We start from the raw sequence: 243,793 nt of genomic DNA on the forward strand, positions 1-243,793 counted from the left end.
CACAAGTATCTTAGACTTTATTGGGCCTTGCCTAGTACTAGGGGTTTCCATAAGTTCAATACTGTAGTTCCATTTAATATCAGAGAACGTATACAATATACAACCTGAAATTCTCGTTCTTCGCAGACGTCCATGAAAACAGAAGAGGACCCCAAAGAATGATTGCCAATAAAAATGTTAGAATCCCAAAGCCCTCCCTACTCCCTCTCCCATACCATACAGCGGCAAAGCAATGACCCTACCCCATCACCACTTACTTCAGCAAAAAAAGCATCAGCACCCTCCACCCACCAAGCAAGTAACAGCAAAGCCCCTGAGAGACGATGATCCGCTTTCATAGCGAGAGAGGAGACCAACAGAGACGAGCAACTCACTGATTATAGTGTTAAAGTCTGCGGTGTCGCTTTTTCTCCCCGAGTTCTCCAACTCAAGAATCAGCAACAAATTCTCCCCTATCAATGAGAGAAAGAGAGAGAGAGAGAGAGTGAGAGCATGATCTGAGTACAGAACCCCCGACAGCTGTTCCTGATGTTCTGTTTTCTCCTGAAATGCTTCAGTTGGTGACACCGGCAAAGAATCGGCTCGTCCACAGGGCCGCAAAGACTAAGGCACGCTCGTTTTCTAGGCTTCATCCTTGGGATATCGAAAAATGGCAGTCTTGAGCCCCAGGAAGCAGCTCCCATTGCCGCAAAGAACTGAAGTTTGAGAGTAGCTCTAGGTCAGGGTCTTTGACAAAACCCCATCCACCTTGAAAAGGAAGAAGAGAGACATTAAAGATAGAAATTAGGCTGTTTCCACAGATGAGCTCGAAGGAGTTGCTGTTGAGCACCATCCAGATGTTAGTACCTTTCATGAATATTGTTGATAGATTTTCCAGTTGGTATTAAACCCTAGACACTTTTACACCTATGGATTCATATTCATTGAATAACCGAAGACAAAAAAAACTTTTACTGTTACAATCTTATCTTAAACACAAGACATTCTGAAGATGTTGGAAATCTAGGGTAACGCACACAAAACACTGGTGAACTCAGCAGGTCAGGCAGCACCTATGAAGAGAAATAAATAGACGACGTTTTGGGCCCAAGTCCTTCATTTTATGTGTGTTACAATCTTATCTCGTGCAGTTTGAATATTGATTGCTATTTAAAATCATATACTCATTTCTTCTTAATCCTTGATTTCAATGCAAGTCGTGCTGACCTGGAAATGTTTCCTCAGAGTAGAAAGCTCGTATGTGTAACATAATGAACTGTCAGTGGAACTTATGCACCGGTCTGCTCTGTGCCATGATGGGCTGATGTATAGAGATGCTTAGCCATACTCAATGATATGCAGTGCACACCACTCCCACAACGTTTACTCAAACATTTGTGGCAGCCCTTTAGTATCAAGGATGACTTGCTTCCATTCCAGTTTTGTGGATCTTCAGGTGACTGATGGGACCAATGAGGGAACCACAAGAGCCTGCTTAGAATGGAGCAGGTATTGGCCAAAGTTAGCTCCTGAGGCAGTTTAATCCTGCCACCGCTTATATAAGCCCTCTGTGTACTCCCAATGCATCCACCCAAGGCCAACCAATACCAACCTAAATGCATCTGTCTTCCAGTCATGGACCAAAGTTCCCATAAGTCAATGTGAATATTGCATTCCTTTGAGCACTCCTTTTTCCCTTCTGTCCATCTGGTAATCCCTTCCCACTTTGGGATAAAGTGTTTCGGGAGTCTGTTGCCAGGTATGAACTTCGTGGCCCACCCAGTGGAGCTGACTGAGTGTACTAGGGCTTCATACTGAAGAAGGGACGGTGTCATTGCTTCACTTATTCTTCCAGTGAACGTGAAGAGATTGTGGAGACAAAGTTGTTCCAGGACCTTGACATGTCTTCTGCAGGTGGTCCAAATCTCAGACACACATATGAGAACAGGGATCACTTTTGTCCAGTAGAGGCCATGAGTCTTGTGCCTGCTATGATGTTTTGATCTCCAAATGACCAAAGGAAGTGCTGGTGCAATGAAGGCATCTGCAATGGTGTCTATCTTCACCGATGGTGGGGGCTCCAGGGAAATGGGAGGGGGGGGGGGCACATTTTTCTGAATGTTGATGGTTGACATGATACAGAACCACTCCCTCAATGCATATCTGAAGCTGCTTCAGCAAAACATAAACGGGACTTTTTTGAACAGTTTTAGTCTGTTTACATGGTCACCAGGAACTGACCGCCAGTGGATGCCTATGACTCAATCCTAAACCCAGCAATTTCCCTTCACTTGCTCCTCTATTCCAACATAAGAGAAGAGACGTGTGTACAAGTCCTGCTAAAGTTATGGAGCACAGCTGACTAACGTGTCTGGGCAGCAGTGAGTGCACTCTGCTCACAGCTTCGGAAACCTGGTTTGGATGGTAACCTCAGGTACTGTCTGTGTGGAGTCTCCACGCTCTCCACGTGATCACAGGGCTTTCGCACCATGCTCCAGTTCCCTCCCAAAGGTGAGCGGGTGGATGAATTGACCACTCTTCATTCCCTTCTAGCATGGGTGAGTGGCAAAAGAATAACGAGGAGGAATTGATGGGTATGAGTGAGAGATGATAGTTACAGGAGTACAAGGAAATAAAGAGTGGGATAGAGATTGATGGGTTTGTTCTGGCATGAAGATGGTGGACTGAATAGCCTTCTATGTTGTAATTTGTAAGTAAGATGTATCTAAGTGAGTGCACTGGGCTTCTGGCATAGTCAAATTTGTTAATGACAAACCCCAGCATGAGACATATTAGTCCACACAACAGATGATTAACCTGCTTTGACTACACTACCTTAATCTGGCTAACCAGAATCAAAATCAGATTTAATATCACTGGCATATGTTGTGATATTTGTTGACATTGGGACAGCAGTACAGTGCAATACATAATAATAGATGGAAAAGACTGTGCATTACAGTATATACATATTAAATAGTTAAATCAAATGAGTAGTGCAAAAATAGAAATAAAAACATAGTGGGGTAGTCCTCATGGGTTCAATGACCGTTCAGTAATCCGATGGCAACTTTTCAAGCTGGCCTGGTTAAAACCCCCAGAATGAGGGAAAGGCATCAGGATGTGTTGTTTCATGCCTGATGATGACATCACTCAATTCATCTAGAGCCTGTCTGACATTGGCCTGAGGTGGGACATATACCTCAGCCAAGAAGATGGCTGAAATCTCCTGCGGCAGATAAAATGGACGACAGTTGATCACGAGATGTTTCAGGTTGGGTGAACGAGACTGGGACAGAGCCACCACATTTGCACACAAGGAAGAGTTGATCATGAAACATACTTTTCATGATCACCTCCTCTGCCTTCAAGAGACTCAGCAGTCCTATGCTGGCAGTGTGTTGTGAACCCATGAATCTGAGTCGTTGCGTCCAGAACGGAAGGGGTTGACCAAGATTCCATAATATATAAAACACAACCAGTCCTGATGTCCCTCTGGTGCAGCACTCCAGCTCTGAGATCTTTGATTTTATTTAGCAGAGACTGGACGTTTGCCAGCAAGATGGTCGGTATTGAGAGTTGAAATCCATGCTTTCTTAGACAAACTTTTAAGCCAGCTCGGCATGCCCTCTTCTGCTGTCCTAAAGGGGGATCACGACTAGTCCTTAAAGTAAGTAGCGAAATAGTGAAAGGGTTCCTACCAATCATTGTGTTCCATAAGCCTTGCTCTGATTTACTTAACAGAGCAAAATCTCTTTGAAATCTTATTTGAGAAAAGACTCAACTGTGAAGAAAACCTTTGCAGCAACACACAGTAAAAAGGGAGAACAGATCACAGAGCTCAGCTCCATGTACAACCATATCTTAATGTAAGTCAGCATTATGTAATAATCACTGGGGATCAGCTAACCTAAACGGTGATCGTGAGCAAAATAAAACATCTTGACTTTTGTGGGGACATTCGCAATGAACTTGTGGTTGTTCCACACGCATCAGAGACATCGTTTTATTGGCTTATAATCACCCACAGGAACTCTGCTGATTTTTTTCTATTGTCAATTGTTAGAACGCCAAGTCTAATTGTACCACCCTTGCTGCAAATCGGCTTCAGTTCAGCACAGTTGAGACTTCAAACCTGAGAACAGGCCAGTCAATGAGCCTAGTGTTTAACGTGTTGATCGACTGCCTTCAGGGGATCTTGCTCCCTTCTCACAAATTTTCAGTGACTGTGAGTGAATACATTAAAAATACCAATATTTACACTCACAAAGATGACACTTTCAAATATACATTTCACTGCAAATCTGAAAGCTTATTGAATTTGCTAAATTAACCATGAGTGAATCATACATCACTACCATTATTCATTTAAATTATTATTGCAGAGAAAAATAATATAATTTTCTGAGAATATCTGAGGAAATGTACGTAAATGTCCTGAAAACCATAGACAAGAAGCTGGATTGCATAGCATACGTTATGGGTCAGTTTCAACTCTACACAGTCTAGATCACACTGGAGAGCATTTTCAGATGAAATTGCTCCAGATGCAAAATTTGACTGGGCACTCCTGTTCACCACTGATTTTGCAATGATCTTTCTCTGGCGTCAGGCACACACCAAATGATGTCAATTTTCACTTGACACCCATACTGACATGAAGCTCTAGGCTTTGACTATCGCAAGAAATTTTTGCTCCAATCAGGAACACATTTTTTTCTCCCACCCACCGCATTTCATAGGTCACTCTGTTGGTATTGTAAGACCTGAATGGATACCTGCAGAATAGATTGCAGACTGCTCTGCTACCTATCAAAATTCAGAATAGAATCGTAGAAACAGGCCCTTCAGCCCAAATGGTTTGTGCTGGCCAAAATGTCTGCCTGAGCTAGATCTATTTGCTTGCATGTGTCTGCAATCCTCCAAGCCTTTTCTGCCCATATACCTGTCCAAATGTCTTTTAAACATTGTAATTGTACCTACCTTTACAACTTCCTCTGGTAGCTCATCCATATACCCACCAAATTCTCTGTGAAAAACGTACTTTTCAAATCCCTATTAAATCTTACCCCACTCACCTTAAATCCAGGTCATCTAGTTTTAGACTCCCCTACTCTTGGGGGAAAAAACTATGACCATCCACCTTTTCTAAATCCTTCATGATTTTATTTACCTCTTTAAGGTTACCCCTCAGCTTCCTACACTCCAGAAAAGTTCCAGCCTGTTCAGCCTTTCCTTAGAAGTTCACTAAGTTGATTCCAGGGATGAAGGGCTTGATAGATACAGAAAAGTTAAGTAAGTTAGGCCAATGGTCATTGGAGTATAAGAGGGGATCTTACTGAAACATATAATGATAAAAGGATGTTTTTCCTTGTGGGAGTAACTAGAGCAAGGGAGTAGAACTTCAGATTAAAGAGTCTTATTTTGGATGTCAATAGGGTGGAGTTTCTTCTCCCAGAAGGTCATGACTCTTTGGAATTCTCTTTCCAAGATAGCTTAGGAGGTGAAAATGGAGATGGTATCTACAAGTATATTCATGACGGAGATTGACAGACATTTAGTACACAAGGGAGTCATGGAGTATGGGGAAGTGGTGTTAAGATTATGATATTATTGAATGGTGTTGAGGACGGGAGAGACCAATCAACCCACTCCTATTCCTGTTCCATGTTTTGAATTGAATTGACTTTATTTCTTACATCCTTCACATACATGAGCAGTAAAATTCTGTATGTCTCTGTCTAAATGTGCAATGTGCAATCATAGTAATTTATAATAATTTATACCCATTGCTAAGATACTCATTCCATGGTGACCTGAGCAACAACAGTGGAGACATTTTTATGACCATGGCTGATCATTCATGGCAGAATGAGAACCTCAGGGCACAAAGCTAAACATGACCATCAGAAAAAAAAAACTCTCTGCCTCAGGATTTTCAGGAAAACTACTTTGCATGTGATGAAAAATTGATTCCCTGCCTCCATTTTTCCCAAGGTTGTCATCACTGACGGTATGTGACATCCTGCAGTAAGACCTTGCCCATATGAAGGCCAAGGCCACGCTGTCTGCCAGTTTCTACATCTCAGGATCTTTCCAAGCAGTTACAGCAATGTTGTGTAAAGGTTTCCAATTTGTGGCTCAAGGCTGTTTCAGAGAGGTGACCCAGACACTGTAACTGTGAAAGAATTTACTTTAATTTCTTTCAAGAACAAGTAGCAACTTGGGCACAGAGATATGTTACCATTGCTGGTTTGCATCGGTTCCACTCCTGAGCCAATAGGCTCTTCCCTTGATAACATGGACCCTCTAATATCATGAAAATTTTCCACTTCCTCAGTGTCCAGGTGATGGTTTTTCTCATGGTGAGATAAAAACAGAATGCGTCCAGCAGGTCAAGCAGCATCTGTGGAGGGAGAAACAGGGTTCACACTTCAGGTTGATGATCTTACACCAGAAACGAAAAAGATGTTACAAATAGAGCAAACATCATTTCTGTGTTTCCACCTCATCCCTTCTTCTCTGCAACTTAAAATATTTATTTATAACTTTCCTTCATAGTGATAAAGGGTCATCCACCTGAAATGTTAACTCCTGCTCTTTCTTCACGGATGCTGCCTGACCTGCATTTCAGGTTTCCAGCAACTGCGTTGCTTTCTTTTTCTCCAGGTCAATATCAGGTTTCTGAACTGCACATGTGACTCACTGGTCCTTCAGGAATTTCACTGTGGGACAATTTTAATGGCCAGCATTGTCTGGAGAGAAGGGCACTGGGGTGTGAGAGTAATGCACTCCCTACATCCCGGATTGCTCACACACACTCCAGACTCAGCAGCTGAACATTGATACAATGAGAATTGCCACTGGTCTCCTCAACGTGAGATGTTCCCCATGTCAGCGTTTGAGTGCACTGCAGAAATGTCCAACACAGTGAGTGGTGACATAATTGGGGTGCCGTTAAACCAGCTGGCCAGAGAAAGATCAACAAGGAGGCAGATCCCTAGGACCATGAGGCAGAGCTTGAAGAGAAGCAGGAGTGAAAGGAGTAAGAAGAATTAGAATCAGGTTTATTATCTCTGAAATATGTTGTGAAATGTGTTCTGCAAGACAAAAATTATTATAAGTTACAACAATAAATAGTGCAAAAGATGATTAACAAGTTACTGTTCATGGATTCTGATGGTGGAGGGGAAGAAATTGTTCATAAAATACTGAGTGTGGCTCTATAGTCTGCTACCCCATCTCCCTGACAGTAATAACAAGAGGTCATGTCCTGAATGGTGTGGGTCCTTAGTAATCGATACCACCTACTTGAGGCACTACCATAAGACATAGCAGCAAACTTAGGCCATTCGGCCCATTGAGGCACCTCTGCCATTCCATCATGGTTGATTTATTAACCCTCCCAACCCTATTCTCCTGCCTTCTCCCCATGGCCTTTGATGACCTTACTAATCAAGAACCTATCAACCTCCATTTTAACTCTATCCAATGATTGGCCTCCACAGCCACCTCTGGCAATGAATTCCACAGATTCATCAACCTCTGGCTAAAGAAATACCTCCTCATCTTTGTTCTAAAGTGATGCCCTTCTATTCAGAGTCTGTGCCCTCTGGTTCTAGACTCCTCCACTATAAGAAACATCCCCACCTCCCACCACCACATCCACTCTATTTAGGCTTTTCAATATTCGATAGGTTTTAATGAAATCTCACCCCATTCTTCTAACCTACAGCGAGGACAGCCCCAGAGCCACCAAGCAGTCCTCACACATTAACCCTTTCTTGGCGATGCCCTACGTGACGGAGAAGGTTGTATCCATAATGGAACTGGCTGAACAACAGGAGCAGGTAGACTGCTGGCGATAGTCTATTCAGAATCCACAACCTCACCTCCCAGTCAAGCAGAGGAGGAAAGCATTTACTGCTCGAGTTATACAAAACTCAGGTTGCAGAGAACTCATTTTCTTTAAGAGCATAATGCAAACACGTGGCCCATTCCTCAGAACACCAACACAGTACATTTTCTGTTGAGGGTTTTAGCACAAAATGCAGGCATATCTCCTCACAACAAAGACAGGTACAATACATGTTGTGGTCGTATTCTGCTGCTAGGTCTGTGTAATTCTGATCAGCCATTTGATTGCACCTTCCTCTCTCTTGTAACTCATTCATGCAACCTCAATTGCATATTCATTTGTAAAGTAGTTTGAAGTTTAGTTAAAATAGATACAGAGACTCCTGACATCAGCTTAGCAACTGGGATCTGTTGTAAAACCAGGGAAATTAGACTAACACAGCGTCAACACTTTTGTTCAAAGATCTCTAGAGACCGTTGTTGCCCTGATGATACATTCATGCTATCAGACAGGTAAATACTTGGCTTCCATTCCCAAACAGGCCTGAGGCATATTATCTGAGTAGCAATCTGATTGAATTCTTCCAAATATCCTCACTTTGAAATTCTGAAAAGAGGGTTAATTATAAGAACGATGGCAAAAGAACAGAAGATCATTGAGGAACAGGAAATGATTCATCAAACAGACCAATCCTTTTTTTATTGATCTCATCCCCACCCTTCTTCCTGATACCATACTTTTCCGTTCTTTTTTCTCCCTGCAGAAACATTCTAGATTGTTTATTGAATCTTTTACCTCTGTAGTTTTCTCTGTCAGACTTGCAGAAAAAAGTTATCAATAAATGAAAATCATGAACTGACGCCAGTTGCTGGTTTGATAACCTGTTCTTTGGGTTGTAGTTTTTCTCACTCTCTTGGCTGTTGGAAGGCTTAACTGGCACAGCCAAATGAAATTGACTCTTTCTTAGCTGCTAATATCACACTCTGTACTGCAAAGGGCATAGAAGCATGGGTCCAAAATATGTTTTCTTCTCATTCCCACTAATGGAAAATGCCTGATCAATGCAGGAACCAGAATGCTTCCTTAACAATGACTGTAAAACGAGGAGATGCAGCCCATTTGATTCTGTGTTACTATCTACTACTCAAAGAGCAATTAAACTCTGTTTCTTTTTGCAAACCCCAAAAAACCATTGAACGTGTTTAAAAGGGTCAAACGTTCATTTATTATCAAAGTATACAACTCCGGAATTCTTCTTCTCCAGATAGCCATGAAGCCAAGAAAGAAAAGAACAGCAGCACGATCATCAACCCTAAAATCCCTCTCCCCACACAAAAATGGAACAGAAACATCAACCTCCAAATCCCCCTCCCCTGCACACAAAAGATTCAATATTCATTATGGTTTATATGTATAAATGCATGAATTGCATATGTCATCATGGTACCACCTAATACATGTGTGCCTCACTTAAAATAAACTTGAAGTTAGACCTGCATTCCCAAATTCCCATGTCTTCCTTTGAATTAGTTTAATATTTTGAAGTTTTGTAACCTTAATGACAAGATATTTTTAAAATCAAACCTGAGATGGCTATCGGCTTGAAGCACAGCAGGATGTTCAAGCTAAAAAAAAGAAACACAGCGAGAGACAGTCAAGTTAAAAAAAAAGTAGCACAGCATGTGTTCTTTGGAAGGGGAGACATAATTGAGCTTTTCACAAAACAACAGAAAATGGAAGAATTCATGGGTTCGTAAAGAGTAAATACTGGGTGATAATAATAATAAACAAAAGCACAAATGACCATCTGCATCAGAAAGATTGATGAGTTTGATTACACTGTGGGTAACTGGCTCATGTATACTGAGCTAATTGAACAATATTTTGAAGCAAATAAAATAGCCAATGAGAAGCAAGTACTAATTTTACTGAGTGCATTAGGCTTTATGGCATATAGTTCGCTTTGATGTCTGGCTGCTCCAACCAAACCAGCAGAAGTGAGCTTTGCTCATATTGTCATAGTAATGCAACAACATTTAGACCAGAAGCCATTGTTCATTACAGAATGCTTTAGGTTTCATAAGCAGAATCAGAAAGATTTAGAGTCCATTTCAGCATATGTGGCTGAACTGAAGAGATTGTCTGACAATTGTCAGTTTGGTAATGGTCCTAATAATGCACTGAGAGATTGTTTAGTTTGTGGAATCTTACAAGAAAGCATTCAAAAACATCTAACTGAAGCACGATTTATATTTAAAAGAGCAGTTTAAATCACTGTTTCAATTGAAACTGCTGACAGAGACACAAATGAGTTGTGACAGGAATGAAAGTGAATGTAAACAAAATTGTAGTGTCTAAATAGCAATTGGCCAGGCTAAATGGATTGGTTTACCATTGTGGTGGGGACTCACATACACCAAACAAATGCAAGTTTAAAAGTGGAACATGTAGACAATGTAATACAGTAGGACACATACAAAGAGCATGTTGGGCAGACAAAAATAAATGGACTGCACAGGGAAGAGAAAATGCTAAAAGTCAAGTTGCAGTTTTAAGAAAAGCATTAATCTGCATGCTATTGATGAAAACTCTAATAATGATGAGAGTGGCACAGGACTATGTAACCTTGAGATTTACTGTGTGTAAATTAGCAATAGACAAGCAATATGGTTTATGCCAGAAGTGAACAGCAAGTAAAATGGAATTGGACACTGGCTGAGCTGTTTCAGTCATTCCACAAAATTAACTTGAGAGGCATTTCAAAGATACTAAACTGAAACCTGCAGATATCCAACTAAGAACCTTCACTGGAGTAATGATAACTCCTGTGGGAATGACATTTGTAACAGTGAAATACAACAACCAATAAGCCACATTGAGCTTGTATGTGACAAAAACAAGAGGGCCAGCATTCTGGGGATGTGATTGGCTGAGACAGCTACAAGTAGATTGGAGATCCATCCACCATTTGCATGTCACAACCCCTGCAATGAAACCACTAGAAAGCAAATTAAGAAAGGTACCGGATGATGCCAAAACTGTCTCCATGCCAAACACCATGAACCATTGCCCAACAGAGGATAAGCAGGTGTTGGTGCCAACCTCTGTGCCTCTGCTTGGAAAGCATATTGGACCAAAGAATGACCATGCTACTCAGAGGAAGTGTGAAAGTGACGAAAGCAGTGACCTGACAACAATGGTTTTTGAAGGCAACGTACTGTATCTGAGAATGCTTCTGATGTGTTAAGCAGGCTGTTACTTGCAAAATGTGGCTTTGTTTTAAATGGAAGGGAGTTCAAGGAGCTTCAGGAAAGTTGCAAGCATTCCAATTTTTGTGAGTATAAAGAACCAGAATCTGCTCTGTGTGCATTAAGGTTATTGCATGAATTTCAAGTTGAAGACAAAATATTCCTTGTAAAACCAAAGCCCAGCTGGATGAATTGAAGGCCAAAAAGAAAGAAGTCCATGGAGACACGAAAACAAAAGATTCGTCAGATGATGTTGTGGATAAGGAAACCAGATTGTAAAGGGAGCAATAGGATTAATAAGAGAATATTCCAGTGAACTAAATACACCTTCCCAAGATCAAGATGCACAAACTAGAAGACGGAAAAGGAAGGGGAGGAAAGTGGCCATCAGAACCACTTCCTGTAGTCTCAGAACCTCTGCAGTATCTGAGAATATTTCACAGCAACAAGCCTCAGCTGCCAAGCAGAGTGACTCCCCTCGTCAGGAAAGACGTTCTCCCACAAGAGTAAGAAATCCTGCAGAGCGATTAAATGTTTAGGGCTGAACGGGGCAATTTGAAATTTACTATGCTGTGGATGTGTGTATATAGTAATTGTGCTAAATAATATACTGTGTATATAGCTAATGCTTTCTATATTGATTTGGAGTTTATAGCTAAGCAAGGAGGAGGGTTGTGTACTTAATATTTCAGTAATGTTCGAGTAATCTTGTCAATATATTTGTTTAAGCATTCTTGTTTGTGTTGATAATTCATTATGGGTTATACTGTATGTATAAAGATGTGAATTGCAAACGTCATCACACTACAATGTGATACATGTCTACCTCGCTTGAGGTAATTAATTTAGACCCGCATTCCCAGACTCCTGGGGCTTTCTTTGAATTAGTTTAATACTTTGAAGTTACAAAACGTAACAATCTTCAGCACATAAGAAATCTAAGGAAAGTATAGAGGACAATGCCAGGCACTTGACTTACATCATGTAACAGATAATTGAATATGTGATCACAGGCACAAACGATTCCATCGATGCTGTAAACCTTGAGCAACAAACGCAAAGTGCTAGAGGGGCTCTGTAGGTCAGGCAACATGAGTACTCTCCAGCCTGCACCGATGACCCCTTCTTCCAGCTTCAGCCTTCCTCCTCTTCCTGGACACCCTGCTCTGGTCTTCTGCCTGCTCTATATCTTTTCATTGCTAACTGCCAACGAGAGTTACCACTCCTCTCTCTTCACTCCTTCTGAACGGACTCCTCTCCACTCTCTCTGCACTAATTCTAACCTCACCGTCAAACCCGCGGAGAAGTGGGGTGCTGTAGTAGTCTGGCGTCAGACCTCTACCTCTCAGACTCTTACCCCTCGAACAGCACTCCACTAAGGAGCACCAGGCCATTGTCACCTGCACCATCACTGACCTTATTAACTCTGGGGATATCCCATCCACTGCCATCAACCACATATTCCCTTACCCTGCACCTCCCGTTTCTACCTCCTACCCAAGATCCAGCCAGGTAGACTCATTGTTTCTGCTTGTTCCTGCCCTACAGAATTCACATCTGCCTACCTCGGGTCTGTTTTATTCCAACCCAGCCTCCCGGTTCAGTCCCTTCCTACCTACATCCATGACACTTCACATGCTCTGGATCTTTTCAATGATTTCAAGTTCCCTGGCCCCGCTCGTCTCATTTTCTTCATGGATGTCCAGTCCCTATACACCCCCATCACCCGTCAGGAGGGCCTTAAAGCTCTCCACTGCTTTCCAGATAACCGACCCACCTATTCCCCTCCACCCCCACTCTCCTCTGTCTGGCAGAACTGGTCCTTACTCTCAATAATTTCTCCTTTGGCTCCTCCCACTTCCTCCAAACCATGGGCACTCACATTGGTCCCAGCTATGCCTGCCATTTTGTCAGCTACGTGGAACAGACTATGTTCCAAGCCTACACCAGTATCACTCCCCAACTTTTCCTATGCTACATAGAAACATAGAACATACAAACTTACAACACATTACAGGCCCTTCGGCCCACAATGTTGTGCCGACCATGTAACCATCTAGAGACTGCCTAGAATTTCCCTAGCGCATAGCTCTCTATTTTTCTAAGCTCCATGTACCTATCTAAGAGGCCCTTAAAATACCCTGTTGTATCTGCCTCTGCCAACTTTGCTGGCAGTACATTCCACACACCCATCACTCTCTGTGTGAACAAACTTACCCCTGACATCTCCCTTGTACCTACTTCTAAGCACCTTAAAACTCTGCCCCTTTGTGTTAGCCATTACAGCCCTGGGAAAAAGTTTCTGGTATCCACATGATCAATGTCCCACATCATCATATACACCCGTATCAGGTCACCTCTCACCTTCCAACACTCCAAGGAGAAAAGGCCAAGTACACTCAACCTATTCTCATAAGGTACGCCCTCCAATCTGGGCAACATCCTTGTAAATCTCCTCAGCACTCTCTCTATAGTATCCACATCCTTCCTGTAGTGAGGTGACCAGAACTGAACACAGTCCTCCAGGTGGGGTCTTATATAGCCGTAACATTACCTCACGGCTCTTGAAGTCAATCCCACAGTTGATGAATGCCAATACACCATATGCATTCTTAACAACACTGTCAACCTGCACAGCAGCTTTGAGCGTCATATTGACATGGGCCCCAAGATCTCTCACATCCTCCACACTGTCAACAGTCTTACCATTGTTTGAAGGCGGAGCTTAGGATGATGGTGCCTAACAGTGACTCCTTTGCATGCATCTTCAGAAACAGCTCTATTTCTATCTTTAATATCTCTTTTTTACCTTTTCAGGGTTCTTTCAAAGACCCTGACCTGGAGTTACATGCTGACTTTGGTCCTTTGCGGGAATGGGACCCGCTCTCAGGGCCAGTCGTTTATTGATATGCCAAGGACGCGGCCTAGAAGACTCATGTGGCTTTGGGGAGCTGGATTTTCGCGGCTCTGGAGGCGGGTGGATTTGAAGACTGTGCTGCCGCAGAAAACTGGTGCGTCGTGGCAGACGGAAGTTAGTAAGCAGCGAGCCGGCTGCTGGCTGTGTGCCCAGAGGCCCGAGATCTTTGGGCACAGCGCTCGGGAAAAGCGATGCAACAGACTTTTAACACCATAAATCAGCAAGTTGCTTTGTTGTGTCTCCCCTTTGCTGTGAAAGGGGGACACCTCTTTTTCCCTTATTAGGGAGAGAGAGAGCCTGTGGTCTGTCAAACTACCGGATGAATGAGTAGTCTTTGGGGTACTGCAAGTCTGCGTCTTTATTGATGTTTTGCTGTACGCTTGAGTGCTCGGTGGGGGGGGTGACGATGCTTTTTTGCTGGTGGGGGAGGGGTTTGTCTCTTTGCTGCTGCTTATGCATGAGAAGGGGAGCTCGGGGGTCTTTGGGGTTCTAACATTTAACTGTCTTTCATTCTTTGGGGCACTCCTCTGTTTTCGTGGACGTTTGCGAAGGAAAAGCATTTCAGGATGTACATTGCATACATTTCTCTGACATTAAATTGAACCTATTGAACTATTTGTATTATACTCTGTCTTCAAATTGGACCTACCAAAATGAAACACTTCACACTTATTCGGGTTGTAGTCCATCTGCCCATTTCTGCATCCTATTGATGGCGCTGCTTCCTGCACCTATGCTGAGCTCATCGACTTCATCAACTTTGCCTCCAACTTCTACCCTGCCCTCATATTTACCTGGTCCATTTCCAACACTTCAGTCCCCTTTCTCAATCTTTCTGTCTCTATCTCTGGAGACAGTTTATCTACTGCTATCTTTTATAAGCCCGTTGATTCTCACAGCTACCTGGACTATTCCTCTTCCCACCCTGTTACTTGCAAAAATGGCACCCCCTTCTCTCAGTTCCTCTTTCTCCGCCGCATCTGCTCTCAGGACGAGGCTTTTCATTTCAGAATGAAGGAGGTGTCCTTCTTCTTCAAAGAAAGTGGTTTTCCTTCCTCCACCATCAACGCTGCCCTCACCCGTATCTCCTCCGTTTCACACATATCTGCTCTCACCCCATCCTCCCTCCACCCCTCCAGGGATAGGGTTCCTCCTGTCCTCACCTAACACCCCACCAGCTTCTGCATCCAGCACATAGTTCTCTGAAACTTTGCCATTTCCACTGGGATCCCACTTCCAAACTCATCTTTACCTCCCCTCCCCACCCCACAGGAATCTCCCCCCATGCAAATCCCTTGTCCATTCATCCCTCCCCACTGATCTCCCTCCTGGTACTTAACCCTGCAAGCGGAACAAATGCTACACCTCCTCCCTCACTACCATTCAGGGCCCTAAACAAGTCCTTCTAAGTGAGGCGACACTTCACCTGTGATTCTGTTGGGGTCGTCTCCTGTGTCCGGTGCTCCCGGCGTGGATTCCTGCGTATCGGTCAGACCAGATGCAGATTAGGAGACGGCTTCACTGAGCGCCTACGCTCCATCTGCCAGAGAAAAGCGGGATCTCCCAGTGGTCACCCATTTTAATTCTACTTGCAATTCCCATTCAGTCCGTGACCTCCTCTACTGCTGCGATGGGGGCCCACTTCAGTGGCTGGAGCAGCACCTTATATTCTGTCTGGGTAATCCCCAACCTGGACCCCCAACATCGATTTCTTGAACATTCCGTTATTCCCCCACCCCACATCTTCACCATTCCCCATTCCCATTTCCCTCTCTCACCTCATCTCTTTACCGGCCCAGCACCTCCGTCTGGTACTCCTACCCCCTTCCCTTTCTATTTTTTCTTCTACCCTCTGCAGTATGATTGCCTCTTCTTGAGCCTTTTATCTCTTTCACCAATCAACTTCCCAGCTCTTTACTTCTCTCCTCCGCCCTCTTCCAGGTTCGCCTATCACCTACCACCTTGTACTTCTTCCTCCCTTCCCTCCATCTTCTTGCTCTGTCTTTTCATCTTTGTTCTCCAATCCTGATGAAGGGTCTTGGCCTGAAATGTCGACTGGTTTCTCTGTTCCATTGATCGTGCCAGTGCTGCCGGGCTCCTCCAGCACTTTGTGCTGCCTGGATTTCCCAGCATCTGCAGTTTTTCCCTCATCTTTCAGCATGAATGAGCTGCTGAATTCCTCCAGTATTTTGTTTATGATTTCAGTTTTCTACTATTCTCTGGTTCTGTGTGCGTCAGTGGGAAATATTTAGGAAAAGGAACAAGGGTGCAAGATTAAATAAAAGCTGCTACAAGCAGAATGGGCCCGGTGATCTCTTTCTGATGTATGCATCTATGATTCAGTATTATTGCTCTATTTACCATGATTATCACTGCAGGTCTAATGTTTGATTTTTTTGTGTAAAGTGATCTCTGACTCATAGCTGCCACTTCAGGTGTTAGTTTAATTGAAAGGAACCAAACCTACATCGAACGGTCAAAGATAGCCCACAAGTTCAAGTGTTCCATATCTAAATCAAAGCCAAGGGAGGAATTGTTTATCCTAAAAGCTTTACAAACAAAGGAAGGTTTGAATATAAAGCTGCCCAAACAAAGAGTGTTTTTGTTGTCACAGATAAACTCAGGCATAACACTTATCACTCCATCAGTTGATGGGCCTCTCTGTTGACTCAAAGCCAGGCAGCAGGTGACAATTGTTAACCCTCTCTCCATCGTTGCCACAGTCAGAGCTCACTAACAAAAGAATACAGCCTTCAGTAATTAAGGGATTAGCTAGAATCAGGAAGGATTGCCACCACATGCCGCAACAAGAAAGCACAGCTTCATCCAAAACCTGCAGCTAACAGTATGCAGTGAGAAACTTCAACAAGTGTACACACATTTACTTACTCTTTTTGGCATCAACTCATCGTAGCAAATAAAGCATTCAGCACATTTTAAATGACATGTAATTGTCCAGACCAGGATCTCAGCACCAGGAAGGATTGGAAGTAACAGGACCGGGTTATCCTGCAGTTAATGGAAACCATTAATAACCCATCCTAGTAAAATTAATCAGGAAACATCAAGTCAATGTTATGTATCTGGATTCTGAATCATAAAAACTGAGGCTGCCAAGCCTAAAATATGAACTTGAAGTAATTGCAATTTTCCCTCGTACGGTGAGAATGCTAACAAAAGAGAATAGAATGCATTAATAGTGCTTGTAAAAATGTTGAAGCTAAAATGCATTGAACCAGTCAAGCTGTTGCTCATTCTAACAATAGTCCTCATGGTTGGGTTGAGGTCTTATTTGATTCTGGTAATTTACTTGCAAACATTTCATCATCATGTGAGGAGACATTGCTGGTGCCTTGTTATGCACATGAAAGGTGCACTAATGATCTCTCCTGGCATAGTGATAAAACAATTGCAAGTAAAATGCCAAGGTTGGAGAACAACTCAATCCAACCATCAACCACCCCAACTACACATCTTCCAAATTATTTCCAGTCGTTCTCATTTTTGTGTGATTTTTTGAGGTTGTTCACAGCTGTTCTTCAACTGCCAATATTTCATTTTATCGGTCAAAAATTAACTGTTCTGTGGTGTCACTCAAATAGAAAAGTGGCACAAAATGCTTCACAGGAACATTGCTAAACAATGGTCAACCCAAAGTACCTCTGAGGGGAAATGAGAGGTAGGATGTAGGGTCTTGTAGAAAGAGGGCTGGAGAGACAGAAGGATTTAGACAAGATATTCCATAATTTGGGCACTGGCAGCTGAAGACTTGTGCTAATGGTAATTCACTAAGATCCAGAATGTGAGTAGCAGAGATAACCTGGGGCATTATAAGGGTACCAAGAGTAGAAAGGTTGCTTGGGATGAATGGATGTCTTATGAGGAGTAATTAAACAGATTGGAGTTTGGAAGAAAGGGAGATAATTGATATGGATCTTTGGTGTCGGCTACCTTTGGGTGCATTGAATATATCATAAATAGAGGTAAGCAGAATTTTAAACCATGAAAAGTTTAAAAGGTTAAGTCAATGGAAGTGGCATTAAGGCCAAGATCATATCAGACATGATTTTATTGAATGCTAGAACATGTTTGAGTGGCCAAATGGCCAACTCCTTTCTATATTCGTGTATTCTTGAAGCCATGGAGGAATTTAAAAATCAACAATATGAATTTTAACTTTGAGGTTTTGCTTAACTAGCAGGCAATGCCTCAGGAATGGTTGGACAGCAGGAACTGGTGAGAGTGAAGTCATGTTCAGTAGAGGTCACACAGGGTGGAAGATGTGGGTACAGGCTGGAGTGCATCTAGAAAGACCACTAAGAAAGATCCGGGTTACAGATGCAGGTGAACTATGTTGCAAAGGAGCTGGGAAGTAATACCAAGTTCGAAGCAGGAAATAAGATGGACATTTGAAGAATGTATGGATAGACTGGTTTTATATGTACCTTGATTTTTTTTTCCTTTTGAAAATAAAATCCCTTCTGTTCACGTCACCTCCTCCACACACTCTTGATGCAGGGTTTTGGCTTGAAACAGTTCCATCTCCCGTTGAATTCTTCAAGTAATTTTTTTGTTGCTCCAGCTTCCAGCATCTGCAGTCTCTTGTGTCTCCACATATTCTCCTTTCTACTTGACTTCTACTCTGTATGGCCCAGGGGCTGTACAATTCCTCTTCCATCCTTATCCATCCAGCCATACCCAGGCAAACATCTGGAATAGCTTCTCTTCCTACACCTGCGCCTGCACCATTTCCTCTAGTATTCCAGCTGTCAGCCCTGATGAGGGGTCTTGGCCCAAAATGTAGACTGCTTGCTCTTTCCCATAGATGCTGCCTGGCTTACTGAGTTCCTCCAGTATTTTATTTGTGATCCCAACTATCTATCTTGCTTTTCTTTGCAAGTATGGCTGCTCAGATCACCTGCTACCAAAATCTGTCTCCACACTCTTATTAACACCAGACTTGGCCATTTCAGTCCACACAAGGTCAGCCTCACTCGTTTAACTCTCTGCAAACAAGGCTATCCAGAACTCTGCTTCCTATGTCCTAACCTGCACCAAGTTGTTTTCACTCCATATCCCTGTGTTTGTAACCTATGATATATCTTGGTTAAAACCCGTTCAGACTTTGAAATACTTATCATTGTTTTCAAATTCTTCTATTGTCTTGATTCCCTCTCCCTCCCCCATCTTTCTCTCTCTCCCTGTTCTGCTCTCATTTTCTTCCCCTCTAATGTCTGGCAACCCACAACTCTGAGGTAGTGATGTAGCTTCATTTGTAGTCTCTTGATCAATCTTAAATGTAAGTGGTTTGTCATCTGTGAAGTACAAGTGTTCAGTTGCTAATGTCCAATGACCTTCTTCCCTTAGTTTCTCTATTCCTCTTTCTTTGTTAAGACCCTTCTTAAAACTGCACTTTCTGATCATATGGTGTGTGTGTGTGTGTGTGTGTGTGTAATCATAATTTGTTGATAGAGGTGATAAAATTTTTTTGCCTCTTTAAAGGTGCTATGTAAAAAAAAGTTATTATTTCGTTCAGCAGAGTAAATCCCTCCAGCTCCCTATTTCCATTGTCCACACTGACTGGTTGCATGATGGCCTAGCACAGCAATTCCAATGTTCAGGAACACAACAAAGCCCTCCTTATAATAGACATTGTCTACAGGAGGCACTGTCTCAGGAAGAGAACACCCATCACCAAGCGTCCCCAGCATCTGGATCATATCCTCTACCTTCTTGGTTCTGACAAGCCATACATAGTACAGAGGTACAGAAGCCTAAGACCCACACTACTAGGCTCAAGAACTGTTACTTTTCTATATACCCCATTTTCTATATGCTTCCACGGTGGCACTGCTGAACCACTATGGGTTACATATAACTTTTCTAAATATACCTCTTGAAATACTCTCACATGTAATTTCCTTTTAAGCAATGTACTTTTGAATTGACTTAATGATCTACAGATTTCATGATCTTCTGAAGGACTCAGTCGACATAACTCTCAAGCAAGCCAGGTATAGGTCCTTTACGTGGATGAAGTTTCATTGCAATGGCCGGAAATGAGGTGGGGGGTGGTCGCCAAGCCAGACTGAAATGCAGAAGGATGAGCTCCCCTCTATACAGCCTCTTGTTAGCAAATGTGCTGTCGCTGGAGATCAAAATTGAGGACCTGAGGGCAAAATTGCTGTATAGATGGGAAATGAGAAATTGTTGTGTTCTGTGTTTTACTGATACGTGGTTTATTCAGAGTACACCAGATTCGGCGAGCAGACCCGAAGGCTTCACAATACACAGAATGGACTGAACTATTGATTCAGAAAAGGCAAAAGGTGGAGGTGTATGCTTCATGGATCGTAACCTTGTCGTGGTGGAGAAGCTTATGCGGTCCTGAGATCCCGAGAGCGATGCCATCTGGAGCTATGCTCCTGGTAGGGTCACCCATGGCGGTAAGATCAAGGGTGAGGTCCCTGACAAAGAACAATCCAACCAAGACCTCAATGGTGGAACAGACAGAGGAAGTTACTTCGAACTCAACGGCTGTGAAGGCGGATGAAGGCTGCAACAAATCCATCAGCTCCAATCATCGTGGTTTCCATGCCATTGGAATCAGTTGGTTGATTTGTAAAGTATTGTGTGCTTCTTGGAGTGCAACATCAAGTACACGTCTTCGCTCTGTGGGCCAGATCAATGGAACAAAGACCATCATCCTCGACCTCGAGGGATAGCCACGACGATGTTTCATGACAAACTCTCTGTGGTGCTCCAATGTGGCAGTTTTGTCAAACTCATGTTGCCCCAACCTTGAACACCTAACGGTCAAATGCTGATGGTTCTATTTACCAAAAGAGTTCTCCTCCGTGACCTGGACGGCAGATTACATGCTATCATTGACCAACTGCAATCAGGCACTGGAGAGAATGCACGATGCTGCCACCAAACAAGAAATAATCCACCTTGATACTTTCCATATCATAGTCAGAGACTTCATCAGGCTTGTTTGAAGAAATCTCTGCCCAATTACCATCAGCATATAACCTGTAGCACCAGAGGTCTCAACACACTAGACCACTGCTATACTAAGGTAAGGAATGCCTACTCTTCCATGAATTTCGAAAAATCTGCTCACCTGGCTGTCCTTCATACAGGCAGATGCTAAAGAGCAAGGATCCAGAGATTAGGACAACAAAGATGTGGTCACAAGAGGCAGAAGAGAGGCCACAGACTGCTTCCAGTCAATGGACTTGGCCGTGTTCAAGGATTCATCTGTGGATCTGAATGAATACACCATGGTTGTCACAGACTTTATTAAAGCAGTTGTAGACCAGTGTGTCCCCACAAAATCATTCGGAACCCTCCCCAGCCAGAAGCCGCGGATTAACCATGAGATCTGCAATCTGCTGAGGGCCAGATCAGAGGCATTCAAGTCTGGTGACCAAGGAAGTTAGAAGAAGTTGAAGCACAGTCTCTGGAAAGCCATCTCACGGGCAAATTGGCAGCTCTGGACTGATCTTGAATGAATGAAGGATGCTCGACAGCTGTGGCAGTGCTTAGGTGCTATCGCCTCTTACAAAGTGAAATCAAGCAACAGAGGTGACAGAAGGGGCGCGCTTCCAGACGAGCTCAAGGCCTTACATGCTCGCTTTGACAATCAAAACATGGAGGAACCATCACAAACTTCCACAGCCCCTGATGATCCTGTGATATTAGTCTCTGAGGCTGAATTCAGGAGGGTAAATCCATGGAAAGTATCCGAGCCTAGACAGGGTACCTGGCCAAGAGACCTGTGCGGATCAGCTAGCTGAAGTATTTGCTGATATCTTTAACCCATCACTTTGGCAATCTGAGGTAGCCCCCTGCTTCAAACAGGCTCCAATTATACTGGTCCCTAAGGAGAACGTGGTAACCTGCCTCAGTGACTATTGTCCAGTACCATTTACATCCAGAGTGATGCAGTGTTTTGAGAGATTGATGATGAAACATATCAATTCCTGCTTGAGAAGTGACCTGGATCTATTCCAATTGGTCTGCCGGCCCAACAGGTCCACAGCAGAGCCACTTCATTGGCTCTTCCTTCAACCCTGGAATATCTGCACATCAAAATGCTCTTCATTGACTACTTCTCGGCATTCAATACGATCATCCCCTCAAAACTAATGAATGAGCTTCAAGACCTTGTCCTCAATCCCTCCTTGTGCAATTGTATCCTAGGTTTCCTCACTTGTAGACCCAGTCCGTTCAGACTGGCAAAAACATCTCCTCCACAATCTCCATCAGCACAGGTGCACCACTGGGCTGTGTGCTTAGCCCTCTGTTCTACCTGCTTTACACTTATGACTGTGTGGCTAAGCACAGCTCTGATGCCATATTTAAGTTTGCTGACGACACCTCTGTTGTTGGCCAAATCAAAGGTGGTGACGGATCAGCATATAGGAGGGAGATTGAAAATCTGGCTGAGTGGTGCCATAACAACAACCTCTTACTCAATGTCAACAAGACCAAGGAGCTGATTATTGACTTCAGCAAGAGGAAACCAGAGGTCCATGATCCAGTCCTTATCAGGGGATCAGAGGTGGAGAGGGTCAGCAACCTTAAATTCCTCGGTGTTATCATTTCAGAGGAGCTGGCCTGGGCCCAGCACATTAGTGCAATTATGAAGAAAGCATGGCAGTGCTTCTGCTTCCTTAGAACTTTGCAGAGATTGGGCATGCCGTCTAAAACCTTGAGAAAGCTCTATAGATGTTTGTTGGAGAGTATATTGGCTGGCTGCATCAGCACCATCTGCCAGTGCTTGACTGGTCTTCCCCTCCCTCCCACTAGGTGCTGTCAGAGGAAAGCACAGCACTCTTGGGTTCCATGTTGCAAGGGTTGATCAGCTTGTAGCTATGGACTCTTTTTAGGGGACTCTGAGCTTCATGTTCTGGATTCTGGTTACTCGGTTCTGCTGCTTTTGAGTGGTTTGATCAGGGTGATTGGTGAGGACAGGGGCACTTTGGCAAAGACCGGCTCTGCAGCCTACAGTGGGCTGGTGGCATGGTGCAGAACTGAAATAAACTGAATACTCCTGGACTCCTGATCTGATATTGATATTCTATGCATTGCTCGCTCACTTTCTGCTGTTTGCACTATTCCTTCTTTCTTTTCACGCGCTGGGCGTTTGATGTTTTCTTTGAATGTATTCCATGGTGTTTTTTCGTTTTGAGGCTGCCTGCAAAGGGTTGAATCTCAGAGTTATATTTTGTATACATATTTTGAGAATAAATGTACTTTGAATCTTTGAATCCTTGCATCATAGCCTCGTATAGAAACACCCATGCTCTTGACCAGAAGATCCTACAAAAAAGTAATGGATACATCCCAGTCCATCACGGGTAAAGCCCTCCCTACCATTGAGCATATCTACATGGAACATTGTTACAAGGAAGTAACATCCATCGTCAGGCTCTTGAACCAGAAGGGATAACTTCATTCAACCTCACTTGCCCCATCAGTGAACTGTTCCCACAACTTATGGGCTCACTTTCAAGGATCCTTCATCTTATGTTCTCAATATTTATTTATTTATTGGTTATTATTTTTTACTTTCTTTTTGCATTTGCTGTATGTTGTCTTTTGCACACTGGTTTTCTCCCTGTTGGTGTCAGCTTTCATTGATTCTATTACGGTTATTGTATTTATTGAGTATGTACACAAGAAAATGAATCTCAGGCTTGTACACGGTGACAAATATGTACGTTGATAATACGTTTACTTTGAACTTTGAACTTAGCCATCAGGTCTTTGATCCAACTTGTATAATTCTAATTGTACTTCAACAACAGAACAGCAATAGGACAACTCCTTTTATTACCACAGATTCGTATGGTTATGTTTTCCTTTTCTCTCTCTCCACTGTCTTATATAATTTCTATTTTGTCTGCTGTCTGTCATTAAATGCTTTTGTTGCTGCTGCAAGCAAGTTTTTCATTGTACCTGAACCTCACCATATGTGTGCACATGACAATAAACTCGACCGCTAGGTTGACAACTGTGAATGAATTCTTCCAATTTATCAATTTATCATGTTCAAATTTCTTGGTGATTTTTTTTGCTGCCATGTTTTTTAAAAATGGTTTGTCTTTTTAGCACTATGGCCTTTAAAGTTCAAATTTCCTTCCTTGATTCATGATCTTCCTGTGCATTCACTCTCACTTTCACTTGTGCATTCACTCTCACCTTCCCTTGTACATTCACTCTCACCTTCCCTTGTACATTCACTCTCACCTTCACTTGTGCATTCACTCTCACCTTCCCTTGTACATTCACTCTCACCTTCACTTGTACATTCACTCTCACCTTCACTTGTGCATTCACTCTCACCTTCGCTTGTGCATCCATTCTCACCACTTGTGCATTCACTCTCACTTTCACTTGTACATTCACTCTCACCTTCTCTAGTACATTCACTCTCACTTTCACTTGTGTATTCACTCTCACCTTCCCTTGTGCATCCATTCTCACCACTTGTACATTCACTCTCACCTTCACTTGTGCATCGATTCTCACCTGTATTACTCTCCCTACCACATTTGTCAAACACAGAGCTACACCTGATCTGGGCTGACATTGCACAATCCTGTTATGTGGAGAATTCAGCCAAAATTGGGACAGATACCTCAGAGAGAAGTCAATCATGACATAGTCATATACACAGTATCATACCTTTCAGTCAATGTTGCAGCCTCCTCCATCACCACCTCTGAGAATATTCTGTGTCAGTGATTCACTCTGTACTGGAAGTGACAACAATCTGATATACTCTCAGGAGGAAGTGGCTACAGTACTCAACAACATTGTCTGACGTCTCTATGAAATAATATGGCACCACGTAAAACAGAGGAAAGGCAATCTCCTTTTGATTACCACCAATCATTACATCTGAAATGATGTATCAAGTCCATATTGAACATAGAGAGGAGCAGGAGGATAGTTTACATGCTAGCTGGGGGGATTTTCAATGATCCAGACTGGTCTGGTATCACAGATATCTCCAAAGCTGCTTGAGTCCTGAAGACGAACGTGCCAAAATAATAATAAATGAGAGGCAGGTAAATTTGTCCTTAGCCTCATCAATGTGCTTACCACAAACACACTTGCCCATTTTAACATTGCTAGTAGTGTCCATGATGCAATCCTCTATGAGACAGAGTCTCACCTTCATACTGATACCACTTGCGATCATCTTCTGCTTTGTTGTGCTGCCTCAGCTTCAGGTAACTTACTGCCAAGGTCCTGTCTCAGGAGGGGTCTGAGGTTTTAACAGGAGAGAAATCTGAGTATGGAAAAACAGCATTTGTGAACAAGAATTAGAGCTCCAGATAGTTGATATAACATACTTCAGCTCTAGAAATAATAATTGCTTGTTCCACTAATCATTAGCCAAATAATTATTAAATGAAATATTATTACATGATTGCAATGCCTCTAAAACATCTGCTATGCTATCAGGAGATCAGCAGAGCTACAATATAGCTCATTACTCATTAATGATTGTATTGTGGTTTGGATCTCAATGATTTATTTAATCTGGCTAATTCAAGCATTCTCCCTTTTGAAAGAAGTCCCCCACCCCCAGCTCTCATTCAACTGAGAGCAACCTTCACAGGAGAAGAAAGTAAAAACCCATAGTTTCATTGACCAAAACACGTACATCAAGATTCCAAGGCTCCCCAAAAGTTCTCAGCAGGCAGTAACTCAGCTGAGGCCTTCATCCCATTATTGCGGCTGATCAATGATTAACTGGAGGACTGTGTAATCATTAAGCACAAACTGCTAATACAAACACATAGAAAATTCTTGGACAAGACATTGAGCCTGTAGTTTAGTTTAGAACTACGCAATTCGGGTATTTTTTCACATACTGAATATGTTAAAGATACAATTAGACTGAGATTCCTTTCTAAGGTGGAAGATTGTGACCAGTCTCCAGAATTTCTACGTGTAAGTCTGTAAGTTAGGATGTCTCATATCCAGACATGTTTCTACTTTAAGGAAAGACGTAAGTGTAAAATCACAGAATATTGAATAGTGGTCCAGACTCTGCTCCACTACACTGATCTCTGTAGCATTTGGACAATAAAATCTCCTACATTCAACCTTTGCTTATTGACTGTAGCTTGGCCTTAAATATCATAATTCCAAGCAGATCCATCTCCAAAGTCCTAGAGTGAGTACTGAACATCTCCCTTTGTAACTGTATCCTTGACTTCTTGACTAACAGACCACAATCAGTAAGGCTTGGCAGTGATACATCTACCATGATTGTTCTGAATGCAGCACCCCACGAGACTGCGTCCTCAGCCTCCAACTCAATTCCCTGTGCGCTCACATCTGTATAGCCAGGATTTTGCTCTATCTACAAGTTAGCAGATACCATTGTAATGGGCCATACCTCAAATAACAGTAAGTCGGAACACAAGGATATCCATTGTGTCATAACAACTTTTCCCTGAATGTCAACAAGCAAAAGAGGTGAATATTAACTTCAGAAAGTGGGAGGTGGGGGTTGGCGGGTGGTTATGCACATGTCCTGTTTACATCAATGTGGCTGAGCTCTAGAGGGTTGAGAACTTAAATTCCTAGGCTGAACATCACCAATAGCATGTCCTGGTCCAATTATGTTCACACCATGGCCAAGAAAACTCACTCTTCAATGCCTCTACCTCTTCAGGAAGCTGAAGAAATTTAGCACGTCCCCGTTAACCCTCACTAATTTTTATTGATGCACAATAGACGGCACCCTATCTCCATGCATCACAGCTCAAAATTGCGACTGCTCTGCCCACGACCACAAGGAAGTGCAGAGTGTAATCACTGCTCAGCACATCAGTCTTCCCTCCATGGGACTCTGCACTTCTCTGGACATTCTTTCTTCTCTCCTCCTCCTGTCAAGCAGAGGAAACAAAAGCCTGAAATCAAGTACCACAAATTTCAAGAACAGCTTCTATCGCATTGTTATAAGACTAATGAACAGCTCCCCCCCGTACGATAAGATGGACTCTTGATCTCACAATCTACATTCTTATGACCTTGTATCTTGTCTACGTGCACTGGACTTTCTCTGTAACAAACTCTTTATCCTGCATGCTGTTGTTGTTCTACCTTGTACTAACACAATGCGCCTTTCTTTTTCATTATGGTGGCGAGCTGCTGTCTTTGTTGAGATCGTGGCTCAGATGTAGTTGTTTTTAAGTTTGTAAGGATGGCTTTGGGGATAGAGAGGGGAGTTAGATGTCAGGTTAGGGTTAAGGACAGTGATGTGGGGAAGTTAGAGGACAGATTAGGGTGTAGGGACAGGGATTGGAGGAGCTTGAGGTCCTGTTTTCGACCAGCCCGAGTTCAGTACCAAAGATCAGAGCTCCAAAGATCAATCAGAAGTCTGGAAGTTGATCTATGCCCTAACAGATGAGGAATGAAGAATAAAGAAGAAGAAATTTACTAGATACTTGCCTCGCCCAAGCCTGATGAGCTAAAGCCAAAGTCTCCCCACTCTAACACTGGCCCACTCACACAATAGCCCCTCCGACAATGGCTGATCTGCTTGCCCCTTCCTTATTTTATTCACTCATTAATGAATCCTGTTCACTGATTGGTCACAGTTCAAACTCTGAAAACTGCTTTTTTAATCTTCAGTCGCAGACCTGTGTGAAGTCGCCTTTTCTTCTCGCACTGCTGTTCACTGATTGGCCAGCGTTCAAACCCCTTTGTTTTCCTTTCTCATCCCCTCACCATATGGTTCCACATATCATGAAACAATCCCTATCCCAGCCAGCCCCCCTCCTCCACCTTACTGTGATATTTAAGTAATCATTCTTCTTCCCTCACAGATCTGTTTCGGATCTCAATTAGAACTGTCAATTAGTGCTGTTTGGTCCACTCAGTTCTTCTAGTGTTCTGTGTTTTTTTTTTGTACAATATTCTAGTACCTACAGTTGCAGTTATCTTGAACTTTCTAAGCATCTTCTCTACAGTTTTTACTGTTTTCTTGGTCGCCCCCTCTTCTCTGAAGACAAGAAGATTCAACTGACATCTACCTTACTTTTCCCTCCACTTAGGGTTCTTCTCTTTGTCACTAGCAAGGCCCAACCTACATCAAATAATATTGTTCTACTTCTATCTTAATAAAATACTACTCAGTCCCTTTCACGTATTCTCATTTTCCTTGTTTCATTCCATTCTTTAGATCTGTCATGCATATTTGCAGATTCTTTATTTAGTCAGGGTCGCTGTTATATTATTGTACCATGTAAGAGAAATGTGTTGGCAAAAAGAGGCCTTAGAATTATCTATAGGAGAATTTTAATTTTGGATACTTTTCATCTTCCCTTTCTGGGAATGACCCAATACTATATCTGAACTTCCTCTTCTGTGTAGTCCTTCAATTATTTAATTTCAAAGTAAATTTATTATCAAATTACGTATATGTCACCACATACCTTTGAGATTCATTTTCTTGCAGACAATCACAGTAGGACAGAGGGAAAGTTGACTCAAGAAAAAACTACACACAAAGACTGTAAAATGACCAACATGCAAAAGAAGACAAGCGGTGCAAACAAATAAATAAATGAATCACTCAATAATACTGAGAACATGAGTTATAGAGTCCTTGACAGTGAGCCCATAGGTTGTGGAATCAGTTCAGAGCTGAGGCGAGTCAAGTTATCCATATTGGTTCAGGACCCTGATGATTGAAAGGAAATAACTATTCCTGAACCTGGTGGTTTGGGTCTTAAGGTTCTTGTATCTCTTTCCTGATGATTTGTGGGAAGGAATACATGGACCTTCAGTCTCACTCCACCAAATTGTACTGTCAAAGGCTCTTTTCAGCTGGTTTTCAATGTAATAGATATACAGATGTTTAAAAATAGAAGAGAGAGATTTAAATATTTTAAAAAATATTTTGAAATAAAATATACTATCTAATTTTAAAACATATTTATTTGAGGCTAAGTGAATAAATAAATAAGCCATGACATAGGAACAGAGTTAAGCCATTCAGTCAATCGAGCCTGCTCCACCATTCCATCATGATTGATTTATTTTCCCTCTCAACCCCATTCTCTGCCTTCTCCCCATAACCTTTCACACCCCTAGTATTCAAGAATCTATCAACCTCCATTTTAAACCTTTCCAGTGACTTGGCCTCCACAGTTGTCTGTGACAATGAATTCCATAGATTCACCACCCTCTGGCTAAAGAAATTCCTCCTCATCTCTGCTCTAAAGGGATATCCTTGAATCTGAGGCAGTGCCCTTTGGTCTGAGACTCTCCCACTGTTGGAAGCATCTTCTCTACATCCATTCTATCCAGTCCTTTCAATATTTAGTAGGCTTCATTGAGATCCTCTCTCATTTTGCTAAACTCCAGCGAGTACAAGCCCAGAACCATCAAATACTCTTCATACATTAACCATTTCATTTCCAGTAGAAGCATAAATATACAATGAAATTTATTAAAACTAAACAGGAATACTTAGTTAAGCTTACCTCTCTAACAAAGGCCGGTGACTTTATACAATTGTACCAGGCAAAACTAAGGGCTGGTTATAAAGAAGGTCCATCCCTCCAACCCAGTACCATGCAGAACTACACTTACACTCAAAGGTATGATGTACTGGCGTCTGACCTCTGGCAATTAATCATCTTCTCAGTGATGTCCTTTATCCTGTCACTCACACAGACAGCAGCCAAAATGCCTGATTACCCCATTAACTTTTGTTCACAATCTCAGGACGGCTCCATGAAATATTCATGAAATGGACTGTAGGAAACACGGTAGTCAATTTGCAACAGGATTTCCAAAACACCAAGATAATTTGCTGTAGTGTCATTTGTTAAGTAATGGATATCGTTCTGGATTCTGGGAAGAACTCCCCCAACATTCTTCAAAATAATGCCAGGGGAACTTTTGGGTCCACTTGAGAAGTGTCATGAGCCTGGGTCCAGCTGGTAGATGACCCCTCTCAAGGACAGTACTCCATTAGGACTAACTCATTGTCAAGCTAGACTCTATGTCTGTCTTGAACTTGGACTACATGTCACAGCCTTCTGATTCTTAGAACACTGAGTCACTGAGCCTCTTCTGCTGGCTACACAAGTTCTTTGTGTCCTAAGATGTTTATGTATCAATTCAGGTGTCTTCTTTATGATAAACTCATTGTGATGCTTGGACATAGTGGTATTGTCTCACTCTTCTTCTCCTGACCTGGAAAATCTGATGGTTCACTGCTGACCGTTCTGCTTACCGAGATAGTTCTCTGCCATGATTCTGATTTTGCAAGTTACATGCCACCAAAGGTCAATGTTATGCTTGCACTCGATGGATTGAGTGCTAGGATTAATAAACAAGAAATGGCCTAGCCTGACACCTTTCACATCCTTGGCAGGGTGTTCAATCAGGCTAGCCTGAAGAAATCTCTGCCCAACTACCTCCAACACATCATCTGTAGCAGTAGAGGATCGAACACACTCAGTCACTGCTACACTACCATCAAAAATAACTACTGTTCCATCCCTCCACTGTATTTTAGGGAATCTGACCTATATCCTTCCTGGAGTTGGACTACATGTATAGCCTTCTGATTCTTGAACAGAGTTTGGCTGTCCTCCTGCTGCATAGAGAGAGAGACTAAAGAGCAAGGCACCGAAGTAAGGACGGCAAAGAGGTAGGACTGGCGATCAAGGAAAGAACAAAAAAGTTCAGGCAGGGCCACTGGAAAGCCATCTCACTTGCAAAGTGGCAACCCTGGACGAGATGTAAACCTCAGGGGGATGCACGGCAACGGTGGCAGGGTTGGAGTGCCATCACTTCCCACAAAGCAAAACCAAGCAACTTAAACGGCACTGAGGTTTCGCTGCCAGATGAGCTCAATGCACAAAAGGCATCTTTAAGAACTCCCACAGTTCCCGATGAGCCTATGATCTCAGTCGCTAAGGCCAACAAGAGAGCATCCTTCAGGAGGGTGAATCCGGCATGGGTGGCGGACCTAGCCAAGCGCTGAACTAATTAACTGGCTGGAGTGTTTATGGACATCTTCAAACTCTTGCTTCATTAGTCTGAGGTATACACCTAATTCAAGCAGGCGTCAATCTTACTGGTGCCCAAGAAGAATACATATGATAACCTGCTTAATTGACTATTGTCCAGTAGCACTTACATCCACAATGCTGAAGTGCTTTGCGAGGTGTGTCACAAAGCATATCAACTCTTGCCTGAAAAGGGATCTGGATCTGCTCCAAATTGCTTATGGTCACAACAAGTCAACAGCAGAGGCCATTTGATTGACTCCTCACCGAGCTCTGGAGCACCTGGTCAATGTAGATGCACACATCAGAGCATTCTTCATTGATCACAGCTCAGCATTCAATCTTTACATTCCCCTTGAATCTTACCACCAAGACCTGGGTCTCAGTACCTCCATATGCAACTAGATCCTTATTTTCTCACTGGCAGACTCCAGTTAGCATGGATTGGCATTTCCTCCGCACTTACTGAGTTGAAGTTCAGATTATTGTCATCTGACCGTACTTATTTCGTACTTGTTTCGTACAACCAAACGAAACAACATTCCTCCAGACCATGGTGCATTCACAGTGTCACACACAGCACACAAAACAAAGTATCACCACAAATGAGTTAATAAAATAAAATTAAAAATGCATGTGAGGTGTGAAGTGTGCAGTTCAGGTCTACAGTAAATAGCACACTAAAGAGTGAACAGCTCTCTGTCGTCGTGACAGACCTTGGCAGTGGCAGGTATTGGTTAGCCTCAGAGCCTAGGGGAAGAAGCTGTTACCCAGTCTGGCATTCCCAGTTCTGATGCTCCTGTACCTTCTTCCTGATGGCAGTGGGTCAAATAGATTCTGCGATGGGTCGTATGGATCCCCAACAATGCTTTATATACAACACTCCCGGTAATGTCACAAATGAAAAAATTGAGAGAAGCAACCAGCCAATTCTTTGAAGGACCAATTCTCTATTGAGAGATTCTTATCCATTCCAAATTTCTTCCTTTCTTGACTGAAGAAGCTGAATTAGATGGTTCACTGGCTTTGTAGGTATTCCTTGATGCTTCTGGCAAATGGTTATGTTTAATAGAAGCTTTAGATGATGAGTGTTGACAGCGTCTGATCCTGTAATAAGCATATTGTCTGTACCCAGTGAATAATCATAAAACTTGGCAAAACTCACTATATTGAAACAGGGACTGGGAACACTAAATGACACATTTTTCCTTCCTTAGCTAAGGCCACATAGTTGGGGTAATGCCTGTTTAGTCATTGTTAATTAATTATGGATGAAAGATAGGTGACAACCAAGCACGTTTCATGAACAAAGGAATCGTACAGCATAGGTATTACATAGATTATGTTGTTGTGTGCCTCAATAAATCAGAGAGAAAATAGCAGCGTTGACCAGAGATTTAACAACATGTGGGGTAATCCAAATTATCACCAGTCTGAGGTCGGTCTTGTTCAGAGGTAGGAAGCGGTCTTGCAAAAATATATGATATTCTCGAAGGGTGATTTGCCAGGTTCTAGGTTGGATAGGAAAAAGCGGGAACACTAGATGACTGAAAAAGCACTTAAGCAATTGCTTTTGTTAGATATGTCTTAAATTTATGTTGGGGGGGAGTGATGTTCTACTTAAGAGTGATGTAACTGCAGGAGGAGGAAGTAAAGCTGAAATGGGACGAGGTGTGATGTGATGAGAACATCTTCTTGATGAGGTATCACCAATACTACTGAAATGTCAATTCTGTGGGCAGCCCAGCTGGAGAGTGAGGGTTGTGAAAGAAAATTGCAGCGGGCTGAGCGTTGACTACAGGCCCAGACAAGCCACGGCACTGAACTGGCATGTGTTTGTCACAGCACCAGCATGCGGCTGTCAATGGCTGTTAGTGAGAGGAACTTTAGCACCTCAATCAGCATTTTAGCATTGACACCCTCCCTGTATATATCTTCCTCATATTGCATAGCTTGGATTTTAAAGCTCCACCACTTTCAGCTGTGTTTTAATTTTTTTTCACCTTTGTTCTGTTGCGTTTTTCACCTTGGAGGCAACAAGTTGCCAGAGAGATTATTGAATGCATATACCGACTAGAGGATTAAGCAGGGTGACAAGGCAGCCGATGTTATTACATGACAGAGTCAATAAGAGGTCGTCAAGAACCCATGTCAAGCTGTATCAGGCCTCATGAAGGAATATCAGGACAGGTGCTCAAAAGTGTGGTTGGAGTTTTTATGGAACGTCGAAAGAAAGAGATTCTTGGAAGAGGCAAGGCTTAGGGAAGGAATTAAATTAAGCTGCCACCTAAATGAGTTGCTCTTTCCAAAGTTAAAACAGACACAAGGCCATAAAACTATAATATATAAGAGCAGAATTGGGCCATTTGGCCCATTGAGTCTGCTCCACCATTTCATCATGGCTGATTAATTTCCTTCTCAGTCCCAATCTCCTGCCTTCTCTCTGTATCTCTTCATATCCTGATTAATCAAGAAGCTATCAACCTCTGCCTTAAATATACAGAAATGCTTGGCCTCCACAGCTGCCTGTGGCAGCAAATTCCACCACAGATTCACCACTCTCTGGCTAAAGAAACTCCCCCTTATCTCTGTTCTAAAAAGAAGTCCCTCTATTCTGAGGCTGTGTCCTCTGGTCTTAATTCCCCCACCATAGGAACCATCCTCTCCACATCCACTTTGTCGAGGCCTTTCAACATTTGATACGTTTCAATGAGATTCCCCACCCCCACCCCCATGATGGGCTCAATTGCCTCCTTCTATGTTTTTGCAAAGTGCAGGAAGCTACAGGTGGTCAAAAAAAAAAACAACTGTAGGTTGTATGTTTTATGTTGCTGCTCCTTTGACTATTTTCTGCTAATTTTGATCATCCGGTTACTTTCCAGAACGCACTTCATTGTGTTTAATGATGTGCTGACAGATATCACACCATTTGGTGGGATAGGGGTAGCAGTCTGCTCAACGAACGATCGTTTGCTACTGATTCTCCAGGAAAGTGTTCCAGAATTGTTTACTGCTGTTCAGCAGCTTGTGTGAACATGACCCAAGGCCCTTTTCAGCATGCACATCTGCCATTCACAATGTTCGAACAGATGTACTATGCTTATGGTAATCAAATCATTAAAAGCCAATTTCTGAGAACATTTTACATGTTCACAATGAAGAATTGGAGATCTTTCAGTGTAAAAAGAAGTGGAGACAATAATGCTATTCCCTTATGAATCTTTTCAATCTCTTTCTTTCAGATGGTCTCGATACAAACACTGCCATGTCGTAATTCCAACCCATTCTCATTTCTTTGTGGCATTGTACAATTTTTCTCTTTCTTTCTAACTAATATCTTGGTTCGTGACGTACACACAACACACAGCAGATGGCTATTGCACGGAAGTCTAAAGGAAATGGAACACATAGAGGAAGGGAGAACGAGAGAGATACAGGGAGAGAAAGAAGGAGAGAGAGAGGGAAAGGGAGAGAGAAAGAGAGAGGGGGAGAAGAGAGGGAGAGAGCAAGGAGGAGGGGGAGAAGGAAAGAGAGAAAGGGAAGGGGAGAGGGGGAGAGAGAGTGAGAAGTGGGGGGAGGGTGGGAGAGAAAGAGGAAAGAGAGAGAGGGGAGATGGAAAGAGAGTGAGAATGGAGGGGGTAAGGGAGGGAGAGAAAGAGATAGGGAGAGTGTGCAAGAGAGGGAGGGAGAGCGAGGGGGTGGGGGAGGGAGGGAGAGAGAGCATTTTATGCTGAAGAATCACCTCTAAGGAGAATAGGCTACATTTAGGAGATGAAAATTACAGTGAGTATCTTGAGCCTCAAATAGGTTTTAGAGTATTAACTAGGACAAAAGTACCAGTTAATGTCATTGTTGTTAGACTATGAATTGAATAAATGAATGAATTGAACGAATTGACTTAATTACTTACATCCTTCATATACATGAGGAGTAAAAATCTTTAAGTTATGTCTCTGTCTAACTGTGCAATGTGCAATCATAGTAATTTATAATAAATAGTATGTGCGTGTTTCTTCATCTTACCCTTTCTGTAACAGAATTCTGATAATGTCATTAATCTTCCGATGATCTCCTTCACAAACATTTACTATCCAATGATCGCAGTTTAAAAGCATACGTTCTGTTCTGTTTTGTCCCATCACTGTTCAGATTTTAAATCATACAGGGGTCAGATACAGCAAATCAGATTTACCTGATGTGGTTCCGGGATTATAAAAATTCCTCTTGGTTTATAAACTGTCCAGATATACATCTAGTGGATAAACTAGACCTTTCAACATATCCAAATTCATTCAGCAGACCTTTATTCTATTCAGCGGTCATGATATCTATTATCCAATTTGCACAGAGAGTTGCTTGTTGTTCAGAGATGAATGGAAATGCGTCAGATGTTAAACTGGTGAAGTATTGAGTTCTCACAAAGGTGCAGATCTCTGTGTTTTTTGAAAGTGATGTCTTATCAAGTGTGAAGCACACTGTAAACCCTGATTCGTTATCAACGATGTCAAAATGGAAGAGCAAAAGTAACAAGATTTTCTACTGATAGTCATCTCAGTGAAACTGCCCGAGAAACCCAAACATCCTCATAAGGACCCTACATTACGACGGTCTTTTTCTGTTCTCCAAAGAAGTCACAATCTGCAAAGCTACCTGTTTTAATATGTATACTTATATTGTGATATATTTCCGATAACCATTCTGGCCACACCTGCCTCAGTCCTGACACACAGCTGACATTTCAAAGTAACACCACAAAATGTACAATTTCATTTTGTCCTTGTAAACTTAAATGCTATTCTAAACCTACATCTACTGTGGGTATAGCACGTAACCATTTCCTCAGTATTCTCTAACTTCGTAGTGGTCAACGAAATACGCCTGTGAATAGAATTGAGTAATGAAGGACTGTCCATTCAGATAAGAGGACAAGATTTACCAAAGTAACATACCACAGACATTAGAATTCTGAAATAAATACAAAGTGCTGGAAATTCTTAAAGCTAAAAATTAGCTTTATCTGTCATATATACATTGGTAATGTTACAGCTGTCTAAGACCTTGGTCCGACCCCTTTTGGAGTACTGCGTTCAGTTCTGGTCACCTCACTATAGGAAGGGTACTATAGAGAGAGTTCAGAGGAGGTTTACAAGGATGTTGCCTGGATTGGAGGGCGTACCTTATGAGAATAGGTTGAGTGCACTTGGCCTTTTCTCCTTGGAGTGACGGAGGATGAGAGGTGACCTGATAGATGATGAGGGGCATTGATCATGCGGATAGCCAGAGGCTTTTTTCCAGGGCTGAAATGGCTAGCACGAGGGGGCATCATTTTAAGGTGCTTGGAAACAGGTACAGAGGGGATGTCAGGGGTAAGTTTTCACACAGAGAGTGGTGGGGCGTGGAATGCACTGCCAGTGGCGGTGGTGGAAGCAGATACAATAGGGTCTTTTAAGAGCCTCTTAGGTGCATGGAGCTGAGGAAAATAGAGGGTTATGTGCTACGGAAATTCTAGGCAGTCTCTAGAGTAGGTTACATGGTCAGCACAACATTGAGGGCCGAAGGGCCTGTAATGTGCTGGAAATTTCTATGTTCTATGTTCAATGAAACCTACAGCAAAATGCATCATTCGCATCAAATCAAGTTGGTGAGGATTGTGCTGGGCAGCCTGCAAGAGGGTCAGGCAGAATTTGCAGCAGGAGAAGCAAAGTTTTCACAGAAACTTTATTTAATTCTGTTGTTTTTCCCCATATGTATCGTAGAGAGTATATTGACTGGCTGCCTCAAAATCTGATATGGAAACATGAATGCCTTTAAATGGAAAATCCTACAAAAGGCGCAGTACATCTTGGGCGAAGCCCTCCCAGCCATTGAGCATGTCTACATGAAATGCTGTCATCGGATTTGAATAGCTCAGACTCAGCAGAAAGCAGCTGATTGGGCAATCGAGGTTAGGTGACCAAGCAGTTTGATTGGTTAATCAAAAGTTGAAAAGCTCAAACAAATAAAAAGAGGGGTAGCTCAAGCAGAGCGGCCAGTGTGTGAGTGAGTGGGCCAGTGAAGGAGTGGAGCTTTGAGGCTTTGGCTCAAGAGGCTTTGGCGAGAAGAGGCGGAGGACAAACTTGCTCCCAGAGAGGTAAGGCCGGGTAAGTTTCTTTAATTAATTTAATTAACTTAGGAGTTGGTAATGGAGGCAATAGATAGGGCAGTCCAGTGCTCTGATTGTAGGATGTGGGAAGTCAGGGACAGCACAATTGGCCCTGATGACTACACCTGCAAAAGGTGCATCCAGCTGCAACTCCTGTCAAACCAAGTTAGGGAACTGGAGCTGGAGCTGGGTGAGCTTTGGATCATTCAGGAGGCAGAGGCAGTAATAGATCAGAGTTTCAGGGAGACAGTCACCCCTAAAAGTCAGGAGACAGGTAGCTGGGTGACTGTCAGGAGAGGGAAATGGATTAGACAGAAAGAGCAGAGCACCCCTGTGGCCGTTCCCACCAATAATAAGTATATCATTTTGGATACTGTTGGTGGGACGACCTACCAGGGACAAGTTGTAGTGGTCATGTCTCTGGCACCGAGACTGGACTCTCAGCTCAGAAGGGAAGGAGGGAAAAGAGGAGAGCAGTAGTGATAGGGGATTCGATAGTTAGGGGGACAGATAAGAGGTTCTGTGGGAGAGATTTAGAATCCCAGATGGCCTGTTGCTTCCCTGGTGCCAAGGTCCACGATATCTTGGATTGAGTTCTCGGTATTCTTAGGAGAGAGGGTGAGCAGCCAGATGTCATTGTCCACGTGGGGACCAATGACATAGATAGGAGTAGAGATGAGGTCCTGAAAAAGGAATATAGGGAGTTAGGAAAGAAGTTAAAAAACAGGACCTCAAGGGTGGCTATCTTGGGATTGCTGCCTGTGCCACGAGACAGAGAGGGTAGGAACAGGAAGTTATGGCAGATGAATGCGTGGCTGAAGAGTTGGTGCAGGGGGCAGGGGTTCAGATTTCTGGATCATTGGGATCTCTTCTGGGGAAGGTCTGACCTGTACAAAAAGGACGGGCTGCATCTGAACTGGAAAGGGACCAATATTCTGGCGGGCAGGTTTGCTAGAGCTGTTGGGGAGGGTTTAAGCTAATTTGGCAGGGGGGTGGGGATCAGAATGTGAGTGCAGAGATTAGGGTAGAAGGACAAGGGCATGATGCTATGTGTTCTGAGTTGGTGAGGAAGGACAGGCAGGGGACAAAACATAAACGTAGCCAGCAGAGGGATTGAACTGTGTCTATTTCAACGCTAGGAGCATTAGGAATAAAGGGGATGAACGTAGAGCATGGATCAGTACAAGGAACTACAATGTTGTGGCCGTTACTGAAACTTGGCTGGAGGAAAGGCAGGATTGGCTGATGCAGGTACCGGGGTTTAGGTGTTTTAAAAGGAATAGGATGGGAGGTAGAAAATTGGGGGGAGTAGCATTATTGGTCAGGGATAGTATCACAGCTATGGAAAGGGAGGATGCTGCAGAGGGAGTGTCCACTGAGTCGGTGTGGGTGGAAGTCAGAAATAGGAAGAGATCAATCACTGTGCTGGGAGTAGTCTTTAGGCCCCCAATTAGCCCTCGGGCCACTGAGGAGCAGATAGGCAGGCAGATTTTAGAATGGTGCAGGAAATACAGGGTTGTAGTTATGGGTGATTTCAACTTCCCTCATATTGACTGGCACCTCCTGAATGCAAGGGTGAATAGATGGGGCTGAATTAGTCAGGTGTGTTCAAGAAGGATTCCTGACACAGTATGTGGATCAGCCGACGAGAGGAGAGTCCATACTGGATCTAGTTCTGGGTAATGAACCTGGTCAGGTGGCCGACCTCTTGGTGGGGGAGCATTTTGGTGAGAGTGACCACAACTCCCTTAGCTTCACCATAGCTATGGAAAAGGATAAAAACAGACAAAATGGGAAAGTGCTTAACTGGGGAAGGACTAACTATGAAGGGATGAGGCAGGAACTAGCGAGAGTAAATTGGAAACAGATGTTCAAGGGTGAAAGCACAGAAGTAATGTGGAGGAAGTTTAGGGACCACTTGTGCTGGGTTCAGGATAGGTTTGTCCCACTGAGACAAGGAAAAAATGGTAGGAAAAGGGAACCGTGGCTGACGAAACATGTGAGGCAACTTATCAAGAGGAAAAAGGAAGCATATGTTAGATATAAGAAGCAGGAAGTAGGAGGGGCTCATGAGAAGTATAGGGTAGCCAGGAAGGAGCTAAAAAAGGGACTTAGGAAAGCTCGAAGGGGGCATGAGAAGGACTTGGCATGTAGGATTAAGGAGAATCCCAAGGTGTTCTACGTGTATATGAAGAACAGAAGGATGACAAGAATGAAGGTGGGGCTGCTAAAGGATAAAGAAGGCAACATGTGCCTGGAGGTGGAGGAGGTTGAGGAAGTTCTAAATGAATACTTTGCTTCAGTATTCACAAGTGAAAAGGAACTTGATCAGGGTGAGGTCGAAATAGAACAGACCTGTGTGCTGGACAATGTGGAGATTAAGGAAGAAGAAGTGTTGGATCTTCTTAAAAACATCAAGATTGATAAGTTCCCAGGGACAGACATGATATACCCCAGGTTGCTGTGGGAGGTGAGACAAGAGATCGCTGGAGCAGTAGCTATGATCTTTGAATCCTCTTTGACTGCAGGGGAGGTGCCAGAGGATTGGAGAATGGCAAATGTAGTTCTCTTGTTTAAAAAAGGTAATAGGGAGAACCCTGGGAACTATAGACTGATGAGTCTTACATCGGTGGTATGCAATCTGCTGGAAAGGATTCTTAAGAATAGGATCTACGAGCATTTGGAGAAGTACAGTCTACTCAAGAATAGTCAACATGGCTTTGTGAAGAAAAGGTCGTGCCTCACGAGCCTAATTACGTTTTTTGAAGAGGTAACAAAAGAAATTGATGAGGGTAGGGCAGTAGATGTGGTCCACATGGATTTTAGCAAGGCATATGACTAGGTCCCCATGAGAGACTCATCCAGAAAGTCATGAGGCATGGGATCAGTAGAACCTTGGCTGTTTGGATAAAAAATTGGCTTACAGGAAGAAATCAGAGGGTAGTAATGGAAGCAAAGTATTCTGCCTGGAGGTCAGTGACTAGTGGAGTGCCACAAAGATCTGTCCTGGGACCCCTGCTCTTTGTGATTTTTATAAATGACCTGGATAAAGAGGCAGAAAGATGGGTGAGTAAGTGTGCTGATGACACGAAGATTGGAGGAGTTGTGGATGGAGCTGCAGGCTGTCGAAGGTTATGAGAGGATATAGACAGGATGCAGAGTTGGGCAGAAAAGTTGCAGATGGAGTTCAATCCGGATAAGTGTGAGGTGATGCATTTTGGAAGGACAAACCAGAAGGCTGAGTACAGGGTTAATGGTCAGTTACTTAAGACTGTGGAAGAAGAGAGGGACCTTGAGGTTCAAATCCATACATCCCTCAAGGTCCCTGCACAGGTTGATAGGGTAGTTAAGAAGGCCTATGGGATGCTAGGCTTCATTAACAGGGGGATTGAGTTCAAGAGTAGAGAGGTCATGTTACAACTCTACAAATATCTGGTGAGACCACACTGAGAATATTGAGTTTAGTTCTGGTCATCTCGTTGTAGGAAAGATGTGGAAACTATGGAGAGGGTGCAGAGGAGATTTACCAGGATGTTGCCTGGATTGGAAAATAAGTCTTATGAGGCAAGGTTAGCAGAGCTGGGATTTTTCTCTTTGGAGCGTAGAAGGATGAGAGGGGACTTGATAGAGGTCTACAAGATTATGAGAGGCATAGATAGGGTGGATAGTCAGTATCTGCTTCCCAGGGCATGAATAGCAAACACCAGAGGGCATATATACAAAGTTGAGGGAAGGAAGTTTAGAGGAGACATCAGGGGTAGGTTTTTTACACAGAGGGTTGTGGGTGCCTAGAATGACTTGCCAGGGGTGGTGGTGGAGGCTAAAACATTGGGGGTCTTTAAGAGCCTCTTGGACAGGCACATGGATGAAGGAAAAATGGAGGGTTATGGGGTAGCGCGGGTTTAGTACTTTTTTTAAAGGAATATATGGGTCAGCACAACATTGAGGACCAAAGGGTCTGTACCGTGCTGTAGTATTCTAGTGTCCAGAAAACAGCATCCATCATCAGAGATCCCCACCACTCAGGTCATGCTCTTAACTCACAGCTGCCAACCTGTAGAATGTACTTCAGGACTCGCATCACCAGGTTCAAAAACAGTTACTACCCCTCAACCATCAGGCTCTTGAACAAAAGGGGATAATATAATCATTTGCCCCATCGTTGCAATGTTCCTACAACTAATGATATCACTTTAAGGACTCTTCGTCTCATTATCTCATGTTCTCATTATTTATTGCTATTTATTTATATTTGCATTTGCACATTTTGTTGTCTTCTGCACTCTGGTTGATCTTTCACTGATCCTGTTATAGTTACTATTCTATAGATTTGTTAAGTATGCCCACAGGAAAATGAATCTCAGGGTTGTACTTTGATAATAAAATTGACTTTGACTTTGACTTGCTGATATCAAATACAGTATGATTATGTCAAGCCTATGGAATAAAAGCTAACAGTTAGAGGAAAAGAAGATCATGTGCCCAGGTGATTTTGATAAGAAGTTATTCGAGTCAACATCCTGAGGTCTGCTGTTGATCAATAATGTAACTGGAGTAACGCAGAATTGCTATGGCTGGACCTTGTACTATGAGAACGTCACCTCCTGACCTCCAAAGCCTTCATACCATGCACAAGGCACGCCAGGAGTGTGATGGAACTCTCTCCACCTACATAGATGAGTGAAGCTCCAACAGTACTCAAGAAGCTTAATGTTCAAGTAGCTTGCTTGATATGAAGCTCCTACACATTTACTCACTCCAAAGTGGCTACAGTGTGTATCATCTAAAAAATCTGCTGCACTTACTCAATAGCACTAATCGTACAGCGCAGTGCTCAGCTGCAGTCTCCACCACTAAGAAAGACAAGAGCAGAAGAGCTCGGGAGCACCACAATCTACAGGTCCCCTCGCTCACACACTGTAAAGGTATTGCTGTCACTTGAAACATTTCAGTTACAAGGAGAGAATAGAAAAGCTGGGCGTGTGTTCTTTAGAACGGGTAAGGCTAATAGGAGAGGACAGAAGGCCATGGAAGAAAGAAAAGAGGGAGGTGCACCAGAGGGAGGCGATGGGCAGGTAAGGAGATAAGATGAGAGAGGGAAAAGGGGATGGGGAATGGTGGGGGGGGGGGGGGCATTACCTGGAGTTCAAGAAATCGATGTTCATGCTATCAGGTTGGAGGCAACCCAGATGGAATATAAGGTGTTGCTCCTCCATCCTGAATGTGACCTCATTACAACAGTAGAGGAGGTCATGGATTGATATATCGGAATGGGAATGGGAAATGGAATTGACACTAAAGGGTGATCTGATTCAAGTGTACAAAATTATGAAAGGCATAGATAGTGTTGATACTGAGATACTTTTCCCCTAGGCAGAGGGCCTATGATCAGAGGGCACTGATTTAAGGCAAAAGGTAGGAGCTTTGGAGGGGATTTGGGGAGCAATTTTTCACCCAAAGGATGGTTGAAATTTGAAATTCAGTTCCCAAGGCACATTCTCCCACAACATTTTAGAAGTATTGAAACACCATCTGAAACCTGGTGGCATAGAAAGTTTCAGACAAAGTGTTGGGAAATGGAGTCAGTATAGATGGGTTCTTGATGTCCAACATGGGCACGTTGGGCCGAAGAATCTGTATTCTATGACCTTTGAATCTTTGACTGGGACTTTATCATTAGTCTTAATTCTGGAACTTCTACCCATAGCATCGTGGAGGTGCCTTTCTCATAAAGACAGAAGTAGCTCAAGAGGCAACCACGAGGAAATCTGCAGATGCTGGAAATTCAAGCTGCACACACAAAATGCTGGTGGAACATAGCAGGCCAGGCAGCATCTATAAGGAGAAGCACTGTCGACGTTTCGGGCCGACACCCTTCGTCAGGACTAACTGAAAGGAAAGATACTAAGAGATTTGAAAGTAGTAGGGGGAGGGGGAAATGTGAAATGATAGGAGAAGACCGGAGGGGGTGGGATGAAGCTAAGAGCTGGAAAGGTGATCGGCGAAAGTGATACAGAGCTGGAGAAGGGAAAGGATCATGGGACAGGAGGCCTCGGGAGAAAGAAAGGGGGGGGGGGGGAAGCACCAGAGGGAGATGGAGAACAAGCAGAGAGAGAGAAAAAAACAAACAACTAAATATGCACATATTTATTTGTTTGCTTTTTTCTCTCTCTCTGCCCATCATTCTGCCTGTTCTCCATCTCCCTCTGGTGCTCCCCCCTCCCCCTTTCTTTCTCCCGAAGCCTCCCGTCCCATGATCCTTTCCCTTCTCCAGCTCTGTATCACTTTCGCCAATCACCTCTCCAGCTCTTAGCTTCATCCCACCCCCCTCCGGTCTTCTATCATTTCACATTTCCCCCTCCCCCCCACTACTTTCAAATCTCTTAATATCTTTCCTTTCAGTTAGTCCTGACGAAGGGTCTCAGCCGGAAACGTCGACAGTCCTTCTCCTTATAGATGCTGCCTGGCCTGCTGTGTTCCACCAGCATTTTGTGTGTGTAGCTCAAGAGGCAATTTGCATCTATCAATCTAAGGGCAATTATCACTTGTGTCTATCTCTCACAATCAAATAATTAAAAGCACATTATCAATCATTAATGTTATCATTAATTTTCAGTTACTAGGTACATGACACAAACTCTCGCTTTCAATCAGTGTGCAAGATCTACTAATAATTAGGGTTGATGAATGATGAATGTATGAATCCTTCTATTCCCATATTGGTTCCTATTCCACAATAATAATGATCAAACTACTTAATCAATCTGTCACATAACAGACAGCAATGTGATTCAAAGTGATTTCCTTAAATTGAGTAAATATTTTTCAAACTTCACTTCAAAGCATGCTTCTTGACGATCAGTAAAGCTTTGCAAAATAAAGCTCAGTAAAACAGTGGATACACATGGTATGTTTGAATGAACATTGTGCACGACTTTCATTCAGCCTTCTAAGCTGATAACATCTTGATTCCATGGAACATACTGCCATTAAACAACAGTTCATCGATTTCTATTCTCCAGTACCCCGGAGAAATAAAAACAACTTTATCACCAAGAATGTATACTGCCGGCACTGACACTGCGAGTGTTCATGAACATTTCTAACGTGACTGCTTAAGATGCAGACTGGTTTAATTCTACAGTGTCTTAATTGTAAAACCACTCGTGCAACAGAATGTGAAATTGATTCAAATTTAATATTAGAGTAGCAATCACACTCAGCCAATAGTATGAGCCAGAGTGGAAGCATTTGGTTTCCTGTGCTCATTCCATAATATCTGTGCCCAGAACTGCACTATTATTTGTTGTCCGTAAACAAATTTTTCCATAGCTGTGGGCTTTATAAGTAGGAACTTCCATGACAGCTTTAAAGTTTTTAATTTGCAGTTTTTCTTGTAACTAAAAAAGGGCAATTTGCTTATCTCTACTCTTGTAAATCTCAGGTGTGTTCAAGAATAAGGGTGTCTCAACTGAACTGGAGATATTTTTAACAGCTTTTGAATTGTACATACAGATTGTTGATATTCCAGGGGAAGTAAAAGTTCTGTTTTGACAAAGCATCCAGAATCCAAAACATTAATGGTTGCTCCTTCTACAGATTTTGCCTCAGGAACTGAGTATTTCCAGCATTTTCTGTTTTTAATTCAATACTGTATTGGACTTTATGAAATGTAGAAATTGCCCCAGTATGAATTTATACAGCAAACACAAGGAAATCTGCAGATGCTGGAAATTCAAACAACAACACACACAAAATGCTGGTAGAACACAGCAGGCTAGGCAGCATCTATAGAGAGAAGCGATGTCGACGTTTCGGGCCGAGACCCTTCATCAGGACTAACCGAAAGGAAAGATAGTAAGAGATTTGAAAGTAGAAGGGGGAGGGGGAAATGCGAAATGATAGGAGAAGACCGGAGGGGGTGGGATGAAGCTAAGAGCTGGAAAGGTGATCGGCGAAAGTGATACAGAGCTGGAGAAGGGAAAGGATCATGGGACGGGAGGCCTCAGGAGAAAGAAAGGGGGGGGGGGGGGGAGCACCAGAGGGAGATGGAGAACAGGCAAACAACTAAATATGTCAGGGATAGGGTAAGAAGGGGAGGAGGGGCATTAATGGAAGTTAGAGAAGTCAATGTTCATGCCATCAGGTTGGAGGCTACCCAGCCGGTATATAAGGTGTTGTTCCTCCAACCTGAGTTTGGATTCATTTTGACAATAGAGGAGGCCATGGATAGACATATCAGAATGGGAATGGGACGTGGAATTAAAATGTGTGACCACTGGGAGATCCTGCTTTTTCTGGCGGACTGAGCGTAGGTGTTCCACGAAACGGTCTCCCAGTCTGCGTTGGGTCTCGCCAATATATAAAAGGCCACACCGGGAGCACTGGACGCAGTGTACCACACCAGCCGACTCACAGGTGAAGTGTCGCCTCACCTGGAGGGACTGTCTGGGGCCCTGAATGGTGGTGAGGATGGAAGTGTCAGGGCAGGTGTAGCACTTGTTCCGTTTACAAGGATAAGTGCCAGGAGGGAGATCGGTGGGAAGGGATGGGGGGGACGAGTGGACAAGGGAGTCGTGTAGGGAGCGATCCCTGCGAAAAGCAGAAAGAGGGGGGGAGGGAAAAATGTGTTTGGTAGTGGGATCCCGTTGGAGGTGGCGGAAGTTACGGAGAATTATATGTTGGACCTGGAGGCTGGTGGGGTGGTAGGTAAGGACAAGGGGAATCCTATCCCGAGTGGGGTGGCGGGTGGATGGGGTGAGGGCAGATGTGTGGGAAATGGGAGAGATGCGTTTGAGAGCAGAGTTGATGGTGGACGAAGGGAAGCCCCTTTGCTTAAAAAAGGAAGACAGCTCCTTTGTCCTGGAAAGAAAAGCCTCATCCTGAGAGCAGATGCGGCAGAGACGGAGGAATTGTGAGAAGGGGATAGCCTTTTTGCAAGAGACAGGGTGGGAAGAGGAATAGTCCAGGTAGCTGTGAGAGTCTGTAGGTTTATTGTAGATATCAGTAGATAGGCTGTCTCCAGAGATGGAGACAGAAAGATCAAGAAAGGAGAGGGAGATGTCAGAAATGGACCAGGTAAATTTGAGGGCAGGGTCAAAGTTGGAGGCAAAGTTAATGAAGTCGACGAGCTCAGCATGCGTGCAAGAGACAGCGCCAATGCAGTCGTCGATGTAGCGAAGGAAAAGAGGGGGATGGATACCGGTATAGCCTTGGAACATGGACTGTTCCACAAAGCCAACAAAAAGGCAGGCATAACTGGGACCCATACGGGTGCCCATGGCTACACCCTTGGTTTGGAGGAAGTGGGAGGAGCCAAAGGAGAAATTATTGAGAGTAAGAACTAATTCCGCTAGTTGGAGGAGAGTGGTGGTAGAGGGGATTTGGTTAGGTCTGGAATCCAAAAAAAACCGAAGAGCTTCGAGACCATCTCGGTGGGGGATGGAGGTATATAGGGACTGGACGTCCATGGTGAAAATAAGACAGAGGGGGCCAGGGAACTTAAAATCATTGAAAAAATTCAAAGCATGAGAAGTGTCACGAACATAGGTGGGAAGAGATTGAACAAGGGGGGATAAGACAGTGTCAAGGTATGCAGAAATGAGTTCAGTGGGGCAGGAGCAAGCTGAGACAATAGGTCTACCTGGACAGGCAGGTTTGTGGATCTTGGGTAGGAGGTAGAAACGGGAAGTGCGGGGTGTGGGAACTATGAGGTTTGTGGCAGTGGATGGGAGATCCCCAGAGCTGATAAGGTTGGTGATGGTATTGGAGACAATGACAATGAATTTATACAGCTACTTTTGTGTTACTATAAGGTGCTGTAAAGAAGTTCTAGTATAGAAAAATCTATCAGTGGTTCACTTTCCATTTAATCGTTTTGAACATCCAGGAAATTGATGGGAGCCAAGTCAATGCTTTTCCAAATAAGTTACTGGCATGCAGCTATGTTATTTTCTATTAAAACCATGTTAACCTCTATCTAGTATTACTCAACTACCTCAGTACTATAAGATCTGTGGGGTCTTTTGTACCATGGCAAGTGATAAAGTTAAAGCTACTGAACAAAGTGGATTCTGGTCAATTGGGACTCATTGGGACCAGTACATTTTGGCCCAATTAGTCGAAGATCTGTGGAAATAGTTAAAAAACTTATAAACTACCATTTAACTGAGTAACAAATTATGTATTTAGATGAAATACAGAAAAAAATAGAACACTATTATAGTACTATAAAACAGTGCATCAGTTCCTAATATTTATCGATGGAGGAATTCATCCAGTGTACACTGTCGTGTTCTTTTGATTTAATGTAAATTAACAAAATCAGCACAGATACCTAGTGCAGGTAATGAGCTGCCTTCATACAATGAATTTGACAATTGCATCCTCCAAATCTTCATTTTCATTATAGCATTCAAGATGATTGTCGCTGTCTTCAAGTTCTTTGTAGCACCTACCTTGCTGATGTAGTGAAATTGTTTCATTTTCATATGTACTTTGATCATAAATTTACTTTGACTTTGACATGCTCCAGCTATTGGATCGGGAACTGCAGGGTTTCAGACCCATGATGATGAAGAAACAGTAATGTGCAAGACAGGATGCTGTGTGACACAGAGAGGGATTGAGAAGTGGCAGTGTTCCCATGCACCACCTAGAATGTACTTTGTCCGTATTTTTTAATCCACTGTATTGAAAGAGTAAAGTCTGTAACTGAGACACCCTGTCAGCTGATCCTGCAGGAGACAATAAATACTAACACCCAGTCTAACCAACCAATGTTAAAAATATATTTCTGAATGAATGTTTATTTATTTATCGCGATACGGCGCAGAATGGACACTTCCAGCTCTTTGAGCTACGCAGCCCAGCAATCCCCCAATTTAATCTGAGCCTAATCATGGGACAATGACTAATTAACCTACAAACCAACCTGTGAGAAGAAACCAGAGCAGCTGGAGGAGAACATACAAACTCCTTACAGGCAGGGGCAGGAATTGAACCTGGGTTACCTGTACTGTAAACCGTTGTGCTAACCACTATGCTACCATGCCACCTGTGTAGTGTTGCTCTGTATGTTCAATGCACCAATTCTATATTTGCATACCATAGCTCGGCAATGGTCATCCGTACCCTTGTGTTAATTCTTGTGCATTTGTTTATTTGGTCCTGTCCCACTGGGAAAAGTGGCTTCGTAGATTAGGAATGATGGCTGAGTCTTTTTACCAGCCACCAACAGTATATTCATTAAATATGTATCTCTTTTCAACCATTCTTGAGGTATATATCCAAAATATATAGTCTTACTCTCTAAGGGTATTTCACATTTAAAGATGTCTTGTAGGGCATTGTGTATCCCCCTCCGATAGTCTTTGATAACAGGGCAGTTACAAAAAATATGATAATGATTTGCATTTTGATTTCCACAATTTCTCCAGCAAACAGGGAGGTTACTATCATAATGGGATTTATGAGAGGGTGTAATAAAATATCTTATCAAGCTTTTCCATCCAAACTCCCTCCATTTCTGTGAACTGGTACACTTCAATTGATACCTCCTTATTGTTGTCCATTCTTCCTCAGATATAATTATCCCTCCTTCCTTATCCCATTTTGTTTTAATGTATGAAGTCAAATGTGTTTTAAGATTTGACAACCCCTTGTACATGCTTGAAATTATTCTACTACCGTTATCTAAATTATCAAATACTCTTACTAGGAAATGGTTATCACAGGAGAGCCCAACTTTAAATACATGGATGGAAATTACAATGGACATTTACAAAATGGAGAAGATAACAGCATCTGTTAATCATAAGCTGGAACAATTTGATTCATACTGGGAAAAATGGTTTAACTAAATAATGCCTCATAGGCCTGATTTTATTCTCACAAATCAATGAATCTGTTGTAAAAAAAAGATCACTCCCTACTTGTACATTGTTTTTTCCTTTTGCTTGTTTTTTTCTTTACACTCTTTTCTATAAGTGTATATCTCAGATAAATTCTTTGTGGAGATTTGTGATATGTATGATTATATGATGTATATGTACAATGTCTGAAATACATCTTATGGAAATGTTCGTTTGATGATAAACTTCAATAAATAAATAAATTACAAAAGAAAAGGAATGACGGCTGAATATGGAACCATGGGTGATGCAAGAACAAAAGTATGAAGGTGAAAAAGTACAGGATCTATTTGACTCGCCAGCTACCAGATGCATAGAGACAAAAGCTCTAGCGACTGTATAATTTAATCCATGCAAAATGTGGTAGACGAGGCACTAGAGTACCACTACTAAGGCAAGAATCAAAACTAAAAATGGATTAATATCGCATTTATCTGAAACAACTTGCTGCAATATGCACCTTTTCTGATCTTGAGGAAGAGTTGAAAACAAAGTCACTGACAATGTATATCAAGATTCAAGATTCAGGACTGCTTAATATCATTTCCTGTACACAAGTGTAAAGGAGAATTAAATAATTGTTACTCCAGAGCCAATGCAGCATGAAAAGAATGCAATAAGATAAAGAACACAATAATAATAAATCACAGTAAATATAAATAACACAATAATCATAAAACAACACAATAAATATAAATACGTAACAATGCATACAAAATGCTGGAGGAACTCAGCAGATCTAGGGAAAAGAGTAGACAGTTGACATTTTGGGCTAAGACCCTATTTCAGGAAGGCTGCTTACTCTCTTCCGCGGATGCTGTCTGGCCTGCTGAGTTCGTCCAGCATTTTATGTATGTTGCTTTCTTTGTGCTTATAAGTACATAAGATAGCTTATATACACAGATCGATTGTTTGTCCATAAAGTGCTGGTAGGCACAGGAGTATCTGTACATCTGGTGACTGACAGGAGATGATAAAGTACTGCCAACTGGGGGTGTGGAGGAGTGGGTTAATGGGTGGAGGTGTTAATCAGCCTTACTGCTTGGGGAAAGTAGCTGTTTTCGGGTCTGGTGGTACTGGCATGGATGTCACGTAACCTCCTCCTTGTTGAGAGTGGAACAAACAGTCCATTAGCTGGGTGGATGGCATCATTCATTTTCTGCTACCTTTTTCTATATTTGTCCTTGATGGCGGGCAGGCTGGTGCTGGCATCGAAGTAACTCTGATGGAGGGTCCACGAAAAAGATATCAAGCTGTTTGAGCTGCTTAAAAGATTGTTTTCACTTTTACTGGATTGGGTATTTGTGTTGGAAAGAGCACAAGGTACTATTGTGACTAAGATCAGAAAAGACGAACAAATATTCTCGCTTGAAATCATCAATAGAAAATGATCACCAGCATCATTCAGAAAGACAACAATGCAGAGCACAGTTCAATGCTTTTATTGGGATGTCAGTTATCCTTTTCAAACAGAATGCCCTGCTTAGTGGAATCTGCATAAATTTGGTTGAAAACTCAGCCTTTTCAGAAGTGTTTATCTTTCAGCAAAGTGTAAGGAATTATCAGTGCGAGTAGCGAGTGTTGAAGACAATGCAGAGGAAAGCAACTTTGATGATCATGAGTATTTCATGGTGTTGTCAGAACGCTCAGCCACAGCTAAAAACATACATTTGAAACTTGAGCAAACTTCCAGCAGGGTTCAATGTGAGGAATTACCAGGATATTTCTTTACAATCGTACTATACCTTTAATAATTCTTATTGCATATAACATTCAAAGCCAAGATTTGGCACAGCATCGGTGTCAGGGCATTAGCTCTTCACGTTGAGGAGATCTCGTACAATGTCTTCAGCTAACGCCACTGCAGAACCCTGAATGGTGGTGAGGGAGGAAGTGAAAGGCCAGTGTAGCACTTGTTCTGCTTACAAGGGTAAGTGCCAGGAGGAAGATCGGTGGGAAGGGGTGGAACAAGCGGAACAAGTGCTACACCTGCCCTTACACTTCCTCCCTCACCACCATTCAGGGCCCCAGACAATCCTTCCAGGTGAGGCAACACTTCACCTGTGAGTTGGCTGGTGTGGTATGCTGCGTCCGGTGCTCTCGGTGTGGCCTTCTATATATTGGTGAGACCCGACATAGACTGGGAGACCATTTCGCTGAACACCTACGCTCTGTCTACCAGAGAAAGCAGGATCTCCCAGTGGCCACACATTTTAATTCCATGTCCCATTCCCATTCTGATATGTCTATCCACCGCCTCCTCTACTGTCAAGATGAAGCCACACTCAGGTTGGAGGAACAACATCTGATATTCTGTCTGGGTAGCCTCCAATCTGATGGCATGAACATTGATTTCTCTATCTTCCGTTAATGCCCCTCCTCCCCTTCTTACCCCATCCTTTATTTATTTATCTATCTATCTATTATTCCCCCTCCCCTTTTTTTTCTCTGCCCCTCTCACAATCACTCCTTACCTGTTCTCCATCTCCCTCTGGTGCTCCCCTCCCCCTTTCTTTCTCCCCAGGCCTCCCATCCCATGATCCTTTCCCTTCTCCAGCTGTGTATCCCTTTTGCCAATCAACTTTCCAGCTCTTAGCTTCATCCCACCCCCTCCTGTCTTCTCATATCATTTCACATTTCCCCCTCCTCCCTACTTTCAAATCTCTTACTATCTTTCCTTTCAGTTAGTCCTGACGAAGGGTCTCGGCCCGAAACGTCGACAGTGCTTCTCCCTATAGATGCTGCCTGGCCTGCTGTGTTCCACCAGCATTTTGTGTGTGTTGCTCATATATCTGTTCATGTGGCTCAGTAGCAAATTCTTGTCAAATCAGTGCCTCCTTTTCCTTCATTATATTAAAGGCGCAAAATATACGCTGCTTAGTTTGCACGTGCGTATGGTTTGATGACTTTAAGTGAATATAAAATCTGTTTTTCTGGATTAAAGCTTCTGTTATCATCTTCCGATTGTTGGCAGACCATTGTTTTCAGATGGTGATGAGAGGACATACAAGAGTGAGAAATACCAACTAGTTGAGTGGTGTCGTAGCAGCCATCTTGAACTCAGTGCTAGCAAGAACAAAGAGATGATGGTGGACTTCAAAAAGGGTAAGACGAGGGAACACATGGAGGGATCAGAAGTGGAGAGAGTGAGCAATTTCAAGTTCCTGGGTGTCAATATTTCTGAGGACCTAACCTGGTCACAACGTAAGATGCAGTTATAAAGATGTATTACGGACAGCATTTCGACTGACTGCATTGCTGTCTGGTGTGGGGAGATCGAAGCAATTTGCAGAAAGTTTTAAAATTGGTCAGCTGCATCATGGGTACTAGCCTCCACAGTATCCAAGAAGTTTTCAAGGAGCAGTGTCTCAGGGAGGTGGCATCCATCATTAAGGACTCCCACCACTCAAGACATGGCCTCTTCTCATTGCTACCATCAGGAAGGAGATACAGAGCCTGAAGGCACACACTCAATTATTCAGAACCAGCTTCTTCCCCTCTGCCATCTGATTTCTAAATGGACATTAAACCCATGAACCCTCTTCTTTTTATTTCTGTTTTTGCACTACTCCTTTAACTTAACTATTTTACACACACACACACACACACACACACACACACACACACACACACACACACACACACACACACACACACACACACACACACACACACACACACACACACACACACACACACACACACACACACACACACACGTTTTATTTCTTTATTTATCATGTATTGCATTGTACTGCTGCCACAAAGTTAACAAATTTCACGACATATGCCAGTGATGATAAGCCTGAATCTGATTCAGATTCAGACAAGCTTCCTTCGATGTCGTCCACAAAACTATGTCCGACTACTAACACCTAAACCTTATGAGTGATGAGGTAAGAGGACAACCTGCATTATAAGGCTCTCCATCCGGCTGAAATATTCTGCAGGGAGATAATGATCACATTATGTTTCGTCATCACAATGGCTGAAAACAGCCTATGCATTGCTGCCTGACATCATAATCCCGCGATGCCACATACAGTGAAGGTTTTGTACCCAGCCTGCCAAGGTCAGATGGTCATGGGTCCTGGATGCTGTAGCCCCACTCCCACTCCCTAAAAGTGCCTGCTGAGATTAAGAGGCACTTTGCACTGCACTTCGCAGCCTCCAATATGAACCTGGCTGTATTATGTAGTTAGTGTGCACATGCCATGAATTCTGAAAGCAGCACTTTAACCATAATAGGAGCTTCTGTGGCCCCACATGCAGCCCACAAGCACTGTATTGGCTGTCCTGAGTTAGAGCCCCATCTGTGCAGTCCAGTAACATTTTGGAGCGTACCAGTTGGAACCTTTGTGGAAATCTGTTTATGCTTATATTTTGTTTGTCCATTTTTGCACGCTTCATAACATACCTGCATATCTATAAGAGTTGACTGCAAAATGTTTTAAGTGCAGCAAGTGCAGTTAGGTGGGATTGGGGGTTACATCACGTTGGAATATTTAGGTAGCGGGTTGACAAGAAAGCAGTTGCTGTCAGTGCCACTTCAGCACTGATTGGGGAGTGACTGGATCGGACCTGGTGATTGCAGAGCCTGCTACTCCTCGCTGTCAAAGCACGAAGGCAAATAAATCTCACCTGGCCAATATGCCACAAGATGAGTGTCATTTATGGAAATATTCCCCAGCAATGAGGAGGTATCTTTGGAACTGAAAGAGAAGTAAACACAGCAGTGAAGTGGGCGCTGCAACTGCTTAGAACAATTCCAGTGTGCAGCAGTTTAATATCTGAAGCTGTGAAGTTCTCAGACCCTAGTGCACAGTCTGTCTGCACTGAGTGCATTGTATGAGGGTTTTTTTTCCTCCCTCTCTATTGAGGACAGCAGTGATTAATTCAATAAATATATTTCCTTCCTTTTACCAGCCTCTGTCGCAGACAGCTTTAATCCACATTCTACCAGCACAAAAGACCATTCAGATGCTAATGAGATGAATCGAGCGAGTAATGTATACACTGATTGAGGTGCAATAATCCGCAACTAATATCTGTGCGCACTGTCTGAGAGAGATCCGACAACTCAAGAACGTTCCTATGCACCTCTACAACAAAGACATCAACCTTTAGTCTGTCCTTCAAATGGGCTCTGCTGTTCTCACTCATTGAGATGTTACAGTCAATAACACCATTGTGTGGGACACAGTCCACTAGGCAGCCAAGCACTGAAGAGCCGGTACTGCTCTTCACAGGTAAGTGCCAGAGACGCAAGGTGAGACATCGCCAAGAGAGCTTAATCAATTGATATTCAGAAGCAAAACATCACCCTATCTTGTTAACAAACTTTCAGCATATTCACCATCTGGATAGTTTTCCAAGTTGGGAAGTTAGTCTATAATTTTCCTAAATTATACATTTAAGAAACATGGTCTTCTGGTACCACTTAGTATTCATCAGAATCTAAAACTAAGCAAAAACTGTTCCAGTTATGTGTATAGTGCTTTAAAGAAAGTACCGTACTAATCAGTCATCATTTGTGGAAAGAGAATGTGGCTTTGCACAAAGATCAGTTTAATTCACAGTCAGCAAATCACCATCTGTATTGTATCATCGCATTGCTCTATACCACGAGTGACTTAAATGGCTTATGGATGCCTTGGAATGATTTTGATGGCAGCATTTATAATTAGCTGGATCTCAGGGCGTGTCATTATACTATTTCCTAGTGAATAGGGCTGACAGGCAAGTGAGCTTCTCCCAGCAGCAGATGGAAGCGCTCTGAGACGATATGTGCCCTGCAAACTCTCTGCTTCCTTCTTGAGGGTGACGCAGTCCAGGATAAAAATGGTTGCATTTGGAAAGAAAATTTAAACAGGATAAACAGCTTCTACTTTAGTGAAACAACAAGCAGTCTGCTGGAGGAACTCAGCTGGTCAACTGTCATCTGTTGGAGATGGTTGGGTTCTGTCGAGTTTCTCCAGCAGACTGCTTGTTGCTTCAGGTTTCGGTATTTCCAGTCTCTCGTGTCTCTATTTCAGTTAGTGAAAAGCTGCAATGCTGGAAATCTGGATGAAAACAGCAAGTCAGGTATCATTGATTTGAGAGAACATGATAAAAGGCCATCGACATGGAACATCAACTCTGTTCTTTTCTCTGCCGCTGCTGAGTGACCTTTCCTTCATCATTTGGAATCTCGACATCATGACAAGATCATCATCCATTCCCCATGTTTAATGGCCCTTGATTAGGTGGTTGTGCGCTGGCTTCTTAAACTGCTTCTGGTGAATATATTCCCATGGTCCTGTTGGGTAATGAATTTTAAAATTCAATGAAGTGAAGGAACAGCAAGATATTTGCAAAGCAAAGAGGTGTTTGACTTGGAGAGGACCTGTAGTTGTTGCTGTACCCATGCACCTGAAGTCATTGTCCTTCTTGGTTGGAGAGCTCCTGTCTTTAGGAGCTGCTACTGGAAATGCACACCGAAGACACATTGGACAGCAGGAAGGAATGAAATGTTCAGTGTTCTGGATGGTGCCCACCTTGATGGATGTTATCAAGTCAAGTCACTTTTATTGTCATTTCGACCATAACTGCTGGTACAGTGCATAGTAAAAATGAGACAAAATTTTTCAGGACCATAGTGTTACATGACACAGTACAAAAACTAGACTGAACTACGTAATAAAAGTAACAACAACACAGAGAAAGCTACACTAGACTACAGACCTACACTGGACTGCATAAAGTGCACAAAAACAGTGCAGGCATTACAATAAATAATAAACAGGACAGTAGGGCAAGGTGTCAGTCCAGGCTCTGGGTATTGAGGAGTCTGATAGCTTGGGGGAAGAAACTGCTACATAGTCTGGTCGTGAGAGCCCGAATGCTTTGGAGCCTTTTCCCAGATGGCAGGAGGGAGAAGAGATTGTATGAGGGGTGCATGGAGTCCTTCATAATGCTGTTTCTTTTGTGGATACAGCGTGTAGTGTAAATGTCCGTGATGGCGGGAAGAGAGATCCCAATGATCTTCACAGCTGACCTCACTATCCGCTGCAGGGTCTTGCGATCCGAGATGGTGCAATTTCCGAACCAGGCAGTGATGCAGTTGCTCAGGATGCTCTCAATACAACCCCTGTAGAATGTGATGAGGATGGGGGGTGGGAGATGGACTTTCCTCAGCCTTTGCAAAAAGTAGAGACGCTGCTGGGCTTTCTTTGCTATGGAGCTGGTGTTGAGGGACCAGGTGAGATTCTCCGTCAGGTGAACACCAAGAAATTTGGTGCTCAGACACATGAAGAGGATTCCATGCGTCCAGATTAAGACACATGGAATGATAAGGACTCAGGCTTTGTAGATGGTGCCCTTGTAGCCGGAGTATTTATGAGGCTGGCCTAATTGAGCTTTGGTCAAAGCTAACTATTTCTAGCATTCTTTGTTTTCATCACCTTACCTCAGCTAAGCAGTTACCAAATCTACAGGTGTGAACTTTTTCACAAGTTTTAATGGCAAATGTTAAATTAGTAACTTTAGTCTATGCAAAATTCAGCATGAGAGTGTTCTCAGATATTATCGATAAGCAAGGGTTTAATATATTTTAGACTGTAAATGAACATAGAACTATACCTTTGATGATCTTCTACCTTTCATCTGTGTGACTAGGCCAATGAAGAACTGCTGGAGAGGTACCTTTCACAACTTCCGAGCGATTGAAAATACAATAACATCAATGAAGTGCTTTTGAAGAGTTGTTTTGTAAAGAGGGAAGCATGACAACAAATTTGCACTCAAAAAGGCCCTCATGTCAATGCAATATTACTGCATACATTTTACACTTTGGATCCAAACTATCAGCAAGGAGCTATATCTGAGAGTAAACAATAAATAAGTAAAAAAATTTGCATACACTTATGCTCTTACGTAGCAAGTTATTCACAGAGATATAGCTGGATGTCACTCTCGACCGTTAATAAAAGCAGCCTTTGCTTCCAAATCACTGTCACCTTCTCTCTGGCACTGCGCCTGGATCACCACTTCGCTTTCCTATTGAGTGCACATCTGTGTAATCGGATTTCAACCGCAACAACTTGCACTTGCTTTAAACCTTCACAGAGTAAAATGTCTCAAGGTGCGCTACACGAACACAAGCACACAAATGTCGACACCAGGCCAAAAAAACAGTGATTATATCTGGGTGAGGTTGGGGGGGGTGGGGGGGTGGGAAGGGAAGCAAATGTCTGGTAAAAGTGGTTTTTATAAATGTCTGTAAAACTTTTGTCCGTGAGTTAAAAGTTATGGAACCAAATCCAACTTTTGAGACTGAATACAAAACCTGGGATGTCAATGCAGTGTCAGTCATGACAGAGTAAAGCATTAACAGAAATACATTACTGTGATGAAGCATTAATATGAGGCACTGTCTGCCTTCAAGTGGATGTAAGTAATCATGTCACTATTTGAAGAACTGGAGTTCTCCTAAACATCCTGGCTAATATTTATTCTTCAACATTACCCTTCATCAAGATTATTTTGCCATTATCCCAATGGTATTTTTAGAATTCTGTTGTCTGCAAATTGGCCACTAGACTTCACACATTACATCACTGATTATTTTTTGAAAGAAAATGCATTAATTGCTTGTGAGGCAGTTGGGTACATTCTGAGGTTGTGAAAGGTGCATTATGAATTCAAGTTCCTTTGTCCTTTGTCCTCATTTCCCGAGCAGAGAGATGGAATTCCAGAGTTTAGTGCCTAAACTAAAGTCAAGACCTCCAATCCACCGGGGTGGGGGGGGGGGGGGGGGGCTCTAGGAGGGTGTAAAGGAATTAGTGGATGTGCAAGAGGCCAGGGCTGAAGGAATGCAGGGTCCTCAGGGGATTGTAGGAAAATAACACCATAGAAGGCTGCTTCTCTTTTCAATGCTAAATGGTGTGGTAAAACCAAAAAGAGAAGACAAGAATTCTGTTGAAATGAGAGGAACAATTGGAAGATATTTTTGTGAATATTTGCAACTGTCTGATGTCCACTTCAGTGCATCTTGAAAATACTTTTCATTGTTTTATGTGGTAGATGTTAATAATAATAGCATTTCTTTAAATTAAACTCCTTAGTTACACATTCCTATAGTTTCAAGCAGGATTACACATTCCATTGTGCTTTCAAACCAGATTAAATCAATCCCATCCTAAGTGAACTCTCCATGTGACCTCCTATGTAATCTTTCCATGTGACCAGTAGCTCATGAAGTAGCTTTAATTTTCGTTCATAGTGTAGCTGATAACAGAACAGGCAATAAGCTTGCTCCCTCTGATATTTTCATTCTGATGATCACATTAGTTATTAAAACAAACAAGACTAAGAAACTCATAAGTGAAAATAAAATTTCTTCTATTAACAATTAATAGAAATTAGTCACTAAGCTAAAGGTAGGTGGAAGGAATTCATCAATAGATTCATATCTTGATCAGATATCTACTTAGAAAGTAAATTGTGTAGAGCTGTATTTTGTGTGCTAAATAAGAAGTGAATGAAAACAGGGTCCTTCATGCAATTTGGTTCAAGATTTTTGTTCCAGATGACCTGTGTTTATGACAGGTCATACGAAAGACCCAGACAAGCAATGGTGCCCCACAACATCCAAAGTATGTCTGGATATTGCTTCTAAGCTTCTCAGTTTGGGTGTTTGAAAGTGATGTTCAATCTTCCAGACACTCTTGAAGAACTGAGCTTCTGCATATTGTAAAAACAATCTCCTAAGCAGATACCACACTAGTGCACTGAACCAGATCGGGGTAATTCCTCCAGCACCAGACCCACACCCCCACATTTGGACCCATCCCTGACAGCAAAAACTTCTAACATTACCAAATATGACTCTTACTGAACCCTCTCATCCATTGATCTCCTGATAAAACCCACTGACTCTGTGAAAGGGGTGATTAGTTTTGATGCTTTGGAGAAGTTTTCTTTGAGACTGATTGTTTGGGCTTTCAAACTTCTGCATAAGACCATTAGACCAGAAGACATAGGAGCAGAACTGGGCCATTGAGCCTATCAAGTCTGCTCTTGCCATTCCACCGTGGCTGATCCCGGATCCCACTCGAACTCATACACCTGCCTTCTCGCCATATCCTTTGATGCCCTGACCAATCAGGAAGCTATCAACTTCTGCTTTAAATATGCCCATGGACCTGGCCTCCACAGTAGTCCATGGCGGAGCATTCCACAGATTTACTACTCCCTGGCTAAAAAAATTCCTCCTTACCTCTGTTCCAAAAGGTTACCCCTCAATTTTGAAGCTGTGCCATCTGGTTCTGGATACCCTCACCATGGGAAACATCCTCTCCATATCCACCTAGACCCTTCAACATTTCATTGAGAACCGCACCCCCCAAACCTGCATTCTTCTAAATTCTGGAGATTACAGGCCCAAAGATGCCAAACTCTACTCATATGTTAACCTCCTCATTCCCAGAATCATACACGTGAACCACTTCTGGACTCTATCCACTGACAATGCATCCTTTCTGAGATATGGGGCCCAAAACTATTGACAATACACCAAATCTTCTCCAAGAAGGTAGAAGAGAGAAAAGAAAATGGCCTGTGTAGCAAGTATCCATAATGATAGTGTTAGCTTTCTTGATGTAACGCACTGTCAAGGTGGTCTGCATGGAAGGAGGTGTTCAGCCTGTGATTGAGTCCCTCCCTACCATCCCATTTCCCCACCAACAGCAAGACCCAGCCCGGACCTACACTGCCACAGCACATACTGAAGTTTATATAAGGTCTGGTGTACTTCTTGTCAACAAGCCCATGAACAAGCATTTCTTGCCTGCTACATATCAACTATTTGCCTTGCCCGTGGAGATACAAATTCATTTCCATGCAAATTAACATTCTGAACAAAAAAAATTTTTTTTGAAATGCAACTCTTAAGACAGGACTAAAATCTTGATCAGAAAGTTAGGTGAGTGAGGTAGAAAGTCCAGAGCTTAGGGCCCATGGATTGTGGCAGTATATCAAAGGAATGTTCAAGAGACCAGTGTTTGAACTGTTTCCGGATGGGGCTCCTCTGGTGATCCTGCCCACGGGTTCATGTGGAGAGGCTGACTTGTGACCTTTGGTGGGGTTGATTAGGGATGAGGTGCTGCACTCAGGACTGCCCACTGACCCATACGGTCTGTTGTTGCAGACTGGCAGCACCTGCTCCATTCTTAACAGTTGTCCTAGATCCCACAGTCTCTCTTATCAACTCCTGTTGGATGTGATGGAAGCTTTTGGTCCCAGCTGGCCCAAATCTGATGACTTGGTTTCAAATTCACTGGTGGGTGCTGGCCATTGAGTTTATTAACATAAGAGTAGTCCCTGGAATGGGGAAAAGCATGGAGCCAGGCTTAAAGGAGGGGACAACAAGGCTTCCATCATTTTTATAACCTTGCCAGTCAGGATACATTTCAGAATACTGCACCTCAATGCTGAGCAGCTACACTGGCCCATCCAACACCATCCGTCATGGGCAGCTTCTCTATAGAGAGTCATGGGATGATTCATTGCTGGCTCTAGTAGTAAATGACATAATACCACTGAAACGGGGCTTGTCAGCCTTTCACATCACCCAGCCAGGTGTTACCATCTACTAAGTAAACCAACACTTCTGTGTCCGACAGTGCAAGAACCCATGACCTCTGCTAGACATGAGATAAAGAAGGTAGCTTAACTGAGACCCTGGAGGGCCAGCAAGCTTGGGAATTATGATAAACGGGACCTGATACAAGTTCGAACATGGAAACAGAATTCTGGATGATTTAAGTTTATCGAAGGTAAAATGAGGGAGATAGCTAAGAGTGCTTTGGAATCATTAACTAACACGGTTGAGGGTTCAGAAGCAAAGGAACTAAAAAAAAGGAAGGAGATAACATTGCAAGAGTGTGAACAGCTAAACTCGATAGTTAGGGATGGAAACATAATTCTGTGTTGACCCTTTCTGCTGGAGACTTTGGATGAGGCTGACGTGGTCAACTGTGGCAAAGCATGAAACCAGACTGAGAGAGATGATGAAAGACAGATTACGTTGGTGAAAATGAAGGAAATGAGATGTCATTAGTGACTTCAATCAGAACCGTTTTGTTCTGGTGGCAAGGCAAAAATTCATATACAGAGAATCATTAAAGGGTTCCCAGTTAAAAGTACAGATCTGGGAGATTTAAAACATTCCAGAGCCACATAGAGAAGGGAATGCTTGGAAATTGGGCTGTAATGGAATATTAGGCATGCTGGGCCAGTGAAAGAAAGGGAAGTGACAAAGCGACTTAATTGAAGTTTGAGGAGCAATGCCTCATCTTTCAACTCAACACATTGTAGCCCTTGGGACTCAATTTTGGATTCAATAATTTAAGATAACCAGTATGTGTCAAAACTGGCCAGTTTTCTGATAGAAAAATCATTCACCTGTAACATTATGAGTTTTCTCTCCACAGATGCTGCCTGACCCACTGGATATTTCCAGTATTTTTTTTGGTTTGAGGACCTCAGCAGCTGCGTCTCAGGTTGCTGCATGTTCTGCTGTTTCTTTAAGTTCAAAGGTTCATTTATTATCAAAGTATACAACTCTGAAATTCTTCAATTCCCTGAGTAGCCATTAAACCAAGAAAGAAAGGAAAGGCAGCACGATCACCAACTCCCAAATCCCACCTTCCTGCAAAAAGAAATGACAAAAACGGAACAGGCACGTCAACCCCCAAATCCCACCACCCGCACAAAAAAAACAACAAAACAGATCAAGCACATTGACCCCTCCCCCCAAATACCATCCCTGCACAAAAAAAATGGAGAAGATCAGGCGAAAAATAAAACAGAATATAAAAACTGTAAGACTGAAAAATGGGGTTTACAGTCCAAGTACACATTCAAAACTCAGGAAGAAACCTGGACAACACTCTCTGGGTGCAACGGCCGGCTCTCCCCTCTCCAACACAGAGCAGCTGATCAGAAGGACAGGTAAATGGCTCTCACCCTCTGCACTCGCTTCGATGCTTCAATCTCCTTTGTCGCTTTAATTGGCGAAATGGAGCCAAACATTGGCTTGCACCCCGTCCTCAGCCTGCCCGTCATGAGGTTCGCTCATGTCACTTCTGCCTCCCGGAGTCCTCTTGGAGGCTGCAGAGCACTGGAAAACCCAAACGATCTCCAAACTTCCGCACTTGCCTTGACGTTTCAGTCACCCTTGTCGCTTTAATTGGTGAACAACAGAAGCTTAATCGACAAGTTGTGGTCAAGCATCGGCCTGTGCCCCGTGCTGCAGCCTGCCTGCCACTTTGCCTCTGTCTCCCAGAATCCTCTTGGAGACTGCAGAGCCATGAAGCCCCCAAATTATCTCCAAACAGAAAAATACAGGCTCCAACAGTTTCAGAATCACATTCAAGATGAGAAACAAATGTAAAAGTCATAAAGGAAGTGAAAAAGGTGGTTTCATGATCTATCTAGAAGATGTCAATCAAAGGAGTGTTGTATGCAGGTGCCATCTTGATATACAGGATATCTCATATCTTTCACCTGCTAGTTGGATAGCACAGAGTAATTATGTAACCTAGACAACCAGCCCCTCATTCACACCTCCTCTCTACACCCTTCATTCCACAACCCTCTGGAATGCAATACATACATGCTTTATTAACTTTCTGGCTCTGGACAAGGGCCGTTGACCTGAAACTTGACTCTGCTTCTCTCACCATAGATTTGCCGAGTATTTTCAGCAGGGTTCAGATTTCCAGCGTCAGTGATTGTTTGAATTCTGATACTGGATGTGATTCACACAAATGTGACAGATGACAGCCCTAAATTTCACCTCACAAAATTCAATGAGATTCAGATTCGTATCTAGATTTACCTAACAAATGTACATCAAAACATACAGTGAACAAGCAACACACCCAAAGGTGAGCTGGGGGCAGCCCGCACTTGTTGCCACACATTCTGGCATCGACAGAGCATACCTCCAATGTTCAAAGGAACAACGCAGACCATACCAAGCGTAATGCCCTGGTTCATATTTTTACTGTTATGCTGTATGTATTTCATTTAGCAGTTCTGTAAGAGCAGCCAGTTCTGTTTTCAGCTTGTTTGGATTATTGTTGGAGATAAGGGATGAGGAGAAATGCCATCCCATTAGGAGGGTGGAGCTGAGGGGAGGCTTCTCTGGTGAGGGACACTAAGGTTGGTCTTGGTTTCTTTCTGGTTCGGCGGGCGATGAAGAGAGAAGACGCTGGGGAGAACCGGTCATAGGAATCTACCCGTTTGTCCGAGATGGATTGCAAGCGAAATTCAGAAGGTGGTGTGTGCTTTCACATTGACTGAAGGCCCAGTGTGTAAGTGACAGAGAAGGTCAAGATGAGCTCCAACTTGTGCATGTTTGACTGTTTAATTAAAATGGGCCCTTTTCTTTTTGTCTTTCTTTACTAAACCTTTAGTTAAGATTCATAAATATAATTCCTTAAATCGTATGCAGTGTTCTGTCTGTTATTTCATGGCACTAATCTGTAACAGGGTAGCATATTACACAGCACCCACACAAACCAGGTTTGGGGTGGGAGAGCTGCCTGAGTCTCAGGAACTTAGCGGCAACAGAGAGCGTTTTCCCCAGGCTTATGCAGCCAGGGAAACCGGGGGGGTGGGGGGGGTGGGGGGGGGTTTCACAAGCAACAAAACAGCAACAGCAAAACAAGTCCCATTCCTCCCTCCCTCCCATTCTCCTACACTCATATGCAGTCCTCTAACCCCAGAACAGTCCATCTTTGGGCTCCAGTCTCTAGCAGACTCACGGAGTCACAGACACGGGGCCCTGACTTCCCAGTGGACGCAAAGAGATTTGCAGACTGGGGCTCCTGTTTCAAGTCCTCACTGGATTTGCCCATATTGAATATAATATGCAGGTGGGAGGTGGTGGATCAGGCATTTCACGTTGACCACTGAGGCTCAGATGCAAACGTTGCCATTTGTGAATCAAATACCAGGAGCCAAATATTTCAGTGGGAGGCTGATGCTATCTGGCTTGAAGAAAGCTGGTGAGAAAGTTAAGTTCAAAGAAACCTCTCATCGTAGACCCTTGAAAAGTACCACATAAGAGCAGGCCATTCAGTCCACAATGCAGCCAGACAAATTAAGCTAATGATATTTAATCCTTTCTGTTTGCAATGGTAATAATAATCTTAATAAGCTGGTAAGGAAGGCGGGCTCTGTCGTGGGCAAAGTACTGGAGAGTTTAACATCGGTAGCTGAGCGAAGGGCGCTGAGTAGGCTACGGTCAATTATGGAAAACTCTGAACATCCTCTACATAGCACCATCCAGAAACAGAGAAGCAGTTTCAGCAACAGGTTACTATCGATGCAATGCTCCTCAGACAGGATGAAGAGGTCAATACTCCCCAATGCCATTAGGCTGTACAATTCAACTGCCAGGACTTAAGAACTTTTTAAAAGCTATTATTAATGCTTTTTGAGATAGTGATTTAGATGCATATCATATTTTTTTTACTGAGTTAAGTATTGTATGTTATTAGTTTTGCTACAACAAGTGTATGGGACATTGGAAAAAAAGTTGAATTTCCCCATGGGGATGAATAAAGTATCTATCTATCTATCTATCTATCTATCTATCTATCTATCTATCTATCTATCTATCTATCTATCTATCTATCTGGTCTATACCCTGCCATTGTTTGCATATGTACTCTACATGCCTATCTAAGGGTTTCTATTGTATTTGCTTCTACTACTACTCCTGCTAGTACATTCCAGGCTCCTACCACTCTCTGTGTAAAAAACTGTCCCACACATCTCTTTCAAATGTTCCCCTTTCACCTTAAATACATGCCCTTAAATACTGGACATTTCAACCCTGGAGAAAAGATACCAGCTGTCTCCTATCTTATAAACCTCTTCAAGTGGAACAGCAAACTGAGAAAGCTGCCTGAATCTCCAAGCAGCCTCCACCCCAGATCCACCAAGAGATTTATTGGTGAGCCCCGTTGTAAATTGGTGGACTGCTTTGTAAAGCACAGAAACACCATTCACCACAAGTTGAACTTCCTGGTGGTCAAACATACCGATTTTGATTCCCGTTCCCATTCCAAAGTGCCAATTGATGGCCTCCTCTTGTGCCAAGGTGAGCAAGACGAGGCCACCTTCAGGGTGGAGGAGCCACACCTTATATCCGTCTGGGTAGCATCCAACCTAAAGGCATGAATATGTATTTCTTCTTCTGGTAAACATATTCCTCCCTCCCCCCTCCAACCTCCACATTCCCCAGTCTAACTTCCATCTCTTCCCATCTGCCTATTACTTCCCCTTGGGTTGCCTCCTTCTCCCCTTTCTCTTATGGTCCACTCTCCTCTCCTATCAGATTCCTTCTTCTCCAGCCCTTTACCTCTCCCACCCACCTGGCTTCACCTATCACCTTCCCGCTAGCCTCATTCCCCTCCCCTCCACCTTTTTATTCTGGCATCTTTCCTCTTCCTTCTCAGTCCTGAAGAAGGGTCTCATCTGAAAAGTTGACTATCTATTCATTTCCATAGACGCTGCCAGAGCCACTGAGTTCCTCCAGCAATTTGTGTGTGTTGCTTTGGATTTCCAGCATCTGCATGTTTAAGAGATGCATGTGGCTCGTTGTTGAAAGTTAAGTGCCATGGACTCACTAATGAAATATGTTTTAAACTCTGTCTGGGTATGAGTACAGTTATCAACACACAAGGTATTTCACGCTGAGAAGAGCAGCGGCTAAACAGTGAGTACTCTTCACACAGTGAAATGAGACATCAAGTACTTTAAGTGACTGTCACCCTTCATACCCAGAGGAGGATGGTAAATATCCTTTAAATTGATCAAGAGCTCCTCAAACTGTAGCACCAAAAACAGTTTAATTGACAATCCCCAATCACCCTCCTATTACTTAGTCTAAAACAGTCTTGTGATTCTTTGCATCTTATTGCTTCAGAAAAGAAGCAACTGAGGTCACTGATATTCTTAATCCTACCTGGTATAAGTCGGGTAGATGGAACTCGTCAGACTAGGAAGGCAGTCCATCTAAGAGAGGGAAAACTCTGATTTCAAACCTCCGCTGCCTTGCGGCCATACCCCTCATGGGAAAGTCTTTGGGAGTAAACCTTGAGGACAAATCCGGAGCTAGAGTGTCTAAGGCAGTCCGACATTGCCTTTAACTTCACTCTGGCAGCTCCTGCGACGTCACTCTACCAAGCTGCATCGGCCCTTGCCCTTCCCTTGGACAACATCAGTGGCGTGGAGAGGAGAGACTTACTGCTTGAGCAACAGCTGGTCTTCCATACAACCCTGCCCAGGCCTGCGCCCTAGAAAAGACTTTCCAGGTGCAGACCCATGGTCTCGCGAGACTAACGAATGCCATACATACATACTCGGTATAAAACATGAAAAATAACTTTAACCAAAATGAGCCGGTATATCGACCAACCAAACAGCAAGTTCGGATAAGTCGTGGGATAATGCATGCTGTGCGTGGATTTTTTTCAGGAAAATGAATACCTCAAGAGCGTTTTCCAAGTCTCAAAAACTGTAGTATGTCCATTGACCCATGGGAATCCGCAGTGCACGTTCCCTCAAACTGATGGAGAAACAGCTGATCACAGGATATGGGGTCAGATACTGAGAAACATATTCTCTGGGTAAATTCTTGGTGTCTATAGTTAATGGGCAGTGGATACACAACTGTTTATCTTATTTTAAGTTCAGAAACACAGAGATTTGAACATTTGGGGGACCAAATGATATGGGAGGCAAAATGGACATTGGATGATTCACAATTTTATCGAATACGAACTGGCCAATGGGGGATCGGGTGGGGGGGAAGTGACCTTACATTCTGCTGTTTAGAGTCATAGAGCTATAGGGGACAGAAACAGATTCTTCAGCCCACTGAGTCCTCACTAAATATCAACCACCCATTTACGATAATACTATTAATGAATTCCATTCTCCCTAGCAACACCAGATTCTATCATCATATACAAACTGGGGCAATGTGCAGTGGCCATTTACTCTACCACTGTGCCTCTGAAGAATGGTAGGTAAAAATAAAAGGAGATGGACAGGATGAATTATTGGATACAGGTTGTTTCTCTTATGTGGAGAGAACAGAAATAGGACACTGACTTGCAGGATAAGGGGACTGATATTTACTAAGAAGAAGGTATTTCTTCATTAAGGGAGAGCCAAATGTTCAACATCAGGGACTCGTGAGCTAAGCTGTGAATCCTGAGCTCCCCGATTATACTTACAACTAAGACTGAATGAATTGTAGTATCTGAGGGACTGAAGAGACAGAAGGTGGTTGGGTGAGAAGGTGAATTTAGAATCAGAATCAGAATCAGGTTTAATATCATCAGCATATGTCGTGAAATTTCTTAACTTAGCGGCAGCAGTACAATGCAATACATGACAATATAGAAAAATAAATAAATTACAGTGACTATGTATATGCATATTAAATAGTTAAATTCAAAAATATTGCAAAAACAGAAATAATAACAGTGAGGTAGTGTTCATGGGTACAATGTCCATTTAGTAATTGGATGGCAGAGGGGAAGAAACTGTTCCTGAATCGCTGAGTGTGTGCATTCAGGCTTCTGTACCTCCTATCTGATGGTAGAGGGGAAGAAACTGTTCCTGAATCGCTGAGTGTGTGCATTCAGGCTTCTGTACCTCCTACCTGATGGTAGAGTGGAAGAAACTGTTCCTGAATCACTGAGTGTGTGCCTTCAGGCTTCTGTACCTCCTATCTGATGGTAGAGGGGAAGAAACTGTTCCTGAATCGCTGAGTGTGTGCATTCAGGCTTCTGTACCTCCTACCTGATGGTAGAGGGGAAGAAACTGTTCCTGAATCGCTGAGTGTGTGCATTCAGGCTTCTGTACCTCCTACCTGATGGTAGAGGGGAAGAAACTGTTCCTGAATCGCTGAGTGTGTGCATTCAGGCTTCTGTACCTCCTACCTGATGGTAGAGGGGAAGAAACTGTTCCTGAATCGCTGAGTGTGTGCCTTCAGGCTTCTGTACCTCCTATCTGATGGTAGAGGGGAAGAAACTGTTCCTGAATCGCTGAGTGTATGCATTCAGGCTTCTGTACCTCCTACCTGATGGTAGAGGGGAAGAAACTGTTCCTGAATCGCTGAGTGTGTGCATTCAGGCTTCTGTACCTCCTACCTGATGGTAGAGGGGAAGAAACTGTTCCTGAATCGCTGAGTGTGTGCATTCAGGCTTTTGTACCTCCTACCTGATGGTAGAGGGGAAGAAACTGTTCCTGAATCGCTGAGTGTGTGCCTTCAGGCTTCTGTACCTCCTATCTGATGGTAGAGGGGAAGAAACTGTTCCTGAATCGCTGAGTGTGTGCATTCAGGCTTCTGTACCTCCTACCTGATGGTAACAATGAGAAGTGGGCATGAACTGCGTGATGAGGGTCTTTAATGATGGACGCTGCCTTTCTGACTTACTGCTCCTTGAAGATGTCTTGGATACTACAGAAGCTAGTATCCAAGATGGCTAATTTTACAACTTTCTGTAATTTCTTTTGACCCTGTGCAGTAGCACCCCCCCACCCCCCCCCCCCATACCAGACATTGATGCAGCCTGTCAGAATGCTCTCCACGGTACATCTGTAGAAATTTCTGAGTATCTTTGGTGACAAACCAAATCTCCTCAAAATCCTAATGAAATATAGCCCGTCTTGTCTTCTTTATAGTTGAATCAATATGTTGGGACTAGGTTAGGTCCTCAGAGATCTTGGACACCCAGGGACATGAAATTGCTCACTCTCTCCATTTCTGATCTCTCTAAGAGAATTGGTTTGTATTCCCTCGTTCTACCTGTACTGAAGTCCACATTCAGTTCTTTGGTCTTACTGACACTGAGTGCAAGGTTGTTGCTATGACATCACTCAACTAGTTGATATATCTCACTCCTGTACACCCTCTCGTCTCCACCTGAGATTCTGCCAACAATGGTTGTATCATCAGCAAATTTATAGGTGGTATTTTAGCTGTGCCTAGCCACACAGTCATGAGTATACAGATGGTAGAGATGGTAGAGCAGTGGGCTAAGCACACAGCCCTGAGGTGCGCCAGTGTTGATTGTCAGTGAGGAGGAGTTACTAATACCAATCCTCACAGGTTGTGGTCTTCCGGTTGGGAAGTAGAGGGTCCAATTGCAGAGGGAGGTACAGAGGCCCAGGTTCTGTAACTTATCAATCAGAACTGTGGGAATGATGGTGTTAAAGGCAGAGCTATAGTCAATGTAGGTGTTTGTATTGTTTGGGTGATTAAGGTCATGTGAAGAGCCATTGAGATTGCATCTGCTGTAAACCTCTTGTGACAATAGGCAAGTTGCAGTGGGTCCAGGTCCTTGCTGAGGCAGGAGTTGATTCTAGCCAAGACCAACCTCTCACAGCATTTCATCACTGTGTATGTGGATGTTACTGGGCGATAGTCACTAAGACAGCTCACACTACTCTTCCTAGGCACTGGTATAATTGTGCCCTTTTGCAGTAGGAGGGAACATCTAGCTGTAGCAATGAGAGGTTCAAAATTCCTTGAAGACAGCTGCCAGTTGGTTGGCATACGTTTTCAGAGCCTTACCAGGTACTCCATCAGGATCTGCTGCCTTATGAGGGTTCACCCTCCTGAAAGACAGCCTGACATCAGCCTCCGAGACAGAGATCACAGGGTCACTGGGTGCAGCAGGGATTTTCACAGCTGCAGTTATATTCTCCTTCTCAAAGCAGGCACAGAAGGCGTTGAGCTCTGGTAGTGAAGCATTGAGCATCGCTGATAATCATGCTATTGAGTTTCACTTTGTAGGAAGTAATGTCCTGCAAACCCTGCCAGAGTTGATGTGCATCTGATGTTGCCTCCAACCTTGCTCAGAATTGTTTCTTCACTATTCAAATAGCCCTACGCAAGTCATACCTGTGTTTTTTGTACGGACTTGGGTCATTACACTTAAATACCACAGATCTAGCTCTCAGCAGATGATGAAACTTCTGGTTCATCCACGGCTTTTGGTTTGAGAATATACAATAACTTTTCACAGAATCACACAGGTTTTAATGAAGTTGTTAACCACTGCAGCATACTCATTCAGATTTGAAGACAAATCCCTGAATACAGTCCTGTCCACCGATTCAAGGCAGTCCTGTAGGCGTTCCTGTGCTTCCTTTGTCCATACCTTCTTGATCTTCACTGCTGGTGCTGCAGTCTTCAGTCTCTGCCTATACTCAGGGAGTAGAAGTACAGCCAGGTGATCAGACTTCCCGAAATGAGGGCGTGGAATAGTATGGTAAGCATTCTTGTTGGTGATGCAACAGTGGTCCAATGTGTTGTTTCCTCTGGTACTACAAGTGATTTGTTGAATATAATTATTTAGTGACTTTTTCAAACTGGCTGGTTAAATTCCCCCAAAATGGTGGTGAAGGTGTTAGGGTGCGCTGTTTCATGCATGTTGATGGCATGACTCAGATCATCTAGAGCGTGTTTGACATTGGCCTGAGGTGGAATGTACACCGCTACCAAGGAGGTCACTAAAATATCCCATGCTGGTAAAATGGTTGGCACTTACTTGCGAAATATTCCAGATCTGGTGAGCAAAATTGGGACATTACCGATGAGCTACACCACGAGGAGTTGATCATTAGACATACACCTCCACCTCTGCTTTTTAGAGACTTGACTGACCTATCTTGAGGATGAATTGTGAACCCGTCTATTCAAATTGCTCCATCTGATAGGGAAGGGGTTAACCAGGATTCTGTGAAGCAGAGGATGCATGAGGTCCTAATGTCTCTCTGATGTAGTACCTCTGGTTCTGATATCGTCAATTTTATATACCAGAGACTGCATGTTTGCCAATAAGATAGTCAGTAATGGTAGTCAAAAACTCACTTGCAGCCACGAGCTACAGCCATGTTTCCAACGAGGAGTCCTCCTAGCGAGGATATTATGGCCGTAATTGGCACTATTTCCATTGGGATTAAGCAGTGATAGATTGTTCAATCATATTAAAACATCTTTATTAACTGTACGGACCTTGGATGCAGATGTGATTCTCAGCTGAAAGGGGAATATTTATTCGTATCCATCGAGCTGTGCCACCACAAGTTCACCCTTTTGAAGGTGTCCCTCCTATTTCTTGTGTTCTTAAAGAAGCAATTGAAATGGAAGTTACTTACTTAAATCTTTTGTTACAAAAAAAAACTAATCAAGCAAACAGCCAGAATTCCCTACATTTATTTAGGAGACTATGCTGTTTAATTCGGGCAGCGACTGCTGCTGAACAGTTTCTAACGAGCGTCAGATGCATGCACTTACTTGGCCGTTTGACACTACGTTGTGCTTAGAGAAAGCGGTTTAGAAATAACGCCAGCTATATGAGCTCGTGTTCAAAAAGCAGTGATTTTGATCACAGCTAGTTGGAGAGGAATAAGCTGTAAAAAATTTCAGAACTGCTTTGCTCACTTCGGTTTCAAGCTATCAGACTTGGAGTTGACAGAAGCATCTGGGAGTGAAAATGAAATGATTTAAGAATCAGAATCAGGTTTATTATCACCTGTGTGTGTGTCGTGAAATTTGTTAACTTAGCAGCAGTAGTTCAATGTGATACATAATATAGAAGAAAAAATAATAATAATAAATAAATAAATAAATTACAGTATACATATATTGAATAGATTAAAAATCATGCAAAAACCAGAAATACTATATATTAAAAAAGTGAGGTTGTGTCCAAGGGTTCAATGTCCATTTAGGAATCAGATGGCAGAGGGGAAGAAGCTGTTCCTGAATCACTGAGTGTGTGCCTTTGGGCTTCTGAACTTCCTATCTGATGATAACAGTGAGAAAAGGGCATGCCCTGGGTGCTGGAAGTCCTTAATAATGGACACTGCCTTTCTGAGACACCGCTTCCTGAAGATGTCCTGGGTACTTTGAAGGCTAGCACCCAAGATGGAGCTGACTAACTTTACAACCTTCTGCAGCTACTTCTGGTCCTGTGCTCCCCCCAACCTCCCATACCAGACAATGATGTAGCCTGTCAGAATTCTCTCCACGGTACATCTGTAGAAGTTTTTGAGTGTATTTGTTGACATACCAAATCTCTTCAAACTCCTAATGAAGTATAGTCGCTGCCTTGCCTTCTTTATAACTGCATCGACATGTTGGGACCAGGTTAGATCTTCAGAGATCATGACACCCAGGAACTTGAAAATGCTCACTCTCACCACTTCTGATCCTTCTATGGGGATTAGTGTATGTTCTTCTGTCTTACCCTTCCTGAAGTCCACAATCAGCTTTTTCGTCTTACTGACGTAGAGTGCTGGGTTGTTGCTGCGACACCATTCCACTAGTTGGGCTATCTCACTCCTGTACGCCCTCTTGTCACCACCTGAAATTCTACCAACAATGGTTGTATCATCAGCAAATTTATAGATAGTATTTGAGCTATGCCTAGCCACACTGTCATGTGTATATAGAGAGTAGAGCAGTGGGCTAAGCTCATGTCCCTGAGGTGCGCCAGTGTTGATCGTCAGCGAGGAGGAAATATTATCACCAATCCACACAGATTTCACTATGTCAAAGGAACTAAGGAGAATTTGAAAGTATTGGCAATAATATTGAATATTACAATGAAAATGAAGATTTGGAGATTCAATTGTTGAATTATCTACAGTCAATTATCTACCCTACGTGTCTGCATTGATTTTGGTCATTTCCAGTTAATCAAAAGAACACAGCAGTGTGATCTGTCCATCGATAACCAAAGCGAACTAATACCCAGTTTTATAGTTCTGTGGTAGTATTGATAGTGTTCTAATTACTTCTACATTTCATTTAAATACATAATTTGTTACTTAGTTAAACTGTAGTTTGTCTTTTCTACACCTTTTTAACTATTTCCATGAAACATAGCTAATTGGGGCAGCTGCTTAATTGGGCCAAAAAGTACTGGTCCCGATGTGTTTCAATTAACCGGAATCCATTGTATTTGGATATATCATGCTAGATATTTTGGAGGGATCTTTAGTTCCTTATATTTGTATAGTCACTGCTTCAGGTCCTGACTGTAGAAAGATCCAGAGAAATGTAAATTGCATTTTAAAGTGAATTTGCTGTTTTTGAGAGAGGAGAGAAACATTTCAAACAACAAGATGAATGTTCATTTTCAAAAAGTGGCAGTGATCCCAGTTAACTCCCTCTCTATCCACACTTTGGATTTCAGAATATAAAAATGGAATTGTTGAATGAGCAATAGAACAGGCAGGGTAACTCAACACACAGATTATAAGATTCTTTTCAAACTCCAAGCATCTTTTTAATTATTGTTTTGTGAGAGAAAAACAGAAGGATTAAACATGACTAACCTCAAACATTATATTTTCCTTAATTTACCAATGTTTTCATTTTGGTTTTCCATTTACTGCACAGTGATACAGGTGCATTCACTATAATTATCTTAAACACAAGGACTGAGAATTTAAACAAAGGGACTCACTTCAGTATTGTTAACTTCCTTTTCTGATAGTCTTTAAAAAAAATTCCATTTGCTCTTTCATCTTATGCATGTTACATTACTGATGTTTAGGGCAACAATGAAGGTCCTCTCTGTCCAGCGACATTCACGACATCCTTCATTATGTCTGTAGCTACTTCCGGGTTTACTGTCATTCATGCAAGTCCTGGGTGGAGACTCAGGAACACTGTCGCATTCAGATGTAGAAGGATTCTTCATTGCTGTTTCCATAACAGTTTTGTTTGACCAGTCAGGATTGCTAGCCCTGTGCTGAACCCTCAAACCTGGAGGACAGGTTTACAGAAACTCTTAGTCTGGCCTTTCATCTGTTTGGCATGGGTGATCCTACCAACAGCCAAAGCATAAAGCCCTGATTCCAGCCAATGTATCTCTCCGGGTTCTTGAGGCACACAAGCCTCCAAAGCTCAACAAGGTTGTGGTCCTCCTGGAGGGAATTCCATTTGCACGTTATGTTTAACTGAGCAAAAACATTTAAAGACATTTCACCGGAGCATTATGAAACAAAAAATTGATGTCTTGAACATCAGATAACAATGGTGATATGCATAAACTTGATCACAGAGAAAAAGAAAAAGCTTTAGAGAGATGGAGAAATTTTGTCCGGGAACTCTTTAGCTTGGGATCTTGGCAGCTTAGCCACAAATGCCACAAATAGTGCAATTAAATTCAAGAATTCTCAAGAACTGTGCATTGGAAAAGTGCAGTTATACTGTAGGGCTGGAGGAAGAAAGAAAGGGCAAAACCTTGGGGGTATTTGGAAACTTAGATGAGAACTCTAAAGCAAAGTAATTGTTTCAGATAGATCCAGCATCAGTCAGCAGGCATAGGGGTGACGCAAATAGGCCAAGGACAGCAAATAGACCTGTGCAAATATGCCAAGGACAGCAAGGTTTTACATAATCCTGTTTACAGAAAGTTAGGACAATATAAATCGGGCATGAGTCCATTGGAATTGTCTAAGCTAGAGATAACAAAGGCATTGATGAAGTTTCAGCAGCTAATGAGCGGGTACAAAGTTGTGCTCAGGTGGCCTCAGTAAGTGGGATATGTGGACTGAAAATAAGCTCGGTGTCTAATATGACACCAAGTTTGTAAAGTGTCTGGTTCAGTTTCAGAAAGTTGCTAGGTAGCAATGAACTGATGATTCAGGAAGGGATTCTGTATCAGATCCTAGGTGCTTGTCAAAAACTACCTTTGTCTGAAATCAACTCCATACCTCCTGCTTTCAGATGCCTCAAACCAAATAGACAGTTGTAAACTCGAGGACACTTTTGATTGGTTTTCCCAAGATTAAATTTGCCAGGTTATTGTTGGTGATAGTCATGTCTCCTGATTGCATAGTGCCCTCAGCAAACAGATCCTTGACCCTCCTCATTGGGAGATTACAGTCAGTATGGATCAGCACCAACAGCTCCTCACTGACAATCAGCACAGGTGCATCTAAAGGATGCATGCTTACCCCACTGTTCTACTCTCTACAGGGACAGCTCAAACACCACCTATTAATTCTCAATGACCACTGTTGTTGGCAGAATATCTGACGGCGACAAGGAGGCATACAGAAATGAGGTAGATCAGCTGATTGAGTGGTGTTGCAGTAACAACTTTGCACTCAACACCAGCAAGATCAAGGAATGAATTGTGGTCTTCAGGAAGAGAAAGTCAGGGGAACAGTGACCAGTCCTGATTGAGGGGTCACCTATGGAAAGGTCATGGACCTCAACATCTCAGAGGATCTATCCATACTGATGCAATTATGAAGAAGACACAACAGCGGTTATAATACTTTGGGAGACTTGGGATGCCACCAAAGATGATAACAAGTTTCTACAGGTGTACCATGGTGAGCTTTCTGACTGGTTCCACCACCACCTGGTATGGAGGCTCCTATACACAGCAGCAAAAGATGTAAACTCAGCCAGTTCCATCACTGGTACCAGCCACCCCACCTCTGAGGCCATGGTGCTCTTTCATAGATATGCCAAGCTAACCAACGAGCAAAAGCTTGGCTTTATTAAAAATGGCAATACAAAAGACTGAGGCATGAAAAGTAGCTTTGTCTTCACTACCTGGGTGGTAAATAGGCTGAGTCTTGCACCTATTAAAGAACCTACTTAATTTTCATCCAGTCTATTTCAGTGAAACAAAACCCAGGTAGGTTACATGCAGTGCCTGTCATTCACTCTGTCAGACTTTGTCTCAGGTGGCAAAGGTGAAAATTTAGCCTTCCGGAATAAGATTGAAAGGATAAGGAGATATCAGTTTGTTATAACTTCATCTAGCTAACTCCACCATTGGGAAGGAAAATATCTGAAATGGCCAAAATTGCAACTCGAATGCTGATAAACTTAAAAATTTCTGAAGTGGAACAGTAACTCTGAAGACAACAGATCAATTTCTGCATGCCCCACCAAAAAACAATGTTAATACTTTAATTGTTGTAATTTCCAGAATTAAATGAAAATCTGCCTTTCAAGCCTAATATAAATTGTGTAAAATACCAGTGGCTCTTTCAGTCTATACAATAGAGATTCCATTGATCAGACTATAAATTAGCAACATCCAGTTGCTTTCATTAGGTTATTTGGCTGGACCAATAAGTTAGTACTATACTGAGTTCATCCAATGTCTGATAGAAAGAATTTGACCACAGATACATCATGTTAAACTGTGAGCAAAAATGTTTTACAGGACAGAGCTTCAGTAAACCGAACTGGACATGTTTGCTACATTGACAAGACAAAGCTTGATTATTATCACGTTTGTCTCTGTGCCAGGCCCCAAGGCAGGCAAATTCAAAGAGCAGATTACCTAGCCAAGATTATGTTGATTTTAGTACATAAAGAAAATAGTTTTCAATTTTAAGTAGCTTCAGAATGTGAGCCAAAAGAGCCCAGATCTAGCAATCACACTTAACTTGTCATTTCCTCTTTTAAATACTATGCATTTCAAATGGTTTTGCTTTGAAGAGTCTTGTGCTTCATTACGTGTTTCATCATTTGACTCAACCAAATCTCCTAAATCGGAATGGAGTCCTCATCAGTAAATTACAATTTGGATTCCTTCCCGTATCTGCAGACAGTTTTCCCTCCTTGAAACAACTCAAGCTGCCTATTTTTTAAAATGTTCTCGCCCTCGAGGCCAAATGGACTCCCCACTCTTGGTTAGTTTAATTTCCTACTCAATTCATGTGCCAAAATTCAATCTCCCTCTTTGTTTCCCTAAATGTCTTCAATAGCAGCTTCCTTCAACGTTACCATGAGGTCTTGTAATCACAGTGATTAGCCATGATCAGCCACTTCCTTGCATCACACCACAATGGGTAAGCAGGCAACGGAAAGGAATGGCCTGCTTCCAACATTTCCCTGACCTTTTTTAAGAGACCGCACTTTTTTCCCAAATGAAACAGCTAGATCATTTGCAACACACAAAAAATGCTGGAGGAACTCAGCAGGTCAGGCGGCATCTATGGAAATGAACAGATAGTTGACATTTTGGGTTGAGACACATCCTCAGGACTGAGAAGGAAGAGGGAAGATGCCAGGTGGGGGGAGGAGAAAGTGCTAGCTGGGAGGTCATAGGCAAAGCCGGGTAGGTGGGAAAGGTCAAGGGCTGGAGAAGAAGGAATCTGATAGGAAAGGAGAGTGGACCGTAGGAGAAAGAGAAGGAGGAGGGGACCCAGGGCGAAGTTATAGGCAAGTGAGAAAAGGTAAAAGTTCTGAGTGGGGAACAGAGGAAGTGGGGGGGGGGGGGAAGGAGAAATTGATATTCATGACATCAGGTTGGAGGGTACACAAACAGAATATAAGGTGTTGCTCCTCAACTCTAAGGGTGACCTCATCTTGACACAAGGGAAGGCCATGGATTGACACATCAGAATGGGAATGGGAATTGGAATTAATATGTTTGGCCACTGGGAAGTTCCACTTGTGGCGAATGGAGGGGAGGCGCTCGACGAAGTGGTCTCCCGGTTTACAGTGGGTCTCACCAATGGAGGGGAGGCTGAATTGAGAGCACTGGACACAATAGAAGACCCCTGCAGATTTGCAGGTGAAGTCTTGCCTCACTTGGAAGGACTGTTTGGAGCCCTGAATGGAGGTTCGGGAGGAGGTGTACGGGCAGGTGTAGCAGTTTGGCCACTTGCAGGGATAAGTGCCTGGAGGGAGATCAGTGGGGAGGGACGAATGGACAAGGGAGTCACAAAGGGAGCGATCCCTGTGGAAAGTGGTGGGGGCGGGGGAAGGTAAAGATATGTTCAGTAGTAGGATCCATTTGGAGATGGTGCAAGTTGAGGAGGATAATGTGGTGGATGTGGAGGCTGATGGGGTGGTATGTAAAGACAAGAGAAATTCTATCACTATGAAGGTGGCAGGAAGATAGGGTGAGTGCAGATGTATAGGAAATGGAGGATATGCAGGTGAGGGCAGCATCAAATGTGGAGGAAGGGAAACCTCTTTCTTTAAAGAAGGAGGACATCTCTGATGTTCTGGGAACAGATGTGGCATAGGTGAAGAAACTGAGAAAAGGGAATAACATTTTTACAGACGATATAGTTGGAAGGATTATAGTCGAGATAATCGTGGGAATCAGTTGTTTTATAAAAGATGTTGTCTTGACAGTTTGTCTCCCAAGATGGTGATAGACAGATTGAGAAAGAGGAGGGAGGTACCAGAGATGGAACAAGTGAATTTAAGGGCAGGGAAGCTAGGCTGATAAAATTGATGATCTCAGCATGAGTGCATGAAGCAGCACTAATACAGTCATCATTATAGCAGAGGAAGAGTTGTGGGGGGGGGGGGGGTATAACTGGGAAGGCTTCGAACATGGACTGTTCTACATAGCCAGTGAAGAGGCAGGCATAACTGGGGCTCATGCGAATGCCCATGGCTGCTCCTTGAGTTTGGAGAAAGTGGGAGAAGCCAAAGCAAAATTTATTCAGGGTGAGGACCAGGTCTGTCAGATGAAGGAGGGTGGTGGTGGAGGGGAGTTCGGTTGTCAAGAAAGAAGTGGAGAGCTTTGAGGACTTTTTGATGGGGGATTGAAGTGTATAGGGAGTGAACATCTATGGTGAAGATGTGGTGGTCAGGACCAAGGAATTGAAAGTTGCTGAGGAGATCGAGGGGATGAGAAGTTTTGTGGATGTAGGTGGGAAGGGACTGAACCAAGGGGGATAGAATATGAGGGCATGAGTTCAGATAAAACACAGAAACAATGGATGCTCTTTTACCAGTTCTAAAATTGACTTGTGAAAAGCAATTTTTAACTTCTAAATATTTCTTTGGGAAATTGCAGTCAATAGTAGGCAACTTATCAGTAGATACAAGCAATCCTATAACATGTATATGCGAGTTTAGTGCTCCTTTAGTCTTGAATACTTAGGTAAATGACAGAAAATGTACTTCATCCGAAAACTTATTGAATGCACTTAACAATGAGCCAAATCAATTGGAAGCAACAGAAAACTGAGAGGCTTGGAGGCCACCCTGCTGAGTCCAGATTAAGCCGCAAAATCAGTTGTACATGGTTTAAGATTAGGGCGGGGTAGATGGGTTGAGGGAGTGGGAGACTGATGTGGGTACAGGGCAGGAGGGGTTATCTTGGAAGCATTCCCCTTGGGGCGTTTTTGGTTGCATTCTAATCTGATCCACCATGTTGATTGTATTTCATGACTCATGGCAGGCAACCCATTGTGGAAACTCAGCTCAATATCCAATACTTCAAAATATAGCCAAAAGAGTTTTTTTTACATGGAGGGATTTCTTTGCTATGACCATCACTGCTTTCATATGTAAATAATGGGAAAGAGGAGGCACAGTGCGTTAGGGAATAATGTTGCTCACAATTGAACAGCATTGGTTGTATACATCAGGGGGCAAATATTCACCTTTGTGTGTCAGAGCAAATGATGGTAGATTGGCAGCCTGTTTCACTCTGTCAATTTTCTTACTATTGAAGGCAATAAAATTGTCTGTCAATTCACTATTGTCCAACTTCCTTTACAATCCAAGCCAAATATATACTCCTAAAATTATGTTCAGCAGTGGGCATCTTGATATGGTAGGAAAATGTGATATGAATAGGTGTCACTGGAATTGAGCCGGTGTTGCAAGTATATTTACCTGTCAAGTGCGGTCGGTGTCTCATTTAACAGATTGAGCTGTTTACCCAGCATCTCCTTGACAGAGCCAGTCGGTGCTGGGTAATAACACATTCCTTTCTGCAGCACACCACAGCTTTGTCCTTTTTATGCCTGGAATGCTCTTGAGATGCTGCCAGTTAAGACCTCACAGGATTCTTGTTTGGAATTAATGAGCATTCCTCTCCAAGAGAGGTGGGGGATTGAGAGAAGCGGAATCGCCTGAACAGTCAGAGGTCCCGGCATTCTCACTTTGATTCGCTGTTTATCCTGCTTGTGAGACAGTGTTCCCCCATTCTCAGTCTGTTCAGCCATGACTGAGCAAACTTGCCATTCAACTGAATCAAGAAAAGATTATGTTGATTAGCTTAAGCAGTGTGCCCTTCACTTCAGAGCAAGTTAGAATGCAGATCTGATCATCACAAAACTATGGTGAACTGAGTTTGTTCTCACACATGAACCCTGCATTGATTGAATAACAATAAAGTGGCTGGGCAACGTAACCCCAGACCTTTTTAAGCTAATACATATTTTGAATATCTCATTTTCTCTTTTTAGAAATACTTTCTCTTTCTTTCTCTCTTTTTCTCTTCCCATTAAGATGTTGGCTCTTTGATGGATAACGAAGATGCAGAGCTGGAATCTTCAAACGATAATATTAGGGGATAGTCGAAAACTAATGGCATTATGCTGATGCAAAATTGGCACAAGATCCGAAGTAATTTCCCAGTATGACTTTATGGAGTGGAGGACGGCATGGTTTCATAGTAGAAGGTGGCATTCCATCACCAGTAGTCAGAATGTGATAATGTAACATTAAAGGATATTATAATGTAATACTATTTAGACTGCCAACCTGCAGAGCCATTTTAAGAATTCAGAGAACTTGTTCAATAGTGCCTATGTCAGTGAAAGTAGCAATTACCCTTGCTGACTGCTGTCAGAATCCAATTAATTATCCCGTGTCCTTTATCGAAGGAACCTTCATCCTTTACCTTGTTTGGTTTTTATCTAACTCCAATCCACTCAAATTGGTTGACTTTTAAATACCCTCCAGAGTGGCCTAGCAAGTTACTTCAAGCTTCCTTCACTGCATAGACTAAGAAAAAACTCACGGGATACCAGGGATGAACAAAAAACTCCAACTTTCTCTGAGAGGCCTCTATTCATAAAATAAACAAATTCAAATCCCAGTGTTCGTTCCAGAATCTGAGGCTGCAGATGCGTCTAAAAATATCATTGGAACTATAGTACCCGAGGAAGGCAGGCACGCACCAAAGTTGTGTCATTCAAACTGCAATTACAATCCCAGTAAGTATAACTCCTAAAGCCTTACACTACTTTTCCATTTCAGACTGTAGCAAAGATAATGAGTTGTTTTTGAACTTGCATGCCAATATTCATCATATAATTGATGTACTGTTGTGATATATAGGATGTTTCCTTTATAGCAATGAAAAATTGTAGTGTTATTGCTGGGAATCAGAGCTTTCCTGACACCAGACACCATCTGCAAATTGCTTAAATTACTTAAACAGAAAGATTTCTACTCACTATGTGCAAAATTTCTTACTGATAATGCTGTTCTGTTGCTTTTCATAAGCTGAGCACCCCAGCATCCTTCCAACTAGCTAGAAATGTGTCAGAACAAGAGTTAATCACAGTCACAAGAACCAATGATACATCAGAGTCAGTCCACTGTATATTGCGACGAAAACTGGGGAAGTCGAGAATACATTCAACTGTCTTCCATCACAGCCAATGTTCAGTACAATCCTAGCCAAGGTGCTTAGATTGAATTTTTAAAGTTCCTTACTTTTCATGGACATTCAAGATGGTCTGTATTTTTTTTCAAAGAGCAATCTTATCAAAGGAACATTTGGAAAGACTATTCCTCTGCTCATGATCAAATTTATAAAAATATTTTCCTTTGTAGAGTCATTCCTTTTTTAAATTTTTATCCACAAACTGTGTAGATTAGGCCCTTCTGGCCCTTTGAGCCACACTGCTCAGCAACACCCAAATTTATTCCTAGCCTAATCACAGGACAATTTGCAATGACCAATTAACCTACTGTTACGTAACCTCGTAACCAGGTAACTTACCAGCAAAGATAACGGGATCAGCTGAGTCGGATGCTACTATTTTCAAACGTTTTATTCAAAAAGGGGCACAAACGTATGGTTAATACAAAACATTCAGATCATATACATCATCAAAACTCAATCTAAAGCACCGGTGTAATAATAATCAATCAGAAATAAGCTCTATAGTTGTCTAGGGGATAATACTGAGTCCAATTGAAATATAAAGAGTCACTCAGAAGTTAGATAGATAGATAGATAGATAGATACTTTATTCATCCCCATGGGGAAATTCAACATTTTTTCCAGTGTCCCATACACTTGTTATAGCAAAAACTCATTACATACAATACTTAACTCAGTAATAATATGATATGCATCTAAATCACTAACTCAAAAAGCATTAATAATAGCTTTAAAAAAAGTTCTTAAGTCCTGGCAGTTGAATTGTAAAGCCTAATGGCATTGGGGAGTATTGACCTCTTCATCCCGTCTGAGGAGCATTGCATCGACAGTAACCTGTCGCTGAAACTGCTTCTCTGTCTCTGGATGGTGCCATGTAGAGGATGTTCAGGGTTTTCCATAATTGACCGTAGCCTACTCAGCGCCCTTCGCTCAGCTACCGATGTTAAACTCTCCAGTACTTTGCCCACGACAGAGCCCGCCTTCCTTATCAGCTTATTAAGACGTGAGGCGTCCTTCTGGACTTAAGAACTTTTTTTTAAAGCTATTATTAATGCTTTTTGAGTTAGTGATTTAGATGCATATCATATTATTACTGAGTTAAGTATTGTATGTAATGAGTTTTTGCTACAACAAGTGTATGGGACATTGGAAAAAATGTTGAATTTCCCCATGGGGATGAATAAAGTATCTATCTATCTATCTATCTATCTATCTATCTATCTATCTATCTAATGCTTCCTCCCCAACACGCCACCACAAAGAAGAGGGCGCTCTCAACAACTGACCTATAGAACATCTTCAGCATCTCACTGCAGACATTGAATGACGCCAACCTTCTAAGGAAGTACAGTCGACTCTGTTTGCAGGCTTTTCCCTTTTGGGAACCGTTGGGGTTTCACGTTGTGGAGAGAGAGAGATGGTTGAGAAAGGATAAACACTTGCCCGTTGTCTTTACAGAGCAAATCCTTGGAATCAGGGGAGCAGGCTTCCCCGTTGTTATTTAAAAGCGGTCTTCCATTGGTTCTAGCCACAGATTCAAAATTTGGAATCTAACGCACGTGGCTTCCTTCAAAATGGCTTCCCGCTCCCACGGGAATCGGTATCGTGCTTCCTTGGTGTCTCCTTGGTGCGCCTGAGGGTTGTCCCCCCCCTCAGACCCTCCTTTATACTTCTTCACGGGATCGCAGGTGTCAATCAGGTTGCAGGTGATGCGATCTCTCTCTCAACCAGCCCACTTTGCCCGAGGGCTTTTCACGTGGTCTCCATGAGACAATAGTCAATGTCGCCTTTATTCTGCTTCTCGGGAGAACGTGGTCTTCCGCACGTCTCTCTCTCTCTCTCTCCTATTTCCTGTGTCTATTCAGCACGTCTCTCCCCCTCTTGGGTCAGTTGACCCCCCCTTGACTAGGGCTCTTGTGATTCTCACAAAGGAGGGGGCCGAGGTCATAACACTACCAACCGTAACGTCTTCGGACTGTGAGAAGAAAAAGGAGCACCCAGGGGAAACCCACGTGGTCACAGGGAGAACGTACAGGTTTCTTACAGGCAGTGGTGGGAATTGAATTGGGTTGCTGCTACTGTAAAATAATGTGCTAACCACTTCTCAGTCTCTGTCTCACTGTTAGCTGCTCGTTCTTCTGACTCCGATGGGATTACAGTGAAGGATGTATTAATGAAGCCTATTGCTAGCCAGTTCCTTTTCTCATTGAAAGAACATCTGGAAGGATATTTTCATTGCACTTTGTTGGAAAGGGGACACACATTGGTGTCAAGACATTGATTTACAGAACGTCAAGATCATTCATTTCCACTTCCTCCAATGAGTTCAGTTAGAGTCAGACAGCAGTTCAGCGTGGATAAAGGTCCAATGGCCAAATGAGCCAACACTGAACACATTGCCCTGGCTAGTCCCAATGTCCTGCTTTCAACCCATATTCCTCCAGGTCCCTCTGTCCACTTACGTATCCAAGAGTTTTGTAAATGAAACTATTGCACCTGCCTCAACCACTTCATCTGGCAGATTGCTCTATATACCCTCACCCTCTCTGTGAAAAAGTTGCCCCTCAGATCTCTTCTAAAACTTTCCCCTCTCACCCGAGTTTTGGACTCCCCTGCCCTGGGGAAAAGACAGTTAACATTCACCTTTTCTATGCCTCTCATAATTTTAATTACTTCTATAAAATCACCCCTCATTTTCCTACGCTCAAAGCAGTGAAGACTTAGCTTGGCCAACCTCTCCCTATAACTCAGGACCTCTAGTCCTGGCAACATGCTCATAAATCACCAACAACTTATACAAATGCAACATGAAGTTATACTCAATGCCCTGGGTGATGAAGGCTAGCGTGCTAATATCTTTTTCACCACCCTGTTTACCTGTGATGCCACTTTTAACAAACTATGCAATTGTCAAGTCAAGTCAAGTTTATTGTAATTTAACTATGTACATGTTTATAATGTATACAGAAACAAGACAACATTTCTCCGAACCAGGGGGTAAAGCACAGTATTACACATAGCGCATGATAATTTATGAAGGTAAGGATAAAATCTACAGATGAATCGCACATAAATAACAAACTAAAATGCATTAATATTAAATATTGCCTAATGATAGAAAGTCAAAGAGATGCTGGACGGATGGGTAGGATCTGTAATAATACTAAGGGCCCTGAGAACGCCTTGCTCCTGATAAATGTTCTCAGTGGGAGACCCTTATGATCCTCTTAGCTGTTCTCACAGATCTTTGTAGTCCAATGCTCGACTGCTCCCGTATCAGATGGATATGCAACTTGTCAGGATGCTCTCAATGGTGCTCCTGTAAAACACAGTTAAGATGGGGGGGGGGGGGGGGAAGCCTTGCTTGCTTCAATCTTCTTAGGAAGTGGAGATGCTGCTGTACTCCCATACTTCTTAGCACCTCACCATTCATTGCATAAGTCCTACTCAGGTCTGACTTTCCAAAATGTACCCCCTCACATTTAATTGCTTTGAAAAACCACTTGCCACTTTCTGGCCCAGTTCCTGAACTGATCAAGATCCCCCTGTAATCCATGATAATCTTCTTCACTATCAACAAAACAGCTCATCTAAACTTCATGTCATCTGCAAACTTGCTGATAAACCCTTGCATATACAAATCCAAATCAGTTATATAAATAACTAGGTTCCCTTGCTGCACACCACTAGTCACTTGTCTCCATTCTGAGAAGAACCCTTCAATTGCCACCCTATGCTTCCTACCTCGAAGCTCATTTTGAATCCACATAACTAACTCATCTTGATTTCACGGGACAAAACCTTCCAGACTAGCTTACCATGCTAAACCAGGCCTAGCCAAACTCCAATTAGACAAGATAATCTGCCCTACCCTCATCTGCCCTTTTGGTTGCCTCATCAAAGAATACTAAAAGAGTGCCATGCACGGTCCCTGTCCATTGGTGAGTTATTTCTGCCGACTTGTCCAATGGATGCATTGCTGTAGGAACAATGCAGACAACCAGTCTCCGTCATTTGTGATGGACCACATTAGGTACCGTCATGCTTTTATTTGCAGAAACTGCTCATCAATCTAGAAAGATAATTCAAATGTCCTTCTGTAGCCAACCATCTTGTTAAACTATTCTCCACTATCTCCCCCAGCCTTACCTCCATCCCTGTCTCAGTTTACCTGCTGTTAAAATTTCCTTCAATGCTTTCGTTACCTCAAGATGCTTCTGGCTAGAGTTTATTGTTCTATTTTCTGTAAAAGTGAGGCCATCAAAGCATTGACTGACCTGTTCCAAGCCTTTTTCACCCATGACCTACATAGATAATCTATATTGTCCCTGGGTAAAGCAATGCCTTAATTTAAAAGTTCAAAATCTGATGCCCAGTTATACCATGGCTTCACCCCTTCCTAATTCTGTCTCATTCAGTAACTCTTCTATTAAAATGTCACTCAAATACTGCTCTCTCTATGTGCGCCTGTGTTCAGTTTTGTTTGCTGATAAAGTTATCGCTACCGTTCACTTTGAAGAGAGTTGCAGTATATTACTATGGGAACACAAGAGACTACTGGAATTGCTGGAATTTGGAGAAGAAAAAGTACAAAATGCTGGAACTCCGTGGCCAAGCAGCATGAGCGGAGGGCAGTTAGCAGTTGACGCTTCAAGTATCTGGATGATAGGTCTTAGCTCAAAATACGGCTGTCCATTTGGGAATTGGTTAACTATAGTCACATGTACTGAGGCACAGTGAGAAATTTGTTTTGCACAATGTTGACAATGATCAATTCACTACACAGCGCATTGGGGTAGCAGTTAGACAGCAGCAAACTGAAGTGTAATAGTTACAGAGAAACTGCAATGCAAGTAGTTATAACAAGGTAGATTGTGAGATCAAGTGCCCATCCTTATCATACTAAGGAACCATTCAAAGGTCTTATAATGGTGGGGTAGACACTGTCCCTGAGCATGGTGGTGTGTGCTTTTAGGCTCTTGTATCTTCTGCCCGATGCGAGAGGGGAGAAGGGAGAATGCCTGGGTGGCTGGGGTCTTTGATTGTGCTGATTGCTTCACTAAGGCAAGAAGGAGTATGGGGCCTATGGAGTGGAGGCTGGTTCCCGTGAAGTGCAGAGCTGCCTCCACAACTCTTACCATGCTGAGCTGTGCATTCAGATAGGATGCTTCCTGTGGTGAACTACATATACCTGTCTGGACTGCTCCTGTGCTCCTCCCACAGACCCCTGTATAAAGGCGATTGAGGCCTGAGCCCGGCCTCATTCCCCAGGATGTAGTGTTGTTCATTCTTCCAGTCAATAAAAGCCGATATCTCGCTTCTTACGTCTCAGAGTGAGTTATTGATGGTGCATCACTTCCTTCGCTGCATTGGTAAAAATTGGTGAGGGTCGATGCGGACATGTCAGATTTCTGTAGCCTCCTGAGGAAATAGAGGGGTCGCTGAGGTTTCTTGGCTGTGGTATTTGCACATTTGGATGAGGAAAGGCAATTGGTGATGCTCACTCCCAGCAACTTGAGGCTGTCGACCCTCTCGACTTCAGCACTGTAGACAGAAGTATGTGTACCGCCCCACCCCCTTGAAGTTAATGACCAGCTCTTCTGTGTTGCTGACATTGAAGGAAAGGTTGTTGTCATGACACTGTGTTACCATGCTATCTCCTTCCCTTACCCTGACTCATTGTTATTTTAAATATACCCCACTATAATGGTATCATCCACAAACGTAGATGGAGTTAGAGTAAAATACGACCATGCAGTCATGCGGGTGTAGGGAGTAGAGAGGATGCAGCCTTGTGGATCAGTGCACCAGTGTTGTTCCCTGTACTTACTGACAGTGGGCTGCTAATCAGGAAGTCAAGGATCCAGATATAGATGGAAGTTTTGATTCCCAGGTCTTGGTGTTTGGTGATGAGTTTGCTTGGAATTACAGTATTGAAGGAAGAGCTATATGTAACCCAGGTTAATTAAACCCAATGTGTTAATGTTAGAAAGTTCTCCCTGTGGAGGGATAAAAACAAGGTTTACCAATTAAAAAAAAGAGAATTTGAACAAAACGCTATGCAAGGGCAAGGTGGGGTGGACACATGATGGACAAGGAGAGAAACGCAGCAACGATTAGAAGCTGAAGACGTGAACTGTTAAGAGTGGAATTAGTAGTATCTTTACCCTACTAACTTGAAAACCTCAGGGAAAACCCCTGGAGGAGGGACAATAACAATAAGAGATTTATTAAATCTATGGCTATAACACGCAGCAGCTATAATGAGACAATATCGGCAGAGATGAGTGTCCAAAATCCCTACTGTGTAGCTGGGAATTAGTTCTGTAAAATCAAACCAAGGGATTTGGTCAAGTTTTTATACAAGTTTGTGAATTGACTTTCTGTGGATGATAAACTATTTCATTCCAACGAACTAAGAAACAAGATGGTGAGCCACCCAAGCTGAAGAACCAGCGCGGGAACGAAATGTGTAATGAGGCAGAGGATTTAATATGGTTAGATGTGTAAGTTTATTTTCATTCGAAGAATCCGAATTTGATTTTCTGCAAGAATTGATTATTTTTGCAAAGACTTTGATAAGTGACTGAATGAGATTTACTTTATTTAAAAGTTGTGATGTTGGCAAATTGTCGTGAAAGGAGTTAAACTGTGTATATATAATTTTTGAATTTGAATTTAAATTTGTTGATATACTGCCTAGAACTGAAACTGAAGTTAGCTATAATACTTGAGAATCAGAATTATATTTGGTTTACTAACTAACTAGGGATAAGTAAAAAGGCAAGTTTAGTCTGTAAACTTTTAAATAAGGAATAACACTAGATCTATTTAGTTAGAGAGATTAGAATAATAAAGTAATCTCTCTGATTCTAATTAAAATGGAATTTGTTTTGGTTTGATATCTAAGATTTGGAACCTAAACAGAATGTCGGAATTTTGGAATTCTTCTTGCTCATGTAAATATTTTGCAAATATTGTTTTTTTTCTTATAAACAAAACATTATCTCCAGAAGTGTGTGGTTTCTATTTACTGCCTCCTTCAGGTACCTGCATCCCTCTGATGCCCTACTAGCACCTAGTGTAATTTGATTTTCTCAAAGAGTGCGGCAACTAGTCATATGTGTTAAGACTGATGCTACACAGGTGTTACATATAGTCAATAAACAATGGTCCAATGTAGGTGCTTTACCTCCTACTAGCTCCAGAAATGGGTATAAGGCCAGGCATGTGACATCCATTATTGACCTGTTTTGGTGGTGGTCAAATGGCAGTGGGTCGAGGTGGTCTGGGATACTGGAACTGACGCATGCAAAGACCAGCCCTTCGAGGCACTTCCTGATGGTGGGTGGCAGTGTCACCAGGCGCTAGTCATTAATGCACGTGACCTTTGCTAGGAACTGGGATGATCGTTATGTATACGCTGAGCAAAAACAACAATGGATTAAACGTCATATGAGTAATGATACAAGCTGAGCAGCTTACAGTGCAGGAGCAATGAGCCAGGCTCACCAAGATAAAACACGCGCACTTGAAAACCCCTGCAAAAGCAGAGAGCCCGCCACGTGCAGGAGGCCCATTTGATTCACTGCATGATCATTCACGCTTGCCACCGTACATCCCTCCCCTCCCCCTCCCTCATAGGTAGGCAGAGCAAAGGAAGGAAGGAAGTGAGGTAAACTGAGAACAATTATGAAAAGCCTGTCCCACTCGGTAGCAGACAACTAGCCGGCGCAACCTCATGGACTTCCGCAGTGGGGGTTGTGGGGCAGCCTCCCCCTCTGTGCCTTCCTGGTTAGCTGAGGCTGAGGGCAGTGGACTGTGGATCTCTTGGTGAAGCATCCATTGGTTCATCTGCTGGGATGCTGGCTTCGTCAGCAGGGGAAACGTCCCTGGGTCCCCCGTCAATTCGCTGGTGTACATGAACCAAATGTTGCCTAACAATTTGTCCGCATGTCAGCTCCAGCTCTGCTACTTGACTGTGACAATGTCAGTCAACAGCCAGTAGCCCGTTTTCCTCATGCGAGATGTACATGGAAACTTTGTCTCTGGCATCAAACTTTCATGGCCTGGTGTGCATATCGTATATGTGTTTGCTCCTAGACAGCTGGCTGTAGGAGATCTGCTCCCTGTAGTTGATCAAGTTCTTCTTGGACCTCTGGGGCCACCGCAAACAGCACTGGGTGGGCCTTGTAACATGTTGGCAGGCAGTTCTCTTTAACACAAAGTGGCAGCTTGGAGAACCCATTGGTGCTTTTGTAATGGAGAATTCAATGCAGGGTATCCCCCAGTACGGTTGATGCTGGACAAAACTGATGGCATCTTTTTAATCCGATCTCTGCCCAGCAAATTAAGCTGTCGGCCTCCGCTAACCAGATGCACAAGTAAGTGAAACAGATCCCCTTGGTGAACAACGAGTTTGGTGGTCGGAATTTTGGAATCTGGCTCAAGTCTCATGGTCTAGTTGCCCATTGTGAGTATGAGCAGGTAAGGAAACTAGTTTCAGTGGCCCATGACATAGGCCTGGAAAATAATGGCCACTTCTTCACCCCAGCCGCCTCTTTGCGTGGAGATAGTGGTTGCATTCTGCCGTTTTCTCATGGTGCATACTTAGCAAAGCATACCTTAATGAGGTGCCCTACCTTCTGACAGAACCAGCAGGCTGTCTTTTGATGCTTGCAATCAGATCAGTGGACTTGACTTTCCCCACAGAGAAAGCATCTTTGTAGAGACGGACGTGGCCTCTGTGGACACTGTAGGCTGTGGGTTGGAATCTGCCCGCAAGTATTGAGGTTTTCAAGAGCAGGCTCTTGCTCCAGTAATGCCTAAACCAGTGGCACTGGGGTGGCTGAATCTGTGCATGGCCTCTCTTTGTCTGGTCTTGGATTCCAATAATCAACCCTTCGATGAGTACGCTTTTTTGAATTTGCTTGGGGGGAATATCTTTGTACTTACATTCCTGCGTTGCTAGCTCAGTCTGGTGATGAAATCACCTACGTTCTCGCTGGAGCTCTGTCACAACTGTGAGAACCTGAAGTGTACCATAAATACATTGCCCTGCATCTCACAAACCTTGTCCAAAGCCTCAGATGTGTCTGTCAGTTCAGATTCGTTCTATAGGTGCAGAGCATTGAAGTACGTCCATCTGAGTTCTCCCAAGTTCATGCGGTGCAGCTTGAGGTTCATTCCTCCCTCCAGCTTTGCCACTGGTGTTACAACTGCTAGGAATCCTACCTAGTCCAGGAAGGTAGTCTTCCATTGCAGCTACGTTCCAGAGCTCGGTTTTGCCATTGCTGCGGCCCAAAATGGATTGGGTGCTTGGAGCAGAGAGGCCATTCTTGCTTTGATCCTTGTCAAAATGTTACATATGTGCAGAGCAAGAAAGTTACTGGAGTACCATGATTAAACGTTTTTATCAGGTCACGTTAGTAAGGGTGCATGCCGGCAACTTACAGTGAAGGAGCTATGAAGCAGGTCCGCCAAGACCAAAACACGTGCACTCAAAGCTCGTGTGAAAAAGAGAGACATCTGCGTGCAGGAGACCCAATCAATTCACTGCCAACTTCTCGCAATCAGTCTGATATGTACAAGAGTGTGGTCTTCGTAGAGCAGGTGAGAATTTCAGGAACCCTCCAGAGATGCTGCCTGACCTGCTGAGTTCCTCCAGCATTTTGTTTTTTTTGCTCCATTATTCTACAAACTATAGGGTGAATTTCATTACCCTCATTTACATAATTTTCAAAACATTATTAATCCCTTGCTCTGTCAAAACTCATAGAGTGATTATTAACATTTATGAACAACAATAGGCTGGACATCACAGCTCGGAGATGGTTGAGATGTGTGGCTGAGGCAGGTTGAGAACCACAAAGTTTATTGTGAACGCTTTGAGGTTCCCCCAGAACCAGGGGTTCACTGGCACCCACTGACATACCCTGTCAAATAATGTATCCTGTCATTTCATGATCAAAATTTGCAAATTGCACACCAGCACAAATCACGTATTTTATCAATCACACTGCACGGAGTATCATTTTTTCTTTCCTCCCTTTCATTCACATGTCAAGTGAAAACATTGTTGCAGTTAATAGAGTTGTAGATCTCCACCCCTCCCCCAAAGCTGTAGAATGGAAGTTTTCCTTACACAGGAGAATACTGGGAAAGATGTACAACTTCATTGTGTCAGCTAGCCTGGGAAAATCAAGCAGGTCATGGAATCTCTTGTCTGTGACTGGTCTATCCAGGCAGCCTCCTTTTTTTAATAAATCTCTTGGTGTCGCTGAATGCCATAGACAGGGCTGACACTAACAATAACCTAATCCAACTGTACACAAGCCTTCTCAAGTGCAAAGTGTTTCCGAAGCTTCAGGCCTACATTCTTTCTCTTTCATTCTGTTTGTCTCTTTGTATTTATTGCCTGATTTTAATATGCTCTGCCAACATCCCCTTGACACTCAGCTAGTATTGAATTAATATCCAGCTTTCACAGTCACTATGAGACATCTGTTTACTGATTAAAGCACTCAAATCCACTTATTATGTAAGTCTGAAATTCTTGTTGTGCGTTGTAAGAGGCATTGTATTACCAACTCTAGATGTGTTACCATTTAATCACAATAGATGTAGTCAATATTCTAAAATGTATTTGTTGTGACATACATGGTTTTGCTTTACATATTTCAGATATTGGGGTTTGATTGGAACCATGCAACTTCTGTACATTTGGTATCAGATTCTTTTGGGAAATTCTGACAGTTCAGAGTGGGGCTCTCTCACTAATCCAGAGCGTGAGCGGGGATCCAGAGCACAAGTGGGCTGTGCAGACTGAGTCAGAACCAGGATTCAGAGTGCTTGTATATCCCGTTCCTTTTATATTTTACCATATCTTTACATGTCTATGTAATGTAAAAAAAGTGAAACGAAGGCACGTTCCGTTAATAAGAGGAGCAACCAATCACCAGGAAATCTGCTAGTTTGGCAGAGCCAGATCCCAGGGGTTGTGGATCAGTGGAGGTTTACTGTATTATCTTGTGCTGGTGCATTTTCTCACTTGTCCAAGATGCACCATGGGCTTGTATTTGCTGTTGGGCTTAAACCAGCTCTGCTGCTGGGATGTGAGGCTATTTATTGTAATAATTGTTATTGGAGTATGGGGTTTATTGGAAGATTTTGAGGTTCACTCACTTGTACCTGTGTCTTGTTTATAGTGAATATTATACTAACAGAATGTTTTTGCCCAGGAATTTTACTGCAATGTGAAGGATGTGGGAGAAGAGGTTGATTCATGGGCCAATGATCACTTTGTTGTCCCACTGCATGTAAAGCCATTTATGAACAAGGGCTTAAGCTGATTTTTGCATTGGATATTTTTGTATATACAAATATATTGCATGGTTTCAACTGGTGGGGCGGTGATGGTCATGAGATTAGAGTAGGGGCTCTCTTATTGAGTGAGTGGAGACTGTGTGTGTGTGTGTGTGTGTGTGTGTGTGTGAGAGAGATGCATGTGTGTGTGAGTGATGCATGTGTGTGATGCATGGGTGTGGTGCATGTGTCTGGTGCGTGTGTGTGTGGGGTGTGTGTGTGATGCGTGTGTGGTGTGTGTGCGTGTGTGTGTGTGTGTGTGATGTGTGTGTGGTGTGTGTGCGTGTGTGTGTGTATGTGTGTGTGTGGTGCATATGTGTGGTGCGTGTGTGTGGTGTGTGTGGGTGTGTGTGTGATGCGTGTGTGTGGTGCGTGTGTGTGATATGCATGGGTGTGGTGCATGTGTCTGGTGCATGTGTGTGGAGTGTGCGTGTGTGTGCGTGTGTGGTGTGTATGTGTGATGCATGTGTGTGGTGCGTGTGTGTGTGTGTGTGTGTGGGGTGTGTGTGTGTGCGTGTGTGGTGTGTGTGTATGTGTGATGCATGTGTGATGCATGTGTGTGGTGCGCGTGTGTGTGTGATGCATGTGTGTGGGGTGTGTGAGTGTGTGGCCGCGTGTGTGTGTGTGTGTGGTGCATGTGTGTGTGCGTGTGCGTGTGCGTGTGCGTGTGTGTGTGTGAGAGAGAGAGAGAGACTGGATAGAATCATAGAATTATAAAGCATAGAGACAGAACCTTCTGCCTAACTGTTCAATGCCGACCTCAGTCTCCTCCCTGCTAATCCCCATTGCCCGTGTTTGACCCGTAATCCTCCAAGCCGTTCACTCCAGGTACCTATCTAAAAGCCTCTTAAATGTTGCAGTTGTGCATGTGTGTTTTATGAATGTGTGTGGAGGGTGATGGGGAAGCTGAGCATCTCACTGCAGGAAGGGGGTACACCAACTCCTCTGGGTGAGACGAGAGCAGCTCCCTTTCTGTGACTGCCATGGGGAAGAGGGGGTGGGTTGGGGACCACAGACACTCAGCCAGAGAGCACGGTGACGTGAGGAGATGCTGCCTCTTTCTGTCGCTGGGGAAAGATATGGGCTCCCTTATTGTGGGGAGGGGAAGGCAGCCAGCACTTTTACTGTGGAGTGGGCGCAAAAGTTTGGTGTAATTTTAAGCAGAGTGTGGGGTTTCTATGTAACTACCTCACTCACTACCGACTACCAAGATTAACATGTAGGAGTAAGCCCGAGTGGTTCGGGTAGTGCCCAACAACAGATCAGCAAAGTTCAGGTTTCCTTGCAAACTTTCCAGTTGGAGCATTAACAGGGAATGATGTAATTCATTGGGTCTGTTCATAAAGGCTGAAGCCTGACTGACAACAGGAAGCAACTAGTCAAATTTTCTGAAAGAATGCTTGGTATCAGGCTTCACTCGTGAAATATCAACTCCTACTTACCTCATGTTGAAAGGAAACGGTGCTCGGCATTCCCTTTCCAACGTGAATAGATTCATTCGGTTGTGTGTTGCACAGGATGCAGGCTTCATTGGGTCACATGTGGGAAAGGTTCAAGGGGTTCACTGAGTTTTATGTGAGCAAGTTGTGGGTTCACTAGCTTTCAAGTAGACAGATTGTAGGGTTAGACAGATGGGCTGTGCATGTTTCAAATTAAGTTGCAACAGCTGCAGAATTGATCCTATTCAACTATGACAGCTGTTATAAAGCCATAAACCATAAAATGAAGGGAATGCTATTGTAAGAATTTTCTGATTCGGTGAGGTTTGACACAGTGCCCTGTATACAACTTGCTTTTCAACAATCTGTTGCTGTTTAACTGTCCAGTCAATTGTAATTAACGAACTCAGAGATCTACGAAGCATTTTACAAGTTGCATATGCAAATCCAGAATCCTTTTCAACAAACATTGCAATGAAAAGTTTTTCAAGCAGATGAGGTTTTATTTGTTATATTTTCAATTTTCTCCAGTTTTTTCTTTGATTCCTTGTATTTTGGATTGCATGAAAGGGGGTTCTACAGTGTTCACCACATTGCCCAGAGCTCTGACCCTTATCACTTCAAACCAGTTGCACTTAAATAGATTGTGATTAATAATTTCCACTAACAGCATTCTAACCTTACAATGTTCCCAATCCCAGTGCAAGCTTCGGTCATGCCACAAACCACAGGAAATACAGGAAAACAATTTTTTGTTCATTTGTGGGGCTTGGCCATTGCAGACAAGGCCACCATTTATTGCTCCCCCCTCTTCCTCTTTTAAACAAGGGTGGTGAGCTGCTCTCTTGAACTTCCACTCCACGCTGGAAGGCCAGCCACGTGGAAGGGTAACGAAGGACATCTGTGGATGTCGGTCTGTCCCAGGTTTCTGGTTCTCAGGACTGGATGTCCATGCGAGTAGGAGGCACACGGACCAGTCTGGAGTTCGAGCTTGGAGCTTGGCGTCTCATCAGTGGCTAGTCTAGGTATCGATATTGAAGTTCAAAGCCCGAAGGCCAATCAGAAGTCTAGAAGTCAAAGCCCAGTAGCTGAAGCCTGGAGACTGGAGACTGGAGGTCTGACCTGGAGTTAAAGAACAGTCCATGTGTGAAGGTGGGTGGGAGGAGGGTGGAGAGAGGAAGCAAAATTATTTTGCTGTTGATATTCTATTATTTCTGTGTTCTGTTTCATTGTGTTCTGTGTTGTTCTACCAGGCATTGTGGACATAGAATGCTGGCGCCAGAATGTGTGACCACACTTGTGGGCTGCCCCCAGTAAATCTTTGTTGACACAAATGACACATTCACTGTATGTTTTGATGTACATATGATAAATAAATCTGAATCGAAATAAGCCATTGGGTGAAGATACACCCACAGTGTAATAGGGCTAGGGGAATTTCTGGATTTAAACCCAGTAAACTTCAATTTAAGGTGCACTTTGGTACTGCTTCTAACAAGTGTTCCTTCATATCTCATTGAACCAACTTCCTGCTCATGGCTACGGTGGTGCAGGAGACATGTTGGATGACGGGGACTATAGGACATAATGGTTTGCACCCAGCACTTCATGAGAATTCTGTATTGAGCAGCTGCATCTGACATGCATCTGCATTAGGTAGATTGGCAGAGGGAGTTCATGTGTATTTTGTTGATTGTATTACTTATTAATTAATTTATTTTTTGCAACTATTGTCAAATAAAAATCCAGAACAGCAGCCATGTCCTTTAGAACTCAATCATTAGCGGTCCTACCAAACCACACCTAGCGATGTTGTATTCTGTGGCTTAACAATCCCCACTGTCACTTCGAAGTAGTATCCAAATAGATAATTCCTGATTTGCTGACAGTAATGACTATTTACTGGGGAACACAGAGGAAGTTCCTGGGTGCCAATATCTCTGAGGACCTGACCTGGTTGCAACATATTGATGCAGCCATAAAAAAGGCAAGACAGCGGCTATATTTCATTAGGAGTTTGTGGAGATTTGGTTTGTCAACTTAAAACACTCGAAAACTTCTACAAGTGTACCGTGGAAAGCATTCTGACTGGGTGCATCATTGTCTGATACAGAAGTTGGGGGGAGGGGGCTACTGTACAAGATCAAGGTAAGTTGCAGAAACTTGTAAAATTAGCTAGTTCCATCATGGGTACTAGCCTCCAAGATATCTTCAAGGAGCAGTGCCTCAGGGAGGTGGCGTCCATTATTAAGGACTCCCAGGACCCAGGACACGACTTCTTCTCACTGTTATCACCGTGAAGGAGGTACAGAAGCCTGAAGGCACATACTCAGCAATTCAGGAACAGCTCCTTCCTCTCTGCCATCTGAATTTTAAATGGACGTTGAACCCATGAACCTGAACTCACTACTTTATTTCTGGTTTTTCTGCACTATTTATTTTAACTTAACTATTTAATAGACATATATATATATACTTAATATAATTCAGTTTGTTGCTCTGTATTTATTTATCTATCACGTATTTCATTGTACTGCCGTTACGTTAACAAATTTCACAACATATACAGGAGATATTGAACCTGATTCTGATTCTGAAACTGTACTTGATAATGTGCAAATACGGCTCTGGCTAATATTTAGGGTGACACTGACAGAAATGACCTGGTGAATGTTTGCGAATATCAATAATGAGGTGCTTTTGAATTCTCAACCCACAGTAAGTTTACTTTGTGATCAGATTAAAGAGCTTGGTGTGTTAACAGCAGGGGATGGTTAGGGAGATTTCAAGTGTGTAATAGCTACGTAGCTATATACTGAAAAAAGTAATTAACAGTGCTTTTGACAGGATCACTGTAATGGTGAAGAGTGAGAACATGGACTCTTGTCAATGCTGTTTTAGCGATGTGTTTTGAATATCTGACAATTTAACTGTGAGATCAGATCCCTACCAGTGATGGTCCCATTGTGAATCAGGTCAGGGCTGTCCCAGTGAAAGCAGATGGTATTTCTTCCTCATGTTTAAACCTGCCAGAAACACACAGTCTACAGCATAGACCATATACCATATGCCTCTCACTAAAAATATAGAACCTGAGGCTACAGTTAATCCCATCCTGTCGGAAGGCATTGGAGTTTATGTTTTTAACACTCAACTGTGAAGGGAAGATAGAATCTGCTTCCTGAGTATAAGACCCTAGGCCTGAACACCATATCATAGTACAACAGTCTCCTTCTTTGTCTGAACAATCTTTCAAAGAGAAAGCATATCTCCTTAGTCAAACATACATTAACCCCAGCCTAAAACAGTGAAATCATTTTAATAGCAGTCTTGCAGTCTCCAGCAGACCTTTACAGATCAACTGACAAGGTCAGGGGTGTTCAAGAAATTGAAAAAGCAAAATAACAACATGAACTGATTTGCAGAAGTTCTAAAAGTGGGCACAAGTTTTGTTAAACCAAGTAACCCATGTCTGGTGCACTGATAAGTTAGCAGGCTCGCATCACCACTAATAATTAAGGTTATATTACAAGGCTAATGTTAACTGTTAAGTGACTGTATGTTTCAGCAGGTGGCCAACATAAGACCATAAGACATGGGAGCTGAATTAAGTTGATTTAGTATCCCTCTCAATCCCATTCTCCTGCCTTCTCCCCATAACCTTTGATGCCCTTACTAATCAAGAGCCTCTCAACCTCTGCTTTAAATATACTGTACCCAATGACTCGGCCTGCACAGCCATCTGTGGCAATGAATTCCACAGTTCCACCACCCTCTAGCCAAAGAAACACCTCATCTCTGTTTTTAAGGGACATTCTCCTATTCTGAGGCTGAGCCTTTCTGATCCTAGACTTCCCTCCGAAAGGAAACATCCTCTCCACATCCACTGTATCAAGGCCTTTCAATACTCCAAAGGTTTCAGTGAGATCTGACCAATGCCTTATGAAGCCTCAGCAATACATCCTTGCTTTTATGTTCTAGTCCTTTTGGAAAGAATGAATACAACATTGCATTTGCCTTCCTTACCACTGACTCAACCTGTAAGTTAGCCTTTAGGTAATCCTTCCCAAGGACTCCCACCTTCCTTTGCACCTCTGACTTCTGAATTTGATCCCTGTTTAGAAAGTAGTCTATGCTCTCTCTAGCAAAGTGAATGACAATACACTTGCCTACACTGTTCCATGTGCCACTTCTTTGTCCATTCTCGTAATCTGTCCAAGTCCTTCTTCAAAGACCCTGCATCCTCAACATTACCTGCCCCTCCACCTATATCTATATTGTCCACAAACTTGGCCACAAAGCCATCAATTCTGTCATCCAAATCATGACATATAACATGAAAAGAAGCAGTCCCAACACCAGTCCCTGTGAAAAACCACAAGGTACCAGCAGGCAACTCTTAAAGGCTCCTTTATTCCCACTCTGCCTTCCGCCAGTCAGCCAATCTTCTATCTACGCTAGAATCTTTCCTGTAATACCAAGGGCTCTTGTCTTGTTTAGCAGTCTCACTGTCTGCCTATTACTTCTTCAAAGAATTCCAATAGATTTGTCGGGCAAGATTTCCCCTTAAGGAAACCATGCTGACTTTGGCTAATTTTATCATGTGCCCCCAAGTACCCGAAATCACATTCTTGATAATGGACTTTAACCCCATTCAATCTTACCCGAGCTAATCTTGGTTGCTATAAAAATAATGATGCTTCAAAAAAAGAATCTAAAGCAACTTAGAGAGTATTCAACCCAAATGTAGTTTCACAGAAAGAAGCACCAAGGTTCCTCTTGCAAAACCATTTACAAAGAAGACGTAGAGGCAGGTGTTTTCTCATCATCTAGAGGGAGTTATCGGAATTTATAACAAACCTCCATAAGCATGTACTCCGTTTGGGCAACTGTTTTGCAGTTTAGCTTGGTTGAGTTGGTGGGTTGTTATTGATGTACAAATTAAAAATGGATGATAACAAGTCAGAGTCTTTGGGATCTTAACGTTCAGCAGTCAAGTCTGCTGAACACAACAAATGTAAATTACCATACAGGTAGTAAGCTTGGTTGATACCTTGACAGTGTTAAACACAGCATACTATTGCTATTTCCATCAGCGGGCCATCTTCCGCACCTAATTATTTGCCACAGGTTGGTCTTAGAACAGCAATTCTATCTTAAGCTCAGTGTGATCCCCACCTTGGAGATGTAAATGTAATTACTGATTTATAGGCATTCCATCCAGGGCTAAGTACATTTTCCTGCTTCAGGATTTACTCCTCGAAAAGTTAAATGTTTTTGGATTCACATTCTTTCCATGAGTTTGTAAGTAATGATATTTGGCTATTTTTCCTGGTTTCAGTGATGGCTAATGCATATTGGCATAACCTTGATGTCAGATCACAGCCATGCCAATTGATAAAGAGCGTGGGTGTATTAAGTCATAAGGACTGGAACCTTTCAAGAGCCAATTCTGTTTAAACTGAGTCCAGTGTCAGACTGTTAGACCAATTTGTAGATATCTCTGAAAGCAACTGAAATGTAATGAAACATGTATTTTCATACTGTTTTATGAGGCATCCTACAAAGGACCTTTTGAAAATGCAAATATAATGCTAACCACTTGGTCACCATTATACCGGCCACCTCTTAAGACAGGACCGGTGCAAACAGAATCTTTTGTAAACTTTAAATAGATGCTTATTTATTGCGTTTAATGCAATATTGTCAATAACATTCCCACCATAGGGATTAATTTTAATGACAAGGTTCAGCTCCCATTGACTGACAAACCATTTATTGAAGAACTAGACCATTTGCCCCTCCTCCTAGTATCCAACATCACCTTAATTCTGAAGAGCCCCTTCAAAATAATCCATTTCAAATTCCCCATATGAAATGTGCTTTTTTCTCAGAAAACTCACGGTAAATTAGAAGTTTGTGTCTTCACTTTTTTAATTTAGCAGCCTCCACACAGCTGCAAAAAGAAGCAAAAGACTTGGGATAAAACTTGCATTTAAACGCTTTTCCCAAGAGACTGGTTTTCTACAGAAACCCACAGAAAATTATATACAGTATCCCTTGTCATTGTTTATATAGTTTCTAAACTTCATTTTCCTCACACACAGACAAAATAATTATGTATAGAAAGCATGTATATTGAGGCCCTGTTTCTTCCCCCAGAGTCCTTGTCTATCTCTATAAAAGTTCTATTACACCAGAGTTTATGTTCTATGAGACTTGTGCACTTCCAGACCACAATATGACCATTGTCTAAAGGTGAGTGCCTGGAAATAATTTCTGCTCCTTCACTATCGCTGGGTTAAAATCCTGGAACTCATTCCCAAACAGCATTGTGTGTGTACCTACACCTCAATGACTGCAACCGTTCAAGCAAAAAAAAACTTGCAACAAACCCTCTCAAGGACGTTAAATACTGCAAAGCCCACATTCCCTGAACGACTTACAATAAAGAGCTGAAATAAAAGGTGAGCTGAGAGTGACTGTCCTTGACATCAATAAAATTATGCATGTGGGACGAAAAAGCCATAGTAATACTAAGATATATTCAATCAGGAGAGAACACCCTATGGCCAGAATCATCTCTGGCTTGAAGGAAGATACTTATAGTTGTTGAGTACTAATTGTCTGAACACTAGAACATCAGAGAAGTTTTAAGGGCTGTGTCCCTGGCTCAGCAAGCTTCAGTTTCTTCAAAACAACCTACCCTCCATCACTAGTTCATTAATGTTTGTATAGCGTTCTATTCCATTCGATGCTCCTCTGATGAGACAATCTGTTCCTACATAGAGGAAGATCTGGATAACATTTGGGGATCAGGTTGAAAAGTGGGCAGTACCACTGATACAAGCAGCTTCTCCAACAAGAAAAAATCCATTCACCTCCCTTAATGCTAAATGGAATTTCTATTATTATATTAACCACCATCAACATTCTTGGATTGACAATGACCACAAACAGGAACGCTAACAACACTTATGAACCATCTGGACAGATACTTGAATTGCACATGGTGAAAAGGAATATGGAATTAATGCAGGAAGATAGGATTAGTATAGGTAGGCTTGATGGTTTGCATAGACAAGGCGGATTGTAGCATCTGTTTCTACAGTTCTATGGAGCTGCCATATTACCAATGTGGCTACAAGAATAAACCAAAATTTGGATGTTCTGCAGTGACTGATTATTCAACCCCATTTTGGCATCAAAAAGGCAGAAGTCTGAAGTTTGATTGAATGTTTTCCACTTAACTAGATGTCATGGCTGCAGCAACCTTCAACACCATTTGGGTTGAAACAGCCTGTTTCTTAGGCACTCCATCGTCCCTTCCCCATTGGTGCACCCTGGTTGCAACACACATTTTGTATAAGATGCCTTGAAGCAAGTTGTCAAGGGTTCTTCAATAATTTCACTCAAACTGATGACTTCTGAAAGTTGAAAGGACAAGGGCAGCAGGTCCATGAGAAAACCACTGCCCAGTAACCCCCAAATCAGCACTATCCAAAGCAACGCTGCAGGAACTCGGCAGCTTACGCTGCATCAATGGGAAAGAATAGATAGTTGATGTTTCGGGCTGAGATCCTCATTCAGACTGAAAAGGAAGGGGGGAGGTGCCAGAAGAAAAAGATGGGGGGTGGTGGTAGGGGAAAAGTCTAGATGGAAGGTGACAGGTGAAGCCATGTAAGTGGAAACAGCTGGAGGAGAAATAATCTGATAGGAGAGGAGGATGCACCGTAGGAGGAGGGGAACCAGGGGGAGGTAACAGCAGACAAGAAGTAAAAGGTCAGTGTGGGGAATAAAGGAAGGGGGGGGGGGGGACGGGGAAACCGATATTCATGCGTTGAGGTTGGAGGCTACCCAGATGGAATATAAGGTGTTGCTCTCCCACTCCGAGGGTGCCCTCCTCTTGAGCTGTAAAAATACCTGCGTCACACAGACGCAGATCTGCACAATTCAAGAGCCATTAGGGCATGAGCAACAAACACTGTCATCTCTAATAATGGCCACATTTCCTCATCAAGTTGCGAAAAAGGACCCTCAAACAGCCAAATAATCAGCATTAACAATGTTGACTGAGGGATAAATATTGGCCAGGGTGCCCTCCTATAATTCTTTGAAATAGTGCTATTAGAGTTCAAAGTTCAAAGAAAATTTTATAATCGAAGAACATTTATATCACCATATACAACTCTAAGATTGGTTTTCCTGTGGGCATACTCAGCAGATCTATAGAATCTATAGCAAGCACGAGGAAATCTGCAGATGCTGGAAATTCAAGCAACACACACAAAATGCTGGTGGAACACAGCAGGCCAGGCAGCATCTATAGGGAGAAGCATAGTCGACGTTTCGGGCCGAGACCCTTCGTCAGGACTAACTGAAAGAAAAGATAGTAAGAGATTTGAAAGTGGGAGGGGGAGGGATAAATCTGAAATGATAGGAGAAGCCAGGAGGGGGAGGGATTAATACAGTAGGGACAGTGCCACAGTCGAACAATTTTACCCGACAATGCTTATTCCCATTTTCTGCTCTGTCAATGGAGTTGCTATTAGTAGACTATGTCTTAATGGCTCTCTGTGCTGATAATTCCTGCCCTGAAAGGTACAAACTTGCAAATAAATGTAGTGTTCAGTTCAGCTTCAAACTATACTGTATCCATGGCTGCTGGTGCTTTGTGTTGGAATGAAATCCTACTCTGAATTAAGACATTGCTTCAGTCATGAATCAGTTAATATGTAGTATTCATAAAACAAGGTGTGTAATATATCTGTCATTTTGCTGACATGAAGTATTACACACTGGCGCCACATAATACCAAAACAAACACACCACAACCTGCCCACTTTTCCAGAACAGGCACCCAACCAAAATAAATACAAAATGCCTACTCTCCATACTGGGCTCCACACCAATATAAGCACAAACTCTATCCTTGTAACTCAACTTTCAGACCCACATAAGCATAGCCATAGCTCCCTTTCAGGTCTGTCTATAAGCCAATATAAACACAACTTACTTCCCCTTCCTGATCCATTTATAGAACAATAGAAATATTAACATCCAGATTCCCTGTCAGACCAGTAGAAGCAGAAGTTATTTATTTTCTTGACCTTCTGAAGTAATAAAAGCTCAATCTATCCTATTCTAGCACAAACGACTGGATTAGAATCAACCCATTTCAAACCAAGTGCGTATTTCACCTAAGAAGAGTAGAGATAAAACATGTTAATTCCCATATTGAATGTTATGTTTACATTGACTATTCAAATTTTAAAAAATCAATCTCCTCCATTAATACTGGAAAAAAATTAATACTCCCCTTATACGGTAAGCTATGTGCCTGGACTTCTTTAACGGGAAAGATTTGAAACTGTGAATGGGAATTGTAAATTTAATAGGAGAACAGGGAACTAGTGGTGCTTGGGAAGACTGGTGTTTCATACTCAAAGTTTAGACCTGCCTTAGAGTGAATTCTATTGGAATATCCGTGGACTGCATACTTTAACAGACAGATCCAGGATGAAGACTTCAATAGATCACTTGGAATGGGGCAATATCCTAGTACTAATAAAGTGTGCTTTGATAATATTTGATATGTAACGTAATTAATAGCTGGCCGGTGGTGTAGTGGCATCTGCACTGGGTTCGAATCTGGCTGGCTCCTTGCACACTTTCCATCCATTCGGGGTTCAGCGTCAAGCGAGCATCTCAGCCTTGCAAAAACCAGACAATCGCTAAAGAAACGGCAAGGTTGCCACCTGATGTGCCACAAGGCCAGGTAAGGAACAACAACATAATAAATATGCATTTTCACCAGACATTATGGATTTTATCAGTAAAAAGAGGCATTATACTTTATCATTTTTATCAGCATTTTATCATTAACATGAAAGAAAAGCATTATAGAAATTAAAATTAACACCATGATTATAAATTGTAACATTGACATTTAGTAGTTTGGATTATAACAATAACATTGAGGATTATGAATTACATATTAAGATGGAGAGTCATACATTGCAACATAACATAGAGTGTTATCGGCTTTTGCATTAAATCAAAGCATTAAGGGTAATATCATTACTATGGGTGTTATGGATCATCACTTTAACATCTGGAATTCTGAAGAGTGAAGCAGAACTCGTTGAAACCTATCAAATGCTAAAAGACCTCAAAAGACTGGATGTGGAGAACATGCTAGGGGAAGTCTAGGACCAGAGGGCACAGCCTCAGAATATAGGGACGTCCATTTAGAATGGAGATGAGGAGGAATTTCTTTAGCCAGAGAGTGGTGAATCTGTGGAATTCACTGCCACAGGTGGCTGTGGAAGCCGTCATTGTGTAACTTAAGGCAGGGGTTGATTAGTCAGGTGATAAAGCATTACGGGGAGAAGACAGGAGATTGGGGCTCAGAGAGGAATGGATCAACTATGATGATGAGAGGGAGTAGTTAAAGATGGCACAAGAGGACGACTTCTTTTGAGTCAATCTGCAAAATAGTTCAAATTCTTCTCTTCTTTCCTTTTTGAGGTGGCTGGGGTCCTGTCAGAGTCTATGATCCATAGCTGAACTCAAACAGCAATTCTTCACGGAGGGGGGTTCCTTCCCTCAGAGATTGCCAAGGAACCTACTATTTTCGATATCTCCAGGAGTGGCCTGGAGATATGTGCCTTTAGGGTGCAGCTCTGCAGCCCTGTGGATGATCGATTCCTCGCTGGTGCCACCGAATGAAGCTGCGCAGGAGATCGGAACACCGAGACCGTGGGCATGGCTGTTGGATTGCACTCTCGATGGCGAGTGAGAGTTTGTTGTTGATTCTCAAGTCGGGAGAACTCTAAAGTGACACTGCAGACTGTAACATCAGAACAGAGAACTGTTGGTCTACCCTCTCGCTGTGGCAGAAGTGATACTTCTCTCTCCCTCGTTAATGAGAGAGAGAGAGAGAGCCGGTGGGGTGTTGAACTGTTGGGGTGGGTAGTGGTTTTTTTGTTGGACTGTAGATCATGGTCTCTGGGAGGCTTTGCTATGCCTGAATGGTGGATGGTGGGGGGGGGGGGGGAAACTGATGCTTTCTGCTGGAATAAGTGGGGGAAGGTTGATGCTTTGCTGATATTTGTGTGTGAGAGAGGGAAGGGGGCTTTGGGGTTCATCATTCATTCCTTGGAGTTTTTATATTTTGTGAATGTCTGTGAAGAGTAAGAATTTCAGGGTGTATACTATATACATTCTCTGCTATTAAATGGAATCACTGAACCATTGAAATGGTGAAAGAGTCAATGGGCCAAGCGGACTAATTCTGCCCCTATGTCGTATGGTCTTATGGTCTTGGAATGTACCATTAACATGAGGGATTACGATTTGTAGCACTCATATGGATGGCTGTAGGTTGCAACATTCACATGAAAGATGGGAATTGTAACAATATCAACAGCATGATAGATCACCAATGAATTTAAGACCTATTTTTATGACAACTAGAATAAGAAAATTTCTCACGGCGTGGAAACTGTGAATTTTAAACAGGTGGTCAATGTCCATTCCTGAGTTCTCATCCTGAAACATTTCTTCAGGAATGGAAAGTTAAGTGATTTATCCACTGGTTTGTAAACAGTAATACCTTCTTATGAAAATACCTTTACGTCAAAATGCGTGGATCTCTGCATTGAGTTAGCACAGGATCAGTGATTACAATCCTCAAGTCACCCTTCAGAGATCTGAGCCCAAAGTCATGACACAGATCTCAAAAGGGACTGATTCCTCAGGTTAAACTGAGGCTGGTTTTACATCATAGGTGCAAAATATTAATAGGCCTACTTTCAAGAATAGCAGAGGAGTTCTCCCTGGTTCCTAAACAAAATATTGATTACTGTACATGGTTACATACATTTTTCATGTATTTTAACAGTGATTGTACTTCAAAAAATATTTTAAAATGTCTGTAAATCTTTGGGGTGTGCTGAAGTCTGTAGAGTGAAACTTGAAGAACTGCTGCTTCACAGCTCCAGAAATCCAGGTTCAGTCCTGACCACCAGCGTTGCCCACGTGGAGTTCATACATATCCCATGGGTTTCCTTCAGGTGCTCTGGGTTTCTCTCACAGTCCAAAGATGTATGGGTTAGTTGGCCACTGTAAATTCCTGCCTGAGTCTAGGTGAGTGGTAGAATCTGGGGATAGTTGATGGAAATGCAGGGATTAGTGTAAGTAGGTATATGAGGGTTGGTGTGATTTCAGTAGGTCATACAGTAGAGTCCATCTCTGTGCTCTATGGCCCCAAGAGAAATCAATCTTCATAAGAAGGTGTTTGGAAATATGACCAAATGTTATATGATTAGTAAAACATTTATTTTTCCCCAGAACCTCCTCCTCTAAATATTAAGTTATCTTTCAGGTAACACATGCCAATAGTAACTAGTGTTGAGGAGCTAAGTCCTGGAGGCAATACTAATACCATTATCTAAGTAGATCTGAGCCATATCAAACACTGCTGTAACAAATTACTTGCCTTATTTATGTGCCACTCACCAATGAGAAGACAGTGACACAACCCATTCCTAAATATCTTCAAAGAGAGCTAATAGCCATTACTTTCTGTCTACTATGGGCAAGCCATGTCTGAATCCAAATGGACAATTCAACATGGAACTATTTTGTCTAGGTGGCATGAAAATTTGTAAGCTTACAGAAAATACTGATGCATTAATATATTAGCAATCTTCAATAGAACCATAGAACCATAATCTAGTCTTTTTTTTGTATTTTGTGTTGTCACTATTTATGAACATGCGTCTCTCGAATCTCAGCTTCAGTTATAATAATCTGAAACCATGTTCATCTTGTCACGTTGGATTTCCAGTACCTGCAGATTTTCTTGTGCTTGTGGTATCAAAAAAATCCATTTGGTTCAATAGCGTCGTCTAGGGCTGGAAATCTGTCTAGCTCTTAATGTGGATGACTCATTTCTTAGATGCTGGTTAATTAGAGACAGGCAACACATTATTGCACTTCTCAGTGACTTCCAAATACTGCAAAGTTGAAGAGTAATATAACATAGAAGTAGCCCCTTTGGCCCAGCAAGATGCCCATCCAAGCTTGTCCCATTTGCCCATGTTTGGCTCACATCCCTTGAAACCTTTCCTATCTATATAGCTGTCTAAATACCTTTAAAACGTTGTTGACTCAAGACAGGCTTAAGATACTGGAAATCTGAAGCATTAACACACAAAAGGTGGCACAGTAGTGTCCTGGTTAGCACAGTGGTCCCCAACCACTGGGCTGCGGACCGGTACTGGGCCGCAAAGCATGTGCTACAGGGCCACGAGGAAACGATACGATTTGGTGATATGAAATGATATGAGTCAGTGGCACCTTTCCTCATTCCCTGTCATGCTCACTGTTGAACTTGAACACACGTGAGGTCATCAGTCGCCTAAATGCAGTGATTCCCTAGCGCCAGGGATCACTGGTTGGCCTCGGGTAACCGGCCGCCTCGCGGGGCTGGTGAGATGTGCTGTTGGTACTGGCCTGGAGTGCAGACAGACGGGCGCCGCCTCTAAACCTGTTTAGCACACCAAATGTTCGTGGGGAACCCAGTGCTAAAATATTCGCAGAGGACCTAATTCGGGCTCAGGGTTTCGTAAGTAGCAGAGCAGCTACCTCGCTGCGATCTACTGAAAGTCATCCCTCAAGCCAAGCTTTTGTCGGCTGATAAATCCTACAGGGGGGGGGGGGGGGGGGGGCGGGCATGTGCCCTGACGCACTCCTCGCTCGGTCGGTCACTCTCTCCGGACTGCAACTGCCGCGGTCCCGGCACGGGGACCTCCAGCCCTTACCTTGTCCACTCACCCCACCCACGACCAGCCGCACCTGGCCAAGGCGTCTGGTGGCGAGCCGGCGGGCTGGAGGCTGGAGTTCGGGCCCGGAGGCTGTCTAATGAGGCAATGAAACCCTCAAAACTGCTTTGGCACCTTGAGTCCAAGCACCCTGAACTTAAAGACAAACCCATTGAGTTTTTTGAGCGGAAAAACCGTGAGCAAGCAGGACAGAAGCAAGTGCTGATAGCCACGATAACTAAATTGCAGATTAGACTGGACATAAGGAACCGCCTTCGAGTATCGCTGTATTCCGGTTGAGATCAACACCACCACCCGCTCCCGTCAGTCGGTCCGCAAGAATATTGTCAATATTAAACCGGTCTGCGATGCAAAAAAGGTTGGTGACCCCTGGGTTAGCACAGTGCTTTACAGTACTATTGACCCGGGTTCAACACCCACTACTGCCTGTAAAAAGTCTATACGTTCTCCCCATGACTGTGTGGGTTTTGTCCAGGTGCTCCAATTTGCTCCCATAGTCCAAAGACATACCAGTTGGTAGGTTAATTGGTCATTGTAAGTTGTCCCGTGATTGATCTAGGATTAAATCGATGGGTTGCTGGGCAGTGTGGCTTGGAGTGTTGGATTTCAATAAATTAAAATAAATGCTGGGGAACTCAGCATCTATGGAGGGAAATGAATGGTCAATGTTTCAGGCTGAGACCCTTACATCAGGACTGAAAAGGAAGGGGGACAGTAACCAGAATAAAAAGGTCAGGGGGTGGGAGAGAGGGGGTAGGGGAGAAGTACAAATCGGCGGGTGGTAGGTGAGACTATCTGAGGGGGAAGGTGGGTGGGTGGGGGAGTGGGGGTGAAGTGAGAAGCTGGATGGTGATAGGTGGAAGAGGTAAAGGGCTGGTGAAGGAATCTAATAGGAGAAGACAGTAGACCATGGATGAAAGGGAAGGATGAGGGGAAGCAGAGGGATGTGAAGGCCAGGTGATGAGGGCAGGGAAATTGAAAAGACAGAGAGGTGGGGGAAAGAGGGAGAAGAAATCACCAGAAGTTGGAGAAATTAATGTTCATGCCATCAGGTTGGCAGCTATGTAGACAGAATACGAGGTGTTGTTGCTCCAACCTGAGCTTGGCCTCATCATGGCAGAAGAAGATGCACGGACAGACATGGCAGTACGGGACTGGGAATTTGAATTGAATTGGGTAGCCACTGGAAGATCCTGCCTTTTGTGGTGGATAGAGTAAAGGTGTTCAGCAGAGCAGTTCCCCAATCTGATTCAGGTCTCATTAGTGTAGAGGGGGCTGCAGCAGGAGCACCGGATACCACAGACTATCCCAATAGACTTGCAGGTGAAATATTTCCCCTCCCCCCTCTCCCCTTTTCCATCTTCCTTGAAAGGGAGTCCATAGGTTGTGGGAACAGTTCAGTGATAGGACAAGAGAAGTTTAATGAAGTTATTCCCTCTGGTTCAAGAGCCTGATGGCTGAGGGGTAATAACTGTTCCTTAACCTTGTGGTGTGGATCCTAAGGCTCCTGTACTTTCTTCCTGATGGCAGCAGCGAGAAGAGGTTATGGCTTGGCTGGTAAGGGCCCATAAGGATGGATGCTGCTTTCCTGTGACAATGCTCCAAGTAGATGTGCTCAATTGTGCGACAGGCTTCACCCATGATGGACTGGTCCGTAACCACAACTTTTATTGGATTTTCCATTTTGAGGGTATTGATGGCCATAATGCAACCAATCAATACTCACTCCACCACACATCTATAAAAGTTTGACAAGGTTTCAGATGTCATGCCAAACCTTCACAAACTTCCAAGGAAGTAGAGGCGCTGCCATCCTTTCTTCGTAATTGCACTTACATGTTGAATCCAGGCCAGGTCCTCTGAAATGCTAACACCGAGGAATTTGGAGTTGCTGACCCTCTCCACCTCTGATCCCCGATGAGGACTGGCTCACGGAGCTCCGGTTTCCTCCTCCTGAAGTCAATAACCGGCTCAATGGTCTCGCTCACATTGAGTGAGAGGTTGTTGTTGTGGCTCAGATTTTCTCCCTTCTGATTCAACACCACCTTTGATTCGGCCAACGACAGCAGTCTTGTCAGCAAGCTTAAATGTACCAGCAGAGCTCCGTGAAGCCTCACTGTCACAATTAGAGTGGTGGCTAAACACACAGCTGTGTGGTACACCTGTGCTGATGGAGATTGTCCAGGAGATGTTGTTATCAATCCAAACTGACTGGGGTCCGCAAGTGAGGAGATCAAGGATCCAATTGCATGAGGAGTTTTTGAGGCCTGGGTCTTGAAGCTTATTGATAGGTTTTGAGAGTATTCCATAAAGAGCATCCTGATGTATGCACCTTTGCTGTGCGTATTCCAGGGTTGAGTGAAGAGCCAATGTAATGGCATCTCCTGAGGACCTGTTGTGAAGGTAGGCAAATTGGAGCAGATCCAAGTCACTTCTTAGGCAGGAGTTGATATGTTTCACCACCAGTCTCTCAAAGGACTTCATCGCCATGGATGTAAGTACTCTGAGTGTTAGTCATTGAGGCTTGTTAGCATGTTCTTCTTGGGCACCAGTATAACTGAAGCCTGTTCCAAGCAGGTGGGTATCTCAGACTGCCGAAGTGAGAGGCTAAAGATATTGATGAATACTCCAGCCAGTAGATCAGTACTTTAGTACTCGGCCAGGTACCTCACCTGGGCCGGATGCTTTCTGTGGGGTCACCCTCCTAAAAGATGCTCTCACATCAGCCTCAGAGACAGAGATCACAGGGTCATCGGAGGCTGTTGGAGTCCGTGATGGCTCCTCCATGTTTTGATGTTTCAAATGAGCATAGAAGGCATAGAGCTCATCTGTGAGCGACGCCTTACGTTACCGATGTCGCTTGGTTTCACTTTGTAAGAGGTAATAGTGTCCAAAACACCATTACTGGTTCTGCTTTAACCACTTTCTCTGGCAGCTTATTCCCAATACGCACCATCCTCTGTATGAATGCCTCAGGTCCCTTTTAGTTCTGTATAGCTGTATAAGGTCACCCTTCAGATAAAGGGATAAAGTCTAGGCTACGCAATCTCTCTCGATAACTCAGGCCTTCACTCAGGCAACATTCTCATAAATCTTTGCTCTCTTTCCAGCTCAGAGATGCCTTTCTACAACCAGGCAATCAAAAGTGTACATAATACTCCAAGTACTGCCTCACCAAGGCCTTGCACAATTGCAACATAATGTCCCTAGCCCTACACTCAATGCCCTGATTGATAAAGATTACCCTGTCTAGTTGTAATGATATTTCCAGGGAATTATGTAATTGTAATCCTAGGACTCTCTTCTACACATGAAAGTATAAAAATTAATATCTGCTAACCTCCAATTCTGCCCACTTGAGTTCAATCACTTTATCACTGTTCGCTGATCTTTCAATTGCCACAACCCTAGCATCCAGAAGTATTTCCTTAAATTATATATTTTTTCCCTTTCCTCCTTCAAGGTGCTCCTTCAAACTTGCCCCTTTGGTCAAGTAGTTGCATGTACTTACTTATTGCCTCCATATGTGGCATGATTAATTTTTCTAAAATTGCATTTCCGGTGCACGTTGGGAAAAACTTGCAGCATTTAAAGTGCAATATAACTCCACTGCCTTGTGGGCAGCCTCGGGAGAGACGAAGGCTATGGGAGTGAACCTAGACAGCAAATCTGGAGTGGAGCCCCTCAGACAGCTGGATGTCATTGACCATCCTTCTGGCAGCTCCTGCAGCAGAGCTGGTGCTAAATGTATTGTTCCATAAGCTTTCCTTTGGACTACACTGCTGAGGCAGAGAGGGGGATCTTGGATCTCAGGATCTCCACACCTTCCGCCCAGGCTTGTGATGATGATAATCGTCACCCATTGTCCTTCAGGACAGACACATACCAATAAAAATAATTATAAATCGCTTTTGATATCTGAGGTCATTTGAGTCAGGGGAGGTAAAGCAAAGCCAAATGAAAATTGAAAACTGCTGATACTATGAATACTAAAGACACATAAATGTTGCTATACATATTTTATTCATATTGTTTATTGAACCAATCTAATGAAAATAATGCATAATTTATCCCATACTTATACAGCTTGTATATACTAAAGCTGGCAGCTGTTTTCCAATCCTTAGGTGATAATCTATACAATGGGAGCTTTAGTACAAATAGTGCCCTTTGTATAAACAGGAAACATATCTTTGGAGAAACATATCTTTGAAAAAGTCAACTTGTGCAGCCTTTAGTAAGTAAACAACTTGGATCAGTAAATTTCCTTGTTTAGAATAACCAGGCTTAATTCATTTGAATTTAGTCCATATATAGACATATAATTTTTTGAACATTAGTTTTTCTTTCCTTTGACTGAAATGGAGGTCCTTATACTGTGATATAACAAGAGTGCTACTATCTAAAACTCACGACAATCAAATGGTTTCCATGTTCCATTACCACTGTTATTGAGTAACACAATTAATTGTGTTGATGGTGACTGTCACAGAAAACCAGCTCTTTTTTATTTAAATCATGGGAGAAAGAATTAAAATGAACCTTTTGCGTTAGGCAAAAAGTGGCATAAAGGATATTTAGGACAACATCAGAACTGAAATAAGAAGCAACTCATCAGTCAGATTTTTCAGATCTAGTTCTATGTTTTCCTTTTATAGTCTTAAATGAGACTTCCAGCTTTTGGAACCAAATAAACCCATTTAAACCAGAATAATTAAAACTTATCCCTATAAGCAGCCAGAGTGCTACAATCAGGGCCTCAAACAGTCATTCCAGGTGAGGCAATGCCTCACCAGAGAAACTGCTGGTGTTGCCTATTGTATCCGGGGCTCCCGATACAACCTCCTCTACATTGGTGACTCCCGTTGTAAGTTTGGGGAGCCAACTTGGTCGAGCACCTCTGTTCCATCCACCAAAGGTGGAACTTACCAATGGCCAAACATTTTAATTCTGATTCTTACTCCCATTTTGACACGTCAGTCCATGGCCTACCCTTGTGCCATGATGAGGCCACCTGCAGGAGCAAAACCTTATATTTGTCTGGATAGCCTCCAACCTGATGGCATGAATATTGATTTCTCCTTCCAGTTAAAAAAATCCCTCCCCCTCTCCTCTTCTTCTATTCCCCACTGTGGCCTCTTACCTCTTCTCACATACCTCTTCTCACCTATCTATCACCTCCTTCTGGGTCCCCTCCCCTTTCTCCTATGGTCCACTCCCCTCTCCTCTCACATTACTTCCTCTCCAGCCCTTTACCGTTCCCACATGCCTGGCTTCACTTTCCAGCTTCTCCTCCTTCCCCTCCTCCCACTTTTTATACTGGCATCCTTTCCCATTCTTTTCCAGTCCTGAAGAAGGGTTTAAGCCCGAAATATCGACCATTTGTTCACTTCCACGGATGCTTCCTAACCTGCTGAGTTCACCCAGCATTTTGTGTGCTTTGCTTTGGATTTCCAGCATCTGCAGAATTGCTTGTGTTAAACCGAATGATGCTATGTTAGAGCTCCCTCGTCTGGCAGAGTTATAACAGCTTAAACATTTTTTTTACCTTAAAAAACTCATTTTAACATCAGGAAAATTCAACTCATAACAACTGATATCTGCTGTGATTTCACATGGTGAGGTCCTGATTTAGTCCAACTACAGGGAGGGTAACCTTTATAGAAACCATGAAAGGATCAACGATGCCATGAACTGCTTTAGCACAAATTAAGTTATATTCAGAATAACAGATCAGTTAGCAGGAGTGAGCACCATTAGGATACCATTGAGTGTGTGTCAAAGGAAAGAATGTGTAGCAATCCAGATAAAAATCAAGCAATTTAGGTAACATAATAATCTGATTGAAATTTTGAGTCTGGAGTTAATCAGCTTGTTTATAAATAATTTCAACATCATACATTTAATAATAATAAATCCTGGAATTACTAGAATTCCCCATTTGGTTCAGAGTGAGCACTGGGAAAATGAAAGAAATGTTAATGGAGTGTGGAGCAACCTATTATGACGGTGAGGTCATAATTAATTTATATAAATATAACTGAGATGAAGAACAGGGAGGACATTGTATACTGTCCTTTCCCAAGAAATTTGCTCGACAAAATGGATGTACTGAATGGGAGTAGAAAGCAATTGATAATTAACAGAATGGCGGGTTTCATCCCAAAAAGAATTCAATATCAAAATCATTCCGTGTTTACAAAAATACAGCTGAGAAATCAATTTCAACTATTCCAAATAAGATATTGGTTTAGAAATTAGACCATAAGACCACAGATATAGGAGCAGAATTTGGTCATTCAGCTCATCGAGTCTGCTCTGCCATTCCATCATCGCTGATTTATTATTAGATTAGATCAGATTCAACTTTATTGTCATTGTGCCGAGTACAGATACAAAGCCAATGAAATGCCATTAGCATCTAACCAGAAGTGCAAAAGAATAGTGTTATTTACAAAATAACTGCGAATAAAAAGTAAGTGCTACAGCATACAAATATGAACGTACTAACACAGTACAATATGGGTGCAATACTGCTTAGTGCTGTGATGTGAGGTTCAGCAGGGTCACAGCCTCAGGGAAGAAGCTCTTCCTGTGCCTGCTGGTGCGGGAGCGGAGGCTCCTGTAGCGCCTACCGGATGGGAGGAGAGCAAGAAGTCCACGGTTAGATGAGATGCATCCTTGATAATGCTTTTCGCCCTGCCCACGCAACGTTTATAGTAGATGTACTCAATGGTGGCAATTGGGTGCTGATAATCCGCTGGGCAGTTTTCATCACACGCTGGAGTGCTTTGCGATCCGATACGGGACAATTACCATACCATACTGAGATGCAGTCGGTGAGTATGCTCTCAATGGTACAGTGGTCAAAGTCAGTCAGTATCCTGGGACAAAGGTGAGCTTCTTTGATACTCCGCAGGAAATAAAGGTGCTGTTGCCCCTTTTTGATCAGAATGGAGGAGATCAGGGACCGGGTAAGGTCATCGGAAATATGGACACCCAGGAATCTGAAGCTTGATACACGCTCTACTACAGCTCCATTGATGTAGATGGGGATGTGCCTGTGTCTCCTAGCATGCCTGAGGTCCACAATGATCTCCTTGGTCTTCTGGGTGTTAAGGGCCAGGTTGCTGTCAGCACACCACACGGCCAGGTGTTGGACCTCGTCCCTGTAGGCCATCTTGTCATCTCCTCTGATAAAGCCAACCACCGTGGTGTTGTCTGCGAACTTGATTATGGTATTAGAACCACGAACAGGAACGTAGTCATCGGTGAAAAGGGAGTACAGAAAAGGGCTCAGCACACAGCCTTGAGACACGCCAGTATTCAGGGTGAGAATGGAGGGGGAGAGGTTGTCTAACTTAACGGATTGGGGTCTGTTAGTCAGAAAGTCCAAGGTCCAATTGCAGAGGGATGAGCTGATACCAAGCTGGCGAAGTTTGGTGATCAGCTTGGAGGGGATCACAGTATTGAATGCCGAACTAAAGTCAATGAACAGCATTCTGATATAAGAGTTGGGGCTGTCCAGGTGAGTCAGGGCAGAGTGAAGTGCCGTGGAGATGTCATCCTCTGTTGACCTGTTGGTGTGTTAGGCAAATTGGTGAGGGTCCAGGGTAGTGGGCAGACAGGATTTCAGATGTGATAGAACCAGTCTCTCAAAGCACTTTGTAATGATGGGGGTGAGTGCAACTGGGCGGAAGTCATTCAGGCCCGTGGCAGTGGAATGCTTTGGCACTGGCACGATGGTGGTGATCTCAAAGCTTGTGGAAACAACTGCCTGGGACAGGGTCAGATTGAAAATGTCCGTGAAGACCCCGGCCAACTGCCCTGCACAGACTCTGAGCACACGGCCAGGTATTCCATCCGGACCAGCTGCCTTCCGTACATTCACCCTGCTCAGGGTGAAAACCCCGGCCAACTGCCCTACACAGACTCTGAGCACACGGCCAGGTATTCCATCCGGACCAGCTGCCTTCCGTACATTCACCCTGCTCAGGGTGAAAACCCCGGCCAACTGCCCTACACAGACTCTGAGCACACGGCCAGGTATTCCATCCGGACCAGCTGCCTTCCGTACATTCACCCTGCTCAGGGTGAAGACCCCGGCCAACTGCCCTGCACAGACTCTGAGCACACGGCCAGGAATTCCGTCCGGACCAGCTGCCTTCCGTACATTCACCCTGCTCAGGGTGAAAACCCCGGCCAACTGCCCTGCACAGACTCTGAGCACACGGCCAGGTATTCCACCCGGACCAGCTGCCTTCCGTACATTCACCCTGCTCAGGATGGCACAAACATCGGAGGTGGAAAGTGAGAGAGGCAGTTCACCAGGTGGGAGATCCGCTTTGAGGATCTCTTGTTCCCCCTTGTTCCCTCGGTCAAAGCGAGCGTAGAGGTAATTGAGCTCATCGGGGAGGGAAGCAGAGCTGGAAGGGGGCGCAGTACTAGGTGGTTTAAAGTCTTTTCAACACCAGTCTGCCTTCTCCCCATAACCTTCAACATCCTGACTAACCTAGAACCTATCAACCTCCACTTTAATTATACTCAATTATTTGGCCTCCACAGCTATCTGGCAATGAATTCCACAGAGTCCCTACTCTCTGGTTAAAGGGAAATCCCCCCTCAGCTCTATTGCAAATGGATGTCCCTCTATTCTGTGGTTTTAAACTCCACCACGATATAATCATAGTGGAACAGGTCAAAAGCTTTAAGTTCCTCGGGGTGAATATCACAAATGACCTGACTTGGTCTAACCAAGCAGAGTCCACTGCCAAGAAGGCCCACCAGCGCCTTTACTTCCTGAGAAAGCTGAAGAAGTTTGGCCTGTCCCCTAAAACCCTCACTAATTTTTATAGGTGCACCGTAGAAAGCATTGCTCTAGGGTGCATCACAACCTGGTATGAAAGTTGTCCTGTCCAAGACCAGAAGAAGCTGCAGAAGATCGTGAACATAGCCCAGCACATCACACAAACCAATCTAACATCCTTGGGCTCACTTTACACCACACGCTGTCGGAGCAGTGCTGCCAGGATAATCAAGGACAAGACCATCCCAGCCAACACACTTTTAGTCCCACTTCTCTCCGGGAGAAGGTTCAGGAGCATGAAGATTTGTACGGCCAGATTTGGGAACAGCTTCTTTCCAACTGTGATAAGACTGCTGAACAGATCCTGACCCGGATCTGGGTCGTACCTTCCAAATATCCGGACCTGACTTGCACTACCTTACTTTCCCTTTTCAATTTTTCTAATTATGATTTATAATTTAAATTTTTATTATATTTACTTCGATTTGTACTTCAGGGAGCGCAAAGCGCAGAAACAAATATCACTGTGATGATTGTACGCTCTAGTATCAATTGTTTGGTGACAATAAAGTATAATGATAATGATAATATAGGAAACATCCTCTCTGTATCCACTCCATTTAGGCCTTTCAACATTCGATAGGTCTCAATGAGATCCTCCTCATTCTTCTACACTCCAGCGAGTGCAAGCCCAGAGCCATCAAACACTCCTCATACAATAACGCTTCCATTCCCAGAATCATTCTCATAAACCACCTCTGGACACTCCCCAGTGCCAGCACTTCTCTTACTAAAGAAGGGGCCCCAAACTGCTCACAATACTCTAAGTGCGGTCTGACCGATCCCTTATATAGCTTACAATTCAATATAGTTTTATATTCTAGTCCTCCCAAAATGAATGCTAACATTGTATTTGCCTTCCTTACCACCACTCAACCTGCAGGTAAGCCTTTATGGAATCCAAGTCTGTCTGCACCTCTAATTTTTAAATTTTTAAATTATTTTCAATGCCTTCATCCAAATCGTTAACGTAAATTGTAAACAGCTGTGGTCCCAATACCGAGCCCTGTGGCATCCCACTAGTCACCACCTGCCATTCCGAGAAACACCCATTCACCGCTACCCTTTGCTTTCTATCTGCCAACCAGTTTTCTATCCATGTCAATGTCTTCCCCCCGATGCCCTGAGCTTTGATTTTACCCACCAATCTCCTATGTGGGACCTTATCAAATGCCTTCTGAAATTGCTCCCAGAAACTCAAGCTATTGTTGCTGTGTCATCATTCTTGTTAGTGTCCCTTTCCAATCAACTTTGGCCAGGTGCTTTCTCATACCTCTGTTATTCCTTTTACTCCACTGTAATACTAATATATCTGAATTTAGCTTTTTCCTCTCAAACTGCAGGGTGAATGATATCATATTATGATCTCTGTCTCCTTAGAGTTCATTTACGTTAAGCTCTCTAATCAAAGTTGGTTCATCACATAATTCCCAATGCAGAATTGTCTTTCCTCTTGTGGGCTCAACCACAATATGATCTAAAAAAAAACATCTCATAGCTATTCTACAAATTCCATCTATTGGGATCCAACACCAATCTGATTTTCCCAGTCTACCCGCATATTAAAATCCCCCAGGACTACCGTAACATTGCCTTTTTTACATGCTTTTCTATCTCCCATTGTAATTTGTACTCCACATCCTGGCTACTCATAAACAGAAGAAAGTCTGCAGGTGCTGGAAATGCAAAGCAACACTCACAAAATGTTGGACAAACTCAACAGGCTAAGCAGCATCTATGGAAACAAACAGTCGACATTTTGGGCTGAGACCCTTCTTCAGGACTGAGAAGGAAGGGGTGTAGATGCCAGAATAAAAAGGTGGGGGTGAGAGGAAGGAGGCTAGCTAGGTGGTGATAGATGAAGCTAGGTGGGTGGGAAGGTCACCAGCTGGAGAAGAAGGAATCTGATAGGAGAAGAGAATGGACCATAGGAGAAAAGGAAGGAGGAGGGGACACAGAAGGAAGTGATGGGCAAGTGAGAAGTAAAAGGTCAGAGTGGGGAATAAAGGGGGGTGGTATTGTGAATTTGTTTACCAGAAGGAGAAATTGATATTCATGCCTTGAGGTTGGAGGCTACCCAGATGGAATATAAGCTGTTGCTACTCAACCCTGAGGGTGGCTTCATCTTGGCATAGAAGGAGGCCATAGACTGGAATGGGAATCAGAATTAAAATGTCAGGCCACCTGGAATTTCCGTTTGTGGTGGATGGAGCAGGGGTGGACCACAAAGCGGTCCCTCAATTTAGAGGAGGCTGCATTGGGAGCACCAGGCATAATAGAAGACCCCAGCAGATTTGCAGATGAAGTACTGCCTCACCTAGGAGGACTGTTTGGGGCCCTGACACCCCATGACTGGAGGGGAGGGAGGAGCTGTATGGGCAGGTGTAGTGCTTAGGCCACTTGCAGGGAGGGAGAAATGAATGGACAAGGGAATCACAGAGGGAGCGATCCCTCTGGAAAGTGGAGAGGGGGGTGGAAGTTTGAAGAGATGTCTAGTGGTGTGATCCCTTTGGAGATGGCCGAAGTTTGGAGGATGATATGTTGCCTATACACCTCCTCCCTTACCTCCATTTCAGACCCCAAACAATCCTTCCAGGTGAAGAAGTATCTCAGCCTGAAATGTCAACTGTTTATTCATTTCCACAGTAGCTGCCTGACCTGCTGAGTTCCTCCAATAATTTGTGTATGTTATCTGGGCTGCTGTTTGGAGGCCTGTACATAACTCCCATCAGGGTCTTTTTACCCTTGTTTTTTCTTAACTCTATCCACAAGGATTCCATATCTTCTGATCTTGTGCCACTTCTTTCTCAGGATTTGATTTCATTTTTTACCAACAGAGCCAACCCAGCCTGTCTAGCTTCCCGTCTGAACTATCGATGCTATGTGTATCCTTGGATGTTAAGCTCCAACTATGATCTTCTTTCAGCTACAGCGCAGTGAAACCCACATCATACCCGCCAATCTCTAACTATGCTACCACATCATTTACCCTATTCTAAATACTGTGCGTACTCAAATAAAACACCTTCAGTCCTGATTTCATCACCCTTTTTTATTTTGTTCCCATGTTACACTTCAACTCGTCCCACTGACTGCATTTTGCCTTATTATCTGTTTGTCATTCCTGACAGTCTCACTACACACTGCATCTACTTTTATACCAACTGCCCTATCCTCAGTCCCATGACTCTGGCTCCCAACCCCCTTCTTCAAGCATCTGAAAACCTATTTTGCTGCAAAGGAGCAAAATTAAGAATGTTTCCATGTTAATTGTGTCACTCTGAAAATTCAAACAGGCTTCTAAAGTCAAGATTCATTGTGAGCATCAGACACAATTTCTATGTTAGTCACAACATGGTTTCATCACTTCAAAGATAATTTGTTGCCTGGTGTTTGTTCTGGGGAGCCATCAAGATCATTAATGAACAATCATTCATTCATTGCACTGCTACTAGTGCAACCGTGTCATTCAAAGGGATTTACTTGTCCAAGTCTCAAAGTGATGCTGGGACTCTGATCCAGATAGGGTTTCGGTTTGTTTTGCAGCATTTCCCAAGCTCATCACCACCACCTCAACCTTTCTTGACGAGTCTTGTGCCTTAATTCCATGACCTTCACCCACTCACGTTCCAACTCCTAGCTATTTTCCAAGGTTCCAAACTCTAGGAATTCTCTCTTCCAAGGTCCAGTTGAGATCTAAAGCTCACCCCTCTTCCTTCCCATGAACCCTGCAGGTGCTCATTTTCCTTTAGCCCTCTTAAACCAAAAAAGCCAGTATGAATTGGCAATTGTTCAATGGATTTTGTAGGGTTGGACCCATACTTTAAAAAATCCAGTGGCTTTAAAAATATTATGTATTCATATTTTGGGATTTTAGTGTTGGAAAGCCAATCCCTACTGCCCATTTCTAATTGCTCTTGAAGTGAATGGCTTTCTTGGCCACTTCAGAGAGAATGTAAATTCATTGATTTTAGCTGTTGTCTTATGTCGCAGATCATCTTATAGGGAGCTTTTAACAGCACAGATTGATTTACAAGCCATTGACTTGAGAGGATCTGATTAATATATCTGCAAGGAAGGGACCAGGTCCTACAGGTGGCAGAGGAATTTGTGTTATGTCAGGTGCATAAGTGTAAATATGTCTAAAGAAATGAGTATAAACTACACACTCACCCACCCCATGAGGGTCCTCTTCTGACACTCTCATTGGATGCCTCATTATTACAAAACCAGAGTGGAATTAGATCATCCTCGATATGAAAGACAGCTTCAGGAGACCTTGCATTCTAAACTTGAATGTTGTCGTACTGCACACTATTGTTTTAACTAAGGGTTACTGGCTTCGGTGAAAGATTCTTCATAAATTGCTTTGCTTTTGTTTATGTTGCGAATGTAAGTAGAAATACAAAATTCTTAGATATTAATGTCTTAATTTTGGATAATGCTGCTTGAAGGAGAAGAAGAGCGATGATCTAGTGCTAAATAAGCAGAGAATGGAGCTCTTCAAGAGGAGCACTGATGATGGCAGGCAGTGAAAACAAGGGAGCCTGAGATGCAAGTAGATTTAACCAAGTGTCTCATATTTTGAAAGAGTGAAAATGTTCCAAGGGCAAACAATATTATTGAGGTCATAGAGAAGAATACAGAAGAAAGAAAAGCATCCATAAACAGGAAGAGGATGAAGACACTTTGGCCAGAGGTATGAGACATTGATGAGACTACCTGCACCATTCACTACAGAAATAATCTCAAATGAGTATATTGTGAAAATCCATAAAGAACATTTTAAACCAATGCTGTTGGAGATTTGCTTTGACAATATGCTCGGCAGAGGATGGTCCTCAGAGAAGCTGTGCTGGAGGGGATGGTCGGAGGCTCGACAGACTCGGAGTCCGCTGCGGTCGGGGCGCTTTCAGTGTGTGCTGTGTCTGCGAGGCTGGGTTCAACGGAGCTTTCACTGTGTGCTGTGTCTGCGAGGTTGAGTCCGGCAGCCCCGTGGAAGTCCATAGCGGGGGTATTCCCTTCTGCCACCTGCGTAGGATGATGAGTCTGTCGGGACCCTGAGGATTTGTGGAAACTGTGTGGTGGTTTCTTTCGAACTTATAGTCTTTTAACATCTTTGGACTATTTTTACTGTGCCCATGGACTTTTTTTAAATCAATTATGCTATTGTTTGCACTGTTGTAATTATATGTTGTAACTATGTGGTTTTGTGCAGGTCTTGTAGCTTTAGTTTTTGGTCTTGTTTTGTCTGGTGGATTTGGAGCTCCTTTCCAGGGAATGCGCTAAAATGGTAGCGTGATATTAATACGCAGCAGCCTCTCCGGACTCTGGATTGGGGATTGCCAAACGTTATGTGGATTTTCTGGTGTAGTCTGTTTTGTCACATGCTTTTGTGATATCATTCTGGAGGAACGTTGTCTCATTTTTTAACTGCATTGCATTTGTGGTTTCTAAATGACAATAAACTGAAACTGAACTGAACTGATATGCAACCATGGACCAGGGAAATAATTGATGAATATGGTCAGACAGAAAACACCAGCAAAGAAAGCATAATTTTAAGTGATTTTGCACTGATTTGTTGGATTATTCAGTGTGCAGTTGGATGTATGAGAGAATTCAGGCAAAAATATCTAACATGCTGGACAATGTTTGAGGGAACATGCAGATAGCTAGTAATCTGGAGACAATACTTAAAAATGTGAGACATGACTCTGAAGTTTTCCTTTGTAGCACTACTGCATGTAGGTTATAACCAGGAGGTCATACGAATGTAAATGACAGAAGGCTTCAAGTCACAAGGCTTTACCTCAGATTTCATGTTAACATGTAATCATAAAATGCTTGTTAAGTGTTTCACTATCAGATTATTGCCTGAGGATGCCCTTGAAGAAGATAAATAAGGTGATGTAACTATCCTGCAAACACAAGGTGCAATCAGGTAATAAGTAAGTGGAAACAAGTGTGGTACAACTATATTCAAAGTTATAACATAGGTTCTGGTCAGGTGGGATCAGAAGATACCAAGAAAGTATTCAGCTAAGAAGATTCTGGCAGACCAAACTTACAGGCTGAGACTCCAATGGTGTTTTAGAAAATAATACTTCAAGGGTTACTATGCAAATACCTTAGACAGAAAGAGAAAGTAGTACCTGGAATGTGCGTGTAGCAAACACAAGCAGTTCCTGCCACAAGGGCAGGTACTTTAACAAGGCCTTTGTGGTGATGCACCACAACCATTACAGATAGAATTTGACCACAGTCCATCTGGTGGAGAATATGAAGTTTGGTCTGAATTGAAAACTAAGCAATTGAATGCTAGACCTTCTTGGAAGGAGGTGCGATTGTGGTTTCACCAAAGCATGCTGATGTTGCATTCTAAGAAAACCAATGTAGAGTCATTCAGCATTTAATAAAAGCTGTGGTGAAGCTGTAGGTAGGGAATGGAAATATGGGTGAACCTGCAATGAGTGAATAATGTTAACCATGAGCACACCACATCAAAGATATCTATCATTTATTAAGGCTATTCTAAAATAATGTATTTGAAGTGCTTACTATCTGGGAGTCAAACTGCATATGTTGGCTTAATGCCTACAACCTTGTTGAAGGGTTTGGAGGCTTGCATGCCTCAATGACCTGGAGAGTTCTGTTGGCTGGAGTCAGGGCCTTGTGCTTTGACTTATGGTAGGGTCACCCAATGCCAAACAAGTCAAAGGGCAGAGGCCAAACTAAGAGTGGTCCACGGTCCTCCAGGTTCAGGAATTCAGCTCAGGGCTAACAACCCTGAGTGGTCAAAAAAAGCTTGTTACAGAAATAGCAATGAAGAACCCTTTATATCTGCATGTGATGGTATTCCTGAGTCTCCACCCAGGATTTGCATGACTGACCCTGAACAACACCTGCTGCACAATAGAGAAGATGGCCAAGGACTGACATAGATGGAGGCCCCTCTTTGCTGTTCTAAGTGCTGGCGGTGTAACAGACAGTAACTAACTACTTTGCCATAGATCGATAAGGGTAGAAAGTAAAAGATCCTGATTGTAGTGAAATGTGAAGACATGAGGCTTCAATTATAGAGATAAGCACAGGATCAGCAAACATAGGATTGCAAAGCAACAGGTGCCGAAGAATCAGACTAGGGCAATGTCTCCCAGAGAGAAAAGACATTCTTAGTTTGGGCGAGTACAATTCGCTGAATAGTGATTAGGCCACTTTAGACCAGACTTATACACAAATCCTGTTCAGAGAAAGAGCCCATAATTTGTTAAATATGAGAAAGCCAGTTCCCACAGGTTCCCGGAGCTGTGTTGCTCTACGAGTCCACAAGACCAATACTACGTAGTCAGAGTGCAACCACAGACTGACCACGGTGAAGTCAAAGTTGCAAGTCTGGTGACGATGTAGAAGGGAAGAGCAGTGGGAATGGAGAAAGATCTGCTATCTCCAAAGAGCCAGTTTTAATCATAATACATAACAATATAACAAGAGACACAAATATGGAGCATGTTAAGAAACACCAAACTAGAGATCATTGCAACTACTGTATGGCAACTGCAATGTATAATTTTAGTTCCTATGGTAAATGAGAAGAGTTGGTACAAAGCTGGTGATGAAAAATATTCATCAAAATATATTCCTTGTTATAAGGACAAATGCATGATTCAGTCTGCATAAGCTGATCCAATGAAATGTTCCACTGGAATTTCTAGTGCCTGCTGTGGCTACATCAGAGATGGCAAGTTTATATCAATATACAGTGGACAGTTCAGTGAACATGACAAAGATGACAAGTGACTTGACAATTGGTTGAATTTACAAGGCATATTGATAAATAACAGATTGTATAATTAGAGTTTGCATATTTTCTCTCCATTTTTAAAGAGTGAAATAGTGTACTGAATATGAATGCAAGAACAAAGAGTAGCATGTGGTATCACTTTGATACACGACTGTTTTTAATTTATTTAAAGATACAGTATGGAACAGGCCCTTCTTGCCCAATGAGCCACGCCACCCAGTAACCAACCTGTTTAACACCAACCTAATCACAGGACAATTTACAATGACCTCCACAGTATGTCTTTGGATTGTGGGAGGAAACACACTCGGTTCACGAGAAGAACGTACAAACTCCTTACAGATAGTGCCGGAATTGAACTCTGAGCTCCAGAACACCCTGAGTTGTAATAGCGTTGTGCTAACAGCTACACAGTCATGGCACTCGTGTATTGGACACGGGTGTGTAGAATTCCTGGTTTCCCTTTGTTTTGTTGGAGTAAACAAAAAGTGATTTTAAAATTTGTATGTGTTCTTTCCTGATTCCTATCAGGGTTTTCACAAATGTGTTTGCACACAAAAGGAGACGCCACTCATGTTCAAGGCCACATGAAAACACTTTATTAGAATGAGCACAAATGCAATACAGAAGTAAAACCATATCTCTATTGCAGTAAGTAGTGGCAATACAGAAATCAAAATAACACTTACCATCCTCTAAATGGGCTGATATGCAGCCCCTCCTCTCTCTCTGTCCAACTCCGAGTTGACATACTCTGACTCTCTGGCCATACTGTTCCCTGTCTCCACATAAGCCAGCAGCCATGATCTAGCCTAGGGCAAAACTCTCTTCCCTGCACCAAGAAGATGCCCCTTTTATACCCTTCAAAAGCCCTTACACTGAGTTTTGGTACTTGCCTCTGCACAATGCCTTCCTGTAAAAAAAAACATGTTTTTCACTGTCTTCCACTATTATGGCTACAGACTTGTGCTCTCTTAACTTTTTCAAGAGAAGCCCTCTCCAAGCTTTGTCTTACAGACTTCCATTTTATTTTACTATATACCAAGGAGGAATCACAGTCAACTCTTTCCTTACAGTACGTAGATTTACCTCAAGCTATAACACAGAAGTGCATACAGATACTACACATAATGCTTCCTGTAGCTATAAAAAAAAAACTGATCTAATTGGGATGATTAAAAGAAAAGATTCAAAATAAGGGTATTTAATCTTAAAGTCTGAAAGGATCATATTATTTCTCATAAGCAAATGTAGGAAGAGCACCTTCAAAAGAGGCATGGTGGGAACTTAGAATGCAATGTGCCAAAAAATTATAACATTGCCACTTAATTAGGTAGAAAGAAAGAGCTTGAAACATATTGAAATATTAGTTGAACGATGCGTTTTTGGTCTTTCTTGGGGGCTTTACTATTGCTTGGTGGGTGGGTGCTGATGCTTTTTGCTGTAGTAAGTGGGGAGAGGAAGGGGAGGGTTGATGCTTGCTGCTGCTTGTGCCAGTGGGGGGAGGGAGAAGGGGGGCTTTAGGGTTCCAGCGTTTTTACTGGCACTCATTCTTTGGGGTACCCTTCCGTTTTCATGGAGGTCTGCAAAGAGCAATAATTTCAGGTTTTATATTGTGTACATACTCAGATATAGAACTATTGAATACACAGAAAGCATGCAGTTAAAGGGGTATTGAAATTTAGGAAACTAATATCAATAATTAGCTGCCAAAACCAACACATTGGTAGGTAGTCAAATGCTGATAATTTCTCTGTTTTTTCTTATTATTGCACTAGGTTGATTTATCCTCTAAAACAGGTATGAAAAACATTCAAGGCCATCAATTCTAACAACTTAGAAAATGAAGAATTAGTAACAAAACATTTGGAAAACAGAATTTACATTACATAGACTCTGTATGGCTCTTGGACCTAATGTTCTATGTTAGATCTTCAATTTTTCTTAAATGAGAATAGATAATTCATATTTTTTTGCCTATAATACACAAAAGATAATGTAATTATTGCTGTAATGGGAGTTCAGTGAATATAGGTGTCATTTTTGTCAGGAAAGCAAGCATCGACATAAGAAGCAATTGCATGTAGCACTTTGAGATATTTCACGAGCAGTGTAATAACTGTCAAAAATTAAAACGCAGTAAGTTCTGCAGTTGCTGGAATTTCAGAGCAACACACACACAAAATGCTGGAGGAAGTCAGCACAGCAGGCAGCATCTATGAAAATGAATAAACAGTTGATGTTTTGGGCCAAGAACTTTCATCAGGACTGGGAAGGAAGAGGGTGGATGCCAGAATAAAAGACTGGACTATGGGAGAAAGGGGAAGAGGAGGGGAGGAACAGAAGCAAAAGAGGACAAACAAACCAGAAGGAGAAATCGATGCTCCATCAGGTTGGAGGTGACCTAGCCGGACTATAAGGACTCTCCTCCACCCGAGAGTGACTTCATCGTGGCAGAACAGGAGCCGTGGACCAAGAGATAGGTATTAAAATGGTTGGCCACCAGGAAATTCTACTTCTGACGGATGGAGCAGAGGTGCCCGACCAAAGCAGTTCTTCAATTTATGCCTAGTCTCATCAACGTAGAGGAGGCCACATCAGGAGCACAGGATAGATGATGCCAATAGATTCTCAGATAAAGTAATGCCTCACGTGGAAGGACTGTCTGCGGCCCTTAATGGAGACGAGGGAGGAGGAGAATGGGCAAGTGTAGCACTTCTCTCACTTGCAGGGATATGTGCTAGGGGAGATATTAGAGGAGAAGGACGAATGGGCAAGAGAATTGTGGAGGAAGCAATCCCTGCAGAAAGCAGAGAGTGGGGGGTTAGTAAATATTAATTTGGTGATAGGATCCCGTTGAAGTTGGTGAAAGTTGTGGAGAATTATGCGTTGGATGTGAAGGCTCATGGGGTGATAGGTGAGGACAAAAGGAACTCTATCCCTGTTAAGGCGGCAAAATTGTCTGAAATAGAAATCAAAAAAATACAGGATACTGAAAAAGGATGTCATCTGGAATGGAATTTAACACTATAGCCTGCAAATTAATAAAATTTGATTCTTCTGTCTCAAGCTTAAATGTCTCACAAGCTGCAAAACAGAAAATACACTGAATTCCTGGTGGCAGCTTCTTTCAAATGCAATGGGAGGAAAAGATACATAATAGATGTGAGGGATACATTTAGGACAGATTTCAGAAAGTGCTTGTTCGCTGAGGAATCAGTAGATGGCACTGCATCTAGTAAGAATGGCTGAAGCTTGTCTGCGAACTCAGTAAAACCATTATTCAATAAATGGGATTAAATAGGCTGAAATGGTTGTTTTTATCCCAGTCTGCCTTGTGATAAAAAGAACTCTGAAAATGGCATTTGCCTTTGTTTTTATAAACAAGTCATCTTTTTTTATTATGCCATACACAACTTCAATAACTAATTTCATTAATTTGCTGGCTATATTTTTAAATTGCATTCCAAATGACATCCTTTTTCAGTAGCCTGTATTCTTCTGATTCCTATTTCCGATCATTTCATTGCCTTAACAGGGATAGAGTTCCCGTTGTCCTCACATACACCCCGTGAGCCTTCACATCCAACACATCATTCTTAGGAAGAATTTAGCTAATTAGTTAATTATTTAGCTAATTGAAAGTTAACAGTCTCACAAGTAAAAAATGCAATAATGGTAATCTGTTTTAGCAACATTGGTTTAATGATAAGTATTGAATAAGACACTGAGAGCTTTGTTGTTCCATGGATGGTTGCTAGCACAGGAGGTACCCATCAATGATGTGTTCACTGGTAGTCACATCTTCTGGCATCTCCAGACTTCTTAGATTAATTCTTCACTTTTTCCCTCTGTCTTTTAGTGCTGAACATCCGTTAATCTCACATTATGATACATTTTTTTTAAAGCTGTGTGTCCCTTTTCTCTAATTGCATTCAAGAAGCACCATGATTTGATCTACTAGATTAAAAGTACTGGAAAAAGTCCAGCAATTGTTTAATCAAATTTACCCAAAAGTGGGAGATTGGTGGCAGGGAAGTAACATGATCCAAACTGCTACTCAGAGGATTTGGAAAAAGCTTTAATGAATCCTTCGGTACAATATTGACAGAGGTATATAATATACTTTATTGATCCCAAGTAGGAAATTCTTTCATTACGGCAGCAACATTTAAAAATACACCTAGCAGTGTGCAGTCTTAACTAATAATAAAGTTCAGAATAATAATATACACAAAAATAATGTATCAGTGTGCAATAATGTACAAAATAATAAAACAGACTATGATGTGCGTTCTCCTGTTGCACGGATGAACTGTTGTTCATCTCTTATTAAATTTGGTAGGAAAAATTTTCTGTAATGATCCTTGTGACAACAGAGTTGAATGAGTCTGCTCGAAAGGGGGCTCCGATGCTTATTCAGTAGGTCATGGAGAGGATGTGCCAGATTGTCCACAACGGATAACCACTAATTCAAGAGAGTCCGGGTTGTAGCCAAGGATGGATCCAGTCTTTTTGATGCGTTTATTTAGTCTTTTTGCACCTCCAGCAACGATGCTGCTTCCCCCAACATAAAGCCACAAAGAAGACTGCACTCACTACAACAGACTGGTATAAGATCTCCAACATCCTGCCGCACACATTGAAGATCTCAGCTTCCTTAGAAAATAGCATCTGCTCATCCCCTTCTTGTAAACAGCCTCAGTATTCTGATAAAGGATCTTGACCCAAAATGTTTACTTGTTTATTTCTTTCCATAGATGCTGCCTGACCTGCTCAGTTCCTCCAGCATCTGCAGAATCTCTTATGTATATGAAATAACATGTTCATATTTTCAACTTATTATATATTAACCTATATTTACCTAACACAGTGAACTTATAGCCAAAATAAAATCCAGTGACAGATAAAGCCAGGGCAAAATTTAACCGTGAAATTAAAACAAAACCACACTAGTAGTAGTTCGTGAGTTGCCTGGGAAGTCCTAAAAAAACCTAGTCATTACAAAAGTGCAGCAAAATTAAAATGTTATCTTATATAGGCAAACTTACATCACCAAACAATTCATGTAACACATTATGATCTTCCTTCTTGTGATGCTGTATAATTAGAATCATGCTCCAAGAAGGTAGCCATGTATCTGCTGAAGCATTAAATTCTAGGCACTTGTGATATAGAGGCACCAAACTCACTAGATATTCTAATACTGTAACATCTAATAGACCCAGACTTACTCCGTGAAGGACACTGACGTCATTTGCAGAAACCTCACCAATATTTCATTAAATTTAATAGCCCGATTTGCTGACCCAACTTTCAACCACAACTCACTTTGAAGTGTAGCCTCAAATGTGCACTGGCAATCCTGGATTCATACAGCACAGAAGCAGGCCCTACCTTTCTTGTGACCTCATGGAAGCTGTTACTGGGAAATATAAAAACCTTTATTCACACAGCAAGCCTCCAAGAGTGTGACAGAGTGTCCTGGAAAATCCGAGAGAATCTCACTCTCCTGACACGGTTTTATACTTCTTCAACACAAAGATAACAATAATGATTAACTGCAGTTTCAATTACTATAATCACCTACTTAACTTTACCATTTGGAATATAGTCAGGTAAATTTACAGAATTGCAAATTTACAATGGTAGCACAACTCAACTACCAGAACCTCTTTGAATACTCAATAATGGTGTCTGTTCCAAAAACCATACACCTACCGGGTGCCACAGTAGTATAGCTTGGGTTGTCAAAGTACAGTGTTCAATTCCAGTGCTGTCTGTAAGGAGTCACTGTATGTCCTTCCTGTAGAATGCATGGATTTTCCCCAGGTACTCAGGTTTCCTCCCACAGTCCAAATAAGTACCGGGTAGGCTAATTGCTCGTTGTAAATTGTCCCATGATTAGGTTAGGTTTAAATTGACAGGGGTTGCTGGGGTGGCATGGCTCAAACATGGCTTAACATGAGCAGAAACATTTATCGAATGTCTTTCCTCATATAGTTTCAATGGGACAGAGAATATCTCACACACAATGATTGGTTTTACTAGGCGCTATCAGTTGGAAGTTAAATTGTGTACAGGTTTATTCCCTGAAGACTGGTTCTCATTTTAGCTAATCCATAATTATGCTCTCCATAATGTCATAACTCCTGAACGATCCCTAGCATACCCTCCTCTTGGCCCCTGGACAATGGTCAAACTTTAAGGACCTACATCACCTTTCATCCCTAACTGGCTATCTCTAAGTCTAGCAGAGACAACAAGAAAACAATCCAGGCATTTGATCATATTTTCCTCTTGGATACATTAGTACTCTTGATTTCAGCCAGTCATAAATGCAGCTTTGTCGTTCATGATACTTTGCATGATACTTCCTTCCCTGTGGGCTCACTGTGGTGGACATCCCATACCATCCTTTAGCATCTGCAGAATCTCTTGTGTTTATGATATGCTGCTCCACTGTGAAGTCTCTGAGGAATGTCTACCCTAATGGGAGTTCAGTAAGACCCTCTCTCACTGCTCCCACTCTGTGATCTCAGTTGCCCACTGACTCTTTGACCATATGCTCACCCAGACTCGCTACAACAGTCACAGATCCTTCCTGAGAACTTGCCTTTGCTGCCATCTTGTTCCACATATGGCACAGGTGTGTTTTCAGGTCACCTAGGATCCCAGGGACTAACATTTGATTGACTGCTTCTCCCACAGTGTCTCCCTCCAAATTTTGTACACAACCCTCTCTGCTATGTGGAGATACCTGCCACAGCTACGGGCCGCTCTCTCCTCCGCCTCTCATGGCCCTCTCCAACATTTCATCCTCCACCAGATCTTTGCATTCAGCTGCCAGCTCTTCACCTTCGTCACATCCAGTAATGATTGTACTATTGCCCGGTGTCCAAACTGTGGGTCCTACCATCTCCAACTCTGGTTCCGACAGTCCTAGATGCCCCCACATTCCAGTCCCTGCTGCCTCGCTTGGATCTCATTTCTCTCGTATGGGACACCTCTGGACCAGTGATACAATTGCTGCCAACCCTCCTCCTCTTCTTGGACACCCCACTCCGGTTCTCTTGTCTACTCTGGATCTTTTCATCTCGAATTGCCAGTGAGACATCAAACGTCTCAGTTTCAGCACTCCTCTCTCCGCCTTGAAACCTTACCCCCTCTGAACACACTGCACCAATCCCAACCAAACCATCAAGCCCTCAAAGGAGATGCTGTTATAGTGTGGCAGACTGACCTCTACCTTGCTGAGGCCAGGCTGCAACTCTCAGACATCTCCTCATACCTAACCTTAAAAAGGACCCCTCTCCAAATCATCGAAAAACTGTCTCTCACAACATCATTGATCTCAGCAACTCTGAGGAACTCCCATCCACTGCCACCAAACTCATAACTCCCTTACCCCACACTGCTCGCGTCTACCTCCTACCCAAGATCCACAAAACCAACTGTCTGGGTAGGCCTGTATGTCTCTGCCTGCTCCTGCCCTTCTGCATATGAGTCCTCATACCTTGACTCCAGTCTATTCCCCTTGGTTCAGTCCTTGCCCATCTACATCCTTGATACTTCTCATGCTCCTCATGCTCCTTCATTTCCCTAGCCCTGACTGCCTCATTTTCACCATAGAAGTCCAGTCCCCCATCCCTCATCAAGAAGGCTTTAAAGCTCTCCATTTCTTAATAAAAGAACAAACCAGCTTCCCTCCACCACCACCCTCCTCCATCTGGCAGAACTGGTCCTCACCCTCAACAATCTTCCCTTCAGCTCCTCCCACTTTCTCCAGACTCGAAGGGTAGCCATGGGCACCCTACATAGTCCCCAGCTATGCTTGCCTCTTCGTTGGTAATGAAGACAGACCATGTTCTAAGCCTTCCCCAACAACGCTCCCCAACTCTTCCTCTGCTACATTGACAACTGCATTGGCGATGCTTCAGACACTAACGCTGAGTTGTCAATTTCATCAGCTTTGCCTCTAACTTCCACCCTACCCTTAAATTCACTCAGTCTGTTTCTGACACCGGCCTCCCCTTTCTCAATCCCTCCTTACTCCTCTCTGGAGACAAAATGTTGAGCAATATCTTTTGTAAACCTACCATTTCCTAGTTATCTTGACGATACCTCTGCCTACCCTGTCCCTTGTAAAACTGCAATTCCCTTTTCTCGTTCATTCGTCTCCACTGCATCTGTTCCCAGGAAGTGGCTTTCCTTTCCAGAACATCAGAGATTCCTCTTTCAAAGGATTGGGTTTTATAGATGCTGCTCTCACCTCCATCTCCTCCGTTTCCCAAACATCTGCATTCACCCCATTTTCCTGCCGCCTTAACAGTGATAGGGTCTCTCTTGTCCTTACATACCGCCCCATGAGCCTCTGCATCCAACACATCATCCTCTGCAATTTCCGTCAGCTCCAAAGGGATCTTACTACCAAACTTAGCTTTACATTTTCCTTCTCTCCATTTTCCACAGAGATTGCTCCCTTCCTTCATTCCCTTGTCCATTCGTCCCTCCCGGGACTTGTCCTTGAAAGCAGCCACAGAGCTACACCTGCACATTCACCTCCATTCAGCAGCCCAAACAGTCCTTCCAGGTGAGGAAACAGTTCATCTGATGATCTGCTGGGGTTGTCTATTGTATCCAGTGCTCCAAATGTAGCCTCTTCTACATTGGTGAGACCCTCCATAAATTGGAGAAACACCGATGAGTGCCTCCACTCCATCTGCTAAAAACCGAACACTTCAGCAGTGAAACATTTTAATTCCGATTCCGGTTCCCATTGTGCCAAGACTTGACCACCCTCAGGGTGGAGAAACAACTTGTATTCCAGTTGGGTAACCTCCAGCCTGATGGCACGAATGTTGATTTTTTTCTTCCAGTACCAAAATCTTTCCCTCTTCCCCTCTTCTGCACTTTGGCCTCTTACCTCTTCTCACCTCCGCCTGGGTCCCCTCTCCTTCCCCTTCTACTGTGGTCTACTCTCCTCTCCTATCAGATTCCTCTTCTCCAGCCCTTTACCTTTCCCACCCACCTGGCTTCACCTTTCACCTTCTAGCCATCTTCCTACCCCTCCCCCATCCTTTTATTCTGGCATCTTCCCCCTACCGTTCCAGTCTTGAGGAAGGGTCTCAGCACAAAAGGTCAACTGCTTATTCATTTCACTTGTTGCTGCCTGACTTGGAGGTCCTCCAGCATTTTGTATGTGTTGCTTTGTATTTCCCGCATCTGCAGACTTTCTCTTGTTTGTACTCATTGAATATCTGATAACTGAACCTAAAACATGAGTGTCAGTAGTTACTCTGTGGGCAGGGGGCACCAACATGGTAGCTTTGTTTCAGGGTCATAGGCAACAGTTCACATTCCATGCCATGACAGAAGATTAAATGATCTTTGATTGATCTACAGGAAGGGTGGTCTCTGAATGGCTGCAAGGACTTCACCCCAATAGATTCCCCTCCTGAGTACTTTTTTTGTTTGCTGGCCCAGCCACTGAAAGAGCCCAACTCATTTGTGTTCACTTCCAGTCTGGAGTGACTCCTTCAAATGCTCTGTGCATTTTTTTCCCTGTCTTGCCTTCTAGTTTGTGGGATTTGATGTCTCTGCCATAACTCAGATCCTTTCCCATCTATTTTCCAAATATTTTTCTATTCTGATCTATAATCATCTACTCTCCAAGAACCAGCCTCTATTACAAAGTACCGTTACTGCTATACCTAACACTTTATACACAACTTGCTGATGTGTTCTCTGTGTCTTCTGCATTCACATTCCTATTCCTTTCTTTTGTAGGTCCGCTTCCACTCATCTCTGACCATATCTCCATAACATTCATCCCAGCATACCAACTGTTGCTGAAAGTGGAGAAACTATTCAGAGGATCATCACTGTATGGCCTAATGAGGCAATCCCTATGCTTCATGAACCTTTTGAATAGACCATATATGTCAAACTCAAGGCCCGCGGGCCGAATTCGGCCCGCGGTGGAATTATCTTTGGCCCGCAAGATAATATCTAATTACTATTAAAGCTGGCCCCAGTAATCGAAGCGCCTATGGCGTATGATATGGCTAATGCTGAGTTTATTCAGGTACCAGGTTTTCAGGGTTTTTAGTGTTTATTCGGCAGTCTTGCTCGGCAGTCTTCTTCATAAAAAACGGAATTTGTAAAGTGAAACACTTTGTAGTTATAGCAGAGACTGAGACACATGAGAGCAGGCTGAAAAAACGGAGGCAACGAAAGTTGCGTTCGCACGCGTCCGACTGATCCGGCCCGCATGAAGCTGCATTTTGCTCAATCCGGCCCGTGACCTAAAATGAGTTTGACACCCCTGGAATAGACTAACAGGCAGAAGTTCAAAGAGGCTGCCACAATCTGAGAAGACACAGACCTTGAGGAATATGTCTTATCAGTCACCAGCTACATCACTAAATGTGTAGATGACGTTGACAGCTCAAGAACAGTCAGAAGCCCTGGCTGAATACAGAGATACACTCCCTACTAAAAGCCCAGCGCATTGCCTTCAAGTCTGGACACAGTACAGCTCTCAAGGCAGCCAAGAGAAACCTCACCTTAGGCATCAAGAGGGCAAAACTATACACAAAACATTCAGGAACACCTGTCCGATAATGATCCCTGGCGTATGTGTCTGGGCTTCAAGGGCATTACTGACTATGCAAAGAAAAACTGCGTCGACTGCACCATTGATGGCTCTCTCCATAACGCACTAAGCAACTTTCATGTATGCTATGAGGCATGCAACACAATGCCAGCCAGAAAAGTTATACCCCTCCCAGGCGAGCAGCTACTGTCTGTAGCAGCAGCAGATGTGAGAAGGACTCTGCAGAGAATCAATCTCCCACAAGGCAGCCAGGCAAGACAACATCACAGGTTTAATACTCAGGGAGTGTCTTCACAAACATCTCCGTTCCACGTGCTTCAAATTAGCCATCATCATTCCTGTACCAAAGAAGTCTGCACCAGAAATAAACGACTACTGATACCAATCATTAAATGCTTTGATTTGCTGGTAATGGCACATATCAAAAACTCTATACCTGCCAAACTGGACACTCACCAATATGCTTACCGCCAGAACCACTCTATGACGGATGCCACAGCATTTATCATGTACTTGGCCCTGCCACACCTAGAAAACAAGGACATTTGCATGTCAGAATGCTGTTTCTAGATTTCAGTTTGGCAGAGAACTATTGTTCCAAAGACCTTGATTAAAAATCTCCTGCTCTTCGGTCTAGATACACCACTGTGCAACACGGTGTTGGACCTCCTAATCAACAGACATCATATAGTTAGAATGCACAACCACTCCTCCCTCACCATCATCTTCAACATGGTACTCCCCAGGGCTGTGTGCTGAGCCCATTGCTGTACACTCTGCTCACTCTTAACTGCCAGATCTGGTGAGCAGAATTGGGACAGCACTGATCTATTTGTGAACCAAGAAGGCATGAGGCATACTCCTCCACCTCCGCTTTTGAGAGACTTTACAGATCTATGCTGATGGTGTATAGTAAACCTGAATCGCTGCATCCGGTATGGAAGGGGTTAACCAGGATTCCAACTGTTTAACCTGAGTCCAGTATTTTCACTGGGCGAAGGGTTAGTTGTGTCTATTCTGGGACAGCTCACTCACCTTTGGGCCCACCGGACACTCAGCTCTCACCTGTGGTCCCAAGCAGCTGTTTGCATGTTACAGTGGGCACACCCCAGTACACCACTTCAACAGGTAGGCTAAACCAGATGAGGATAGCCTACGGGTCTCATACCCTGGTGAGATAGGGACATGACTGTCCTAGCATGTTAAGTCAGCTCCAGCAGACTTTGGGGGGGGGGGGGGGGAGAGGGGGGGGGTTTGAGATCAACAGTGAGATCCAAGGTAATTTTGCAATGCTTTGTAGGAAGCGAAGGGCATGATGAGGCAGACAGAAGTCCGAGGAAACTGAGGTCCTTTAACATCTGCCGGACGATGCTGAGGATGTTCTACGAGGCTGTGGTGGCCAGTGCTATCATGTTTGCTGTTGTGTGCTGGGGCAGCAGGCTGAGGGTAGCAGACACCAACAGAATCAACAAACTCATCCGTAAGGCCAGTGATGTTGTGGGGGTGGAACTGGACTCTCTGACGGTGGTGTCTGAAAAGAGGATGCTGTCCAAGTTGCATGCCATCTTGGACAATGTCTCCCATCTACTCCATAATGTACTGGTTAGGCACAGGAATACGTTCAGCCAGAGACTCATTCCACCGAGATGCAACACTGAGTGTCATAGGAAGTCATTCCTGCCTGTGGCCATCAAACTTTACAACTCCTCCCTCAGAGGGTCAGACACCCTGAGCCAATAGGCTGGTCCTGGACTTATTTCCACTTGGCATAGTTTACCTATTATTATTTAATTATTTATGGTTTTATATTGCTATATTTCTACACTATTCTTGGTTGGTGCAACTGTAACAAAACCCAATTTCCCTCGGGATCAATAAAGTATGTCTGTCTGTCAAGTCATGGCTATTCACTGCAACTAAGGCAGACCCCAGTTTGTGACGACCAATAGACAAGGACTTCTGAGGTTGAAAAAGTGGAACTGCCCCAGTGCAATGCTTTTCCAGTTTAAGACTCTCCCACACAGGTCCCCTGTCATTGTTGGATATGATGAATAACCACCAGTTTCCAACGGCTGCTTCTCCAGGTCTGCACACAGACACAAATGTCATTTGTCAGGAACACAACCTACCCACCTGGGAGTGAACTGTGCCTTTAAAGGAAGCTCCCTTACCGTGACTTGGTCAGCTGGCTGCGGGAGGACTGTCCTCTCTCCCTCTGGCTCTGATTCCTGTTTGCGCAATCCCTCAACACTTTAGCTGGTTGCAATGGTCCTTCACATCTCCATATAATCTTACCAAATTGGCTTTTGTAAACTCTTTCTCTACATCTTGACTCTGAAGGTTTTGTGAACGTTTGTGATCAGTGTTAAGGGCTGGCTGGGGCTCTCAGGTTTCTGGGCCTGCTTTTGTCTGACCTCAATAGGTGCCATCCTGGCATGCAGGTCTGGGTATTATTTCTCTCTCAAATATATCCACACTAATTTCCATATTTTGGGAAGTGGAAATAAAACTAAAACATATACTCTACGATTTCCCACTTCTTTGCCACTGAACTCATGATGGCTTTTGTACTCCCTTTCATATAAACTCTGTTAACCTATATTTTCAAAATTATTCTTAAAACATTCAAACACAATCACAAACAAGCATACACGCATTCCTCTGGCATCCCCAACAGTCAGTAACCACCATTTACACTGGTGGCCCTATCTCACCAAACTATCCAATACTGTCCAATAGCTGGGCCTTTACACACACACCATTTTTATAGCTACCAGTTCGGCACCCTGCTGGATTCTTTAATACCTCGTGATTCTGTGGTCATTGACCTGGACAGATCTAAGCATGTGGTGCTACTCTTAAGAATATTCACTCCATTAGGCTGCTGTGGTGGCTTGCCAAATAGTGGGTCATGAATACATTCCCAATAAGTCCCAACTGCTGTACTTATTTCCTGAAGACTGGTGCTCATTTTAATTGATCCATACTTACAGTTGAAGTCAGAAGTTTACATACACTTAGTTTGAAGTCATTAAAACTCATTGTTTAACCACTCCACAGATTTCATATTAGCAAACTATAGATTTGGCAAGACATTAAGGACATCTACTTTGTGCATGACATGAGTAATTTTTCCAACAATTGTTTACAGACAGATTATTTCACTTTTAATTGACCATATCACAATTCCAGTGGGTCAGAAGTTAACAAACAAATTCAAAAGAAATCAGCCAAGGCCTCAGAAAAAAAAATGTGAACCTCCACAAGTCTGGTTCATCCTTGGGAACAATTTACAAATGCCTGAAGGTATCACATTCATCTGCACAAACAAAAGTACACAAGTATAAACATCATGGGACCATGCAGCCGTCATACCGCTCAGGAAGGAGATGTATTCTGTCTCCTAGAAATGAATGTACTTTGGTGCGAAAAATGCAAGTCAATCCCAGAACAACAGCAAAGGACCTTGTGAAGATGCTGGAGGAAACAGGTAGACAAGTATCTATATCCACAGTAAAATAAGTCCTATATTGACATAACCTGAAAGGCTGCTCAGCAAAGAAGAAGCCGCTACTCCAAAACCGCCATAAAAAAAACAGACTAGATTGCAAGTTCTCATGGGGACAAAGATCTTACTTTTAAGAGAAATGTCCTCTGGTTTGATGAAACAAAAATTGAACTGTTTGACCATAATGACCATCGTTATGTTTGGAGGAAAAAGGGTGAGGCTTGCAAGCTGCAGAACACCATCCCAACCGTGAAACATGGGGGTGACAGCATCATGTGGAAGGAAAATTATGTGGATATATTGAAGCAACATCAAGACATCAGCTAGAAAGTTAAGCTTGGTTGCGAATGGGTCTTCCAAATGGACAATGACCCCAAGCATACCTCCAAAGTTGTGGCAAAATTGCTTAAGGACAACAAAGTCAAGGTATTGGAGTGACCATCACAAAGCCCTAACCTCAATCCAATAAAAAATTTGTGGGCAGAACTGAAAAAGTGTGTGCGAGCAAGGAGGCCTACAAACCTGACTCAGTTACACCAGTTCTGTCTGGAGGAATGGAACAAAATTCCAGCAACTTATTGTGGGAAGCTTGTGGAAGGCTACCCAAAACGTTTGACCCAAGTTAAACAATTTAAAGGCAATGCTACCAAATACTAACAATGTGTATGTAAACTTCTAACCCACTGAGAATGTGATGAAAGAAATAAAAGCTGAAATAAATCATTCTCTCTACTATGTCTACTGACATTTTACATTCTTAAAATAAAGTTGTGAACCTAACTGACCTAAGACAGGGAATGTTTTCTAGGATTAAATGTCTGGAATTGTGAAAAACTGAGTTTAAATGTATTTGGCTAAGGTGTATGTCTTCAACTGTACGTTATCCACCAGCGGTAATGCCCGATTTGCTGACTCAACTTTCAACCACAACTCACTTTGTAGTGTAGTCTCAATGTACACTGACAATCCTAGATTAATACAGCACAGAAACAGGCCCTTCCTCCAAATGGATGGAGTTCCAGACTGACCTCACATACTGCGCAGATCAGCTTTTTAATCTGTCCCTACTCATTTCTGAGGTTTCCATCTGCTTTAAAACCACTATCACCAAAGTGCTAATAAATAGCGTACCTTAATGACTACAGCCTGCTATTGTGATATTCATCATCATGAAGTGCTTACAGAGCCTGATCATGGCTCACATCAACTCCAACATCCCAGACAACTTCAACCCATTGCAATTTGCCTACCATCAGATAATGGTGGATACAATATCTCAATATCACCAAGACCAAGGAGATGGTGGTGGACTTTAGGAGATCTAGGCCTCATATGGAGCCAGTGATCATTAATGGAGAATGTGTGGAGCAGGTTAAGACCTACAAGTATCTGGGAGTACAGTTAGACGAGAAGCTTGACTGGACTGCCAACAAAGATGCCTTGTGCAGGAAGGCACAGAGTCGAATGTACTTCCTAAGAAGGTTGGCGTCATTCAATGTCTGTAGTGAGATGCTGAAGATGTTCTATAGGTCAGTTGTGGAGAGCGCCCTCTTCTTTGTGGTGGCGTGTTGGGGAGGAAGCATTAAGAAGAGGGATGCCTCACGTCTTAATAAGCTGGTAAGGAAGGCGGGCTCTGTCGTGGGCAAAGTACTGGAGAGTTTAACATCGGTAGCTGAGCGAAGGGTGCTGAGTAGGCTACGGTCAATTATGGATAACTCTGAACATCCTCTACATAGCACCATCCAGAGACAGAGAAGCAGTTTCAGTGACAGGTTACTATCGATGCAATGCTCCTCAGACAGGATGAAGAGGTCAATACTCCCCAATGCCATTAGGCTTTACAATTCTACCGCCAGGACTTAAGAACTTTTTAAAAGCTATTATTAATGCTTTTTGAGATGGTGATTTAGATGCATATCATTATTTTTTTACTGAGTTAAGTATTGTATGTAATTAGTTTTGCTACAACAAGTGTATGGGACATTGGAAAAAAAGTTGAATTTCCCCATGGGGATGAATAAAGTATCTATCTATCTATCAATCTCCCCAGTCCTAGACCCACCTCTCCCACTTCTTATATCCTCTCCCCTCATGGAGTTCCCAGACTGAGTCAAAGCACAGCTTCCCATCATACAACAATTTAATTGCAATACCTCAGAACTGGATTGCTGAAGCTGTTTGGAAGTTCTCTAGTTAAAATTGATCAGTTGTTGAAAAGAATGTTAATAGCTGTTGAAGCTGTGACTTTGATTTATTATGAAGATTTCTTAGGCTCTAGCATTGTAACTTGACAATGTCACCAAAAAATGGATTATCCTGACGGTTCTCTGAAGTGCCTTTTATTTCAGGATTTCCAAAGTACTTTACGTCTAGCAATTCATTTTTAAGTGCAATGATAGAAATGCATCAAATAATTAGTAGAAAATACCACAATAACTACATAACTATTTCAGTGATAATGCTTCTGGACTAAATTTTGCATGATATTGGGAAGAGCTCTTGTCATTCTTTGAAAAACAGATCTGTTGGATCAGTTACATCCATCCAATGGGGCCTTGACTTTAATGGTTAGATTATTGAAGATGCCAGCTGACACTATTGCATACTACTAAATTCATACATAAACCCTGGAATAGAAATTCAACCCTCAACTTTAACTCAGATGCAACACTGCTAACAATGAATAGCAAGTGAGGCATTGATCGTGTGGATAGCCAGAGGCTTTTTCCCCAGGGCTGAAATGGTTGCCACAAGAGGACACAGGTTTAAGGTGCTGGGGAGTAGGTACAGAGGAGATGTCAGGGGTAAGTTTTTTTTTACTCAGAGTGGTGAGTGTGTGGAATGGCTGCCGGCAACGGTGGTGGAGGCGGATACGATAGGGTCTTTTAAGAGACTTTTAGATAGGTACATGGAGCTTAGAAAAATAGAGGGCTATGGGTAAGTCTGGTAATTTTAAGGTAGGGACATGTTCGGCACAACTTTGTGGGCCGAAGGGCCTGTATTGTGCTGTAGGTTTTCTATGTTTCTATAAGTGCTATGATTGAAGATTTTGTATCCATGATATGGTACATCTTATAATGGATTACAAAAATTATGTCAAGCAATTTGCAGCTTGCACACCCTCAGGGGTAACTTAACTTTGAAGTAATGGTAATTTAAAAAATATATTATAAAAGGCTTTTTCATATGTAGAATACAGAAAAGTTAGAGCATTGCTGATGGTTAAAGATTTCAAACAGAAGAACAGATATTCAGGGTAAAAAAAAAAGACCAAGACTTTGAAAGTGAAATTTGACATTTATTATATATGAGAAGAGTAAAGATACAAAATTGTCAAGGGTCACAGATTTTTCAACAAATCTCTTGAGGTCCAACTAATTATAGAGATGAAGCAAAGAAAAAAAAATGCAAGACTAAGTGTTTAAAAAGCTCAAATTACAGAGATACAATAGAATAAACTGAGTTCCCGGTTCCGTCCTTGCACGAGATCTCTACACAATTCAGTTGTTTTCAATTACAATGACAATTAAAGCAGCTTCTCTTCTTCTGCCCAGTTTCAGCCAAATTCATTTTTTTAAAAAAGCAAATGCATACACAATAAAATATAGCATCAGAAGACAAACATTTTATGCCATTCTAAACATTTAACATTCAGTACACCTGTATTAACTTCTAGTCTTCTCCACATTTCCCCAATAAAGGTCATGCACTCTGGAAAAAATGTTCAAGTCTGGAAATGTATGAATATTTAATTTTGAGACATGTTTCAATTAGAAGGATTTCTGAGTTCAGGGTAGCCTTGCAGGTGCTACAAAGTGGACAAAATTTATTGACAAACAGGGTAAAAGAAAGTTTTGAACTGCAGCCTTGGTTTTCTCTACAACTAAATTGCCAAATTTAAAGTACAAACTCAAATCAATAAGACGATTAAAACATTAAAACTATTTTTGTTAAATGTAACATTAAATCATGAATGCTGTTTTTTTACAAGATCCTTCACTGATCTATTTGTGTAAATGTAAATAGTTATTAATGAATGCATTTTCACGTGTTGTTTCATCAGTTTGAAAAGATCACATTAATATTATTTACAATAATTAGTTCTATATGATATATTGATCAGTCATACCCAGACCAGAGTGGCCATTCAGAAATCAAACACAGCAATGAGACAGATATGGACACAATCAGATATTTCCAGAGTAGAATTTATGTTGCAATCATATGCACAGCATCTACATCAGCAATTTCCAAATTGGTTTGTGGGCTCAGTAACGTGCAATAGAAGAATCTGCATTTCAACTGCCATCAAATGGCTCCTCAAATATTCAAGGATCAGAGAAATGCGTGTTAAGAGACACCCAGGACAAAACTGTCAGAATACGTTCATTAATTATGGTAGTGACAAAACTGCATTCCATTGTTGAGCATATTTGTAATAATTTATAATTACAAGTCAGAGATTGTCATCTCACCTAGGCTGCAATTCAAGGGCAACCAAATTAGTTACGTTGCAATCATCTGCAACAGCACTTCTATAGCGCTAGTTCACATATCATTCCCTAGAGAACTCACCAACTTAACGGGTGAGATTTAAGAAACAAAACTGTGCAAGAGGTAGGGGTACAAGTTTCTCAGTTATTAAGAGACCAAGCCAATAAAGCATGACCACAGCACCACTTACTATTCTAAACCTAGTTCTCTTAGTCTGAAACCTTCAGTCACTTTAATGAACAAAATCTGAGAACAAAATACATTGCATTCTAGAGCTCAGAATTATTGACTGTTTCAATAAAAATGTCTTGCTTAAAATTATGCAGATCCAAACATGAACATAGGCAAACTGGCCTCCATTCTGAGTAACATCCACTGACCCAGAAATGAGCATGCCAACACTATTAGATGACATCTTCTTTAAATAACTCAAGGCCTTCTTCATTATCTTCTGCAGCAGTAAATTCATTAGGTTTCAAGCTAAAAGAAAGCAAAAAGTAAACAGAGAAAAATAGCTTTTTGATCATTCTTGCAAAGTATTATCACACATTTCCTTTGAGGCAATAGACTAATCTAAGCTCTTGACAAAACACTGCGCGCGTCTAAATACAAATACTGTGGTCTTGTTAGAAAAGACCAAATTACGTATTTTGGGAACTTATCTTGTTATTGCATAATGGAATGCATACAAAACAACAGAACAGTTTTTATCCATATTATAGCGCGCTTATGAAGTTTTAAATATTCTTATTACATTCATTTAAATATACTTGTATAGAGATATATAAATATGTGAATATTAGAAGTTAATAAAAATCTCTTCAATCTACAAGACCATAAGACATAGGAGCAGAACTCGGCTACTTGAACCATTAAATCTGCTCCTCCATTCCACGATGGTTGATTTATTATCCCTCCCAACCCCATGTTCTTGCCTTCTCCCCATAACTTGATACCCTTAATAATCAAGAACCTATCAACATTCACCCTAGATACAAGATCTTGGAGCAGAATTAGGCTATTTGGCCCACTGAGTCTTCTATGTCACTCCACCATGGCTGATATATTACCCCTCAACCTAATTATCCTGCCTTTTCCCCATAACCTTTGACACCTTGGTCAAGAAGCTATCAACCTCTGCCTTAAATATACCCAATGACTTGGCCTTCCACAGCCATCCACGGCAAAGAATTCCACAGATTCACCACCCTCTGGCTAAAGAAAATTTTTCCTTATCTCTGTTCTAAATGGACGTCACTCTATTCTGAAGTTGTGCCCTCCAATCTGAGACTCTCCCACCATAGGAATTTTCCTCCCTAAATCCATTCTATCCAGACCTTTCAATATATCTTCCACCCCCAATTCCTCTAAACTCCAGCAAGTAGAAACCCAGAGTCATCACACACTCTCCAAATGATAACCCTTTCATTCCTCGTGAATCTCCTCTGGCCCCTCTCCAATGTCAGCATATCCTTTCTTAGAAAAGGAGTCCAAAACTTCTCACAATACTCCAAATGTGGTCTGACTAATGCTTATAAAACCTCAGTATTACCATCCTTGTTTTTGTATTCTAATCCTTAATCTAGATTATATTAGCTTTATTAAGGTAATAAATTCTTGATTGGCTCTTGATTAGTAAGGGCATTATAGTTTGAGGGCAAGGAAGGAGAATGGTGTTTGAGGGGGGAAGTAAATCAGCCATGATCATGATCAAATGGCAGAGCAGACTTGATAGGCTGAATGGCCTAATTCTGCTCCTATGTCCTATTGATAAATTAGCATCCACATGTAAAATATTTAGACAGCAATATGCATTACCTCCACTACTCCCTATACAACAAAAAGTGAAATGAAAGTTAATTTTGCATCCGAAGAAAACTAAATAAAATTACTTCAACTATATTGGCAAAATGCTCAAAAGATGTTGGTAAACTTGCAGCTTTACTTAAGGTAATGTCAAAATCTATCTGCATTAAAAAGCAGAAAAAATACTGTTATACCCTGGTTAAATACAACTTAAAAGAAATAAATTAATGTGCAAGGATCAAACCAACAAGCAATAGATTAGTGACAATAGGGGAACATATCATTTAATATAGATTGGAGGTAGGAAATGTAATAGAGAGGCAAAGGAAATCCTTGAGCAATTTGAGAAGGAGAAGCTAAAGACATGTATCAGTATTACAATGGGGTAAAGGGAAATACAGAGGCATGACAGGGGAACTGGCTAAAGTTGATTGGAAAAGAACACCGGCAGGGATGACAGCAGAGCAGCAATGGCTGGAATTTCTGGAAGCAATTCAGAAGGTGCAGGATATATACATCCCAAAGATAAAGTAGTATTCTAAAGGCAAGATGACACAACTGCAGCTGACAAGAGAAGTCAAATCCAACATAAAAGGGCAAAGAGGGAGCATATGATAGAGCAAAATTAATAGGAAGTTTAAATAAAAACAACAGAAGGCAACTAAAAAAAAGTCATTAAGAAAAAATGGAATACGAAGATAGACTAGCCAATATTACAGATGATACCAAAACATTCTTCAGATGCATAAAGTGTAAAAGAGAGGCAAGAGTGGATATCGGACCACTGGAAAACAATGCTGGAGAGGTAGTAATGGGGGACAAAGAAATGGCAGACAAATGGAATAACTATTCCGCATCAGTCTTCACTGTAGAAGACACTAGCAGTATGCCGGAAGTTTGAGAGTGTTGGGGCAGAAAGTGTGAAGTTGCCATAAATAAGAAGATTCATGGGAAACTGAAAGGTCTGAAGATAGTTAAATCACCTGGACCAGATAGTATACACATCAGGGTTTTGAAAGAGGTGGCCGAAGAGATTGTGGAGAAATTAATAGTGATCTTTCAAGAATCAATTGATTCTGGCATGGTTCAGGAAGACTGGAAAATTGCAAATGTCACTCCACTCTTCAAGGAGGGAGAGAGGCAGAAGAAAGGAAATTATAGGCCAGTTAGTCTGACAGTGGTTGGGAAGCTGTTGGAATCTACTGTTAAGGATGTGGTTTTGGGGCACTTGGAAGCACATGATAAAATAGGCTGTAGTCAGTATGGTTTCCTCGAGGGAAAATCTTGCCTGACAAATCTGCTGAAATTCAAGCAGATGTGTACTTGGATTTTCAGAAGGCCTCTGACAAGGTGCCACACATGAGGCTGCTTAACAAGTTCAGAGCCCATGGTATTACAGGAAAGATAATAACATGGATAAAGCAGAGGCTGATTGGCAGAAGCAAAGAGTGGGAATAAAGGGAGCCTTCTCTGGTTGGCTGACAATGTCTAGTGGTGTTCCACATGGGTCTGTGTTGGGATCGCTTTAAACATAATATATAAATGACTTGGATGACAGAATTAATAGCTTTGTGGTCAAGACTACAGAAGGACTTGGACAGATTAGGAGAATGGGCGAAGAAGTGGCAGATGGAATACAGGGTTGGGAACTGTATGGTCATGCACTTTGATAGAAATGAAAGTGTTAACTATTTTCTAAACAGAGACAAATTTCAAAACTCTGAGGTGCAAAGGGAGTCCCTGTGCAGGATTCCCTAAAGGTTAATTTGCAGGTTGAGTGGGTGGTGAAGGCGGCAAATGTGATGTTAACATTCATTTCAAGAAGACTAGAATAGAAAAGCAAGGATGTAATGTTGAAGGATTATAAAGCACGGGTGAGGCTTCGCTTGGAGTATTGTGTACAGTTTTGGGCCCCTTATCTAAGATGTGTTGACGTTGAATAAACTTCAAAAGAGGTTATCGAAAATGATTCCGGGATTGAAAGACATGTCTTATGAATGAGTGTTTGATGGCTCTGGGCCTGTACTCACTGGAATTTAGAAGAATGAGGGGTGACCTCATTGAAACCTATTGATTGGTGAAAGGCCTTGATAATGTGGCTGTGGAGAGGATGTTTCCTCTGGTCTAAGACCAGAGGACACAGCCTCGGAATAGAAGGGCATCCTTTGAGAATGGAGGTAAGGAGGAATGTCTTTAGCCAGAGTGGTGAATCTGTGGAATTCAGCAGCAATGGAGGACAAGTAATTGCTTATATTTAAGGCAGAGTTTGATACAGATTCTTGATTCCTCAGGGCATTAAAGGATACAGGGAGAAGGCAGGAGATTGGGGCTGAGAGGGAAAGTAGATAAGCCACAAAGAAATGGCAGAGCAGACTTGATGGGCCAAATGGCTTAATTCTGCTCTAATGGTCTTAAGTTTGTACAAGAGATCTTGCTTGATCTTTCTAGTAAAAGATAATAAATTAAATGATGCATATATTTAGTGGGGTTAGATTTGGAAAAATTGAACACAACCAGCATTCGGTGTAGAAATGTTCAGGTGCATTCAAAGATAAACAAACTCAGAGAACCAGTTTCATAAAGTTAAAAGGTAATCTGGAGAAGGTGGCTTGGAAACAAAATCCATCAGAAAAAGTAGTACATGAACAATAAAGATACTGCAAAGGTGAGACACTTTAATTCAGAGAGGCATCTAAATGAGGGGGGAAAGGGCATACAAAACTCGCACTCCCTGGACGACCAAAGGAATGAAGAGTGCCAGCTCCATAAATCAATTGAGTGTTCAGCTGGATACAAAAAAAAAACAAATGAAAATTAAACAGGAAAGCAGTGAATCATGGAAAAAAAAGCAAACCTAGTAAGGAAAATAAAATGGAACAGAAGTGAAAAGGGCAACAAAGATATGATTAACTAAAGATCAATAAGAAATTTTTCTAAGGATAACTCCCATCTAAAATTCTAAAGTTAGTACTTTGCCTCAGCTTTATTAGATAAGAGGATTTGGCTAACAATACACTGAAAGAGGATAATTCATAAATACCACAGAATTAAATTAATAAGACATTCACAAGTTCTTCATGACAAGAGGGAAAATTGAAAAGACAGTTAAAACAGCATATGGTACCTTTTGGCACCGAGTACAAAGTGTCATAAATAAACTAAAGCAACACACACAACAAGCTCGTGGAACACAGCAGGCCAGGCAGCATCTATAGGAAGAAGCACTGTCGACGTTTCGGGCCGAGACCCTTCGTCAGGACTAACTGAAAGGAAAGATAGTAAGAGATTTGAAAGTAGGAGGGGGAGGGGGAAATGCGAAATGATAGGAGAAGACCGGAGGGGGTGGGGTTAAGCTGAGAGCTGGAAAGGTGAAATGTGAGTACCTGGGTTCCTCAGAAGGTTCAAATTGAGAAGCTCGAAAACGAATCCTGAAGCCAACTGCAGTCAGTTGGCGGCGGAGACACGTTCCAAGAAAGGATATATATCTGTAATAGCAGGTCTGGGTCAAAATATGATTGAAAAGTTGAAGGGCCGAAGAAATTATCCCAGGTACTCACATTTCACCTTTCCAGCTCTCAGCTTCACCCCACCCCCTCCGGTCTTCTCCTATCATTTCGCATTTCCCCCTCCCCCTCCTACTTTCAAATCTCTTACTACCTTTCCTTTCAGTTAGTCCTGACGAAGGGTCTCGGCCCGAAACGTCGACAGTGCTTCTTCCTATAGATGCTGCCTGGCCTGCTGCGTTCCACCAGCATTTTGTGTGTGTTGTTTGAATTTCCAGCATCTGCAGATTTCCTCGTGTTTGATAATTAAACTAAAGCTTTGTTTGAAGAATTAAAAGCCAATGTGTAATATACTGTAGCTGCAAGACACCAGAAGCAAAGACAAATACTTCAGTAACAGAGGCACAAGAGACTGCAAACAATGTTGTCAAAACAAACTAATTAAAGAACTCAGGGTGTCAAGGCAGCATCCATGAAATGCAGAGGGATAGTTGACATTTTGGGTCAAGACCCTGCATTGTGGAATTGACTGTAGCACGGAGAAAACAAGTATAAACAGGTGAGTGGGAGGGGTAAGGCAGAGACTAGCAAAGTGACAGGGAGATGAGCACATGGAGGAGATGAAGGTGGTGGAGTCTCAACCAAACTTGCTGACTTTCCTTTTCTCTCCCCATCTGCTGCTTGACCCAGAGTTCCTAGAGCACCTTTTTTAAAAAAAAAACACTATAAGGACATTTGTCTTGTCTCCCAGAAAGAAAAGGACTGTTTTGATAACAATAGCTCTTCTATTAGGCAATTAATTGTAAAAGCTAAGCATCCTGGATAGAAATCTTCACCTTACTAAGTAAAAACAGCTTTAAGGCATCTGAAGTCCAAGGTCCAAACCTAAGACACAAGGATCAGATGTGGGATGAAAAGAAACAGGAAATTCAACAACTCATTGACAGCCAGAACATGCATGGCCCCACCCCACTCAGTCCCAAGAGCAGAGGTAAACTCATTAGGGTATTAATTTCAATTGCTCTGTGAAGACATCGCTGGTGATGTCCAAGATGTCTAAAGGGAAACCTTGCCTAACAAATCTGTTGGCATTCTTTGAGGAAATAACAGGTAGGATAGACAAAGACAAGTCAATGGATGTTGTGTACTTGGATTTTCAGAAGTCATTTGACAAGGTGCCATACATGAGTCTGCTAAACAAGGTAAGAGCCCATGGTATTACAGGTAAGATACCTGCATGGAAAGAAGATCAACTGACTGGCAGGAGGCAAAGAGCGGTGGGGGGGGGGGGGGTCTTCTCTGGTTGACTGTCAGTGACTTGTGGTGTTCTACAGGGGTTGGTGTTGGGACCACTTCTGTTAATACTATATATATTTAATGATCTGGATGACAGAAGTGATGGCTTAGTGGCCATGTTTTGTGGACAATATAAAGATAAGTGGAGGGGCAGATAGTGGTGAGGAAGCAGTGAGTCTGCAAAAGCAGTTATGCAGGTTAGGAGAATGGGCAAAGAAGAGGCAGACGGAATACACTGAACATTGAAAGGCCTACATAGAGTAGACATGGAGAGGATATTTTCATTAGTCTGAGGATCTAGGACCAGATGGCACAGCTTCAGAATAAAAGGACATCCCTTTAGAATGGAGATATGGAGGAATTTCTTTAGCCAGAAGGTGGTGAGTCAGTGGAATTCATTACCAAAAATGTATGTGGAGGCCAAGTCATCGGGTATATTTACAGAAGAGTTTGATAACTTCTTGATTAGCAAGGGCATCAAAGGTTAAAGAACAAAGAACTATATAGCACAGTACAGGCCATTCGGCCCAGTGTTGTGCCGACCCTTAAACCCTGGCCCCCCATATAACCCTCCACCTTAAATTCCTCCATATACCTGTCTAGTAGTCTCTTAAATTTCACTAGTGTATCTGCCTCCACCACTGACTCAGGCAGTACATTCCACGCACCAACCATTCTCTGAGTAAAAAACCTTCCTCTAATATCCCCCTTGAACTTTCCTCCCCTTACCTTAAAGCCATGTCCTCTTGTATTGAGCAGTGATGCCCTGGGGAAGAGGCGCTGGCTGTCCACTCTATCTATTCCTCTTAATATCTTGTATACCTCTATCATGTTTCCTCTCATCCTCCTCCTCTCCAGACAGTAAAGCCCTAGTTCCCTTAAACTCTGATCATAATGCATACTCTCAAAACCAGGCAGCATCCTGGTAAATCTCCTCTGTATCCTTTCCAATGCTTCCACATCCTTCCTATAGTGAGGCGACCAGAACTGGACACAGTACTCCAAGTGTGGCCTAACCAGAGTTTTATAGAGCTGCAACATTACCCCGCAACTCTTAAACTCTATCCCTCGACTTATGAACGCTAACACTCTATAAGCTTTCTTAACTACCCTATCTACCTGTGAGGCAACTTCCAGGGATCTGTGGATATGTACCCCCAGATTCCTCTGCTCTTCCATACTCCCAAGTATCCTGCCATTTACTTTGTACTCTGCCTTGGAGTTTGTCCTTCCAAAGTATATCACCTCACACTTCTCCGGGTTGAACTCCATCTGCCACTTCTCAGCCCACTTCTGCATCCTATCAATGTCTCTCTGCAATCTTCAACAATCCTCAACACTATCCACAACACCACCAACCTCTGTGTTGTCTGCAAATTTGCCAAACCACCCTTCTACCCCAACATCCAGGTTGTTAATAAAAATCACAAAAAGTAGAGGTCCCAGAATAGACCCTTGTGGGACACCACTAGTCACAACGCTCCAATCTGAATGTACTCCCTCCACCACGACCCTCTGCTTTCTGCAGGCAAGCCAATTCTGAATCCACCTGGCCAAACTTTCCTGGATCCCATGCCTTCTGACTTCCTGAATAAGCCTACCGTGTGGTACCTTATAAGCAGAATGCAGGAGAATAGGGTTAAGTAAGATAAATCAGCCATGATGTGCCTAATGATCTAATTCTGCTCTCGTCTTACGATATGATCATCTGAGTGTTTCAGTATTCTATTACTAGCAATTTCCATGCTCTGTTCTCTGAGTTCCAACACCCCTACCCACTGTTTTCATTCACATACCTCTACTGACATCAGCTGTAATTATCAACATATTACTCAGCCAGCATCTATGCTGTCTAATCATTTATTTTTCTTGGCTTCACCTTATCACAGACATTTTGTTGTTCACCATACACATGCCATCATCACCATTGCTGTGTCATTTTAAATGCTAATTTCCTACTTGAGAAGGAACATTAACACACTTTACCTTCATAGACGCCGCCTAACCTGCTAACTAGTTTCATCATTTCTGTTTCTATTTTGGATTTCATACATAAAATTTGTTTTTATTTCATCTTACATAGAAACATAGAAAACCTACAGCACAATACAGGCCCTTTGGCCCTCAAAGTTGTGCCAAACATGTCCCTACCTCAGAAATTACTAGGCTATTTTTCTAAGTTCCACGTACCTATCTAAAAGTCTATTAAAAGACCCTATTGTATCCGCCTCCACCACCGTTACTGACAGCCCATTCCACACACTCACCACTCTGAGTAAAAAACTTACCCGACATCTCTTCTGTACCTTCTCCCCAGCACCTTAAACCTGTGTCCTCTTGTGGCAACCATTTCCGCCCTTGGAAAAATACTCTGACTATCCACATGATCAATGCCTCTCATCATCATCATCATAGTGGGGTGTGTCAGGAATGGACAGGAGGAGGAGTATAGGAAACTGATACAGGACTTTGTGATATGGTGCAACTCAAACTACCTGCGTCTCAATATCACCAAGACCAAGGAGATGGTGGTGGACTTTAGGAGATCTAGGCCTCATATGAAGCCAGTGATCATTAATGGAGAATGTGTGGAGCAGGTTAAGACCTACAAGTATCTGGGAGTACAGTTAGACGAGAAGCTAGACTGGACTGCCAACACAGATGCCTTGTGCAGGAAGGCACAGAGTCGACTGTACTTCCTTAGAAGGTTGGCGTCATTCAATGTCTGTAGTGAGATGCTGAAGATGTTCTATAGGTCAGTTGTTGACGAGTACTCGCGATTCCCCTTTGCCGTTCCCTGCCCCGACACTACTACCACGTCGGTCATAAAAGCCCTGCGCCAGCTCTTCACTCTGTTCGGATATCCCTGCTATGTCCACAGTGATAGAGGGTCCTCCTTTATGAGTGAGGAGTTGCGCCGGTTCCTGCTAGCTAGGGGCATTGCTACTAGAGTTATAATCCCCGGGGGAATGGCCAGGTGGAGAGGGAGAATGCCACAGTGTGGAAGGCCACACTTTTAGCCCTTAAGTCAAAAGTGTTGCCGGTCTCCCGATGGCAGGAGGTCCTCCCTGAGGCACTCCACTCTATCCGCTCCCTGTTGTGTACGTCCACTAATGCCACCCCTCACGAACGCCTATTCTCTTTTCCCAGGAAGTCTGTCACTGGGACCACCCTACCAGTTTGGCTGAAGTCCCCGGGGCCAGTGCTGCTACGTAAACATGCGAGGAGTAATAAGAACTCCCCGCTGGTCGAGAGGGTTCACCTCCTGCATGCTAATCCCCAGTATGCCTACGTGGTCTTGCCTGATGGGCGGGAGGACACGGTCTCTGTCCGCGACCTGGCGTCCGCCGAAGCAGCAGACCACTACCCCGAACATTCCACGGTAACTATGAACCCTGTACCCGAGCTGACACCGCACACACCGTGCCACACCCAGACTCCTCACGACGCTCATGTACCGGGCATCTCGTACGCGTCTATTCCGGGGACCTCGCACACACGCGAGGGATCCCTGACACCTCCAGTTGGGACAGAACCAACCCACTCTCCACCTCCGGTGCAAACACCACCTCCGGCACCTGTGCAATTGCAGCCGGAGCTACGTAGATCGCAGCGAACGATTCGACCACCTGATAGACTTAACCTGTAAATATACTTGGGGACTTTTTTTTTTAAACAAAGGGGGGGTGAATGTGGTGAACTAGATATACCTGTCTGACTGCTCCTGTGGCTCCTCCCACAGACCCTGCTGACTGCTCCTGTGGCTCCTCCCACAGACCCCTGTATAAAGGCGACTGTGGGCTGCTGCTCTCCCTCATTTTCCCCAGGATGTAGTGCTGTTTATTCTTCCAGTCAATAAAAGCCGATAATTCGCTTCCTAAGTCTCAGCGTGAGTTATTGATGGTGCATCAATTTTTTCCCCATGGGGATGAATAAAGTATCTATCTATCTATCTTATACACCACTATCAGGTCACTTCTCATTCTCCGTCACTCCAAGGAGAAAAGGCCGAGTTCACTCAACCTGCTTTCATACGGCATGCTCCCCAATCCAGGCAACATCCTTGTAAATCTCTTCTGCACCCTTTCTATGGTTTCCACATCCTTCCTGTAGCGAGGCAACCAGAATGGAGCACAGTACTCCAAGTGGGGTCTGACCAGGGTCCTATATAGCTGCAACATTAACTTTCGGCTCCTAAATTCAATTCCACAATTAATGAAGGCCAATACACCATATACCTTCTTAACCACAGAGTCAACCTACGCAGCTGCAGCTGCTTTGATCGCCCTGTGGACTTGGACCCCAAGATCCCTCTGGTCCTCCACACTGCCAAGAGTCTTACCATTAATACTATATTCTGCCATCATATTTCACCTACCAAAATGAACCACTTCACACTAATCTGGGTTGAACTCCATCTGCCACTCTCAGCCCAGTTTTGCATCCTATCAATGTCCCATTGTAACCTCTGACAGCCGTCCACACTATCCACAACACCTCCAACTTTTGTGTCATCAGCAAACTTACTAACCCATCCCTCCACTTCCTCGTCATTTATAAAAATCATGAAGAGTAAGGGTCCCAGAACAGATCCCTGAGGCACACCACTGGTCACTGATCTCCATGCAGAACATGACCCGTCTCCAACCACTCTTTGCCTTCTGTGGGCAAACCAGTTCTGGATCCACTAAGCAATGTCCCCTTGGATCCCATGCCTCCTTACTTTCTCAATAAGCCTCGCATTATCTTAATTCTCTTAAGTGAAGCACACCTGTATACAATTAAGTTTTGTATTACTGGTTTTAGACCACACAACCATGAGACATCGGAGCAGAATTAGGCCATTTGCCCATCAAGACTGCCCTGCCATTCAATCATGGCTCATTTATTTTTCCTTTCCCATTCTCCTGCCTTCTCCCTGTAACCTTTGACACCCTGACTAATCAAGAACCAACAAACCTCAGCTTTAAGTATACCCAATAACTTTGCCACAAATTCTAGATTCAACACCCTCTGGCTAAAGAAATTCCTCATCTTTCTAAATGGCTGGCCTCCTATTCTGAGGCTATGCCCCCTGTTCCTAGACTCTCCACATCCACACTTATCTAAGCCTTTTAACATTTATAGATTTCAATAAGATCCCCCTTATAGTTCTAAACTTCAGAGAATACGAGCTCAGAACCATCAAATGCATCTCATACGTAATCCTCTCATTTCAGAGATCATTCTTGTAAACCACCTCTGGCCAGACTCCAATGCCACCTGCAAGTTAACCTTTAGGGTATCCAGTACGACGACGCCCAGTCACTTTGTACCTCCCATTTATAAATTTGCTTGTTGTTGAGAAAAATCTATGCTGTTATTCCTTCAGTCAAAGTGCACAGCCATACTATTCTCTTCACATACCACAGGCTCTTACCTTGTTTAGCAGTCTCATGTGCTGCACCTTGTCAAAGGCCTTCTGAAATCCTAAGTAAACAACATCCATGGACTCTCCTTTGTCTATTCTGCCTGTTATTTCCTCAAAGAATTCCAACAAATTTATTGGACAGGATTACCCCCTAAAGAAACAATGCTGACTTTAGCCTATTTTATCATGTGCCTCCAAGTACCCCAAAACCTCATCCTTAATATTGCACTCAAACATCTTGCCAACCACTTAACTTAGGCTAACTGGCCTATAATTTACTGCCTTTTTAAGAAAGAAGGGAGGCAAGAGTGAGATTTGCAATTTTCCAATCCTCTGAAACCATTTCAGAATGTAGTGATTCTGGAAAGATCACTATTAATGCCTTCATTATCTTTCATAACCCTGGGATGTAGTTCATCTGGTCCAGGTGACTTATCTACCTTCAGCCATTTTAGTTTCCCAAGTAGCTTCTCCTTAGGTAAGAGTAACTACATCCACTTCTGCCCCCAACACTCAAATTTCTGGCGTGCTACTGGTATCTTCCACAATGAAGAACAACACAAAACACTTATTCAGTTCTTCCGCCACTTCTTTGTTTCCCAATACTACCTCCGCAGTGCCATTTTTTAGCAGTCCAATGACCAGTCTTGCTTCTCTTTTATTCTTTATATATCAGAAAAAATCTTCTGGTTTCCTTTTATATTATTGGCTAGTTTACCATCATATTTCATCTTCTCTATCCTTATTGCTTTTTTTTTTGGACCATAAGAGATAGGAGCAGAATTAGATCATTCGGTCCATGGAGTCTTTTCTGCCATTTCATCATGTCTGATGCATTTTCCCTCTCCACCCCATTCTCCCGCCTTTTCCTGCACTCTTTCCCATCCTAATCAAGAATTTATCAGCCTTGGCCTTAAATACACCCAATGACGTGACCGCCACAGATGACTGAAGTAATGAATACCATAGATTCACCACCCTCTGGCTCTACATTCCCCAATATAAGGAACATTCTCTTCACATCCATTCTACCTATGGCTTTCAACATCTGATAGGTTTCAATGAGATCCCCCTCATTCTTCTCATTTCCAGTATGTACAGGCCCAGAGCCATCAAAAGCTCTTCATATAGTAACAAATTACCGAATCATTCTCGTGAACCTTCTCTGAACCCTCTTCAATATCAATCTATCCTTTTTTTAAGATTAGGGGGCCTGAAACCACTCACAATACTCCAAGTGAGGCCCCACAAATGCCTTATAAAGCTTCGGAATTACATCCCAGTCCTCTCAAAATGAATGCCAACATTGCATATGCCTTCCTCACCATCGATTCAGGCTGCATATTAACCTTTAGGGAGCCCTGCACGAGGACTCCCAAGTCCTTTTGCACCTGGGATTTTTGAATTTTCTACCCATTTAGAAATTAGACTATGCTTTTGTTCCTTCTACCAAAGTGCATGACCATACACTTCCCTGCAGTGTAATCCATCTGCCACTTCTTTGCACATTCTTTTAATCCAAGTCCTTCTTGCAGCCTCCCTACTTCCTCAATACCACTTGCCCCTCCATCTATCTTTGTATTATCTGCAAACTTGGCTATAAAGGCATCAATTCTGTCATCCAAATCACTGACATATAACGATAAAAGCAGTCCCAACACTGATTGCTACAAAATGTCATTAGTCACTGGCAGCCAACCATAAAAGGCTCCCTTTATTCCCACTCTGCCTCTTGCCAATCAACTAATGCACTATCCATGCTAGTACCTTTCCTGTAATATAATGGGCTCTTACCTTGTTAAGCAGCCTCATGTGCAACACCTTGTCAAGGACCCTCCGAAAATCCAAGTACACAATATCCATCAATTCTTTGTCTATCCTGTTCGTCATTTCTTCAAATAATTCTAACAGATTTATCAGGCAAGATCTTCCTTTAAGGAAACCATGCTGACTTTGGCCTATTTTATCATATCCCAAGTGCCCCAAGACCAAATCCTTAACAATCGACTCTAACATCTCCCCAATCACTGAGGAGAGGCTAACTGGCCTACAATTTATTTTCTTTTGCCTCCCCCCCTCATGAAAAACAGAATACCATTTGCAACTTTCCAGTCCTCTGGAACCATGCCAGAACCGAATGACTCTTGAAAGATCATTATCTATGCCTCCACAATCTCCCCAGCCACCTCTTCCAGAACCCTGGTATGCACTCCGTCTGGTCCAGGTGCCTTATCCACTTTTAGACTTTTCAGCTTCTAAAGCACTTTCTCTATAGTGAAAGCAATTGTACTCACTTCTGCTCCCTGACACACTCAAACTTCCGGCATACTGCAGGTGTCTTCCACAGTGAAGACTGATGCAAAATACTTATTAAATTCATCTGCCATTTCCTTATCCCCATTACTACCAACATCATTTTCCAACAGTCTGCTATCTACTCTCGCTTTTTACTCTTTATAGAAAATATTAGAAAATACTTTCAGTATTCTTTTGATATAATTGGCTAGCTTACCTTCATATTTCACCTTTTCCTCCTCCTAATGGCTTTTTTTCAGTTGCTTTCTGATGGTTTTAAAAGCTGGCCAATCCTCTAACTTCCCACTAATTTTTGCTCTACTATATGCTCCCTCTTGTACTTTTATGTTGTTTTTGATTTCTCTTATCAGCCACGGTTGTGTCATCCTGCCCTTAGAATTCTTCTTTTTTCGGAAGTATCTATCCTATGTCTTCCAAATTGCTGCCAGAAACTGATGTATTTTGTCTTACCTTTTTCCTTTCACCTCCCTGAGCTCTTGTCATACATGGGCCCCTTCCACAAATTATGAATCCCTGTCCCTCAGTTCTCCCTAATTTTTGCTATATTGTATACCATTGCTTCTGCTTTTATGCTGTCTTTGACTTCTCTTGTCAGAGTTGCCTCATCTTTCCTATAGAAAGCTTTTTCTTTTTTGTGATGAATTATTCATGAATTATTTGCAGGAACTCCAGCCATTGCTGCTCTACTGTCATCCCTGGTGGTGTCACGTTCCAATCAATTTTGGCCAGCTCCTCTGTCATGCCTCTGTAGTTCTTTCTCTTTACTCCACTCTAGCAATTCATCTGATTTTAGCTTCTACTTCCTAGTCAAAGGTTTTGAGTTTTATTTGAGCTGATAAACCAATACAGTAAACTGACAAAAAACAAAGTTGTAACAAAAGTAATTGAAACAGTAAGCAGGGCACTCTGTGCAGTATGACATTTAGAAACAAATATATTAACCACTAGTCTATCCAAATCATATAGAAGGATGATACTAGTTTACTTTCAAGAACCAATTCTTGCTTCATTATAACAAAAGAATTAATAGTGTAAATTTAGAAAACCTTGTCAGATAACCAGGGAGACTATCTGCATTTCCATCTCATCTCCATGTCTAATAAAAATAAAATTAGTAGATCATGGTCAGATCATGAAGCTGAAGTACATATCTTTTGATAGGAACTAATTAAAATGGCCCATTTTTAAAGTTTTAGTAAAAGAAAGAAAGCCACCTGCCTTCCCAACAGTATAGTATTACATTTTAGAAAATATCCTAGATATTCATAGTACAACATATTTCACTATTGGCACAGATCAACATGAAAAATAAAAGTAAAGATGATTTTTCAGCAGTCAGTTAAAAACCAACCTTTAGTGAGGATTACGATTTGGCTCTTATAAGGTTGAACTCGAGTGTAACAATGGCAAGTTAGGAAGCTGATTCGTAAACTAGTATCAAAACAAAATTCAATGAAAACATTCTAATGATAATTAAACACTTCACAGGTTCACAACTGTAATGCCACCTTAACCTGTCTGGCCTACATGTACAGAGCTGGAAGTCTAACCGCCTTCCATCAATCATTCCAGAATCTGCTTTAATTCCAACGTAGAATGTTCAAATTATCATTGTGTCAATGGGGTTCTTGGCATTGTAATCTAAGAGCTTTAACCTAGTACTTAATTATGTAATCATTGCTAAGTAAAAAGAATCCACAGCAAACTTTTGGCCTGTCCCCGCAATTTGGATTATTTCAATAAATTTAGGGCTCTTTTAATACTTCAGCTGAATGTAGCTTAATGAGGAAATCATAAGACTTCAAAGAGGAACTTCTTCAACACCAATACTTCAATACCACCTTCTAATTTGTTTGCTGCCTTCCAAAACTTAGCATTTCTGCTACGTCTCCAGCCATGTTATGAGCAGGCACTCTCATTGGCCCATCCTACTTCTACAAACCTCTCCACCAAATGTGCATGCTACAGGTTACTCTTCCTTTCTTTCTTCCCACCTAACTTGCAACATCAAGTCCCAATCCTTTACAAACTGTCAACCTCCACATCTGCCTCTGGAACATCCAAACAATTATAAGCAAGGCCGCTGTCATTCACAACATAGTGGACATGTTGAAAACGTGGGGATTCAACCAATAAAAAAGGATTTCTTTTCATTTCTTTTCTTTCCAAAAGGTGACTTATCCAGACTAGTAATACATAAATACAAAATTCAATACATCTCATTCATTTTTAAATGAACTTTTCAAAACCAATTCCTACACAAATCACCAATGTAACAAAAACAAACTACTTTTTGCAATTAATTAGATAATAGACACTGATTCAATCATCTCAAACCTAACACAAGCCAAATTAAGTTTAAATTATAACTCATTTTTGTCTGACCCATATTGCATGTTATATGAGGGAAATAACAAAATAACCTTTATAGGTCTGCTTAAAGAAAACAGGCAAATGTACTTACTGGTTCTGGTGTTTTGTTCCCTGGATGTGTGCCTGATATTGCTCTATTGAGTTCAGTACAATGTTACAGGTGTTACAAGGGTAGCCTTTAGCAGAAGCAGCTGTGAAAGATTATAATTTTGTTACCTACTAGTAATATTTTAAAAGAAACCTTAATAATGCATTTTCCCTGCTTATGATGAACATTTTTTAAGATAAAATTTTGCCTTTGTCTGGTCAGCTATTCATTTTCCTTTCCAATTTCATTCCACTAGAAAGTTCGTACCCAAACTCCATAGACAATAATGGAACAAAGTGTGCCAATGATTTAGGACATGGATTTTAAAAGTGCATACTGCACTACTTTTAGTTAAAAAGAGCACACTACTAGGAATGTCAAGGGCTACATGTTATGGTTATAATGAAAACACAAGGATCAATAATAATTTACAAAAAACAGGCCATCACCTTTTATGCACAAACCCCCTAATATCTGTGGAGTGAAAGGAGCCAAGGGGGGACAGGGGGTATCAGTTATCCTATTGCAAAAATATCTTATATGGCACATTTGACAAGTTTTGTAAAATCTGCATGTTATTAACAAATAATTCCATATAAAAAGACAATGGGACAATACAGGTCTACATTCAGAGATCAGAGAAGCATGGCAATAATTTATCTGGTGAGAGGGTTGTCTTTAGATTTCACTTGAGATTTTAATAAAGCAGATCAACTCATTGTAAACAATAGTTTTGAATTAGTTTTATAGAAATAATATAACAAGAGTAAGCCATTCAGCCTATTTTGCCGGTCAGTTTGTTTATAGCTGGCATATCATCTCAAATCATTGTTCCCAACCTGGATCCATACAATTTACAGCGATTATTGGGAATACTTTTAGAATAATCAGTAATCCTGATTTCTTAAAGTTATTACAATGGGAGATAAGCTCCCACTACCTATCAAGTCTTTCCAATGGCATGCATCTTATATAGCTCTGACAACCAAATCCTGGCCCTTCACGTGGCTTAGCTAGCAAGCCTGGCAGAACAGTTCCTACTGACAGGAGAAAGGCAGGTTACTGGCACCTTAAAACCAGTCACTTCGGGCAAATAGAACTCGTCAACCGTGGACTGGCAACTCTTCTCACAATGTCACTGCCTTACAGCTACAGCCACTCATGTGGAAGGCTTCAGGAGTAAAAATCAAGGAAAAATCTGGAGCTGGAGTTCCTACAGTGAATTCAACTCTGACTGCCAACTCCTGCGATGTTGCAGGTGCCAAACTGTGTTAGTCTCTGCTGTTGCTTTGGATTCTTCAGCTGCGTGGAGAAGGGAAGCCTGCTACATGGACAAAGACTTGCTCTCCTTATTGTACTACCCTGGCTTGTTTAGCAGATAGACAGCTGGAACACAACATCTATGGTCAACCCCAACTAACAGAGGGTTTCTCTCAATAGTAACCCTGAAAGGTTGGTCAAACATTCTCCATGTTTTATTTTGTAGCTTGCAGTACAAAGTTCCACTCATATTTTGTAAATAGTTTAATGTTGATTTGCTTTCCCTCTAAACTCTTCAAAGTTTAATAAAGCTCTCGTTCATCTTTCAGGCTTCAGTTCCAATAAAAGGCTCAGACCCATGATATCATGGTTTACCTTTTCTTTTATAGTGCCTGAGCCTTTGTGTATTTCTATAATTTCTTACTTTTATCCAATATCTATAATTCATTTTCCTTTACTGAATATTTACTTAACTAGTTTGTCCTCTATGTTAAAATGTGTGTGACTGTTTTGGGAAAGGAGAAACTAAGCTGTGAAAACTGAAAGATACAGTACTGTGCAAATGTCTTAGGAACATATATATATGTATAGCTAGGGTGCCTAAGACTTTTGCACGGTACTGTACTGCCTCTTGAAGTCCTAACTAACAGGGCTTTGGTGAAGCTGTATGGGTCAATCCCCTTTTCAGTGGATGTAATAAATTGCAAAAGCATTCATGAATTCCAATCATACCACTGATTCAGAGGATGATCAAGACGGGAGGTCATCGATGGTCTATGCTCCACATGAAGCTAAGCTCCCAAGTACTGTAGTAATTTTATGTATTGCACTGTACTGCTACTGCCACAATTTCATGACACATGCAACTGATGACAAACCAGATTCTGATACAAGTCTCCATTGTAGACTGACAGTGGGAAGGGGACAGGGGGAGGGGAAATCATGGTTGGGAAAATCAGAAGGGAGAGGAGAGGGAGTAGGAAGCTCTGGAGAAACATTCTGTAATGATCAATAAACCAATTATTTGGAATCAAATGACCTGGTCTGATGTCTCACTGCTAGGTGTGTTTGCACCCATGTCACCACCTGTCCCTGGCACTCCTTCTCTGCCACCTGTCTCACATGGCACTCCACCCTCATCATTCTGAACATTCTTTGCTCCTGCCAGATTTACAAACTCACTCTCCTCGCCAAGTTAACATATACAGTACTGTATTTTACATTTCTCAATCACTACATTTAATTCCTTCTGCTCACTCAGTGAGCCCTGCATTCTACCTCATTCTACTTAATGGAGCAGAGGTGGAAATCACCTGATTGAGGCTCTTGATGCTACCTCGCCATTCAGCTATTTGCTAGCAGCAAGAAATGGCATTCATTCAGTGAAATTAAAATTATTCATGTGCACAAATACAATTCATTTGTAGTAAAATTAGCTATAAGTAGCACAAAATAGGTTTATAACAAATTGCAAATCATTCACTAAATTGAAATGGCAGGCATAATGTAAAATGGGCAGCTGATGAACTCTAACATTGGCCTATTTCACCTCAACATGCAATTTTCCTGAACTCATTCTGCATGACTACCTGTTAATACTGATAAGATAACAGAACATGGAAAAGGCATGTATGGTTTAAAATGAATTCTGAATTTATGGCCTCTAATGATTCAGTTATTCTGTAGTTGAGCCTTAATAATTAGGCTAGTAAGATTTCAGATACAATTATAGTCAGTGTTCTTCAATATCCGCTAGGGCTATGGATGGAGTAGCAAATAGGTAGGGTTAGGGTCCGTCATGGAAAATGCTACAAAAGTGTTCAGTCCAATCGATTAGTAAGGGTACTACAAGGTATCTGTGGAACTATATCCCAGCAAAAATGCTAGAGGTTATGTCTCAAACAGGGCAAGATTGAACATATTTGTACTTTTACTGCACTATTTAATGTTAATTTCTGGATTTGGTTTAAATTTCAGTAAGCATCTTAAGCAATCTCACAATCCTGCTTACCATAAAGTCATTAAAAAGACTGCTTTCAAATAGAAGTGTCTGCATTTTGGATTTGACAATTTGCTTCAAATTAACAGGGTACACATCCAAAGGGGATGACTGGAATGAAATCATAATCAAAAATTCATGCCAAATGACAGTGGTGTTCAGTTACCCAGTATGAGCAAATCAGATTCAGATTCATAATTAAAGAGCTAAGGTATCAGCAATGCAGTCGTTTTAGCTAGATTTCAGGAAATAAATACAGTAAAGCTGGCAAATTTGTGTTCTTTTGGCAACCACATTTCCATGGCACAGTTTTTTTCCAGTCTATCCAGTAGTAAAAGAATTCCCCTCTACAAACAATATAAAAATAACACAAGTAACACTTTCTATTTATTGTTTTTTAGGCAGAGAAAACTGCAGATTATTAAAATATTTAAGGAAACAAAGGAGCTGAAACATTTCTTTACAATTTACTTGATTTTCCATATATGGTTTCCCAAGCAGAACATTAAATTTTTCCTCAGTTGTTCTACTGATTGAACTCTGTCATTGTATAGAGAATCAAATTATGAAACAAGGCATTACAATGACCAATCTTTGACATCAAACAAAAAATTATAAATAATGTGTAATTAAAAATAGAAAATAGCAGATGTGCAGAACTATGAACAAGTTTTACCATGGGGGCTAACTAATTTATAAAATGTTGTTGAGTCTATGATCCATTTCCAATTGTTAAAAAAGATATGCATCAATTAGTTGGTGGTTTGCAAGTAATATACTTACAGTTACTACCAGCCTGCCCCAGTTGCTCCAGCAACTTAGCTTTTGTCTCACGCTTCTTGTGCCTTTTGCCCACATAGTGCTGTTTTGCAATAGCTGGATGATTAAAAAAGGCTTGACATAGACTACAGTACTTATCAGGATCACTGTTCCCAGATTCAGCACTAGACTGCACAGAAGTTGGAGCATCTTCATTCTTTACCTTGGGAGTAGCTGCAACTGAAAAATGTTCCTATTATATGCTGATCAAATGAAAACATCATTCATAAATAATGAACAGAGTTAAACCATTTTTATTTTAACAGTTAGAAATTAAAGACAATTATTTTAATCATAAAGATAGAGTGCTTATCGCTAAAATTGTGGAAGATGCACAAAGTTTTTCAGCAAGTTATTACAGCTGGTTACTGTATTTAAATATAAAGGTTAGAAAGAACTAAATTTCTCATTCAGTAACTGCCTGCTTTATAAATGTCTATATTTTTGCAATGATTCACTACCTATTGGATAGTTTCACCAAGTCCCTCTTTCATTTTGGCTCTTCCCTATTTCTATTCTCCTTTAGACCCCAATTAGAATTATTCTGCAAAACTGCTAAGATAATCAAGCCTACAAAAAACATCACATATCAACAGGAAGGCAACAAGGAGAAAATGGATTCAGAATCAACAGGACATTAATTGTTAATAGCCCTATTTGAAAAAGAATGGGAAGTCTCTCCTGGCATTCTCCCCAACGCTTCTTCTTTAACCAAATTGGTCATTTGGCTGACACATTTAGTAGCAAACATAGCTAACATAACTGCCAAAAAAAATGCAAGTCTTTTAAACAACCATATATCACATACTAAGAGACAGGTGAAGTTGAGGCACAACACATTAAATAACTGCAAGATTTTAAGTATTTTTAAATCTTTTAGTTTGTCGCTATTTTTAATCTGCAAATGACCACCAAAATTGCTTTTATTCCATTAAATTATAACAGCAGACAGGTTAATTGTTATTGTCACATATACTGAGGCACAGTATATGGCATATTTCTTTTCTATGCCATAAGTATAATTTAATCAAATCAATATTTCTGTATAGGACAAGGGAAAAACTGCAGAATCAAATGCTAGTCATACAGAAAGTGCAGTTTAGGCTAACGGTAAGGTGAAAGGCCATGACAAGGTAGATTCTGTGGTCAAAAGTCCATCATAGTAAACATGGGGATTATTTAATACTCTTAACACTGCAGTACAGAAACTGTCCTTGGAGTACTTTCAGGTTTTTAATAGCCCAGTTAGAGGGGTGGGTGGGATCTTTCATTATGTTGGCTGTTTTACAAGGCAGCCAGAAGTGTAGACAAACCATATATTTTCCTGATGTTCAGGTCATAAAATTTCTTTAAAACAAAAGAGTCTATTAATTCCTTCTGCTGGAATGAGTGTCAAATCTGGCAGTGTAAACCTGGAGGGCTAGGTTGGAGATTTTTGGTCCTTGTTAATTAAGACCTGCATTGAATGCTCTCAAAAATCAGCAATTCAGTTGCTAACTTCAATTTAAAAATCTGTCAGTGTTTTTCCTGGTCACTTGATTTTACACTCTGATAACTGTTCAGCCTGAGCTTCCTGTGCTTGATGCTGACCCAGAGCATTTTCAAGTGATTTGGCAAACACAAGTTTAGTCTTTCCATTGAACTCCATTCTTTAATCAGAGCATCCAATTAATTGTACTTATTGGTACACAAATATTTGGAGGTAAATACATTTTCTAGTAAGATATAAAAAAAATGATCACCTTAAACATCTATACTATCCTAGGAGCTCCACATTGCGTAAACTTCTGAATGTTACTTGCTCACTTAATATTTTAATAATTGCCTACAGAGCACACACTGTCAAACAACATAGAAATAGGTCCGAGCAACACACACAAAATGCTGGTGGAACTCAGTATGTTCATCGACTGCACTTTTTTCCATAGATGCTGCCTGGCCTGCTGAGTTCCTCCAGGTAGGTAGGTGGGTAGGTGTGTGTGTGTGTGCACGCGCGCGCTGCACACATTTCCAGCAGCTGCAGACTTTCTCTTGTTAGAAATAGGTCCTTTGGCTCAGCAAATCCATCATTCACACATTACACAAATCCTCCACTAGTCTTATTTTATTCTGTCCACATTTATCAACTCCCTTGATTCTACAACTGACCTACATACAAAGAGCAATTTACAATGATCAATTAAATTGCCAACCCACAGATCCTTGGGATGAGAAGGAAACCTACATTGCCATGGGAAGAACATGCAAAGTACCCAGTTACCACGAGAAGTCAGGTACAAACCTGAGTCCCTGACACAGTGAGGCCACTGTGCCACACATATATTTTCATTTCACTACAAAATGACAATAGTTTAGAAACAAAACACAACTTCCTTTGGGAATACATTGAATACTGTCATTATGAAATGGCAGATTTAATTCCCAATCTGAAAAGATGAGCAAATTCATAGAATCAAATTCTTAAGGAACACATTCAAAACTATTGTCAAAGCAATTCTTCACCTATACTTACCAATCTCTATTTTTTCCCCAACCTTATGAATGTAAATGGAAAGACTGCTGAAAACTTGTTTACACAAGTAGATTCCTAGAAATCAGGAGCATAATCTTAATTTTTGGCCATGACAATGTATCAGGGTTACTTACCAGAGGATGCTGGGATAGTTTCATCTTGCTTTTGCTTGAGTTTCAGAGTTTTTGCATGGTTCTTTCCCTGGTAATGAGACTGGGCAACAACCGGTGATGTAAAGGTCACATTACAGAGTGGACAATATTTATTCCGATCAACTTCTCCATTGCTACTGTCCTGTGGGAAGGTTCAAAAATTGCTGTTTATGTTAACTCTACTTCTAATGTTCATGCAAGAAATACAATATTGCAATGTTTTAAAGAGTTGGGCAAATCTGCTAAACAGAGCAGAGGAATCTGCAGACTAGGAATTCACTGGTAAGGATGGCAAAAGAAAAAGTGCTCATAAAATTAAAATCTTACATTGCTTTTTTACTTAAGAAAAAAACTTCAAATAGGTCCTAAATCTTGCGGTTAATTTTGATGGCTGAAAATATGCTTACTAGTTGTAATCAGAATGTTTATGAACTTAATTTGAAGAGGATATAAATCCAGTAGTCCCTAGCATTTGCCCAATAAGCTCACAGATTGTGTTTACATCAGTGCCACTTCTCTGCACTTAGTCCATTCCACTTGAATCCCTAAACACTCTAACTCTGGCTTAAAAATATATATTGACCTAGTCTTCATGGCTCTCTTACTTGACCCTTTATTTTCAGATTAAGTCCCTTTGCTCAAGAAATTCCACCCAGGGAAAAAAAGCACCATCTCTACTGACATGTATCCTGTTAAGTTCCGTTAATATCTCTGAATTTTCTAGGCTCCAGAGGACAATTACTCTACCCCAGGAATCAATTCAGTTAATCCTTGCTCCATCCCCTCTATTGCAAGTAGTTCCTTCACTTGGTTGGAGACCAGACTAAGAAATATTTCAATTGCAATCTCAATGGGGTCCCATATAATTTCAATAAGTCATTTTAAACTATGCACTTAACTCCTCTTGCAATGAAAAAAATATTTACTTACATCAAAGGACATAAAACTAAAGTTAAAGTAGGACTAAGACACAAGACCTATTAACCCTGTTCTGATATTCAACAAGATCAAATTCAATTTCATTCAAGGTTACTATTCTGACAAAAGGTATTTGACTTGAAGTATAATTTTCATCCATGAATGTTGCCTGGCATGCTGAACATTTTTTGTTTTTTTTTCTCAAACTCATTCTTCTGCTTGATTTCTAAACCTTTGCTAGCTAAAGACCTATTTATCTAGGTCTGAGTCACCAAGCATTTGTAATGCCTGATTGTATTTATGCTGCTATGCTTTGAGCAGCTTTTCTGCAAATGCAGTGTATTCTGTTGGTTAAGCATCACAGACTAGCATTTTGGCTTCAGCTGAGATAAGGAGCTGTTTGCTCAGCCTAGGAATGTTGTCAGTCAATTGGGTTTGTCTTGGTAACCTGCTCTAACATTCTGCCCAGTGGGATGCCATGGAACATTCAAGAGAGCTGGTCACAATCAGATTTCCAGGAGACAGTTGTCTAGTTTTCGGTCTTCATTGGCAGATGTGGAGTGGAGCCCAAGGGAAAAATGCCACTTGAAGGAGAGACCCCATTGTAAGAAGTGCTTCATGCAGACAAATGGAGTTTGTCAGTTCATTTGGAATGGTCCTCAAAGCGAAACTCGAACTGTGGCTGGTGTCTTTTGCACAGAACTTGGGTTTAGCGTGAGTAATCAAAGCAAAACACCCGACTATGCCAGAAATGAGCTCCAACATTTATGTACACATTTAGACTGGTTTAACTGTAATGGGCCCTTTTTCTTTTTTCTATTAACTGTTTGTTAAAGTTGAAATATCTGTAAATATACTTCCACTTTAATTTTATGGCAGTGTAAAGTCTCTCATTTCCTAGCAAACGATAACACTGCACGGGGCAGCATTTACACAGCAGTCACCATAATATCCATTCCCTCATCAGAGCATTCCAACTTTCCTGTTGAGTTGAACCCGAATCATACTAACCTTAGACATATGTTGCTTATTGAAGGTGGCCTTCTCGCCGTTACCCATGCAATGCTGAGTCACATGGCTCTTAGTCACAGCTAGCAAATAAGCCTGGTTTATTACGAGCCACGGTGAGAGGGTTACATTCCAGAGATGGAATGCTGTATCCGGATTGATTAAGCGGCTTATTCTGTGTCAAAGTGAGGTGTGTCACAATTAAGGTTATCATGGACGCCCAGAGATTAAGGTCGGATGCGTTATGACAACCAGTGATGTGACTGAAGTCACTCTGCCTGTTAGGATCGGGGTACTTGGGGAGGCTGGACCTGGGCAGATCATATATTGCAAGATGGGGTAAGGAGTTGTCTGATGTGAAAGGTCTAATGGGTCCTTCAGCGGTTGATTTAAATTCTGAGCTGGTTTCGGCTATTACTTCACTAGCTGATAAATACCAAAGTGTACCAGCGGAGAACAAAAGTTATCATAGGTTGAGAATGTTCTCTGGAGAAGCTCACACTTGATGGGGAAGAATAGCTCAGCATTTAATACCATCATTCCCACAATCCTGATTCAGAAGTTGCAGAACCTAGGCCTCTGTACCTCCCTCTGCAATGAAGTCCTTGACTTCCTAACTGGAAGATCACCATCTGTGCAGATTGGTGATAACATGTCCTCCTCGCTGATCATCAACAATGGTGCACCTCAGGGGCGTGTGCTTAGCCCACTGCTCTATTGTCTATATATCCATGACTGTGTGGCTAGGCATAGCTCAAATACCATCTATAAATTTGCTGATGATATAACCATTATTGGTAGAATCTCAGATGGAGATGACAGGATGTACAGGAGTGAGATATCCCAACTAGTGGAGTGGTGTTGCAGCAACAACTTGGCACTCAATGTCAGTAAGATGAAAGAGCTGAATGTGCACTTCTGGAAGAGCAAGACAAAGGAACAGATACCAATCCTCAGAGGGATCAGAAGTGGAGAGGGTGAACAGCTTCCTGGGTGTCAAGATGTCGGAGGATCTAACCCGGTCCCAACATATCGATGCAGTTATAAAGACAGAGGCTATACTTCATTAGGAGTTTGAAGAGATTTGGTATGTCAACAAATACACTCGAAAACTTCTACAGATGTACTGTGGAGAGCATTCTGACAGGCTGCATCACTGTCTGGTATTGGGGGGGGGGGGGGCACTACAGCACAGGACCAAAAGAAGCTGCAATAGGTTGTACATTTAGTCAGCTCCATCTTAGGTACTAGCCTCAAAAGTACTCAGGACATCTTCAAGGAGCAGTGTCTCAGAAAGGCAGCATCCATTATTAAGGACCTCCAGCACTTAAGGCATGCCCTTTTCTCACTGTTACCATCAGGTAGGAGGTACAGAAGCTTGAAGACACACACTCAGGGATGCAAGAACAGCTTCTTCCCCCCCCCTCTGCCATCCGATTCCTAAATGGACATTGAACCCTTGGACACTACCTCACTTTTTAAATATACATTGTTTTTTTGCACGATTTTTAATCTATTCAAAATATATACTGTAATTGATTTACTTATTATTATTTTAGTTCTTCTATATTATGTACTGCATTGAACTGCTGCTGCTAAGTTAACAATAATAAACCAGTTTCTGATTCTGAGAATATGAGGCTTAGGCTGAACAGACAGCTCAGATACGGTACGAATGGCAGTGCTCAGATAATATAAAAGAACAAGTTTAACAGAGAGTTTAAAAGGTCCGACAGTGAGGTTCCTAAAGGCAGAAAATCCTTTAGCCACATTAGCTAACTATATGCAAGCTCTGGAAAATGCTTTGGCACTCCTGTAAGTTCAGCTGATCTTATGAAGTAGTTTACACAAACATTCCAGGAGGAAGGAGAGAAGCAGTCTGCCTACCTTTTCAGATTGGAAAACTGCTGCACTGCTTGTGCCACAAAGGGGGCATTCAACTGTCTGAGAGAAATTGCTTGAGGGTGGAGCAAGTTGTGAAGGGCGCTCTGCCACCTGACGATTGCTCTCCACACTCGAACTACCCACAAAAAGCTTCTTTTGCCATCTTTTACTGAGTTACTCAGAGAAGTTATGAGGAGGAAAATATGATTGAGGAGAAGAATGTTTCCAAAAGTAAGGCCCTTTGAAGTATAGAAGTGCATAGGTTTACAATCCCGAGTGAACTTTCTCCTTTCATCCTAAATGGCCTAAATTTTATTCTGTGACCTTGTACCCCACACTTTCTTATTCCAGACTTAGGCAGACAAAATTTAATGAAGGAATTCAAGATTCATTTCAATGGGAAGAATAAATGTCAAACTAAATGATAGAGTTTTAAAAGGACATATTAAAAAGTAATTTGGGACATAGATACAATTCTCTGAATGTAATAAAACAAGTTTAAAAAATATTTGGGATCTTGACCTCTATGAACTGACCTCATGATAATGGTTATTCAGATTACAAAAATGTGCACTGACAGAATTCACAATTTACTGAGATACTGAATAAAGTCGTTCTTACAGAATACATAGGGAGACAAAATAAATAAATGTGAAAATATTGCAATTATTTGTTTGACATAAACCTCATCCATCGTGAATTTAACATTAGGCTCAGTTGTTAAATTACAGTGGCAGATCACCTTGTCATTGCATATAAAATGTCCTAGGAGAAAAACATTCTTTAGGAATGCACCTCTGATTAGAGCATGAGATTCAATGGGAAATGAAGCTTGCACTACAGAAAAATCACAATGAAGATAGTTTTCTAAGAGAACCTCTCCATAACGTGGGGGTGGGGAACCACTTCAAGTTCTAAAGCAAGGGAATTATGATAACTTCTGGAAAAAAAAAATCACAGGCTATGCCTCAGCTAGAAAGCTATCTAATTCTGAGCATCACAATTAAGGATTTCAAGACAAAGGGCCAGAACAAGCATGACAAGCCTAAATGCCTCCTTCAGTGTTGCATCATTCAATTATTCATTAAAGACTTACAGAAGAATCTTTTATTATTATTTTGGCAACTGGCTCGCCATCTTGATGAAGCTCTTCATACCGACGTACTTTGTTGGCATGCTTCTTGCTCTGTAGAGATAATTATAGTGGACTTCAGTTATTGATGCCTTAACAAAGGATGCTTTCATCCCTGCTGTCAATGAACATTGAAATGGTAGAATAACGAGTATACAAAACATACTGAAGTTAACATCCAAATTTGACTGCAAGTCATGTGATATGCAGTTGTGAAACAAATAGAAACGATTGCAGAAATAACTTAATGTAAAACCATTTCATCCTCTACTGTAAATTCCAATATTGGAAGTTATTGTGTTAAATGTTGCTGTGACAGTTTGTCATAAACAATGCCCATCATATCTTGGTAGCCCATTTCTCACAATAGTACCTAACCAATCAAGACACCAAGCATGAAGATTACTGGACCAAAGTATCACAAGGCCCAGTAGCATGCCCAAAGCAACCACAGGTCTTCAGCTATTGATTGAGGAGCCACTGCCCTGAAAACCAACAACAATCTGGCTACAAAACTCTGAGTAATCTTTTAGTAATTTATTGCAATATGGGAAATCTACTTAGTAAAATAAAATACAATGGCATGCTTTTAAAAATGACAGTTAACCAAAAAACACACAATTAAAAGCATTACATTGAGCAGATTTAGAAAAACAAAAGTAACGTACCTTACTCTTTGTTTACTAATCTAATACTCTATAATTTCAATAGAAATCAACAAGGCTAGGTCTAACACAGGATCCTAGAGTTAAGAACTTAGTATAATGCTGGAGAGCATCAGGAAACTGCATGTAAAGTCCAGCAATTGACCTTTTCACTTTTAAATTTTACATTAAATACGTGGATGTACTGGGATTTTCTGGGGAAAAGATGCATCAGGTTGATCAGTTCTTCTGCAAGTTCCTAATTACTGGCTTCAGTAAACAAGATGGAAGACTGATCTATGCCTGCAGATCATGGATAAAACCAGAAGTACAGTATTTTTACTCACTAAGAAAATACCTATTCTGTATTTTAAGCAAATTTTGTTCAGCCCTTGGTTTCATGCTTAACATGCACCAATCAGATGAATTACAACAAACAGATCATTCACATTTAAGTCAAAAGGAAATTTAAATAGGTCTGCTATTTCATTACCTGGTAATGTGCTAGTCTCTGGGACTCTGAAATCAGCACAGCATTACACACTTTGCAGTGACTGTCTGTGAAGAGCTCACTATTTCCCTCGATGATCTTTTGTACTGTGAAAGAAAATCAAAAGAACTAAACTGAAAGAGCAGAGTGCTACTATCAAGCCATAGCTACTATCTTCTTTAAACATCCTTTAATGATTACAGTATCAAAGGAGGTTATTCAGGTCATCAAGTCCACATTAGCTCAATGCAAGAGCAATCTAACTAGTTTCCCTACTCCCCACCACTCTTCATTATCCACAATTCTTCGCTTTCATTTACGTAACCAGTTCTATTTAGAACACCAAAACTTGAATCTGACTTAACTATCACCCCAATAATACATTTCAGACCCTACTTGTTGCATAAGGTTTTCTTTATGGTAGCTTTCTTCTGCCAAACACTTAATTCTACCAATTTCTAGTTTTGATCCCTTTGCCAATGGAGTACCTCCAGTCTGTCTTCTGATCTTGTGTCCTTCTTGATTTTAAAGTCATCAGATTTTCTTACAAATCCTCTGTACCAGGATTCTCATCTTCTCCAATCTATCCACATAATTAAATCCTTCATTCCCTGGAATAATTTTAGCAGCTTTTTCTTTCATCTTCTCTCAAGCCTTTTTATCATTCCTGAACTGTGGCAGACAGATACAGGCACAACACCCCAATCCCAGCCAAGAAAGCATTTCCTAAAAGTTCATCCCAACTTCCTTGCTTGTGATTGGTAAAAGCACAATATCCCATATATTTTCGTAAACTTATTTCTCAACCTGCCCTACCTCATTCTATGAACTGTGCATTTATATCCCTGAAACTTTCTATTCTTCTACTCCTAGAACAATCTCTCTAGTTGTTCACAATCTTCCTGTTGAAGTAGTAGTTACGTCACATCATTTTATTTCATCTGTCAGCCATCTGCACATTCCGTTCATCCATACAGATAAAGGTTTAGAACTTTCCTCTGCACAATTAGCTCAGCTTCTAAGTTTAATGCGGCAGAAAGCCAAATCATCAAGCTAACTAAGGAAATTCCACTGTGTACATCCCTCCAGTTTGGAAACATCCTTTCAATACCAAGCTCTGTTTTCTGTTACATGCCAATATCATATCTATGTTGCAAATGACCCTTTTATTCTTTGGCCTGCCTGCAGTCTCGATGATAAACTTATAATGTGGCAGCTTGACAAACACCTTTTGAAGATTCATATAGACCACATTAACATAGCTCACACATCTGTCATTTAAAAAAGAACTCAATTAAACTATTTAGACATGTTCTCCCTTTAAGAGATCCATGCTGGGTTTCTCTGATCAACCCACATTATTGCAAATGATTGCCAATTCTGTAGCTGACTACTATTCCTAGAACTTCACAAACCAAATTAACCCGATTGTTCTGTCTTTTCTAGATTTACTGAACAAGAGTGTAAACATTGCAACGTTACAGTCCTCAGCATCACTCCTTGATTTTCAATGGCTAGGGCGCCTGCAAGCTCTCTTTTTACTTCTCTCAGTAATCTAGGGTACATCATATTAGAAAGTAAGCTGTGAGGAGAATACAAAACACCTGAAGAGGGGCATAAGCAAGTTAACTGAATGGGCTTGACTATGGCAAATATAAGGTGAAGAAATGCAAGTATGTGTTTGCAAGAATAGAAAAGCAAAATATTACTTCAATGGTGCAAGTTTGAACACTAGTAATAAAGTTAAAAAGTTATTGGTGTCTGTTTAAAAAAAATAAATTGACATTCAGCTACAACCCAGTAATTACCAAGGCAAATTGGACATTGACCATTAATAGAAGAATGAAGGACAAATACAGGGAAGTTTTGTTCATACATAGAAGACTTTGTTGTGACCACATCTGGAACAGTTTACATAATTTCAGTCTATTTAAGAAAGAATACATCTGCTTTGGAGATAGAAAAACAGAAGCTTCACTATACTGATTCCAGCAATAAAATGAGGGCAAGTCCTGCAGATTAGGCCTTTACTCTGGAACTTAAAAAAATAAGAAGTGATTCTTTAAAAATTTATAAGGGCATGAAAGGGTATGGCCTCGGGATGTCTCTCAAAAGACTGAATTATTTGAATCACCCACCCAGAGTGCTATACAGGCTGAATTATTAAGAACATCCTGGGCTAAGGATGATTTTTAGACCTAAGTAATCAAAAGTTATGGGCTCCATGCAGGAAAGTGGAAGTTGATGTCAAGATCAGATAAGCCATGACCTTATCTGCAGAGTGTGTTTATGGGACTTATCACTCCTCCTTCTGTTCTCACATCAAGGACACTTAGAGCAATAAATCAGCACATTAGCAGAAAAATTCCAGTAATGTTTAATATACAAATTCTTATTAAAAAAAGAACAAAACTCAGGCCAATACAAGCTGAAAGCAATTATTTTGTAAATAAATGCAACTATAGATGCTGGAATCTGAAAGAAAAACAGAAATACTGGAAGATTTGGGTCAGTCAAGCAGCATCTGTGGAAAGAGAAACCAGTCAATGTTTTGAGTCAAAAATCTTTCTTAAGCTCTTGAAACAAATGCAATAAATATTCAAAAAATACTTGTTCCATATTTTAGGAAAACTTTGATCTATTCACCATGAAGTATCATCAACACAGCCGACACTGTGTAACATGAAATAGTGCAGCCAATCTTCCGCATCAAAGCTTAAGACATTAAGCTTTTCAAAGTAAATTTATTATTAAAGTACATGTATGTCACCATATATAACCCCGAGATTCTTGCGGGCATACTCTGCAGATCCAATGACCATAATAAAATTAATGAAAGACTACATACAACAGGGCAACCAAACAGTGTGCAAAAACTGTGAAGATACAAAAGAAAAAAGAAATATAATAATAAATAAGCAATGAATAACTGTGAGATGAGATGAAACTATATTTCATGAGATGAAATGTCCTTGAAAGTGAGTCCACAGGCTGTGGGATCATTTCAATGACAGGGCAAGTAAAGTTGAGTGAAGTCATCCCCTTTGGTTGAGGTAATAACTGTTCCTGAACCTGGTGGTGAAAGTCCTTAGGCTCCTGTACCTTCTTGCTGAAGGCAACAGCAAGAAGAGAGCATGTCCTAGGTAGTGGGGGATGCTGCTTTCCTGTGACAACACTTCATGTAGATGTGCTCAATGGTGGGGAGTGCTTTACCCATGATGGACTAGGCCATATCTGCTACTCTCTGTAGGATTTTCCATTCACAGGTATTGGTGTTTCCATACCAGGCCGTCATACAGCCAGTCAATATCCACTACACATCTATAGAAGATTGTCAAAGTTTTAGTTGTCATGCCAAATCTATACAAACTCTAAGGAAGCAGAGGCTCTGCCATGCTTTCTTTGTAATTGCACTTAGATGCTGGGCCCAGGACAAGTCCTCCAAAATAACACCACCAAGGAATTTAAATTTGCTGACCTTCTCCACTTCTGGAGAGGAATCAAACAGAGATCTACAATGTAAAATAAAGCAAACAAATTAAAATAAAACTGAAAACTACAGACCCTCTCAACTAAAGTAATGTCCAGCAATTGGACTTTATGTAGAATGGACACAACATGGATGATATCCTCATAAGGTGATGCCTCAGAAAGGCAGCATCCATCATTAAGGACCCTATTACCCAGGACATGCCCGCTTCTCATTACTACCATCAGGGAGTAGGTACAGGAGCCTGAAGACAGACTCAATGTTTTAGGAATTGTTCTTCTTCGCCATCAGATTTCTGAACATCAATGAACCCTGCTTCACTTTTTTGCACTCTTTTGACTATTTATTTTTCATACACATTTCTCATTGTAATTTACAGTATATGTTTTGCATTCCACTGCATTGCTGCTTCAAAATAACAAATTTCATGACATCTGTCAGTGATAATAAACCTGATTCTAATTCTGAAAAATACAAATCTGGCTATTAGGTTCTTTGGTCACATCTCTTTTATAATGTTTTTTCCCCCCTTCATATGTTTCTGATTTACTGGAATCAGTATTCTTACCCTAGTGGCCTTCATTTACCAACTAAAACTTTAAACCAATGTTTGTTTGATTAGTCAAGTATAACACAGGACACCGTGCAAATAGCAAGAAATGTCATAAATGAGCTTGCTCACGATTCAATAAAGTGTGATACAATGTCGACTTTAAGGAAATTTTCAACAGAAAGGGTTGAACTCTAAAGTAGTCATTCCCACTGTTCTTATGTGGAAGTTTTAAGTGTGTCCAAAGGATTGTTTTAACTTTTTACATATTTGTCTGTTGATTCAGTTATTGTTTGAAAGAGAATTTTCATATTTCTTCTAGTCACACTGACAATCTCCACACCCAGGCTTTTCTAGCTAAAATACAGGCCTGAATGCATAACACATCAAGCTCATCATAAAGGTCCTGATCCTTCCCTATGCAGATTCCTATCCCAATTCTCCTCCAGAATTCTAAGTGAATGTAAAAGTAGTTTAGATGATGATTTAAGTGCCAGGCCAAATTGAGGCGGCGGGGTGGAAGCCCCAGAGTGCATTGAAGCAACTGAACCTGATGTTTGAAGAACAATTTAGGTATCGGCCCAGATTGAAAAGATCAGCGTCGGAGCCCGAGCTGAGGGTCAGACTGTTTCAGCTCGCTGCTCGACTCTGCCGAACTAAGGGTCCGGGAACGGACTATCTTTGTGGATTTCAGTACAGAAAGCTATTTGCTTGCATGATGTGTTTTTTTCTCTCTGCACATTGGGAGTTTGACCGTCATTTTTAAAAATGGGTTCTTTTGGGTTTGTTTTGTGGCTGCCTGTTAAGGAGATGAATCTCAAGGTTATACAATATACACATACTTAGATAATAAATGTACTTTCAACTTTGATATGGACGGTCTTAGTTATTCTATGCCCACAAAACCATATTGTGCATGATTCTTTTTGAAAAAGACATCTTTGTAAAAATGTACAAAAAAGAAATCCAATATGTAGCAACTTTAATAAAGCTAATCAGTAGAAATCAAAAGAAAAATTCTCCAGAGGTTTTGCATATAGTTAGCATAAAGGAAGATAGTTACAAATGATCAAAGCCAATGATCTCAACCCATGGACATGACACGAGTTTCTCAAGGACTTTAACAATCAGTGTATGTCCAAGAGATGTCTAGCATTAATTTATGTGCTACAACATGAACCCATATTCAACAAGCTGGAGATAATATTCAGAATTCAGTTGAAAGGCAGCAAAGTGCATTCATGACACTAATGCCAGCCAAGGGCCATCTTCAACTAGTGAGTCTAACCCAAGTCCTCATGACACTCAATGGCATTAGCTCCCCATCTCACGTGGATCACAAACAATCAGAAGCCAGAAATGGTCCTCTCATATAAGTGGCTTTTGTTACAATGCATGTTAGAGGATGCATTAGTGACAGCCGTTCCACTATCTGCAAGGTAAGTCACAATTGTGACTCAGTAAGTTCCACTTGACTACAGACATTTGGTTGCAACACATCCAAAACCATTCACATAACTGATCAACACTCATTTATACCATCTTAAAAACATTCCTTTTTCCCCATTACTGTTACAGCAGGACTTACCATGAGCAAAAAGCAAGATCTGGCAACAACACTTATTCCAAATTTCATTCTACGCTGAAAACTAACGTATACTCCGAAAATCTGGTCACGCTCCACCCACCTCATCTCACCGTGGGAGCATTCTTCACAAAAACTGCAGCAGGTCAAAAAGGTGGGTGACCTTCTCAAGGGCAATTAAGGATATATTCACAGGCTATGTAAAAAATGTCACCCTCTCAAGCATTCTTGTTTTAACAGAAAAATACTCCCAAGTGTTCAATCTTCCCCACTGGGTATAACTCTGTAACCTTGACACTACCGTTGTAAGCCTGCGCTTTACTTTTCTCTTTATAAAGTGTTCGTTTACAAAATGCTCTGTGTTAGTATACAAAAATCACTGTCATGTGCCCAATTCATGTATCCATGCTAAAAGATGCAGTTTGGTTTGAAAATCTTTTATAAGTCTTTACTTTAACGTCCAGTATTTTGCTGGTGTAGTGAGGAGACTGTTCTCACTAGCAACAGCTACTCCTTAACTCAGAGACCGGGTGATCATCACCTCTTCATTGAAAAGATTTGCATGAAGCTGGGGGGGGGGGGGGGAGGAGGAGGAGGGAGGGAAGGATGGGGAGCAAAGGAGAATTAAAGGTGGGCTTCTACAGTTCTACATTGCAAATACCCATATTATCGAGTTTGGACCACAAAGCAAGGATTTCTGAGCCGTGGCCACCGACTTCGGTTTCGCTTGAGTCTCACGTCGAACCCCCCGCCATCACTCCACAACACCAATCACCCCCGCCCCCCGCCGCGCTATCACTCCCCCACCCCCCGCCCCACGGAAACCAATGATCTTTTCGGAGTAAGGCTGCAGGAGGAGGATGCTTACCAGCCCCGTTGCCTGCAGAACTGTCCGCAGCCCCCGCCGGTTTGAAGCTTTCCATCAACTGAGGAATGGGTCTCTCCGCCGCCATTGCTCCCAACCAACAAACCCAACAAACAGGCGCGCGTGTAGGGCGCCGGGAAATCTCGCGAGTGCGTTCGCCCGGCGCGAGAGCCGGCGGACCTTTTCCAGAAAGTTCGTGGTTGCCCTGGGAACGGAACGGCTTGCCACGTGACGGAGAGGCGCGGGGACTCGGGGGCCGGCCGAGTGCGGTAAATCCGTGCAGCGTGTTAAATGCGGGTCGGACGGTTTCGGTGGAATAATGACCAGGATTAGCGGGTTGTCCGCCGATGACAGTCCAGTGGAGCTTAGAAGAGGTCATAAAATCACATTCAAAGTCCAAAGTAAATTTATTATCGAAGTACACATGTCACCATATGGGGTTCATTCTGTTGTGAGCATACTCAGCAATTCCAGAATAGAATAATTAACCATAACAGAGTCAATGAAAGGCCACATAACTTGGGTGTTCAACCAGAAGGCAGAAGAGAACAAACTGCAAATGCAAAAAGAAAGGAATAATAATAAAAAAAATAAGCAATAAATATCGAGAACATGAGATGAAGAGTCCATGAAAGTGACTCGGTTGCTTGTGGGAACATTTCAATGATGGGTAAGTGAAGTTGAGTGGAGTTATCCCATTCATTCAAGAGCCTGATGACTGTTCCTGAACCTGGAGGTGTGAGTTCTGTTCTACCTTCTTCCTGATGGCAACAGTGAGAAGAGAGTATATCTTGGGTGGTGGTGGTCACCGATGATGGATGCTGCTTTCCTGTGACAGCGTTTCATGTAGATGTGCTCAGTGGTTGGGAGGGCTTCATCTATGGTGCACTAGGCGGTATTCACTACTTTTTGTAGGATTTACAATTCACAAGTATGGTGTTTCTATTCCAGGTTGTGATGCAGCCATTCAGTATACTGTTCACTACACATCTTAGAAGTTTATCAAAACTAGTGTCATGCTGAATCTCTGCAAACTCCGAGGGAAGTAGAGATGTTGGCGATATTATCGAGTTTGGAGCTATAAACTCCTGATGAAGGGTTTCGGCCCGAAACGTCGTCACTGCCTCCTCCCGTAGATGCTGTCTGGCCTGCTGAGTTCTGCCAGCATTTTGTAATTTTATTTATTTCCAGCATCTGCAGATTCACTCGTGTTGCCTTTGGAGCTATAAAGCAAGGGTTTCCACTGAGTCCTGGTCGCCAACTTAAGTTTTGCTTCAGTCTCATGCTGAACACCCCCACCTCCCTTGGTATCACTCTCCCACAACATCCACCCCCCCGCTACAGTGGGATGGACATTTAGAGGATGCTTTATAGACATTAGGCTGGATAGAGTGCAAAAATCATAATTAGACTCATTAACTTCTCTGTCTTCGTACATTGATGGAACAATTGGGGTCCAACTTCAAAAAGGCTTCTTAAAGCTACATGGTCTCACATATTAGTTGAGTTTCAAAAACATCCCTAAGATTATTATTGCAGAACGTCATGACAGTTTGTTGGAGAATGTAGAACTAGGTGTAGCTGTTGCTTAAAAGTAAGAAGTTGTCCATCCAAAACCAATATCAGGAGATTTAATTTTCTTGTCTGGGTTACGAGTCTCCTGAAAGAATGGTGGAAACAGTATAATTAATATTTTTAAGGGAGATATTTGATAATTCATCAGATGGGTTATTTTTACTGCAGGCGTGATTTTATTAAAGAGCGGAGCAGGCTGGAGGGATGACTGCATCTATATTTGGAACCCAAAGTAAATCATGAGTTCTGTGACAGCAGCCCACATACTTTTTTGTGTGCCCTGATTTATGCCTTAATTTCTTGATAATAACTCTGTAACAAACCCCTACAAAAAGTAATGGATATGGCCTGGTCCTCCACAGGTAAAGCCGTCCCTTCCATTGAGCACATCTACACAGAGCACTGTCACAGGAAAGCAGCATCCATCATCAGGATTATTTTTATCATTTTTTCTCAGCTCAAGCTGGTAAAACCTGAGGTACGGGCATAGCCAAGCATGCTCATTTGTCAATTACTATGATTATTATTTTCTCTTTTGTATTTGCACGATTTGTTTCTTTTGTACAGTGGTCGTTTGTCCACCCTGTAGAGTGTGGTCTCTCATTGATTTTATTATGGTTCTTGGATTTACTGAGTATGTCCGCAAGAACATGAGTCTTACGGTTGTGTATGGTGTCATGTAGGTATTTTAAAATAATATATTTACTTCGAACTTTGAACTTTTAATCTCCACTTTTTGTTCAAAGATCCATAGTGTTTTAAGAAAAAAATTCCAGAAATCTATATCTGATCTTCTACTTGTGTAATTCAAGTCACAAGGCTCCAATCTGATAAAAATAATACATTTAGAAATTTTTATGATTTTAAAACAAATTTTACAAACACCTTATTGCACTAATGGGGAGAATTCCAGCTGCTGACTGTGCCTTAGTTGGTGCCACCCTCACATTTGAGATCAACTCTCAGTCCAGGGACTTGGCTACGAAGATTCAGGCTCACCATTCTATAAATGCTGGCAATCTTAGCAACACAAAATGCTTGGAAGAACTCAGCAGGACAGGCAGCATCAATGGAGTCGAATGACCAGTCGACGTTTCTGACCAAGTCTTTTCATCAGGGCTCGTCCAAAACATCAGCTGTTCATTTCCCCCCATAGATGCTGAATGACTTGCTGAGTTCCGCCAGCATTTTTTATGTTTTTTTAAAGATTTAGTCTCATAGTCCAATCGTCACTGAGGAAATTCTACATTCTTCAAGTTCACTCAAGTACGAAAGAAACTATTCTAATATGAACTTTATACCATATTTTAACCCCTAACTCACAGTAGTGTGACATTACGGCCCAATATGGTGGTATCATCTGAAAAGTTGGAGCAGAATCTGGTTACATAATTATGAATGTATGGTGAATAGAGTAGGGGGCTGAGGACAGAGCTTTGTGGGGCACCAAAGTTGAGGATAATCGTGGCAAAGCTGTTGCTGCCTGTCATTACTGACTGATAGGAAAATACAACAGGTAATATATATCATGGGTTCCTGTTAATTGGAACACATCAGGACAAGTACATTTTGACCCAATTAAGCAACTGCCCCAATTAGCCGAAGTTGAATGGAAATAGTTATAAAGGTATAAAAAAAGATAAAACACCATTTAACTGGGTAACAAATTATGTATGTTAAATGAAATTCAGAACAAATTACAACAATACCAATGAAACCCTAAAACTGTGTATTAATAGGTAGATTGACAGATGAATTCATCCAGTATTTGCTGCTGTGTATAGGGAGTCCAGGTTGGGGTAGCACCTTTGGTAAAGGGGCTTGTCATGTTCATTCTGGGGCAGCTCATTCACTTTTGGGCCCCATCGGACATTCAGCTCTCAAGTGTGAGCTTCAAATAGCCCTTTCTATGCAACAGTGGCCACACCCGAGTACACTGCTTCAACAGGCAGGCTTAACCAGGTGAGGCTCGCAGGCAGGCCTCATAAATCAGGTCATGCCTATCCTAACATATGGAATCAACTCAGCTGGACTGGGTGGATGAGATCTAATGTGAGATCCAACAACCAAGAAGGGAAGATGAGACACAGAAGAAGTCATGGTTATCCACCGCAACCAAAGAAGACCCTAGTTGTGACTACTACTCGTACCCAAGGTCAAGAAAGTGGAACTGTCCAAGTGCAACGGTCTTCCACTTTAAAAACTTTCCCGCACAGGTTTCACTATCATCGTTTGATATAACAGACAAATGGACAACCAAATATTTTGATTTAATGCAAATGAACAAATTTAGCGCAGACACCTTGTGCAGATAATGGACTGCTTTCATGCAATGCCTTTGATGATTGCATCCTCCAAATATTCACTTTCATCGGAACATATGAGATGATTATCAATACCATTAAAATTTGCCGAAGGGTTTCGGCCTGAAATGTCGGCTGCACTTTTTCCCATTGATGTTGCCTGGCCTGCTGAGTTGTAGTGTGAATTTGTAGTGGCCATCTACAAATTTGCTGACGATGCAACCATTGTTGGTAGAATCATGTACCAATGTACATGTACCAATTCTCATAGAGGGATGAGAAGTAGAGAGAGTGAGCAGTTTCAAGTTCCTGGGTGTCAAAATCTCTGAGGATTTAACCTGGTCTCAGCATATTGATGTCGTCATAAAGAAGGCAAGACAGTGGCTATACTTTATCAGGAGTTTGAAGCGATTTGGCATGTCAACAAATACGCTCAAAAACTTCTATAGTTGCACTGTCTGGTATGGAGGGACTACTACATGGACTGAAAGAACCTGCAGAAGGGTTGTAAATCTAGTCAGCTCCATCTTGGGCACTAGCCTACGAAGTATCCAGGACATCTTTAGGAAGCGGTGTCTCACAGCATCCATTATTAAAGACCTCCAGCACCCAGGGCATGCACCTTTCTTACTGCTACCATCAGGCAGGAGATACAGAAGCCTGAAGGCACACACTCAGCGATTCAGGAACAGCTTTTTCTCCTCTGCCACCTGATTCCTAAATGGACTTTGAAGTTTTGGACACAACTTCACTTTTTTAATATATAGTATTTCTGTTTTTGTGCATTTTTTAATAATCTATTTTGATTTACTTGTTTATTATGTTTTATTTTTCTCTCTCTCTCTCTCTCTCTCTACTAGATTATGTATTGCATCAAACTGCTGCTGCTAAGTTAACAGATTTCATGTCATGTGCCAGTGATAATAAACCTGATTCTGATTCTGATTTCCCCAGCATTTTGTGTGTGTTGCCATCAAATTCTTTGTAGATTCTAACTTGTCGAAGTAGTGAAATCATTTCATTTTCACTCCCTACTATTTTTGGCATCTCCATGTCTGAATGCTTGAAACCACAGTGAGCAAAGCAGTTCTGAATTGTCTTACAGCCAACAATTAGTGACAAAAATTACTGATTTTTGAACACAAACACACACAAGTGATGTTATTTAAAAGTTGTTCACTGTAAGCACAATGTAGTGTCTAATGGCCACATGATGTGACATTATTTAAAAACTGTTCAGCGACAGTCTCCTGTCCCAATTAAGAGGCACAGTGTCCCAAATAAATGTACAAAATCCTGGCAATTCTCTTGATTGGATTTTGTTCTTTAAGAGTTGTCAAATAAACAGCTGCCCCAATTAGCCAATGGGCCCAATTAACTGGAATGCACTGTGTGGTGTGTGTAAATTTCCATGTCACTGAATATCCCTTGGAATATAGTTAAGTTAATCATCAAGAAATGGAAAGAATATGGCACAGCAGTAAATCTGCTTAGAGCAAAAACTGAGGTACCGTGCAAGAAGGGGACTAGCAAAGGAGGCTATCAAGAGACCCTATGACAATTCTGGAGGAATTGTAAGCATCAGTGGCTGATATGGGAGAGACTGTGCATACGACAACTGTTGTCTGGGTGCTTCTCCAGTCACAGCTTTATGGGAGAGTTGAAAAAAAACAACTCATATGAAATCTCAGCTAGAGTTTGCCAGAAGGCATGTGGGAGACTCTCTGAAGTCAGCTGGAAGAAGGTTCTATGGTCTGATGAAACCAAAATTGAACTTTTTGGCCAAGAGACTAAACGTTATGCTTGGCGTAAACCGAACACTGCACATCATCAAAAACATACCATCCCTACCATGAAGCATGGTAGTGGCTTCACCTTGCTGTGGGGATGCTTTACTGTAGTAGGCTTATGAAGGTAGAGGGTAAATGCAGCAAAAAACAGAGACATCCTGGAGGAAAACCTAATGCAGTCTGCAAGAGGACTGCAACTTGGAAGATTGTTTTCTAACAAGGCAATAACCTCAAGCATAAAGCCAAAGCTACACAGGAATAGCTTAACAACAGCAAAGTTAATGTCCTGGAATGGCCAAGTCAGAGTCCAGACCTCAATTCAATTGAGAATTCAGACCGGACTTGAAAAGGGCTGTTCACTCAAGGTCCTCATGCAATCTGACAGAATTTAAGCAGTTTTGTAAAGAAGAATGTGGGAAAATTGCAGTGTCCAGATGTGCAAAGCTGATAGAGACCTACCCACACAGTCTCAAGGCTGTAATTACTACCAAAGGTGCATCTATTACGTTTGTAAATACTGACTTGAAGGGGGTGAGTAACTGTGTAATCAATTACTTTGTGTTTAATAATTGTAATAGATTTAGATCACTTTTGTAGAAATTTGTTTTCACTTTGGCACAAATGAGACTTCTACTGTTGATCAATGTCAAAAAGCCAAATTAAATCCACTGTGATTCAGTGTTATAAAACAATAAAACATGAAAATCTCTGGGGGGGGGGGGGGTGAACAAAAGTCTTTTATTAGCCATCAAGGATATTTGCATGGGCTTGTAGGAAAAGATCTCTTGTAGCCACCAGACAACAACTACTCAGAAGACACCATAACATAGTTCTAGGCTATCAATACTATGTCATTTGAAAGCAATGACATTGGGTATTTAACATAATAAATGATTTTTATGATACAAGCTGTGTCTAAATGTCTTTTCATTCAACACAGAAAACATCTTTCATTGTAGAAGGATAAATAATATTTGTCTGGAAGCAGTTGACCTTGATGCCTAATGATGTTCCACTTAACACTTAAAGTCAATGCTCTGGAGGTCAATCTTGATTATGACTAATCAGTGGAGATGTTTTTTTTCCCCATGTAAAATGAATTGCCTTGGTTTTGAGCAGCAAATTAGTGAGATACCATTATTGATATGGGTAACTGGCTAGGTCTGTAGTCTAGTGTAGATTTTACCAAGTTCAGTGTAGTTTTTGTATTGTTTCATGTAGCATGATGGTCCTGAAAAACATCTCATTTTTCCTGTGTACTGTACCAGCAGTTATGGACAAAATGACAATAAAAAGTGACTTGAATTGATGCTATTGCTGTCATGTAATTATGGCAATAAATGAGCAGGGCTTCTGAGGTGCACCATTCCTTTCTTAATCTCAGTCTCACTTGGTCTGCTCTTGGTGGATTGGCCTCTGTAGTTAAAAAGTGTTATTCATGTTATGACACTGCCCCGCTTGGTGGCGCAATAACATCAGCGCTGGACTCCGGAACAAAGGTTCCTGAGTCCGAATCCAAGTCAGGTTGAGCATCAAGCTAGCAACTCGGCCTTGTAAAAACAAGAATAGCTTGCTACGGAAACACCATCATGACGGTGCCTTAAAAATGCACTGCTGCGTTAAGGGTTCTTCTTCATGTTTTGACATGTTTCTACTTTCTGGTCACCCCTTTTTCGTTGTTATTTAGGGTTATTTTGATTGGGGCGGCCTGAAGATAATGAACTGAGCTTAATGAACATGGACTCTTTCAATTGTGTATTTTATATTTTGTGTTTCTTGCTCATTCTTTTTGCTGTCGGCACAATTTGTTTTTTTTTGCATATGGATGGCGGAGTTTGATGCTTTTCTTTGAACAGGTTCCATTTTGTTTTTGTTTTGTGGCTGTGTGTGGGGAAGACGAATTTCAGGGTTGTATACTGCATACATCGATAATAAATGTACTTTGAATCTTGGAATAATTTTATAGTTATAATGACAGCTTCCAAAGAAAGGACTCCAGCAAGATACTGAAAAATAAGAACATAATCTTGCACGGCAAGATGAAACATTCACCTTGTGGTTCATTAAGTAGGAGAACTTGCTTATGCATAAGCTGAAAACTGACACGAACAAAATGGAATAATGGTTGAAGAAGTAATTACTCAAGCTTGATGGTAAAACAGAGATTATATGTAATGGTTTTGAAGAGAGTTAAATGTGGTGCTTCTACCACTGAGAATTCATAATCTCTTCCCTGATGTGTATCGCAGAATGGTCAATTGTTTCTATGGCTTAAAATAAATCACAGTTGTATTTCCATGAAGGGTTTCACATTGTTAAATGAATATGGATTTCATTAGCTTGAAATGATAGCTTTGAATGCATTTACAAACAAAAACTTGACAACCTGATTAACATACTGTTGTGTTTATTTTTAGCTGCATTGGTAAATTTCTGCTGTTGCCTTTCACAACTCTTAACATCTGCATATTGGATTTCCTCCAAGTGCATTTAGTCTGGAGGTCACAGTGCTTTAAAATGAGGACCCATTCATTAGGAAAATGGATTATTTAAGAAGGCACAAGTAATTGCAGCAAGGATTAATTGAATTAAGTGATAATGTGATATAAACACAACAGTTATACTTGGATATTATGTATTATCTGGGCTCGCAGATGCCTGTTGATATTTTGTGGTGGTTGTAATAAATGGAATATGGAGAGGGTTACTTGGTTAGTGTTTATTTGTGGATTGGAGGATGACAAATATTCCTCCTTTGTTCAAGGAGGGTAATAGGGATAATCTTGGAATTATAGACCAGTGAGTCGTACTCCAGTGGTGGGCAAACTAATGGAGAGGACTCTTAGGAACAGGATTTATGAACAATTGGAGAAGCATAGTCTGATTAGGGATAATCAGCATGGGTTCGTGAGGGACAGGTCATGGCTCATGAACCTGAATGACTTTTTCAAATTGACAAAACAAATTGATGAAGGTGGAGTGGTGGATATGGACTTTAATAAAGCATTTGACAAGGTTTCCCAGAGTTCAACCTGGAAAGGTGTGAAGTATTCTGTTTGGAAGATAGAATTTGAAGGCAGGATACAGGGTTAATGGCAGGATTCTTGGCAGTGTGAAAGAATAAAGGGGTCTTGGGGTCCACATCTATAGATCCCTCAAAATTGCTGCTCAAGTTCATTGAGTTGTTGGGAAGGCGTATGGTGCATTTACCTTCAATCATTAGAGGATTGAGTTTAAGAGCTGCAAAGTAATGTTGCAGCTCTATAAAATCCTGTTTAGACTCACTTGGAATATTGAGCTTAGTTTTGATCTCCTCATTATAAGAAGGATTTAGAAGCTTTAGAGAGAGTGCAGAGGATATTTACCAGGATGATGCCTGGATGAGAGAGCATGGTTTATGAAGAAAGGCTTTTCTCTTTGGAGGAAAGAAGGATGAGAGGCAACTTGATGGAGATGTATGAGATTATAAGAGGCACAGATAGAGGGTACAGCCAGCAGTGTTTTCCCAGGGTGGCAATGGTAAATACCTTACCTTTACCTTTACCTTAGACATCCTTCTAAGGTAAATGGAGGAAAGTATAGGGAAGGTGACAGAGGTAGGCTTTTACCCAGAGCATCTTAAGTGCTTGGAGGTACTATTATGAGTGATGGTAAAGGTGGATACTTTAGGGACATTCATGAGGCTCTTGTATAGGCACATGGATGATAGAAAAATGAAAAGTTATGGTCTGTGTAGGAGAGAAGGATTTGATAGATTAAGGAATACGTTAAAAGGACAGCAGAATGTCGTGGCCCAAAGTCTGTAGTGTGCTGTACTATTTTATGTTATATGTATGTAGACCATGATTGCAGAGACATCAACAATACCACCTCAACGTGTGGAAATTCCTTGTGGTTAGGACAGACATTATCTCCCACCTTCATTTAACAAGAAAATAAAGTTCCCGAAGGGTCTCAGCTCGAAGTGTCAACTGTACTTTTTTCTATAGATGCTGCCTGGCCTGCTGAGTTCCTTCAGCATCTTGTGTGTGTTGCTTGGATTTCCAGCAGCTGCAGATTTTCTCTTGTTTGTAATAAAGTTCCTGATGTTGAATACAAACTCCTCCCCATGACCTTTCTCTTCCCCTTGCTCCAGTTAGTTTCTTGTTTGTGCTTCTTGGCCCTTGGACCTCAAGTCTTTCAGCTGCTCTTCCTTTGGCACCAGCTAATTTCACCTCTTGGTCAGGGTATGTAGCATGCTGCAGACTATTATGAAGACGATAATCTTAAAATGACTCAATGTTATTCCTTACAACCATCTTTGTATTTGTATGGCTGTCATTATATTACATTGGGGGAGCGGGGAGCAACTTATTCTCTAGTATTCACTCTAACAACCAGTGTGGACTTCCAAATGGAGAACAGAGTCATGGAAACTGTCAGGGAACACAGTATTGATCATTATACATCTCTAATTGTGATCCCACAATGACTTGCACATTTGAGGAGTGGAAAGCTTTTCTATTAATAAACTGATTTAGGTCTTCTAATGAGCTCTTGCTGAAAAATTAGTTAATTTGAAGGTTGCCTGAAACTCAGGGAAGATGACAATGCTGACAGATCCCAGCTGCTTGCCCCTCTGAGAAATCAAACAATGTTCTTCCATGATTATAGAGCCAGTATGCTTCTAAAGCTGTGACGAGCATCAGACTGAAAAAAATTACAGAGATCATGGGCAGCCACATAGAATGATCCAGAAAAAGAAAAATGAGTGTTCCTGGAAAATGGCCTCCAAATGAAAGTGATCCAAACATGAACAGCGCAAGTGAACATCCCAGAAAATCTCACAGATAATGAATTAATACAGCCTTAGAAAATCAGATCCTGTGAACACGTTGATGATTAGAGAGGTCTAGGTAGAGAACTTGTGTCTCTAAAAGCTTACTGTGAACATGGTCTTCACAGATGGTATTTCTTCACCTCCTATTCCCTGGTCTCAAACCCTCCCTGAATTTCCCCCAACACCTATACTGACACCTTGACTAATGAAGTGCTATGAGTTGTGTTACCACTGAGTCATCCATTAAATGGGTAGCTCAGTGGCTAAATGAGCATTCGCTGCTAGAGCACTGTGGACTTCAGAAATTTCCAAGTTGTCTGAAGTCAGTTTTGAAGTTATCTTACAAATGGTTCTGATGTCGGAATTGTCTCTTTAAGATTGAAATTAAAATCAAAGTAGTCATTGTCCTCTGACTTCTATACTGGCCATTCACTGGCTATATACTGGTTATGAGTAATCCATGCCAGAAAGTGCATCGTATCACAGCTGATATCATTAGGCAGGTGATTGAACCTGAGAAAAGGTCACGTATACTGACATAGATTATTACTAGAAGTACCTCTTTTAATGAGTAACTTCAACTAGATAGGGTCGCTGACAGGAATTGATTTTGGGATTGTATGTTGCCACAAAAAATAGATATATGCATTCCAATATCTAGATAACAATGTCAGTGATCTGATTTTATCTGATGGTATTGCCATTGGAAGACTCCTATCACATTTACAATTCAATGTAAAACTGCAGAGATCTGAATGTTACAACAAGAAAAAGAACCCCAAGAGCTATAAAGAAGTTTTTTGTGCTTGACTATTTTCAATGCACGTATTTCCATACACAATTGCACCTATGTATTAATTAGAGAGCTGGCAATGACAAAACAGCTGAATGTTTTTACACATTGTGCCCACATGTTGGCGCTAATTGTTAACTTTTCAGCACAGCTACTTTGAATCAATGTTGAAAAATAGCAACAAAGGCAAAAAAATCTGAGATGCTGGAAATCTAAGCAACACACACGAAATAATGAAGGAACTTTGCAGGTCAGGCAGCATCTATGGAAAAGAGTAAACAGCAAATGTTTCGGGCCAAGGCCCTTCATCAGGACCTGATTTGTGCATGTTGCTTGAAAAATAGCAATGAAGCTTGTACTTTAAATTTTCCATATTTGCAGCCACTCCTTTGTAGTATCACAAAAGATGAAATATCAGTAATCAGCATGAATGGCAGTGATGCTTTACTACCAGATGAACTGAATGCCTTCTATGCCCGTTTTGAAAGGGAGAACACATTTACAGCTGTGGTAATCCCTGCTGTACCTGATGACCCTGTGATCTCTGTCTCAAAGGCCAATGTTAGGCTGTTTTTAACAAGAGGGAACCTCACAAGGTGGAAGGTCTGGATGAAGTAGCTGGTAAGGCTCTGAAATCCTGTGCCAACCAACTAGCGGGAGTATTCAAGGACATTTTCAACCTCTTACTGCTACTGGCAGAAGTTCCCATGCTTCAAAAAGGCAACAATTATACCAGTGCCTAAGAAGAATAATGTGAGCTGCCTTAATGACTATCGCCTGGTAGCACTTACATCTACAGTGATGAAATGCTTTGAGAGGTTGGTCATGACTAGACTGAACTCCTGCCTCAGCAAGGACCTGGACCCATTGCAATTGCCTATGACCACAATAGGTCAACAGCAGATGCAATCTCAATGGCTCTCCACACAGCTTTAGACCACCTGGACAACACAAACACCTATGTCAGGATGCTGTTCATTGATTACAGATCTACATTTAATACCATCATTCCCACAACCTTGATTGAGAAGTTGCAGAACCCGGGCCTCCGTACCTCCCTCTGCAATTGCATCTTCGACTTCCTAACCAGAAGACCACAATCTGTGTGGATTGGTGATAACATATCGTCCTTGCTGACGATCAACGCTGGCGCACCTCGGGTGTGTGCTTAGCCCACTGCTCTACTCCCTGTATACCCATGACTGTGTGGCTAGGCATAGCTCAAATACCATCTATAAATTTGCTGATGATGCAACCATTGTTGGTAGAATCTCAGGTGGTGACGAGAGGGCATATAGGAGTGAGATATGCCAACCTGGCACAATGTCAGTAAGACGAAAGAGCTGATTGTGGGCTTTAGAAAGGGTAAGGCAAAGGAACACAATCCAATCCTCATAGAGGGATCAGAAGTGGAGAGAGTGAGCATTTTCAAGTTCCTGGGTGTCATGATCTCTGAGGATCTAACCTGGTCCCAACATATCGATGTAGTTATAAAGAAGGCAAGACAGTGGCTATACTTCATTAGGAGTTTGAAGAGATTTGGCATGTCTACAAATACACTCAAAAACTTATATAGATGTACTGTAGAGAGCGTTCTGACAGGCTGCATCACTGTCTGGTATGGGTGGGGGGGGGGTTGGGTCTACTGCACAGGACTGAAAGAAGCTGCAGAGGGTTGTAAATCTAGTCAACTCATTCTTGGGTACTAGCCGACAAAGTACCCAGGACATCTTCAGGGAGCAGTGTCTCAGAACGGCAGTGTCCATTATTAATGACCCAGGGCATGCCCTTTTCTCACTGTTACTATCAGGTAGGAGGTACAGAAGCCTGAAGGCACACACTCAGTGATTCAGGAACAGCTTCTTCCCCTCTGCCATCCAATTCCTAAATGGACATTGAACCCTTGGACACTACTTTTTTTAATATACAGTATTTCTGTTTTTTGTACATTTTTTAATCTATTCAATATACATATACAGTAATTTATTTCTTATTTATTATTACTATTATTTTTATTTTATTTATTTTTTTCTTCTATGTTATGTATTGCATTGAACTGCTGCTGTTAAGTTAACAAATTTCACGTCACATGCTGGTGACAATAATCCTGATTCTGATTTAATAATTCACTATTCTGTTAGCCTTCTGACTAATAAAATATGAAATGAGGGCTGCTGTAGCAATGATCTGATATATTAGTAGAAATTTTTTTTGCAGGTGATGTGAAACATACCATGGTTAATTTTATACTGTTGTGTACACCTACAAAATGTAAAGTATTAGAAAAGGAGGGAGCTGTTCAGATGGGACAGGCTCCACCTGAACCATGCTGGGATCAATGTTCTGGTGAATTATATAACTAGGGCTGTGGCTCAGCCTTCAAATTAAATAGAAAGGGGGTGGGTTCATCAGACTGGAAAAGAAAGGAGAGCTCAGGAGAGCATGACCAGATGGACTTTACCCAGGGTTCTGAAAGAGGTAGCTGAAGAGATTGTGGAAATATTAGTTGTGATTGCAAATGTCACCACTGCTTATGAAGGGAGGGAGACAAAAACATGAAATCATAGGCTAGTTAGCCTGACTTCAGGCAATTGGTAAGATGCTGAAGTTCATGATTAAGGATTTTGTTTTGGGCTGCTTGGAGTCACACCATAAAGTAGGCCAAAGTCAACATGGTTTCCATAAGGGGAAATTTTGCCTGATAAATATATTGGAATTCTTTGAGGAATAACAGATAGGAGAGTCAGTGGATATTCTTTACTTTGGATTTTCAGAAGCCCTTTGATGAGGTGCTGAACGTCAGGTTGTTTAACAAGTTAGGAGCCCATGGTATTACAGAAAAGGTACTAGCATAGACAGGAGATTAACTGACTTGCAGAAGGCAAAGAGTGAGAATAAAGGGGGTCTTTTCTAGTTGGCTTCCGGTGACTAGTGGTGTTGGGTCTGCTACTTCTCACGTTACATGTTAATGATCTGGATGACAGAATTGATGGCTTTGTAGCAGGGCTTGTGGATGATTTGAAGATAGATGGAGGGGCAGGAGTCTGCAGAAGGACCTAGGCGGATTAGGAGAATGGGCAAAGAAATGGCAGATGGGATACAGTGTAGGGAAGTGTATGGTCATGCATTTTGATAGACAGAATAAAGGTATCAACTATTTTCTAAACGGAAAGCAAATTCAGAAATTGGAAATGGAAAAGGGCTTGGGAGTCCAAGTGCAGGGTTCCCTAAAGATTGAGTCAATAGTAGGAAAGTCAAATGCAATGTTAGCGTTAATTTCCAGTGAAGTAGATTATAAAAGCAAGGATGTAATGCTGAGACTTTATAAGTCACAGGTCAGACCACATTTGCAGTATTGTCAGCAGTTCTGAAACCCATAATTAAGAAAGGATGTGCTGGTATTAGAGTGTTCAGAGGAGGTTTATGTAAATGATCCTAGGAATGAAAGGGTTAACGTATGAGGAATGTTTGATGGCTCTGGGCCTGTATTTGCTGGAGTTTCGAAGAATGGTGAGGAGAGGGGGTGTTGTCTCATTGAAAGCAACTGAACACTGAAAGTCCTTGATGGAGTGGACATTGAGAGGATATATTTCCAATTGTGGGAGAATGTAAGACTAGATGGCACAGGATCAGAATAATAGAACATTGCTTTAGTGGAGGAGTTTTTGAGAATGATGAATCTGTGGAATACATTGCCATGCATGGCTGTGAAGAGGAAGTCATTGTGTTTATTTAAACAGAATGTTAAGAAATTAAAAATTTTATATCTGTCTTTGTAGAAAAAATGAGTAATAATAGTTCTAAAATGAATGAGGAGATGGAAGAATTTAGCAAATGTTTAAACCAAAAGTACTGGTGAAATTTACGAGAGTGAAAGCCAGTAATTTAAAAAAAAGGTTGCTATCAATTATAGGATTTACATTGAAGTGAATGAGCTCACAGATCTTGCAACCAGACTAACTTGGCACAGATTCCCTGACTGGATTTCCAATTTTTAAATGGAGGGGAAAATCAGTGAGTTTTCAATGGTTTAGTAGTGGAGTTTACAGATAGATTCATTACTCTGAATTTGTCAGCCAAGTCTTGCACGTTTGGATGTTCATGTGTTCAAGCCCTGAAATTAAACAAATGTTGACAGTTCTCTGAATAATTACTAAAATTTGCGAGCAAAATTCAATCTATTATTTGTGGCCTCAAGTATTCCAATGCCTGTTCCACTGGACTATCAATTTGCACATCCTATAAACTCAAACTGCTTATTTTTGTTGTCCAAACTTGCAACAAGTTCTGTTCACTTTCCTAACTATTATCACTGATATATGTCATGAAATGTGTTATTTTGCTGCATTAGTACCATGCAAGACTACAAAATACTGTCAAAGATGAATAACAATTTAGAGCATCTCTAAATGAAAAACACATCAAACCTTGAAGTGGATGGGCTACAGCACCAGAAGATCACAAATGTACTGAAGTACACTCTGTGGCCACTTCATTAGGTACCACCTGTACCTAATAAAGTGGCCACTGAGTATATATACCTTTCAGAATTCTCTTTATATCTAATTAAATAAGTCCTTCTAACTTGGGCTTGAATGTGTTGTCCAAATCAAATTTATTTGACCAACACCAGAAAATGCTGTTTATAACTGTAGAATAAACTTATACAACCCAGTTTTCCAGTAGCTTAGTGTGATCATGGTTTGCTGTTACAGATATTAAGCAGTTCAGTTTGTGAGCTCTTCTTGTAGACTGTGTAGTGTTTTAAGAGATTGTTACTTAATCCAGTCACTAACATCAAAGACCTTTCACTATGATGTGATTATATCAAATGATGCACTGAAGTTCAAAGTAAATTTACTATCAAAGTACACATATGTCACCATATACAACCCTGAGATTCACTTTCTTATGGGCATACTCAACAAATCCGTAATAGAGTAATAGCCATCATAGAATCAATGAAAGACTGCACCAACTTGGGTGTTCAACCAATGTACAAAAGACAATAACCTGAGTAAATACAGAAAAAAGAATAATAAAGATAAATAAGCAATAAATATCAAAAACATGAGATGAAGAATTCATGAAAATGAGTCCATAGTTTGTAGGAACATTTCAATGAGGAGAGCAAGTGAAGTTGACTGGAGTTATCCCCTTTAGTTCAAGAGCTGGTTGAGGGGTAATAACTGTTCCTGAACCTGGTGGTGTGAGTCCTGAGGCTCTTGTATCTTCTTTCTGATGGCAGCAGTGAGAAGAGAGCAAGTCCTGGGTGGTGGGGTTTCCTGATGATGGACGCTGCTTTATGCAACAACACTTCATGAGGATGTGCTCAATGGTGGGGAAGGTTTTAGCTGTGATGGACTGAACCATATCCATTACTTTTTTTTTGGATTTTCTGTTCAAGGGTATTGGTGTTTCCATACCAGGCTGTGGTGCATCCAGTCAATATACCCTCTAATACACGTCTATAGAAGTTTGTCAAAGTTTTAGATATCATGCTGAATCTTTATAAACTCCTAAGGAAGTAGAGGCACTGCCATGCTTTCTTCATAATTGCACTTACATGCTGGGCCCAGAACATGTCCTCCAAATAATTACACTGAAGAACATAAAGTTGCTTACCCTCTCCACCTCAAAGGTTCAAATGTTTATTTTATTGTCAAAGTATACATGTACAATACCATTCTGATGATATTCATCTTCTCCAGATAGCCATTAAATGCAGAAAGATCATGGGTGTTGATGAAAGAAAAGACATCAACTAACATCCCCCGGTATGAAAAAGAAAAGAAACAAAACTCTCAGACTCCCAAATCTCCCCTCCCCTGCTGAAAAAAACAGCAACAATAATAATTGCCGACCCTTTCAGTTGCAGAAAAGAATACTGACAGTAGCACCAAATCCCAACACCCCACTACACACAAAAGTTAACAGACCACCCAACCACCAATCATCAACAAGAAAGAAAACACTGAAAAACTGAAAGAAAGCAATATACAGTCCAGTAATCACATAAATTTCAGAATATGGGAAATGTCTTTTCATCTGCATATGAGGAGAACAACCACACAAACTCTGTCCTTCTGTAAGGAGTGAGCACTGACCTGAGGAATTGTTGTTTGCTACCCAGCCGGTATATAAGGTGTTGTTCCTCCAACCTGAGTTTGGATTCATTTTGACAATAGAGGAGGCCATGGATAGACATATCAGAATGGGAATGGGACGTGGAATTAAAATGTGTGGCCACTGGGAGATCCTGCTTTATCTGGCAGACCGAGCGTAGGTGTTCAGTGAAACGGAAAGCAGGATCTCCCAGTGGCTACACATTTTAATTCCACGTCCCATTCCCATTCTGATATGTCTATCCATGGCCTCCTCTATTGTCAAAATGAATCCAAACTCAGGTTGGAGGAACAACACCTTATATACCGGCTGGGTAGCCTCCAACCTGACGGCATGAACATTGACTTCTCTAACTTCCGTTAATGCCCCTCCTCCCCTTCTTACCCCATCCCTGACATATTTAGTTGTTTGCCTGTTCTCCATCTCCCTCTGGTGTTCCCCCCCACCTTTCTTTCTCTTGAGGCCTCCCGTCCCATTATCCTTTCCCTTCTCCAGCTCTGTATCACTTTCGCCAATCACCTTTCCAGCTCTTAGCTTCATCCCACCCCCTCCGGTCTTCTATCATTTCGCATTTACCCCTCCCCCCACTACTTTCAAATCTCTTACTATCTTTCCTTTTGGTTAGTCCTGACGAAGGGTCTCGGCCCGAAACGTCGACAGCACTTCTCCCTATAGATGCTGCCTAGCCTGCTGTGTTCCACCAACATTTTGTGTGTGTTGTTATACAGTAATGGAAGTCTTTTTTCCTGTGATAATCCAGAGATGACAACATATGAGGTCTTATTACTTCATTTGACTTCTTGTGCCCGTTATTCACCATATAGGACTTGCTGTATACTCTTTTCTAACCTCAACATGAACCAGTACAATAGGTTTCATTCTCTCTCCCCTCTGATGTAATTTCAAGCTGGTTCCTGTTGGTTCTCATTGTGGTTTCAGTAAGACAACCTATCATATGAGACTGAATCCAGTTGCAATGATATGAATTATAAAATCTCCCACAGCTAGAAAATCACACCACCTTATTCCTTCCCTCCACTCAGTAGCTTCTTGCCCTATAATGCCATGCTCATCATTTCTGACTGTCCTTCTGATAGACTTTAATCTTTTTTCCATTAGTAACAAATACTTCATTCCTGTTGGAAAGGATCAGTTTGTGCTGTTATTCATTCTCTATTTCACTGTTTCAATATCAGTTCTAATTAGTCAGGTTCTAATCACAAATGGTGTTATGGCCATTTAAGTAATGGAAATTCATTTTTACAAAATTCAGAAATCATAGCCCCAAAATTTAAGACGCAGAATATGATTCACTTGCACAAAATCTATGTGAGGAAAAAGTAAAGAAATCAACTTATTTTTTAAATCTAATGTGGCGTCAATTATGGCAAAACATAATACAAACCGTTTTCTAAGTTTGCAATCCTCTGTAATAATGGTGGTGGGGACAGTTGTCTGTACTATTCATTGCATTGTCAAATTTGTCCCTGTAAGTGGCCCTCCAAATCTCAAAATATGCACAGAATGTCATTGTATAAATCCTCTCTGACATGAGATTTCTTATCCCTCCTGGCAAGTTGCGAGTTCTGGCCCCAACAAAGGCAGCTAAAGAATGCTGAGCCAGCAAAAAAACATTCACTATATTAGGCTGATGTTAATAACATATTGTACAATTGGAGATTCAATCAGAACATTTACCTTGTATATTTACAAAGGTTATTTAAGAGACTTTCGCTCATTTATATTAGGTTGTTGGAGGTCCTTAACAATAGAACTGAGTTTCTCCAACCTCCAAAAACTTTCAGCGATTATTTTGAACATCTCACAGTCATTTAAAAAAAACTGACAGTTCCCAAATTCTATCTTCACAATATTTGACTGAGTTGATTTACCTAAGCAATTATTGCAATAACAGCTTTAATTGGCTATTTATTGATGCTGCTATAGGTAATATTGTAGGGTAATGTAATTTGGAGAAATGTACATAATTCAGAACCACTGACACTGAGTTGGGGTTTCACTTTATGAGGCTAGTCTGACATGATGATATTGCTGTGGATGGATTTTTAGCACACTTTTGTGTTCAGGTTTTAGAGTTCAATAAAATGTGTTATGGGTTTCGTTAAACACATACGGGGGGGGGTGATTGATAAGTTCATGGCCTAAGGTAGAAGGAGATGAGTTATCTTCTTCAAACTTTATGCTTGGTGTCATTGTCTTGCTAGAAAACAAATCTTCTCTCAAGTTGTAGGCTGCTGGCTGCATCAAGTTTTCCTCCAGGATTTACCTGATTTTGCTACATTCATTTTACCCTCTACCTTCACAAGCCTTCCAGGCCCTCTTGCAGAGAAGCATCTCCACAGTGTGATGCAGCCACCACCATGCTTCACAGTAGGGATGGTACGTTTTTGATGATGTGTGATGTTTGGCATGCACCAAACATAGCGTTTGGTCTAAAGGCCAAAATGCCCAATTTTGGTTTCATCAGACCATTCTTCCAGCTGACTTCAACGTTTCCCTCTGACAAACTCTAGCTGAGATTTCGTGTGAGTTTTTTTTCATCAGTGGCTTTCTCTTTGCCACTCTTCTACAAAGCAGCGACTGGTGAAGCATCTGGGCAACAATTGTTGTTTGCGCAGTCTTTCTCATCTCAGCTGCTGAAGCTTGTAACTCTTCCAGAGTTGTCAGAAGTCTCTTGGTAGCCTCCCTCTCTAGTCCTCTTCTTGCACAGTCACTTAATTTTTGAGGATGGCCTGCTTTTGGCAGATTTACAGCTGTGTCATTTCTTTCCATTTCTTGATGATTGACTTAACCGTCCTCCTAGGGATATTCAGTGGTTTGGAAATTTTCTTGTATCCATCTCCTGACTTGTGCTTTTCAATAACATTTTCATGGAATTGCTTGGAGTGTTCTTTTGTCTTCATGGTGTAGTTTTTGCCAGTATACTGACTCACCAGCAGTAGGATGTTCCAGATACAGGTGTATTTTTACTACAATCAATTGAAACACCTTGACTGCACACAGGTCTCCAAAAGCAGATTTCCATTTAACCAGTTATGTGACTTCTAAAACTAATTGGCTGTTTGAGTGATGGTTTGGTGTGTCATATTAAAGGGGGTGAATACTTATGCAATCGATCATTTTGTGTTTTATATTTGTAATTAATTTAGATCACTTTGTAGAGATCTGTTTTCACTTTGGCACAAGAGTCTTTTTCTGTTCAAAAAGCCAATTGTGATTCAATGTTGTAAATAAAAACATGAAAACTTCCCGGGGGTGGGGGTAAATACTTCTTATAAGCACTGTATGTGTGTGGATATTGTGGTGAACTACATATACCTGTCTGGACTGCTCCTGTGGCTCCTCCCACAGACCCCTGCTGACTGCTTCTGTGGCTCCTCCCACAGACCCCTGTATAAAGGCGATTGAGGCCTGATGTCCGGCCTCATTCTACAGGATGTAGTGTTGTTCATTCTGCCAGTCAATAAAAGCTGATACCTCGCTTCTTATGTCTCAGAGTGAGTTATTGATGGTGCATCAGATATATATAAAATTACTCAAATATTGCTGCCATATTAAAATATATAACACTTCACTCCATAAGTCAAAAATAGATCTTCAAGTCCTTCCCAAAGTAACAGACTAATTCAGTTAGTGAACTCTGGGAAATGGTGATCCCAGCTGCCTTTAAAGCTGCATTGCCTAAAACATTTCATCCATTGAAATGAGCTTCATACATATCAGGTATGCTGCTCCCAGAAATGCCTGTTATAACAGTACTGTTTCCATATTACTGTGTCATTCATTCTCATCTCTGGGGTATCTTCTGGAACTGCAACACATTTAATACTATCAGTCCCTCTGACTAATATTTTATTTAGTATTGGCATCATTACTGGGGTTCAAGATGCAATTTAAGATATAACCAATAAAGTAAGAAGTGTACTACATATCAGTAATTATTTTGAGAATAAAATAGATTTTTCTCATTATCCAGAAATAACTCAGTAATATGGAAACAGTACTATTTTTACAAGTATTTCTGGAGCAGCATACTTGATATGTAATTCATTGTTGGAGTTAAAGCCAATTTCATAAGTCATAATAGCCTCATATCTCCAGGAACAAAGCATCACTAACACTTCATTCAGGTGACATTACTAAATATAAAAAAACGGTGTGGATTTTCTAAGATAAGACGAAATTCATGATGTACTTCTTTATGGATTGTCAGTTGGAGCAGAAAAAAATATACAGCTCTCAAAGAGCAGTGGCCAAAATTAAAAGGGCTATAGTCACTTTAGAAAAAAAAGGACTGCTTTTTCATTTTCTAAAAGCTTAAAAATATTTTAATTGCCTTTTTCCAAACTTTAAAAAAAAAATAAGTCTGACTAAATCCAAGAGAAGCCATAACAAATGAGAAGTTAGGTCAAGAATGTATTTTCTAGCAAAATGGTTGCATTCAGAGGTGACCGCTATGAGGATTAGTAACACCAGCTGTCTCTAGTGCTCTCGTGCTCTCTTCAGCGACATGTAGTGCAAGTTCTTGTAATTATACCAGGATCTTAAAGTTTGTAGTGCTTATCATGCAAATCTTTATTTCTCCAAGGCATAATCTCAAACCATAATTTCCAATAGTATCTTCAGCATAATGTCCAAAGACTGAACCACAAATGCTTGCATGATGCTGCATTTTTCACTTGTGTCAGGAGGTGTAGAGCAGGCTTCACCCGGAGCAGTGGAGACGATTCAGCAATGAATGATAACTTTAATCAAAGACTGCAAAAATAACAAGTCATGAGGAGCCACAAAGCAAGTAAGAGCAGATACTAAACACCACAGGCAACAAGGTAACTAGAGGCTAGGAGCAGCTAATTGAGGCTGGCTGGTTCAACTGTGGATGAAAGCTAGGTACATATAGGCTGGATGAGTTGGAAATGAGTGGCAGGTGACTCTTGTTAGCTGCATGGAGGATGTGCAGGCCTGAGAGGATATCATCCACCCCTCCCACAGCCCAGGATGATCTGGATGGGTTTGGTGGAGCTCCTCAATGCGTGATGCATCCAGGATGAAACTGGCAGCACCCAAGGCCTTTCCTCTGGACTATACCATTCTCAGTTGACCAGGTACTGCACAACCTGTCCAAGATGACGTGAATCCATCAACTAGCAATCCGTGTACACTGGACCATCTTCCAACACACTGGGTTCCAGAGGAGCAGGGTGAGGTGGTTTGAGGGATCCATGGACAATGGGCTTGGGGCAGAACATGTGGTAGGTAGTTGTGATCCTGAGGGACAATAGCAGCTTGAGACAGTCAGTGACTGGATTGATATGATAGGTAATCTTGAAGGGACCAGTGACCAGGAGAGTTGGTGTGCAGGGCAGATCTTGAGTTGACAGCCAGACACAGTCCCCATGTTGGAGTAGTCTGGCAATTGACCTGGTGGTTGGCAGCTAGAATGGCCCCCTGTGCCCTCTTCCAAGCCTTTCAGTAGCGGCGAACCAGGGACCTGGTGCCTGGTGGACGGGTCTTCCACCGTTGGCCCCTCTGCGGGTAACAATGGGGTTTGGTAGCCATGAAGCACTTCAAAGAGTGACATAGCTGTGGCCAAGATGTGTAAGTTGTTGGACAGTTTGGGCCAGAGCAGATACTTCTTCCATGTAGAAGGTTAGAGGTGGTAAAGCATTGTATAAACTTCTCCACTTGCTGACTAGCTCTTTTTGACTGACTGTTGGTGGAAGAGGGAGCAGAAGGCTCACCAGAAGCAAAAGATGAATTGTGGTTCCAATTTGACTATATGTTGGAGAACCAAGTCCACCACCTCAGCAGCTGACAGAGGTTTGGGGAGGGTAATGAATTAGGCCACCTTGGAGAACCATTCACAACCGTCATGATCACCGTGACCCCATTGGCAGGAGGCAAACTTGTGATTAAATCCATGATGATGTGGGACCATGGGATTTGGGGAACCAATAGAGTCTGCAGGAGTAATTGGACTGGGCTCACTGAAGGCAAGCAATGATGAACTAATGTACATCTGCGATCTTGGTGGGCCACCAGAACTTGCGTCACAGAAAATCCAGAGTCTGTTGTGCACCTAGATGGCTGGAGAGGGGCGAGGAGTGGTCCCACTGGAGTGCCTCAGAGTGCATGGCGACTGGCATGTATGCACGGTTGTCAGATATATTGGCCAGGGCTGGCTCGTGCTGTAGGGCCTGGCAGATCTGGTTCTTAAGACCCCAAGTGGTCAGGGTGAGAATCTGCGAGGACAGAATGATGGGCTTAGTGTTGAACTCCTTTTCAGCTGTTTCGAACTGTTGAGACAGGGTATCCGCCTTAGTGTCCTTGGAGCCAGGTCAGTAGAAGATGATGAAATAGTATTGCTCGAAGCAGAGCGCCCAGTGAGCCTGACAGGGCCCATTTAATGATGAGTAGCTCCCTATCTCCAATTCCATAATGGCGCTGTATAGAGTTGAACTTGGGCAAGAAGAAGGCACAATGATATGTCTTCCTGTCAGGTCCTCGCTGGGAGAGGATGGCGCTGGTGCCCACATCAGTTGCGTCCACTTCTACCACAAAAAGTACAGAGGCGTTCAGACGGGGGACAATAGAAGCAATGCTGAAGCATCTCTTGAACTCCTTAGAAGCGTCGGCCATGGGGGGTTGGTACACCAGATTATCCATGAGGTATATGATTTGGAGAGGGAAGTGAGAGGAGTGGCAATTTGGCTGTAATTCCTGTTGAGATGATGGTAGATGTTGAAGAAGCTCTAGAAGTGTTGTAGCTGTTTGGGAGAGTGTGGTCAGGGCCATTCAATGATGGTATACACTTTCTCTGGATCCATGGTTATGCCTTGGGATGAAAGGACGTAACCCAAGAAGGAAATGTCTGAGCTGTGGAAGGGGCAGTACAGTTGGCTTTTGAAGAGATACTGAAAGCCTGAATGGATGTTACAGACATGGCCTTGGGGATCCTTGGAGAAGATGATGATGTTGAGGTAGACGAACACATACTTGTGTGAATGTCTTGGAGGATCTCATTAATGAAGGCTTAGGAAATGGCTGAACAGTTGGAAAGTCCGAAAGGCATCACCAAGTATTTGTAGTGGCTAGTGGCTCTTATGAAAGTTGTCTTCCACTCAACCCCCACCCGCAGCAGATGCAGATCACGTTTTAAGTGCTCTGTGGATCTGGGCCCTGTAGAGAGGTAGCAGTTCTTAACGGTGATTTTGTTGAGCCTGTAGTAGTTGATGAAGGGACGTAGACCCCTATCTTTCTTTTTGATAAAGAAGACTGCACCGGCCAGGGACCAGGATGGTCGAATGAAGCAGTTGTACAGTGCTTTGGCTATATAGTCATTCATGGCTTGGGTCCAGGAGGGGAGAGAGAGAATAGACAACCTCAGGGAGGGGTCAGACATGCAGTTCAAGTCAAGTGAGGTTAAGTCAAGTCAACTTTTATTGTCATATCGATCATAACTGCTGGTACAGTGCATAGTAAAAATGAGACAATGTTTTTCAGGACCGAGGTTTACATGACACAGTACAAAAAACTAGACTGAACTACGTAATAAAAAAAAAACACAGAGAAAGCTATACTAGACTACAGACCTACACTGGACTGCTTAAAGTGCACAAAAACAGTACTGGCATTACAATAAATAATAAACAGGACAGTAGGGCAAGGTGTCAGTCCAGGCTTCGGGTATTGAGGAGTCTGATAGCTTGGGGGAAGAAACTGTTATATAGTCTGGTTGTAAGAGCCCGAATGCTTCGGAGCCTTTTCCCAGACGGCAGGATGTAGCAGGTTTCCCTTTTACTGAAGGTGATGGCTAAGTATTCCTGTGGGTGTTTCATGAGGTCATGGGGTTCTTCTGTCTCCATGGATTTATGGGATGAAGTCAACTGAAGTTTCAGGCAGGTGGTCCTGCAGGTGTGCCCCAAACTTTGCAGTAAACCAGGTGACCAGCTGAAGTGATCATTATGAGTGGAGAGCCAGCGGTAACCCAAGATGGGAGGAGTGTTGGGTGAGTTGATAATGAGGAATTGAATAGACTCACAGTGCTCTCTAATGCTCATGTGCACAGCCCATGTGTATGCTGTGACCATCCCAGGCCCCAAGGGATGTCTGTCAATGGCTGTGATGTAGAAGGGGTGAGAGATAGACTCAGTAGGAAGTTCAAGCTGCACAAGCAGTCCAGAAAGTTGCCTGCTGTGCCAGAATCCACCAGAGCCTCCTGTGCACATAGAGCCATTGGAGAATGGAGGAGGACCATGAGAGTGAGATCGGCTATGGTGATGCAACAAGGAGTTGGCAGGAGCTGTGAAGGTTGAATGCTCATTGTCTCAGTCTGGTGGTGCCATTTCCCAGATGCTGTGGGCATTTGGTGTGCAGGAGATCGGCTGCTCTGAAGTAAGCGTACAAGTTGTTTCTCCACCAATTATCACACTCTTGGTGGGGTGGGTTTAAGGGAGCTTTTTTGAACTTCATGGGTTCTGGAGGCATTGATCCTGCAGCTTGAAATGTTTCTGGGGATGGAATTGAGGTTCTGGCTGGTGATCTGGAAAGTAATTCAGTAAGACTCTTGTCAATACAGAGGGCCAGATTAATGAGGCTTTCGAGGTCAGTGGGTATCTCCTGGGTAGACAGCTCATCTTTCAAGCTCTCCGAGACACCATGATGGTGATGGGCCAACAGCACTTCCGCATTCCAGCCACAGTCAACCACGAGGGTCCTGAATTCCACCATGTAATCCAGCACCCAGTGCGAGCTCTGATGGAGATAAAGTATCCGATACACTGTCCACCCTTCACTTCCTGGATGGTCAAAAACCCGGCACATCTCAACAGTGAATTCCTCATACTTATCGTAAAAGGTGGCTTTATTGTCCTAGTTAGTGGCAGTCCTGGTCAGAGCTCACCCAGTCAAGAGAGAGATGACAAAGGCAAAGGCGATCATGGCCCTGTCTGTAGAATACAGAGATGGTTGGTGCTCTCAGTGTAAGACTCAATGGGACAGGAAGTTGTGGCCTTGGGTTGGGGATCCATCAAAGTGATTGGACACCAGAATCCGAGACTCCAAGGGAGTAGGTTGACTGGCACAGAGTTGCTGGAATGAGATGGAGAATTGGTTGAGAGATGGTCAATGGCTTCCTGGTGCTTCTGGATTGTGTACTTGTGTTGGCAGAAGACTTCCTTTAGGTGAGCAAACTGTGTTTGGTCAATTGCTCTTTCACCCATTCTGTCGGGAGGCTGGATCTAAAAACAGAGCAGCAGAGACAATTCAGTGACGAATGATAATTTTAATAATAGACTGCAACAATAACAAGTCACAAGGAGCCACAAAACAAGAGAGTACACCAAAGGCAGCCAGGTAACCAAATGCCAGGCACAACTGCTTGAGGCCCGCTGGTTCAATGGGTGAACAAGGACTGTGGGTGAGAATTGCGTTTAAATAGGCTGCAGGTGGTGAGTTGGAAATGAGTGGCAAGTGACCTCTGTTAGCTGAGTGGAGACAGGGAGGTACCTGCTTGTGCAGGCCTGACAACTTGTACATGAGAAGAGATGCTGTTGAGTCAGCTGTCATTAACATTCTTTCTACAGTGGAAATTTCAGGAAATTGCTAACATTGCACAGCCATGCTCTTCACTTGGAAAGGCATTAAAACTGTTAGCAATATTGATCTAAACAGTTAAATGTTTGATAACTTAGATGGTATCATATTGCTGGAAATAACTACATAATGTTAATGATATTCCAGAATGGGACAGAATTGTTAAGTTTGAGAGTGAAGGTGGGTTTAAGTGTTTTTGGCTCTATTGATGCTTACAGGCAGATTTTAAAAATCTTACCTTTCAATTAATTGATGTGAACCAGAATTTTAAAGACCACTCTGCATAATTATAGTGGCATCACTGTGCCAAATCTGCAAATGGAATTGTACCTATTCTGGAATGGCCATGTCTAGTACTGGCTGAGCATTTTGACAAATCTTGTCCTGGCCTCTTTCCTGCTGCACTATCTCAGCCATAAAATTGTGTTACTTCAAATCCTATTTTATTAGTTTTGACTTAATTTGACCTGCATAACAGGAATCTTTAGTTTAATGTTACATTTAGTTTTTGAGTTCAGACAAAAATTGTAATTTGAGGTTTTCTTTAGTTCTTATTCTGTTCTTCCTGTTCTGCTGAAATCTTGTAAGTATTTCACTTAAGTCAAGTCAAGTTAAGTCAACTTTTATTGTCATTTTGACCATAACTGCTGGTACAGTGCATAGTGAAAATGAGACAACGTTTTTCAGGACCATGATTTACATGACACAGTACAAAAAACTAGACTGAACTACGTAATAAAAAAAAACACAGAGAAAGCTATACTAGACTACAGACCTACACTGGACTGCATAAAGTGCACAAAAACAGTACCGGCATTACAATAAATAATAAACAGGACAGTAGGGCAAGGTGTCAGTCCAGGCTTCGGGTATTGAGGAGTCTGATAGCTTGGGGGAAGAAACTGTTATATAGTCTGGTCGTAAGAGCCTGAATGCTTCGGAGCCTTTTCCCAGACGGCAGGAGGGAGAAGAGTTTGTATGAGGGGTGTGTGGGGTCCTTCATAATGCTGTTTCCTTTGCGGATGCAGCATGTAGTGTAAATGTCTGTGATGGCAGGAAGAGAGACCCCGATGATCTTCTCAGCTGACCTCACTATCCGCTGCAGGGTCTTGCGATCCAAGATGGTGCAATTTCCGAACCAGGCAGTGATGCAGTTGCTCAGGATGCTCTCAATACAACCCCTGTAGAATGTGATGAGGATGGGGTTGGGAGATGGACTTTCCTCAGCCTTCGCATAAAGTAGAGACGCTGCTGGGCTTTCTTTGCTATGGAGCTGGTGTTGAGGGACCGGGTGAGATTCTCCGTCAGGTGAACACCAAGAAATTTGGTGCTCTTTACGATCTCTACCAAGGAGCCGTCGATGTTCAGCTGGGAGTGGTTGCTCCATGCCCTCCTGAAGTCAATAACCATCTCTTTTGTTTTGTTCACATAAAGAGACAGGTTGTTGGCTTTGCACCAGTCTATTAGCCGCTGCACCTCCTCTCTGTAAGCTGACTCATCGTTCTTGCTGATGAGACCCACCATGGTTGTATCATCGGTGAACTTGATGATATGGTTCGAGCTGTGTGTTGCAGCACAGTCGTGGGTCAGCAGAGTGAACAGCAGTCGACTGAGCACGCAACCCTGGGGAGCCCCCGTGCTCAATGTGATGGTGTTGGAGATGCTGCTCCCGATCCGGACTGACTGAGATCTCCCAGTCAGGAAGTCTAGGATCCAGTTGCAGAGGGAGGTGTTCAGCCCCAGTAGGCTCAGCTTTCCAATCAGTTTCTGAGGGATGATTGTGTTGAATGCTGAACTGAAGTCCATGAACAGCATCCGAACGTATGTGTCTTCTTTGTCCAGGTGGGTTAGGACCAGGTGGAGGGTGGTGGCAATGGCATCGTCTGTTGAGCAGTTGGGATGGTACGCAAACTTCAGGGGTTCCGGTGAGGGGGGCAGCTGGGTCTTGATATGCCTCATGACGAGCCTCTCGAAACACTTCATGATGATGGATGTAAGTGCAACGGGACGGTAGTCATTTAGGCAGGACACTGAAGACTTCTTTGGCATTCGTAAAATCAGCATTTCAATATTCTGCTGTTTTATGTTTCATGTAAACATTATGCACCACTTCAAGGTGAAAGAAATGCTACTCTAAATTACAGTAAAGTTAAGACTAATAATTCTGAGGCATTTTAAGGATTCTGCTGTTGTAAAGATTTAATTGGCCCCTCACCAGATGAATGAAAAAATCATTGTGAAATTGTATCCCATGAAGATAGCAATTGTGCTTGACATCTTAGTATGGAAGTAGTTGTATGAGTTATTTTGACAAGATGACTTTGGCTTAATAATGTAGTTAGAAATTCTGTCATTCTTAAAGGCCTGTGCAAGATTGTACTGTGGTTAGGATATAATTACAGGCACTTTAATGCAAGTTAATTTTCAACTCTTTTAATGCTTATTCTGCTCAGAACCTACTGACCATGGGGACCATAAAATACAAAAAAGAAAATTCTGGAAGTACTCATAGGTCAGACAGCATGTATGGAGAGAAAGATGTAGTTAAAACATAGTGCTTTCACTGTTTATTATTTCAGCTGTTATTGAATTGTTTCCCCCTCCATAAATGCCGTCTAATAACCTGCTGATTTTTTTCTAGCGTCTCCTGCTTCATTTCAACTTCCAAGCATTTGCAGCACTTTGACTTTGGACTATAAATCCTGTCTCTACTATATACAAATGTTAGCTTAAACCTTTAATGGCCCCAGTGTTATCCAAATCAGTGACAAGTCAGCTTGTAAAGAATGTGGCAGGCATAAGTCTATAAAATTATAGAGAAATACTATTTACAATAACCACACAAACTCACTAGGGATCAATAATTATTCAGAAAATTTAAATGTTTTAATAACTTATGTACTGCAGCATGAATGAAGTAGCATTCGCGGGCTTTCGGATTTTTATGGCAGCCCAATTGTATTATGATTCATTAACCAGGGCAAATAAAAATAACGTAGGGACAAGCAGAGGAGCCATTGTTGGAATGGACCAGCTTAGATGAGAACAGGCTTGGGCAAGGTAACTTTCTTCTTCATTCTTCATCTGTTAGTGCATAGTTAGAGCAGTGAAGATGGCTCCAGGGGGTGTGTTGTGTACTTTGTGTGAGATGTGGGACTTCTGGGAGACCTCCAGCCTCCCAGGTAACTACATCTGCACCAGGTGCACCGAACTGTAGCTCCTAAGAGAAAATGTTAAGGAACTGGAGCTGCAGCTAAATGACCTTTGGCTCAAACGGGAAAATGGGGAGGTGATAGATGGGACCCATAGGGAGGTAGTTACCCCAAAGTTGCAAGAAGTAGGTACCTAGCTGACTGTCAGGAGAGGAAAGGGAAATGGGCAGCCAGTGCAGAGTACCCCTCTGGCCGTTCCCCTCAATAAGAGGTATATCACTTTGGGTACGGTAGAGGGGGATGACCTACCAAGGGGAAGCGACAGTGACTGGGTCTCTGGCACTGAGTCTGGCGCTGTGGCTCAGAAAGGAAAGGGGAGAAGAGGGCTGCCAGATAGCAATAGGGGTTTCCATAGTTATAGGGGTAGACATGAGATTCTGTGGACATGATAGACACACCCAGAAGATTTGTTGCGTCCCAGGTGCCTGGGCCAAGGATGTCTAGGATCAGGTCTATAGCATTCTAAAGAGCGAGAGTGAGCATTTATTGTACATGTTGACACCAATGACATAGGTAGGAAAAGGGAGGAGGTCCTGAAGAGAGAAACACAGGACCTCCAGGGTAGTAATTTCTGGGTTGCTGCCTGTGCTACGTGCTAATGAGGGTGGGAATACGATGAATGCATGGCTGAGAAACTGGTGCAGGGAACAGGGCTTCAGATTTCTGGATCATAGGGGCCTCCCCTGGGGAAGGTATTGACCTGTAAAAAAGGAATGAATTACACATGAACCCAAAAGGGATGAATATTCTTGTGGGCAGGTTTTCTGGAGTTGTTGGGGAGGGTTTAAACTAATTTGGCAGGAGAATGTGAACCAGTGTGATAGAGCTGAGGATGGGGCAGTTGATATACTAGCAGATGCAGTGTGTCATCAGACTGTCAGGAAGGACACGCAGATGATAGGGCTCAAGTGCAGTGTAACATGGGGACAAAATCAGAAAGGTTGATGAAAACAGGACTGAAGGTGTTAAATTTGAATGCACACAATATACAGAGTAAGGTATATGATCTTGTAGTGCAGTTAGGGATTGGCAGGTACAAAATTGTGGGTATCACTGAGTCGTGGCTGAAAGAAGACTATTGTTGGGAGTTTAGCGTTCAAGGAAATTGTATCAAATGGACAGGCAAGTAGGTAGAGGGGGTGGTGTGGCTCTGTTGCTAAGAAATGAAATCAAATCCTGAGAAAGAGGTGACATAGGATCATAAGACATGAAATTCTTGTGGCTAGAGTTAAGAAACTGCAAGGGTAAAAAGACCCTGATGGGAGTTACACACAGACCTCTGAACAGTAGCCAGGATGTGGGGTACAAATTACAATATCAAATAGAAAAGGTATATCAAAAGGGCAATGTTACAATAGTCATGGGGGATTTCAATATGTAGGCAAATTGGGAAAATCAAGTTGTTGCTGGATGCCAAGACAGGGAATTTGTAGAATGCCTATAAGATGGCTTTTCGGAGCTGCTTGTGTTTGGGCTCACTTGAGGAAAGGCTATTCTTGATCGGGTGTTGGTAATGAACAGAATTTGATTAGGATGCTTAAGCTATAAGAACCTTTAGGAGGATGTGATAATAATGTGATAGAATTCACCCTGCAATTTGAGAGGGAGAAAGTATAGACAGATGTATCAGTATTACCATGGAGTAAAGGGAATTATAGAGGCATGAGAGAGGAGGTGACCCAAGTTTATCTTAAGGGGACACTAGCAGAGATGATGGCAGAACAGCAGTGGCTGGAGTTTCTGGAAACAATTCAGAAGGTACAGGATAGATATATCCAAAAGAAGTAGCATTGTATTGTAAAGGCAGGATGATGTAACCGTGGTTGACAAAGGAAGTCAAAGACAACATTAAAGCAAAAGAGAGGGTACACAATATAGCAAAAATTAGTGGGAAGTTAGACAATTGCAAAGCTTTTAAAAACCAGCGTAAAGCAACTACAAAGCCATAAGGAGGCAAAAGATGAAATATGAAGGCAAGCTAGCCAATGATATCAAAGAAGATACCAAACATCTTTGTTTCAGATATAAAAGTGTAAATGAGAGGCAAGAGAAGATATTGGATCTCTGGAAAATGATGCTGGAGAAGTAGTAATGGGGGACAAGGACATGGTGGATGAAAGGAGTAAGTATTTTGCATCACTCTTCACTGTGGAAGATATTAGCAGTATACCAGAAGTTCAAGAGTGTCAGAGGACAGAAGTGAATGCAGTTGCCATTATTAGGGAGAAGGTGCTTGGGAAGCTGAAAGATCTGAAAGTAGATGTCACATAGAGCAGATAGACTACAACGCATGGTTCTGAAAGGGATAGCAGAAGACATTGTGGAGGCATTATTATGATCTTTCCACAATTACTAGATTCTGGCATGGTTCCTGAGGACTGGAAAATTTCACATGTCATTCCACTCTTCAAGAAGGGAGAATGAAAGAAGAAAAATTATAGGCCAGTTAGCCTGACCTCAGTGATAGGAAAAATGAGGTCTCAGGGTATCTTGAGATACATGATAAAATAGGTCAAAGTCAGCATGGGTTCCTTAAGGGAAAATCTCGCCTGACAAGTCTGTTGGAATTGTTTGAGGAAATAACAAGCAGTATATACAAAGGAGAGTAGGAGCATGTTGTGTACTTGGATTTTCAGAAGGCCTTTGACAAGGTGCCATTTTCAGATGATATGAAGATAGGTGGAGGGGCAAGTAGTGTTGAGGAAGTAAGGAGGCTGCAAAAGGAATTAAACAGATTAGGAGAATGGGCAGATGGAATATAGTGTCGGGAAGTGTATGGTCATGCACTTTGGTAAAGAATAAAACTGTAGAATATTTTCTAAACAGGGTGAAAATTCAAAAACCCAAGTTGCAAAGGGACTTGGAAGGCATTGTGCAGGATTCACGAAAGGTTAACTTGGTGGTGAGGAAGGCTAGAATATAAAAGGAAGGATGTAATGCTGAGGCTTTATAAGGCACTTGTGAGGCCTCACCTGGAGTATTGTGAGCAGTTTTGGACCCCTTATCTGAGTAAGGCGGTGCTGACATTGGAGATGCTTCAGCGGAGGTTCATGAGAATAATTCTGGGAATGAAAAGATATCATATGAGGAGCATTTAATGGCTCTGGGCCTGTACTCGCTGCAATTTAGAAGAATTAGGAGAGATCTTATTGAAAACTATCGAAAGTTGGTGAAGAGGATGTTTCCTAAGGTGGAGGAGTCTCAAACCAGAGGTTACAGCCTCAGAATAGAAGGATGCTCATTTAGAATGGAGATAAAGAGATTTTTTTTAAGCAGATGGTAGTGAATCTGTGGAATTCATTGCCACAGGCAGCTGTTGAGGCCAGGTCATTGGGTATATTTAAGGCAGAGGTTGATAGGTTCTTGATTAATTGGGGCATGAATGGTTATGGTGCGAAGACAGGAGAATGGGGTTGAGAGGGAAAATGGATCAGCCATGATGAAATGGTGGAGCAGACTTGATCGGCCGATTGACCTGATGCTGCTCCTATGTGTTATGGTCTTATAAATGACTTTTTATTTAAAGAGAGAAGTGGAGATGGTAGGCATTAATCAGGGATTTTTAAGATATTATGTCAGCTCTGACAAAAGACCAACTCTATATGCAAAAGCATGTAAAAAGTAAAAGTTGACCATGATATTTGGATATGTTACATGAGAATCACTCATTTCTCTCATGGTTATTGACTGTTACACAACTGGAAATGAAGTTTTTAATTCTGTGTCGACACTTAGCAGACAATTGTAGAGGAAAGATACTATTCAATTCAAGTTTAATTGTCATTTAACCATATATGAATGCTCATGAATACAGCCAAACGAGACAACGTTACAACGGGGTCAAGGTGCAAAGACACATTACCAACAGTCGCACGAGACCACAATCACGTAATAAGAGTCCCAAGGTCCACCTCCCTCCTCCCTCGGTGGCTCAGCGGCCTCTTCTCTGGCAGCTGAAAAGCAAGTGACCTCGCAGCTTGAAGCCTGAGTCCACTGAGTTCTAAAAATTCTGCAATCGGTCACAACAGATCTTGTCTTCTGCTGAGCGAAACCCTGGGAGGGCAGCTCCCATTCAGCCCATTTCAGTTCATCCAGGATAAGAAACTCTGCATCTAAGGTGGTTAAACAAAATTATACATTTTCAGACATTTTTGTCACATCCCTCCAACGAACCCATCCCCACACTCCTGCAATTTATTGTTCAATACATCTTAAACTCCATTGTCTTACAATGCTAAATGGTAAGTAACCTGATTAATTAACCATCTTAATGTTTTTGAGTGCCTGGGACTACACTAAGTGATGCTTACATTTACAGTCACCCACAGCATTGCTTATAAGAAGTGTGAGATGATTTTTGGTTTACATGAAGCAGTTTCTTTATTTCTCGTGATGAACTTACAGTACATGAAGGCATGCTCTTCCTAAAGAACCTTGTCTAATCCAGGTAAAATACTTGTTGAGAGCAGCCACTTTTCCTAATGATTAATTTCATCTTGTTCCAAGAATTTTTTTGCCACCACAGCATTTGAACTTGTTTCCAACTCGACAGGCTGAATATTATGCAGATTTGCATATTTCTTAAAGCATTTAAATCAGCTGAGGACAGCATTCTCAGAAGATCCGTCAGACCTTCTTGTATTCCTTCGTAGTCTTGCCATAATAACCTGGCTTCTTCCTGAATTACCAAATTCCAGAAACACACCATTGACTCAGATCTTTTGATTGCAAACTTAACCCTGTTTCAACTTTTCCTTCATAGCATCTGTGCCTTTGCAAAGGAAGTGCATTGTTTTATTTTTTCTACATTGTTAGGGGATTGTTCAAACTGTCGATATGCAAGATTTAACCAATGACTAGAATGCACGATATGCAGCTTAGTGTTAATTGTTCTAACTTGCTGCAGTTGCTTAGGGGTAGTATGTTTTTTGGAACAGCTAAGGCATTTTGAAGGTACCTTTCAGGATGTCCAGAGGGAACTGCAATAGGTTAAGAAAACAAATGAATCATTACATTTGGGATGAATGGCAAAATGCATTGCTGGATGAGAGTAAAATAAATCTGAGATATACATCCCAAAGAGTGACATCCTAAAGAATCAACAACATTACAGCAAAAATTCATACTGGAATGTTTGTAAATGTGAGGAATTACTGCTCTTCATTGACTACAAAGAATTTTGATGTTTTATTGTCTGACGGGAGCTAACTTGTGCAATTTATTTGGAACACTCACCTTTAGTATTATTGATAAATACACTATAAAGACAATAAATAGTTATTTGATAATTAAGTTGCTGGTTTCACACTATCAGTTGAATAATAATCTTCTCAAGTTTTTTGATGGAAGTTTTCTCTTCCTGCTTGAAAAACATGCATGGCTTTATTGGGCCAAAAGTATAGCATTATATATATATATATATCTCATCTGTGAAAAGAGGAATTGAGCTAACTTTTCACGTCAGTGTTCTATCATTGGTACTAGGGAAAGGTAGATGGACAGATCCTGATCTGAAATGTAAACATCCTCTCTGTATGCTGCCAGATTTAGTGAGTAATTTCAGTGTTCTGTTTTTACTTTCAGTGGATTTCCAGTGTCAGCAGTTTGTTGCTTTTAGTCATACACAGTGTTTGCCAACTTTGAAAATCATTGATGTGCTAATATTGATCTCATAAATGGTTAAGTCTCATTTAAGAAATAGTTTGACCATAAGACATAGGAGCAGAACTAGGCCATTTGGACCATCAAGTCTACTTCGCCATTCAGTCGTGGCTGATTTATTATCCCTCTCAACCCAATCTCTTGCCTTCTCCCTTTAACTTTTCACGCCCTGACTAATCAAAAGCCTATCAACCTCTGCATTAAATATGCTTGATGACCTTGGCATATGCTCAATGACCTTGGCCTCCACAGCCCCCTGTGGCAAGAAATTCAACAGATTCACCAATCTCTGGCTAAAGAAATTCCTTCTCATCTCTGTTCTAAATGGCCCTGAACTCTGATCCTAGACTCACCCATTACATGAAATTTCTACTCCACATTCTCTCTATCCAGTCCTTCCAATATCCAAAGGTTTCAATGAGATCCTGCTGTCATTCTTCTAAACTCCAGTAAGTACAGGTCCAGAGCCATAAAATGCTCTTCCTACATTAACCCTTTCATTCCTGTAATCATTCTTGGAAACCCTCTCTTGTCCTTTCTCAAGGCCAGCATATCTTTTTTTAAATAAGGGGTTCAAAACTGCTCACAATACTCCCAAGTGCAATCTGACTGATGCTTTATAAAGCCGCAGCATTACATCCTTGCCCTTATATTCTAGTCTTCTCGAAATGAATGCTAACATTGCATTTCCCTTCCTTACCACTGACTCAACCTGCAAAGTTAACCTTCAGGGAATCCAACACAAGGACTCCCAAGTCCCATTGCACCTTGGATTTTTGAAATTTCTCCCCATTTAGAAAATAATCTATGCCTTTATTCCCTCTATGCAAGTGCATGACCATACATTTGGCGACACAAAATTCCATCCGCCACCTCTTTGCCCATTCTTCTAATCTGCCTAGGTCCTTCTGCAGACCCTTCATATCGTCCACAAACTTGGCCACAAAGCCATCAGTTCCGTCATCCAAATCATTGACCTATAACTTGAAAAAAAACGGTCCCAGCACCAACCCTTGAGGAATACTTCTAGTCACAGGCAGTCAACCAGAAAAGACTCCCTTTATTCCCACTCTTTGCCTCTTGCCAGTCAGCCAATCTTCTATTCATGTCAATATCTTTCCTGTAATGCCATGGCTATTATTAAGTAGTCTCATGAGCAGCATCTTGTCAGAGGTTTTCTGAAAATCCAAATAAACAACATCTACTGACTCTCATTTGTCTCTCTTTCCTGTTACTTCCTCAAAGCATTCCAATAGATTTGTCAAGTAAGATTTCCCCACAAGGAAACCATGCTGACTTTCACCTATTTTATCACGTGCCTTCCATAACCCCATTATTAATAATGCACTTCAACATCTTCCCAACCACTGAAGTCAAGCTAACAAGCCTATAATTTCCTTTCTTCTGCCTCCCTCCCTTCTGAAAGAGTGGAGTGACATTTGTAATTTTCCAGTCCTCTGGAACCATTCCAGAATCTAGTGATGATTGAAAGATCATTATTAATGCCTCCACAATCTCTATAGCTACCTGTTTCAGAACCCTGTGATGCAGTCCATCTGGTCCAGGTATCTACCTTCAGTCTTTTATGCTTCCCAAGCACCTTCTCCTTAGAAACAGCAACAACACTCACAAAACGTTTGTCGGAGACAATTCTAACAATACCAATAATGTGGCAGCAGTATTTAAGTTGTCATGTTTTTACCAAAATATGACAGTAGAAATACAATAAACTTGACAAGCCACTGATCTAGTTCCATTAACATTAGAAGCAGAAAGCTGTGTGAGATTTGAGAGGCTCAGTACTTCATCTGTCTATCAAAAATAGGCTTGCATACTTAGTGGTATTTTTGAAATGGATATAACATGCAGGTATTGTAATTAGAGAAATGTTGGCCAACTTTGTGCTCGTAGATCTGGAGATCTTCAAGTTTTAGTATATATGGGGCACCCACACCTCTTCATAGTAATTTATGAAGTTCTAAGACCATAAAATATAGGAGTAGAATTAGGCCATTTGGCCCATCAAGTCTGCTCCACTATTTAATCATGGCTGATCCAATTTTCCTCTCAGCCCCAGTCTCCTGTCAATTCCCCAGATCCTTTCATGCCCTGACCAATCAAGAACCTATCAACCTCTGCCTTCAATATACATAAAGACTAGGCCTACACAGTTGACTGTGACAAAGAATTCCATAGATTCACCACTCTCTGGCTAAAGAAATTCCTCCTCATCTCTGTTCTAAAAGGACATCTCTCTATTCTGAGGCTGTGTCCTCTGGTCTTAGACTCCCCTACCATAGAAGACATCCTCTCCACATCTACTCTATCAATGCCTTTCATTATTCAATAGGTTTTAATGAGGTCATCCCTCATTTATCTGAATTCCAGTGAATACAGGCCTAGAGCCATCAAATACTCTTTATATGACAAGCTATTCATTCCTGGAATCATTTTTGTGAACCTTCTTTGAACCCTCTCCAGTTTCAGCACATCCTTTCTAAGATAAGAGGCCCAAGCCTGCTCACAATACTCCAAGTGAGGCCTCACCTGTGCTTTATAAAGTTTCAACACTACATCCTTGCTTTTATATTCTAACCCTGTTGAAATGAATGCTGACATTGCACTGGCCTTCCTCACCACAGACTCAACCTGCAAATCAATCTTTCAGGAATCCTGCACAAGAACTCCCAAGATCTTTTGACCTTTTGCATCTCAGTTTTTTGTATTTTTTCTGCATTTAGAAATTAGTCAACCCTTTTATTTCTTCTATAAAAATGCATGACCATGCACTTCCCAACACTGTATTCCATCTGCTATTTCTTTGTTTATTCTCCTAATCTGCCTAAGTCCTACTGTAGCCTCTCTTCTTCTTCTTCAACACTACCTGCCCTACCACCTATCTTCATATCGTCTGCAAACTTTGCAACAAAGCCATCAATTCCATCATCCAAATCATTGACATAAACGTAAAAAGAATCTGTCACAACACAGGCTCCTGTGGAATACCACTAGTTACCGGCAAGCAACCAGAAAAGGTTCCCTTTATTTCCACTCTTCACCTCCTGGCAATCGGCCACTGCTTTATCCATGCTAGAATCTTTCCTGTAATGCCATGGGCTCGTAGCTTGTTAAGCAGCCTCATGTGTGCACCTTGTCAAAGGCCTTCTGAAAATTCAAGTACACTTTTCTTGCTTTGAACTTGATAAAAGCCAGACATAAGCAAAATTATAACAGCAACACACACAAAAAATGCTGGTGGAACACAGCAGGCCAGACAGCATCTATAGGGAGAAGCGCTGTCGACGTTTCGGGCCGAGACCCTTCGTCAGGACTAACCGAAAGGAAAGATAGTAAGAGATTTGAAAGTAGTGGGGGGAGGGGGAAATGTGAAAAGATAGGAGAAGACCGGAGGGGGTGGGATGAAGCTAAGAGCTGGAAAGGTGATTGGCGAAAGTGATACAGAGCTGGAGAAGGGAAAGGATCATGGGATGGGAGGCCTCAGGAGAAAGAAAGGAGGCGGGGGGAGCACCAGAGGGAGATGGAGAACAGGCCAACAACTAAATATGTCAGGGATGGGGTAAGAAGGGGAGGAGGGGCATTAACGGAAGTTAGAGAAGTCAATGTTCATGCCATCAGGTTGGAGGCTACCCAGCCGGTATATAAGGTGTTGTTCCTCCAACCTGAGTTTGGATTCATTTTGACAATAGAGGAGGCCATGGATAGACATATCAGAATGGGAATGGGACGTGGAATTAAAATGTGTGGCCACTGGGAGATCCTGCTTTTTCTGGCGGACCGAGCGTAGGTGTTCAGCGAAACGGTCTCCCAGTCTGCGTCGGGTCTCACCAATATATAAAAGACCACACCGGGAGCACCGGACACAGTATACCACACCAGCCGACTTACAGGTGAAGTGTCGCCTCACCTGGAAGGACTGTCTGGGGCCCTGAATGGTGGTGAGGGAGGAAGTGTAAGGGCAGGTGTAGCACTTGTTCTGCTTACAAGGATAAGTGCCAGGAGGGAGATCGGTGGGAAGGGATGGGGGGGGACGAGTGGACAAGGGAGTTGCATAGGGAGCGATCCCTGCGAAAAGCAGAAAGGGGGGGGAGGGAAAAATATGTTTGGTAGTGGGATCCCGTTGGAGGTGGTGGAAGTTACGCAGAATTACATGTTGGACCTGGAAGCTGGTGGGGTGGTAGGTAAGGACAAGGGGAACCCTATCCCGAGTGGGGTGGCGGGTGGGGTGAGGGCAGATGTGTGGGAAATGGGAGCGATGTGTTTGAGAGCAGAGTTGATGGTGGACGAAGGGAAGCCCCTTTGTTTAAAAAAGGAAGACATCTCCTTCGTCCTGGAATGAAAAGCCTCATCCTGAGAGCAGATCCGGCAGAGACGGAGGAATTGTGAGAAGAGGATAACCTTTTTGCACGAGACAGGGTGGGAAGAGGAATAGTCCAGGTAGCTGTGAGAGTCTGTAGGCTTATAGTAGATATCAGTAGATAGCCCGTCTCCAGAGATGGAGACAGAAAGATCAAGAAAGGGGAGGGAGGTGTCGGAAATGGACCAGGTAAATTTGAGGGCAGGGTGAAAGTTGGAGGCAAAGTTAATGAAGTCGACGAGCTCAGCATGCATGCAAGACACAGCGCCAATGCAGTCGTCGATGTAGCGAAGGAAAAGAGGGGGATGGATACCGATATAGACTTGGAACATGGACTGTTCCACAAAGCCAACAAAAAAGCAGACGTAACTGGGACCCATGTGGGTGCCCATGGCTACACCCTTGGTTTGGAGGAAGTGGAAGGAGCCAAAGGAGAAATTATTGAGAGTAAGAACTAATTCCGCTAGACGGAGGAGAGTGGTGGTAGAGGGGAATTGGTTAGGTCTGGAATCCAAAAAAAAACCGAAGAGCTTCGAGACCATCTCGGTGGGGGATGGAGGTATATAGGGACTGGACGTCCATAGTGAAAATAAGACGGTGGGGGCCAGGGAACTTAAAATCATTGAAAAATTTCAAAGCATGAGAAGTGTCACAAACATAGGTGGGAAGAGATTGAACAAGGGGGGATAAGACAGTGTCAAGGTATGCAGAAATAACTTCAGTAGGGCAGGAGCAAGCTGAGACAATAGGTCTACCTGGACAGGCAGGTTTGTGGATCTTGGGTAGGAGGTAGAAATGGGAAGTGCAGGGTGTGGAAACTATGAGGTTGGTGGCAGTGGATGGGAGATCCCCAGAGCTGATAAGGTTGGTGATGGTATAGGAGACAATGGCCTGGTGCTCCTTAGTGGGGTCATGATCAAGGGGTAAATAAGAGGAGGTATCAGAGAGTTGTCACTGTGCCTCCGCCAGGTAGAGGTCAGTACGCCAGACAATGACAGCTCCCCCCTTATCAGCAGGTTTTATAGTGAGGTTGGGATTGGTGCGGAGGGAGTGGAGAGCAGAGTGTTCGGAAGGAGTGAGGTTGGAATTGGAACAGGGTGTGGTGAAGTCAAGACGTTTGATGTCCTGTCGGCAATTAGCAATAAAGAGATCCAGAGCAGGCAGAAGACCAGAGCGGGGCGTCCATGAAGAGGAGGAGGGTTGAAGACAGGAGAAGGGGTCATCGGTGGGGGTAGGAGAGTCCTTGTCAAAGCAAAATTATAATGTTGTTGTTCCTCATGTCCTAAAATACAGCCTCAGGAATGAATAAATAACACAGATTTTAGATTGTTGAAATAATGAAAATAGAATTTTAGGTGCATGCCTGACCTTTAATCTTTGTCCCAGTTCTGTTCCACATGGAATAATGATGTTTCTTCAGTTGAACAACACAATTGATGGTTGGGTTCCAGAAAGTTTCTTTACCCATGTTTGAAGAAGTTATAAGACTTCTAGAACTCTAGAACATATCTAGAAGATATGTGTTAATTTTAAAGAGATCAAGGTACTTGATCAGGTTATAATCTAGACCGCAGCATTGGAGACATACTCCTGATATGAAGGAACTAGAAGGAAATGGTTATACGTATAGTAATATGGTTCTACTGCATGGAAAGAGGCACTGTGGCACAATTTTATCCATGTCAACCAATATGCCTCCCTGAGTTAGGCCCATTTGCCTGTATTAGGCCAATATCCATCACAACCTTCTCTATTCATTAGTCTGTCCAAATATTTTTAAAACATTGTGATTGTATTCACCTCTAACACTTCCCCTGACAGATCTTTCCATATACCCATCAGTTTCTGTATGAAAAACTTGTTGCATGGATCCCCGTTAAATCACTCCTCTATCACCTTAACCTTTTCTCCTCTAGTTTTAGAGTCCTCAGCCTGGTAAAATCCACCTTACCTCTTCCCATGATCTTAGTAGCCTCTATAAAGTAATCCCTTAGCTCCAGGGAGTACAGTCCTAGCCAATCCAGGCTCTCCTTACAATTCAAGCCCCCCAGTCTCAGCAATATTCTTGTGAATCTTTCTTCACATTCTCTAGTTTAATCACATTCTTTCTCATAATATGGTGACAAGAAATGCACACAATATTCAAGAAGAGGTCTCACCAACTTCTTGCACACCTGTAACAAGATTACCTAACTCTAGTGCTCAGTACTCTATGAAGGCAAGCATTCCATATGCCTTTTTTCGCCATTTTAACTATTTGTTTTGCAACTTCCAGGGAGCTACGTACTTATACCCCTAGGTGTCTCTGCTCTACAACATCCCCCTGGGCCACGCCATTGATTGTGTATGCCCTGCTTTGGATTAACTTCCCAAAATGTATCTCTTGATACTTGCCTGAGCTAAATTCCATTTGGCATTTGTTAGCCCACTTTTCCAATTGAATGTCATCCTACTGCAGCCCCAGACAAACTTCTTCTCAGCCCACTATACCACATATCTTGGTGTTGTCTACAAGTTAATTAATCATGGCACCCACATTCTCATTCCAAATCTTTAGTACGTATAACAAACAATTGTGGGTCCAGTTGGAAAACCACTGGTGACAAGCCTTCAGTCTGAAAAACAAGCTTCCACTACCACCCTTTGTCACTTTCCACCAAGCTGCATTGGGCAGCTGATCCACGTGACCTAACCTTATGGATCAGCCTACCATGCAGACCTTGGCAAAAGCCTTGTTACATTCCTGCAGACACTGTCTGTCATCAAAACTCAAAAAAATCAATGAGAAAAGGTTTCTGATGCACAATGTCATGTTGACTATCCCGAATCAGTCCTTACCTTTCCAAGTGCAGATGGATCCTGTTTCTCAGAATCCTCTCTCTCAGTAATGTTCCCACCAATGATGTCTTTGAAAATGGCCACACTGATCCTTAAGGGGTTCTATTCTCTCTCTAGTTACCTTTTTGCTCTTAAAGTAATTATAGAATATCTTAAGATTCTCCTTTACCACTAACAACTCCAGCAAATTTCTACTGCCATACCATGAGAGCATTCTAATTGGTTGCATCACCGGTATGGAGACACAACTGCACAGCACTGGAAAAAATACTGCAGAGGGTTGCAAGCTTAGCCAGCTCCATCATGGGCACTAGCCTTCCCAGCATTGAGGACATCTTTAAAAGGCAATGCCTCAGAAAGGTGGCATCCATCATTAAAGACCCCCATCACCCAGGACATGTTCTCTTCTTTTTACTACCATCAGGGAGGAAGTACAAGAGCCTGAAGACACACACTCAAAGTTTTCAGAACAGCTTCTTTCCCTTCACATCAGATTTCTGAATGGACAATGAACCAATCTGCAAACACTACCTCACTATTCACTGCTTGCACTAGTTATTTAACTTATTTTTAATATATATATTTCTTATTGTGATTTATAGTAGTTTTTTTATGTATTGGTCTTTACTTTTGCCACAAAACAACACATTTCATGTCATATCTCAGTGATATTGAACCTAGTTCTGCTACCATAACTGTCAAGGATAAATCATGTCTCAATTTTGCTCTGCAGATTTCCTTCTTAGGTGTTATCTTACATCTGTTATACTCCTCAAGGGTTACTCTATGTTGTAAAGTAAAAAGTCAAACATTCGTTCTTCACACATTATATAAAACTATTTTTCTGTGATATGATAAGAAACCATTAGTAATAGAAACTACCCAAAAAGCAATAACATTGAAATGGTACCTCAGGCATTGGGGAAAGGGGAGGTTTGTTCGTATGTGACATGGGTGATCATTGTCTTTGTATGACCATGATTATTTTTGGAAAATTTTTCTACAGAAGTGGTTTGCCATTGCCTTCTTCTAGGCAGTGTCTTTACAAGATGGTAACGCCAGCTATTATCAATAACAGAGGTTGTCTGCGTGGTGTCGGAGGATGCATAACCAGGGCTTATGATATGCACCAGCTGTTCATACAACCATCCACCGCCTGCTCTCATGGTTTCACATAACCCTGTTCAGGGGACTAAGCAGGTACTACACCTTGCCTAAAGGTGACCTGCAGGCAAGCAGAGAGAAGAAGCACCTTACACCTCCTTTGATAGTGACATATCTCCATCCCACCACCTAACAAAGGGGAAGACATTATAAAAACAGGCATTACTGAGCGATCAATAACTACTGAGGGTTAAATAGAAAAACATTGTCTGCAAAGAATGAACAAATAAACAACTGTTTTCTTGTTCACAATAAAAAACTAAAACACTTCAAAAGTTTAAAAAAATGGATTTGAGGTTCCTGATTGAGAAAGAACTGTAAGATAAACAGATTAATCTATGACGATTATACAGTATTTTTGCTTCAAAAATAAAATTCCTAAAAGTAAAGCTTACTTTTTGGCTCCAAACATCTTTCATTCTACTTCAGTGTATTTATCATTGGAGCGATGTGAGAATTATAACTGCAGCTGTGCTATCTGGAATAAGGGATTGTGTATTCACAAATGTAATATTCTCTGGCCATGAGTGCTACACAGCACAGCTGGCAAACATACTCATGAGGAGAATCACCAATAAGTACTTTATTAATTATTTATTAATTCTACCGCCCATGCTGGTCATCTTTTTGTGCTTATCCAGTTTGGGAATTCCAGACCTGTTATATATCTAATCAAAGTAGTTTCCCTGTTCACTCCAGATAAATAAATAAAGGATTCATTAAAAGTGAATGAAATGGATCACCAATTTACTGTGAAAAGAAAAGGGATTAAAAATAATGCAGGGTTTTTGGCTTAGAACATCCACAATTCCCTTTCCCTTACAGATGCTGCCAAACCAGCTGAGTTCCTCCTGTTAGTAAGTATTTAGAAACTCTAATGTATAATGATTTTTCTCTGTTTAAAGCATAATTTAAAAGTAGGTTGCTAGTCTTTAATTAACTTTTCCTCTTCCAACAATAGACTAACTATTGATTATAAAATTAATGTCACATAGTATGGTTTGGTTTTATAAATGGCAGTTCTTTAGTTGAATGTCTTGAAATGAATTATTTCCGGAGATGCCCTGTTTCCGATGTTTTGGATGCTATGTGATGATGACTGAGATGTATTTCTAACAGCCAATTGTACTTTTATAGAGTTTGGTTGGCCAAATCCACATGGCTAATGGAATATTTTCTGCTTGTGTAGAAGTGCATATTTGCACATTTACCTAAACAGCCAAAATAACAACAAACACAGATTTTATCTCTCACTTTACTAGGTTGTCATTTTCATTCTATGGAGTAACTACTTAACAGTGTTCTTTCCCTCAATGAAGGAGCAAAAATGAGACAGAAACTCAAAAATTCCAATATATGTCACAACAAAAATAATTAATATGTTGAACAGCCCTATTTGCAGCTGCAAAGAATAAAATCAAATTTAATGATTTATGAGAGGCAATCTAAATCTGGCTGAAAAGATGAATATTGAGGTAGTTTTAAGGATGTGGAGAAGTTTAAGGTTGATAGGATAACAGGGAGTGGAATCAATGGAAAGCCCTACTCCCTGAGTATAGAGACTGAGGACTGCAGCTCCAGTCGTGAGGACCAAGAAGGTATGGACAAGGGAGGGATAGGAGAGCTTACTGGACTGGTTTGATTCATCTTCAAATCTGGATGAGTATGCCACAGCTGTCATAGACTTCATTAAAATCTGTGAGGATGAGTGTGTGTCAATGAAAACTTCTTGTACATTCCGAAACCAAAAGCCGTGGATGAACCATAAGGTTCATCATCTGCTGAGGGCTAGATCTGTGGCATTTAAGTCTACTGACCCAGGTCTGTATGAGAAACACACACAAAATGCTGGAGGAACTCAGTAGGCCAGACAGCATCTATAGAAAAAAGCACAGTCAACATTTCAGGCTCGGATTTCTAGCATCTGCTGATTTTCTCCTGTCTATAAGAAAACCAGGTATGACTTGCAGAGGCCTATTTCAAGGGTGAAGAGACAATTCAGAGCGAGGTTGGAGGTGACATCGTACGCACATCAACTCTGCGTAACACCATTTATGGACACTTTCAAAGGGAGAATGTAACTACAGCTAGGAGGATCCCTGTAGTATCTGGTGACCCTGTGATCTCTGTCTCAGGGGCCGACATCAAGCTGTCTTTCAGGAGGGTAAACCCTCACAAGGTGGCAGGTTCTGATGGAGTACTTGATAAGGCTCTGAAAATTTGTGCCAACCAGTTGGCATGAGTGTTCAAAGACATTTTCAAAGACACTTGGAAGTTCCTATGTGCTTCAAAAGAACAACAATTACACCAGTGCCCAAGAAGAATAGTGTGAGCTGCCTTAATGACTATCATCCTGAAACACTCATGTCTATGGTGATGAAGTGCTTTGAGAGGTTGGTCATGGCTAGAATCAGCTCCTGCCTCTGCAAGGACCTGGACCCATTGTAGTTTGCCTATCACAATAGATCTACGGCAGATGCGATCTTATTTGCTCTTCACGCAGACTTGGATCTGCTGGACAATACCTATGTGAGGATTCTGTTTATTGACTATAACTCAGAATTTAACACCATCATTCCTACAATCCTGATTGAAAATCTACAAAACTTGGGCCTCTGTCCCACCCTCTGTGCTGGATCCTCAATTTCTAACTGGAAGATCACAATCTGTATGGACTGGTAATATTTCCTTCTTGCTGATGAACAATGCTGGTGTACCTCAGGGATGTGTGCTTAGCCCACTGATCTACTCTGTCTATCCCCATGACTGTGTGGCTAGGCATAGCTCAAATGCCGTCTATAAATTTGCTGACGATACAACTATTGCTGGCAGAATCTCAGATGGTGACATGAGGGCATACAAGAGTGAAATATACCAGCTGGTTGAGCGGTGTCACAGCAACAACCTTGCACTCAACATCAGTAAATCTAAAGAATGGATATTAGATTTCAGAAACGGTAAGATGAAGGAACACAAACCAATTGTTTTAGAGTGATCAGAAGTGGAAAGAGTGAGTAATTTCAAGTTCCTGGATATTAATATCTCTGAGGACCTAATCTGGCCCCAACATATTGATGCAGCTATAAAGGAGGCAAGGAAATGGCTATATTTCATTAAGAGTTTGTTTGACACTTGGAATGTCACCCTGAGACACTCAAAAATTTCTACAAATGTACCATGGAGATCATTCTGACTGGCTGCATCACTGTCTACTATGGAGCAGTGGGGAGGGATAGACCCCTCTGCACAGGAGTAAGCTGCAGAGAATTGTAAAAATTGGTCAGCTCCATCATGGGCACGAGCCTCCATTGTATCCAAGACATCTTCAAAAATACGGTCTCCATCATTAAGGATCCCCACCACCCAGGACATGCCCTCTTCTCGTTGCTACCATCAGGAAGGAGGTACAGAAGCCTGAAGGCACCCACTCAGCAATTCAAGAACAGCTTCCTTCCCTTTGCCATCTGAATTCTGAATGAACATTGAACCCATGAACAATACCTTACTACTTTTAAGTTTCATTTTTGGCACTGCATAACTATTTGATATACATATATATACTACATGTAATTCACAGTTTTTTCCATGTTATCATTTATTACATTCTACTACTGCCACAAAGTTAACAAGTTTCACGTCATGTGCTGATGATAGTAACCTGATTCTGATTCTGTCAATTTAGTAGTGGTGGGTTAAAATAGAGGACAAGCCACAAGAGGGCAGTGTCGGAGAGCTGAGGAATAGTTAATGAATAGTTAATGAGGCCACAGAAGAACTTGAAGAAGGTGTGGATTTTGATTCTGTATTTATTGTGTTTGTCAAAACTATAGATCAGCCTGTATCAGGTTAAAGAGAGAACAGATCTTCTTGTGGAGCAGGATACTGACAGTTGCATTTTGAATGTATTGGCATTTTAAAAGGATTGAGTGTGATGTGTATTTAATATTTCAATAATATTTGAGTAACCTTGTACATATATATTGGTTGGTGAAACATTCTTGTTCATTTAAATAATTCATTATGGGTTAACTATGAAATGATATTGATTGCATGTGTTATCACAGTACCATATGATATATACATGCGCTGGCATGTACATGTAGTTAGAATCACATTTTGGACTCCCGTGTCCTCCTTTGAACAGTTTAATGTTTTGAAGTTACAGGAGGCATTTGAAAAGACAGATATTGAAACTAGATAAGGACATAGGCAGTGATAGAATAGGAGAATGATGAAGTAGGTTAGTTTTATTACAACTAACCTGAGACTTGAAGCTGAGCTGCAGACTGAACATGAGCTGGTATAGGGGAAGAAATTTATGTCTGTAATGAAAGCACTGACATATATTTGAGCAACTAGCTTCGGAATTGAACAACAGTAAAATACTGAAAATATATTAAGTGGATGATAACTCAGCTGGACAGCAAGCAAATGGAAAAAGGAATTACAATAACGCTGCTTTAAAAACATATAAATACTTCAAATTTTTGTGAAGATGAACTGGTTATCGTTTTTACCATTATTACTTTATACGAACAATAATATTTTTGGTAAATAATATCAGAGCTCAATTTAATTTATGCCACCACATTTTGTGTTTAGTCAAAAAAAGCCACAAAAATATGTAATGTCCTTTATGGAAGATTTGAGCATGACCGACTATTCAAAAGTATTTCTTCTCTTCAGAAGCCGTTGAGAAGATATCCTAAGCAAAAATTGCCGTATTAAATTATGATTGATTTAACAGATTACTTTGTTTTGAGTATCTTAGAACTTAGGTTTTGCTCTTCCATAAAGAATCTTTTGTGCACTGGTATATACCAATCTTAAGATTTTCTGGATAATAATCTTATCAATAGTGTAGAGATTATGCTTTTGAATTCATATTTGATAGAGTAAAATTTACTTTCAGCAGATGTGTAAAATTGGGAAACTGAATTTATTGTAGTTTGTGGAAAGTCTCAGAGAATGTTGGGTCATATAGTGACCAGAATAAGGCTGTCGATAAGGTACCACAATTACAATTCACATATGCCCCACTCTTATTTGAAGGTAGATATGAAAGCATTTCCAAGTACTCTGTAATACTGAACTCTTGTATAAAGAAATCTAAGCTAACGTGTTATTTGCTTGCATTTATGTTTGCATGACTTTTTTTCTACACATTGAGTGTCTGATGATTTTTTTAAATAGGTTTCTTTGGGTTTCATGGCTCCCTGTTGGGAAACAAATCTCATGGTTGTATAATGCATACATACTTTGATAATAAATGTTCTTTGAACTTTAAAGACCATTCCTTGAACATTACTTGCTAAATAACAAAGTGAATTCTATGAAGGCAAATTGAATGGATTACATCATACCTATGACCCTTGTTCTGTCTGGAGGTCATGAAATGTATTAAATGAATCTATGTTCTTTTCTGTACAATTAAAACAGTGCGTCTAGTTATGGTACAAAAATAGAACACAGAATGTTGAATAGTACATCACTGGACAGGCCATTCAGCTCATGATGTTTTGTGGACCTCGATACCAATTTATACTAAATGTCTTCCACCTCTGCATCATCCATATCCCTTCATTCCTTTCATATTCATGTGTCTATCTGTAAGCTCTTAAACTCCACAGACTGCCTGATTCCAATACTACCCTTGGTTACCGGGTTATTCGAGAGATTGAGGGAGTGATAGATAGGACATATAGAGAGGTAGTTACACCCAAGTTGCAGGACACAGGAAACTGGATGACAGTCAGGAAGGGGGAAAAGGGTTAAAGAGCCAATGCAGAGTACCCTGTGCCCTCAACAACAGGTATATCACTTTGGATACTGTCTGGAGAGGGGTGGTGGATGACCAAACAGAGGAATGTCACAGTGGTCAGGTCTCTGTGACTCAGAAAGGAAGGCAGGGGGAGAAGAGACATGCTGTGTGATAGTAGTTTTATTAGTTAGGGGAATGGACAAGAGGTTCTGTGGTGTGAGAATGATATGTTGCCTCCAGGGTGCAAGTGTCCAGGATATCTCGGGTCGAGACCTCAGCATTCTTAAGTGGGAGGGTGAATAGCCAAAAGTTGTGGTCCATGCACGCACCAATAACATGGGTAGGATAAGTAATGAGGTTCTGCATAGGAAGAGTAGGGAGTTAGGTGCTAAGTTAAAAGGCAGGACCTTCAGGATTGTGATCTCATGACTGTTACCCATACTACTTGCTAGTGAGGCCAGAACTAGGAAAATTATACAGTTTAATACATAGCTAAGGAGTTGGTGTAGGAGGGAGGGCATAAGATTTTTGGATCATTGGGTTCTCTTTCAGGGAAGGTGGGACCCACACAGGAGGGACAGTTTGCACCTGAACTGGAGGGGGAATAATATCCTAGTGAAAGGTTTGTTAATGCTGCACAGTGGGGTTTAAGCCAGAGTTGCAGGGGGATGGGAAACAGTGCAAAAACATTTGTGGAGAGGTTGTGGAGGCAGATGTTGGTAAGTCCTTAGACAAAGGTAGGAATGAAAAGGTTGAGCAGGGTGCAAATAGTGTCCTGAACTGTGTATACGCAAGAAGTGTCATTGGAAAGGCGGATAATAGTGCTGCAGATGAGGTAGCTCGTTTACAAAGAAAGGCAATGTGTAGTGAGGAGAGGCTGTTGATGGGGCAAAATTGCAGTCAACAGGATGAGTTCCAACATAAAGGCAAACAAAATCAAAAAGGATGAATACAGCACTAATGGTGTATTTGAATGTGCACAGTATATGGAATAAGGTAGATGAACTTGCACTCTGCACAGTTGCAGATTGGCAGGTATGATGTTGTAGGCATTACTGAATCATGGCTGAGAAAAGATTATAGCTGGGATACACAGTGTATCGAAAGAACAGGCAAGAAGGCAGAGGGGGCGTTGTTGCTGCTTTGTTGGTAAAAAATGAAATCAAGTCATTAGAAAGAAGTGACATAGGGTCGGAAGATGTTGAATCATTGTGGATACAGCAAAGGAATTGCAAGGGTAAAAAGACCCTAATGGGAGTTTTATACTGACCCCCAAACTGTACTAAGGATGTCGGTGGCCTACAAATTACAACAGGAGATAGAAAATGCAAGCCAAAAGGACAATGTTAAAATTGTCATGGATCAATATGCATCAACTTCAATATACAGGTAGATTTGGAAAATTAGATTGGAGCTGGATTCCAGAAGGGGGAATTTCTTGAATGCCTATGAGATGGCATTTTAGAGCAGCTCATGATTGAGCCCACTAGAGGATCAGCTATTCTGGATTGGGTTTTGAGCAATGAACCAGAATTGATGAGAGACCTTAAAGAAAAAAACCCTAAGGGAAAGTGATCATAATATGATCAAGTTCGCCCTGAAATTTGAGAAGGAGAAGCTAAAGTCAGATGTATCAACATTACAGTGGAGTAAAGGAAATTACAGAGCCACGAGAGAGGAGCTGGCCAGAATTGATTGGAAAAGAACACAGGCAGGGATGATGGCTGAGCAGCAATGGCTGGAATTTCTGGAAGCAATTCAGAAGGCACAAGATATATACATCCCAAAGAGGAAGATGTATTCTAAAGGAAAGATGACACAACAATGGCTAACAAGAAAAGTCAAAGCCAACATAAAAGCCAAAGAGAAAGTACATAACAGAGTAAAAATTAGTAGGAGGTTAGAAAATAGGAAGCTTTCGAAAACCAACAGAAGCCAACTAAAAAGTCATTAAGAAGGTCAGGATGGAATATGAAAGTAAGCTAGCCAATAAAAGAGGATATCAAAAGTTTGTTCATATATAAAGTGTAAAAGAGAGGTGAGCATGGATATCAGACTACTGGAAAATGATGCTGAAGAGATAGTAATAGGGGAAAATGAAATGACAGATGAACTGAATAAGTATTTTGCATCAGCCTTCAATGTGGAAGACACCTGCAGTATGGTGTAACTTCCAAGTGAGAGGGGGCATGTAGTATGAGAAGTTACCATGACTAGAGAGTAGGTTCCTCAAAAACTGAAAAGTCTGAAGGTAGATAAGTCACCCAGACCAGATGGCATACACCCCAGAGTTCTGAAGGAGGTGGCTGAAGAGGTCGTGGAAGCATTCGTAATGATCTTTCAAGAACCACTGGATTCTGCATTGGTTCTGGAATACTGAAAGTTGCAAATGTCACTTCACCCTTCAAGAAGGGAATGCCTACAAGATGGTTCTTTAAAGCAGCTTGTGCTTGAGCCTACTTGGGGAAAGACCATCTTAGATTGGGCATTGTATAATAACCCAGATCTTATCAGGGAGCTTAACGTAAAAGAGCCCTTAGGAAATAGTGATCATAATATGTTTGAATTCATACTGCAATTTGAGAGAGAAGCATAACTCACATGTATCAGTATCACAATAGAATAAAGGGAATTACAGATGCATGAGAGAGGAGCTTGCCCAGGTGGATCCTTGTGGGGATGAAGGTAGAGCAGAGATGGCTGAAGTTTCTGGGAATAGTTCACAAGGCGCAAAATAGATATGTCTCACAGAGGAAGAAGTTGTCAATTGGCATGGGTAGGCAATCCAATCGTGGCTGACAAAGGAAGTTAAGGACTTCATAAAAACCAAGGAAAAGACATATAAGATAGCAAAAGTGAGTGGGAAGTTGGATGATTGGGAAGCTTTTAAAATCCAACAAAAGGCAAGTAAAAAAGCTACAAGAAGGGAAAAGATTAAATATGAAGACAGACTAGCCATTAACATAAAACAGGATACCAAAAGTTTTTTCAATTATATAAAGATTAAAAGAGAGGTGAGAGTTGATATTGGGCCACTGAAAAATGATGCTGGTGAGGGACAAAGAAATAGCTTGATTCTGGCATGGTCCTGGAGGACTGGAAGATTGCAAGTGTCACTCCACTCTTTAAGAAGGGAGGAAGGCAAAAGAAAGGAAATTATAAGCCAGTTACCCTAACCTCAGTGGTGGGGAAAGTGTTGGAGATTTGAGGTATTTGGATAAAATAAGTCAAAGTCAACATGGTTTCTGTAAAGGGAAATCTTGTCTGACAGATCATCTGAATTCTGTGAAGAAATAACAAACAGGATAGACAAGATGAATCGGTTGATGTTGTGTTCTTGGATTTTCAGAAGGCATTTGACAAGGTGCCACACATTAGGCTGCTTAACAAGCTATGAGCCTTTGGTATTACAGAAAAGATTCTTGCATGGATAAAACAGTAGCTGATTGGCAAGAGGCAAAGAGTGGGGATAAAGGGGGCCTTTTCTGGTTGTCTGCCAGTGACTGGTGATGTTCCACAGGTGTCTGTGTTGGGACCGATTCTTTTTACGTTTATGTCAATGATTTGGATGATGGAATTGAGGAGTTTGTTACAAAGTTTGCAGATGATATGAAGAAAGGTGGAGGTGAAGGTAGTTTTGAGGAAGTAGAGAGGCTACAGAAGGACTTAGACAGATAAGAAGAATGGACAAAGAAATGGCAAATGGAGTACAGTGTCAGGAAGTGTATGGTTGTGCACTTTCTTAGAAAAAATGAAAGGGTTGACCATTTTCTAAATGTAGTGAAAATACAACAAAAAACTATGGTGCAAAGGGACTTGGGAGTCCTTATGTAGGATTCCCTAAATGTTAATTTTCAGTTTGAATCTGTGGTAAGGAAGGCAAATGCAATGTTAGCATTCATTTCAAGAGTGCTAGAATATAAAAGCAAGGATGTTGTTGCAGGGACGAGGCTGAGGACAAACCCAAGTGCAGGACACAGGCGCGGAGGCAGAGTCATGAGGAAATCTGCAGATGCTGGAAATTCAAACAACACACACAAAATGCTGGTGGAACACAGCAGGCCAGGCAGCATCTATAAGGAGAAGCACTGTCGACGTTTCGGGCCAAGACAAAGAGATTAGCACAATCGCTAATGGGGAACCGGTATCCAGGAGAGTCTTTACACAGAGACAAGGTTTACGTAGAGTATCCAGGAAATGATGCGGAGCTTAGAACTGACAGACCTAAGGTCTCAGGAAACGAGGTTTACTCACACTAGAGTCAACCACTGAACTGGCAAAGCAAGGCTGTGACGCCCAAGTCTTATCTTTTGTTCACTAATGGGAAGCCGGTGTGCTGTAATTAGTGGAACTGGGAATGATTGGAAATCAGGCGAGGGGGTTAAGGCCCAATTAAAGAGATAATAGCAAGATAGGAATTGCCAGACGAGACCATGACAGATGTAATATTGAGACTTTATAAAGCACTGGTGAGTGCAGTCTGATAAAGTTTTATATAGCTGCAGTATGATTTTTTTACTCTTATCATCATAACCTCTACTGAGGATGAGAAGCATGCCAAATTCCTTCTTTACCACTTTATCAGCTTGCATAGTCACTGTGGACCTGGATCCCAAGATCCCTCAGTCCTACAGTGCTATTACAAGACATGCCTTTAACAGTATACTTTCTCCTTTAATTTTACCTCCCAAAGTGCAGCCCTTCACACTTGCCAGAATGACGTTTGTCTGCCATTTTACTGGCCATTTCTGTAACTGATCTATATACAGCTAGATTTGTTGATAGTCCTTTACACTTGCTAATCCTTCCATCTACATTTTCATCCAAATCATTGATACATATTGTAAAAGGCAGAGGGCCCAGCATGGATCCTTGCAGAACACCAATGACAATCACCCTCCAACCAGAATCTTCCATCACTTATGCCATCTTATAGGCCCTGGGGATTTATCCAACTTCATACTTTCCAGAAGACTCAGCACTACCTCCTCCTAAAGATGTCCCACCTCATTAGTATGCCCCACTCTGTTTTCACTACCCTCCACATCCTTCTCCTCAGAAAAACTGACACAAAGTACGTACTCATTTAGTATCTCATCCATTGCTCTGACTCCTAGCATTGATTCCCTTCTTCATCCCTGAGTGGATCTCTCCTCCCCTTATTTGTCTTATTTTTCTTAATATAAGAATAAATTCTCCTGGGATTATCTTTGCTTCTGCTCACTAAGGATATTTCATGGCCTCTCCTGGCCTCTGCTAATTGTCTGCATGAGCAGTCTCCTGCTCTCTTTATATACCACAAGGTCAGGTCTGATTTAGCTTCATTAACCTTATGTATGCTTCCTTTTTCTTTCTCACTAACTTTAGGACCTGTCAAGTTATCCAAGGTTCCTTTACCTTACCCTCCTTGTCCTTACTACTGACTGGAACTTGGCAATCAAGAACTCTGATCAGCAATCTTTAAGCAACTCCATCTGTCAGCCATAGGCAGTGGGCTGTGCCACTTCATTATTGTTGATTACAGCTCTTAGTTCCTCAAGTGCTAGCCTGATGTCTGCCTGAAGTGAAAAGTAAACTCTACTCAGGGTGATGGTGGTGAACTCCCACAGAAGGTAGAACAGCCAGCTCTTTACTGGCAGGTGTTTCAGGTTGGGAGACCAGGAACAGGACAAGAAGCCATGGAAAACATTTAAGCAAAAAAAGGATAATTTTTGGAATAATTTAAGAAATATTTGGATGCTTAAAGTCTCAAAAATTCTACCATCTCAACAGTACATAAGTCATACAAGTTGTATCACTCCCCTAACAAGAAAAAAAAGAAAAAAAATCATATTCATATGTGATTCAAATTAACTGTCCTGTTTCCATGATGTTCACTCTGCCAGGTAGCACTCCAGATAATTGGGCTGATGGACAGTTCTTCCATTGTGGGACTTGCTCCGTTGTTCCAGAAAGAATGCTATGGTTCAAGAAGGTGGCTCATAGTCGTGAAGGTAAATATTAAGACAATGGTTTATATTTTGAGTACAAAACTACATCCACTGCCTTTTGATAATCGAATTCACATTTGAATTTCTTAATATTTATTCTGAATTATTGTTCTCAAAGAGCAGTCTAATAAACTTTCCACTATATCTTGCAATATCGTAACTTTGTTTTGTAAGAAAAATATAATTGATTCCAGTTCATGGTTATATATGGTATCTGTCTCAGTTCAAAGGGGTGACAATTCCTTCTGCTTCAGGAAGTCATCTGTTCAGAAATCTTGTCGCTGATTGGCTGTGTGTCAAACATTTGGAGTGCACACCATAATCAACAGTGCACTGACGATGCCTCCTCCTGTGGTGACAAAACATTTACAAGTACATTGCCAAGATCAGAGAACAACTCACACCAACCATCAACAACCCAAGTTATAAATCTTCCAAACATGAGGAAATCTGCAGATGATGGAAGTTCAAGCAACACACACAAAATGCTCGTGGAACCTGATGAAGGGTCTCGGCCCGAAACGTTGTCTGTACTTCTTCCTATAGATGCTGCCTGGCCTGCTGCATTCCACCATCATTATGTGTGTGTTGCTATAAATCTTCCAAATTATTTCTAACTTTTGCACTTCTGCTGAATACTCATTTAATCTTCTTCTATCTCAGTCTTGCTGATAGGTTCAGTATTATTTTCTAGTATTATGGTCCTTCCTCCTTTACCCTTTACACACATTCATCAAAAATACATTGAAACCATCTCTGATGTATTTCCCCTTATTCAGACGAAGAGCAATGTATGGTGGTTAGCCTGAAGTGATATTTGTGATATACTTCCTTGTTCAATTAACATGCTGCTCTTCAACATATCCAATCCATGAACATTACCTCTTTATTCTTTTTTTGGCACTATGTATGTATTTTCTAATATATGGTAATTTTGTGTCTTTGCACAGTACTACTTCCACAAAACAACAAATTTCACATCATACAAAACAATGATAATAAACCTGATTCAAAGGACTTCAGGAAGAGGTCACACAGAACTTTACACCAGATGTAAGAAATCTTTGCAGAAACAGGCATGGTTACCAAGCACAATTATATAGCTGCTTGAGGCATTATGATTGTTTTTCATATGTTCAATAGCTCAATGCTTCCATTTAATCTCAGAGAATATGTACAGTATACAACCTGAAATTCTTACTCTTCGCAGACATCCACAAAACAGAAGAAAAATCCCAAAGAATGTTAGATCCCCAAAGCCCCCTCCCCCTCACACACACAAGCAACAGCCAAGCATCAACCCTCCCCTCCCCCACCTGTCTCAGCAAAAAGCACAGCACCCCCACTACTCACCTTGCACAAAATAGCAAAGCCCCCAAAGAGACCATTATATTGAGTCCATCCAAAAAAAACACTGTTCACCCCAATATATGTATTTGTTAATGTAGCTGATGTAGCTGTTCTTCACAGCTATTAATGCTTACATTGCAGGCACCTCATTAGGAATTCCTGAATGTTGTACAAAAAGCAGTGTGCATAAACAGGGTCAATGCTAACAGTTACTTAACAAATGTGCTGTAAGTATTTATGTTAGTCTCCTTTTCTGGCACAATGCTTCCCTGAGTACTTAAAATTATGTACAATTTGAAATCCAGTGGTTTACTTCTTCCCAATGCTCCACCAGAGGCAGAAAGTTTTTCAACAGCTTTGTGTCACTTTTAGGCGGGGACCATTGAATTCTGAAATTATCTTCATCTTGGAACTGCTGAGATTCCTGGTAGATCTTTAACAGGATATACCATGCTGAGAGTCCAAAGCAATGTCAACTATGTAGATCCAACAGTTATGTTCAGAAGAAGGTTAATGTTAATGCCCTATGTGGCAGACTTATATTACATGCATGCACCAACCAGTTCATTAGAAAAGACATTAGCTGTGATTCATTACTAATCTCCCAAAGTACAGATTGAATGAAAGCAAACTAGTCAATGATTACTAGGAAACACACACAAAATACTGGAGGAACTCAGCAGGCCAGGTAGCATCTATGGAAAAAAGTACAGTCGACGTTTCAGGCTCTTCAGCCCACAAAGTTGTGCCAAACATGTCCATATCTTAGAAATTACTAGGCTTACCCATAGCCCTCTATTTTTCTAAGCTCCATGTACCTATCGAAAATTCTCTTAAGAGACCCTATCATATCTGCCTCCATCACCGTTGCCGGTAGCCCATTCCACACACTCACCACTTTGAGTAAAAAACTTACCCCTGACATTTCCTCTGTACCTACTCCCCAGCACCTTAAACCTGTGTCCTCTTGTGGCAACCATTTCAGCCCAGGGAAAAAGCCTCTGACTATCCACATGATCAAATCCTATCATCATCTTGTACACCTGTATCAGGTCACCTCTCATCTTCTGTCGCTCCAAGGAGAAAAGGCCGAGTTCAGTCAACCCATTCTCATAAGGCATGCTCCCCAATCCAGGCAACATCCTTGTAAATCTCCTCTGCACCTTTTCTATGGTTTCCACATCCTTCCTGTAGTGAGCCATCCGGAACTAAGCACAGTACTGCAAGTGGGGTCTAACCAGGGTCCTATATAGCTGCAACATTACCTCTCGGCTTCTAAATTCAATTCCACAATTAATGAAGGCCAATACACCGTATGCCTTCTTAACCACAGAGTCAACCTGCACAGCTGCTTTGAGCAGCTGATGGACTCGGACCCCAAGATCCCTCTGATCCTCCACACTGCCAAGAGTCTTACCATTAATACTATATTCTTCCATCATATCTGACCTACCAAAATGAACTACTTCACACTTATCTGGGGTGAACTCCATCTGTCACTTCTCAGCCCAGTTTTGCATCCTATCAATGTCCCACTGTAACCTCTGACAGCCCTCCACACTATCCACGATGCCTCCAACCTTTGTGTCATCAGCAAATTTACTAACCCATACCTCCACTTCCTTATCCAGGTCATTTATAAAAATTACGAAGAGTAAGGGTCTCAGAACAGATCCCTGAGGCACACCACTGGTTACCGACCCCATGCAGAATATGACCTGTCTACGAGCACTCTTTGCCTTCTGTGGGCAAGCCAGTTCTGGATCCACAAAGCAATGTACCCTAGGATCCCATGCCTCTTTACTTTCTCAATAAGCCTTGCATGGGGTACCTTATCAAATGCCTTGCTGAAATCCATATACACTACATATACGGCTCTTCCCTCATCAATGTGTTTAGTCACATCCATAAAAGATTCAATCAGGCTCATAAGGCACGATCTGCCTTTGACAAAGCAATGCTGATTATTCCTAATCATATTATATCTCTCTAAATGTTCATAAATCCTGCCTCTCAGGATCTTCTCCATCAACTTACCAACCACTGAAGTAAGACTCACTGGTCTATAATTTCCTGGACTATCTCTACTCCCTTTCTTGAATAAAGGAACAACATCCGCAACCCTCCAATCCTCCAGAACCTCTCCTGTCCCCAAAGATCATCACCAGAGGCTCAGCAATCTCCTCCCTCACCTCCCACAGTAGCCTGGGGTATATCTCATCTGGTCCCAGTGACTTATCCAACTTGATGCTTTCCAAAAGCTCCAGCACATCCTCTTTCTTAATATCTACATACTCAAGCTTTTCAGTCTGCTGCAAGTCAGCAATACAATCACCAAGATCCTTTTCCATAGTGTATACTAAAGTAAAGTATTCATTAAGTACCTCTGCTATTTCCACTGGTTCCATACACACTTCCCCACTGTCACACTTGATAGGTCCTATTCTTTCACATCTTATCCTCTTGCTCTTCACATACTTGTAGAATGCCTTGTGGATTTCCTTAATCCTGCCTGCCAAGGCCTTCTCGTGGCCCCTTCTGGCTCTCCTAATTTCCTTTTTAAGCTCCTTCCTGTTATCCTTATAATCTTGTAGATCTCTAACACTACCTAGCCCTCTGAACCTTTTGTAAGCTTTTCTTTTCTTCTTGACTAGATTTATTACAGCCTTTGTACACCAGGGTTCCTGTACTCTACCATAACTTCCCTGTCTTATTGGAATGTACCTATGCACAACTCCACACAAATATCCCCTGAACATTTGCCACATTTCTTTCGTACTTTTCCCTGAGAACATCTGTTCCCCATTTAAGCTTCTAATTTCCTGCCTGAATGCCTCATAATTCCCCTTACTCCAATTAAACGCTCTTCTAACTTGTCTATTCCTATCTCTCTCCAATGCTATTGTAAAGGAGATAGAATTATGATCACTATCTCCAAAATGCTCTCCCACTGAGAGATCTGACACCTGGCCAGGTTCATTTCCCGATACCAAATCAAGTACAGTCTCTCCTTTTGTAGGCTTATCTACATATTGTGTCATGAAGCCTTCCTGAACACACCTAACAAACTCCACCCCATCTAAACCCCTTGCTCTACGGAGCTGCCAATCAATATTTGGGAAATTAAAATCTCCCATCACGACAACTCTGTTATTATTACACCTTCCCAGGATCTGTTTCCCCATCTGCTGCTCAATATCCCTGTTATGATTGTGCGGCCTATAAAAAACACCCAGTAAAGTTATTGACCCCTTCCTGTTCCTAACCTCCACCCACAGAGACTCCGTAGACAAGTCCTCCATGACGTCCACCTTTTCTGCAGCCGTGACACTATCTCTGATCAACAGTACCACGCTCCCAGCTCTTCTGCCTCCCTCCCTGTCCCTTCTGAAACATCTAAAACCAGCACTCCTGTTCCTGAACCATCCAAGTCTCTGTAATGGCCACCATGTCATATCTCCAATTACTGATCAACACTCTAAGCTCATCCGCTTTATTCACAATACTCCTTGTGTTAAAATAGACATATCTCAAACCGTCCATCCGTCCCTTTTCTATCACCTGCCTATCCTCCCTCACACACTGTCTCCAAGCTTTCTCTATTTGTGAGCCAACTGCCTCTTCCCCAGTCTGTTCAGTTTGGTTCCTACCCCCCCCCCCAAACAATTCTAGTTTAAACTCTCCCAAGTAGCCTTAGCAAACCTCCCCGCCAGGATATTGGTCCCCCACCCCCCCTGGGATTCAAGTTCAACCCGTTCTTTTTGTACAGGTCACACCTGCCCCAAAAGAGGTCCCAATGATCCAGAAATCTGAATCCCTGCCCCCTGCTCCAATCCCTCAGCCACACGTTTATCCTCCACCTCATTTTATCTCTATACTCACTGTCGCGTGGCACAGGCAGTAATCCCGAGATTACTTCCTTTGCGGTCCTGCTTCTCAACTTTCTTCCTAACTCCCTGTAGTCTTTTTTCAGGACCTCTTCCCTTTTCTTACCTACGTCATTGGTACCACAACCTCTGGCTCATCTCCCTCCCACTGCAGGATATCTTGGACGCGATCTGACACATCCGGACCCTGGCACCTGAGAGGCAAACTACCATCTGAGTTTCTTTCCTGCGTCCTCAGAGTCGCCTGTCTGACCCCCTAACTACAGAGTCTCGTATCACTACTGCCTTCCTCTTCCTTTCCCTACCCTTCTGAGCCACAGGGCCAGACTCTGTGCCAGAGGCACAGCCACTGTTGTTTCCCCCAGGTAGGCTGTCCCCCCCCCAACAGTACTCAAGCAGGAGTACTTATTGTCGAGGGGTACAGCCACAGGGGTACTCTCTAGTACCTGACTCTTCTCCTTCCTTCTCCTGACTGTGACCCACTTGTCTGTCTCCAGTGGCCCCGGTGTGACCACCTGCCTATAACTCCTTTTTATCACCTCCTCGCTCTCCCTGACCAGAAGAAGGTCATTGAGCTGCAGCTCCAGTTCTCTAATGCGGTCCCTTAGGAGCTGCAGCTCGACGCACCGGGTGCAGATGTGGCCGTCTGGGAGGCTGGGAGACTCCAGGACCTCCCACATCTGACACCGAGCACAGAAAACCGGCCTCACACACTTAAGCCCGTTGAGCCAAAGCCCTCTCACTCCACTGCCAGCTGGATATGGCGGTCTTCATTTTAAACTTTTCCTGCTCTACTGGCTGACGTCACGTGCCTGCGCAGTCTTGCCTCTCTTTTACCCCAACTAATAAAATGTTTTCGCTCCGGAAATCCTTAGCCATTCTACTCACAGCCTTCTTGCTCCGTAAAATTTTTTCAAGGGGTTTCTGGTGACATCATCGTTCAGAATGGCAGCTTAAGTCACTAACTCCTCCGGAAAAATGTGTATTAAGCCCTGTTAACCCGTCAAATATAATACTTTTCGAAAAATATTTGAACTGAAAAGAGGGGCAAGAATGGGGAGAAGAAATGGAAATTAAAAAAGCAACACTGCGGAGCCTGCGTCTGAGAGGAGTGCAGCGGGCGACCACGTGCGACCACGTGCGAGCGAGGCGGCCGCTGGGCCTCGTTCAGTCAAAGTGGCGAATGTCTTCGAAATCCTGAAAGAAATAATGGAGGTCCAGAAAGATATAAAGAAGCAGCTCTGTGATATTAAGGCAGAGCTCGCCAGCGTTAATCAAAAAATAGCGGTGGCAGAGACTCGCATTGAGAAGGTGGAAGACCGCGTTCAAAACGAGGAATGGATATTGAGCAAGACAATAAAAATAATACATCACCAAGAAGGTAAACTGCTTGACCTGGAGGGAAGATCACGGCGGAAAAATATCAGAATCTACAACGTTCCCGAAGGAGCGGAGGGCCCGTCTATGACGGAGTTTGTCGGAAAGTTACTGCGGGACACGCTGGATCTTCCCCCGGCTATGGAGCTGAAAATCAAAAGAGCGCACCGCGTGTTAGTCCCGAAACCTACCCAGGATAGAAAGCCACGCTCAATTATAATTAAATTCCTTCGGTACAGCACCAAGGCGGAGATTCTACGAAGGGCCTGGGGTAAGAAGAGAGTGTTTTTAGAGGATAAATTAATATATTTTGACCAAGATTACCCCCCCCGCGGTCCTCCAGAAACGCAAAGAATACTCCGAAGTAAAGTGAGTATTAAAGCAAAATAAGATTAGATTTCAAACTCCATACCCTGCTAAACTTCAAGTGTTTTATGACAACAGGACGCAGTTGTACCAGACAGTGGAAGAGGCGACTACAGACATGAAGGCCAGAGGGTTGCCCGTCAGCATGACCAAAACGAAAGAAAGCCTGGCTGAGGAATTGTCCCGCTCGGCTTGGGAAATAGTGCGAGAAACGAGAAGGCAGGAGACGGGAGGAGGCCGAGAGAAACATATCAGGAAGAGACCGGGAGTTTCCCAAAGACAGTCCTCACCCCCTTCAGAAGAGCCATAAGGTTTGGCTAACTTTAAAAATGTTGAGAAGCTAAACAGAAGCAAAAGTACACGGTGATATACCTATCTCCCTATCTCGAGAAATACTTATTATAGTGTGGATTTTATATTACTTAGTTGTTATTCTTTATTCGCTCACTTACTCCTTTTTCCCCACCAAATTGAGAATATATATATATATATGTGTGTGTGTGTGTATATATATGTATGTATATATAGGAGGAGTACACAGGGAAATCTTTTCTGTGTAATGGATTTGTTCACTGACTTTTATGAATACTGCAATGGGGACCCTCAACTCACAAATAGGAGGGGTTATCCCCCACAGCTAGACATTTCCTCTAGCTCAACGCAGGGTCACTTACTAGAACCTCAGCCTTGGAATCACACGTTCGTTGCCATTTTTGTTATTATTTGAGTTTCTTGGTTCTTATTTGTTCAGGGAGTAGATTGATTAAGTTTTATTCTAATTTCAATGATACATTGACAGATAAGTACAGATGGCTAAGGACAAGGTAAAATTCATTTCTTTTAATGTAAATAGGCTATTAAATCCAATCAAACATAAGAGAATTTTATCCAAAATGAAAAAAGAACAAGCCCATGTAGTATATTTACAGGAAACTCATTTAAGTGATAATGAGCATAAAAAACTAAAGAGAATGGGCTTCACTAATCTGTTTTTCTCCTCATATAAATCAGGACATAGGAGAGGAGTTGCTATTCTTATCTCAAGTAAGCTAAATTTTGAAAAAATATTCAAAATGGGAGATAAAGAAGGCAGATATATTCTGGTAAGGGGGAATATAAATGGCAATTCAG

The 243,793-nt window shown here is 42.0% G+C and overlaps 1 protein-coding gene and 1 long non-coding RNA gene across 4 annotated transcripts; one reads left to right on the forward strand and one right to left on the reverse strand.

The window, feature by feature from the left end:
* Positions 1-6,179: 6,179 nt before the first annotated feature.
* Positions 6,180-180,004, reverse strand: LOC140739451 (zinc finger matrin-type protein 4-like). Of its 3 annotated transcripts, XM_073067758.1 has the most exons (9): positions 179,664-180,004; positions 173,174-173,277; positions 172,001-172,090; positions 167,077-167,236; positions 164,395-164,610; positions 160,356-160,455; positions 136,027-136,086; positions 23,110-23,207; positions 6,191-6,385 (listed from the first exon to the last, which is right to left on the reverse strand). In XM_073067758.1, exons 1-9 carry the CDS (start codon positions 179,746-179,748, stop codon positions 6,375-6,377), a joined length of 924 nt encoding a protein of 307 aa, XP_072923859.1. In that variant the 5' UTR covers positions 179,749-180,004; the 3' UTR covers positions 6,191-6,374. The 3 variants fall into 3 exon arrangements, with proteins under 3 accessions (XP_072923861.1, XP_072923859.1, XP_072923862.1); XM_073067760.1 differs by lacking the exon at positions 23,110-23,207 and having other exon boundaries at positions 6,180-6,385; XM_073067761.1 differs by lacking the exons at positions 6,191-6,385; positions 23,110-23,207; positions 136,027-136,086 and adding an exon at positions 142,344-144,040 and having other exon boundaries at positions 179,664-179,824.
* Positions 178,874-242,948, forward strand: LOC140739452 (uncharacterized). Its single transcript, XR_012101642.1, has 3 exons — positions 178,874-178,949; positions 235,578-235,685; positions 242,741-242,948. It is a non-coding gene; the product is annotated as an uncharacterized lncRNA (long non-coding RNA).
* Positions 242,949-243,793: the final 845 nt, after the last annotated feature.

Source organism: Hemitrygon akajei, chromosome 15, assembly GCF_048418815.1.
Source record: "Hemitrygon akajei chromosome 15, sHemAka1.3, whole genome shotgun sequence".
Classification (NCBI taxonomy): domain Eukaryota; kingdom Metazoa; phylum Chordata; class Chondrichthyes; order Myliobatiformes; family Dasyatidae; genus Hemitrygon; species Hemitrygon akajei.

What these genes read in the sequence shown, in the direction of transcription:
- LOC140739451 (XM_073067758.1), bottom strand. Translation starts at nt 179,748, where the DNA reads ATGGCGGCGGAGAGACCCATTCCTCAGTTGATGGAAAGCTTCAAACCG. An exon ending in TAATAATAAAAGATTCTTCT is followed by an intron (nt 167,237 to 172,000) that starts GTAAGTCTTTAA and finishes ACCTTCCCACAG; the next exon opens with GACAGTAGCAATGGAGAAGT. An exon ending in AACTATCCCAGCATCCTCTG is followed by an intron (nt 164,611 to 167,076) that starts GTAAGTAACCCT and finishes AACATTTTTCAG; the next exon opens with TTGCAGCTACTCCCAAGGTA.